General features: G+C 41.2%; 2 protein-coding genes and 1 pseudogene across 6 annotated transcripts; 2 read left to right on the top strand and 1 right to left on the bottom strand.

Moving 5' to 3' along the window:
* Positions 1–29,272: 29,272 nt before the first annotated feature.
* ZPBP (zona pellucida binding protein) lies at positions 29,273–145,410 on the bottom strand. 3 transcript variants are annotated; one of them, XR_009260626.1, is made up of 9 exons: positions 145,220–145,407; positions 143,402–143,482; positions 134,544–134,669; positions 124,960–125,109; positions 111,950–112,168; positions 92,127–92,203; positions 67,439–67,616; positions 45,178–45,290; positions 29,383–29,481 (listed from the first exon to the last, which is right to left on the bottom strand). XR_009260626.1 is itself a non-coding variant. In XM_058725582.1 (8 exons), the coding sequence occupies exons 1-8, from the start codon at positions 145,344–145,346 to the stop codon at positions 29,387–29,389; spliced, it is 1,053 nt and encodes a 350-aa protein (XP_058581565.1). In that variant the 5' UTR covers positions 145,347–145,405; the 3' UTR covers positions 29,273–29,386. The 3 variants fall into 3 exon arrangements, 2 of the variants coding, with proteins under 2 accessions (XP_058581565.1, XP_058581566.1); XM_058725582.1 differs by lacking the exon at positions 45,178–45,290 and having other exon boundaries at positions 29,273–29,481; positions 145,220–145,405; XM_058725583.1 differs by lacking the exons at positions 45,178–45,290; positions 134,544–134,669 and having other exon boundaries at positions 29,273–29,481; positions 145,220–145,410.
* Positions 145,411–148,243: 2,833 nt separating this feature from the next.
* SPMIP7 (sperm microtubule inner protein 7) lies at positions 148,244–210,731 on the top strand. 3 transcript variants are annotated; one of them, XR_009260625.1, is made up of 10 exons: positions 148,244–149,309; positions 156,317–156,414; positions 174,464–174,540; positions 182,456–182,594; positions 184,458–184,525; positions 188,265–188,306; positions 189,525–189,632; positions 198,865–198,972; positions 206,339–206,588; positions 210,422–210,731. XR_009260625.1 is itself a non-coding variant. In XM_058725581.1 (9 exons), exons 1-9 carry the CDS (start codon positions 148,757–148,759, stop codon positions 204,558–204,560), a joined length of 1,317 nt encoding a protein of 438 aa, XP_058581564.1. In that variant the 5' UTR covers positions 148,244–148,756; the 3' UTR covers positions 204,561–204,672. The 3 variants fall into 3 exon arrangements, 2 of the variants coding, with proteins under 2 accessions (XP_058581564.1, XP_058581563.1); XM_058725581.1 differs by lacking the exons at positions 206,339–206,588; positions 210,422–210,731 and adding an exon at positions 204,437–204,672; XM_058725580.1 differs by lacking the exons at positions 206,339–206,588; positions 210,422–210,731 and adding an exon at positions 199,209–200,076.
* LOC131508329 (2-hydroxyacyl-CoA lyase 1-like) lies at positions 171,531–172,551 on the top strand (annotated as a pseudogene).
* Positions 210,732–249,970: the final 39,239 nt, after the last annotated feature.

The raw sequence follows: 249,970 nt of genomic DNA, 5'->3' as shown, positions 1-249,970 counted from the left end.
GGAAAACAGACCCCAGACAAGTCTATACCTGGTGCAGGGATCCCAGCTCTCCACTAGATGGACACATGTTTCTCACTGGAATGATCACCTACCCTCCATACAAGACAGAGTAAAATTAGAAGATAGCCCTGTATTTTGAAAGCAGAGTGAAGGGAGTCCCATCCAAGATGTGAAAACAACAGCGCTAAAGGCAATGCCCGCTCTGTGACTTTTGTGTAGTTAACATGTAATTCCAAATCAATTTGATTTCTCTTCAATTGCCGCCACAAATCCTGACCCTTGCGCAGGGCCTATTAGAGAATATTTCTGCCATTAGCATCGACACTTGGCACACTAGTGAAAAGGTTGTCAGTCTGAAAAGGTGTAAGGTGAAAAAGGAAAATTATAATCACGATTTGAAATCTGTAAAGTTTTCCCCCCATACTTTTATTTACCCCCAGAGCTAATTAAGCACATATTAATAGTATAAATTATTTGATGACAAAAACAGGAAATAAAGCATGGTTTCTCGCCTTCCTGGGCTTTTGGCCCTTGGCATGACATGAGTAAGAAATTATAGTGCATTGTGGGAGGAGCCCAGTTAGAGGTCAGCAAAGGGAGGTTGGAAAGCTTTCCTAAAAAGAGCAGAGAATACCAAAATATCATCCAGTATCTTAAGAAATCATTCCATCAGGGCGCCTGGGTGGCGCAGTCGGTTAAGCGTCCGACTTCAGCTCAGGTCACGATCTCACGGTCCGTGAGTTCGAGCCCCGCGTCGGGCTCTGGGCTGATGGCTCAGAGCCTGAAGCCTGCTTCCGATTCTGTGTCTCCCTCTCTCTCTGCCCCTCCCCCATTCATGCTCTGTCTCTCTCTGTCTCAAAAATAAATAAACATTAAAAAAAAATTTAAAAAAAAAAAAAAAGAAATCATTCCATCATTAAAGGTTGAATAATCAAGAAAAATTGATATATTTGTCATTAGTGAAAACGTGAGCCACTGTGCACCTTAATAAATGCAAAGCCAGCCCTAAATGAAGCCTCAAGAACTTTCCGTATGCTTACACTTAATTTTAATCTTGTCTATCAAGAACATCATGGGCCATATGGGCTCTACACACATAGATTTTCAAGAAAATACTCAGGGGAAGTATTAGCTAGTTGCTTTCCAAAACTTAACCTTTGCCACTAAAGCCTACTAGGCATTGGCCATCAGCATTCTATTATCCAAAGGTAGATTTTTTTTTTTTTTGAGACAGGGTCCTACAAGTGATGGTTTTGCCAACAATGGGCACCAGTCCCCATGAGGAGGTGGGTCACTAGCTATCGCTAACGCTACACAAACAGCCTCTTCTCTCCCCATCAGGCATGCAGCCGTTAGAGACTCAGTGGATGAGGTGCAGAGCCTCCCTGCCTCCTTTGGTGATGCAGCCCCTACCCGGATGGGCGGTGAGCTCTGAAGTGATGGCAAGGGGACCTTGAGTGCTGTGAGAATTTCAGGAAACCTGGTACTTTGTTGCAGAGAGAGTGAATGGGAGACCATCTTGGGAAACTGGCTCTCACTTGCTGTAAAGGCATGTGACCCACCCTTGTCCCCAGCACGGTTGGGAGAGCTGGAGGGCAGTGGCTGTTGTTAGAGTAACTCTGTCTCTGGTTTCAACCCCACGGTCCTCTTTCCACGTAAGAACAATATGGAAACCAAACATGGCAGAACCCGGGTTGACGACACTGCATATCCTTAATATGGAATGATATGATTTGCATTTTTGTCTAAGAGAAGCTTATTACACTTAGGTTATTTCTTGCCATTAGCGTAGACTTCCACATCTATAAAGCTATAGCAGGTCGAAATTTTATTTTCCTCTTCTTTTTTCCCATAGAACATTTTACCGAGATTTTAACAACGAAACTATTCAATGAGTTTAATAACCTTAATACGTGCATTATAAAGAGGGAAATACAAGTCCAAGTTATCGGATTGCAAAATATTCTGGTTTGGACATAGTCCTGAACAAGGAGCCTCCAAGCTCAAGTGCAGACGTTTATGGAGAGCCGTCATTCTTAGTATTCCAATCAGCCTGCCCCACGAGTCCGTTAATTGTTAGGGGACTTATTCACGTTGAAAGAAGAAACTGTGCTTAAAATGTATTACATGAATTTGTTCCAAATTACCCAACTTGCGTGTCTGCAAAAGGGAAGTGACCTATGTAAACAACAGGATGATTCTGGAAGTGATCTAATCTGACTTTCTATTGAGATTCATTCTTTCAGTCACAGAATCCCTCCGGTGCCATTGATGGATGTCAGTATTTCCACATTCCACAGAAGCTTGCGTAATTTTAAAACCTTGCCTTTTATTCTTGCACACAGCACACTTTAGATGTATCCATACTGGGCCAGAGGCTAGAGCAAATGCGGAGGCGAGAGCATCCTTGACCGCAAGGGGTTGATATGCCTCGAAACTATCTTTTGTTTCAGTATTTTTCTTTCGACTTTTTGAGACTTTCAATTTCTTCATCTCCTTTGTGTGGTCGAACATGTTTAAGAGACGACTTCTTACCCATTTTAAAATTTGTAGCATCATGAACATGTTTAAGAAAATCTCCTTTTGGGGCGCCTGGGTGGCTCAGTCGGTTAAGCTCTGACTCTTGACTTCAGCTCAGGTCATGATCTCACGGTTCATGAAATCGAGCCCCTCGTTGGGCTCTGCACTGCCAGTGTGAGCCTGCTTGGGATTCACTCTCTCCCTGTCTCTCTGCCCCTCTCCTGCTTGCGCTCTCTCTCTCTCTCTCTCAAAATAAAAATAAACTTAAATGAATGAATGAATAAATAAATAAATAAGTAGAAACTCTCTAGTCCCCTAATACAAACATTATATGTATATACAATGTTTAAAAAAAACCAAAAATTTCAGAGAATTCAGGTGTTTACATATTTTGGGTTTTGTTTTGATTTTGAGCAGTGAACTGTGTTTAATGTGTCCATTATTTGGAATGTGCACAATGCACACAACAGCCGAGACTTGTTGAAAACTATGCCTGTTAGTTTAAAATATAGTTTAACTACATAGAAAACAGAATTAAGGACACAAGCCATTTTTTAAAAATGCATTGTCAAGTTAGTAACATACAGTGTAGTCTTGGTGTCAGGAGCAGATTAACGTGACTCATCACTTACATACAACACCCAGTGCTCATCCCCACAAGTGCCCTCCTCAATGCCCATCACCCACCTCCCACCCCTCAACCCCCCACCCCTCATAAACTCTCAGTTTGTTCTCTGTATATTCAAGAGTCTTTTATGGTTTGGCTCCCTCTCTGTTTATAACTTATTTTTCCTTCCCTTCCCCTCTGTTCATCTGTTAAGTTTTTCAAATTCACATAGGAGTGAAATCATATGATATTTGTCTTTCTCTGACTTATTTCACTTAGCATAATACACTCCAGCTCTATCCACATTGTTACAAATGGCAAGATTTCATTCTTTTTCATCGCCGAGTAGTATTCCATTGTATATATAAACCACATCTTCTCTATCCGTTCATCAGTTGATGGCCATTTGGGCTCTTTCCATAATTTGACTATTGTTGATAGCACTGCTGTAAACATTGGGTACATGTGGCCTTACGAATCAGCATTCCTGTAGCCTTTGGATAATTTCCCAGAAGTGCTAGGCTGGGTTGTAGGGTAGTTCTATTTTTAATTTTTTGAGGAACCTCCACACTGTTTTCCAGAGTGGCTGCACCAGTTTGCATTCCCACCAACAGTGCAAGAGGGTTCCCCTTTCTCCACATCCTCGACAACATCTATTGTTTCCTGAGTTGTTACTTTTAGCCACTCTGACTGGTGTGATGTGGTATCTCAGAGTGGTTTTGATTTATATTTCCCTGATTTTGAGCAATGCTGAGCATCTTTTCATGTGTCTCTTAGCCATCTGGATGTCTTCTTTGGAAAAGTGTCTATTCATGTCTTCTGCCCATTTCTTCACTGGATTTTTTGTTTTTGAGTGTTGAGTTTGGTAAGCTCTTTATAGATTTTTTTATACTAACCCTTTATCCTCTATGCCATTTGCAAATACCATCTCCCATTCCGTTGGTTGCCTTTTAGTTTTGTTGATTGTTTGGTGTGCAGAAGCCTTTTATCTTGATGAGGTCCCAGTAGTTCATTTTTGCTTTTATTTCTCTTGCCTTCGGGGACATGTCAAGTATGAAGTTGCTGCAGCTGAGGGGCATCTGGGTGTCTCAGTCAGTTAAGCGTCTGACTTCGGCTCAGGTCATGATCTCGCGGTCCATGAGTTTGAGCCCCACATTGGGGCATGTGCTGACAGCTCAGAGCCTGGAGCCTGCTTCGGATTCTGTGTCTCCCTCTCTCTCTGCCCCTCTCCCACTCATGCTCTGTCTGTCTCAAAAATGAATAAATGTTAAAAAAAAAAATTTAAAGAAGTTGCTGCATCTAAGGTCAAAGAGTTTACTGCCTGTTTTCTCCTGTAGGATTTTGATGGTTTCCTGTATCACATTTAGGTCTTTCATCTATTTTGAATATTTTTTTGTGTATGGTGTAAGAAAACTGTTCTGTTTCATCCTTCTGCATGCTTCTGTCCCATTCTTTCAGCACCATTTTCTAAGGAGGCTTTTTTTTTCCCATTGGATACTCTTTCCTGCCTTGTTGAAGATTAGTTGGCCATATATTTGTGGGTCTATTTTCCTTTCTCTATTCTGTTCCATTGGTCTGTGTGTCTGTTTTTGTGCTAATACCATGCTGTCTTGATGATGACTGCTTTTTCATACAGGCTAAAAGTCCAGGATTGTGATGCCTCCAGCTTTGGTTTTTCTTTTTCAACATTACTTTGGCTATTCAGGGTCTTTTGTGGTTGCATACAAACTTTAGGATTGTTTGTTCTAGCTCTGTGAAGAATGCTGGTGCTATTTTGTTTGGGATTGCATCGAATACGTAGAGTGCTTTGGGTAGTATCGGCATTTTAACAATATTCTTCTAATCCATGAGCATGGAATGGTTTTCCACTTTTTTGGGTATTCTTCAGTTTCTTTCATGAGCTTTCTATAGTTTTCAGCATACAGATCTTTTACTCTTTGGTTAGGTTTATTCCTAGGTATTTTATGGTTCTTGGTACAATTGTAAATGGGATCAATTCCTTAATATCTCTTTCTGTTGCTTCATTACTGGTATATAGAAATGCAACTGATTTCTGTACATTGATTTTATATTAGAGAATACTATGAAAAAATATATGCCAACAAACTGGGCAATCTGGAAGAAAGGGACAAATTCCTAGATGCCCACACACTACCGAAACTCAGAAGGGAAGAAATAGAAAATTTGAACAGACCCATAACCAGCAAAGAAATTGAAACTGTTATCAAAAATCTCCCAACAAATAAGAGTCCAGGACCAGAGGGTTTCCCTGGGGAATTCTATCAGACATTTAAAGCAGAGATAATACCTATCATTCTCAAGCTGTTCCAAAAAATAGAAAGGGGAGAAAAACTTCCAGACTCATTCTATGAAGCCAGCATTACACCTTGATTCCCAAACCAGACAGAGACCCCAGGAAAAAAAAGAATTACAGGCCAATGTCCCTGATGAACCTGGATGCAGAAATTCTCAACAAGATACCAGCAAATCGAATTCAACAGTATATTAAAAGAACTATTCACCATGATCAAGTGGGATTCATTCTTGGGCTGCAGGGCTCGTTCAATATTCTCAAATCTATCAACGTGATACATCACACGAATAAAAGAAAGGATAAGAACCATATGATCCTGTCAATAGATGCAGAAAAAGCATTTGACAAAACAACCTTTCTTAGTAAAAACCCTCAAGAAAGTCAGGATAGAAGGAACTTACCTTAACATCATAAAAGCCGTATATGAAGGGCCCACAGCTAGTATCATCCACCGTGGGGAAAAACTGAGAACATTCCCCCTGAGATCAGGAACACGACAGGGATGTCCACTCTCACCGCTGTTGTTTAACGTAGTGTAGGAAGTCCAAGCGTCAGCAGACAACAAAATGAAAGAAAAGGCATCCAAATTGGCAAAGAAGTCAAACTTTCACTCTTCACAGATGACATGATGCTCTACATGAAAAACCCGAAAGAGTCCACCCAAAAAGTGCTAGAACTGGTACGTGACACAAGCCAAATTTAACAAATATTAACAATGTACCATATTTGCTTTAATAGGCAAGAGATCAAGTCTACTTCCATTAATTATTAAAAAATCAGACGGTCTTCTCCAACGCAAGGTAATAAGGAGAGGTGAGGGGGCACCCAGCTGGCTCGGTCAGTAGAGCATGTGACTCTTGATCTCAGGTCGTGAGTTCGAGCCCCACATTGGGGTTATAGTTCACTTGAAAACAATAAGGAAAGGTGATGGAGCCTCCCTGTCGTCTGAGTAAGGAGGCCGTTGCAGAGATACCAGTCAGGGCACCTATGGCACCAGCATATGGGCTTCACTGGCCAGTATAACTTGCAACATAATGTTCTTACTAGGCTTACCCACCCACTCTGTTCCCACTGGTAGCCGCTGTGGGTGGCTGGGGCAGTCACTTCTGAAGACTCATATTCAGAGACAGCAATTCGCTCCTCCCAGAATAAATGGGAGTTCACAACCCATATGTTTTCCATGCCAGGGGCCACTTCTCACTGTCCCACATACAGCTGGTTCATCCTTCCCATTCCAAACCAGACTCCCCAGTCTCCCAGTTGAGTTTCCTAAACACAGATGCCATCTTTGACTGAATTTCGCCACTTGCACCCAGAGTTACAGCCAAACTCAGTGTATGGACTGGAATCTTCACTGTGAGGTCACAACCCACACCCTGCCCCTGTCTACCACTGGCCGTTAGAGCCTTAGGCTTTGGGTGCCTCCAACCATGCTCGAACATGGCCGCTACATCCCAAGTCCCTGCCTTGTCAGCATTTTGAGGTATTGGCCATTTTCCAATATCCAATTTAAGGGCCGTCACTGCTGAGAAGAATTCTTTGCTCTTAATCGGACTGTCTATGCCCCTGCCATACTGTTCATTTGGCATTTTACCTTTGCATGATGTAGAGATCATATCACACTTTTGCATCACAATTTATTTTTTCCGTATGCTCTACTATTTATGCTAAACTCTCTTTATTTCAGGCTATGGAACATTCGGTCCCCAGAATATCATCTAGTATACCTTTATGTTAAAGGCTTGCTGACTTGTTTTCAATATATTAACTCGGAGTTTTTTGCTGTCCTTACTTAAGGCCAGTGAACATCTTCAAGAGCAACTCAAAGCTCCCATGACTGTTTGCCTGCCCTGTTGTCTCCTGGTTTCTCGGTTGAGTTGCAAACCTGAATGTCCGGGTTGCAGCATCCTGAGACATACGAATGCCCACTGTTGCAGGGTTTATGGTGAACAGCCATTACACGGCCACTGGCCAGTTCTGATGCAGGTCAGGAAACAAATGGTTTCTGGTGTAAAATTTGTCATGTTGAACATCATTTCTTATACCGAGGAGACACTGGTGCTTAGTGACGATAAAACAGGTCAAGTTTAACAGTTTTGTTATTTGCAGCGTTCATTTACTTTGTTCCAACTTTTAGAATATAAGTTTCTTGCCTTAGACTTTCACTGTCCAGTATTTATATGCATATTTGAATCTTCTTACATAACATAATTAAACACCTCGATAGGTATCTAATAAAATCATAAACCAGTGAACTGAGTCATTTCTGCAAAAACACAGATTTCCACAAGCAGTTGGAGACATGTTAGAAAGTGGTGGTTGTCTGAACTCCACCGCAGAATTCCCTCTGAGCTTTGCAAAGCACCTGCTGTTTTAACTTTAACACAAAAATGTAGAAATTAAGCCCAAACACCTAATTTTTATTTTGTTTTTTATTTTTTGTTTTATGTTTTTAATTCTAATTAGTTACATGCTATATTAGTTTCAGGTATACAATATAATAATTCAACACTTACATAAATCACCTGGTGTTCATCACGACAAGTGCCCTCCTTAACCCCATCACCTCCCACCCCCCACCCACCTCCCCTTTGGTAACCATCAATTTGTTCTCTCTAGTTAAGGGTCTGTTTCTTGGATTCCCTATTTTTCCTTTTGATCATTTGTTTTGTTTCTTAAATTCCACATATAAGCAAAATCATATTTTACTGACTTACTTGGCTTAGCATAATACTTTCTAGCTCTATGCAAGTCATTGCAAATGGCAGGGTTTCATTTTTTATGGCTGAGTATATATACGATGGAATATATATATGTATATGCTATGTCAATGGAATATATATATGTATATGCTATGTCAAAGATTAATTTTGACCATATAGTTGTGGGTTTATCTCTGGGTTTTCTATTCTGTTCTATTGATCTATGTGTCTATATTTGTGCCAGTATCATATTGCTTTGATTACTAAAGCTTTTCAACACTTGGGCTGCTTCCATAACTTACCTATTGTAGATAATACTGCTATAAACATCAAGGCGCATGGATCCCTTGGAATTAGAGTTCTTGTATTCTTTGGGTAAATACTCAGTAGTGCCATTGCTGAATCATAAAGTAGTTCTCTTTTAACTTTTTGAGAAACCTCCACCTGTTTTCCACCCTGGCTGTGCCAGTTTGCATTCCCACCAATAGTGCAAGACAGTTCCTCTTTCTCCACATCCTCACCAACCCTTGTTTCTTATGTTTTGTATTTTGGGGTTTTTTTAGCCATTCAGACAGGAACGAGGTGGTATCTCACTGCAGTTTTGATTTGCATTTCCCTGGTGATGAGTGATGTTGACCGTCTTTGCGTGTATTTGTTGGCCATCTGGCTGTCTTCTTAGATAAATGTCTATTCATGTCTTCTGCCCATTTTAAATTGGATTATTTGTTGTTTGGGTGTTGAGTTTGATAAGTTCTTTATATATTTTGGATACTAACCCTTTATCAGATATGTCATTTGCAAATATCTTCTCCCATTCCATAGGTTGTCTTTTATTTTGTTGATTGTTTCTTTCATTGTGAAAAAGCTTTTTATTTGATTTTGATTTTGGTTTTAGTTTTGTTTGTTTATTTGTTTGTTTCCCTTGCCTCAGGAGACATATCTAGAGAGAAGTTGCTATGGCCACTGTCAAAGAAGTTTCTGTGTGTGTTCTCTTCTGCATTTTATGGTTTCAGGTCTCTCATTTAGGTCTTTAATCCATTTTAAAATTATATTTGTGTGAAGTGTAAGAAAGTGGTCCAGTTTCATTCCTTTGCGTGTTGCTGTCCAGTTTTCCCAACACCATTTGTTGGTGAGATTGTCTTTTTCCATTGGATATTCTTTCCTGCTATGTCAAAGATTAATTTTGACCATATATCTCTGGGTTTTCTATTCTGTTCTCCTGATCTATGTGTCTATATTTGTGCCAGTATCATACTGCTTTTATCACTAAAGGTTTGCAATATAACTTGAGGTCCGAAATTGTGATGCCTCCAGCTTTGCTTTTCTTTTTCAAGATTGCTTTGGTTATGTGGGGTCTTTTGTGGTTCTGTACAAATTTTAGGATTCTTCGTTCTGTGAAAAACACTGTTGGTGTTTTGATAGGGATTGCATTAAATGTGTAGATTGCTTTGGGTAATATAGACATTTCAACAATACTTGTTCTTCCAATCCATGAACATGGGATGTCTTACCATTCCTTTGTGTCGTCTTCAGTTTCTTTCATCAGTTGTCTTCTAGTTTTCAGAGTACAAGTCTTTCACCCCTTTGGTTGGGTTTATTCCTAGGTATCCTATTATTTTGGGTGCCAAATGCCTCATTTTTAAAGGAATAAATCCCGTTGAACATTAAGTGACGCTGACATTCATGCTAGACGTGTTCACCCAAACGGTCAATCAGATTAGGAAGGTTTAACAGAAAATGCACTCTGCTTGGCACATGGACATTTGATGGCCCAAGAGATGTGTATTGATAACTCCCTCCTGTGAGTTCAGAGAAGTACACAAAGCCTATGACTTACGCGTTATACAGGCTCAGAATTCCCAACAGCAATCAAAGGATATAAATGAAGTCACGTTAGGACATCATTGACACAGTCTGATGAGTAAAAGCAATTGTAAGTATTGCTGCCTTAGTTTAAATTCAATTTTCAGGAAATGTAAACATTTCTCAACCTCATTTAAACTTTAGTAATATTTAATGATTACTTTTCTATTTCAAAAATTCCTGCAATTGAAATCGTAGGCAGAACTGTTTTCAAATACACTTTATGGAACTATTCCTTTTCCCATTTTCCTTTATATATTATATTTATGTTATCAAGTCAATACATTCTATTTTTATTTGATTTCAGGCATTATTCCCTTCCTAAGCATGTATTTCTTGCAAATTAGAATTTTAAAAGTGAAAACTATCCAGTAAGTAATGCTTTTCTATGAAACCATTGTTATATATATATATATATATGTGTGTGTGTGTGTGTGTGTGTGTGTATGTATATATATATGTGTGTATATATATATATATATATACACACATATATATATATATAGCAAAATAGGTTATTAAATAGTTTTTAAAAACCTGCTGTTAGACAATTGATAAACATAAACTCTAAGCCAAGAATTATGCTAAGTGCTTTAATTTATTACCTCATTTAGCCTCACAGGTTAATATTCTCCCCTTTTTTGCAGAGAAGTATATGTGGGCTTGGGAAAGTTGGAAAATAGGTTTACATTTCAGGCTAGTGAATGATGGGGTTAAGAACCAAACTCTGCGTTACACTAGGTCCTGGGATTTGAAGTCTTATCATTCACTTTTAGAACACGGGCCTCTATGACCAGATTTTCAAAATGCTCTTGTACAGTACTCCCCACAGCTACAAGGAATGGATGGCCCCCTAACCCCGTCATTCAGCTCTGGTGATCTTGACACTCAATGAAGTGAAGGGTAGATCCTCACAAAAATATCATGACCTCCCTTGTTTAAACGTTGGTCATATATTTTGATTCCTAACTGAATGATATCTAGATTTCTGGTTAAAATTGCATTCAAGCATCAATGGTGTTTTATATATCTTTTTTGTAGGTAAGGTCCTTCCACTGAGATTTACAAAATATGACCAGATATTATGACCCAGTCTTCCTGAAGCCATGTGAAACAAACTGCCATTTATTGTGTGCCAATTATAGGACAAGCACTACAATAGGCCCTTCAAATTCTTTCCTTTGGTTTCTTCCTTTTGTCACCTGAGCTGTGTATCGATGAGGAAATTAACGTGTGGTAGGTAACCTGTTCAGATGTCAGGGAGAGAACTGGGGCCAGCTCCCCCTGGTCCCATTATCTTGCATGGGGCATGGTCAGGGCTGGGATGGATCGGACTACCTGCATCAAATACTCTTCTGCCACAGTAGCTGTTGACCTCACTTGACCATTTCTATCATTCCACAGATATGTTCTGGGTGTATGCTGTATGTCAAGGATGGTTTAGGCCTCGCTGACTAGGAAAGATATAGTCCTGAGGTCCATGGAGCTCTTAGTCAAGTACACCAACAGAGGCGCTTAAATCAGTCTACACAGGGGGGCATCTCAGCCATTTTGAACTTTGGTCTTAAATTCATTAACTTGCATCAGTAACACCTTTTATAATTGAAAACAAAGTTTTGCTACCTCCTGGTGCGTGTTAGCTAGTGACCGAATGATGAGGCTCATGTTGTATGGAACCAATGTCTTTAAAACAATCAAGTGCCTTTTCGGGTTAGTTATGCTCTCTCCACAAGATAGTCTGCACACAGTTTCCATTTTAGCCTCGCAAACTCCAGTTAAATAGGAATTAATTATAAAGTAAACTCTGCTCATGTTACATAATGTTAAATCAGTGATTTCAAAGCACATGCTATTTCTGAAAACGATCCTGGAGATGGGGGAAGTGGTTGTTGCAAGAGTGACAGGGCCCTCCGGCCACCAGCTGCAGACCACTGGCCAGGCTGGTCTGCTCCCCCTGCCCTCCCTTGCATTTTCCTCTAGAAGAAAACATTCCCGCTTAAAAATAGGCATTATTGCAAAAAATAAAATAAAAAAAAAAAAACAGGGCACCTGGGTGGCTCAGTTGGTCAAGCGTTCGACTCTTGATATCAGTTCAGGTCATGATCCCAGGGTCCTGGGATGGAGCCTGCTTGGGATTCTCTCTCTCTCTCTCTCTCTCTCTCTCTCTTTCTGCCCCCCACCCCACTCCTCCCTTGCTTATACTCTCTTTCTCTAAAAATAAAATAAAATAAAATAATAAAATAAAATAAGGCATCATTGTAATAAAGGGGCTTGATATAAAAGTATTTTCCATCTGTCTTTTTGTATGCTGTAGGTTAATTATGGCATTAATACTATAAAAAATAGAGATCTTATAAACAGCAACACTGAAATGAGAATAAAAATATGTCCTTTGCAAAAAACAAAATGTCTTTAAAAGAAACACTATGGGCTTTTTTAGTACAATGAACAGATACCTACACTTGAAAGGACAAATAATGTTATATAGTAATTGGGGGAATATAAAGGGAATGGTTAATTTGGATATGGGACCCAAAATGGAAGACTCAAAATTTAGAGTAATATTAGAGTAATATAAATTTCAAAAGGTGTTTTAGAAACCTTTAAAATACTGAGAAGCATTTCCTAAAAACTCAAAAATACATAATGAACCCCTTTCTTAAGGCAACAAAGAAAATAATAAAACAAAAGTGGTCGATGAGCGAGATAATTTTTCCTCAATTTATTCTTCAAAAGTATCTCAATTTTCCAGTTGGAAGCTTTCCTTCTATATATGCATGCATTTATACAAATGGGTAAAATTACCTTCTGAATTCATCATGGTCTAAAATATACATACAAGCAGGGGATGTTTAAAAGGAAACAAACAAAAGACAAAAGAAGCAAGGCATCATTGGCTAGACATTCCTTTTAAGTCAGATATCAAAGAAAGCTGGATATAAGCAGTAACAGGTGCACTGGAGTAGACAGAGAAAGACCCTCTTCAGCCGATTTTGCCATTCAAATTTATCTATGTAAATACAGCTTCATGAAGCCTGTAACTATGTGTACATAGCTATAAATATAAGCACGTGTATATACACATATGTATTTAATAGCGTTATTTACTACTTATAGTTTGAATTTATTTTCTTGCAGAATTTTAAATACTTATCCCACGGAACCAGTATTTGAAAGTGAAAAAAAGCAAAGATCTTAAATGGCATCATTTATAAATATATGGGATGCTTTACAAGGCCCCAGATATATAGAAGACTGTATCATTGTGTTTTCATTTTTAACAGGCTGTTGTAGGAAAAGATACACTAAAATACTACATTGATGAATTACAGACAGTTTTGTATAGACTGAGAACAATGATATATTTTTATAAGTCCTTTCGTGAAAGTGAGTCTGCCAGTAAGTGATCATGCCCTGGGTCCAACAACATCAGTTTTATCTACCAAGTGTAACAATGAAGGACCCTTCAGCCACCATTTTTCTTGCTTATCTGACATGTGGAGACTTTATGCTCAGTGTTGAAACTACCAAGAGAAATTCCAGGTGGGGGGAAAGAGAAGGCGTTGATCCAGAGCGCACACCCATGATGCTTTAGGGAACAAGGGCTAGCACATGCTGGTTGGAGGGGATGGCTCTGGCAGCAGCAGACAATGGCGGGAGTTAGAAGGCGTAGGCAAGTGGTTTCCATCCCTGGCATGAGCCTTACTCCACAGGTCTAGGACCACAATGGCTAACGACCAAGGCCAAAACATCCTTTTAACATTCGTGCTGTAAGTATCCTCGATAAAAAAAAATAAATATTTGCAATCTCTTTGCTTTATGTAACTTAGCAGTAAAGACTCTGGCCATTGGACGTCTGGTTCTAAACCCAGTCCTACCAACCTACTGACTGTTGATCAGGTACATGATACCTACCTCTGTACTGCAGATTGCTCTTTGGTGAAGTGGTACCAACCCCTAAGATCATTGAAGGAGTTAATATTTGGAAACCACACGGACTAGAATAGATAATATTGATAAAGCACAAGTTCCATATAAAAGTGTTTATTACTTAACACATTGGAAATGTGAGAATATTGAAGTTAAAACATTTGGAAGATTCTAAATCAGTGCAAGTGAATGTCTCACTTTAGGACTCATTTTTTTCCTGTGTTTGAATTTAAAACATATAATTTATATCATATCGTAGCTTTTATCCCATTTATATATAATATCTGCCAGAAAATGTTTTGTAATAACCTTAATATTTTGTGGAGCTGAATTTAATGATTAGGCCCAATCTGTATATGTTGTCGCATGGGTATGTATGTTGGACTGGTTTATAAAATAAACTATTTATTAAACTGGGTTTTGCACTTGTAGATAGAGTCATGTGTAAGAGAATACCTTTGAAGTATTTCGGCCTTTTAAACTAGATTAAACAAGAATAAAATGTGTATCATTAAAACACTCAAAATTTGACAATTATTTTGAGTTATTTAAGTATAATCCTTGGAGGTTATTCAAATATATATTCTGACTTCCACTCCTGTTACTTAAGTGAAGGATTTCACTGCTTTACACTGAAGTAATATCTGTCATATAACCGTGCCCACAGCATGGGAGTGATGATGGTACATTTTCATTTTGTCATTTCTAAAAGTAAATGCAATGCTCCTTAAATCAAATACCTGGAAATATAGACTAACCGTAAATAAATATCTTGAATTCAAGTACTTCTTATGGACCCTCACTAGTTTCCTTTGCTTCGTGTGGCCTGAAGGAAAGGCTTCTTTAAAAATAAATTAAAAAAAAAAAAAGTCTTTTTAAAACTAAGAACTTGACTCACATTCCTGCATTGGCAGATTAGGTAATGTAGAAAAATCTTCCTGCCCAAGTCGACCAAGTTTCACAGAATATTAGAATAGTATAAGAGAGAATAATGAATTGGAAGACAGAACAAAAGAAAAGAAGCACAGATGGGAAATGCATAAGGAAGCATAAGAGAGTGAATGATGTAGTGAATATTTAAAGCTACAGAAGGAGGAAGACAAAAAGACAAAAGGATAGAAACACCTATTGTTATGATTGCTTTAATTTTGCTTATTTTAAGTTTACTAAGTCTTTACTAATTTTTCAGTCACCATTCAGCTATATCTCCATATTTGCCATTTCAGTGGCTTTTACTCCTTCCTTCATCTTTCATTGAAAGAAATACTTTTTCTTCTGTCTGAAAAACACTCTTTGGCATTTCTTTTAGTGAATTTCTACTGGTGATACTTGTTTTTCCAGTTTTCGTTTGAGAATATCTTTATAGCAACTGCATTCTTAAAAGATAAGCAGATAAAATGGTAAGAGGACCATATAAATATTAGATCTTGATAAGGATACATATAGTATAATCTACAGGGTAATATTGTTATATGTAACTGATGGAATAAATAGGAGACATAAAAGATAACAGAAGGACCTAGACAACAAAATTGATAAAACTGATGTACTGGGCATGCACATGATTCTTCCTAAAAAATTTGCAGAATACATGTTTTTAAAAGCACACGTGGAAAATTTACACACAATGACTTTAAACTGAGCCATGAAGTCTCGACATATTGTAATCTGACATCATAAAGATTATAAATCTTGACAACAGTTTAAACTGTAAATCAATAAGAAAAATTAAAACAAAAGCTCTCCCTATGTTGTAGATCAAGAAACAGAATTTCAAATATCCCACAGGACAAAGCAGATGTCACAAGAGAAATAATAAATCTGATGTGACTGAGCAAAAAGAAAAAGAGAAAGAAGGCATAAAGAATCAATTTCAGGAATGGAAAAGGCAAAATCACAACAGATTCTGAAGATACTAAGATAGTGAAATCATATTACAGGGGACTTGTGGTCTTGCCAAAACAAAGCATCCCCATTTCTCCAAGATTCTCCCTCTTACTTCTAAAATCCTTGACACAACAAGCTTAAGAAACCTTGGAAAGTTGGAAAGGAGGAGGGGGGAGGAGGCTGCCTAAGAACTTAAGGAGTTGAAGAATGCCACTGCAGGAGTGCCCCGGTTTCCTTACTGCCTCCCATACATCCCAGGACCACCAACAAACACAGAAAATGCTCCAAGAAAAGCAAGAGGATGGGAAAAAGATGACCTAACATTAGAAGACCTTTCTGGCTGTAAACACACCCTACTCCAGGCAACACAAGGGAAGCCTGTACCTCCACCCTTGGTTTTAGTGGTCCCACTGGGAGCTGTCCTCTCACCCACCTTCCACGCTGCAGAAGATGGCACTCCCATGCCCCTGCTGGGTGGTGTCGGGCCCACTGCTGCCCCTCCTACATCGTGAAGCGGTCCAAACCTTGGCTGATACTCTTCTGTGCAGAATCCCATGCCTGGGTGTCAGGCCTTTTGTCAGCCTGGGCAGTGGTGCTGTATATATAGTGGGGAGGCACACATCCTTGCAAGCACTGAGCCACTGGAAAGAGCTGGATGTCATCAGTTTGCTACCACATGGATGGCTAGTGTCCTTGAGGAATAGTGCCCTATCAGGGACCCACTAGTGGTCTCTGTTTGGGATAGGTTTGGCATTCAGAGTTGACATTAGCTAGAAGAGCTGGGGAAGTGGGAGTCCATGCTATCGGGCCCATATATAGCCCCACCACCCTATTCTGGCCATTCTATTTATGTGTCCAGATGGAGCACTAGTGCAGCTGATGATTAAATCTGGCAAATATCACCTGGCTGAGACATTTTATCACTGTGTCATTCAGTACCTCTTCTAAGGGTCACATGCCTTTTGCTGGATGCTAATGTGTGTTTAAAAGCCTTCACACTTTAGCCTGTTTCCAATTCTGTGTCTCCCTCTCTCTCTGCCCCTCTCCCGTTCATGCTCTGTCTCTCTCTGTCCCAAAAATAAATAAAAAAAAAAAAACGTTGAAAAAAAAAATTAAAAAGGGGCGCCTGGGTGGCGCAGTCGGTTAAGCGTCCGACTTCAGCCAGGTCACGATCTCGCGGTCCGTGAGTTCGAGCCCCGCGTCAGGCTCTGGGCTGATGGCTCGGAGCCTGGAGCCTGTTTCCGATTCTGTGTCTCCCTCTCTCTCTGCCCCTCCCCCGTTCATGCTCTGTCTCTCTCTGTCCCCAAAAAAAAAAAAAAAAAAAAAAAAAAACGTTGAAAAAAAAGCCTTCACACTTTGGAGCACCCGGGTGGCTCAGCTGGTTAAGTGTCTGACTCATGATTTCAGCTCAGGTCACGAGCTTACAGGCAGGAGATTGAGCCGTGTTGGGCTCCATACAGAGCATGGAGCCTGCTTAAGATTCTCTCCCTCTCCCTCTGCGCCTTTCCTGCTCTCTCTCAAAAAAAACAAGTCTTTGTACCTAAAGCTATATGTCCACCCATAGTACTCTGCCCCAGATCTTCTCTCCAGTCTTCAGTCTTTTTCCTTCTAGGACCCTGGTTACAGCCAGGCTATTTCCACTGCCTAGGAACAGTCTATCATTTACCCTCTCCAGTCTTGCAGGGCCACCTCTGAAATGAGATAACCACTCTCAAATTCTGGCTTGCAACCACAGAGAGCCAATCCACTCGCAAGTCAAGCTTGGGATTTCCTCATCCTTGGGATTTTTCCTTATCCTTCAGCTGGTTGAATTGATGTCAGCTTAGAGCAGAGTAATGGTACACTTGCTGTTGGTGATATGCGGGGGTCTGGATTACCAGTTAATACAGCTTCCTTGGCCCACCTGGTCTTACCTGGACTCAGTTCTCAGTGTACCATTTCCATCTAACAATGGATTGCTGCTGGGTCAGTGCAGACACAACATACCCATCATAATGGAAAGTTCTGGGCTCATGGTCACTTGGTGCCCCACAGTTAGGCGTTCCATAACACTTTACTTGTATTGCTCTGGCTACCTCTCCTCCCATTACAGGAAACCCACAAATGCTCAGACCAGCACATCCCACATGGCCCCATGAATGGTGTGTCCTTGAAGTCTCTTGTGGAACATAATGCTGTGTTGGTTTCTTCTAGCCTCACATAATTTATCAATCCCAGCATTCCTTCCTCTACCATCTCCTGAGGCAGCTCTGGCATTTCTGCTTTGCTCAGGGTGGCCCACCCCCTTTTCCAGACTTCGAAAAACCCTCCTAGCAGTAAGTTTCCCCATAACCTGGGGTACTTTGCCAGAGGGTTAAATAGCACCTCCCTTGACAAGTGTCCTAGTCAATGAATTCTCTCACAGTTGTACATTCCAGTTCCTTTGATCAAATACCCTCAAACTCCAACCCCCTGGTTCCTGGCAGTGTACAAGTAACAGGGTCTTTCTGTATGCTACCAAAGAGGGCTTTGGCTTTCACACATGGTCTTATACTGCTTGTTAAAGCCCTTCCATTTCACATAATTTCTTTTCAAAGCATCAATCTGCTAACCTGTTGACATCACCGTCCCCTTATATTTCAAAGATCTAAATCATCAGAACTTGCAAGGATATGCCATTCAGTGGAGCACTCCCTCTGCCCACGGGGTCATCAGAGAACATTTACTGAAGCCCCATCTTCCTGCCTCATATTCTCAGACTGGCTCCTGGCCTAACTGGGGTTAGTTTGGATCTTCTAGGAAACAGCCACAAACGCAGGTTTAGTTATGTAAGAGATTAATTTGGGAAAGTGTCTATGAGAGAAAAAGGAGAGGAAGAGGGAAGAGGCAGAGAGAGCCTTCATGTAATGATGCAGGTTGGACCCCATGAGGAGAGCAGATAGGCAGGGCTTAGGCAGAGTTGTAGACTGTAGAACAGTCTTAAGAAGGAGCTGGCTGGGCTGGTGAGCAGTCCTCTAACCCCAGCTGCCCAACAGGAAGCTCCCACAGACCTAGATAATGGGTCTGCATCATGACCCCATGCTCGGTCACTGGTGGCAGCAGTCTGTGGGAAGCATAGCATCACTGCAAGCAGGGGGGGGATTCAGAAGGCAGCCATGGGGCCATCAGTTGGTTATTCCTTCCGGTAGAAGGCTGTCATGGCTGTCACACTTGTGCCACCACCAGCCCCACCTAGACTGGGTGCTACGGTCTTCAATTCGCTTTTACCACAGGACCAGGGAGTACTCGGACATGTGATGGAGAATCTCTCGCACTCCTTCCTGCTCCTTTGTGTTATGGCAACCCAATTCCCCCTGGATGACCAGGTCGATTCATCCAAACCAGTACAGTCACCAACTTTTTACCAGTTGGTTCAAGAGCACGAGGTGGAAGTTTCAGCTTACACTTTAATAGAAGTATTCTCCCCTTGGCAAATAATCCCTCTAAACTAGCAGAATCCAAAACTGCAGAGACAAGAAGCAAATGTTTTGCTAGTGAATAGACAGGGTGATCATGAGAAGCCATTCCCATCACCTACCCCAACACACACACAATTCTGAGACCCAGGAGTCTTAACTATAGAAGTGACAACATGGTATATTAGTGTCATGCAGGTAGTGACAGTTCTAGGGCCTCCCACCATGCCCATCTTACAAGAAGTACTGTAATTCCACAGGCACAAAATCAATGAGGGCAATGCAGCTACTCGCTAATAGTTGGTGAGTGGGAGCATAAATCATCACCCCCAGGAAGACAATTACTCTAGCCTCAGTAAGTGATGTCACTCGGCTGACACCGTAAAAGTCTTCACCTTTAGTCCAGATGGCTTCAAGGTGATGGGGCACATGGTAAGGCCAGTGAATTACATGAGCATGAGCCCATGGCCACACTTCAGTTCCCACAAAACGAGTTCCCTGATCAGCAGCAATGCTGTAAGGAGTATAATGACAGCAATAAAGGCATTTGGTAAATCCACAGATGGTGGTTTGGGCAGAGATATAGTATGCAGGGAAGGCAAATCTATACCAGTTCCAGTGCGAACTAAGGGTTGCACCTTTCATAATAACCTTGGTCCAATGTAACCAACCTACTCTTTGGGTGGCTGGCCGGCCGTCTCTCAGGTAAATATTGCCACACTGGGGGCTCACTGTTGGACTCTGCTGCTGAAGGGACAGGCACTCAGAAGTGGCTGTGGCCAGACCGTGCCTTCATAGCAAACCCTCCCATCTTTGTCACTATGGCCACTTTGTTCATGAGCCTACTGGCAAGGAAGGGAGAAGCTGACCATTATCCATGGACGGGTCATGATGCCTGCTGGATTATGAAGGTTCCCCTCTGCTGAGTTTCTCTTTAGTGTTCATTCCTTCAACTCTGTGCTCATTTGGAGAGATCATACACATTTTTTTTTTAACACTTTGTCACCAAATTTCCAATCTCATTCCTTCCAAGTCTCTGATCAGTGAGCCAAACTGCTGACTTACTACTGCTTAAAACCCGTGTAGACCTGTACCTCTAGTCATCTCTCTTTCCTGGAACTATAGAAAATTTGAGCACTGCTCAAAGTTCTACCTGTGGCGATCCCCTTTGCCACTCCCCTTCAGGACCACCCTGGTGAGGATCACTGGTGCACAACTAATTAGGATCAAACCTTTTCTCCCCCAGTAAGTTTGTCATGGAGAATACCACATTGAGGTCACAGATGGAGGATGAAGTGAGGACGCAGGACTAGGAACCATGAGAGTCTGAGCCAGTCCTCGTGCAACTTACCATGCTCTTCGGACCCTGCCTGAGCCCAGTTCACACTCATAGTCCAACTGGCTGACAGTGCTGCTGTGCACGCCCAATGCCACAGCTCCGTGTGTTAGAGCACAACCATTTTGCTGGCAGCCAACTCTAGAACATAGAGACAATCCAGAAGCCGTTTCTCAAAAGGAGAAGAGTTAATGTGAAGAGGACAGCGTGGCCTTCTCTCACAACCCAAATGTTCGCACTGTGATTCACCTCACCTCTACAAACCTGCCCAAGATTCCACACTATACCTTATCTGCTGCAACATTTCCCGTGTGCTTGGATTGCCGAGGTCACGTTGTCCACCTGGGGTGCGGCTTGTGCAGTGGCTGGGACGGTTGCAGGGACGTCTCCTGCTCTGAGTCTCATTCAAAGCTGATGGCCTTTCACGTTACTTAGTAAATGCGCAGAAATGACACACTCAGTTGAAATAAATGCGGACGTCAAAACCACAAGAACTCCCCTCTTAGACAATGCACATTTTGATTTGTGGAAGAAGTAAGATAAAGAAAGTTGTCCATGATCATAGAAGGATAGCAACATACCCCAGATCACAGGATCCCTAGAATTTTTACCAAGGTGGCAGGCTCCTGAATTTTTGTGGGGCTTATATCCAATGCTCTGACATGCAGGATTTGATAATTCCCCTGTGCTGGAAACAATCATAATGGTGCCTTTAATGTAGTAGATGAGGGTGGTGTACCACAAAATGGGAAAGTGGCAAAATTGCCTGAAGACAAGATTAGGGCAGAGGCTAGAATACAACACAGCCCTGCAGTGGGACAGTGAAAGTGGGCTTCTGGCCAGCCAGCTGAAAACAATCTGCTTCTGGTGGTCTCTACCTAAAAGCATAGAGAAGAAAGTATTCACCAGGTCCTCAGCTGCATTCCATAGACTGGGGACTATTTTAATGTATTCTAGTAAGTAGTATCTGTGCTGGACCCCACAGAATGCTGGACGGTCATTCTCTGAGATCCATCTATCTGGCACAGGCCAAAGAGACGAGATGTATAATGATGTGAAAGGAATCACTTTCTCTCCATCCTTCTAGCCTTTGGAAATGGCATTAATCTCTGCAATGCCTCCAAAAATGCAGTACTGCTTTGGCTTGTTGTTGTGGTAGGTAGGGACTGTTCTAGGGGCTTCCACCAGGCCTTTTGTATAATTGCCGTTAACTCCATAGTTCATGGAACCAGGAACAAGAATATGTCCGGCTGCTCTTAGACCAACTATGTATTCCGGAACTTGCAGCAGGCCAGGGGATCACTGGGAGGTAAGCCTGACCCTAAACTCCTTCATTAGTCTGTACCTGAGCATAGAGGTATTTTGGTTCCCAGAGGAGCATCAGGTAAGAGCCAAAGGCGAGTAATCTCCAAAATATTTGCTGGTTTTCATGACCGTTTTAGGCAGTGCCCCTATCCGGTGGCCATCGGTCTCTTTAGGGAAGGCCAGAAAGCCTTGCAGCATAAATATTTGGCAGAATAGTGGGTCCTTCCTCAAGAGTCGCTGTAAACTGACTCTGCCCTACTCTGTTCAAGGTGTAAACACCGCTCTGGGTCTGTGATTCAGTTCTGACAATTAGCTAAGAAGTCATCGCCCAACTGTTGTGACTTAAGTCAGTCTTCTTTGAAACAGGCCTGGAGCTCTAACAAATAAACCTAGATTCTAATACAATGGTGGACCGAACTGCCATCCATTTCTTTCAGCCCTAGGACACCGTGAACATCAGACCCACGCCAAAGATCCCAGTGGATCACATCTTTCTGATCACTGCTCCAGCCTTGTGGGCCACCTGTCTTTCACCTCCTATTGGCACAACTACTAGAAGCCATCTGTCCATCATCCCCATTTGTGGAGCCCCTTTCAGTGACAGCAACCCAGCTCTCCTTACTGGAACACAGAGAACTTCCATTACAGAGATTCCAAGAAAGCCACCACTCCATTCACCAACAACTCCTCCAAGCTCTGGTGACAGGAGTGTCTAGACCTATCAGGGGTTGGAAATAGGGAAGTGGGTAGGCAGATGTTATACAGAAAAAATCCACTTCAGCATTCCAGTCTCCCCAGCCTTCAGACACTGTACTCAGCATGCCAAGTAGTTCCAGCCTTGTCAATTCCATTCAGCATCATCCACTGCTGGATTCAGGTTGATTCACTGACTCCCACGTCACTCAGACGAGCATACTTTTAGTGCTGTTCTCAGCTGCTCAAGCTAATGCATTGAATCCGGAATCTCTGATAATTATATCCATCTCAATAAATTCAGTCTAATCCTACACTCCTTCCATCCGGAGTCTACTTGGGATCTACTCCCGTCTGTATCAGTTATAAGTCTTCTATCGCTGTGTAACAAATTACCACAAAATTTGTGACCTGAAACAACACCCATTTATTATCTCAGTTTTCTGTGGAGCGGGGGGTTCTGAGCATGGCTCAGCTGGGTCCTCTGTGCGGGACTCGGCTTTAGCCAAGGTGTTAGCTGGGCTGGGCTCCATTCTGGAGTATGGAGTCCTCATCTTAGCTCACATGGCTGTTGGCAGAGTTCAATTCCTTGCAGTTGTACAATTGTGCTAGCTGATAGCAGAGGCTGCTCTCACTGTCCACGGCCCGCAGCAGTTGCTTGCCTGTTGCTTCTCTCACAGGCCATCAGGGCACAGCAGCTCACTTCTCCAGGGCCAGCTGGAGAATCTGTTGCTCCAGTCAGATGATAGAAAGTCTTACATAAGGTAATCATGCAAGTGACCACCCCACCTTTGACATCTTCTATTGTCTAAATCTGACTCACGGGTACTTCCCACACTCAAGACAGGAATATACAAGATGTAACAACTCATTGGGGGCAGGGCCCCCTAGGGTGTGTGTCTGTCACAGCATATGTATATCCCAGATATCTCCTGATATAAACTGGCTAGCTATTGAAATTCTTTTGCTATGAATGGTAGGTAACACTTGGTACCCAAACAAGCCTGGGCATTGTCAGGATTCAAGTTTAGGTATAGGTTCAGAAGCAATGAAAAATGATGATGGTTTTGGGAAGGAAGCAAGACAACTATTTTAGGAGAGACAATAGGTTCTTCAGACAAGAGAAAGACTAACCTTCTCAAGGGCAAAGGGCCCCTTGTATCAACAAAAGCAGCCTAGTACAATGTTGGCTTTGATGTACCCAGCTTCAGCGGGATCTTCCATAGGCCCTCAGCTCCATTTTGAGGATCCTACTCTCCTTCCCAGTCAATGTCTTATCTCTAACCTGAGAAACACTTTTAGGTTGTGAATTCAAGCTCCTTGGTAATCCAGCCCACCATCTGATTAGAACTTGTCAGAAGTCTGTGTAGCCGCAGGAAAAAAGAGCTGCTTTCATGGCATAGATTTCTGGTTCTCCAAAGCCCTAAACTCACCATTTTTTCACCCAGTCTTTACACTTCATTGTCGTCATTAAAATGCATTATTTCCCCTGCTGCTTGGATGTGAAAGCCCTGTCTTCTATAGGCACTTGACCCTGGGTAGAACAGATGTTGATTTAAATGATATTCTGCTACCGAAAACCATGAATTACCACCAGCAATAGAGTCGATATTATCTCTAAATCTGCAAGAAGACAGGTCTGTGGTAAGTGAGATGTCCGGGAAGCCTCCTCCTGTGAACACTGAGCACTGGGTGGCATGCCTGAGGTCACCGGTGGCCTGCAGAACAGGCAATGGCAGGGCGAGACGCATGCAGGGCAGAAGAGAGTGGGGACAAGCTGAGCCACTGAGGCCTCTCTGCATTTTTTGTCATCACACTGGACCGTGATGACAGAACTCAACAGAACTCAACACAATGGCCCGTGGATATCAAAATCTGACCTGTGTCAGCCTGTGTGTTCTGGGTCCCTGACTGCTAGGAGAGTGAACTGAAATCAGAAAGCGGAATATAATGGACAAGAAAGATAACCACAGGTTAGAACCAGATTCTAATCGAAGAACTTACACCAGTTTGAAGGTGGGAAGATCTCACTGTATCTTGTCCACTTGAATGGGTGACTAGGATGTGTTTCTCTTTTCTCTCTTTTCTGAATGGATATTTTAAACTAATTACTCACTTCCTTCTCACCCACTTTATATCGGGTAGGTTGGAGGCAAATGAACGGTCTACACCACAGGGGCCCTGGACCGCATGTAAGCTTCTGTACATCTTCCCTAAGTCTGAATTTCAACCTGGATATGGTCACTGGCTGAGAGTTGGAGGCTGTATTACTGGGGAAAGAATGAACATTTCATTGGAACCAGTCATGCGAAGGGAGTGTACTGATACAGACTAGTTAAAGAGGTGCTTTGTGTGAGATAAAGACTTTGACTCACTATCACCCATTCCAAGTATATGTCTTATATTCCTTTTCCTCTATTACTGAGAATAAAAGGTGAATGGATCTATTTTCCACTCCTTTATAGTGTCAGGGCCTTGTGACATTACCCCATTCAATATAACATAGAAGTCTATAGAGGGTTTTCACTTTCCCCTTTCACTTCTGAATTGAAGGTCAATCAATGCCTAGAAGCACAACCCTGAGGGCAAAAGCTGTACAAAAGCTGTACTGACTGAAGGTGGAGCAGAGAAAAGACAAGAGGCCTGAGGCCTGAGGGGAGGATGTCACCATGGGGCCACTGCACCAGCTCTAAACCAACCTTGCCCGATGTGAGAAAGGAAACCTCCAGACCAGGACTCTGTAACTCGCAGCAGAACCAGAATGAAACTGGCACACATCTTCCCACCTACCAGCTGTGTGAACTGGGAGAGTTACGTAACTGCTGTGACTCCTTTTTCTTGTCGATAAAAAGAGAATAATAAACAGTCACAGAGCTGGGCAAAGTAAATGTGAAAATCTATATGAAGGATTTCAGACAACACCTTTTACATAGTAAGTTGTAGATAAATAGCCATCGCCGGCAACGGCAGCGGCACTGATAGATGAGAAAAGTACTCACCAGTACTCAGAATATGGGAAACTATTCCATATATCAAAATAATTTAGGGGCGCCTGGGTGGCGCAGTCGGTTAAGCGTCCGACTTCAGCCAGGTCACGATCTCGCGGTCCGTGAGTTCGAGTCCCGCGTCGGGCTCTGGGCTGATGGCTCGGAGCCTGGAGCCTGCTTCCGATTCTGTGTCTCCCTCTCTCTCTGCCCCTCCCCCGTTCATGCTCTGTCTCTCTCTGTCCCAAAAATAAATAAAAAACGTTGAAAAAAAAAATAATTTAAAAAGTGATGTTGGGGGGGTGCGTGGTGAAGTAGGTCCTCAGATAGATTACTGGTGGGACTGTAGATTGGTACATTTCTTTAGGAAATTGGCAAATGGTCCAGAGGATTAGACATCTCCAAACCCAGTATTCTACTTCTGGGTACGCAGACTACAGAAGACTTCAAAATACCACAGAGCAGTAAGAAAGAAGACGTTAGCTCTAATACTCCATAGAACAGTGCAACTTCGGAAAGCAATAGAAATGTCCACAAATTAGAAATACTTAACCACAGTAATTTCGCCAAAATGTATCAAATATTAATTAAAATTACGTTAATGAGGTGAATAAAATACTAGGCAAAATACACCATAATTGTAAGGGAAATAGGAGTATCTACGGCATGAATAAAAAAAATCACACAGAAATAAGAGATTTGCCACAACGTTAACAACACTGCTGATATCTGGGTTATGAAACTATAAATGGTATTTCCCCCTCCTGTAATGAATACTCTATCAGTTAGGATATTTTCAACTGCAAGGTTACAGAGAATCTAACTTGCTTCGTTCGACACAAGGCGCCTTCTTCTCTCACACAACTGCGCAAGTCTAGGGCAGCCTGGGGTTCAGACACAAGGACAGTGATTCGACATCATCGTGGGCACCTCCGCCCTATCCTCAGTGTGGGCTTCGTCCTGGAGCATGGGGTTTTCAACACAGCAGTTGCCCTAAAGAAGCCATGTGCTGACGGGTTCAAAAAAGGTTTGTTCTCTGGGCTAAACAAGCCTGGCGCTCTGTTGGGAAGATGGGCAGAAATGAATGGATATCAGAGAGGTGGGCAATAATGCCTTCTTCCAACCGCTACTGTTTTAATTTTTCAAAGGGTGTCTATTGCTTCCAAGATTTCGAAACTAATTTGTCTCACTGTAGAACATTTGGAAAAGAGGGTACCAAAAACACCTGCTGACATGATCCTATTACAGAAGACAACCGTTAACATTGGGTTTGTTTGAAAATTTGAAACAACACTACCTGACGTTCTCTCCTATGGAACTAGCATAATTTATTCAACCACTTCTCTTGATGTTAACTTCATCGGTGGTAATTCCATTTTCATTCATATATAGAATGTGGATATTAACACCACTGGGAGTAATATTCCACCTGATTTCTAATTTACTTTCTTAAGATAGTTTCCTTTAAAGGTAAAATTACTGGACCCAACTTGTTATAAGGCTCTTTTTACATGTTGCCAAATGAACACATAATTACACATTTACAGTAAGAAAAAAATCCAACGGATAACTCGGATAAACTACAAAACGGGAATCGTATTTTCCCTAACTTCACAGATCGGTGTAAACATCACATTGCGTTAATATGAAAAAATGTTTTGTTAAAATTAAGGCATTATGTAAGTGGAAGATATTCTGATGCCAACAAAAATAAGGAACACTTGAAATTGGCCTCTCTCAGGGATCAGTTCGTCATTTTTACTGTACGCATTGTCATCGCTGAAACAATTTCCAACACTCTGTGTTGTATGTTAATAGATGCAATGGTTCTGTTAAGTATGGAAATATTTATTCTCATAGGATGGTTCCAGGACTCACACTCACTATTCTCCTATTGTCTACTCTTATCCCAGATCACCTTCTCTTCCTGACTGGATTCTGACCTCCAGTAAGAGCACCACCATTATAATTATGGCTCTGCTCTGCTTCCCCAGGCTGACTAGCTACTGAGCTGGTATCGTTCATCCCTAGGAAAATGTGTCAGAAGTTAAATTCCTCAGCAGTTTTCAATCCTAGGGAAAAAAAAATAACCCAAACTTAGGGAGTACAAGAGAAAACGTATTTCAGTTCATCTTACTACACGATTAAGAAATCTGGAAAGCTCTAGGGAGCTGCGCTGCTTTTAGAGATGGTGAGTGAGGAGGTCTTTTACTAGGTACAAAAAACAGGTACTTTAACACGCATAACCTCCTCAACAGTGTAACGGCAAATATGTGACTTACTATATAGGAAAGAAGGCTTAAAAAAAAAAAACAAAAACAAAGGGGTGCCTGGGTGGCTCGGTCGGTTGAGCGTCCAACTTCGGCTCAGGTCATGATCTCATGGTCTGTGGGTTTGAGCCCCGCGTCAGGCTCTGTGCTGACAGCTCGGAGCCTGGAGCCTGCTTCTGATCCTGTGTCTCCCTCGCTCTCTACCCCTCCCCCACTCTCTCAAAAATAAATAAACGTAAAAAAAAATTAAAAAAAAAACTCTAAAAACCATATGCAAACAGTGATGTCATGATTATCAAAGTTACAAGGAATCAAAAAAAAAAATCACCAAGGCTAACAAAGAAATGTCATATGAATTCACTTCCCTTTGCACTGATGTGAGAATTCCAGGGTGCTGATTTGTCCAGGGGATGAGCAAACGAGAGACTAAGTGGTCAATTTTACAGTCAGGTAGAGCCCAGGTGTGAGAGACCTTTTCCCCACCGATGTGCTGCCCGGCTGTGCCTACATCCAACCTGTGTGTTTGCCATTTACAAATGTTTGTCTTCAGAAAGGAAGTATGAAGGAAAAGAACGGCATGTCTAAGAGCATAGACAGTGTTACAAATATAAATGGAACAATAATTAAAAAATTGAGAAACTACTAATTTCGTACGTTACTCATGTAATGTACTGGTACTTAAATCTTTAAATTTTGGGTAATCTTCCAAACTCAAATACAGCGCCCCAGAGTGAGACAGGGTATGATGGTGTGGGGAGAAGTATCTGTGACAAAACAACTGTAATAATAAAGGAAATGAAATAAAAGATGTGATGACTGTTTGATACTTTTGCCTAGAGGTGTCCTCAGGGCAAGAACCTAGAGGTTCTCTTTCCACACTGTGAAAAGTTCAAAGGTTAATGTAGGCACATACGAGATGATTATTCCATTCTAAAATGTCAAAAAGGTAATTTAAAGGCCTTTATACTGAAAAGCTGAAGACCACCACACTGAACTTTATTAAAAACTCATGGTGTCGTTGGGACCTGGCCTTACACTACAGTGGTTAAAGTTTGCAATAATAAGATGCACAGGCCTTTTAAAAAGTGACGCTGAACTATGAAAGATCAAACTAGAAGAAGGAACAGCTCACCAATTTAAATGTTCAAAGGAACAAAACGAGCTGGAATCAAACGATTATGGAAGAACATGGTGGCCTGAGATTAGTCAACATCAGTAAGTGCAGAATGGGCGATTTTAAAATAATCCTGAAGTATCTTTTGGGGTAACACTAATATAGCATATTTGGAACTATTTTTAAAAAGCAGCGATCCAAGAAACACTCTGAAGTCGTGTGTGGGATCGGTACCGATGGCTAAGGATCAGTGGGTGCTCCATTCATAGAGCATCTGGACATACGCTGTTTCAATGACAATGATGACACCAGATTTTGTAAAATCTAATATATTTAATTTTGGCATAATAGTGATTTATTATGTATTAATATTTCAAAAATATACTTTTGTGTTTAATAAACCACCAAAGAACTCAGAACAATGGCCCTATAAGCACGCTTTAGCTCCATACACCAGGCTGCTGTTGCACTGAAGGCAGTGAGTTCCATCACGGGGGTTATAAGATCCAGGACTGCAGATCACTGTGAATAAAGAATAAGTCAATAGGTAACAGTTTCCTCAAATGCCACATAAATTAATTTTACATGGAGGATACATTTTCAAAAAAGATTCTTTATTCCTTTTTATAACTCATGCTCCTTTGTAACTGTGGCAAAATACACATAAGATAAAATTTACCATCTTAACCGTTCTTAGGTGTCCACTTCGATAGCGTGAAGTATATTCACCTTGTCGTGCAATTTATTTCTGGAACTTTTTCATCTGGGAGGAACTGCAACTCTATCTCCATTAAGTATCTCTCCATCCCCCTTCCCACCAATAACCTCTGACAGCAACCATCTACTAGCTGTTTCTATTTAGACCACTCTAAATGCCTTCTATGAAAAGTTGTAACTTTTCACTGTGATCCTGGCTTAGACTAAGACTACGAGCTCACACAATCTTACTCCTCACATAATGCTGAGTTCATAACGTGGTTCGATCATCCCTGTATATAATGAATATGTTGCCACAGCTGTCTCTGCGCGGCAGGAAGTAAAGAATCTAATGGCAGAAAGAATCTAACGGCAAATAAACTCTCTCTTATGGACTGACTCTGGGATTCTGGGTAAGCAGTCGATTCCCATTTCTCGCTTCTTCATTTGTAAAACAGGCACAGTGACAACCAAGTCTATGCTGTGATGAGAGGACTGAAATCACATGACATAGATGAAAAAGCATCCAGAACACCGCAAGCCTTCAATAAATGCTCTGCCCTCGGTGGGACCGGTGCTTTTCCCTACACTTCCATTTGAGGCAGGGGCATGAAGGTCATGTGATGCCAAGGACTCTCGTTGGGCTGGGGTCTTTGATTATCCTGTTCCTCCTTTTCCTATTGCAAATGTAGTCAGCCAAGGATTCACAAAGATGTTAACTGCACATCTAAAGCGAGGCGCCTGGGGGGCTCAGTCAGCTGAGCGTCCGACCGGCTCAGGTCGTGATCTCGCAGCTCATGGGTTTGAGCCCCATGTCGGGATCTGTGCTGACAGCTCAGAGCCTGGAGCCTGCTTCGGATTCTGTGTCTCCCCCTCTCTCTGTCCCTCTATCCCTCGCGTGTTCTCTCTCCTTCAAAAATAAATAAACGTTAAAAATTTTTTTTTAAAAATTGCATGTCTAAGGCATGGCTGTTATGGGCCATCAAAGAAGATTCTGTTTCTAGCACCATGATTCAGTAATGCAGGTCACTGTCTGGATCTGGGTCATATTACATTATTTAACTTCGTATCTTTCTTTCAAATAATATTCTTTCAAACTTGGAAATATCTCAACTGTTACTCAGATGAAGTATTTTTCATTCTAGGTTCAGCAGATTTCCTCAAGTTTGAATCGATCTTTTATGTAAAAAAATACTGGTTAGACCAAGTGAAATCGATTTTTGCTGTGGTCATAACAACAGTGTTTAAAGTGGTGTTGTATAGGATAAAACTGTAATGATGTGATGCTTTCCAAAGATGTGTGATCACAGTACACTTTCTTCCAAAATGCATATTAATATTTCTTGACGCACAATATGGACATGCTGAGAAAAGGTATCAGTGTTAAGTCATTACACAGGGAGCAGAGAAAAGTGAATCTGCGGGCAGTCTTTACATACACTTTACACACAGGGTCACCAGCAGAGCAGACACTGGCATGAAACTGTCTAAACCCCAGTTTGAATACATATGATCTTCTAATAAATGTTCTCAGAATTAACAGATCTTCATGATGCCGTATGTGCTGTAATACCTCGGAGAACTTGTCTCAGCCCTCTCTCCTAAGGTCTATCCTAAAATGTCATGTTCCCTTTTATGTGGAATTCAGGAAAAATGCTAAAATGCTAGTTACATTTAAAGGAGAAGATTAGCAAAATTGTCTTCTAGCTTTTAGTCTCACTGAGCAGAGTATTTCCTGGCTATGGGCATGAGAGCGACCTGACGAGATCCTGATTGTGTCACAAAGCGGGGTGGAGCATTGGTGACTAATCAGTACCAACGTGCAAAGAGATGAGAGGTGGGGGACAAAACCTTCAGGGAATACTTCCTTAAGAAGGGAAATAACCAACCAGAATACAAAACGTATGCTACATGTGGTATCAAAATTAAGAACTTAATTACAAAAATCATAGAAGTAATGAGCCAAATAACAAAACTGGGGGCACAGTTGTAGATAAATAACCAATAGAATACTATTCAGAATATACAAAGAATTTGTATAAATCAATGAGGAAAGGACAGAAAACCAATTTAAAAATAGGAAAAAAAAGAGAAAATATACATGTCAATTTGACTGAGCCACCAAAAAAAAGCACTCAAAGAAAGTAAGAATTTGGGAAAAGTGGGGTGCCTGGCTGGTTCAGTCAGTATAGCATCTGACCCTTGATCTCAGGGTTGTGAGTTCGAACCCCATGGTTGGGCGTGGAGCCTACTTCATTCAAACAAAAGAAAGAATTTGGGAAATGTGAATAAGCATCAAACTAATATACTGGGAGTGACTTCAGCAAGATGACAGCTCAAGTGGCTTCAGCAAGGTGACGGCTCCAGGCCCCCAGGCTCCCAAGGAAAATGCTAAACAAACAACAAGAGACTGGCACAACCTTGTAGCAGCTTTGGAAAGTAGTCAGAGACCAACAGCAACCAGACGAACATCCCATCAAGAAGAAGGCAGGCTCAACATGGTGGAAAATTTGTGGCACTTCTGCTCACCCTTGCCCCAGAGCTCCTCCCCCATGCAGACTCACAGGGGAGGCTAGGCTGCCTCCAGGGGAGCAGCAGCCAGTGCTCCCTTCCAGCCCACAAACCAGAGGGCAGGGCAGACCGGACTGGCCACCTGTCTGACGGCCACCCGAGGGACTGGTCTCAGCGCTGCTTGTTTCAGACGTAGAGCAAATCTCTGGCCGGGAACAGCCCTGGGCACATTCTGAGAACCACAAAGTGATTACAGACCCACAGACACCTGGGGCAAGAGACTGGTGACTGAGGACTACACAGAGAACACCCAAGGGCCACAGGAGGAGCTGGGTGCAGACTCTCAGGGAAATGAAGATGTTTAAAAACAGCAAGGTATAATAAGAAAGGGAAGAAAGAAAGACAGAAAGATAGAAAGAAAGAAAGAAAGAAAGAAAGAAAGAAAGAAAGAAAGGAAGAAAGAAATTAAGTAAATAAATAAATAAATGCAGCCAAGTATACAGAAGAATCAGAAGAAAGCACATAGGACCAAACATGAAAAAGTGTTCAATCTTTTCAATAACTGTTAGAGAAATGCCAGTCAAAACAAGAATATGGTATCACTTCATTCATACCCATCAGAATGGACACTATCAAAACAACAACAACAACAACAACAGGGAGGAGGAGGAGAAGAAGAAGAAAAGTGGTGGCAAAGATGCGAAGCCACCGGAGGCCTTGTACCATCAGTGGGAATGTGAGAAGGCGCCGCTGCAATGGGAGGGGATGTCCTACGCCTTTGTTCGCTGCAGTATTACCACAGCCAAGAGGTGAACACAATCTACGCGTCCCTCATTGGCTAGATGGAGAAAGAAAATGTGTCATACACACACACTGGAATATTACTCAGCTTAAAAAACATAAATCTGGGGACGCCTGGGTGGCTCAGTCGGTTAAGCGGCCGACTTCAGCTCAGGTCACAATCTCGCGGTCCGTGAGTTCGAGCCCCGCGTCGGGCTCTGGGCTGATGGCTCAGAGCCTGGAGCCTGCTTCCGATTCTGTGTCTCCCTCTCTCTCTGCTCCTCCCTCGTTCATGCTCTGTCTCTCTCTGTCTCAAAAATAAATAAAAAACGTTAAAAAAATTAAAAAAAAAACATAAATCCTGTGATGTGCTACAATATGGATGAATCCTGAGAATACTATGCTAAGTGAAATGAAGCCAGTTACAAAAAGACAGTGCATAATCCCATGTACAAGAAGTATTTTTTTTAAGTTTAATTATTTATTGAGAGAGAGAGAGAGAGAGCGCGCGCGAGAGTGCACAAGCTGGGGAGGGGCACAGAGAGGGAGAGACAGAATCCCAAGCAGTCTCCACGCTGTCAGCACAGAGCCCGATGTGGGGCTTGAACTCACCAACTGTGAGATTGTGACCTGAGCCGAGCTCAAGAGTCAGACGCTTAACCAACTGAGCCGCCCAGGTGCCCCAAGAAGTATTTAAAAATATCAAACTCCATGGGGTGCCTGGGTGGCGCAGTCGGTTAAGCGTCCGACTTCAGCCAGGTCACGATCTCGCGGTCCGTGAGTTCGAGCCCCGCGTCAGGCTCTGGGCTGATGGCTCGGAGCCTGGAGCCTGTTTCCGATTCTGTGTCTCCCTCTCTCTCTGCCCCTCCCCCGTTCATGCTCTGTCTCTCTCTGTCCCATAAAAATAAATAAAAAACATTAAAAAAAAAAAAATATCAAACTCCAGAAACAAAAAGAGCTGTGGTTTCCAGGAGCCGAGGGAAGGAATAAATGGAAGTTGTTCAAAAGGTATGCACTTCCAGCTGATGAAAAAGTTCTAGACATCTGTTGCACAACAATGTAAAGTTAGGACCATTGAACGGTTTACTTAAAAATGGCTAAAGTAGTTGATTTTATGTTATGTGCTTTTAAACCAGAATTAAAAATTAAAAAATACAACAAAACATAAGAAAACAAAAATCTCCAAGCAAATTAGAGGCCAAGTCCCCATGCCTTCACAGGTGAATTCTACCAAATTCTAAAAAAATAAAAAAATAAAACACAACACGAACCCCAATCTTTCTCAAATCCTTCCAGAAAACTGAAGAGGAGGAACAACATCTAAACTCATTCTGTAAGGCCAGAATTGCCATCTCGCTAAAGCCAAAGACGGTACGTGAGAACAAACGAAAAGCCAATATGCCTTATGAATACGGATGGAAGTCCTCAACAAAACACTAAACCAAATTTAACAGCATATTAAAAGGATTATATTATATGTCATGGTCACTTAGGACTTACTCCTAAAATGTAATGACAGTTCAATATGTGAAAACCAATGCAATACTCACTTTAACAGACTGATAGGGGGAAAACCCCAAACAATCATCTCAACTGATGCACACAAAGCATTTGGCAAAATCCACCATCACGCTATGGTGAAAACTCTAAGCAAATTTCAATTATGTAGTGGAGTGTTATCAGCCATAGTTACTACGTGATATGTTAGATCCTTAGACTTTATCCATCTTCTACCTGAAGGTTTGATCCTAAGAAAGCAGGACTTAAATGCTCTCCCCAAAACGAAATAAAATAAAATAAAAGATAACTGTGTGAGGTGGTGGGGGTGCCAGTTAACCAGATGGGGGAAATCCTCTCAAATGCATACCAAACCATCGCAGGGTACACTGTGAGCATCTTACAGTTTTGTCCATTCTACCTCAACAGGGAAGACAGATGCCACAGGAACATACGTGAGGGAACAGAAGGCAAAGTTGCCAAATAAAAAGGAGTTCTGCAGTGAGTCAAATTTGGTTTCAAATTCGAATTTTTCACTTAACATCTTTATGAACGCATGCAAGTACCCTAAGATTGCCAGGATTCAAATTCCTTGATTACAAAATTAGGATACTTCCTGCATCAAAGGGATGTATGATGCTTAAGAAAACAGTGGCCAGACTTTCAGCAAAGCTTCAGCTATTATCATGAAGAAATCATGATAATGATTTACATTAATCATTAATGATTAATGATTAATGATTTCATGAAATGTGAAATGTGTATTTCTGTGACTGTGCCTGAAACACAGTCAACACTCAGTATCATATGCACAGAACTCAGTCTTGTGTTCTTTTCATTCCTGAGCACTGGGAGCAAATCTGTATCATCTATCTGGCCCTAACCACATTCAGTCATTGTTACTTATATTTTCATATGTTTAGATTTATACCCAATTAGAGGATACATTCCTTAAAAGCTAAAACTGTGTTGTGTTCTCGATAATTCCCTCTCACATCATGAGAGGGCGGTGGTGAATAGTAGAATAGAACCACGTTTGGCGGTGGGTAGAATAGATACTTATGTAATGTTTAAAAAAAAAAAAGAAGAATAAAATGGATTTTCCTCAACCCGATAAAGGGCCTTCATGAAAACCCACAGCCAATATCATAATCATAAAAGACTGAGCTTTTCCCCTAAGATCAGGAAAAAGATAAGGACTACTATCTCTCCTTTTTTTAATACAATATTGGAAGTCTTACCCAGAGCAGGAAGGCAAAAAAAAAAAAAAAAAAAAAAAAGCAAATACAAATTGGAAAGGGGAAGTAATGTTAGCCTGTCAACAGACAGTATGATCTCATATGCAAAAAAAATCTAAAGAATCCACCAACTCCCCCTCCCCCAATTTACCTGATAAACAAATTCACCCAAGTTATGAGAGACAAAATTGACATGCAAAAATCAGTTGTGTTTCTAACAATGAACAATCCAAAAAGGAAATAAAGAAAACAGTCCTGTTCACAATAAAAATAAAATAAAAATATAATATTTAGGAATAAACTGAACTGACAAAGCATAATGCTTGTATACCAAAAACTACTAAAAATTACTTAAAGAAATCAAAAAAAGACACAAATAAATGACAAGACACACCCTGTTCATGGGCGGGAACATTTACTATTGTTAAGCTGTCAATACTACTGCAAACCATTCATGGATTCTATGCAAATTCTATTGAACTCCCAGTGACAATGTTTTCAGAAAAAGAAAAATCCATCCTAAAATTCACTGAAACCTCAAGGGAGCAAGAATAGCCAAAACGATTTTGAAAAAAAGAACAAAGCTGGAAATCTCACACTTGCGGATTTTAATCTTACAATAATAAAAATGGTGTGGTCTTGGCATAAAGACAGAGTGAGAGACAATAAAGTAGAGAGCCAAGAAAAACACTTTCAAATGATTTGGACAAAGGTACCAAGATCATTCAAATGAAGAAAGAACAGTCATTTCAACCAAGGGTAGCAGGTAAGCCCATATCCACATGCAAATGAAGGAGGCTGGACTCTGACCTTACACCTTACATAAAAGTTAGCTTAAAAAGATCAAAGATCTAAAAAGAAGAGATGAAACTGTAAACCTCTTGGAAGAACATGCAGGAAAAAAGCTTCATGACATTACGTTTTTCAATGATTTGTTTATATAACACCAAAAGCAAGTATGTACAAAAGAAAAACAGATAAATTATTTGCAAAGTATATATCAGACAAGGAGGTTAATACCCCAATAATAAAAACAAAGAACTCCTATAACTCAACCACAAAAATTAACCCAATTAAAAAATGGGCAAAAGCTTTGAGGAGCCATCTCTCCCAACAAGACACACAAATAACTAACGAATACATGAAAAGATGCTCAACATCACTAACCACCAAGGAAATGCAAATTAACACCACAATGACACACCACTTCACACACGAGGATGGCGAGTTATTAGACAAAACAAAAAGGTAAAATAACAAATGTTGGCCGAGAGGTAGAGAAACTGTAAGCCTTGTGCTTTGTTGGTGGGAATGTAAAATGGTGAGGTCTCTGTGTAAAACAATATGGCAGTTCCTCTAAAAATTAAAAACCAATGATCCAGTGATTCCACTTCTGGGTATAAGTAGGTGGAATGAAGGTGTGTGCCTCTCTTGAAATGTGTATGTTGAGACCCAACTCCCAGTGTGGCTCTATTTAGAGATGGGGCCTTTAAGGAAGTAATTAAGCTTAAATGAGGTCACAAGAGTGGGACCCTGATCTGACAGTTAGTGTCCTTATAAGAAGAGACAGCAGAGTGCTTGCTTGCTCTTTCTGCACACATGACATAATGAGAAGGTGGCATGTTATGCCATCTGCAAGCCACCAAGAAAGCACTCACCAGAAATGGAATCAGCCAAAAGGTTACACTTGGACTTATAGACTCGAAAATTGTGTGTGTGTGGGGGGGGGGGGGGGAGGGGGGGAATGTACCGTTTAAGCCATCCAATCTACGGGATTTCATTACGGAAGCCCAAACTAACATAGAACTAACTAACGTATCCAAAAGAACTCAAAGCAGGATCTCAAAGAGTTAATCTGTACATGCATGGTTCACTATAGCATTATTCACAAGAGCCTAGAGGTGGAAACAACCCAAATTTCCATTGACAGATGAGTGGATAAAGAAAATGTGGTTACATACATATGGATACAGAAGATGTGGTGTAAGTCAGGGGAGCAAAAGGCACAGCACAGGGAATACAGCCAATGATACTGTGATAGCTTTGTGAAGGGACAGATGGTAGCTACACTCGTGGTAAACACAGCATAGTGCATAAACTTGCAGAACCACTATGTTGTACAGCTGAAACTAATGTCACATTGTGTGTCTGCTATGCTGAAATAAAAAAAAAAATTGTAGAATTAAATAAAAAAAAAAGATGTGGTACATAAGTGTTAGGTGAACTAACGTGAACCAACGTGGGAACGTGAAACCATGAAAAGTAACGTGGAAGGGGATGGGGTTGTGTCCTGGTCACCTACCACACATTTTAGGGAATGGGAATGTGGTCCATCGTACCATGGAATCCTGTTCAGTCTTAAAGAGAAAGGAAATTCTGACATATGCTACAACACAGAAGCTAAGTGAAACATGCCAATCACAAAAGGACAAATACTTGTATAATCCCATTTATACGAGGTACCCATTGTAGGGAAATTTATAGAGACAGAAAGCAGAATGGTGACTGTCAGGGACTAAAGGAAGAAGGGAATGGGGACTTATCATTTAATAGGTACACAATTTCAGATGAAGAAGATTAAAAAAGTTCTAAAGATGGATGGTGCTGATAGTTATACAACAATGTAAACGTACCTAGTGCCACTAAATTGTACATTTAAATATGCTTAAAAGATTAAATTATTTTATGTATATTCTACCAAATTTTTAAAAATGTGACACAAGACATAAGGGTCATCAGATTGCAAATATTTAAAGCGTGATTATGCCAAGAACTGCACACAGGATTTGTCCCGCACTGCTGTTGTAAAAGTGTTAATTAACACACCAAATTTGGAAAAGACACAGATATATGTTAACGAATTACATATCTATTGATCCAGTATTAGGTAAACACTTTGACGAATCTTGGATACTAAGCTATGCACACAAAGCTATTCATAACCGCATTGTTCTTCATGGCAAGAAAACTCAGAAGTATGAACCCATTTTAAACAATAAAACAGATATATACACCTTTATATAATCACATAATAGAATATTATATGGAAATAAAAAAAATTTAAGTAGTGTTATAACCACAAAAAATATGGATGAATCTCACAAATACAGTCTACAAATGTGAATCAGTTAAAACAGGCTACCATTAGAGAGATTCCCAGGCTGGATTTTTAAAAATCCTATTGTACGCTACTAAAGCAAAAATATAAATATTAACCAAATTAATTTATATCAGCTGTAACTCAAAACCTCAACCACAATTTTATTTTATTTAACTTGACAATTTAAAACTGGTAGCATTTAAAAAGAATAAATCAAGTGGTTTGTCCTCTCTAGACATCAAGACGTGTAATAGGAATTACCGCAGATCGGTACAACACAAGAGAGAACCCTTTAAAAGACATGTATAGGGGCGCCTGGGTGGCGCAGTCGGTTAAGCGTCCGACTTCAGCCAGGTCACGATCTCGCGGTCCGTGAGTTCGAGCCCCGCGTCAGGCTCTGGGCTGATGGCTCGGAGCCTGGAGCCTGTTTCCGATTCTGTGTCTCCCTCTCTCTCTGCCCCTTCCCCGTTCATGCTCTGTCTCTCTCTGTCCCAAAAATAAATTAAAAAAAAAAAAAAAAAAAAGAAGACATGTATAAGGCATGTACCCTTATTTTTAGATCTGACGGTAAAGAAAAAACTTTGACATTAATGAAATAAATTATTAGAAAAAGAATTTTATCATGACTGTGAGAAAGATATCGAGAAAATAAGCAATGAGACTTAGACTATGTTAGACAAAAAACATGCACCAAAAACAGTGTCCACAATGTTAAAAAAAAAAGACAGGTGGTTAGAATTCCAATTCTAGACTGTACTAAATTCACACATCTGCAGTAAGAGTTGATAAAGTCTGGAAAAAGCAGCACACTATTGGACAGCCCTGAAGAGGTGGCAAAGGCAGGCAGATACCGAAGGCACGCTAACTCCTGAAAGAAGAGAACTGTACTGCATAAAACTGTTCTAGATTTCTGCAGCGGGCAGTTGTCAGTCCATGCAGCCCACAGTAGATAAAACTGAAGCAGCAGTCCAGTCTTACCGGTTTCAAAAAGTAAAAGGACAGGCTTTTAGGTCACTAGAAGACATGGAAAGTAACGGGAGAAATTCAGTGAACAGCGTCAAGGGCTCTAAAATCTGCATGTAAACTCCACCCAGATAACTGGCTAATGTATGACCTTCACATGTATCCATGATATTGCACGCTCAGCAAAAGCAAGAGTCGGAAGGCTGAACAAACCGAGAAGATGATGCCTATGGTGGGGGAGAGAGTTTAGATTTTGAATCTGGCATATCGCTTAAACACAAATCAACAATCTTCAGAAGAAAAATACATCAGAAGACTCTATACAGCACTATCCATCAAGTTTAGTGTATCATAAACATTATTAGATTTTCAAAGACCTGGAAAACTGTGACTCATCAAGAGGAAAAAGATCAGTAGAAACAGATCCAAAATAACACAGATGTGGTAATCAGACATGAAGACTTCAAAGCAGCTAGCACAGATGTATTCACGGACATAAAGGAATACACTGTCATAATAAGTGAGCAGACTGGAAAACTGCATCAGAGAAATGGAAGCTCTAAAGCATATAAAAGAAAATTCTAGATCCCCAAACTGAAATACTAACAAAACAAAACAAAACAAAACAAACCTGGATATGTTTAACAGCAAAATAACAACAAAAGTAGAGTATGTCAGTAAATATGAAGACATACCAACAGGAATTGCCCATTCTATAGAATAAAGAGACACAAAAGTTTCAAAAAATGAATGCAGTGACATCAGCAAAAATACTGGCAGCTCCAAAAGGTTGTCCCAACCAAAAAGACCTGAAAAAAATCAAACAAAAACTCTCAGAGTTAACGCTGAAAGAACTCTGGAAAACCATCAACATACTGGAAACAGTTAGTAATATGGCAGAAATAAATCTTTTCCTGTCAGTAATTACTTTCAACGTAAATGGATTATATTCCACTATCAGAAGACTGAGATTGACAGAATGAATAAATAAAACATGATATAACTTTATGCAATCTGGAGAAGACTCACTTTAGATCAAAAGAAACAAACAGGTTGAAAGTAAAAGGATGGAAAAAGATATTCCATGAAAATAGTAATGAGAAGAGAGCTGCATGGCTATACTAGTATCACACTAAATGAAGACTCAAAACCTGTTATAAGAGAAAAAGAAGGAAACTATATACTTATAAAAGGGTCAATTCTCCAAGATATAACAATTATAAAAATATATACGACAAACGATAGGCACACAAAATATATAAAGCAAACTGAAAGAATTAAGGGAGAAGTTGACAGCTCTACGGTTTAATAATTAGAGATTTCATTACCTCACTTCAAATAATGGATAGAGTTTTTAGACAGAAGATCAGCAGAGGGCTTATAGCACAATAAGCCAATTAAACCTAATGGATATACAAAAACACTCCACTCACAGTGATAGAATACCCATTTTTCTCAAGTGCACATGGAATATTTTCTAGCATAGAGAATATTTTAGGCCATAACACAGACCTTAAAAGACTGGCGTACAAATCATCTTATTACAATCGCAACAGAATGAGGCCAGAAATCTGTAACATGAAGAAAAGTGGAAAGTTCGCACACACCTATGTGGAAATTAACACCCTATTAATAGACCAATGGGATAAAGGATACATCGAAAGGGACACTGGAAATGCAAGGTTGTTTCAACATTAGGAGATCAATCGATGCAAATTGCTATACTCGCATAAGAAAGGAAAAAAACCATGATTATTTCAAAGGCTGCAGATAAAATATAGGACAAAATTCACTAACGACTCATGATCAAGACTTCAGCAAACTAAGAATGGTGGGGGACTGCTTCAAACTGACAACAAGCATCTAAGAAAATCCAACTGCTAATATCATACTTAAAAGTAAAAAGTTATTTATCTCTAATATTGGAAAAAACCCGTTTTTATTTCTATTCCACACCATATTGGAGAATCTAGTGACTGTAATAAAGCTAGTTAAAAAAAAAAAAAGGTATAATCATAAGAAGTAAAACTGATGTTACTTGCAGAGGATAGGTTTACTCATGTAAAACTACACAGAGCATACATAATTACAAGATCCAATTAGTGAATTAAATAGGGTCACATGACCCAGGTAAGAATTTACAAATCCACTGCACCTGTGGGCACCACTGAGTAAGCATCCTCAGAGTCTCCCCTCCGACCGCCATCACGTCTAAGTCAAAGTCTAAGATATCAAAGGGTCGTGAAGCTCTTCATCAGAGGTTTCATACTTGAACCAGCCGAGGGGAGGCTGAGGGTTCACTGCGAGGCTGGGGCACGTTCATGAACGGAGCAGTAACGAGAGATCCAAACACCCAAGTGTTCCACAGCTTTCATGTGTCGTGTCGGCCACTGAGGAGGAGGTGGGTGCAGCCATGAAGGCAAGGCCACACAAGGTGGATGGGAGAGGCTGTCTCAAGAGGAGATTCTCAAAAGATCCGGGCCCCACTTCACTGTGAAAAAGTTTGTTGGTGCCATTAAAGAAGACACTGAAGCATGTCATCTAAGAGAGTATGTGGAACAGTAACGGGAAACTGAAGTGACTGAAATCCTGACTGCCTGAGGCAGTGGCAAGAAGAGAGGCTTTGCTTTTGTTAACATTAGATGACTCTGACTTCAGGAACAGCAGGCTGTGGAGTGCCTGGAGGGCTTAGTTGGCTCAGGTTGTGATCTCACGGTTCAGGAGACAAGCTTATCATTCGATGTGAATGCCCACAACTGTGAAGTAAAGGAAAGTCCTATCTAAGTAAAAGATGCCAGATCGATGTGGCTCTGGAAACTTTGGTGGTGGTCACAGAGGAAACTGCAGTAAGCGTGGTGGCCGTCCAGGTGGTGGTGGATATGGAAGCAGTGGGGGTGGCGTGAATGGACACTGTGATGATGGAAGCAATTCTGGAGATGAGGGAAACTACAGTGGAGTCAACTACAACAATCAATCTTCTAATTGTGGACCCAAGAAATGAGGGAATTTTGGAGGCAGAGGCCCTGGCCCCTATGGTGGTCGAGGCCGGTACCGTGCCAAACCATGAAGCCAAGGTGGCTGTGGTGGTTCCAGTAGGAACTGTATTTATGACAGTGGCAGAAGATTTTAATTCATGTCAGAAAATAAAGCTGAGCAGGAGAGGAGAGACAGAAGTGACAGGGAAGTCACAGGTTACAAGATATGTGTGAACTCAGTCACACACAGTGGTGGCAGGGCCCAGCTGCTACAAAGAAGACATGTTTTAGACAATACTCACATGCATGGACAAAAGTCTCGAGGGCTGTATTTGCAACTAATTGCACAACAGGTTATTTTAGTTTCTTAAAAAAATTTTTTTTTCATGTTTGTTTATTTTTGAGAGAGAGAGAAAGAGCATGAACAGGAAGGAGACACAGAATCCGAAGCAGGCTCCAGGCTCTGAGCTGTCAGCACAGAGCCTGATGCGGGGCTCGAACCCAGGAACCGTGAGATCACCTGAGCTGAATGAAGTTGGATGCTTAACCAACTGAGCCACCGAGGCACCCCTTTAGTTTCTGTTCTAGGGAGGGTGTAAAGCATTCCAACAGAGGGTTTCAGTGTAGATTTTTTTTTTTGCACCCACGTTGTCGATTGTTAAATGTAATAGTCTGATCATGATGCTGAACGAGTGTGTCTTTTTAAAATTTGTGCTGTATAAACTTAGTCTACTCTGAAGCCATTTTGGTATACTATCCCAACAATGTGAAGTTAGAATTCCTTCAAGGTCATTCCAGGTTCCATTCAAAATTTATTTACCACCTGCTCAGGCACAGAAGCCATGGTCTCCAGAAACTCTGGTACAGGTGAGCTGACATTCACTGTTGTGACCTGCAGTTCACTATTAAAAGGATCACCCAAGTGCAGTCACAGAATTTACTTGGTGGTTTTTGGCATATCCTATGTCATATATCTGAATTGAATGATGGTATCAGATAAAATTATAAATGGGAATGAAGCCTGTGCATCATATATCATGTGTAATCAGTAAATGCCTTAACATCCTCTTAAAAAAATCAACTGCACTCTTATAAGCTAACTGGAAAATAAGTCATTAAAAGAATTCCATTTACAGTAGAGCAAGAAAACCCTTTAACATCCTTAAGAATAAATCTGAGAAAGAACTGAAAACTACAAAACATCCTTGAGACAAATTTAAAATAATTTACACAGATGGAGAATAACCGTGTTCACTGTCAGGAAGACTGAGTATGTTTGAGATGATTAATTATTATCAGTTTTGTCTCCAGAATAAATACAATCTATTCAGACTACAGCAGGCTTGTTTGCAGAAACTGGCATGCTAATTCTAAAATGTACACAGTAATTCACAAAACAATATAACCAAAGAAATGTTTAAAATGTAATATAATAGTTACTATGAAAGTACAGCCACCGACACTTTGGTATTGGTGAAATAATAGATGTGTGGATAAGCGGAGCAAAACTGAGCCTATACAAGCATCGTCAGTTGAATTTTGATAGAGGCGCCAAGGACATTTTAATGGAGGAAGAAAAGTCTTCAGTAAATGGTGCTGGATCACCAGGATAGGATGAATGATCATCAACCCTTAACCTCATACTAAACACAAAAATGAACTCAAAATGGACCATGGACCTAGATGTACAACCCAAAGTAAGGAACAAAAAGCACAGGAGAAAATCTTCGTGGTCTTTGAATATGAAAAGGTTTATTAAGACACATGAGCCATACGATAAAAATGAGTTAGTTGGACTTCAACATTTTTCTTTGAAAATGGAAATGCAGGCCAGTCTGGGACAACACATTCGTGGCACATACAGGTTCCCGTCTATCTGAAAGCAGGGCATTCCTATGAAACATTCTGGAATGCCGTAAATGGTGTCAAGCAAAGAAGCAACTACCACTTCTTAGAAGTGGAAATCCCCTCAAGTTTCTTCAGTTAGTGAAAACGGTTTCTAAGGTAGGTCGTTACTAAAAACCAAGTGGCATAAAGTGAAGTTTCAGATAGCGGAGAAACCTGTATATTGGAACATGACTTTTGTCTATACTGTATTAAGAACTCTTACAACTCAGTAAGACAAGAACCAGCTTAAAAAAATGGGAAAGGTAATATTTGAGCAGACACTGTACAAACAAAATACCAATATCCAATGGGAACTTGAAAGTATCTTTTTAAAAGGAATCTGAAAATTAAAACCACAATGAGATACCACTACACACACACACACACACATGCACACGCACACACCCATACTGGAATTGCTAAAATTAAAAAGAGTAACCATACTCTGCTTTGGAAGGATTTAGAATAACTGGAAGTCCCCAACTTTGCTGGTAGAACATGAAATTGTAGAGCCACTGAAGAAAATAATTTGGCTTTTTTTTTTTTTTTATAAAGTTAAACATACACTTACCATGACCCAGCAATTGCAGTCATACGTATTTTCCCAGGAGAACTGAAAACATATGTCCACACAAAGACTTGTACAGGAATTTTCATAGCAGCTTTATTTGTAATGGCCTAAAACTGGAAACAACCCAAATGTCCATCATCAGGTGAATGGATAAACAAAATGTGGTATATCCATACAAGGGAATACTACTCAGCAATAAAGAACAAACCATTAAGACATGCAATACTACTGATGAATCTCAAAATCGTTATGCTGAGTGAAAGGTATTCTGACAAACATTATATACTGCATGATTCCATTTATAGAAAGCTATAAAAATGCATGCTAATTAATACACAGTGACACAAGGCATATCAGTGTTTGTTTCGGAATGAATGTTGAAGCAGTCTCAATTATAAAAAGGCAGAAACAGAATTCAGGGTTATGGCGAAAACCTTTTTCTGGACTGTAGTGATAGTTTCATGGATGCATGCATGTCCAAGTTATTAAACTGTATGATTTCAAAATGAGAAGTTAATTCTAAGTCAATGTTGAGCCCAAACAAAACAAGTCACAAAGGTTAAGGTAAGACAACGTGTATTTCGTGATTATCATGCAAACCAATAGTATCTATGGTTACTGATTACCTCAATAAATAAAGTGAAAAGTAAAACATCCTGAAGTGGTATAAAAAATACCAGATTCTGAGAACAGATATTATCAAAGCAGAAAGGAAAGACGATGGACTATGGAGGCCTCATTTATAGGAGGATTCAGCTGTTTCATATTTAAATTGCTTCAAATCTTAGAATATGAAATAAGTGACAATATAAAACCTGTTTGAATAGATTTACTTGTTTATTTGTTGCAATGATACATGTGCGTACTTGTTTGCAGTATCATTTTATAGGCTTCTAGATGTTTGAAATACACCATTATACCATTATAAGAAAAAGATCTGTTTCCAAACAGCCATAATAATTCTCTGCCCCCCCAAAGCAAAACCAAACAAATAAAAATAAACCTCCGGGTACAGATAGCTTCAATGAAGAATTAAACATTTGAAGAGAAAATGACATAAATTTTATAAACTATTTAGACAAAGCAAGAAGAGAAAATGATTGCAACTCATTTTTAAAACCCGCAGTGCCCTACTACTAAACTTTTACAAGTATTTACAAAACTACAGACCAAAGTCCCTCATGAATATAGATACAAATATCCATAATAGTAAGCATATAAAACCCAGAGATAACCAGAAATGGTAAATGATGATCACACATAGTTTACATTAGGTGAGCTTATGCAAGGTCAGTTCAACATCTATGTATCCATCGATTCATCATAAAATAACAGATAAAAACCATATGATTATCTCAACAGTGTATATAAAAATCGTAACAAAACTCAATCTCATTCATAATCAAAATTGAAATAAACAGGGAATGGAAGACAATTTCCTTCATCCAGCCATGGAACCTCTAAAAAACCTCTAACTAGTATCCCACTGAACTGGGAAAGCCTGTGGACTGTGACAAGGGAACAGGAAAAAGATGCCAACTCTCACCACTTCTGTTGCGTGCTTTTCCAAACATGCCAGCTGGACTAACGGGGCAATACAAACAGAGGGGGTGGGAACTGTAAATAAAAAGTGAAAGTGTCTTTATTCCCATGTGACACGATCAGGTATGAAAAAAATCCTCAAAAATAAAAAAGAAACTCTTAGCACAGTAGCAGTGTTTGGCAAGGCCACACTATATGAAGTCAATACTTCTACAAGAAAATAGGAAAAACTCTTCATGAAATTGGGGTAAGCAGAAACTTCTTGAACACAATTATCTTTGGGCCATTAAGAAAAATACTGAGAAACTTAGTTTTGTCAAAATTAAAACTTCTGGTATTTGAAAGACACTGGTAAGAAAGTCCAAAGAGAAAACACATGGACGTACTTCCAGAATATATGAATAAACCTTCATACACCAATGTTCACTAGAAAAATAACTTGACAAAAGGGTAGAGGAAAATATTTGAACAACAACTCACAAAAGAATATGTCTGTGTGCTCAAACGGAACACGAGAAGGTACTTGGTATCAGCTGTATGGTAACCGTATATTGTACTACAAATGGCAGAGTACTATACTCTGGTTGAGACGGTTAAAATTTTAAAAATGGACAATATCAAGACAGCAAGAATGTGAAACAAGCAGAAATCTCATACACTGCTGGCGGGTGTGAAAATCATCCAACCAATTCTCTTTAAACTTTGGGAGTTGCTTAACGGGTTAAACGTACCTTACCATATCCCCCTACACCTTAACTCTTACATGTTCACCCAAGAGAGATGAAAATGTAGCTCCACACAAAAACTCACACAGAGATGTGCTTACAAGTTTTATTCACAATAGCCAAAACTAGAAACAACCCAAATGCCTATGAAAAGTTGAATGGATAAATAGTTATCTTTAACAAGTAGGTGTGAGTGGTTATGAAGTGGCAATAAGGGAACAATTTGGGACAACAGAACTTTCTGTATCCTCCGAGTGGCACTGGTTAAGTGGATGAAAACACTTACCAGAACTCACTGAACTGTGTAATTAGTATGTCTGCATTTAAAATTAAAACGTGTGCATTAATGACACTTTCATAAAGTTGATTAAAGAAATATTTTCCCACAAATAAAGCTCCTAGCCCAAATGGTTTCCTTGGTGAATTCGATAAAATACTTAAGGGAGAAAAATATTATTATTACATATATACACATGAACGTATGTATCATACACATATACATAATACCCATACATGTGATTTTTTAAAATACAGAAGAAAGAACATCGCCAACTTGTTTTTTCATGGCTGGAATATTCATGATCCTAAAACTGAGAAAGAAATTATAATAAAATGCATAATATAAATAACACCATTCCTTAAAATATGAGCATGTTAAATCCGACAATATATAATGATGATGTGGAGTCTGTCCAAAGAATGTAAGGCTCAATAAATATTTGTAAAGATTAAGTATAATTTTGTTTTAGTTTAATAAATGCAGAAAAGCAGTAGACGAAATCCAACTCTCATCCGTAATAAAATAGCTCATAAACTAAGAATAAATAGGAATTTCTTGGTCCGATAAAGGACGTATAAAAACAAACACAGCTAGCATTATACTTCAAGGTGAAATATGGCATGTTTTCCCCTTAAGATTAGAAAAAAGATAAGCATATTTTTTCTCATAATTTATATTAAATATTTACTTAAGGCCCCTGCAACAGGAAAGAAGAAATAGGGGGCACAAAGATTGAAAGGAATAAGTGATACTTTATTTGCTAACCCATATGATTATTTACATAACAAACCTGAGGGGTCTACAAATATAACTATGTTTCGTAGGTCATAGGAAATAAATCGCACATACAAATTAGGATTTGTTTTTTAACAGTCAGCAATTGAAAATTCAATAAAAGACATCCAATTTAAAATAGAGTCAAAAATGTGTAAGACATTCTCACTGAAAATGACAGAATACTCATGAGAGTACTTCCAGAAGCCAAAGAAAGATACCTCCATGCTGTTTTCCATAATAGCTACAGCAGTTTGCATTCCCACCAACAGGGTACAAGGGTTCTCTTTCCTCCATATGCTCGCCGACACTTGTTACCTAAGGTCTCTTTGTCTTATTGATAATAACGTGATGAGATCTCATTGTGGTTTTGATTTTCACTTCCCTGGTGATTAGTGATTTTGAGTACCTTTTCATACACCTGTTGGCCATTTGTATGTCTTCTTCTGAGAAATATGTATTCAGGTCATTTGCCTGTGTTTTAATTGGATTATTTGTTTTTATGCTATTGAGTTGTAGGAGTTCCTTATATATTTTGGAGATTAACCCCTTATCAGACACATGGTTTACAAATAGTCAAAATATGGAAATAACCTAAATGCCCATCGACAAATAAAAGAGTAAAGAACATACGATTTATATATACAATGGAATATTATTCAGTCTTAAAAAAGAAGGAAATTTTGCCATTTGTGTCAACATGGACAAACCTGGGAGACATTAGACTAAGTGAAATAAACCAAACACAGGAAGACAAATACTGCTTGGTCTCTCTCACATGCAGAATCTAAAACAGTCAAACTCAAAGGGGCAGAGAGTAGGACAGTGGGTTGCCAAGGGCTGGTAGGAAGGAGAAATAAGGAGATATTATAGTTTCAGTTATGCAGGATGAATTAAGTTCTAGAGCTCAAAACATAGCGATGTAACTATAATTAATAATATTGTACGGCATACTTGAAATTCACGAATGGGGAAGATATTAAGTGATCTCACCATGCACACATACACAAATGGTACCTATATGAGGTATGGGAGGTGATGGATTATGTTAATTAGCTTGATTGTGGTGATTATTTCACAATGTATGCATATATCAAAACGTCAAGTTGTACATCTTATGTAGAATGTTGTCAATTATCCCACAATAATGGTGAAAAAAATGAAATAGCTCATGAATACAAAGCCACGTTCTGTCTAAATCATAATTCTATCAGGCTTACTGCAGATGGAATTGACCAGCTGACTCTAAAATGTATATGGAAATACAAAGGACTTTTCCAGAGATGACAAACACAATGTATCCCATCCTACACATTCTTCAATTGTGACTTGGTTGAGCAGTAGAGTCTGTGTTACCGCCTTATGAAATTGCACAGACCTTTGTGAGTATGGCAAAAGTGAAGCGAGGTGACTTCTGAGGCTAGTCATAAAACACATAGCTTTCCAGTGTTTTCTTAGGACATGAGCTTTTAGGTTCTATTGCCATACTATAATGTAACAGTACCCAGTGCTCATACAGGGTGGTTTTAGTGCATATTACTATATTTAGTTAGTATGGAAACCCTCAAGAATGATAGGCATATGGCCACAGTCAACAGAAAATTCTCACAATAGTAGGGAATAATCAGCCTAGACTAAACTCTGGTTCAGCCTAATAAACCTTAAAAGCAAGATCAGAAGTGGTCAAACTGTCTCCCAACAACTTATCAGTGTGTCCCAGAACAAAACTCACTAATATAAAAACACAGAAATACAAAAATAGTCAACAACAAACAACAAAACACGCATAATGTATATAGCATTCAGTAAAAAGTTAACTGGTACCTGAGGCAAAAAAGTAGGATTCATAATAAAAAGACAAATAAATGAATTGCAAGCTACTGTGAACAAACATGTAAGAACTAGTAGAAGAGACCATTAAAACAATTAATATAACAATATTCCCTAAGTTCAAAACTTAAGACATGGAAGATATAAAAAGTATTTAAGTTATCTGGAAGTCAAAACCTAAGAATGCGTGAGATGAAAAACTACACAGGGTACGCTTTATGGTCGATTTGATGTTGCAAAAGAAAAGATTAGTGAAGTGTGAAGACGAAACAATAGAAACTCCAAAATAAACACACAGAAGACTTTTTCTGTGAAGAGATCAACAACAAGCTGTGAGAAACTGTCAGGCTCCCGTGCTTTTAAGCGGAATCTCTAAAGGAGAAGGGGGTTAAAGTTATTTAAATAAATAAAGCTGAACAATTTTCCGAATTCAAAGAGCACGGAGTGTCCACAGATCCAATAAACTCAAAGACAAACTCCAAGGGCAAGAATCACAAAGAAAAAAACTACATGGAGGTGACTCCCATGTATGTTCCTCACAAGCAGTGATAAAGAGAGACTCTTAGAAGGATCCTCGGAAAGAAAGACACCTACTGTACCGAGGAACAAAGAGGTGACAGAGGGCTGCACACTGGAAGCAATTCAAGTTAGAAGACAAGGGGTGGGCCACACTGGAAAAATGTATAAAGAACAGAAAAACTATCAACCTAGATTTCTATATCTAGTACACAAAGTAGCTCAGAAATGAAGAAAAAGAAAGACTCTTTTCAGAAATTAGAAAGAGGAAGTATTTTCAATAGCAGAGTCACACCAAAAGAAAGAAATAAAATCCTCCAGGCCGTTGAAAACAACTGCGGATGGATGTGGGTCTCCATGAGAAATCAACACTGCTGGATATGGTAATTACATGGGTAAATACAGGAGATTTGCTTATTATTTATGTCCTGCTAAAAGACATCAGCTAATAAAAATAGTAACAATGTAGTGTGAGATTTGTGATACATACAAAACTAAAATGGATGTCAAGACTAGCACAAAGGTCAAGGGAGGAGAAATGGAAACATACCACGTAAGATGCTTAGCGCTTATTTGAAAAGGGTAGAATATTACTTACAGGCAGACGGCAATAAATCAATGATATACATCATAAGCCTAAAGCAACCAGGAAAATAAAAGTACACAGACTTGTACTTAATAAACAGCAAGATTAATGGAATCTTAAGTTATATTCAATTGATTTAATCGACTGAAGAAAAAAAAATAGATAAAAAAGGAACAAAAAATAAGAGGGAAATAGAAAACAGTGAGATGATACTCTTAAACATAACAATAAGAATTGTCACATTACAATGGGTTTAAAGATTCCAATTAAAGGGTAGAGATTGTCAGATTAGATTTTTTTAAAAGCAGAATCAAATTATACATTGCTGAAATAAATACATCTTAAATAACAAAAACACATTTAAAGTAAGGAAATAGTAAACGGTACAGCATAGCATGTGTACTGATCAGTTTTATGTGTCAGCCTGGCTATAAGCACTACTGGCTAGTTACTCAAACGCTAATCTAGGCATTGCTGTGAAGGTACTATGTGGATGTGGCTAACATTTACAGTCAATTGACTCTATTAAAGGAGATAATATTCTGGAGGGGGAGGGGGAACTGATCTACTCCATTAAAAGGCCTAAGAAGCAGAACTGAGACTCCCTTGAGTTGGAAGAAATTCTGCTTGTGAACTTCAGCTGCCGGCTGGGGGCCATGCACATTTTGCATAACTTCCTTGAGGGCCGGCCCTATGGACTTTAAATTAATTAACTAGCTATCAAAATCACATAAGCCAATTTCTTGCAATAAATCTCTAAATATCCTTGTATCTTATTGATTCTATTTCTCTGGTGGAACCCTGACTGATAAATCCTATTAACATTAATAAAGAGAAATCTCACTTATTCGGCAATATTAACATTAGGCGAAGTACAAGTCAGAGGAGAGACCATTACAAGGAATAAAGGACTCTTCATAATGATAAGGGTGTTATCATAAATAGAAGGATATGATTACGTTAACCATTTATGCTCCAAAGAGCAGAACTTCAAAAGAAATGGAAAAAAAAAAAAAACAAACACTAATGGAACTATAAATAGACAACTCAATCACTTTAGTAAGAAAGGTAAATAAATACCCCTCTCTAAATAATAGAATAAAATAGACAGAAATAAAATAGACAGAAAATCAGGGGCAATATAGGAGATTCAAATAATATCAACAAACTGACTGATTTGATACTTACAGAAGAACATTCTACCAAATGAGGGAAAAATACACACTCTCTTGAAGTACAAATGGAACATTTACCAAGATATACCATTTGCTGGGTCATAAAACATTTCAATAAAGTGTTCAAGTCATGTAAAGTATGTTCTTTGACAACAACTGAATTAAACTAGGTTTCAATAAAAGAAACACATCTGGAAATCCCCTTAACATGTAGAAATTAAATGTCACACTTCTAAATAACTGATAGCTTAAAGTAGAATCAAGAGAAATGAGCATTTTGAAGTGAATGAAAATGAAAATACAACATGTGAAAATCTGTTCAGCGCTACTAAAGCAATACTAGGGTACTGAAGGATACAAATTACCCAAATGTTGCCAAGAAAAAAAATGACCTGAACAGCCATATGTATTTCAAAAACTGAACTTTTAGCAAGAAATGAAAGACAAAAAAAAAAAAAAAAAAAAATCCCAACAAAGAAAAATCAAAGGTGTACTCTGGCTTTGCCTTGCTGTTTATAGTAAAATGCAGGAGGAAGCAGAGAAACTGAGGACTGCACTGTTTGGCAAAAAGAACCAGCATGTGATCATTTGAAAGGTTCTTGGCCTACCCACATTGCAAAACATGCTGAAATCGGGATATTCGCTAGCAGAAAAGCAAGCTTTGGGGACAATGATGGTATGGTCAGATAAACTTTTGCTACTGAAATTAGGTATGTGACTCATAGATCCACTCAACCACCCCAAAACCTGGAATTGATATTCACAGTTATTCAGAAAAGATCTGTGCCTCCACAAGATTTTTGATTAATGGTGTGAGCATCCAGGACACAAACAGAACACCCGCAAGGTTTCTGAGAATGTTTTACAGCTGAAACACTGCTCACGTGGACTAAAGGGGACAGACAGGATAAAATTAAAGAGGGCTGTTAGAGTTCCAAAATTTTACAAGCAGGCAATGGGCCGGTATTATTATCTGCAAACATGTGTTCCCCTCTGAGGAAAAAGGGAGGAATGACTGGCAGGAGAGCATCCCAGGCCCAGAGGCTGACCAAGTGAGAGCCACGGGCCTGGAACCTGCAGCCATGGACTCCGTGGACCCAGAAATCCGTGCCTCTGTGTGTCCCCCGGGAAAAGGCCTGAGATACAAAGGACTATGGTGAAGCCCTGAAATTTAAAGGAATTTTCCCTCCTGAGTTTCAAACTTGTTGACTCCTTTCTTTCTGGCAATTTCTTATGCCTATCCCAGTTTATTTTGGAAGCAGGTAATTTTTTTCCTAAGTTCAAATGTCCACAGACAGAGAGGAATTTTGCCCCAAGATGGATCACCAGTGGAGTCACAACCATACACAATGTGGAGGACTTAAATAATGGGGATTTGGAATTTCTGAACCGATATTTGAGTGAGATTTTAGACTCAGAGGTGAAGTTGTAATGGGATGAAATTTTAGAGGATGCTGGGATGGGGGAATGGATTTTTGAAAGCGGTACAGTCAAGAATATTTGAGGGCTAAGGGCAGATTGCAGTGTGTTGAATTATGTCCCTCAAAAAGACAGATCTAAGTCTTAACTCCTAATACCTTTGAAACTGATCAAAGCACTATACTTAAGTGAGTAATATAGCATACTACGGTATACTTAAATCCAAACCATAGATTAAATATAAAAGGATTAAAAATCCAATTAAAAGACATTGTCAAAATGGATGAAAACTTGAAGGTTCATCTATAAGGCTGACACACATTAATTACTTTCAAAAAATGAAAAGGTTAGAAAACATCACACAAAAATCTGGAGTGGTTTTACTAATATCAAAAAATTAATTTTAAAAACAATCATATTTGAGAATTTTGACCATTTTTTTCCTGGTAAGTGACAAAACCGAATAGAACAAAGAGCCACAGAAGTAGATCAAAAATCCCATTTGAATATAGGCTATATTAACAAACATGCATTATCAAGTACGTGAACAAAACTGAGACTTACAGACCAATACACTCAACAACTACAGGATTCACATTGTTTCCAATAAAATAACTATAAATATATGGATTAAATTAACACAGTATTTTCATTCACCACAGTAGATTAAATCAGAACTCAATATCAAATTACATTTTGAAAATCTCCAAATATTCAAGATGCATATATTTTTTTTGAGGAGGAAAAAAGAAAAAAACAAAAGGGAAAAGTGTCCTTTGGCAGTTGGGTAGTGACATGGAAAAGGAACAAACGGGTAAAAATTAAGATTTTTAACAAATAAAACAAAGAACTACAGCAACAGCTGTCCCGCCAGGGTGACCCTGTTTTCTGAACGCCGCCCCCTGCCACCCCATGACCCACCTCACTCTGCCTGCCCCTGTGCGGAGAACCCCAGAACCCCTCGCCCACACCCTACCAGGGCACCCCCTGCACAGAATGTCCTAGGACAGCCACTTCAGTTTCAGCTGTCCTCCCAGGGTTCCCTTTGTACAGATAGCCCTGGGACCACTGGCTTCCATACACTTCAGCCGTCTTGACAGGGCACTTACTCTCTGCTTGGTGAGCACTGGGACCACCTGGTCCACACCAACTTCAACTCTGGTCATCCCTCCAGAGCACCCCCAGCCATGCCGGCCACAGCTACAGCCAGCCAACCAAAGTCACCAGGAACACACAGTCTACCGAGAGAAGGACCATATGCAAGACCATTCCTTCAAGTTTACAAGAAGCTGTCCATTCCACCTAACTCCCAGAAACACAAAAAGTCAATCAAAACGAGGAGATGGGAATATACTCAAAAAAGAAAGGAAAATACAAAACCTCAGAAAAAGAACCAAATGAAACAGAGACAAGCAGTATGCCTGATAAAAAAATTTAAAGTAATGATTGTACAGATGCTCACTAGGTTGGAGAGAAGGGCATAAGAACTCAGTGAAAACTTCAAGAAAGGGAGAGAATGTATAATAAAGAACCTATCAGAATTGCAGAATACAAGAACTGAAATGGAGGACATAGAGAGAGAGAGAAAGAGAGAGAGAAATCTTAAAAAAAAACTGAAATGAAAAATAGGAATGAAGCAGTGAATCAGAAGATAGAAAAATTGAAATTATCAAGTCTAAGTTACAGAAAGAAAAATGAAGACTTGTGGGACATCTGCAGGTGGAAATTATGGGAATCCCAGAAGGAGAAGGGAAAGGCAATGAAATAAAGGTCAAAAACTTGAATGCATGAATTTATAAATAGAAGGACTTAACAAATCCAAGTAGGATAAACTCAGAGACGCACAGCAACACACATTAAAACCAAACTGTTGAAAGGCAACAGTACAGAAAAATACTGAAAGAAGACATAAACAACTCATCACGTACGTGAGATCCTACGCAAGACTATCACCCAATTTCTCAGCAGAAATCTTGTAGGCCAGGAAGAAGTAGCACTGTATACCTAAAGTACTGAAAGAAAAAAAGGGTCACCTGAAAATTCTACATCTGGCAATAATGCCTGCTCTTCAAAAACAAGGGGGAAATTAAGCTATTCTCAGATAAAGAAAAGCTGAGGGAGTTCATTACCAAACCACCTGCCCTACAAGAAATGCTAAAGGAAGTCATTCAGGTAGAAATAAAGAATGCTAGACAGTAACTCAAAGCCAGAAGGCAATATAAAGATCTCTGGTAAAAGTAAATACATGAGGAGTATAAATGTGGGTATTATTATTTCAATTTGTAACCACTTTTTTATTTTCAAAATGATTTACAAGACAAATGCAGAAAAATAATTACACCTCTCTGTTTTGGGGCACACAATATTGAAGATACAATTTGTGACACAAACAAAGGGGGTGTAGAGCTTTTATATTTGAATGAACTTAAGTTGGTATCAGCTAAAATTAAAGTCAGGTTGTTTTATGTCGTCCCCATTGTATAGCCCTGCTATAGATACAAAGGAAATGAGAAGGGAATCAAAAAAGTGTCACTATTAAAAAAATCAACTCAACAGAAAAGGACATCAATGGAAGAAATTAGGAAAAAGAAAGTTTTAAGAAATACAGAAAACAAATATCAAAAAAACTGACATCCCTCCTTTTAAGCAGTAACTTTAAATGTAAGTGGATTAACTTCTTTAATCAAGAGACAGATACTGGCAGAGCAGATAATAAAAAATGATGCAATTACGTTATCCACAAGAGACCCAAATAGGCCTGAGATGCAAATAGGTTGTAAGTAAAAAAACAGGAAAAAAGTTATAACATGCAAATAATAACCAAAGAAAGCTGGAGTGGCTATCCTAATATAGACAAAATAGATTTTCAGAGAAAAACTTAACAACAACACAAAAAGATGGGAAGTACATACTGATGAAGGACAATTTAGTTCATCATGAAGATACAACAATTATAAACATACATGTGCCGCACCTAACAACAGAGTCCCAAAACATATAAAGCAAACTGACGGAACTGAAGGGAAAAAGAGTTATACAAAATAGTGACTTGAATACTCCACTTTTAATAATAACAAGCAGACAAAAGATCATTACAGGCCTTGAACAAAACTATAAATCAAAAGGACTTAAGAGACATACACAGAAGCCTCCACCAGAATAACTAAATACATATTTTTATCAAGTGCACATGGGACATTCTCCAGTACAGACCATGTGTTGGATCACAAAAAAAATAAGTCTTAATCAATTTTAAAAGATTAAAATCAATGAAGTATCCTTTCTGATCCCAAAAGAATGAAGCTAGAAATCAGTATATTAAGAATACTGGAAAATTCGCAAATGCTTGGAAATCAAACAATATAAACAATCAATGAATCAGTTAATAAACACAAAGGAAATAAATATCATGAGACAAATAAAAACGAGAACACTATATACCAAACCTTAAGGGATGCAGCAAAATAAGTGCTAAGAGTGTTATTTATAACTAAATATATACATCAAAAAAGAAGAAAGATCTGAAAGTAATAAACTGACTTAAGGAACTAGGAAAAGTGAAACAAACTGAGCACAAAGCCAGCAGAATGAAGGAAATAATAAAGATTAAAGGTGAGGTTAATATATATATTTTATATACTACTACATAATATATATAATAGAAAAAATCGACAAAGCCCAAACAAAAAAAAATTGACCACTTCAGCTAGTTTGAGTAAGATTAAACGAGAGAAGACTCAAAATACTAAAATCACAGTATCAGTGGACATAGGAACATTACTGATTTTACACAAACAAAAACGTAGGAACAGTATTACTGATTTTGAGAATATAAAACTATACTATTAATAATCATATACCAACAAACTGAATAACCTAGATGAAATGGAAAAAATTCTAAAAACACATAATATACTAAAATGACCCATAAAGAAGTAAAAAATCCAAATGGACCTGTAACTGGTAAGATAATGAATCAGTTATCAAAAACCTCCCCAGAAGGAACAGCCCAGGATCACATGGCTTCACCAATGAATTCTACCAAAATTTAAACAATAAGTAACACAAATTCTGTTCTCAAACTCATCCAAAAATTTGCAAATGAGGGAAAACCTCCTAATTCTACAAGGCTAGCACTTCTCCGGTACCAAAGCCAGACGAAGACACTGTAAGAAAAATATAGTCCAATAACCCTTAAAATACTGATGAAAAAATCCTCAACAAAATACAAAGAAACCAAATTCAGCAACCAAGTGGGTTTTTATTCCCAGAATGCAAGGATGGTTCAACATATGAAAACTTGATCAATGTAATATACCACATTAACAGAATAAAGGGAGAAAAATCCAACACATGCTCATCCAATGAATGCAGAAAAACCATTTTCCCAATGTCAATACTCATTCAGGATAAAAATAACAAACTATGAGGGGAAGAAAACTTTCTAAACATGGTGAAGGCCGAAAATGAAACACTCATAGCAACATCATATTCAACAATAAAAGACTGAAGCTTTTCCCCCAAGACCAAAATCAACACAGATGTCCACATTTGCCATTTATATTCACCACAGTGCAAGTTCTAGACAGAGTAATTTGGTAAGAAAAAGAAATACAAGGAATCCAACTGTAAGTGAAGAAGAAAATTATTTCTGCTCATGATCTTATGACTCAAAAAAAAAAAAAAAACCCACCCCTGTGAATCTGATAAACAAATTCGGCAAAGTTGCACCATATAAAATCAATACACTAAAATAGTTGCATTTCTCTAAGTCAGCAATGAACAATTCAAGAGAAAATTTAAAAAACTATTTTACAATAGCATCCAAAAGAATAAAATGTTCAGAAATAAATTTAAAAGAGGAGATAGAAGACCTGTACACTGACAACTACAACTTTCAACATTGCTGGAAAAAAAAAAAAAAAGAAAGAACACACAAATAATTGGGAAGACATCTGTATTTATGGATTGGAAGGCTTAATATTATTAAGATGAAAACACTAATGCCACACAAGGCGATCTATGGATTCAATGCAATCCCTATCAAAATCCCAACTATGTTTTTTTTTTCAGAAATAAAAAAACTCACTTTAAAATCCGTATGTAAACTCATGCATCTACAAGTAACCAGAAAATATTAAAAAAAGAAAGACAAAATTGGAGGAATCACACTTCCTGATCAAAACAGCGTGGCATGAACACAGACATCCAGACCAATGGGACATGAGAGAATCCCAGAAACAAACCCTCCCCTACATGATCAACTGACGTCCAACAAGAAAGCCAAGAGCATTCCATGTATAAAGGATAGCCTTTTTAATAAAAGATTTCTGGGAAACTGAATACCCCGCATGTAAGTAAATAACACTGGACCCTGACTTTCCACCGTATACAAAAATCAATTCCCCAAAGGCCCCACCACCAAACACCACCATACTTGGGATTAAAAAAACATACCCACCCCTACCTATACAGACACTTCAATTGAGCTTTTAGGAGAGCATGAGCTTTTCAATAAATGGGCCTGAGAAACTGGGCATTCAATAGGAGATAAAATCACACTGCAACTTTACATGATACGAAACAATTCAACTGCGATCTCAGTTAAAGCACATACTCATACTTAAAACTTAAGAATTATACCTTATTCTTCCTGTCCTCCTCATGCTTTCACAACCCACGACTAATGTTTCTTGACTGTGCCCCTTAAATATATTAAATCCATCCACTTTCTCTATTGCCATGGGCAGGACTCAGTTATTAATTAGGCCATGCTCAGTCTTGCTTTCGTGTGTGTTTTCTGCCAGGAAAACTTTGTTCACAAATCTTTATGACATACTTCTCATCACACAGGGCTCGACTCAGGAGTCACTTTTTGAGTCAAGTCTTCCTCAAAATCCAATTGATATGGTCCTCCATCCAAACCCTAGTTACTATCTCTGATGGTCAGTCTCCATTTAAACCCACAGCCTGGTGCACTTCCCACCCTTCTGTGCCCTGTGCTATGCTTCTTGGAGCTAATACTGAGAGACTCCCTATCACCCAGGGTCCCTCCCTTTGTGTCTGATTGGAAGGAGGCTCCCTTAGAGGTCTGCACAACAGGGCATTCGTTCCCCCCTGCCTCGCTGCTGGGTGTCCGCAGTGACCACCTTGCCATATGCCCACAGCCTGCCCCAGGCAGCCCGTCTCCCCAGCTCCAGCCCTACAGGCTGCATGGCTCCTTCCTCATCCTCCTTCAAGCCTGGGGATGGTACGTGATACCAGCTTCAAGGCTTTGTAGTTCTAGATGCTTCAACACACCTTACTGGCCCCCGCATTCCACCCAAACCTCCAACTGCGGCACTTTCATTAAATGCTATTGGATATACTAGTGTTTCCTGTTTGAACCCGACTGATACGCTAGAGTGTATCACATCACCCTGTTTAATGTTTTTATTGTGCCGATCACCACGTGCAATGATTTTATTAACTCTTCTGTTTAAGGGTTGTTTGATCTGATAAACTTAAATATCAGAGAAGCCACTTTTTCAGTTCATTCATCAATGTATCCCTAGGGTCTGACGTTTAGCAATAAGCCACTGTATATATCTCTGAATTCTAACACATGTCTGGATGAATAAAATAGAAAATAATGCCACTACTGTACTGAAGGTATTTATGAGTTGCTGAAAGATAAGGATGAAATGGCTCAGGATGGGAATAGCAAGTTATGCTATGAAGTCAGCATCTTATTATTGAAGGTTTTAAAGTAAAAAATGAAGGGATTACATTAGGAATTTAGGGGTATAACTGAAAGCTATGTGAGATATGGGCTGAAGAGGAGAAGAAGAATTCCCCAGTTAGGAAGGGAACGTAATCATTCCACATGAGTGTGTGTGTGTGTGCATACACACACACACACACACACACACACACACACACGGAATTCAAATTAGATGACTGTAACAGGAATAGAGACGAGAAGATAAATTTGGGAGAAAGACCTAAAGGAGGATTTAACTGCAGGCGGGCAGAGAGGGAGAAAGAAGGTACAGAACAGGTAAGAGGAGGCCATGGAAGGCTGTCTGGGGAACGGGCCTTGAGTGGCAAGTGTAAAATCCCTGGAGACTAAAGGGAATTAGCCGACGCAGCCTGCCGCGAGGGGAGTGACGCGGCCTAACTCTGTATGGCTGTAAAAGTCTGCTTTTTACTTTTTGAAAAGTGATACTTGCAGTCCAACAAAAGAAGTTCCAAACTGTCTGTAATCCCATCTCTATTGTGAGAGACGCTGGATACGGTGTGAACATTTAAAACTGATAAAATAACCAAAAATATCCAAAGTCAAAATGCTCATTTTTTAAAACTAGTAGTCACATTTCTGTAAATGTATACAAGGAAATAACTCAAAAAATAAAAGCTGAATAATTGTAATGGTAAATCATCTTTTTTTTTTTTTTTTTTAATTTTTTTTTTCAACGCTTTTTAATTTATTTTTGGGACAGAGAGAGACAGAGTATGAATGGGGGAGGGGCAGAGAGAGAGGGAGACACAGAATCGGAAACAGGCTCCAGGCTCCGAGCCATCAGCCCAGAGCCTGACGCGGGGCTCGAACTCACGGACCGCGAGATCGTGACCTGGCTGAAGTCGGACGCTTAACCGACTGCGCCACCCAGGCGCCCCAATGGTAAATCATCTTTAATATCATGGTAACAATAGGAACGCTTGGCTATCCATTTTAAGTAAATAAAACCAGTCTGAATTTCTATTGTTGGCTATCCATTTTAAATAAATAAAACCAGTCTGAAAACAGCAGAATAATACAGAACTATGTTTATAACTTAATGGTTAAAAGAAAGTAAATCATAATGATTTCATTATTCCCACTGAGCCATTACTAATAGCTGTTAGAATTGTAAATTTATGAAGACAAAAATCAAGTGATACCATACAAAAAGAAAAAAAAAACACAAACCCTTGTAAATTTCTTTTCTTCACAGTGCCTTTAACAGTGGTGTTCGAGCTTTAGGGGACAATTTAGAATCTTTACATCTTATTATGAAATATAACACATGAAGAGAGAAAAAGACATAAATGTACAATATAATGAATATTGCACAGAAACCTATCTGGAAACAGTTTAGGCTGTAACACAAAACTGCCATCACTCCCAAATTCCTCCTGTGCCCCCTCCAATCACACTCCCTTCCATCCCTCCAGAAGTCAACACTCTTCTGTTTTGTGGTAATACTGTCCCTGGACTGCATTCTAGTTTCAGCATTCATGAATATATCTCTATAAAAGAGTTGAACTATGCCTATGCTACATGGATTCCGTGGTGTTTAGCTTCTTTCCTGTAAGTTAATAAAATGCACCCATATGACTGTAATCCCCATTCATTCACTGTCATTCCTGTAAAGCATTCCATTGTATGAATAGATCACTAGTTATTCACACGTCTTACCATTAGTGGACACTTGGGTTGTCTCTAGTTTGGGACTATTAGAAAATACGCCGTGATGAAATTTCCCCGAGTCAAACGCTAGTCACAGAATGCGTGCACGGCACATTTACTACGACATGCAACTGTTTCCCACAGTGGCATGATCTCCACTCACACAGGCAGAGTACGGCTGCTCCTGGGCCTCCACCCCTTTTCGGCACCTAGTATTCCCTGTTTACTTCCTGTCAATCTCAGAGCTGTGTAGTCAGACCTCATTCTGTCTTGAATTTACATTTCCCTGATTACAGAAAGTGTGAACGTATTTTCATGTACCCATTGATGACCTGGAATTACTCTTTTGTTAAGTACATCTGTTCAAATCTTTTCCCATTTTTGAAAATTGTTTTGTCTTTTTTAAAAAGTGTTTTTTTTAATTTACTTTATTTTTTATTTTTTTATTTTTAATATATGAAATTTATTGTCAAATTGGTTTCCATACAACACCCAGTGCTCATCCCAAAAGATGCCCTCTTCAGTACCCATCACCCACCCTCCCCTCCCTCCCACCCCCCATCAGCCCTCCGTTTGTTCTCAGTTAAGAGTCTCTTATGCTTTGGCTCTCTCCCACTCTAACCTCTTTTTTTTTTTTCCTTCCCCTCCCTCATGGGTTTCTGTCAAGTTTCTCAGGATCCACATAAGAGTGAAAACATATGGTATCTGTCTTAAAAAGTGTTTTGTATTAAATTTTTAAATATGTTCTGGGTAGTGGTCTTTTGTTGGTTATATCCATTACAAATAATTTTCCCATTCTGTAGACTACCTTTTCTCTCTTTGCAGTGTCTTGATAAACAGAAGTACTTAATTTAGTAGAAAAAATTATCAACCATTTAATTAAAGTTAGTGATTTTTGTGTCTCTTTTGGGAAATCACTTAAAAAAAATTTTTTTTAACATTTATTTATTTTTGAGAGACAGAAAGGACAGAGCACAGTGGGGCAGGGGCAGAGAGAGAAGGTGACACAGAATCCAAAGCAGACTCCAGGCTCCGAGCTGTCAGCCCAGAGCCCGATGCGGGGCTTGAACTCACAAACTGTGAGATCACGACTCGAGTCAAAGACGGTTGCCCAACTGACTGAGCCACCCACGTGCCCTGGAAAATCATTTTCTGATGCTGAAGACATGATGATATTTCTCTACACTGTATTCTAACATATTTACTATTTATATGTATTTATGTCTATAACACGTCCGGAGGTGATTGTGACTTTTTAAACTGGGTCCAATTTCATTGTTTTTCTTTATGGCTTGGCATTCCAGTATTACCTCTCTGACACTTTTTGTTTTACATATTTAAAACCATGTTATTAAGCACTCATAAATTTAGCAATCTTGCATTATTATATCTTCTTGACAGACTTACCCTTTTATCATCATGTAATGCCCTTCTGTGTATCTAGTGAGACTTCTTGCCAATCCTGTTTTGTTAATATCAGCTTTTTTATTATTATTATTTTTCTTGGTTCTTTGATTTAAAATTAAAACAAAGGTTCAGGGTTGCATATCTGAGCAAGATAAATTTTGGAGTCTAAAAGACCTTATTAAAAACAACTGTATCGTTTAATTCACTTTTACTGCATAAAGTACACAGGTGTTTTATAAGGTATACTTTACCAATAAAATCATCTCAAGATGTTTAAATACTGTACCTACAACCTAATTATTTCTGACTACTCACAGACACAATATCACTAACAAAGAGCTCCCTGGGAGCTTGGAATGTACAGCAGCAAATCTTATGTTCAAAGAAAGCAACAGAAATTGACAATATTACATAAACGGTTACTTAGCTATACATTCAATCTGCAACAGTCAGTGAAAAATAGTCTGCTTTCCCAGTAGAAGGAAAGTTATCTTATCTGGGTACTGCTTATCAGTGCTACTATTCAAGCATTTAAAAAAGGTGTTGCCACACCAATGCTAATACTCAGGAATCTCAGACCTCCATGTGTATCAGAATCACCTTAAATGCTTATTCCAGAAGGAGATGTCTGCTTCCCATACCTTGATATATTTTTCAGAAAATAATTTTGATACACACCAGAGTTTTAAAACCACTGCCAAAGTTTAAGAAGAAAAAGAAGGTGTAGTGGGAAATTATGTCAAAAAACGTTATTTGACATTCAGATGTTTTTCTGAGGCAATTAAATACGAATAAAATGGAGAAAAATAAAAACAAGATAAGAGTTTTACAGAAATAATACAAACTATAGAAATCATCCAGGAAATCAAATTTCAGAATCTGTGTTTTAAAAAAAATTATATTAGAAAACAATATAATCTTCTAGCTGGTCTTCGGTTATATTATCTTTATAATCCATGAACGTATGAGACATCTAGTATTCACAGACTTAATTAGAATCTTCTTTCTTCAGCATCAAAATGATTGACAAAATCATGACAAAACTAAGCAATGCTAAATATGAAATGAGAGAAGTATTTTACAGTGAAAATTAATTTAAAATGCTAAACGAATTAGAAATGAGAAAGATAACATAGGTAAAAATGTTAAGCCTCCACTAGTTTATAAGCAAGCAATCTTTATCTGTCATCTAGAAGTAAAATCACAGAAGTAAAGTATGACATCCAAAAAAGAAGAAAACACCCGCTGTTCACTTAATCTACTGCTGAGAAAGTAAACGCATTTTTCTCACATTCATGTCCCAATCAATCCTCTTTGTTAAACATAAACTTGCTGTCTCTTCATTTTGGAAATAAGTTGTTTTACAAAGTACCTCATGTTTTCATTTGCTTCTCTCTAGCATTCCATTTTATACCAAATAGATTTAAGTTCATTTACTATGCTAATTTTGTCTTGTAACTAATGGCACATTTAATACCGGCTTCCAATTCAAAGGATGAGTTAAATATCTTTTTGGGTAGCATTTGCTCTCTAAAAATTTTGGAGCTATGGCCTCATGCAATATAGACAAAAGTACTGTATGCGATGGTCACATTATACTTAATGAGTTCTGTTTTAAAAAGGCAGCTCAGTCTTACTTCATTCGTGTAACAGAAATGATGACAGCACAAAGGTAATTCTAAATTAAAACATTTATTTACCATATGTTGGCATAAAATGAAATTTAGCAAATCACTAGTTAATAAGTATACTGAGCAATGATAATGATCCCATAAAAATGAGAAAAAAATGTTCTTTCTCTCCTCCACTCAAAGATAGGACTCCTGCTGCCACATTAAATTTGTACCCTTCCACTCTGCCCTCTCCAAGCCCAGCTAAACCCAGAGCTCTTCTGACAGCACCCCTCTAGCCCTGGTTATGCAACCTCCCCGCCCCCCCCCCCAACCCCCAACCTGATGCTCCTTCAGGCCCCTGACTTGGCTAGAACTACTATCCCTGCATGTTCAAAGTCCTACCTCAAGTCTCACATCAACCCAGAAAGCCATGTCTAATGACATCCTCTGTGACCCAGCCTATCTGTAACTCAGTTTCCTTTATATCATTTCCTTTTCATTCTCTTCCCTATGCCTCTTGTTCCCTAACTGTTCTACGAATGCATTTCCTGTGTCTGTAAACTCTGTGGGCACAGACCCCACGTCTGGGAGAACAAAATAGTATAACAGAGGCAGGAAATACTTCTGAGACTTGTAAGTTTCATTACATACTTCCCATGGGGTCTGTTGTCAGGAATAAAACAATTACTTTAATGAACTTGATCAAACAGGATGATGCATAACAGACTGAATGTTATAACCGCATGGCAAAATGAGAGAATGTGACAACTGTATTATCCAAAATTGTATAAATGCAAAAAAATTTTCAGTAGTAAAATTTTTATGCTTCTCAGAGATTCAACCCTATTATTTCACTTGAAAAAGCTATGCTTAACTATTTCAAAATTCTTGGAATTAATGACATACAAATATTTAAGCTTTTTAGTTTATCTTAGGTCTTTATAAAGTGAAAATATAAATGCATTTAATAGACAGCTAAACTACCAGGTTCTGGTCTCACTGTTTGGTATTTCCAGGGTTTCTTCACCATTATCTGTGCTCTAAAGTGATATACATAATCACAGATTATCAAAATAGTTACACAGTTGGTACATGTGTTTTATTTGTTAAATCTGTGTCATATTTCCTAAGATAATTTTTCAAGTACATTTTGTCAAATTTCATATCCTTAACCAAAAACTCAATCAGAAAAAAAAAGGAAAAGTATTATCTACCAATTAAGTCAAGCAAAGGAAAAAGAAAATTTAATGCTCTATTATACTAAAAGGATTTTTATCTAACTTAAGATAGAGAGTAGAAAAGAACAATCAGAGAAGACTGAATGAAAATGGTACTAATTTACTGATGTTGCTATTAGAAAGCCTTTTAAAACTGAAGATTAATTGCTTCATTCAACTTTTGAAAACAGAAATTCAAAGACTCTGAATCCATGAATTAACTTATTCTAAACAGCCGCTATAGAACTCTCTTCTTTAATAAGGAAAAGACAGATGAAAGCCAGATAGCACAGATAGCTCCAGATAGCCCTGGAGCTCCGATCAAAAGTCAGAAAAAAAACAACTGATAAGAAAATAATTCATATACTTATTGCAAAAAAGAGAAAGTAAGAATATAGCTAGTCTAAACTGTACAAATGTAAACTCATCAATAACGGATTCTAAAAAATAGAATTTGTCTCTTTTTAGGGTAAGTAAATGACTCACATCCATTATCTGTGTGTCCTCCCAGACAACTGCCTAACGCCCCTAACCCCTCTTTGCTAGAATATTAATACAAGGCCCAAGTTAAGCCAGCTTTTTTTTCTTTTGTATCTTCAAGCTCACATAGTCTTTTCAAACACACTGCTTAAAATCAGCTAAAGATCTAAGTGATAGTAAAAATAAATACTAGGCATTCACTTAGGGTCATGAAAAGAAGGAAGGTTTCATAAATATAAACCATGAAATTATAGTTCATTACATACCACAGCATTCAGGACATTTTGGATGTTTTAGGGTATTCATTCCATACCCTGGAAAGCAGCGATTAATCCATACCATTTGAAGAGTACCTTCAATATAGTATATTTCGGGCAATGGCTCTGCACGTCTGCCTAGAACTTCTACTTGTTGATTAAAAAATCTCTCTATAAGATTTTTAGCCTAAAATTGAAATACAATATGAGAAAATTATTACCAGAAATAAGTTAATTTGAGAACAAATAAGGGTGCTTACATATTTAGAGGCAGTGAAAACAAATTCCTGAGGTCCTTATTTATTCTTGCATTCACAGGATATAAATAACATATAAAAATTTGAAAATGTCACCTATAAACATCAGATTTCCAAATAGACTTCAAATACAGCTACAAAGAAACCATTTGGATATATTACCAGCATTTTGGCCCCTTTGGATTTTGAATAATATATGAATGGGCATATGAGCAAAATCAAAACAGCTCTTTGTGGAGTTAAATACACTCTAAGAAATGTACTCCAACAATTAACGTGCTTTAAAAATGTACTTTAAGAATCTTTAAAAAGCATTCCTTTAAAAAGGAATACCCTCTACTCTTTCCACAAAGAAAAATTAGGTTTAAAATCAAGAGGAAATACAGCAAATGTTAAAATTTCCACTTCTGTGCTCCCAAAATTAAATTAACAAAATAATTAAGGCATCATTCTGATCTATAATTAATTACCTTTTTGCCTGTAATAATTATTCTGGTGTGAGTCTTAAAATTAACAAGAGATTTTTATGCTTTTCAGTGTTAAAGCAGGAAGTAGGGGCATGAGTTCAAACCCTCTACAAGCCAGTAAGTTCTCCTCAATTTTACCACTCTAACTGGGAACTTCGAATCAGGTCAGGAGCACAAATGAATGGACTCATGCTGATCTCTAACCACTGAAGGTGTACCTCAACTTACTGACTTCTTCGCATTTCTTGCAAATTTTCCTTGCATGAAAATTTATTCTAAATAACTATACCAATGTTTTCAATATACTGCATTTAAGGCAAATATTCTATTCGTCAATTACTTACCAGCTTTCTATAGTTTAAATGGTTTGTTTTTGCTTTTGATAAACTTTGGTAAATTTGTTACTGTTTATTTGGTTAAACATAAATTTGGGGTAAGGAAATACTTAAGAATTAATTAGATATAAATCTGGTATCTGATTAGCCATATTTAAATGCCAGACCATAATTAAAAGTTACAGGAGCACAAACATAATCACTCAGCTTCCTAACACCACCTCTAACTAACTAACTAACTAAATCACTGCAACTAAACATGAGAAAACCTGTTAGGGAGAAAAATGATCAGATAAATTAGATTCCTGTTTCCTATTTTCCCTCTAAAAAGAATAAGGATAGATCTCTGATTAAAAAAAAAAAAAGGCAAAAAATTGTTTGAATCATTAAATTTTTTATACTAAGTATGTTGATGGTTGATGTGGGGTTAATTACTTATACCAAAGGGTGAAACTGACAAATTCTCTGAGTGGGTAAGGATTACAAATTTTAACATAAAACTTTTTGGATCAGTGTGGATGATATAAGAAGAAACTGTAATTATAGAAACCCTCCATAAATTAATCATCTGGTCTAAGATATAAAGAATATACCTGGCTGAATAAATACTACACTTCCCAGCCCATGCTACTCCTTCCTTCACCACCCTCAAAAAACTTTAAAGAATGATTAAGCATATACGGAAGGACTATGTTCTACAACGACTGAACATTAATTACAGGGCTGGAATGAGAAGCCATTACTATCTCAACAATGAACAGCCTGTAAAGTGTATGAACTTTTACAGAGAGAAGTTGAACAGCTTATGTTAAATACCACAGTCTGCTCCACTGACCATGCCAACCAAGTTAGGTAGTGAACAAAAGTGACTGGAAAGGCTGTCCTATCTGCTTAATACATTAAGCATTACATTAGCCCAGAAGGCAGTAGCTACTTAACATTATGGTAGTTCTGTAATAGATCACACATGCCATACATTGTATAAGAATAGAGTCCAACTGGAGCTCCAACATCTACTGGGGAGAACTAATATCTTCCAGGTGTTGGGTATTACACCTGTAAGTTAGAGTCCTCTAGAAACTCTTGGTGAACGCCTACATTTGGAAACCTCTGTGGAAAAAATAACTATGGTCATCAATTGGGGATGGAATTAAGAAACAAAAACGGAGACAGAAGCTTAAAGGTGTCTTGGATGTAATGGACAGAGCTGTGAATTTGCACAAAAAAGATCAGAGATACTAGTGCTCAGGGAGCAAGTGAGAGAAAGGACATCCTATCTCACAAGAGAAGGTCCCAATGGAGAACTATAAAAAATGATTAAACAGAAATACAAAGTCGTCTTTGTGGCGGGAACACTATAACATGGGTACTGTGTACACATCAGTGAGTTGGGCACAGAACTAGGGGATAAAGCTCAGTCTCAAAGCAGGACCGAAAGCAGGAGGAGGAAAGTACAAGTTTATATAACAGTGTGAAATCCATGGAAGTTGGAACCCATTCCTGAGATGCACACTGAATCCCAGCACTTCAGAACAGAAAAGGTTAAATTTGCAAGGTGGAGATGACTTCAACCCTGCAGCAAAAGACCAAAGAATCTACTCTTCCTTAGCGATGTCACTGAAGTACTGATTGTTCCAGAGGGATTAAAACTTGCACTGGAACACGAGGCTCTTAAGGAAGAAAGATTAAAGGCAAACTAATTCATGTTTTGAAATTATTGAGATTTAAATGGTCATATTAAGAATTTTTAAAGTAGTATATTACTAATTGAAAAAAGCAAGTTGCAGGCAGTGGGAGTATGGAAAAGACATTTAAAAATACAAGAAACTGGGGCACCTGGGTGGTAAGTTGGCTGAGTGTCTAACTTTGGCTCAGGTCATGATCTCATGGTTCACTGGCTCACTGCTGTCAGACTCTCAGTCAGCGTAGAGCCCGCTTTGGATCCTCTGTCCCCTTCTCTCTGCCCCTCCCCCACACGCACCCTCCCCTCCCCCGAAAAGTACAAGAAACAATTTCCATTTTCAACTATATGGCGTCCTAGATACCCTGAAAAATCCTCCTGCTAAAAATCACCTAACTGAATATATTTCAACAATGAGAGAAGATAAAAGGAGGAGGCTAGGAAGAGACAGAGAGGGAGGCCAAAAATGAGGAAAAAACTACAAATGTAATAGTAGCTAGATTCCTGATTCATTTCATGCCAGTCTGAGTATTCTAGAGTGTTTTAACTTACCAGCCTAAAGACATAGGGGAAAAAGTCTTAAACCTGTTTAAAAAAAAAAAAAGACTCTGTAAAAAACTGAGCCAAGAAAAACATTCAATCACAAAAGGGAATTAACAAGAAAGCTTCTTTATCAAAGCTGAGGGAGGAAGGGTGTTGGAAGGGGACTATGGAGTGGAGGGCTGGGGAAAGCAAAAACTCCTCTGGGAATTCCTACACAATGGTTTGCTTTCAGGTGGGTTTGGGTTTTTATTGCATTTTCTATGTGGTATAAGATCCCCAAACTAGAAGTTAACATAAAATGTGGCTTTTTTTGAGAACAACCCTGGAGAGTTAGGCAGAAGCAAACCCAGAAATCCTGCAGAAGCGTACCCACAACTTAGGCAAAGGGACTATCTACCAATAAAGGCTGATAAACATGACTTCAGCAACCAGAACTATAAGGAAAAGGATGAAATGAGAAGCAAAAGAAGAAACAGCAAACCGCCAAATTAGAACATCGAGAAAGTCACACAACAGAATTTCAGTTACCTAAGACACAAAAATGATATACAGTATGTTTAAAATACATAAAGACACAAAAGTGATATGAAAACATGAAAAAGGAAATTTATACCATAAAACAAGGTAAAGTACATTTGTAAAACAACCTCCCTAAACTACAAATGATAAATGGCTTGCAAACTGGAGTGAAATTAGAAACTCAATGGACAGACTGAACATCAGAATAGGCCCAGTGGGAGGCAAAATAATGTAATACAATAAATATCTGAGATTACTCATTACAGAACATAAAAAAGAAAAAAGTAGGACAGTAGCAGAAATATGGAGAAATCAATGAGATCATCTAAAACATATTAAAAATAGAAGTTCTAGAGAAACAAATGGGGCAAAAAGGTAATTTTCAAAGTTATTCCAGCAGAAACATTCCAGAAAGGATGACGGCAATGAATCCTCAGATCTCAATGGAAAAATAAATTCTGGGAGAAAAATATGACATGAGAAGGATGGACAGAGATGCAAGAAGGAAAAGTTAACAAGGAAATGGATAAAACTGTGGATCTATCTACATAGACATTGAAATTTTGAAACAATATTAATAATAATAAGAAAAACTTTTAAAAGAACTAAAATAGTGTTGAAAAAAACCCATAAAAATGATCAGGTCATCAGAGTTATAGGTCTTTATGTCCCTTGTACTTTTTTGGAAACTAAAATAAGTAACTTTTGGTTCTGCTATCAAGAATACATCTTGGGGTGCCTGGGTGGCTCAGTCGGTTAAGCGGCCAACTTCGGCTCAGGTCATGATCTCGCGGTCCGTGGGTTCGAGCCCCGCGTCGGGCTCTGTGCTGACAGCTCAGAGCCTGGAGCATGTTTCAGATTCTGTGTCTCCCTCTCTCTGACCCTCCCCTGTTCATGCTCTGTCTCTCCCCGTCTCAAAAATAAATAAAATGTTAAAAAAAAAATTAAAAAAAAAAAAGAATACATCTTAAAATTTGAAGCAAACCCACAAAAAGAGTAAGAAAAGAATGTATAACATCCAAATAACAGAGGGAAGATAAAGTTTAATCAATCCAAAAAATATATATAGGGAAGGAACAAAACCTGAAGAATAGAAAACCAGTGTAACTGGTATGTAGTGGAATGATAGAAACCAATCCACATAAAGCAGTTGTTTTATTTGAAAATAATAAGGCAATGGACAAGGCAGGATATGAAACAGAATTATTTCTTTTTACAAGGCACAAGGCACAATCAACCAAAAGAAAGCAGAATCAAAGGGAAAATGTTATAAAGAATAGACGGAAGCACCCCCCCCCCCCATAGAAGGGTGTTGTATTTAAATCCAAATGTAATTAAATTAAATGTAACTGGTCTAAATATTCCAATTAAAAAGCAGAGATTGTTAATTGGACTTAAAAGATTGTTAACTAGATTGTTAATTTGGACCCCCAAAAGAAAGACATCAGTAAGATGGCAGAACAGAAGTCCCAGTTTTCACCTTACACAGAAACACTGTTTGGACAGTAATCTGTGGGTGAAAACACTTTGTAAGAACTCTTTAATATATACTAGAAATGTTCCAGCATCCCCATGGACCACAAAACCCAAGATAGGATACACTGAAAATGGTTAGAAGAACAGTTTCACTTTGACTACATCACTGCTCCCCTGGGCCAGCAAAACTCAAAACCTGGAAAGATCCTTCTGGCCCACAACTTATCCCACGGGGGAGAGACAGTGCCATGTGAAGGTCTGGCTTCCCAGCCTTGTGGAGCACTGTCCATGAGGCCTGCTCCTGGTGGTCTACTTCTCTGTCTGTACCCAGAACTCAGAGGAAATCAGCAAGGCTGGATCATCTAGGGAAAGCTATGAACAAAGAAAAGGGATGGAGTCTCATGGGAATGAGCCAGGACACCATGAACTCCAACAGATGGCACACAGAGCTAAGCAACCAGAGTGAAATTGAGTAACAAGTTTAACTCTGCAAAATGTGGAAAATGTATACAAACCTGAAATTCCCTTTCAGGAAAGAGGGAGAGAAATGGCACTCATACCCATCGGCCAAGAATCTAAGTGGACTGCTTCAGGGAAAAGAGAAAGGTGACCCTTTGGGCAGCTGGCATGACTCCACAGGCTACACAGGGGCAAAATAATCAAAATACTTCCTTCAGTAGGGAGGGAGAAAAGTGGCACTGTCACACAAAGCCCTGGCATTTCAGGCCATCGCCAGAGGGAAAAGGACTGAGTTGCCCTAAATACCTGATTGGTTCTCGGTACCCAGCATGGCTCTATCGGATTGAGGAAGGGAAACAATTCTAATACATTTCCCCCAAGAGACAGAGCTAGGGGAATTCAGCAGGTGCATCCACTGAAAAGGTTTAAGAGATTCCCCTCCCCACCTCACCCCACCAAATCTCTAGTCAGGTCATTCTCTCCTAAAGCAAGACCACAAAGATTGGAGAAAGTGGCAATTTCTTTAAATGTTCAGACACCAGCCAAAGCCACCAGGATCACAAATCATCAGGGAAATATGACACCATAAAGGAACAACAACAACAAAAAAGTTCCAATAGTTGACTACAAAGATATGAAGATCCATGAATTGCCTAACCAAGTATTCAAAATAAATTTAAAGAAGCTCAGTAAGCTACAAGAAAACACTGAGAAATAACAAAACAGGAAACAATAAACAAATAAAATTTCAACAAAGAGACAGAAACCATAAAAAAGAACCAAACAGAAATTCTGGTATGAAGAATACAATGACTGAATGGAAAAATTCAAGAGAGAGCTTCAAAGGCAGATTTGATGAAGCAGAGAAAAAAAAAAAAAAAAAAACCCAAAAACCAAAAACCAAAAAAAAAAAAGAAACCAGCAAACTTCACAGACAGATCATTTGAAATTATCCAGTCTAAGAGAAAAGAAAAAGTGAAAAAACCCACAAGACTCATTTGACATCATCAACTAAATCAATATATGCATTATGGAGGTCCCATAATATAAGAGAAACACAAAGAAATTAGAAAGCTAATTTAAAGAAATAAAACCAAAGAACTTCCTAAATCTGGGGAGAGGAACAGACATCCAGATTCATGAAGCTTAAAGAATCCCAAAAGGGTTGTACTAATCAGTACTACCAAGGACACCAAGAAACATTATAACTAAAATTGTCAAAGTTCACCAAGACTGAATTATGAAACCAGCTGGAGAAAAACAACCAGTCAAAAAAGGGGTACCCCTACCACCTTAGGATATCAGTGGATTTCTCAACAGAAACCGTGCAGGCAGAAAAGTGTGTAATAATATATTCAAAGTTCAGGAAGAAAAAGAAACTGCCAACAATACCAAAAATACCATACCCATCAAAACTGCCCTTTAATAATGAAGGAGAGGAGACTTTTCAAACTGAAGGAGATTGACACCACCAGAAGCCCCAGAACCTCAGGGAGAGCACTGCCTTGCAAGAAGTGTTAGAGGGAGTTCATCAAGACGAAGTAAGACGATGTTAGATTGCAACATAAAGAGAATGAAAAGTGTAAATCTCGCTGGTAAAGGTAAATATATATGCAAATACAGAATAACGGAATACTATAAGGGTGACGCACACATCATACTTAAAGCTAGTAAAAATGTTAAAGACATAAGTATTAACAATAAATGCAACTACGAAAATCTGTTCATGGGTGTACAATACAAAAGGTGTAAACTGTGACCCCAATAACAAAGTGTCGGGGGAGGGGACAAAAATATAGAGTTTTCATATGCAATTACGTTATCCACTAAAACAGACTGTTATAAATGTAAGATTTATATACAAGCTTCATGATAACGACAAAGAAAATATCTCAAGCAAAGAATCAAAGCATATCAGTACAAAAAATTCATCAAAAAGCAGAGGAAGACAGCAACAGAGGAAGACAGTAACGAACTACACAGCAGACCAAAAACAATAAACAAACTTGAAATAGTAAACCCCCACCTAACAATAATTACTTTAAATATAAACAGATTAATCCCCCTCGTCAAAAAGCACAGAGTGGCTTCGTGGATAAAACAAGATGCAACTAACTCTATGCTGTGTACAAGAAAGTGACTTTATATTTAAGGGGATTCACACACGGAAAGTGGAGGATAAAAAGAGATATGCAGATGAAAACCAGGCAGCAAGGATGCTGTTTTTACATCTGGGAAAAAAATCCCCTTCGCAGAATAAAAAACTATCATAAAAGACAAAGAACGTCATGCATTATGTAATGATTAAAGAGTCATTTCAAAGGGACAATGTAATAATTATAAATATATATGCACCAAACACATACGTTTATATAAACATATAAAGCAAATACTAACAGGACTGAAGAAAAAACATGACGTCAACACATAATATTAGAAGACTTCATACTCCAATTTCAATAACGGGTAGAATATTTAGACACACAATCAATAAGGAACCATCAGACTTGGACAACACTATACACCAAACAGATTTAACAGATATATTAAACATTCCATAAACACTCATGTTTTCAGACATATTATTCACAAGAGCCAAAAAGTGAAAGTAACCTGTATGTCTATCAATGGATGAATGGATAAACAAAATTTGGCATAAATGTACAATGGAATGTTAGCTTTTAAAAGGAAGAAAATTGTAAGACATGGTAAAATATGGATGAATCTTGAGAACATTATGCTAAGTGAAATAAGCCAATCACAAAAATTACTATACTACTGAAATTATATGCAATATATAGAAGAGTCAAACTCAAAGGAACAGAAATTTGAATGGTAGCTGCCAGGACCTGGAGAAGGGGAAATGGGGAGTTAACACGCCTGACCAGCAACTGGTGCTGGTGGAAATACTGCACAGAAAACCCCCAAGACCAGAAAAAGATATAAACAATGCTATCATCCAACATGATATAATCAACTACATACAAAAAAAAACCACCCAACAAGAATACACTTTTTTTTCCAAGTACTCACACAACATTTACCAAGATAGATCATGTTCTGAACCATCTAACAAAGCTCAACAAATTTAAAAGTACTGAAATCAGTGACATCCTTTGGGTAAATAACCAGTAGTGTGATTGCTGGATCATAGGGTAGTTCTTTGACTTTTTGAGGAACCTCCACGTTGTTTTCCAGAGTGGCTGCACCAGTTTCCATTCCCACCAACAGCACAAGAGGAGTCCCCTTTCTCCACAGCCTTGCCAACATTTGTTGTTTCTTGTGTTGTCCATTTTCGCCATTCTGACAGGTATGACATGGTATCTCACTGTGGTTTTGATTTGCATTTCCCTGATGATGAGTGATATTGAGCATCTTTTCATGTGTCTGTTGGCCATCTCTTCTTTGGAAAAATGTCTTTTCTTGTCTTCTGCCCATTTTCAATTGGATTATTTGTTGTTTGCGTGTTGAGTTTGAGAAGTTCTTTATATATTTTGGATACTAACCTTTTATCAGATATGTCATTTGCAAATATTTTCTCCCATTCTGTAGGTTGCCTTTTGATTTTGTTGCCTGCTTCCTTCACTGTGCAGAAGCTTTTTATTTTGATATAATCCCAACAGTTTATCTTTGCTTTGTTTCCCTTGCCTCAGGAGACATAGCTAGTAATAAGTTGCTACAGCCTGTATCAGAGAAACTACTGCTTGTGTAGAATTATTATGGCTTCAGGTCTCACATTTAGGTCTTTCATCCATTTGGATTTTATTTCTGTGTAAGGTGTAAGAAAGTGGTCCAGTTTCAGTCTTTTGCATGATCCTGACCAGTTTTCCCAATGCCACTGGTTGAAGAAACTTGTCTTTTTCCCATTGGGATATTCCTTCCTGCTTTGTCAAAGATTAATTGACCATATAGTTGTGGGTCCACTTCTGGGTTTCTATTCTGTTCCACTGATCTATTTTTGTGACAGTACCATACTGTTCTGATCACTACAGCTTTGTAATGTAACTTGAAGTCTGGAATTGTGATGCCTCCAACTTTGCTTTGCTTTTTCAAGATTGCTTTAGCTATTCAGGGTCTTTGTGGTTCCACACAAATTTCAGGATTATCTGTTCTAGCTCTATGAAAAACACTTGTGGTATTTTGAAAGGGATTACATTAAATGTGTAGACTGCTTTGGGTAGTATGGACATTTTCACAATGCTCGTTCTTCCAGTCCATGAGCATGGAATGTTTTTCCATTTCTTTGTGTCTTCTTCAATGTCTTTCACCAGTGTTTTATAGTTTTCAGAGTATAGATCTTTTACCTCTTTGATTAGGTCTATTCCTAGGAATTTTATGGTTTTTGGTGCAATTATAAGTGGAACCGATTCCTTGATTTCTCTTTCTGCTGCTTCATCATCGATGTATAGAAATGTTAAAATATTTCTGCACGTTGATTTTGTACCTTGCAACTTTACTGAATTCGTGTTACCAATTTAGCAATTTTTTGGAGGAGTCTTTTAGGTTTTCTATATAGAGTATCATGTCATCTGCAAACAGTGAAAGGATAAAAAAATACTGATTTGAAGGGGATACATGCACTCCAATGTTTATGGCACCATTATCTACCATAGCCAAATTATAGGAAGAGCCCAAATGTTCATCGACTGAAGAATGGATAAAGACATGGTATATTTATAGAATGGAATATTACTCAGACACAAAAAAGAATGAAATCTTGCCATTTACAACAATGTGTATGGAGCTAGAAAGTATTATGCTAAGCAAAATCAGAAAGACAAATATTCTATGATTTCACTCACTTGAAAGTTTTAAGAAACAAAACAAATGAACACAGGGGGGAAACAGAGAGGGAGGCAAAGTAGGAAACAGACTATTAACCATGAAGAACAAGCTGCTGGTCACCAGAAGGAAGGGAAGTAGGGAAATGGGGGAAACAGGGAATGGGGATTAAGGACGGCACCTGTGATGAGCACTGGGTGATGTAGGAGAGTGATGAACCACTAAATTCTGCACCTGAAACTGATTATCACACTGTGTGTTAACTGGAATTTAAATAAAAACTTGGAGAAATAAAATAAAATCAATGACATGTCAAAATACGTGAGACAGAGCTACAGCTAAGCTGAAATGGAGATCTACAGCATGAACCTTTCTATGAGACAAGACAAAGGAACAGAAGTAACCTGTCTCAAGAAGCTACAAGTAAGACAAGGAAGGAGGCAAACAGAAGAAAGGAAATAATAAAGTGGAAGCAAAATTTAATGAAATTGAAAACAGGAAAACAATAAAGTCACTATCACAAAAAGCTGATTCTTCATAAAGATCAATAAAAATAATAAAGCTCTAATGTGAGTGACAAAAATAAGAGAAGACCCAATGGAAATGTCCGCAATGAAATGGAGAGTATCACTAAGAGACATTAAAGGTCAATAACAGAAAATTCCACACAACTCTATGCTCAAGCGAAGGACAACTGAGAAATGGATTAATTCTTCACACACCACAAACTATAAAAATTCAACTATAATAAAAACAATGATCTGAACAGTTCTGTAACTAGTAAAGGAACTAAACATGTAAGAAAAAGCTCCCTAAATGTTAATATCCAGGTTTCATAAAATTCCAACAAATATTTCAAAAATTAATGCTGAATTTAAAAAATCTCTTCTAGGGGCGCTTGGATGGCTCAGTGGGTTAAGCATCCAACTTTGGCTCAGGTCATGATCTCACGGTTCGTGGGTTCAAGCTCCACATTGGGCTCTGTGCTGACAGGTCAGAGCCTGGAGCCTGCTTTGGATTCCATGTCTCCCTCTCTCTGCTCCTCCCCCACTTGCAGTCTGCCTCTCTCTTTCTCAAAAATAAATAAACATTAAAAAATAAATTAAAGGAGGGGTACCTGGGTGGCTCAGTCAGTTAAGGATCTGACTTCAGCTCAGGTCATGATCTCATGGTTCATGAGTTCGAGTCCCGCATCAGGCTCTGTGCTGACAGCTCAGAGCCTGGAGCCTGCTTAGGATTCTGTGCCTCTGTCTCTCTCTGCCCCCTCCCCCACTCATGCTCTGTATCTCTCTCTGTCTCTTTCTCTCTGAAAAGTAAATAAACACTAAAAAAAAAAAATTAATTAATTAATTAAAGGAAAACTATGGACTAATATCTCTCATGAACTTACATGCAAAAATTCTCAATATTAAACTAAATCCACCATGACCATGTGTGATTTATTTCATATATACAAGGTTGCTTCAATATTCTAAAACCAATCAATGTAATCCACAAGTAAAAGAAGAGAAATCATATTATCATAACAATTAATTAACTCAGAAAAGTCTTGGACAACATCCAATACCTACTGTTAATAAAAATTTTACCAAAGTAAGATTACAGGGGCACGGTCTCAAAATCATTTACAAAAAGCATCTATAAAACACCTATAAGAAACGTCGTACTTCATGCTGAAAGAATGGATGCTTTCTCCATAAGCTCAGAAAAAGGAAATCTACTCTCACTACTCATATTCAAACTCATAAAGCACTGGATGCTTTGGCTACTTCAAGAAGTCAAAAAAATCAATATGGAGGCAAATGCACAGACTGGAAAGGAAAAAAATGAAACTGGAGATGACATGATCATCAGCAAAGGAAATCTCAAGGAACATAAAACACTCCACAATACAAAAGACCTAGAACTAATATGCAAGTTCAGCAAGGACCTCAGAAACAAGATCAACACACACTGATAAAATGCATTACTAGGCATAAACGGTGAACATAAGGAAACTAAAATTAAAACACAGTATTTCCTTTTTTTTTTTTTAAAGTTTCTTTGAGAGAGAAAGAGAGAGAGGGAGGGAGAGAAGGCCTGTATGTGCTCGTGAGCAGGAGAGGGGCAGAGAGAGAGGGGAGAGAGCATCCAAAGCAGGCTCCACACTGTCAGCACAGAGCCCAATGTGGGGCTCAGTCCCAAGAACTGTGGGATCATGACCTGAACCAATGTCAAGAACTGGAGACTCAACCAACTGAGCCACCCAGGGACCCCAAGACACAGTTCATGCTAGCAGGTTATGTATGCTAAAAATTACAGGAAGATGATTTAAAAAATTAAAGAAGACTTAAAGAGATATAGAGACAGCACGTTCATGGATTAGAAGAACGAACACAGTCAAAGTGTTAAGTTATTCCCAAACTTCTACAAAGGTGGGTTTGGCTCCAAGACCACTACAGTAAAGTGAATATCACAATAAAATGAGTCAAATGAAGTTTTTGTTTTCCCTGGGCATACATAGAAAAAATTGTACTTTCACAATACTGTAGTTTATTAAGTGTGCAATAGCTTTCTGTCTAAAAAAACAATGTACGTACCTTAATTAAAAATTACTTTTTGGCTAAGAAACACTAGCCTTCATCTGAACTATCAGGAAGTCGCACTTCTACTGGTGGAGGGTCCTGCCTCGATGCTGGCGGCTGCTGACTGATCAGGGTGGCGGCTGAAGGATGCGGTGGCCGTGGCAATGTCTTAAAATCAGACAACGATGAACTCTGCTACAGCAACTGACTCTTGCTTTCACAAATGATCTCTCTACAGCATGTGATGCTGTTTGATGGCATTTTACCCACATAATTTCCTTCAAAATTGGAATCAATCCTCTCAAACGCGGCCGCCACTGCTTCACCTGCCAGGTTGATGGAATATTCTAAATCCTTTATTGTCATTCCCACAATCTTCACAGCATCTTCACCAGCTGTGGCTTCCATCTCAAGAAACCACTTTTTTCCTCCTCCCTGAGAAGCAACTCCTTATCCGTTCAACTTGTATCATGAGATGCAGCAATTTGGTCTTCAGGCTCTACTTCTGATTCCAGTTCTCTTGCTGTTTCTGCAGCGGCTTCTTCCCCTAAGTCTGGAAACTTCAATTTGTAAAAAAAAAAAAAAAAAACTAAACAAACAAACAAACAAAAAAACAACGTAGTATCTGTGAAGCGCAATAAAGCAAAGCCAACACAACAAGGTGCCCCTGGGCAGGACTGATCAGCAGAATTCCTACAAGAATCCCAAAGGTTTTTGCAGACATACACAAACTCATTGTAAAATGTATTTAATGGAGCACGAATATTAAAATAGTGAAAGCAATCCTGAAAAGACAGGAATACAATGCGATGAATAACTGCTCGTCATTAAGGCTGTTTTGGCTGAGATAGTGAGGTACTGAGGGAGGCATAAACACAAAGACAGGAAAATAATAAAGAACCCAGAAAGAGGGCCACACAAATACTCTCAGCTATGGTTTAACAAAGGTACTAAAGCTATTCAGTGGATAAAGGACAGCATTTTTAACAAATGAGGAAGAAATGCAATACCCAGGGGCAAAACAGTAACAACAAAAATAGCCTTGCCCTAAATCTCATGTATAAAGCAAAAGCTAACTGAAAATGATCACAGATACCAATGGAAAATGTAAAAAAATTTAAAAAGGGAGGAAAATCTTCAGAATGTAGGACTATGCAGAGTTCCTATATTTGACCCAAAAAAAGCACAACCCATAAAAGGAACAATTGATACACTTGAACTCATAAAAATGATACACTTTTTTCCTTAAAAACCCATGTGAAGAGGAAGAAAGGAGAAGCTAAAATCTAGGAGAAAATATTTACAAACAACCTCTCAGAAAAAGACTACATCTAGAATATACAAAGAGCCCTCCTCACTCAACAGTAGAAAAGCAAACAATTCAGGCAGAAAATGAGCATCAGATACTTCATCAAAAAGGAAGTGCAGGTGGCAAATAAGCATAACAAAACCTGATCAACATCATTAGCAACTAGGGAAATGCAAATGCCAACCATCATGGGATACTGCTAAGTAACTTTCATGGAGACAAACTCAACAACAGTTACACAATACCACATGTGGAGTAGGGCACAGAGAAACTGGACCACGCAGATACTGCTGATGGGAACGGAAAATTAACTGTAATACCACCCACAATTAGTCTTCTGACACGGTAAATTATTTTCACATGAAAACTTGTACACAAAGTTTACAAAAGCTTTAATTTTAACAGTCAAAACTTGGGATCGGTCCAGATGTCCTAGAACAGATTAAAAGTTAAACAAGCTGTATAGGTATATGCCCTGTGGGACACTAACTCAGTAAAGTAAAGGAACAGACTACTGATAGATGTACCACCTCGGATGAATCTGTAGGAAATTATGCTGAGGGGAAAAAAAAGTCAACAGCAAAAGGTTACATTCTCCAAGATTCCTTTGTTGTAATTTTTTAAATGATGAAACTTTAGAAAAGGAGGGCAGAATTAAGAATTAATCAATTAATTAAGAATTAACATCACACATTAAGGAGAGGGGTGGGAGGGGTGAGGAAAGAGGAGGGCATAGTTATGAAAAAGCAGCACAGGAACCCTTGCAGGACTGAACTATCTGTATCCGGACTATGGTGGTGGATATATGACTCTGCACAAATAATAAAACATCACAGAACTTAACACAGAAATGAATACAAGTGAACTGGCCAAAGAAAAAGGACAGCAGTGGATTTTACCAATGTCAATACCCCCTCCTGGGAGACTGTTCTGTGTCGGTACGGTTGCAAGACATCACCATTGGGAGAAACTGGGCAAAGGGTACAAGGGATTTCTCTGGAATATTCTTACAGCTCTATTTTACTTAAAACTCTCCTCAATTTTTTCATGCAAAATAAAAAGCTGAAGGAGTTCCTCACCACCAGACTGGCCTTATGAGAAATGTTTAAGGGAGTGCCTTAAGCTAAAAGGAAAGCATGCTAATTAGTAACCAGGAAAACATGTGAAAGTGCACATTTCAAGGTCAATGTACAGTGGAATTCTGAATAATCTAGTGTTAACTGCTTAATCACTTACAAATACTGTATGAAGAACAAAAGACAAATAGTAAAAAAATAACTATGATCATAATAAATACAGTAATTAGTTAACGCACACGCAAGGTAAGGAGATTTAAATAGAGGGGCGCCTGGGTGGCTCAGTCGCTTGAGCATCTGACTCTTGATTTCACTTCAGGTCATAATCTCTCAGTTCATGAGTTCAAGCCCCATGTCGGGCTCTGCATTGGCAGTGTGGAGCCTGCTTGAGATTCTCTCTCTCCTTCCTTCTCTACCACTCCCCTGCTACTTCCCTCTCTCAAAATTAAGTAAACATCAAAAAAAAATATTTAAATAGAGACATAAAAACATAAAACACTAAGGGGAGTAAAAATATAGAGAGCTTCAGAATGCATGTGAACCTTTCTCAATTGAAAAAAAATTTTTATGTTTATTTTGAGAGAGAGAGAGAGAGAGAGAGAGAAAGAGCGAGCACAAGCAGGGCAGAAGCAGAGACAGAGGACAGAGAGAGAATGTCAAGCAAGCTCCATGCTGTCAGTCCAGTGCCCAATGCGGGGCTCATGACCTGAGCTGAAATCAAGAGTCATGTGCTTAACCAACTGAGCCACCCAGGCGCACCCAAAATGCATGTGAACTTAAAGTGTTAACAGTTTAAAATAAGATGTTATAAGATGTTTTATGTAGTCATCTGTGAAAGCAAAGCAAAAACCTACAGTAAGTACACACAAGAGGAAGAAATCTACATATAACATTACAGGAGCACCTGGGTGGCTCAGTCAGTTAAGCATCAAGCTCTTGAATGGGCTCAGATCATGATCTCACTGTGGTGAGATTGAGCCCTGGGTCAGGATCCATGCTGGGAATGGAGCCTGCTTAAAACTCTTTTTCTCCCAGTCTCTCTGCCTCTCCCCCAACTAACACTCTCACAATCAATCAATCAAATTTAAACATAACATTATAAAAAATGTTCAAATCACAAGGAAAGTGAGCAAGAGAAAAAGGAAAAAAGGAATTACACAAATCAACAGGGAAACAGACATAAAAGACCAGATAAACTTAACATACAAAATACATTCCACCAAATAGCTGCATAATAATACAGTTTCTTCTCAAGTGAACATGAATCATTCTCCAGAACACAACATATGTTAGGCCACAAAAAAAATTTAAGAAGACTGAAATCTTATGATTACTATAAGCATCTTTTCCAACCACTACGGAATGAACAAGATGCCTAACCACAAGAAATCAGGAAAACTAACAAATACAGGAGGGTTAAACAACATGATACTAAATAAGCAATAGGTCAAAGAAGAAATCAAAAGAAAAATTTTAAAAATCTTGAACCAAATGGAAACTGAAATACAACATACTAAAACTTAACGGAACACAGCAAAAGCAGCTCTTTGAGGGAAGTCTATAGTGATAAATGCCTAGCTTAAGAAACAAGAAATATCTCAAATCACTTAACTTTACACCTCAAGGAACTAGAAAAGAACAAACGAAGCCCAAAGAAAAGAAGAAAGTAGAAGGACTAAAACAATAAAGATCAGAGCAAAATGAAGATTCCAAAAAGACAATAAAAAAAAATCAACAAAAAGCAGTTAAAAAAAACACAAAAAATATGGACTTTTACCTACACTCACCAAGAAGAGAGCAGATTCCAGCATATAAAATCAGAAATGAAAATGGAGACATTACATACCATACCACAGAAATACAAAACACGAGAAACTATTATGAACAATTATATACCAACAAGATTGGACAACCTAAAAGAAATGAATAAATATATGGAAACATACAACCTACCAAGAATGAATCATGAAAAAAGAGAAAATCTGAACATATCAATTACTCGTAAGGGGCCTAAATCAACAATCAAAAACCCTCCCAATAACCAAAGTCCAGGACCAGACAGATGGCTTCACTGGTGAATTTTACCAAAAATTCAAAGAAAAAATTAATACCAATTTTTCTCAAATTAATAGAATTTTTCTCAAATTATTTAAAAATACATACAAAAGGAGGGAACACTTGCAAACTCATTTTATGAGGCCAGCATTACCTGATACAAATACCAGACAAGGACACTACCAGAAATGAAAACTGAGGTCACTATCCTGGATGAACAGACATGCAAAAATCCTCTACAAAACATTAGTAAACTAAATTCAACACTACATTAAGAGGATCATACATCAGGGCGCCTGGTGGCTCAGTCGGTTGAGTGTCCAACTTCAGCTCAGGTCATGATCTCACAGTTTGTGAGTTCAAGCCCCACGTCGGGATCTGTGCTGACAGCTCACAGCCTGGAGCCTGCTTCGGATTCTGTGTCTCCCTCTCTCTCTACCCATCCCTCACTAGTACTCTGTCTCTCTCTCAAAAATAAATAAAAACATTAAAATAATAAAATTTTTTTTAAAAAAACAGCATCATACATCATGATCAGGTGACATTTATCCCAAGGCTACAAGGAAGCCTCAACATAAACAAATGCATCAGTACAATACACCGGATTAAGAAAATGAAGGATAAAAATCATATGACCATCTCAATAGGTGGTTAAAAATCATGACAAAATTCACCATCCATTACGATAAAAATTCTCAATAAAGTAGGTTCAGAGGAAATGAACTTCAACATAACAAAGGCCATATATGACAAACCCCCAGCTGACATACTCAGCAGTGAAACTTTCAAAGTCTTCCTCTGAGATGGGAAACCCAGGCAGATGCCCACTCTCGCCACCTTGATTCAACACAGTACGGGAAGCACCAGTCAGAGCAAGGAGATACAGAACAGTTCAAGGCATCAAAGAAGGAAAAGGCATTCGACTGGAAAGGAAGAAGGACTCTATTTGCAGATGGGAGGGTGTTATATGTAACAACCCTAATGACTCCACCTACAAAGAAAAAAAACTCTGTAAAACAAATGAATGCAGAAAAGTTGCAGGTTATAAAATCAACATACAAAATTAGCTTCATTTCTGTACTTTAAAAATAAAACATCAGAAAGATAAACTAAGAAAACAATCCCACACAAAATTATATATCAGAAAGAATAAAATACCTAAAAATAAATGGAACCAAAGAGGTGAAAAACTTACGTACTGAAAACTACAAGACAGTAATGAAAGAAACTGAAGAAGCCACAATAAATGGGAAAACAGTCCATGCTCATGGGTTGGAAGAATTAATACTGTCAAAATGTCCACACTACCCAAAGCAATCCACTTATTAAATGTAAAACCTGAAGCCATAAAACTCCTGGTAGAAAAGATAAGGGGTAAGCTCCTTGAGATTGGTTCTGACAATGACTTTTTTGGATTTGATACCAAACACCAAAATAAACAAGTGAAACTGCAGCAACCCTAAAGGCTTCTCTATAGCAAAGAACACCAGCAATAAATAGGCAACCTATGGAATGGAAGGAAACAATTTTAAATCATGTATCTGTTAAGGGGTTAATATCCAAAATATATATATAAGAACTCCTACAAGTCAATAAAAACAATGACAAAAAACACAATTACAATATGGGCAGAAGTTCTGAACAGACATTTTTCCAAAAAACAAAAAAAAGGCTTACAAATGGCAAACCCATACGTGGAAAGGTGCTCAATGTCATTGATGATAAGAGAAAGGCACATCAAAACTACCACGAAATATAACCTCACACCTGTTGAAAAAGGCTATTATCAAAAAGACAAGAAATAACAAGCACTGGCAAAGATGATGAGAAAAATGAAAACCTTATGGGCTATTGTGGGAATGGAAATAGGTACAGCCACTAAAAACCACAGAAAAGTTCCTCAAAAAATTGAAAACAGAACCACCAGATAATTCAACAATTTTATTTCCAGGTATATATCTGGGAAGTCACTATCTCAGAAAGATATGTGCACCTCCATGTCCACTGCAGCATTTACTTATATACCCAAGACACGGAAACAACCTAAGTGTCCATCAATGGATAAACAGGTAAAGAAAACACGGTGTGTGTGTGTGTGTGTGTGTGTGTGTGTGTATTTACATATATACATATATATTATATATATGTATACACACACACATATATATACATATATACATATATATACATGTATATATGTATATATATGTATATATGTATATATATGTATATATGTATATGTGTATATATATGCATATGTATATATATGTATATATGTATATGTGTATATATATGCATATATATAATATATATGTATATATGTATATATATATGTAAATACACACACATATATACACACAGTGTATATATGTGTGTGTATGTATATACACATATGCAACTATTAAGTAAACACACACATATACACACATGTAAAATAAAAGGAAATCCTACCATCTGCAACAACATGGACGGATCTTAAGGGCATTATGCTAAGTAAAATTAAGAAAAAGAAAGAAATACTGTCTGAATTCACTTATATGTGCAATCTTAAAACAATCAAAGTTGGGCAGGGGATGAGATGTGTCAACAGGTGATCAAATGGCACAAAGCTCCAGTTACAGGAGTCCCCTCTTACCATGGAGGATACATTCTAAGATCCCCAATGGATGCCTGAAACTGTGGCTGTTACTCAACCCTACGTATGCCATGTTTTGTCCTATACATACATCCCTATGGTAGAGTTGAGTTTATAAATTATATCACAATAAGGGATTAACAACAACAATAAGAACAATTATAATAATGTACTATAACACAAGTTATGTGAAAGTAGTCTCTTTATCTGTCTCTTAAAATATCTTATTGCACTCTACTTGCCCCCTTCTTTCTCCTGTGATGATGTGAGATGATACAAAAGCACATGTGATGAGATGAAGTGAGGTGAATAATGCAGGCATTGTGACACTAATGACCTACTGACAAACATGAGAAAGGAAAATTATCTGCTTTGGGGCCATAGTTGACCACTGGTAACTGAAACCATGGAAAGTGAAACCGTAGATGTGGTAAGACAACTGTATAAAATAAATAAGTCTGGGGAGGTCATGTACAGCATGGTTACTCTGGTAACAAAAATGTACTGTATATTTGAAAGTTGCTAAGATAATACATCTTAAAATTCTCATCACACATACACACAAAATCAGCAACTCTGTGTGGTTATAGATGTTAATTTAGTGTAATAATAGTATTGCAATATATACATACATCAAGTGATTATGTTGTAAACCTAAAACTGACAGCAGTATCACGTTACATGTCAGTTGTATCTCAATATAAATAAACATAGATAGACAAAATGAAACTCTGAAAATACACACAAAGAATGAAAAAGAAACAGGGGAACAAAATTACAAAAGAAAGGGAAAATAAGGAAACAATAGTAAAATAATAGGCATAAATCCAATTATATCAATAATGACATTAAACTTTACTGGAATAAATACTCCAACTAAAGACGTTTTTTTTTTTTTAATTTTTTTTTTTTTAATTTTTTTTTTTCAACGTTTTTTATTTATTTTTGGGACAGAGAGAGACAGAGCATGAACGGGGGAGGGGCAGAGAGAGAGGGAGACACAGAATCGGAAACAGGCTCCAGGCTCCGAGCCATCAGCCCAGAGCCTGACGCGGGGCTCGAACTCACGGACCGCGAGATCGTGACCTGGCTGAAGTCGGACGCTTAACCGACTGCGCCACCCAGGCGCCCCCTAAAGACGTTTTTATTGAGAATAGAAAGGGGTCAATTATATATTGTCTATAAGAAACATGCATTTTAGATATAAGGACATAGATAATTGAAACCAAATGGTTAGAAACGTATCCCTGGCAAACCGTAAGCACAGAATCACTGAATTAATAATATTAATTTCAGATAACATTTGAGAGCAAGGGTTAAAGGGGACATTTTATAAGGATAAAAGCACAAACTGTGGTTTTTAGTTTGAAGGTCTTCCATGTTTTCTGCTAAACTTATAATGAAGATATATGGGGTTTTTTCAATAAAGGCAGAATTAGTATTAACACAATTGAACAAATATCCATAACATAATCTCTCAGTAAACTAGAAATAGAAAGGAGCTTCCTTGATCTGGTAAATGGCATCTATGAAAACTTGGAGCTAACAATGTATTTAACAGTGAAGGACTAAAATGCTTTTCCCCTAAGATCAGGAACAAGAAAAGGATACCTACTCTTATGACTAAATACTGTAAAATCTGGCCATTCAAACAGGATCAGTAAAGAAACAAAAGGTATAAAAATCAGGAAAAAAACATAAACAAAAACACAGTCTCTATCTGCATATGACACGGTGGTTTATATAGAAAATCCTAAGTAATCTTTAAAACAACTACTATAGCAAATGAATTTAACAAGGTGGCAAATACAATACGCAAATATACAACATGCAAACATCTATTGAAAACTGAAACTGACAAATGAATTTTTTAAATATTCCATTTAAGACAGTACCAAAAAAAAAAAAAAAAAAAAAAGAAACCCTACAAAATACTTAGGAATAAATTTAACAGAAAACATGCAAGGCATTTAAACTAAAAACTGCCAAAAAAAAAAAAAAAGTGAATTTTTTAAACCTAAATAAACATGGAAAAACTAACATGATCAGGTATAGGAAAACTTCGTATTATTCAAATTTCACTTCTCACCAACTGACTGGGAGATATATGGAAACTCCAATCAGAATCTGGGGCATTTTTCATTGTTTTTAGAAACTTGACATGCTGATTTAAAATTTTTAGAAACAGGGGCACCTGGGTGGCTCAGTTGGTTGAGTGTCCAACTTAGGCTCCAGCCATCATGATCTTGGGGTTCCTGAGTTCCAGCCCCGTGTCAGCTCACTGCTGTCAGCACCTAGCTGCTTCGGATCCTCTGCCCCCCTCTCTCTGCCCCTCCCCCACTGGTGCTCTGTCTCAAAAATAAAAACATTAAAAAAATAAAAAATAGACATTTTTGGAAATACAAAGGACCTAGAAAATATAAAACAATGTTGAAAAGGAACCAAGATAAAATACTTATACTACCTGACATCAGATTTGCTGTAAAGGTACAGTGATGAAGAAAGTATGGCACAGGATTAACAAACAGATCAATGCAAGAGAACAGTGGAAAAACAGTGCATCTAAGAAGAAACAGAACATACTCGGATCAAATCTTCAAAGAGCCAGATAGACAGATCTTCACTGCAGCAAATATGCCAAGATAAGTTTGAATTTACCATAGTTGGGGGAAAATTTCAAGTTACTTAGATCTTTCTAAGTTCAAAGAAGTGTATTTATAGTAATAAATAAGAAGCTAATGCAAAATGAAAAGGCCCTAAAGTTGAAAACCAAATCAAATGAACACTAAAGCAGATAATATTAAATAATTTTTCAGATCTGCAAATGAAGGCCCCAGAAATGCTTCTTTGAAAATACTTTGGCCTGGAAATTCTGAATTCTTTCTTTTTTTTAAGTTTATTTATTTTTTGAGAGAGAGAAAAGCATTAGCTGGGGAGGGGCAGAGGGAGAGAGGGAGACACCAGGAGCCTGATGCCTGCTCGAATTCACCTACCAGGAGATCATGACCTGAAGTGAAGCTGGATGCTCAAAGGAATGAGCCACCCAGGTGCTACTGAAATCTTTTTATTATTATGCTAACCATTACACTGCTATTACACTACCATCAAGCCAGAAAAGCACCAGTCTTTATTTTGAGATAATAAACAAAAAGAGACCATTTTATGCCCAGAAAAGAAAGAAAAGAAGGACAACAGGAAGGAGGACAGAAGAGAAAAAAGGAAGCAAAGGGACAGATGAATAGCAAAAAAAAAAAAAAAAAAAAAAAAAAAAAAAAAAAGTATCCAAATGAAAGGAAAAGTCACAGGGCAGAATGTTCCAGGGGCAACCTAATATAACCAAATAACATTCTAAACGAACAAATGGAGTTAATAAAATTGCAGACCTTTCTTATTACAAGCTTCATGGATTGCAGAATTTGATTTTTTGTTTCTATTTAAAAAGTAGAAATAAAATTGACTCTCAATGTTAAATGACGTAAGGAAACTACAAATGGGTAGCACCATGAGATCATCTTGAAGAAAATTAATAAAATGTGTCCATTTCCTTCCCTACTCCTAATTCCCAGGCTTGAACACACATTCCCACTCCATCACCAAAGAAATGAAGGTTTATGACTATGTAAAAGTTTGAAGATTGGTAGAAGTCTAAAAGATGTGTTAATAATAAAGGTTAGCACAGTACCCATGGATTAAGAAATAAGATTAAAAAAATAAGACTTACTGCTCTCTGTTCCTGGTGCCCCATAACTCCTATTTCAAAAGTTAAAAAAAAAACCCATAAAAACAAAAAAATTATCCCATAGGTGAAAGATAACCCCTAAGGAAAAATTTTAAATGGAAATACTTGAAAACATACTTACTAAGCGCAAGTTAAGAAATCATCCCCTTCAATCAATTTCACTGAGCAAAAGTAATGGATATTGACCTGAATATGCAATACCTGTACCTTGAACAGGAAACCCTTACAACTATCATAATGTAAATAATTTTATATTCTAAGTATTCAAACATATCACCTTTCTACAAAGTGCTTATGATCACTGAAGAGTCATTAGAGACAGGAAAACACTGTTGTATGTTACATACGTGGAGTATACTGTTGGAGAGAAAAGTACATTAAAATACCTGCTGGGAGTTTCAGCATAATTTTTAGCCTAAGCACTGAGAGGACTCTATGTGATTTAATTATAATTACATAGATATACACATACACACTAATATACATATATACATATACATAGTATATATAACATACTAATATATGTATGTATACATATACACTAATTACATGGAACAACAAATAATGCCAATAAGTAGAAAAATCATCTTTCTTAATATAGTCACAAGATGCTAAATTCTAAAGGTTTTCATAAAAATAACTCTATTAAGTTATTGTCATTTATTATTTGAAGTTTTATTTTTATTGTTGAACTTCCTAAGTGCAGGGTTGGATTTGATGTGTTCTAAAACAGCTGAAGTGCTTACTTACACACTGAGCATGTCCATGGTGTTTTCTTTCTCCAGCCTCACATAACATACCTTAGCCAGTCTTTTGGAAGATTCACAATTATGGTCTGCACATGGCCTAGGTCCTTTTTCAGTGTCTAGAGATGAAACTGAGAAAATACATTTTATTTTATCATGGGCCCAAAGTACTGTATCATAATATTAAAACTGGCTTTTGAAATATAAAACAGATGATTTATCTAATACTTCTCTTCCACTCGTAATTAAGCAATTTTCCTAATGTTAAACTACTCTTTTTAGCTACAAACCTAAGCCAAAAAGTTTTTTAATATGAATCAGGAAAACCTCACTATTACATTGAGCCTAAGAATTAATAATAACGATAATAACAATAACAATGCCTGATCATAACAATAAAGACTAGAACAGAAACGTATGAAATAAAGAACAGAAAAATCATAGAAAAGCTTCACCAAAGTAAGAGTTAGTTGCTCCTCTGAAAAGGAAACAAAATTGGCAACCTCTTAGGAAAGCTAACCAAGGAAAAAAGAAATGTCCCAAACCAACAAAATTATAAATAAACAAGGAGACACTATAACCGATAACATGGGAATTCAAAGGATCATTAAGAGACTACCATGAATAACTATACCTTACTTGACTGAGGAACATGGAAGATATAAAAAATTTGCAAAGACATAAAAACCAAAAGGGGAGTAAGAAAAAGAGGACTTTAGAGATTTCTATTAAATAATCTTTCTAAATTACCTCATCAACCTAATTACAAGGGTTCTAAAACCCTCAGTTACTTCACTATGGACCAAAATATACAAAGTCTGATTTCTACCCCGAGGTCTATCACCAAGAAACCCAGGCACATTATTTACTATCTCCTTGAGACTTCTGCTCTCTGCTCTGTAAAACAACAGGCTAAATATTATGATTTTGCCATTCTTTCCAGTTGTAAAAATAAGATTTAAAATATAAATATGTCAGGGGCGCCTGGGTGGCTCAGTCAGTTGAGCGTCTGACTTCATTCAGCTCAGGTCATGATCTCACAGCAAGTGAGTTCAAGCCCCATGTCGGGCTCCATGCTGACAGCTCGGAGCCTGGAACCTGCTTTGGATTCTGTGTCTCCCTCTCTCTCTGTCCCTAACCCAATCGCATTCTGTCTCTGTCTCTCTCAAAAATAAATAAACATTAAAAAAATTTTTAAATATAAATATGTCACTCTTAACAATCTAAGCTCTTCTCTAACCACAAGCAATCATGACTTATTTTACTTTCTCCAAATTCTCAATCATATCCTACCCATTAGCCATTCTAGAATGTTTCCTAGATATACTCTGTGTTGTCTTTATACATGACTTTAAGTTGCTATTCTGCATGGAATGCTTTTAAAACACCAATAATTTCATGGGTCTCCTTAACTGTTTATCTCCTAATGACATCTCTACTTTCATAGCACCCAAAGAACACCTGGAATTTCTGCCACAGTATTTGCTATACTACTGTTACATGACATCTTCCTTTAAGTAGAATATGACCTTCTTGAAGAAAGATCCTTGCTCTATATTATTGACTTTGCCTGATATGTTATGTAAAATATGTTGGATGGATAAGTGTTGATACGAAGGTAATAAAATTGACCACAGAAGTACTAATAAATGCAGAATACACTTGTAGAATATTATTGGGCAATCTTCATTATTTCAGTATTCTTTTTTATTTTTATTTTTTTAAGTTTATTTATTTTGACAATTACAATTGAGAGAGAGCATGCACGCACAGGGGAAAGGAGAATCCCAAGCAGACTCCATGCTGTCAGTGCTGAGCCCAACGCAGGGCTCGATCTCACGAACCGCAAGATCATGACCTGAGTGGAAATCAAGAGTTGAACACTTAACCAACTGAGCCACCCAGGCGCCCCTTCAGTATTCTCCCCAAACCAGACACATTATGTAACTTCCCTGCTTTCATCTGAATTAATATCACAAAGAATTATCAAATACCACAAAAAAGACAAACCACATCTGGGTGATTTTATAAAAGCAAACAGAACAAGATGTTTGAGCTGAAGGAGACCTCCAAGTAGGGTTGTAGATTTGGAGGGGAAAAAAAAAAAAAAAAAAAAGGAGGTGTTTTTGTTTTTTTTTTTTATGGACTATTTTTACTTTAAATCCTTTTAAAATGAGACAATCCTAAAACCAGACCCAGGAAATGTAAAATTTCTAAATTTATGTATCAAAAATATACAATGGAGTTAAAGAAAGCATTTTCAAATTGTAGCCAAATATTTAAAATATTATCCACCCAAGGTAATGCTTGCTTTTGAAGCCACTGCTCATGAAGTAATTCAGAAGACGGTAGACCAGAGTCTACCAATTTAACATAATATGATTATGAGATCAGATCATCATGAAGATACACAATTTTATTTTTTTAACTTTTTAATGTTTATTTTAGAGAGAGAGACAGAGCACCAGTGGGGGTAGGGCAGAGAGAGAGAGGGAGACACAGAAACCGAAGCGGGGTGGGGCAGAGAGAGAGGGAGACACAGAAACCGAAGCAGGCTCCAGGCTCTGAGCTGACCTGTCAGCACAGAGCCTGATGCAGGGCTTGAACTCACAAACTGTGAGATCATGACCTGAGCTGAAGTTAGATGCTTAACTGACTAAGCCACCCAGGTGCCCCCACAATTTTATTTTTAATTTAAATCCTTATAAAAATTTTAAGGCAAATAAAAAAATTCATTAAAATCTACTATTTATTACGCTAAATCAAAATTGTTGGAAATAGTAACACAGAATCAACAGAAATTATCCAGTCTTCAGGATCAGTCAGTACGGACAGTGATCAATCAAGTCACCAACATGTAGAATGTTTAAGTTAAAATCCAGTACAAAGCTAGTAAGGGCCAACGGGCAGTATAGTTTCCTCCACCATGTTAGATAAACCACATAACGCTCACACTCCCTAGATCAGTTCACTCAATCAGTTCTCTGGATCTGAGACAGCACAATTTCTTCCTGAACTCCTGCCTATGATATACCTGCTTTACTTAGGCTAGATGGCTAACCTCACCCTGTATGAAACTATGCACCCTGTTTTGTTTTTTTAGATTAAACTTTCTATAAAATGAAACAATGAAAAAGAAACGATGTCAGTAATATGGTGATTTAGGATACTTCAAGCCATGTCCTACCACAGAAATGCTGACAAAAATAACCCAAAACAGAGTCAACTTTGCTGAAACTCTGGAAAATAGCTGAATTTTTACAATTAGAAGAATCAAATGGTTTTTCAATCAATGGTCTCTGAATCATTGATTCAAAAGAACCTGAATCAAGGGAAGTTGACTTAAGCACAGCACTTAAGGAATCTCTTATCAGAACACTAACATCAAGCTAAAGGACATGAGACCTGAGAGATCACACACAACAAAGAACAGTCTTTGCAAAGGTGGTTTAGATAAGTCACTAAACCAACAACCACAACACCTATGAACAATAACAACAGACACAAAAGAGGTGGAAGAATCTGGTTTCATGTTAACTACCTGTTAGAATATTAAAAATGTACAGTTTAAAAAAAAAAATTACAAGGAATGAAAGAAGACAGTATGAACCATTCACGAAAACAAACAAACAAACAAACTATCCCTGAGGAAGCACAGAAATTTTAATTATTAGACAAATAAATATTCCATACCAACTGGATTGAATATACTCAAAGAGCTAAAGGAAATAATGAACAGAGAACAACAACAAAAAGCAAAATGATTTCTCAACAAATATATCATATTAATAAAGTAAAAGATTATATAAAAGGAGACCAAACAGAAATTCTGGAACTAACAATTACAACAACTAAAATGAAGAACTCACTACAGGTTTTCAATTGATCTTGTGAAAGAAAGAACCTGTGAATTTGAGGATAGGAAAACTGAGAGTGTCCAGTTAGAGGAGCAGGAAGAAAAAGCAGGAAAAGAACTGAAGGCCTAAGAGACTGTTGGACTTCAGGTGTACTAACATAAGCATAATGGGGGTCCTAGTTGAGAAAAAAAAAAAGAAAAAGAAAAAGAAGGAGAAAAAGAAAAAGACTTGAAGAACACTTGAAAAAATAATAGACAAAAGTGTCCCAATTTGATAAAAGACATGAATCACATATCCAAAAAGATCAATGGAATTGAAGCAGGATATATGCAAGGGATTCAACAGTGAAAAAGATTATAACCAAACTGTCAAAAATCAAAGAGATAATCTGGAAAGCAGAAAGAGAGAGAGAGAGAGAGAGAAGAAAAAAAAAAAAAAACTTGTCACTTCAAGTGCATAAAAAGATTAATCGCAGATTTCTTGTAAAAAAAACCATGGAGGTTCAAAGACAGTGAGATAACATATTTAAAGCATTAAAAGAAAAAATGCTTTCAACCAAGAATCCTGGAAAACTAGCATTCAGAAATGAAGAAGAAAGTAAAATATTCCAAACACAGTGTTTGAGACATTAGATAGTAACAGGACAACAGATAATAATTTGATGCTATACAAAGAAATAAATAACAGTTGTAAAGTTAACTACACAGGTGAAAGGCAATATTGCTGTATTTTTATTTTTTTAACTCCACTTTTTTCATGTATATGATTAAAAATAAATACATAAGACAATAGTCATAAATCTATGTTAATGGTAAACAACGTATATAAAAATGCAATCACTGAGCACACCATAGAGAGGAAGGAACAAACTATCCTGGAGCAGAGTTTTGGTACACTGCTCATACTAGGCTAGTATTAATCCAAACTATATAGTTATACATTCAAGATGTTAATTGTAAAATGCACAGTGGCTGCCAAGAGAGTAACTAGATACGTTCAGAAAAGGAAATGAGAATAAAACCAAAATGATATTTTATAGTCAATTAAACACAAAAAAATCAGTAACAGAAGCATTAAGAAAACAAAAAAGATCTGAGAGAACTACTCGTTTACAGTCCACCATGAAAGGAACCTGGATGCCATCACTCCCATCCTCGTAAGAGGTACACACACTGAAACTCACAAACTCTTCTTTGATTCACCAAGTAAGTAAGGTCTCCGGGAAAACTGCTGTCCACAAAATTGTAGAGAAAAATGGGTGGATACAGGTTAACTATTGCTCACCAGGAGAAGCCCCAAGAGCCGGCCAGGGGAACTAGTACCAGTAAGAAGACTGTAATTCAGAATCTGTTGAAGGCTCACAGCGAGCAAACTCAAGTATCAGAAACTCTAGGGGAGTTCTGTCTTACAGGGCCCTCCACAGGTTCGTAAGTTTAGGCCTCCATTTGTCCCAAGAGGTTCTCCCGTATAAAACAACCCTCCTGAAGATGAGGAAAAAAATCAGAGTAGGTGTGGATAAAGTCAAAATTCTGTACAAACAAATGGAAATATTGAAGAGACAGGAAACTAAAAAGCAATCCTGGAGCTGCTAAGTATGAGAACTGAAGTGAATAACTGATCTGAAGGCAGATTTGATCAGGCAGAAGAAACAAATCAGCCAACCTAAAAACAGAACATTAGAAATTATCAAATCTAAAGAAAAGAAAAAAAACGAGGGAAAGTGATAAGAACTTAAGAAAACTTTTGAACATCATCAAATGGACCAAAATCTACACTGTGGGAGTCCCAGAAGGGAAAGTGACAGAGAAAGTATTTTAATAAACAGTGGCTGAAAACTTCTCAAACTTGATGAAATCATGAATATAAACATCTAGAAGCTCAACAAATACCAAGTAAGGTAAACTCAAAAAGACTCACATGAGGCCACATTATAATGAAGCTTCTGAAAGACAAAGAATCATGAGAGCAGGAAGAGAGAAGTAACCTGTCACATACAACGGATCCTCAATAAGGTTCTGAGCAGATTTCACATAAAAGCTTTTAGAGGCCAAATGTCCCGGGCTGATATAATAAAAGCGCTAAAAGTTGTTTTTTTTAAATGTCAACCAAGAATCTGACAACATGCAAAACTGTCTTTCAAGAGTAAGGGAGGAATTAAGACGTTCCCAGATGAACAAAAGCTGAGGGACTCTGCTACCACTAGATCTGCCCTCCAAGAAATGGTCAAGGGAGTCGTACAGGGTGAAAGGAAGGACACGAGACAGAAATTCAAAGCCATGTGAATAAAGATCTCAATAAAGGTCAATGTATGAGTGATGCTAAAAGCTGCTATTATTGTAAGACTGGATTATAACAGTGATATTGACATGATTAAAAAACAGCCTAAAGGTAGTATGACTGCAACGTTGTTTTGTCACTTCACATTTTACTTTCTAAACAATTTGAGAGACTAAATTCATTTGAAATAATTATTAGTTTATATTTTGGGTCAATATATAAAGTCATAATTTTATGTCATCAACAACTGAAAGGGGTGGGAACAGAACTGTTGAAGGAGAGTTTCCAGACGGTACTAACATTATGCTGGTATAAATTCAAATTAGCGTTATGACATTGGGATGTTAAATGTAACTCCCATTTTGACAACAAAGAAAATACCTATAGAACATACACAAAAGAAAATAAAGCAAGCTTTAAACATTTAAGTACAAAAAGTCAACTACACACAAAAGAAGACTGTAATTGGGGTGCCTGAGTGGCTCCGTTGGTTAAGAGTCTGACTCTTGACTTAGGCTCAGGTCATGACCTCACAGTTCGTGAGATGGAGCCTGGTGTCCAGCTCTGGGCTGACAGCGTGCGATTCTCTCCCTCTCTCTCTGCCCCTGCCCCACCTGCACATGTGCTCTCTCTCTCTCTCTCAAAATAAATAAACTTAAAAAAAAAAAAAAAAAAAAAGAAGAAGGCTATAATGAAGAAAATGAGGAACAAAATAGAAAACAAGAAGCAACATGGCAGAAGTAAAGCCTGTACTATGGGTAATCACTTTAAAAGTAAATGAATTAAACTCTCAACTCAAAAAACAGGGATTGACAGAATGAATAAAACAGCCATAATCCAACAACGTGCTCTCTGCAAGAGGCTCACTTTAGATACAAAAACACAAGTACACTGAAAGTGGAAGGATGGAAAATGATACTCCACGAAAACAGTAACAAAAAGAGAGCAGGGGTGACTACACAAATATGAGACAAAATAAGCTTGAAATCAAAAAAGGGTATAAAAGAGAACATTATATATTAATAATAGATTTAATAGAGTGGTAATATGTAAAAATTATAAACATGTATGCACCTAATTCATGTACCTAATACCAGACTATGACAATTTCTAAAGGAAAACAGAACTGAGAAGAGAAACCCAGGATTGGTGGACTTCAATGGCAAATTCTTACAACAATTTAAAGAAGAATCAATACCAACCCTTCTCAAACTCTTCCAAAAAGCGGAAGAGGAAGGAACACTTCCAAATTCATCCTATGAGGCCAGCATCACCATAACACAAAAAGCAGACAAAGATACTATAAGAAAAGAAAATAATAACAGATCTGTATCACTAATAAACACTGATGCACAATTCCTCAACAAAATACTAGCAAACTGAATTCAGGAGCATATTCACAGAGTAATACACCATGATTAAGTGGGATTTACTACCAGAACGCAAGGATGGATCAACATACAAAAAGCAATGTAAGACACCACATTAACAGAACAAAGGGGCTAAAAACACACATGCCCATCTCATTTGATGCAAAAAAGCCATTTTACAAAATTCAACACCCTTTCATGAAAAAAAGGCTTAACAATATAGAAGCAGGAGGAAATTCCCACCATATAATAAAAGATACACACACACACACACACCCACACACACACACACACACACACCCACCAACAACAGCCAAAATCATATTCAGTGGTAAAAGACTAAAAGCTTTTCCTTGAAGATGAGGAAAAAAACAAGGATGTGGACTTCTGCCATTTCTGTTCAACAAAGTACTAGAAGTTCTAGCCAGTGCAGTAAGGCAAGAAAAAGAAATAAAAAGTATCAAACTGGAAAGGAAGTGAAATTATTTCTATTCATGGATGATATAACATTATATGTAGAAATAAAGATTCCAGAAATAAAACTATACAAACAAATAAATTCAACAAACTTGCCAGATACAAAGTCAGGTGTATTTCTAAAACTACACCCAATAGTATGAAGAAGAAATTATGAAAACAATTTCATTTACAATAGTATAAAAAAAAATACTCAGGAATTAACCAAGAAGGTGAACAACTTACATGATGAAAATTATAAAGCACTGATGTGAGAAAATGAAGAAGACAAAAATAAATGGAAATATGCCCATGTTCACAGATCGGAAGACCTAATAGGGTTAAACTGTCAACACCACACAAAGCAGCCTATAGATTCCGTGCAATCATACCAAAATTCCAATGATGTTTTTGTAAAAATAGAAAAACCCACCCTAAAATTCATATGGAATCACAAGTGACTGGAATAGCCAACACAATCTTGAAAATGAACAAAGCTGAAAGCGTCACAATTCTTGATTTCAAAACTTATTAAAAAAACTATAGCAACCAAAACAGCATGGAACTGGCATAAAGATAGTCATACGGACCAGTGGAAGAGTTAGACACGAAGAAAGCCCTCACATATACAGTCAAATGATTTTTGATAAGGGTGCCAAGATGATTCAATGGGGAAAGGAAAGTCTTTCCAACAAACGGTGCTGGGAAAATGGACATCCACAGGTAAGAGAATGAATTTGAACCTTTACCTAATACCATATACAAAAATTAACTCAAAGTAGATCAAAGGCCTAAATGTAAGATCCAAAACGCTGTCAGAAGCAAGTATAGGGCAAAAGCTTCACAGCACTGGATGTGGCAATGATTTCTCACATATGGCACCAAAGGTATGGGAAATAAAATAAACTAGACAAACTTCATGAAAAGTTGAAAAATTGTACATCAAAAGACAACATTAATAGAGTTAAGAGCAATGTACAGAATGGGAGAAACTACTTGCATTTGAGATCTGATAATAGATTAATATACAGAATACACAGAAAAATCATAAAACTGAATAAAAAGATACCAACCTGGTTCAAAAATGGACAATGGAATCGAACAGACATTTCTTTCTAGAAAATGTACAAACGGCCAATAAACTCATGAAAAGGTATTCAAGAATCATTAATTATTAAGTAAATGCAAACCAAAACTATAATGAGATGCTGCCTCGTACCCATTAGAATGGTTATTATGAAAATAAAAAAAATGGGGCACCTGGGTGGCTCAGTCAGGTGAGTGTCTGACGTCGACTCAGGTCATGATCTCACAGTTCGTGGGTTCAAGCCCTGTGTCGGGCTCTGGGTTGACAACCCACAGCCTGGAGCCTGCTTCGGATTCTGTCTCCCTCTCTCTGTGCTCTCTCTTTCTCTCTCTCAAACATAAATAAATAAGCATTAAAAAAAAAAAAAAAGAACTAGTGCTGGTGAAGATATGGTGAATGAGAACCCCTACACACTGTTATTGAGAATGGTAAATGTTGTAGCCACTGTGGAAAACTAAAGCAGTTCCTTAAAGAAATCAATACAGAATTACTATATTTATAAGTATACACTTACAACAATCCAGCAAATCTACTTATAAGTATCACTCCAAACAACTGAAGGCGGGGTCTCAAAGAGATACGCGTACACTCATAAGCAGCATTATTCACAACAGCTAAGCTTGAAAGCAAGCTAAGGGCCTTCAGTGGATGAATGGATAAGCAAAATATGTGTGTGTGTGTGTGTGTGTGTGTGTGTGTACATGAAATAGTACTCAGCCTTAAAAAGGAGGGACATTCTGACATATGTAACAACATGAATCAACCGTGGGGACATTACAGTAAGTGAAATAAGCCAGTAACAAAAAGAAAATGACTGTACGATTCCACTTATATGAGATCATTAAAATCACAGCAATAGAAAGTAGAATGATGGATGCCTGGGGCTGCGAAGAGAATAGGCACTTTATTTAATGAGGATAAAGAATCAGTTTTCTACAATGAAAAGGGTTTTGGAGATGGATGATGATGACAATGACACAAAACCATGAATGTATTTAATACCACTTATCTGTGTATTTGAAATAGTGAGGGCAAATTTTATGTCATGTGTATTGGACCACAATAAAAAATAGAAACTATTTTCAAAAGTATTAAGCCAACCTTCTCTTCAGGAACCATGCAAGCAAGAAGAGAGTAGAGTGAGTAAATCTAAGTATTGAAAGAAAAACTGCCACCAAACTAAAAGGCTGAATCCAGTGCAATTATCCTTCAAAACTGAAGAAGAAAAAAAGACTTTCTCAGATAAACAAAACTTGAGAAAATCTGTCACCAGAAATGCTGCCTGGCAAGAAATGTGAAAAGAAGTTCTTCGCAGAGAAGGAAAACAACATATGTCCAAAACTTGTATCTAAATAAGTATCATTAGAGAAGTAAAAAGTGAAAGTAATATTAACATTAAACGGACAATAAATAGCTTGTTCCAAATAATGTGAACATCGTACAGTGGATTAAAGCTTAGGGACAATTAAGTACACAGTAGTGTTGTTGTAAGGGGAAGGGAGAACAAATCTGGGAATTCTGTTATAAAAAAACCGAATCATACGTATGCTCAATTAAAAGCAGAGAACACAGAAAAAGTAAAGACAAAAAAAGAAACAAAAGACAAGGGGTAGCAAACACAAAACAGTAACTAATGTGGCGGATCTCAATTCAACCCCATCGATACTGATTTTGAGTCAACGGTTTAAATATACCAATTAAAAAGACTGTCAGAATGAATTTTCAAAAAAAACCCACCTAATTATATCTCATCTTCAAGAAACCCACTTTAAACACAAAGACACTGGTAGATGAAGATTAAAGGGGTAGGGGAAGATATACACACAAACTCAAATCAAAAGAAAGCTGGAACAGTAATATTAATTTTCATTGTAGATAAAACATCAGGAAAAGAAAAGTTATCACAATTAAGGTTATTATATATGATAAAGGTGTCATTTTTCCAAGAAGACAGACAATCCTTAACGAGTACAAGTCTAATAACATAGTATGTAGAAATGGGAGGCCAAAACTAATAAAACCACAAGGACAGTGGAACACTCTGCTAATAGAGATGGGCACTTCAACAACTCTGATCAATCTGTGACAAATCCAGAAGGTAAAATATCAGTAACAACACAGTGGACCTGAAGAGCAACATCAATCAAATGCATCCAACTGACAATTATAGGATGCCTCATCCAGCAGGAGAATACAAATTCTTCTGGAGCACATGCACCTTTCACCACGACAGACAACACTCCAGACCACTGGACACGTTTTGAAAAATGTTTTGAAAGAGGAACGATACAATACATGCTCTCAGGCTGCAACGGAATTAAACGAGAAATACATGATAGAAAGAGAGCTGGAAGATTCTTGTACCTTAAACAACAGACCAATATATACCACATGAATAAAATAAGTCCCGATCAATTTTCAAATATTCTGGACCAAATGAAAGTAAATATACAACTTATCAAAATTTGTAGGATACAGTAAAAGCAGGGCTTAGAGAGAAATTTATAGTACTGAACTCAAATACTAGAAGAGAAGAACAATTTAAATTAAATAATTAAAGTTTTTATCTTAAGGAAACCAAAAAAGGACAAATTCAATAAGAAGAACAGAAATATAAAATTCAGAATGTGTACTTGTGATGAACACCAGGTGTTGCATGGAAGTGCTGAATCACTATATTGTACATCTGAAACTAATACTATACACATCATATGTTAACTAACTGGAATTTAAATAAAAACTTAAAAAAATGCAAATTAGAAAAAAATTTAAAAACACTGAGTAACTGGAATCAATAATAAAATTCAGGGGAATTAGAAAAGCAAAAACAAAACCAAAAACAAACAAAACCAAAAACCAGAAATCAAGAAAATTAAAATCAGAAAATCCGTATAGAAAATCTGTAATCAAAAACAGCAGAAAGAAGGAAACAATACAAAATAGAACAGGTATAAACAAAATAGAGAATAGAAAAAAACAATAAAATCAAGGAAAACAAAAAAAGTTGGTTCCTTAAAAAGATCTACAATATTGATCACCACCTAACCAAAGAAAAAAAATTATGGGGCGCCTGGGTGGCTCAGTCGGTTAAGCGTCCGACTCCGGCTCAGGTCATGATCTCGCGGTCCGTGAATTTGAGCCCCGCATCGGGCTCTGTGCTGACAGCTCAGAGCCTGGAGCCTGTTTCAGATTCTGTGTGTCCCTTTTTCTCTGACCCTCCACCGTCCATGCTCTGTCTCTCCCTGTCTCAAAAATAAATAAACGTTAAAAAAAAATTACAAAAAAAAAGAAAAAAAGAAATTAAAGACGGGAATTACTACCTATCTACCTTTCATAAATAAAAAGAATTATAAGAGAATATTATGTATAACTATATGCAAAAATATGATACCCTAGATGAAAGAGATGAAAATATAAACCACCTAAACTGAGTCACAAAGAAACATAAAATATGAATAAGCATATAACAACAACAAGAAAAGATCAAATAAGTAATTAACAAACTCCCAATAAAGAAAAACCCAGGATTCAATGGCTTCAGTGGTATATTCTATCAAGAGTAATTAGAGAAACTCTCAATCTCTTCTGGAAGAATAGAAAAGGGACACTTCCTACCTAATTTCATGAAGCCAACATTACCCTGACACCAAAGCCAGAAAAGGACATCACAAGAAAACTCTGGGCCAATTTATGAATGCAAACATTCTCCATAATATAGTAATGAACAAATTCCAGTAGCATACGAAAGGAATTTAAACCCTAACTAAGTGGGATACTTCCCAGGAATGCAAAGACAGTGCACCATATGAAAATCAAAAATTATAACACATGCATTCATAGAAGGGGTAAAAAAAAAAAAAAAAGGATAATCTCATTTGATAAAGAAGAAACATCTGACAAAATCTGACAGTTTCATGATGAACACACTCAAACTCGGAATTGAAATGAACTGCTTCAACCTGATGAAGAACTTTTATGAAAAGCCCATAGCCAATATTATATTCAATAGTGTGAGATGTAAGCTTTCCCTCTAGGATTACAAGCAATTCAAGGATGTTTACTTGTGCCACTTCTAATAAACAGTATACTGGACAGGCTAGCAAAATCAATTTGGCAAGAAAAAGAGATAAAAATTATACAAGTTGAAAACCAAGAAGCAAAGCTATTGTTATCCTCAGGTAACATTATCTTCTATATGGAAAAAGCTAAAAATTCCAAGCACAGACACAAAAAAACACAGAGCTAACAAATTAACTCAACCAAGATGCAAGAAAACACACAAAAATTAGTGAATTTCTACATACTAGCAATGAACAATGTCAAAATAAATTACAAAATGCACTCACAACAGCATCAAAAAGAATAAGTACATAGTGATAAATCCATCAAGAGGTGCAATACTTAATACACTGGAAAGTACAAAACATTGCGGAGAGAAATTAAAGAAATCTGCTATGGCCTCAATATGTGTATCCACCCCCCAAATTCGTACCTTGAAATCCAAATGCCCAATGTGATGATATTAGGAGGTGGGGGTCTTTGGGAGGTTCTTAGGTCACGAGAGTAGTGCTTTTAGCCATGGGGTTACAAGTACTCTTGCAAAAGTCCCTCCAGAGAGATCCCTGGCTTCTCCTGCTATGTAAGAATATAATGAGAAGTCTGCACACCTGAAAAGCATCCTTCCTGAACATGATGGCACCCTGATCTCAGAATTCCAGCTTCCAAAAATGTGAGAAATAAATTTCCACTTTATTTTTTTAAATGTTTATTTATTTTTGAGAGAGAGAGAGAGAAAGAGCATGAGCAGGGGAGGGGCAGAGAGAGAGAGAGACACACACACAAAGAATCCAAACCAGGCTCCAGGCTCTGAGCTATCAGCACAGAGCCCGACGCAGAGCTCGAACTCACAGACCACGAGATCATGACCTGAGCCGAAGTCAGACGCTTAACCGACTGAACCACCCAAGCACCCCTCATTTCCATTGTTTATAAGCTACCCAGTCCGCGGTATTTTGTTACAGCAGCTCAACGGTCTAAGACAAAGTCCTAAATAAATGGAAAGATATCCTGTATTCGCAGATTGGAAGACTTAATACTGTTAAGGTGTTAATACTATTTAAAGCTATTGGTGGGTTCAGGGCATTCCCTACCAAAACCCTAATGGCCTTTTCTGGCAAAAATGGAAAGACAGATGCTAAAACCCATGGAACTGCAACCAACTTCAACTAGGCAAACCAATGTTGAAAAGAAGAACAAAATTGGAGGACTCTCGTTTCCAAGGTTCAAATCTCACTACAAAGTACTATCAAAAGCTTATGATCAAAACAGTGTAGCGGGGCGCCTGGGTGGCTCAGTCAGTTGAGCTTTGGCTCAGGTCACGATCTCACAGTTCGTGAGTTCAAGCACTGCATCAGGCTCGCTGCTGTCAGTGCACAGCCCACTTTGGATCCTCTGTCCTCTTCTCTGCCCCTACCCTGCTCGCACTCTTTCTCTCAAAAATAAACATTAAAAACAAAACACAACAAAAACAGTGTGGTATTGGTCTAAGGACAGGCATACAGAACGATGAAGTAGAAGAGTCTAGAAATAAACCCATATATCGGTGGCTGGCTGACTCTCAACAAAGGTGCCATAACAGTGCAATGGGGAAGACCACAGGCTCTTCAAAGAATGGCGCTGGGACAACTGAACATCCACACTTAAGTGAAGACTGGGTCCATATTTCACAGTATATAAAAAATATTTACTCAAAATGAATCTTCTACATTTAGAAGATAAAATTTCAAATTCTTGAAAGAAAACAAAGGAGTATACATCAACAAAAAAGATCTCCAACAAACAACCTAACATGACACTTCAAGGAACAAGAAAAAATAAAAATAAAAAACTTGTCTTCACATTAGAAGAAAGACAAAAAGAAAAATTAAAGCAGGTATCTTCTTTGGAGAAATGTCTATTCATGCCTTCTGACCATTTTTTTGATTGAATTATTTGGTTTTGGGCATTGAGTTTTACAAGTTCTCTACATATTTTGGATACTGACCACTTATCAGATGTATCATTGGCAAATATCGTCTCCCATTCTGTAGGTTGCCTTTTAGTTTTTGTTGATTGTTTCCTTCACTGTGCAGAGGCTTTTTATTTTTATGTAGTCCCAATAGTTCATTTTTGCCTTCGTTTCCCTTGCCTCAGGAGACATATTTTGAAAGAAGTTACTATAGCCAATGTCAATAAAGTTACTGCCTGTGTTCTCTTTTAGGATTTTTATGGTTTAAGGTCTCACTTTTAAGTATTTAATACATTTTGAATTTATTTTTGTGTACAGCGTAAGAAAGTGGTCCAGTTTCATTCTTTTGCATGTAGCTGTCCAGTTTTCCCAACACCATTGTTGAAGAGATGGTCTTTTTCCCACTGGATATTCTTTCCTGTTATGTCAAAGACTGATTGACCATATAGCCATCAGGCTTATTTCCAGATTTTCTACTCTGTTCTAGTGATCTATGTATCTATTTTTGTGTCAGTACCACACTGTTTTGATCACTACAGTTTTGTAATGTAACTTGAAGTCTGGAATTACGATGCCTCCAGCTTTGCCTTTCTTTTTCAAGATTGCTTTGGCTGTTTAGGGTCTTTTGTGGTCCATACAAATTTAAGGATTGTTTCTTCTAGTTCTACGAAAAATGCTGTTGGTATTTTGATAGGGACTGCATTAAAAGTGTAGACTGCTTTGGGTAGTATAGACATTTTAACAATATTTGTTCTTCCAATCCAGAGGGGAGGTGGATGGGGGGATGGGCTAAATAGGTGATGGGGATTAAAGAGTGCACTTGTCATGATGAGCACCAGGTGATACATGGAAGTTGAATTACTAGGCTGTACACCTGAAACTAATATAACACTATGTGTTAACTAACTGGAATTAAATAAAAACTCAAAAGAAATTAAAGCAGAAATAAATGGAATAGGGAACAGGAAAAATAACACAAATTATTAACAAAAAGAAGAGCTGGTTCTCTGAATTATTTTTTTTTATGTTTATTTCCTTTTGAGAGAGAGAGAGAGAGAGAGAAAGCATTAGCAGGGGAAGGGCAGAGAGAGAAGGAAGCAGAGAATCTGAAGGAGGCTCCAGGCTCCATGCTGAGCTGTCAGCATAGAGTCCGACGCAGGGCTCAAACTCACGAATGGTGAGATCATGACCTGGGCTGAAGTCAGATGATGCTTAACTGACTGAGCCACCCAGGTGCCCCCGGTTCTTTGAAAAAATAACAAAATGGATAACCTTTAGCTAGACAAGCAAAAAAAAAAAAAAAAAAAAAAAAAAAAAAAAAAAAAAAAAAAGTCCCAAATAAATAAAATTATAAATGAATCTGGAGACATTACAACTGATACCAAAGAAATACAAAGGATCATTAAAGGTGGCTATGAATAACTATATACCAAGAACTAGACAACCTAAAATAAATGGATCCATTCTTAAAAACATATAGCCTAACAGGGCTGAATCATGACAAAACAGAAAATCTGAACAGATCAACAAGTAGAGAATTGAATCTGTCACCAAGACCTCCCCAAACAGAAAAATACCAGGACCAGATAGCTTCACTGGCAAATTCTGCCCAATATTTTTAAAACCTCAATGTCAATCCTTCTCAAACTCTTTTAAAAAACTGAAGAAAAGGTAACATTCCCAAGCTCATTTTACATGGCCACTGTTATCCCTGATACCAAAGCTAGATACAGACACTACAAGAAAAAAAACTACAGACAAATACCCCTGATGAATACAGAAGGAAAGATTCTCAACAAAACACCAGCAAGCCAACTTCAATAGCACATTAAAAGCTTCGTACCCCATGATCAAGTAGGAGTCATCTCTGGGATGCAAGGATGGTTCAACGTATGCAAACCAACAAGTATGATGCATCACATGAATAGAATAAAAAAATCCCATGAGTATCCCAGTAGATGCAAAAGTGTTTGGCAAAATTCAATAGTCATTCACAATTAAAACTCCCAACAAATCAGGTCAGAAGGAAAGTACTCCAACATATTAAAAGCCTACAGCTAACATCATACTCAATGGTAAAAAGTTGAAAGATTTTTCTCTAAGATCAAGAACAAGACAAGGAGGCCTATTCTCACCATTCCTATAGTAACAGCATTAGAAGTCCTGGCCCGAGCAATCAGGCAAGAGAAAGAAAAGGCATCTGAATCAAAACGGAATGAGTAAAAACGTCTGTGCCTGCAGATGATGCAATCATACTTACAGAAAATGCAAGAGACTCCACCAAAAAAATTGTTAGACCTAATAAATGAATTCAGTAATGCTGCAGAACACAAAATCAACATACAAACATAAATTGCATTTCTATACAGTAACAAGTTACTTTAAAAGAAATAAAGAAAACAATGCCACTCATAATAATATCAAAAACAACAATATAATTAGGAATAAATTTAAACAATAAGGTAAAAAGATCTGTACACTGAAGGCAGTAAGATATTGATAAGGAAACTGAAGACTCACAAATAAGTAGAAAGATATCCCAGGTTCATAAGGTTAAGAATCAACATTGTTAAAATGTCCATACAACCCAAAGCAATCTATGGATTCAATACAATCTTTATCAAGATTCCACCAGCATCTTTTACAGAAATATAAACACTCAAATTCTTATGGGACCACAAAGAATCTTGAATAACCAATGTACTTCGGGGAAAGAAAAAAACTGGAGGCAATACACTTCTAATTTCAATGTATATTACAAAGGTACGGTAATCAAAAGAGTATGGTATGGACATAAAACACATATCTATGGAACCGAGTTGAGAGCCCAAGAAATAAACTCATGCATATAAGGTCAAAGGAGCCAAGAATACTCAATGGAGAATAGGTAGTCGCTACAATAAATTGTACTGGGAAAACCAAACAGTCACATGCCAGAGAATTAAACTGGACTCTGATCTCACGCCAATCTCAACCATTAATTTGAACTGAAGATTTAAATGTAAGACCTAAACCATAAAATTCCCAGAAGAAAACATACAAAAAAGCTCTTTAGTGAACATGCCAATGACTTTATGAATATGACAGCCGAAGCACAAGCAATGAAACCAAACCAAAACATGGACCTATATCAAACTAGAAAACTTCTTCACAGTAGAGGAAACGATTGTGTGTAAGGATGTATCCATACAGACACAATGGAACAGCATTTATCTGTGAAGAAAAAGCAAATTCTACCATCTGCAACAAAGTGGATGGACCTTGAGGGCATTGTGCTGAGTGAAATTAAGTCAAACAGAGAATGACAAATACTTTCATCTCATTTACATGTGGAATCTACAAAAACCACTCATAGGAACAGAGAACTGACTGGTGGATGCTGGGTTAGAGGGTAGGGCCTGAGGGAAATGAATGAAGTTAGACCAAGGATACAAACTTCTAGTTAGAAGATGAATAAGCATATGGATATAATATAGAGCATGGTGAATACGGTTAACAATAAGGTATATTTGAAAGTTGCTATAAGAGCAGACTGTAAAAGTTCTCACCACGATAAAATAATAAGATAAAATAAACTGTAACTATGTGAGATGATGTGTTCACTTTACTGTGGTAATCATGTTGTAATATATATGTGTATCAAATCCTTATTCCTTACTTCTTCAACTTACATAATGTTACGTATCAATTTATTTCAGTAAAGCTGGAAAAAGAAATACTGGACGAAGGACTTGAATATACTTTTCTCCAAAAAAGAATACACACAAATGGCTAGTAAGCACATGAAAAGGTGCTCGGCATCATTAGTCATTAGAGAAATGCGTCTCAAGCCCACCGTGCCTTGTTTCCATTACCATCATTTTTCTCTTATGGGTTCAACTATACTTCCAAGGTTTTCTAAGGACTATTAAATGCCTAATAACAGCACATATTAAATACACTGGGTAAAAGACCTCATGACTCATGAATGCTAACAGTGGGTCCTTGAAGAGCTGAAGAACCAGTCTAACTGTGATACTTTGTCTCAGCAGCTGCAGAATAACTTTCACAATTTTTCTGGAGAAGGAGAAAAGCAGTAAGGAAGATAAAAAAAGACAGTGAAAATGGGGCTGAACTTCTTCTTTTCCTGTAAAGCTTCACACCTCTCAGGTGTGTCTAAAAATTTAATCCTAGATGTCCAAAAAAAAAAAAAAAAGAAAGAGAGAGAGAGAGAGAGAGAGGTGAATACAAACACCAGCAAGAGAGGAACCAAGGACAGAGTAAAGAAGAAAGAAAGGAGTACGGCAAGCAAGATCATTTGAGATGGAAAGGGGACGGAGTCAATTGCCATGGGACCCAGTAAAATACACCGACAGTTATTCCAAAGTGCTCATTCATCAACAAGCCCTTTATATAAGTCTAAAATCAATTCCTCAAAATTCATTGAAATTTCCAGAAAATACTGGGCCTCCACTCTGTGTTATTAGGAAAAGCACTGTAAGCTGTTAGAACGGTCCCTCTGATCTATATTAACTCTTCTTATTGCACTTAGATGCTTTTTGCAAATTAAATCCTGTAGTCAAATATCAAGATAGGCATTTCCTTATACTAACTCCATTCTCTAATAAGTTACCATAGCAAGGTTTAGTTATTTGAGAGTGCAAAATTGTCACTGAGCATGTAAATCAGTAGAATTTTATTTGGGGGCCTATGAGAACTAAGCCAGAGTAGAGAACATGAAAAGTATTCAAATCTATAACATTTACATTCTAAAAATGCTGTTGGTAATTCACATGTCTTTAAAATTTGCTATTCGTTTTCTGTAAAGGACTGTGTTTACTTACCTGAAAATGTAAAGAACAATTCATTCTGCAAACCAGCTCTTTGCATTTTAACATGATGGCATTCAGACTTCAGTAAAGAAACCTCACATGAAAGGTCAAGAACCAACTTGCTTAAAATCTGAAGAAGTTTCTTCTCAAAAGAAATATTATAAATACTATTGCAAGGAGCTGCATGATATCGAGCCGTGAACTGGTAATAATAATGAGGTTCACGATAAGCTGTAAAAAATTAAACAGAATAACACAAAAGCGGTTATTTAAGCAATTCAAATGCATTGCAACTACTCAAGAGAAATCATTACTTGGAATAAGTTCATAGTATTTTTATATCCATCCTGAGGAAACTGAGGGATACGGGGGTTATGTCACACTCCCATGCCTATGGTGTCAAAACTAAGATTCTAACCGAGAAACCTGCCCCAGACTCCACGCCCTTAACCAATATATTATTCTTCCTCAAACTTAGGAATGAAAGTTCTCTTAATATTCATCTTAGAATAAACTATAGTCATATAATTACCAGCTATAAGCAACAAATAGTATGTTTCTCATAAATCTACCAGTTTTATCGAGTGCCATTACAATATCTGAAATGGGGAACGTTATTCCTGCCCATTTCAATATATAACTGAAATGACACAAAAAAATAAAGATGATAAGAAATCCATAATAATTACATATATTATGTAACCACATGCTCTGACACAAAGAAATCAAAATGCAAATCAACAATTAAAATCCATCAAACACAGCTCGGAGCCTGGAACCTGCTTTTGGATTCTGTGTGTCTCTCTCTCTCTCTCTCTCTCTCTCTCTCTCTCTCTCTGCCCCTCACCTGCTCATGTTCTGTCTCTGTCTCAAAAATAAACATTAAAAAAATTTTTTTTAAATAAATAAAATCCGTCAAACATTTGAAAACAAACTACTACTAAATAACAAATGGTACATCTAATAAAGTAATGACTATTAAAAATATTATTAAAACAATTATAGTAGCAGGACATGACAGCTGGAGAAACAGAAGCCCACATCCCAATGAAAAATAACGTAAATTATTTTTAAAAAACAACCATTTATAATCTCTGAAAATGGTCCTAATGCAAGCAGAAAGAGAGAGGGGTTCCCAGAAAAAGAACGACAGTTTCCGAGACGTGTGAAAAGTTATTTTAGGCCCTGCTGGCCTAGGAAAGAGTGTAGGAACTAACAGGCCAGGAGACAGTCTAATGATTGCTGAGGGAACATCAGGCGAGCTGACACCCGGCAAACACCCCCCACCCCCAGTAAGGTGGGCTCTGCGTGACATTCCTGGGGCACTCCTGACCGCCCAAGAACAAATGAAAGGGAAAAAACAATTTAACTGATAAGCGATCACAGTCACGCAGGACATGAGTCTCCACCAGTTTACAAATACTTAGTCAATGACAAGAAAAAGGCAATCCTATCAATAGCCTAATCTCCAGAAACCCATAGACTTAGTTTCCTGGAGCCCCAACATCACCCCCCTCTCCACAGTGATGTAGGAAACAAAGACAAGAGGGAAACGGTAAATAAAATTAAATTTCTTTTTATTTTATTTTTTTTTACGTTTATTCCTTTTTTTGATAAAGACAGAGCATGAGTGGGGGAAGGGCAGAGAGAGAGCGAGACACAGAATCTGAAGTAGGCTCCAGGCTCCGAACTGACAGGATAGAGTCTGATGCGGGGCTCGAACGCACGGGCCGTGAGATCATGACCTGAGCCGAAGTCGGACGCCCAACTGACTGACCCACCCAGGTGCCCCCAATTAAATTTCTTTATAACCCATTGACAATATTTAATGTTTCTCAAATGTTACACATATTTGTCAATAGTATAGCCCATTGACAAATATTTGAGACAGGCAGAGTAAAACATTCCTCCAATAAACTCCCAACTGTCTTAATGTTAATGCCTTCCTGGAGGGAAAACAGCCTTAGCCTGACAACAGCAAGGCCTCAGGGACATTATGAGCCCTCTTTAGCACATCGAAGTCCTTCTGGAGGCCTGTATAGGACCAGTCAATCCTCATAAACCCAGTGCAGCTCTTTTTGCCCCTGGGTCCTGTCCCCGTGCTTTAATAAAATCACCTTTTTGCACCAAAGACATCTCCAGAATTCTTCTTGGCCAACAGCTCCGAACCACCATCACTCCAAAACCGCACCAATATCAGTGACAATAAATCGGTGATAAAACTCCCGGTGCTAGTTAGTTCTGACAAATATCTCAATTAATTATGAGCGGACAGCAGTTCACTGCATTTTATTCCATCACCAGCTTTTTTTTTTTTTTAATTTTTTTTTAACGTTTATTTATTTTTGAGACAGAGAGAGACACAGCATGAACGGGGGAGGGGCAGAGAGAGAGGGAGACACAGAATCGGAAGCAGGCTCCAGGCTCTGAGCCATCAGCCCAGAGCCCGACGCGGGGCTCGAACTCGCGGACCGCGAGATCGTGACCTGAGCTGAAGTCGGACGCTTAACCGACTGAGCCACCCAGGCGCCCCATCCATCACCAGCTTTTAAAAGAATCGACGTAAAACGTCAAAGCTGAAAAACAGCTAAGAGACGGAGTCCAAAGCCACTTATTTTGTGGACTTGCAAACTATTGGAGGGGAATGCCAAGCGACTTAAACACACTTTTGGGTGGCAGTAGGGGAGATGAGGCACCACCAAAGAGGTGAAATGCCATTTGCCTGCCAACACAATCCTAGACCAATCCACAGGCTGGTGGCTGAGGCGCCGGTTGGGGAGGAAAAAGTGTGCACAAACTAGGGCAAACTAAACATGTTCTTGTACTAAACAAAGCCAGAAGATATTCATAAACTATTATCTACTATTCTGATAATGGAAATACTGCCGGTAGGAAGACAAACAAAAAATCTGTACACAAACAAAAACAAACCCATATTTAAAACTCCCAGTGCAGACTCAAAAGTGAAGCCTGACCCGCCGCACACGCTTCAGGTACCTTTGCGGGATCTAAAGCCCTCCGAGTGCTCAGATTCTTGACCCACCAAAGCCAGAGAACTGAGGAAGCTGCTGGCCCTGGTGACTTACCCCAATTTGGGGAGACTCTGCTTTGGGAAAGATCCCCAATGTTCTCCTTACTTGTTGCTAGTAAAACCCTTCCTTTTCCTATTCTTGGCTCAGTTGTGCCTTTAGGCTCAACACCCACCAAGAGGGGAACTGAGTTTTGGGGGACATTAGGACAAAGAGAAAAGTGAAAAAATATTTATTCAAAAAAATCTCCTAACAGTCAGTAAGAACAGGGAGTCTGGGGTGGTGAACCCAGACCTTCCACCTCCCTCCCCTCTCGGCCCAGTGAGATGGAAAGCACTCCAGACTGGGCAGATGAGAATGTGGGGCGTCCTCTTCCCCAGTCCCCAGACAGCAGCCCCCCAGGAGGGGCGGGGGGGGGGGGTCGGCACTTCTCCTGCCAAGCGGAACTACCTGCTCCCGGTGGGAAGGTGCAGGTGAGTATGGCTGAGACAGCTGGGAGGGGACGACTCCCTTCTTCCACTGGCCAGCACTTCATGCCACGGACGCTCAACACTGGCTGTGGCAATGCTGACAATGCCCCCCGGGGGCCCTCGCTGCCCTTGACTGCCCTGGCCCAGTTCACGGTGAGGGGTCCACAGCTGGAGCGGCAAACCCAGGGGTCCCAGGGATGCTGCTGCTACCCCTCCCCGGCCGCCAAGCTCCTAGAGCAGGGGGGCACTCGTGTCCTCACCCCAGCTCCAGACTGCAGGTCAGGTGGGAGGATGTGCCAGGGGGCAGGAGCAGGCGGGAGAGCAGAGAGCTCAGAATCTCTTCTGGAAGGAACAGGCATCACTGGAGATAAAGTGCCAGGAAGCTGGAACCTCGGGGCAGTCTCAAAAACCCAGGAGGTCTGGGGAAAGACGATGGGGAGGTGACTTATAGACTCCCTGGGGGGGACAGGTGAACTGCACGCAGGCTGCCTAGTCTGTCAAACAGCAACTCCGGAAGTCTATGCTGCAAGCAGCAATCCTGGGGTCAGAGAGAGTCTCAAACACTGACCAGGGGAATATCCCCTCAAAGGAAGGCATACTTCACTGGATCAGCCTTCAGAGGAATTTATGCCCAGGGCATTGCTAAAAAACAACTGCTGCCATTCCTAAAACAAACTAGGGGCTGGGGGTGGGGGGCTTCACATTATGGTGAGTGAGGAGCAAACTTCATGGAAGTGATCTAGACACTTGCGAACTTCACGGAAATGATCTAGGCACTTGCTAAACAAACATCAAATAATTACAAGCCTGGGGAGGGCGGCAGGTTCCAGGCTATCTAAAAAGTCCAGGTTCTGAAAAAAATTTGAGTCAAGCAAGGAAACAGGAAAGAATGACTCATGTCCTGGAAAAAAGTAGGAAACAGTAACCACTTGCGAGAATGATCAGATGTGGGATTTAAAAGATAAAGATTTCAAAGCATCCGTTATGGATGTGTTAAAATAATGAAAGGAAATTATGATTAAAGAAGGAAGGTATAATGAGAATTTCAAAAAGCTAATATTTGTAAAGTAAAAATGAACGAAGTGCACATTCTGCAGTTGAAAAATGAAAGCACTGAAAGGAAAAATGGACTCAGGGGCTCAAGAGTAGATTGTGATCTGGCAGAAGAAGGAATCGGCTAAAAGCAGTTCTTCAGATTAGAGTGAAAGAATATGACCATAGTCAGTAATCGGAATCCACACCAAAAACAAAGTGTTTAGGTAAAGGTAATTATGTCATTACAAAGACAGAATAAGTGCATATTTCTTCTTTTTTTCCTTTTACTGATAGAAAAAGCAACTGTGTAAAGGATTTGTGTATGATGGTCCACTGGTCCCCTACACTGGGCCAAGGAAACGACTACAGGTGGTAACTTGAATACATGGGAACAAATGAAGAGAATAAAAAATGAGCGACAAAAAGGCTAGTAAGCTATAAACCTACAAACACACACTGGCTCTCCTTTCTGTTTCTGGCTTTTCAGAAACACATAACACTATGCAAAATAAGAGCTATCTATTGATAGTTGTGTAACATTTACAAATATAACACACATAATATTTATACCACAAAAAGCAGAGAAAAGGAATATGTATATGTAAGAGTAACTTTTCTACATCTCAGTGGAATTTAGTATAAATGTCAAGCTGACTCTGTAAGGTAGGTTAAGATGTATGTGGTAATCCTCAGAACAACCAGTAAGGAAATAAAACTCAAATACAAAGTGAAAAATCGCTACTTAAAATGCTACATTAGGAATTATTCTTTTAATTGCAAAGAATTCATGCGAAATACAGGAACGCACATGAAGCAAAAAATAAAACAGCAGAGTATATCTAATGATATAAAAATGACATTAAATGTAAAGGAATGACACTATCCAGTCAAAAATGATACTGTCTAGTCTCTTCACAGACTGTGAAACTGGATTGAAAAAGCAGTATCAACTATCTGGTGGCTACATGAGACACACTTTATATTAAAAAAAATACAAACCGATAGAAAGTAGTAACGTGAAAGATGATATACTATGCATACAGCAAACACAAGAAAGCAGAAGTGGCTATACAATTATCAGGTTAGAGAGACTTTAGAAGAAACAAACAAACAAAAAGGAACATTTTATAAGAAGGGACAATCCTTCAGTAAGACAGAACAATTATAAACACAGACACAGCTAAGAACAATGTACCAAAACAAAACAAAAACTGACAAATAAAAAAAGAAACAGACAACAATTATTAGTTGGGGATTTCAACACCCACTTACAATAATAGATACAACAACTAGGCAGAAGATCAACAAAGAAATAGAAGTCCTGGGTAGTGTCATGAACAAACAGACCTAACAAGTATCTACAGATCTCCACCCCAAACAGCAGAATACACATTCTTCTGGAGTGCTCATGGCACACACTCAAATACACAAAGATGTTGCAGATACTGCACTACAAATCTCAATAAACTTAAAAGGATTGAAATACAAGTATTTTCTCTAAAATGGAATAAAATTAGAGTAAGAGAGAAATTTGAGACACTTACAGAGACACAGAAATTAAACAATAGCATCCTAAATAACCAATATGTCAAATAAGGAAATCAAAAGAGCAGTTAGAAAATATCGTCATATAAATTAAAATAAAGACAAAATCTATGGGATGCAATTAAAGCAGTACTTAGCAGTGTGTGTGTGTGCGCGCGCGCATACATATAATGTGCTTTTATCACAAAAGAAAGATCTCAAATCAGTAATCTAACCTTTAACCTTATGGCACTGGAAAAAAATGAGAAAACTAAACCTAAAGCAAACAGAAGGAAGAAAATTATTATTATTAAAATAATAAAATTTAGAGCAGAGATAAATGGTATAGTGAAAAGAAAAACAATAGAAGCAATGAAACAAACATAGTTTTTTGAAGAAATGAACAAAATTGATAAACCTTTAGCTAAAGTAATCAAGAAAAATAGAGAAGATTCAAATTCTCAAAACCAGAAATGAAAGAAACAGCATTACTGCAAAATTACTCTGACCTTACAAAATAAAAAATTACTACAAAGGGACACTATGAACAACTGTATGCCAATAATTAGCTTAGATAAAATAGAAAAATCCTAGAAAGACACAAACTATTAAAAATGACTCAATAAAAACACAGAAGATCTAAACACAGCTACAATAAACAAAGAGAATTAATAACCGGTATATATACACATACATACGTACATACATACATACATATGTATATGTATACAGAGTGAAGAAAAACCATAGTCCAGATGTCTTCACTCAAGAATTCTAGAAAATATTTTAAGAAATGTCAACAATTTTAAATTAACTCTTCCAAAATCAAAAGAGGAAGAAAAACTTCCCAACTCATACTATGAGTCTAGTATTACCCTGATAGCAAAACCACACAAAAGAGATACCACAAGAAAACTATGGACCAATGTCTTATGAGCACAGATGCCAAAAACTTTTAACAAAACACTAGAAAACTGAATCCTACAGCATAGTGAAAGAATTATACATCGTGACCAAGTGGGATTTATCTATTCCAGAAATGCAAGGTTGGTTTAACATTTGGAAACCAATTAATGTAATATATTATATCAATAACACACAAAACAAAAACCACATAATTATCAGTTAATGCAGACAAAAAGCACTTGACAAAATCCAACACCCTCTCACACACACACACACATGCACATAATCAACAAACTTGGAATGGAAGGAAACTTCCTCAACCTAATCAAGGGAACCTACATAAGAACTACAGCTAACATCACATTTACAATCAAGGCAAAGATGTCTGCTTTCACCACTCTTATTCAGCAAATTATTAGAAGTCCTAGGCACCACAATAAGAAAAATAAGGCATACAAATTGAAAAATAAATAAATAAAACAAAACTGCCCTCTATGCTTATGACATGACTGTCTCACAGAGAATCTACAAAATAAAAAGATTCTAGAACTATTAACTAACCTTATGTTAAAATGGCAGGTTATAAGATTAAGACACAAGTAATAATTCATTTGCTATATATCAACAATAAGCATGTGGAATCCAAAATTTAAAACCTAATACCACTTAAAATTGCTCCAAAAAACAAAATAATATACTTAGGTACATACTGAACACATACATGAAAGAAATAAAAATAGAAAAATAATAGATGTAAGAAATGAAGAACGACTTAAGTAAATGGAGATAAACCATGTTCATGGATTGAAACACTCACTATAGTAGAGGTGCCAATTTCCCCCCAAATTTATCTATAGAGTAATTCCCATAGAAATTCCAGCAGGACACTTTGTAGACACATTCAAGATTATTCTAAAATTTATATGGAAAGGGGCAGGCCCAAAAAAACACAAAAACAATCTTCATAAAAATGAATAGTAGGAGAATTAGAATTACTTTACCTTGTATTGAATGTTTCTATACAGTTATAGTAATTAATTAATTAATGTGGTACTGGCAGAGGGACAGACCTATTAATTAATGGAAGAAATTAGAGAACCCAGAAATACTCTCACAAATATTCTCAACTGGTTTTTGACAAAGGTACAAAAACAATCCATCAAAGGAAGAACAGTCTTTGCAAGAAACGAAGCTGGTGCAAGTGGATATCCACCTATAAAAAAATTAAACCTCACACCTCACACAAAAAACAACTGAAAATGCATTAACATTAAAAGTGACATTGTCAGGCTTTAGGAAAAAATAGGACGATGCTTAATAACCAAGTTTGATAAACCAGACCTCAAGAAACTCAAATACTTTAGCTCTACTCCAAATTATAAGACATTAAGAAACTGAAGAAGACAAAAAATTAAAATATATTCCATGTACATGGGATTATAATAATCAATACTGCTAAAATGTTCACACTACCCAAATCAATGTGATTCAATAAAATCCCTATCAGAATTACAATGATGCTTCTTACAGAAATAGAACAAACAATCCTAAGACCCCATATAGCCAAAGCAATCTCAAGAAAGAAGAACAAAGCTGGAAGCATCATGCTCCCTGATTTCAAACTCTGTTACGAAGCTACAGTAATGTAAAAAGTATGGTACAGAGATACAGACCAACAGAACAGAGAGTCCAGAAATAAATCCACATAGGCAGTCAATTAATTTTACAACAAAAGAGCCAACAACATACAATGACGGAAGGTTGGTCTCTTCAAAAAATGGTGCTGGAAACTGGACATGCACATAGAAAAGAATGAAGCTGGATCACTATCTTATACTACACACAAGAATTAACTTGAAACAGATTAAAGAACTGAAGGTAAAACCTGAAACCATAAAACTCCTAGAAAAGAATATAGGTGATAAGTACCTTCGCAAGTTTTCTAACCTGACACCAAGAGTAAAAGCAACAAAAGCAAAAATAAACAAGTGTAACTATATTATACTAGAGAGCTTCTGCAAAGCAAAGAAAATAATCCACAAAATAAAAAAGGCATCCTACTGAGTAGAAGAAAACTTCTGTAAATCATGTATCAGATAAACAGTTACTATCCAAAATCTATAAAGACCTTATACAAACTAACAGCAAAAACACAAACAATCCAATTTAAAATAGGCAAAAGATCTAAATAGACATTTTTCCAAAGAAATACAGATGGTCAGCAGGTACATGAAAAAGTGCTCAACATCATTATCAGGGAAATGCACCTGTTAGAATGACTGTTACCAGCCAAAAAAAACCCAAACAAACAAACAAAAACAAAAACAAAAAAAGTAATGAGTACTGGAAAGGATGTGGGAAAAAGAGAACCCTTGCATACTGTTTGGTGGTAAACTGGTGCAGCCACTACGGAAAACAGTACGGAGGTTCCTCAAAAAACTAAAACTGAACAACCATATGGTCCAGCAATTCTACTTCTGGATATTTATCCCCCCCCCCAAAACCACAAAAAAGCACTAACTCAAAAGGACATATGCACCCCCATATTCACTGCAGCACTATTGACAGTAGCCAACTGTGTCCCCTGCTGATTGAATGGCTAAAGAAACTGTGGGCCGCGTGTGCATGTGCGTGGCAACACGGATGGACTTTGAGGGCTTTATAAGCTAAGTGAAGTAAGTCAGACAGAGAGAGACAAATACTGTATGATTTCTTTTCTATGTGTAACCTAAAAAAGAGAAGCTCACAGATACAGAAAACAGACTGGTGGTTGCCACAGGCAGGTAGTGAAGGGTCAAGAAATGGGTAAAGTGGGAGGCACCCGGGTGGCTCACTTGCTTAAGCGTCTGACTTCACCTCAGGTCATGATCTCACAGTTCGTGGGTTCGAGCCCCACATCGGGCTCTGTGCTGACAGCTCGGAGCCTGGAGCCTGCTTCTGATTCTGTGTCTCCCTCTCTCTCTGCCACTCCCCCACTCACATTCCGTCTTTCTCTCTCTCTCTCAGAAGTAAATAAACATTAAAAAAAATTTTAATAAAAAAATTAAAATATATATATATACCAAATGTATATACTAAAGAACTTTACATATAAAAAGATTTTAAAAGGGCTCTGATGGCTTTTGTGCCTGTTTAATATAAATTTATGTTAACATTTGTTAAAATGTGCCAAATGGCCAAACTCTATAGACTTAATAAGAGGGCTCAAATTATGGTTATACCTGGAGAACCAACTAAACTTAAACATGTTACCCTCTGTAATATTAGAATCATAAATATAAAATAGAGAAAAATAAGTATGGCTCACTTAAGTTGTAGCTTTGCCTAAATTTGCCATAGTCGTGGTACTCACTGCCTTAAAATATCTCATATTGAGTAGAGATGCTCTAACAGAAGGAAAACTAAGTGAAATTAAATCTTCACCCCCTGTAATTGGCTTGATAAAATGGGATCTCATTAACTCTATGGTAATAACTATACGGACCTATAATATATATATACTGGACCACAGTAATATAGTCCAACGTTAAGTTAAAACAAGTCTTCGAGGATTAAAACTTATTCTATCAAAACTAATTAATAAAGAGGTAATTATCCCCATTGTTTCCCCATTGATAGCCTAATTTCGTCTGTTTTTGAATTTGGAAAAAATAAAGTGTGCCTCATGGTGGAACACTACAAATACATACGTACATGCATGCATACATATGTAAAATGTGTGGGTTGTGTGTTTACACAGAAATAGATGAGAGACAGAGACAAAAAGACACCCACACACATACACAGTGGGGGCAGCAGGGAGAGGGATTTATTCAACTGTTCCATACAGTACCCTTTGAAGTAGGGAAATGTGACACAAACTCCACGATCACCAACTGAGGAGTAATCAAATCTGGAATACCATGTGGCCATTAGAAAGATTAAAGTGGATCTTTTTTTTTTTTTTTTTTAAGTATAATTTATTGTCAAGTTGGAGAACATACAGTGTATACAGTGTGCTCTTGGCTTGGGGAGTAGATTCCCCTGATTCATCACTTCCATACGACACACAGTGCTCATCCCAACAGGTGCCCTCCTCAATGCCCATCACCCATTTTCCCCTCTCCCTCGCCCCTCCACCCCCATCAACCCTCAGTTCGTTCTCTGTATTTAAGAGTCTCTTATGGTTTGCCTCCCTCCCTCTCTGTAACTGTTTTTTCCACTTCCCCCATGGTCTTCTGTTAAGTTGCTCAAGTTCCACATATGAGTGAAAACATATATTATCTGTCTTTCTCTGACTGACTTATTTCACTTAGCATTAATACCTTCCAGTTCCATCCACGTTGCTGCCAATGGCAGGATTTCATTCTTTCTCATTGCCAAGTAGTATTCCATTGTATACATATATCTTCTTTGTCCATTTGTCAGTTGAGGGGACATTTGGACTCTTTTCCATAATTGAAATAGAACGAATTACATGATTTGTTTTAAGCACAAGAATAGCAGGTCTCCAAAGTCAGTCTTTATTAAATGAGGCTTCATCCTGCGGTCTCTGTGGAACCAACTCCGGAATCAGAATTCCTAGATTCAAATCTGAATCTCCGCCCCATTCTCACAGTGAGGCCCTGAGTGAGTCGCTTCACCACTCCGTGCCTCAGTGCTTCTGCACAAGACAGGACATGGCAGTATGCACTGCACAGGTCTGTTGCAGGACTCAGTGAGTCGAATACAAATACAGCACTTTAAACAATACCCTAATCCCACGGAAACACAGCACTGCCTGGCACATAATGAACACTCAGTAAATATTAGCTACACCTATCATTACTATAAACCAGCATTCATTTTAGGCATGTGTGAATATACCCTTAGAAGAGATTTCAAAGTATATTCCTTTTAAACAAGTGAAATAACAAGATGGGGAAAACTACGTAACAAAAAGGAAGTGTGACACATTCAAAAGTTTAAACATTTTTTGCCTAAGAAAGTTAACATAGTTTCTCATAAAAAAATTATGTCTTTCTTTGGATATATGGGACAGTGTTTCATCAGTGACTGAAAATCATCAGGAAACCACTAATAATTCTGCCGTGCGTTCCGCAACCCAGCTGTGACAAGGATGGTACGTTAGTTTCCCGTTGCTATTGTGACAGATCACTGCAGACGCGGTGGCTTCAAATAGCACAAATATTATCATCTTGCAGTTTTGGAGACCAGAAGTCCAAAGTGAATCTTACAAGGTGCACTCCTTCTGGAAGCTCCAGGCCTCTGCCACCTCCACCTCCAGCTCCAGCTTCTAGAGGCCTCCTGCTCTCCCTGGCCGTGGCCCCTCCTCCATCCTCAGAGGAAACCACGGGGGCCTCTCCTTCCGCCATCACGTTTCCTTTATGTGTCCATGGCCCTCGTGCCTCCTCCGCTAAGGACCCTGACGTTGGGCCTGCTCAGCGACTTCAGGACAACCTCCTCTCCTCAAGATGCTTAGCTAATCGATACCTGCGAAGAGCCTTCTGTCCGGAAAGGCAACACAGGCCCAGGTCCTGGAGATCAGACAGGTGCATCCCGGAGGACCCCAACTCCATCCACCACATGCAGGTTCCCCCGGTGAAAGGGGACATACAAGCAACCTCTGCTCACACTGCTCTCCCGGCCACTCGAGTAACCCACCCAGCTCTCCCCATCTCATACCTCCACAGACCACACTGCTTTTAGAGAAGGATTTATGGTGGCATTTCATGCTCCCGTCCGGGGGGATGGCAATGTGCCACCAAGCGTGAAACTCAGAATTTAACAGCAGTATAAACTATAATATTGTAAAAATTTGAAAACATGATTTCCAGCCCCATTTTCACTCAGCGGTTTAAATTTATCTGCGTTCATATCAACACTCCCCCGAAGAAAACAAGGTCTGCCCTCACCACTAACACTTACGCAGCACTTTGTAAAATAGAGGCGAGTAGTAGTTTTTCTTTAAAAGACAAAAAATTAAAAAATAACAAAGTCCCTTTAAGACAAACCTAAAGATATTTAAATATTTAAAAACATTAAGAAATGTTAACATACAACTAAATGCACTTCTTACCATATATAACGTATTTTAGTTGAAGATTTTTCACAATTTCCTCCACAGTAGGTTTATACTCCAGGAAACAGGTGTAAACTCCACTCATTCCCTCCTCAAAGTTCTGGAATATAAGGCTTCCTGTGGATGTTACTTGTGTAGTGCTGTTTTCTAATAAAGGAATAACACAGTAATTAAATTACACGACACTGAGATAAAATAACAAAATATTTTCTAAACAGAGCAAAACCATCAAAATTTACCTACAGAATCACTGAAGTTTGTCGGGGGCATAACTAGTGATTGCGTCCAGGATGACCTTCTTAGTGTGTGAACTGGACTAACCAGGGGTCACCAACTGTGCGGCTGCCTAAGTGGCAGAGGAGACTGACAATTCCATGTACTTCATGCACTCCTAATCTCCTTGCATTGAAATGAACTCTATCAGATATTCGCATGTGTATAAAAGCAGCATTTATTTACATATGCTATAAAGTAATTATATATCCACATATGTATGTGTACTGATTGATAAGTTCTGCTCTCCATAAATTTACAAACTGTATGTGAAAGGGAGGAAACAATGTATCCAGAACAAAGACTAACCCAAGATACTAATAACTAGGTACTTCTAGTCATTACACAGGATACCAGGCAAAGGCTGGGTTACAACCTTAGGGTTGCAGAAGAGAGAAAATAAGAGACTGGATCACCCGACCTGCCCAAAGTCACACAATCAGAGCTGCAGTGTTGAGAATGAGGACTGGATGTTAAGAGCCCTTGGGACTTCCGTGTGCTTTGTTACTTAAGTACCACACTGGGAGGAAGCTGTGCTGTGTAACAGGAAAGAGGTGTGATTTAGAGGCTTGAGACGTGGGTTTCAGGTCTACCTTTCTTTCTCATAAACTGTGTAACCCGAGGGTAATCACTTAATCTTTCTTAAGCCCAGCTCCATCATTTGTAAAACAAAGAATCATAATATACGACAGCATATCTCACAGAATTGTTTTCCTGTAACAAATACAACTTAAATTACTTGAAAAAGCTATAAATCCTTAAGTAATTCAAGTCGTTATTCTGAAAGTGCATAATCAGTTTTGCATTTGAAAATTTTTATATTAAAACTCATTCAATAATTTCATATGCCATTCATTAGAATGGAAAGTGTTATCCCAGCAAATAATTATCTTTTTCCACTTTAAATAAATAACATATTGCTTATAAATTTCAGGTTGAAATTTATTTTTGAATAAATGTATTTCCTCAAAATAAGACACAACAGGAATGTTCTTAGTGATGAAATTTTCATTATTAACTTGCTCAATAAAAATCTGTTCGGTTTCAGGGCGCCTGGGTGGTTCAGTTGCCTGAGCATCTGAGTCTTGATTTCGGTTCAGGCCATGATCCCAGGTGGTGGGATTGAGCCCCGCACTGGGCTCCATGCTGAGCATGCTTCGGATTCTCTCTTTCCCTCTACCCCTTTACCCCGCTCATGCTTTCTCTTTCTCTCTCTCAAAATAAATAAATAAACATTTTTAAAAGTTTGCTGGGTTTCTAGTACATGCAAAGTCCTACTTCAGATACCGAAGGAGAAATGAATAGAGATGGATATACTCTCCCTCAAGGAATTTACACAGAATATTATGCCTTAAGAATTCCCATTTCCAAATCCTTGGATGAAGCTGACTATAAATTGTGACTATGTTCCTATTGTAATGCTCATTTCTTTTTTGATGAAAGATTACATATTTATCATAAAATGTCTCTTTTCTAAAACAGATTAACAAGTTTTCAAGTGTTTGCTATAGATTTCAGCAGAGACAAATGCTTTATAGTAAATATGATAAAAGGTGAAGTCAGTCAAAGAAAGAGAAATACCACATGATTTCACTAGTATGTGGAATTTAAGAAACAAATGAGCACAGGGGAAAAAGAGAGAGAGAGAGAGGGGCAAACCAAGAAAGAGACTCTTTAACAAGAGAGAACAAACTGATGGTTGCCATGGGGGAGGTGGGTGGTGGGCTGGGTGAAACAGGTGATCAGAGATCAAGGAGCACATTTGTGACGAGCACCGGGGGTCATACGGAGGGGCTGGATCACTACACTCTACACCTGAAACGAATATTGCACTGTGTGTTAACCGAAATTTAAATAAAAACTTCAAAAAAAAATTTTAAATAAAGAAGAGTTAATACCGATTCTTCTCAAACTATAAAATAAAATGTCCATAGATTTTAAACACCATGAATATCATGCTGTCAATTAGGCTATGCATTCTTGGCTATAATTTTCCCAAACTAGAAGTATAAGTGCACTAATACATATCTGAATACCTATTACAATTTAAGTATTATGACAGCCAGAAAATCACGTAGGACATGATTCATGATAAAGCACCCTCTCACCTTCTTATTTTTAAAACATTAAAGCGGGAGTGTGCGGGAGGTTCAGTCGGTTAAACGTCCAACTCTTGATTTCAAGCTCAGGTCATGATCTCACAGTCCTGAGACTGAACCCCACACTGGGGCCGAGCTGAGCGTGGAGCCTGCTTGAGATGTTTTCCCTCTCCCTCTGCCCTTCCCTCACTCATGCACTCCCTCTCTCTAAATGCATGCATTTAAATTCATGCATGCATGAATGAATAAAAATTAAAAGCGGCACATTTTGAAAAGATACTCAGAGGATTTCACAGCCAACAGAAAAAGCCATGCTACAACACCACTTAACAAATGACCTTTAAGTAACAGTGTTTAAATGTGAATTCCATGATGCCAAAGGAACATGTAGGCAAAGGAACAACTCAGGCAACAGCATACAGTCCGTGAATAACTGAACTAAAGTCAATACTTCTTTCTCTACAACTTAGCTCGATCATCTAAAACTTTAGAGTTGGACTAGACTTCTAGTTCATGACTTACAACTCTAAAATTACACGGCAAAATTTAAGCACAATTTCATTATAACTTATTATTTAACAAAAAAACTAAGTTTGCACTTTTAGTTTCTGCTCAGATATGGAAACTGACCACAAGAACATCGACCCCACTATTACAATAAGGAAAAAGACAAATTGTCAGTTAACAATTTATCTCAAACCTATCAAAAAAAACTTGAGGTGAGGGGCGCCTGGGTGGCGCAGTCGGTTAAGTGTCCGACTTCAGCCAGGTCACGATCTCGCGGTCCGTGAGTTCGAGCCCCACGTCAGGCTCTGGGCTGATGGCTCGGAGCCTGGAGCCTGTTTCCGATTCTGTGTCTCCCTCTCTCTCTGCCCCTCCCCCATTCATGCTCTGTCTCTCTCTGTCCCAAAAATAAATTAAAAACGTTGAAAAAAAAAATTAAAAAAAAAAAAAAAAAAAAAAAAAAAACTTGAGGTGAGAAGGTAACCAATAAACCTGAAATCTGGGGAGGGACAGTGACCTGTGGATAGAACCAGGACCCAAGCATTTAAGAAGACTCAGCTGAAAGTTCTCAATGATTTACTAAAAGCCAAGTGTCAACCTGTGTGAACATGTGAAACTTCTGAGGACCAGAGATACTGGGGTGGGGGGAGATGAGGTGTTACACCCTCTTATAGGGTGTACCCTCAGGAACACCTCAGACTGATCAAAGAGAAGGTCAGGGGAATCCTAGGCATGACTCCCACCGGACTTGGCTCAAGGAGGGGCCCAGCAACCCTGCCCAAAGTCCACCCACACCCATTTCCCCTACTTCCTGGTATGCAACAATGATTTAATGAATAGGGAGAGAAGGAACAAAAATAGTCACCTAGGACTCTGTGGAGACTTATTGCCACTGGGGAAGTAAACATAAAGGGAAAAGAGTCTCATCCTTGAGGAACAGTCAGCAAGAAGTACTAGGCCAACACTACAGATGGAGAAGGGGTTAGAGCATTTGTGACGGCTGCCCCCACCCCGGCCACAAGCCCCAGGGACACCATACCTGCCAAAGACCAGGCTTAACCGAACATCAGAGACTGTCCCTCTCTCCCAATGACCCATCAGTAAAAGAGTCTAGTCAAAATGTAGTATAATCAAATTAGAAGAGGTGCAAGAGATTCTAGAGATTTTTTTTTTTTTTAAAGGAGAAAACAAAGCCAAGAAAGGAAATGTTTTTCTCCAAAGACACTGGAGAAAAAGAACTTCTCATGAACCAGCCTATACCTAAAACATCTTTAACTTTATCTGACTGAAGCTTTCAATAACCACAGCAACAACCAATATTAAACCAAGATAAATTCCTGACTAGATTAACACAAACTTCTAATACTAAAGACTTAATGCTATTTTTTTTTATTTTTTTAAATGTTTATTTCTGAGACAGAGAAAGACAGAGCATGAGTGGGGTAGGGGCAGAGAGAGAGGGAGACACAGAATCCGAAGCAGGCTCCAGGCTCTGAGCTGTCAGCACAGAGCCCAACACGGGGCTCAAACTCACAAACTGTGAGATCACGACCTGAGCCGAAGTCGGTCGCTCAACCGACTGAACCACCCAGGGGCCCCATTAATGCTATTTTTAAAAAGGTATTTATCTCAAAGCATAAAAATCCTTACTATATATAGTCTTATTTTATTCAAGATGTCCAACTTTAACAAAAAACAAGGAGACATACAGAAAAGACATATTTCCAAAATACCAGGCGATGTACAGAGTCAGACTCTTAAGTGACATATATGTCAAAAATATCAGACAGTTAATTTAAAATAACAATGACAAGAGTATTAAAATATTGAATAGAAAACATAGATAATATGCAAGACCAGACGGGAGATTTTAGCAGAGAAACTGAAATTACAAAAAATAATCAAATGAAAATGCCAGAACTAAAAGCAAAACAAAATGGACAAAAACAAGAACAAAAAACACAGTAACACAGACAAAGTATTCCTTCAATGGACTCATAAAAAGATCGATACAGCTTAGGAAAGAATCAATGAGCTTCAATATAGGTCAAAAGTAACAACCCAATCTGACTCTCAAAGAGAAAAAATAAACCACCACCACCACCAAGAAGAAAGATCCAAGAGCTGTGCAACAATATCAAAGAGCATTACATATAGGTGATAGAAATCTCAGAAGGAGAGGAGGGACAGCATGGGAAAGAATAAATATTTGAAGACATAATGGCAGAGAATTTTCAAAAATTAACAGCAAGCATCAAATTAAAGATCTAAGAAGCTGATCGGGGTGCCTCGGTGGCTCAGTCGGTTAAGCGTCCGACTTCAGCTCAGGTCACGATCTCGCAGTCTGTGAGTTCGAGCCCCGCGTCGGGCTCTGGGCTGATGGCTCAGAGCCTGGAGCCTGCTTCCGATTCTGTGTCTCCCTCTCTCTCTGCCCCTCCCCCCATTCATGCTCTGTCTCTCTCTGTCTCAAAAATAAATATACGTTAAAAAAAATTTTTTTAATAAAAAATAAAATAAAAAAAATCCAAGAAGCTGAGAGAACACTAAGCAGAATACAAAGAAAAAAAAAAAAGAGGTACGTAAAATTCAAATCACTGAAAATGAAAGGCAAAGAAAAAAATCTTGAATTCAGTCAGAAAAAAAATGGCATGCTGTCTACAGAGGGACAGGGATAAGATAACAGCAGACTTCTCATTAGGAACTATGCAAGCAAAAAGAATACAGAGGGCCATCTTTAGAATGCTTAAAGAAATAAACTGTCAATCCAGAATTCTACAAGCAACAAAAGATAAGCAAATTTAACCCAAAGCAAACAGAAGAAAGGAAATAATAAAAATAAAAACAGAAATCAGTGAAAGTAAAAAATAACAAAATAAGAGAGAAAAATAAATCAAACCAAAAGCTGGTCCCTTGAAAAAACTGGCAAGAACATTTTTTTTAAATGTTTATTCATTTTTGAGAGACAGAGACAGAGAGACAGAGAGTGCAAGCAGGGGAGGGGTAGAGAGAGAGGGAGACACAGGATCTGAAGAAGGCTCCATGGTCTGAGCCGTCAGCACAGAGACTGGCATGGGGCTTGAACTCAGGAACCTTGAGATCATGAACTGAGCTGAAGTCACTGAACCAACTGAACCACCCAGGCATCCCAAGACTGATAAAATTTTTAAACCTGTATCCAGAGAGGCCAAAATGAAAGAGAAAAGACAGAGCCAATATCAGGCAGAATGGGGCACGTCATATAGATCCTGAATATATTAAAAAGATAGTAAGACAGTATCGTAACTACTTTATGCACATAAATTCAACAAGTTGAAAGACTCTAAATTGGGCAAATTCTTTAAAAGATACAAAAAACCAAAAACTCACAAAATGATGAAAAGGGAAAATTAAAATCCCATTCCTCCCTCACTTAGACTGTGTCTGTGAACTCTGAAGCTGGACTTCAGAGGCCCAGGACTTCAATAAGCATCCTATTCTCTCAATGCCTCAGTTTTTTCACACCCAAAATGGACAGAATGACTGTACTTTACTGCAGAGGGTGGTCAGTATGGAAAAACGTGTCTGTGGGTATATTTATACACATGACAAACACATAAAGAAAAGTCAGGGAGGGGCGCCTGGGTGGCTCAGTCGGTTAAACGTCCGACTTCAGCTCAGGTCACGATCTCGCGGTTCATGAGTCCTAGCCCCACGTCGGGCTCTGGGCTGATGGCTCAGAGCCTGGAGCCTGCTTCCGATTCTGTGTCTCCCTCTCTCTCTGCCCCTCCCCCATTCATGCTGTGTCTCTCTCTGTCTCAAAAATAAATAAACGTTAAAAAAAAATTAAAAAAAAAAAAAAAAAACTTTAAAAAAAAAAAAAAAAAAAGAAAAGCCAGGGAATAATTCTGTAAATGTTCACAGTAGTGTTTACCTGACCAGTGTTTGGGGACAGAAAAATGGGATTTTTAAGCATCTTATTAGGAGTGCAACGGTCTTCGTAATGATGTATTCTGCAGGTTCTAGGATGTCTGTTTTACCGTATTGTGACTTGCATATATCTAATATACATCTGTACACATGATGTGATTCATTCAATAAAAAATAGTACAGAAGGATAGAATGTCATCTTCAATCTCAAGAAGAATAATAAGAGTGTAGTTACAGGGTAAAACTCGTGTGTGTATATGCTTAGATATATTTAGAAAAGTGGGGAAGTCCACCCACCAAGAAGAGTTAATTCATCAGGTTGGGATTAGGGTTGGGGTAAGACATACAAGACTTTTTGCAAAAAATGCATTTTGTTTGTGAATAAAAAATATGGGAAGACAAACAGAGCAGGAGTGGGGGCGAGAAGAGAAAGAGGGAGAGAAGGTAGGGAGACAGGGTTGGGTGGGGGACTGAACAAATCTAACATAGGTCCCCTATATTTTACAACTCATCTAAACAATCTGAATGTTTCTCTCCAGGGGCATGTGCAAGTAATTACACAATTACATGATTTCTTTTGCTAACTTTTAGGGAAACTATTTTTGGAATATTCATAAGTGTCCAAAAAGATTCTCCATTTTTCAAGCTTTAGGAAAATTAGACATTTCCAGATCTTTCTGAAATGATAATGATACAACTAATGAGCCTGCAAACTGGTAGACAGTGAATTATGATGTGATCCTGTACTGAAATCTCAAATATGATGATGATGTCAACACCAGAATTTCCTGAGAATAGTTTTTATAAAAAAAAAAAAACAAAAAAAAAAACAACACTGTACTAACATGATTTTATCCTTACTTGGAAATAACTACACATCTGAACATCTATTTTCCATTATGAAAGTGAGTAAAATAAAATATTGCTCTTAGTTGCAGGATTCAAAATTCAATCACATACTATACTTTTCAAGATAAACTACAAGACTGGCAACGCATCTTAGAGAAGAAAATGTTTCAGATTTCAATTTCCGAATCAAAGGAGTAACAAATTGTAAAAGAACAATTCAATACTTAAATGCTTCTATTTTTGAACTTATGGAGTTTTAACACCAAATGTAAAATATACTAACCTCCACGCTTGTACTACATAATGTGCTACTATCACAGAGCAGTAAAAATAAAATCTGATCACATCATCAGTACTGGATGCTTCTATACCTGGCCCATTTCATTGATTTCTATTAAGTGCCCGATCTCTTGGGATTTTTTGTCACTGATCTCTGCTAATCCATTCCTACTATGTTAGTACAATGAGGCAGAGACATTACACAAAGCCTAGCACAGCGCAGCCCCCAGGCAGGCACTCACTAAGAGCTGAGTACTTCTCACTAAGAGCTGAGTACTTCACTCTGAAGAACCACCTCACCTAGAGAGGAGTAACTATTTAAACCTTGAGCTTCTTCAGAATCAGCATAAATAGTTCAGAACTGTACGGCTAAGATTATTCAATTATATAAAAATATGAATTAAAACATATTACGAAACAAGTATTTCCTATGAATGTTTCCTCAGCCAAGTCTTGGTATGAATATAATGCTTTGCCCCAACCACCATAACAAAATAAACCCCCAGGTTTCCATCTACAGGCACTCTCTCCAAATACCAGTAGGGAGAGGGAGGGAGGGAGGGAGGGAGAGAGAGAGAGAAAGAGAGGAAGAAAGGAAGGAAGAAAAAAGAAAATGTAAACAGATGTAAACAGAGCAATAAAGACAACTTCCCGGATGGTATGCGAAAATGATTAAGTGCTTCATTGAACACATAGTTAGGATGAAAATTCATTAAGCTGGTATTTAGCAAGGCTGAACACAAGAACAGCTAAGCTGATTTATATTTTTTAAACTACACTGCAAAAACAGATCAGCAAATGAAAGATTAGAAAAAAGATAATGCATTTCAAAATAACAAAAGAAGTTGAATGGAGAAAATGTTGATCAGACCAGTCATACCAATAGTAATCTCTATGTGGAACAAAAATACTTTCGTGAGATTAAGATCTTGTTTCCTCAAAAATTTATTGAAACCATAAGGCTACCATTCACAGTGTCTCTCGAGTCTGTCTTCTCCTCTGGATGAGTAACTGATTTACTAAGTTTCCTCTTTCGTAAGCACAGCACCAGTCATACATTAACACACAATCACGGTCAAACCATGCAGTATATCTAAATGCATGGTTTTAATACCAAAGTATGAAAAGCTAAATACGATCTTTTTTTTAATAGATTCTAATACTGAAATTAAATTAAAATATAATCCACATTGGTATGGTTGTTAGTCAGAAAGAAACATAAGATCAAAAAATGTAAAAACTCTACTAGTAAAGACCTGAACTGTCCCTACGTGGTGCTGTTTAAGACAAAACCATGTTTATAAATCTGCAGCTCAAAGGGCTCATTTGTATTGTCAATAAAAACCAGAATTATATCTGCTTCTTCGTACACACTTGACTAACAGAAGTCTGAATGAAGAAACCAAAATGGCTCTAAGAACTTTTTAAAAAGTAACATTTTTGTGGAATATAGGTGCTCAGAGAATTCCCCAAACTCTTAAACAGTCATCAAGTGTCTCTATCTCAGATTAAGATGTGTGAAAAATGTCTATACCACCTGCACTGTTCCAAAGGGAAATCACAGGAAAAAACAAGTGAGGAAACATATAGATATATATGAGATATGACTATTCTGTGTTCTGAGTATATTTCAGACATATCCATTGAATTATAATAGAAACAAAAGCCTACCTGAAATAATTTTTCCTTTTGGCCCATGCCACTGGAATGATGGATCTATCAGTTCCGAATTTCGCAGTCGTTGGGTTACACATAACACGTGTGGACTCTTTTGATGAAGCATAACATATACTTTCACTGAAAATACAACATTAAAATGTTCCAATAATATTTTGTATCATTTTATGCTCTATAATGCCTCACATTTTTGTAGTTTGCGTTGCATGTTTTTATAACTTTTCTTTGGGTAACTGCAATTACTTGATAAGGACTAAATTTCACTGCCTTCCATATGATCACTAATACTCAAAAATATACACATGTATTATATTTGGGGGTGTATGCGGGTTTACCAATCTGAAAATAATGCATTGGGCTTTTATGCAGAGTTCATAACACTAACTTATTTTATTCTCAGGATATTATTTTAATTACAAAGTATTAAAACTAGTCTATACTAGACTGTATCTGTTTTGCAAAGACACCAAACCTGAAAGGAACCAATAAAACTGTTTATATTAGCAGAATAACTATTCACATTGATGTGATACAAAGTACTGAATTTGAAAGTTATAATGTGATTAAAAAGTCAAAAAATAAATATATGCTTTGATTTTATTAAGCATTTTTCCCACTTTGCTTTAAAATTCAAAGAATCCTGATCATTAAACAAGCCAAAATTATATTCTTTAGGAGATACAAAAGGAACACAGTAAAGATTCAATTATCTTGAATTTACTCATAAGTCAGCTTATGAGTAGAAACGGTTTTGGCATGCCAACATTTCACTGATTCACCAAATACAAAGCTTTTTGTGATCCAGTACAGTAAAGAGTTGTATCTAAGAATCAAAACTCTGCCTAACTTGAGACGGTCTCTCAAGTTTCACCATATAGTGTGATGGTTACTGAATGCAGCTTTCACTCACTCACTCCTTCACTCACTCCTTCATTTTTTAAGTACGCTTCAACAGTTACAACCCTGATATGAAACCTGAGCTGAAATCAAGAGTCCAACCCTTAACCAACTGAACCAGTCTCCCCTGAATATAGCTATTAGATATAGATATTCTTCCATAGGTTAAGAAAGTTTCCTGTATGCTTAAATTATTTGTTTTTTATCATTAATTGCTGTTAAATTTTAAGCAATTTTTTTCTATAGGATGCCTGGGTAGCTTAGTCGGTTAAGTGTCTGACTTTGGCTCAGGCCATGATCTCACAGTTAGTAGGTTCGAGCCCCGCATCAGGCTCTGTGCTCACAGCTCAGAGCCTGGAGCTTGCTTCGGATTCTGTGTCTCCCTCTGTCTCTGCCCCTCCCCTGCTCACTTTCTCTCTCTCTCAATCTCTCTCAAAAACAAAAAAATGTTAAAATAAAAATGTAGGCACAAGTAGTAAAACACTGTAGAATAATCTATGTGCTATAAGAAATCCACACTGAACTGAAATGTCCATCTATTAAGAATAAATGTAATCATACCCCATTTAAAAAGCAATAAAAAAGAAATCAGTGATACATGTTTTACAATTTAAGTTTAGAAATTAGAGTTTTAAAACAAAAACTGTGATAAAAAGTTGTGATATCAGTGAAAATGGCAGAGTAAGGAACTCTAAAAATTATCCCCTTCATAAAGGTAATACAAAAACTGACAGAAATTGTCTGGATCAACATTTTCAGAGCTCTGGAAATTACTCAAAGACTTGAAGCAACTCATGAAAAGTTTACTCAAGAAAAACAACTGAATCTTTGGCATGATGGGTTGAATTATGCCTCTCCCCAAATTCATATGTTTAGGCTCTAACCACCAGAATAAGTTCTTAGAATGTGAACTTATTTGGCCATAGTGTCTTTAGAAAAGTAATCAAGTTAGGGGTGCCTGGGTGACTCAGTCGGTTAAGCGTCCAACTTCAGCCCATGTCATGATCTCACAGTTTGTGGGTGTGAGTCCCGCGTCGGGCTCTGTGCTGACAAGTGAGAGCCTGGAGCCTGCTTTGGATTCTGTGTCTCCCTTTCTCTCTGCCCCTCCCCTGCTTGCTGTCTCTCTCTCCCAAAAATAAATAAACATTAAAAAAAAAAAAAAGAAAAGTAATAAAGTTAAAATGAAGTCATTACGGCAAGCCTCATCCAATACTACTGGTGTCTTATAAAAGGGGAAAATCTGGACACACGTACAAATTACAGAGGGGATGTGATGTGAAGAGACACAGGCAGAAGAAGATGGCCACCCACAAGCCATGAAAGGAGAACTGGTACAGATCTCGCAGCCCTCAAGCAGAATCAACCCTGTCTCTGTGACTGAACTTCTCCCCTCCAGAACTGGGAGACAATAAAATTGTGTTGTTTAATCCAACCACTGTGTGGCGATTTGTGGCAGGATCCAGGTGCGCTGGTAGCACTGTAAGTTTCCTTATTCCCATCGCCCCCCTCCCTAGCTCTGCCTTAGCTCTGCCCACCGCTACACCAATCACTGTAAGAACCAGCACCCTGGTAGCCACTAGAAGGGCCAACAGAGTTGGCGAGACTATGCTTCCTTCCCAGAGAACTGTCATTATTGGACTTCTCTGGCAGTTTCCTACAAGGCTGTCTTTGCTGGATCTAATGCCAAGCGCAACCACTATAAAAAGCCTTTTCCCAAAAAGTATTTTTCAAAAGCAACTAGAGAGTTTCACTTAACTTTATAAATGCCTGATGCAGTGGGTAACAGTTGGGTTAAACAGCAGGGCAACCAATAATAAGCTTATGAGGAAAAGCTGGAAATGACATCCACAGGAGCTTGAAAGTTCTAACATATTCCTAGCAAAGCAGAAGACCACATACATGCATGCATGGGGCAGAGAGCAGGGTGTGGGGGGTGCATGCCTAAGACTCAGCATGCTCAGTCAAGAGCAAGAACTTAAGTTCTTAATGTGTGGCTGAAATTGACGCTCTGGCTAGCTAATATTTAGGGTGTGCCCCAACCAGCACGCAGAGCCTCTGCAAAGACCAGGAGACTGGCTGTGGTGTTCATGAAATCTCCATCCAATGATTGGCCTAAGCTAACTGAGCATCGACTTCAGTGGCTACATGACGAACAACACAAAATGTAAAGAATTAGTTCAGAAAAGTCATTAAACATACAAATAACAACAGCAAACACCAACAACATCAATATCTGATTTCCAGAGTTGCCACATTAAATTACTTAAAAAGTCCAGTTTTTAACCAAAAATATGAAACATAAAAAAAAAAAAACCACACAAAAACCAGGGAGATATAGTCATAGGTAGGAAAAAAAGAAAGCAATCAATAGAAATTGTCCCTGAGGAAGCCCAAATTTTGGGATTACTGAACAGTTATTTTAAATATGATCAAAGAACATTATGTCTTAAGTACTAAAAAAAAGGTATGAAAATGTCTTCTTTCCCAATAAAGATTATCAATAATGAAACAGAAGTTATAAAAAAAAAAAAAAAGAAATTCTGTATTAAAAAGTACAATAACTGAATTGAAAAATTCACTGTAAGAATCAAAAAATTCACTGTAAGAATCAAAAGCAGATGTAGGCAGGCAGAAAAAAGAATCCATAAACCTCAAGACAGATCAATTGGGGAGTATCCAGTGTAAGAAAGAGGGGAAAAAAAAAATAAAGATAAATGAACAGTACCCAGAGACCTGTGGGAAATCATCAAACACTCCAGTATATACATAATAAAAGTCCCATGGAAGAGAGGAGAGCAAAAGGCATAAAGATATTTGAAGAAACAATGGCAAAATCCCCCAAACTGATGAAAAACATGAATCAACACATCTAAAAAGCTCAATGAACTCAAACTAGGACAGGTTCAAAGGGATCCACATCCAGACACATCATAATCATCTGCCCAAGTCCCAAAAGACAGACTTTTAAAAGCAGCAAGAGAAGCAACTTGTTACATACATATGGTCCTCAAATGAGCTGATTTCTCACCAGAAACAATGAAAAACAAAGTATGAATAGACCTAAAGCAAGGAAAGTGACTGAATTAGTAATCAAAACTCTTTCTATAAAGAAAAGCCCAACCCCAGATGAATCCACTGGCGAATTTCACCAAACAAGTAAAGTCGAACTAACAACAATACTTCACAAACTCTTCCAAAAATTAGAAGAGAAGGGAACATGTCCCAACTCATTTTATCAAATCACTATTACCCTAAAGCCAAATTCTGACAAAGACAACACAAGAAAACTATAGAACTGCTTCCCCTAAGAATATAGACATAAAAGGCCTCAGAATAGTAGCAGCCAATCCTGCAGCATGAAAAAGAATTATGCTTCATAATAAACCAGGATTTATCCCAGGAATGCATGGCTAATTCAAAATACAAAAATCAATCACTGTAATACCACATTATGTCAGTAAGATAAAGGACAAAAAACACACGATCATCTCAATGTATGCAGAAAAAGCATTTAACAAAATGCAACACCCTTTCACAATAAAAGCACTCAACAAACTAGGAACAGAAGGGATTTTCTCAATCTGATAAATAACATCTACAAAAAAGTCACAGCTGGGGCGCTTGGGTGGCTCAGTTGGATGGGTGTCCAACTTCGGCTCAGGTCATGATATCACGGCCCATGAGTTCAAGCCCAGCGTCGGGCTCTGTACTGACAGCTCAGAGCTTGGAGCCTGTTTCAGAGTCTGTGTCTCCCTCTGTCTCTGCCCCTCCTCCACTCATGCTCTGTCTCTGTCTCTCTCAAAAATAAACATTAACAAAAAATTTTTTTTTAAAAAGTCACAGCTAACACCATACTTAATAGTGAAAGACTAAAACCTTTCCCTCCCCCTAAGATCAGGACTAAGACACGCATATCTATTATCAATATGGAATGGAAGGTTCTGGCTGGAGCAACTGGCAAGAAAATAAAAGGCATCCATATTGGAAAGGAAAAAATAAAACTATCTCTATCTGAAAATCCTAAGAAATGACTTCCCCACCAACTAAAAAAATTGAGCTAAATAAATGATTCAGTAAGGTGACAGGACACAACATCGATGTGAAAAATTCAATTATATTTTTACATAATAGCAATGAGCAATCCAAAACCTAAATAATGAAAACTGTTCCATTTACAACAGCATCAAAAAGAATAAAACATTTAGAAATAAATTTGACAGAAGCGGCACAAGACTTGTACACTGAAAGCTAGAAGACATCACTGAGGGAAACTGAAGAATAAATAAATGGAAAGACACCCTATGTTCACGAATATGGTTAAGCTGGTGGCGCTACAAAAATTGATCTACACTTTCAATGCAATTCCTACTGACATCCCAATGGGCTTTTCTACAGAAATGGACAACTTGATTCTAGCATTAATATGGAATTGCAAGAGACCCAGAATGGCCGAAACAATCTTGAAAAAGACCAAATTTGAATGACTCACACTTAATGATTTCAAAACAGCAATCAAGACAGCATAGTACCAGCAAAAGGACCGCTAGCAATGAAATAGAATTTAGAGTCCAGAAAAAATTCATACATCTATGGCAAACTTCTACTCAACAAGGCACCAAGAAAATTCAACAGAGAAAGAAAAGTCTCTTGAAGAAATGGTACTGGAACAACTGGATGTCCCCATGCAAAAGAATGAACTTTGACCCCTATCTCGTACCATCTGCAAATATTAATTCAAAACGGGATCAAAGACCTAAACGTAAGGGCCAAAACTATGAAATTCTTATAAGAAAATACAGAAATAAAACTTTATGACTGTTGATTAGAGGACTGTCCCAAGATATAGCACTGAAAACACTGGTACTAAAGAAAAAAATAAAAACCAGACTTTATCAGAGTTTAAGATGTGTGCTTTAAAGCACACTATTAAAAAACTAAAAAAAGTCTGTTCGTTTGCTTTATTTCTTAAATTCCACATACGAGTGAAATCATATGGTATTTGACTCTCCCTCTGACGGACTTATTTCACTTAGTATTATACTCTCTAGCTCCATCCACATCCTTCCAAGTGACAAGATTTCATTCTGTTTTAGGGCTCAGTAATATTCCATTGTGTATATGTATCACATCTCCTTTACCTATTCATCTAACAACGGTCATTTGGGTTGCTTACAAATGAACAAAGAAGTCCCTCCCCCCACTCTTCCTTGGCACAGTCATCAAGGCCACCCTCAGACCCCTGGTGCAGCCCAAGATCGTTAAGAAGAGGACCATGAAGTTCATCCAGCACCAGTCAGACTGATATGTCAAAATGAAGTGCAATAGCAGAAACCCAGGGGATCGGGACAGGGTGTGCAGGAGATTCAAGGGCCAGATCCTGATGCCCAACACTGGAGTGACTTCCAGAAGTTCCTGGTCCACAACGTCAAGGAGCTTGAAGAGCTGCTGACGTGCAACTAGTCTTATGTGCAGAAACTGCTCCCAATGTCTCTTCTAAGAATGGCAAAGCCATTGTGGAAAGAGCAGCCCAGCTGGCCATCAGAGTCACAAATCCCAATGCCAGTCTGTGCAGCAAAGAAAATGAATAGACAACTTGTGTGCACATCGTGTTTGTGTTAATAAAACCATAAAACTATACAAAAGAGAGAGAGAGGGAGAGAGAGAGAGAGAAAGAAACCAAAAACAGACTCTTAACTATAGAAAACAAACTGATGGTTTCCAGAGGGAGGTGCATTGGGGGGATGGGTGAAATAAGTGATGGGGATTAAGAGTACACATATCTTGATAGGTTTTGAATAATTTATAGAATTGTTGAATCACTATATTGTACACCTGAAATTAATACAACACTGTATGTTAACTATACTGGAATTAAAATTTAAAATCTTAAAGAAAATTTTTTTAAGTGAAAACACAATCCACAGTGCAGCCGCTCTAAGAAAACAGTGTGGAGGTTCCTCAAAAAATTAGAACTACCCTACGACCCAGCAATAGCACTACTAGGAATTTATCCAAAGGAGTGCTGATTCATAGGGGCACATGTACCCCAATGTTTATAGCAACACTTTCAACAATAGCCAAATTAAGTTGGAAAAAAATGGAAAGAGCCTAAATGTCCATCAACTGATGAATGGATAAAGAAGATGTGGTTTATATAGACAACGGAATACTACTTAGCAATGAAAAAGAATGAAATCCTGCCATTTGCAGCAATGTGAATAGAAGTGGAGGGTCTTATGCTAAGTAAAGTAAGTCAGTCACAGAAAGACACATATTATATGTTTTCACTCATATGTGCAACTTGAGAAACTTAACAGAAGACCATGGAGGAAGGGCAGGGAAAAAATAGTTACAGAGATGGAGAGAGGCAAATCCATTAAGAGACTCTTAAATACAGAGAACAAACTGAGGATGGACGTGGGGAGTCAGGGAGAGGGAAAAATGGGTGGTGGGCATTGAGGAGGGCACTTGTTGGGATGAGCACTGGGTGTTGTGTGTAACTGATGAATCATGGGAATCTACCCCCAAAACCAAGAGCACACTGTATACACTGTACGTGAGCCAACTTGACAATAAATTATATTAAAAAATAATAATAAAATAAAGATTCTACTAAGGAAAAAAAGAAAATATAATCTATAGTATTGGAGAAATTATTTGTAAATCAAATATCTAACAAGGGTTTAGCATCCAGAATGTAAGAAAAAAAAGAAAAAACCTCTTCCAACTCAATTAAAAAAAAAATATATATATATACATATATATATATGTATATATATGTATATATATATTCAACTAAAAAATGGGCAAAGGACTTGGGCATTTATGCAAAGCAGATACCCAAACGTCCATTAAACACATGAAAAGATCTTAAACATCATTAGACATTAGGGAAATGCAACTCAAAACCACATGAAAACCCACTTCACAGACACTAGGTTAGCTATGATTGAAAAAGATGAATAATAACAAATGCTGGGAAGGATGCTGTAAAATTTGAGTCCTCATACCTTGCTGATGTGAAAGTAAAATAATGAAGACTCTCTGAAAAATAGTTCGGCAGTTCCTCAAATAAACATAGAGTTGCCGTATGTTCCAGGTGTATATTGAGAATTTAAAACGTGATCACACAGAAACTTTTCAGGAATGTTTGTAACAGCATTATTCAAAATAGTCAAAAAGTGGAAACCATGGTGCATCCATAGGATAGAATATTATTCAGCCACAAAAACCAATGATGTGCGGATACTTTCTATAACATGAATGAGCCTCAAAAACATTGTAATAAGTAAAAGAAGCCAGATGCAAAGCAGCACAGAGTGTATGATTCCACTTATATAAAGGTCCAGAATAGGCAAATTAATAGGATATTAGTGGTTTCCAGCAGCTGGAGAGTGACTGCTTAATGGGCACGGCATTTCTTTGTGGAGATACCAAAATGTTGTGAAATTACATACTGCTGATGGTTACACAACCTTGTCAATATACTAAAAGCTACTGGAATGTACACTTCCAAGGAGGAATTTTAAGGCATGTGACTTTACCTCAGTTAAAAAAAAAAAAAAAGTTTTAGTTTCTATGCTTCTCATGTGACTATTGCAAAGCTTATAAATCCAAAACCCTTTTCAACTGAAAAAACTGTAGCATATTTGAACTGCATGCATTTAATATCATGGCTAAAATTATACAATAACAAGCAGAAACACTATAGGCAACTTTAATTACATGACTTCTAGAAATAACTATACTTGGCCCACTTAAGCAATTACAGCAAACAGAATCAGACCTGGATGAATAAAACTATATGGAAACAATTCAAATCCATTTCCATAGAAGGAAAAGAGCCTTAGGAGACTAGGGTGTCTGGACAACATTAGCCTTTTGGACGAGATTGATAAAACCTAAACAAATGATAAATACTTTCTTAAAATTACTGAACATCTATTCGTTAATACCTGGAAAATTTGACGATCCCACTATTTTCACTGTATCCTGGGTCAAGCGAAAACCTCTTGGTAATCGAATCAAATATCCAACTATCAAGAACAAAAATAAACGATTAGCAATCTGCTTCATTAGAAACTCCAGGGTATTCTTTAGTAGAGTATATTTGATCTCGGTTGAAGAGATGCCAGCGAAATTACTCTACTCGCTGCTTCCCCCTACTATATCTCATCCCTGGTTTTTTTCTACATCCACTCAGAAAACTCTGTTTTTAAAGTCCCAATGCCCCACGCCTCAAGACCCAAATCACAAGTCCCTCTTCCTTGAAACCTGTATGTCCTGATCACTTACTTTCCCTCGCTTCCATCACCAGCACCTCTTCAATGACATGCACTGTACATTGTATTACAGTTCTTTATGTACACATGTGATTTTTCTTGTTATAGACTCCATCGATGGTAGAACCTATGTTTGTGTCAACCTATGAAGAACCAGTACCAAGCATCTTGCACATGGTACAAACTAAATAATAATAGTTGAGAATAATAACAATATATTCTGATATTCTTCGGTCGTTGCTGAATGAGCAAATGGGCATAATAGTGTGCACTGACCAAGTTGTAGGAGCACTATAAAAAAAACGCAGTAAGGCATATACCCAAAAACATTTAACAGAGAGGGAGGAGAGTGCAAAGAAACAAGTATGATATTCAAAGTCAGAAAACCACTTACTGGTCTTAGGAAAGTCACCTTAAACTCTAGCACCTTCAGTTTTCTCATCTGCAAAATGGGACTGAACTGCAGATTTACAGTTACTGTAGGGGCTGAACCCAAACTATCAGATGTTATGTAAATATCAGTCTTTTCTATTCAGAGCTTACATACTAGACACTGCCTGCTTTGTTCTATTTATTCTATCCTCAGGTCTGATCTTGTCATCGGATCAACAGGTAGCTCACACACACCCCATCACATCTAGCATTAAGACCAGGGGTCAGGGTCAAGAAGCATCCTTCTCCTACTGGGTAATTAAAGGTTACGGGCTACTCCTTACATATCCTAGAACCTTACGAGCCCTGACGCCTAGACTCTGGAATACCTCGGAATGTCTATTCACTCTATTTCTTTCCTTTCTCCTCCTTAGCCCATGCCTTCCTCCACAGTCCCTCTACAATTACATTCCTGGAGGACTTCTTTTCTCATTTCTCTTCTTTTGTACAACTTGTAGCATTTTAAGGAACTCCCTTTTGTGCTTTTTATTATCCGATTCTGGGAGAGACTTTATTTAAAAAAAAAAAAAAAAAGTCCAACATTTGAAGGCTAAACAACGCAGCCACCACCTTTCCAGTTACAGGACACCGGCTGAAACTCCCGCTTCACTTTCGTGTTGGCCAATAACCGAAATAACATTTTGAAAACAGGATGGAACTTTTTGGGGCACAAAGAGGGCGACAAAGGGCAGCGGGAACACGTCAAACCCTTGAACATCCCAGTCTCTCCCCCGTTTTACGACTAAAACCAGTAGATGGAGCCCCGCGACCGCGGATGATCACAAAGCTCCGTGTGCAACCAACCCCCTGTGGGGCCGACAACCGCCCGGGGCCAATCGGGGAGCTGCTTCACAGCCCATCTGACTTCAAACCCGGGAGCCCTGCTGCCTGTACGGAGTCAGCCGCTGCCCCGCGCAAACGCGCGTTCCCCGTGGGTTTCCACGAAAACACACCCCCCCACCCTGGCCGGTACCGGAGTTTCTTCGGTTCGGCGGGCGCACGTGACCCGGGGAGGTGGGGGTGAGGGGGGAGCCCGCCGCCCGGGCGCCGGCGCCACACCTGACGAGGACGCCCGCGCCACGAAGGCGGAGAGCAGGAGGACGACCGCGGCCCGGGAGAGCGGGGAGCCCGCGGCCCGGGCCCGTCGCCAGCCCCGCCGCGCCCGGCCGGGGCCCGAGGCCTCCATCCACTCGCCGCCGCCGCCTGCCGACCGTCGGCGCAGAAGGTCGTTAAGCGGCGCGCGCCCACCGGCCCGGACCGGAAGGGAGGCCGGAAGGACGGGTCGCCGCTTCCGCGGTGCGGGGCCTGGGGCGGGGCCGCGCCGGCCGCGTGGCCAGCGTCCCTCGACGCCAACCTCTGGGGCGCGGTGCCTCGGCGCCGCCCAGGGAGCTGTGGGGAGGGGGAGCGCCCTGCTGAAGGTTCTGGAGCGGGAGGAGCACCGCGGACCGCCCCCACCCCCCGCCCGCGCCCCTCCCTTTGAGTGCGCGTTGGCGGGCCGAGCGAGGCCGCCTCATGAGGCTCAGCACCTGGGCCAGCCCTGGGCAGCAGGCGGTGGGCATTGAGTGAGTGGGACGCACGACCACCCGCCGAGGACAGCCTGGTGTCGAATGTCAGCTGCCGGTGTTTGATGGACAGATGGCACTTGATCGGGAGGGAAGTGCACACGCACCAGGTGGGATCGAAAGTAAGACCTCGCAGCCCCGGAGAGAAGCTTCGTGGGAAGAACAGAGGAAACCACCTTAGAGGAGGTCGACTTCTGTGCTGCACTGAGCCTGGAAGATTGTGTTTTATCACCTTCCACACTCTCTCCTTCGGGAGAGTGTGTGACACCACCTATGAGCATTTATGGCCGCAGTGTGTTTAAGAGAATCGCGCCTCAGCTTTTCTGCAGCTGGAAGGAGTCACTTAACGGGAGCAGCGCTACGACAGAAATACATCTTATGCAGTTGATGCAAACACATCAATGAATGAAGCATAAGCCACTGAAGACAGTGTCTAACAGTGACGTGTAGTGTTCGCTTTAACAGGAAGAAATGAATGCTCCTCAGTGGACTGAAAACAGTCCCTGGATATGCTGGGCTCCAGTGGAGGGATTTAAAATTAACAGCCTAACCACCTAATCTAAATCCTTCACTTGGTTGCTAGTGTTATCGCAAAGATTTAACGCCTTTCCAAGTGTTCTGATCACAGATATCACTGCCCCCTGCTGTCTTACAGCTGCCCTGATTAACATATTCGTAGTTAGGCTCTTGTCTGTTTTGCCACCATTTTAACCTCACTCCTAGGACAGTTCCTGGCATACAGTAGGCATTCAAATAGGTATAAATTTAAAAAGAGGGGGAGGGGGAGGGGGGTCCAGGGAGAAAGCAGAAAGCAGAACAAAGCAGAAAGGAACAAAGGCTATTTCTGGAAAAGCACCAGGATGTTCCTTGAGTTTTCTGGCTATTTTTATGCATGTGTTAATTGGTAAACTGTATACAGTACAGTTTATTTCACTGAGTGGATTTACATCTTTAGAAACTTTTTGTTTTTAGTTCTTTTTTAAAACACTCTTTTTTTAACCTTTTTTTAATGTTTATTTTTGAGAGACAGAGACAGAGACAGTGGGAACTGGGGAGGGGCAGAGACAGAGAGGTACAGAGAATATGAAGCAGGCTCCAGGCTCTGAGCTGTTGGCACAGAGCCCAACTTGGGGTTTGAACTCCTGAACCATGAGATGATGACATGAGCTGAAGTCAGACACTTAACCAACTGAGCCATCCAGCTGCCCCCCAAAAGACTTTCTAATCTATATACAGGTTTGAATTAAATTTAGTGTTCTCAAGCATGTTTCAGTATGATTTGGATCCAGCCAGCATTTTGGTTGTATCTTACTGAATAGTGTCCCCAATCACTATGGCTCGGTATATGCCCTGTTAAAATTCCTCTTAATTTTTATAAACTGGTAAACCTGAAAGATATGATTTTTGCCAACTGGACTTGTGGCTGCTATTGGCTTTTGTTTTCTGCCATTGAGAATTTGTTTCAGTTCATCATCCCTCCTACCTTGTTCTACTGGGTAAATTCCTAATATTCAACCTGAGAGTAGGATGTAATATTGGAGGTTGTAGTTAATGTGTGGTGTGATTATGAAGATGGAAAGCTGATTGCAAGAAATATGAAAGTAGCTTTCTCACTCATACTTGCATTTTTTTTTTTCTCTCCATTAAGGATGCTGTGAACCCTGTGCCCGAATTCCAATATTTGGAATTCCTGTGGCAACAGTTTTCATACAAGACCAAATTATCTCATTGAAATGAGCTTTTAAATGACCAATTTGTTAATGGTGTCATTTTTCGTATGTGAGCTAATAACTGGTATCTTACTCTGTTTTTCAGAAATGCTTTGAAAAATTCCATTGTTCCTATTCTGTACATTGGTAGCAAAAACGCAAAATAATTTAGTGTATTTTAAAGATGAACTTGTGGGGCACCAGGGTGGCTCAAGTCAGTTGAGCATCGGCTCAGGTCATGATCTTGTGGTTCGTGAGTTCGAGCCCCACATCCGTCTCACTGCTGTCAGCCTGTCAGCACAGAGCCTGCTTCAGATCCTCTGTCCCCCTCTCCCTCCCCTCCCCTGCTGGTGCTCTCCCAAAAAAATAAATAGATATTTTAAAGATGAACTTGTGCTTTGACTTTAATTACTTATGTTTCTTAAAAATTATGTGCACTGAGTTACCTATGATATACATGTTCATTTTTTGCTTTACATTTACATTTATTCAGGTAGTGAGTTTTATAATTTATTAGGTCTATAAGGTAAAAATTTTAGTTAGATATAGATTTTATTTTTTTTTCATTTTTATTTATTTATTTATTTTTTAATTTTTTTTTAACCTTTTTTTTTAACGTTTATTTATTTTTGAGACAGAGAGAGACAGAGCATGAACGGGGGAGGGTCAGAGAGAGGGAGACACAGAATCTGAAAGAGGCTCCAGGCTCTGAGCTGTCAGCACAGAGCCCGACGCGGGGCTCGAACTCACGGACCGTGAGATCATGACCTGAGCCGAAGTCGGACGCTTAACCGACTGAGCCACCCAGGCCCCCCAGATTTTAAAAATGTATTGTCAGTTGATTAGCTGCTTTAAACTCTTTATTGAATATCATTTACCCATAAAATGTCAAGTTATGGAAAAATTTAGAAATAAGTGACAACTGAGCACCATTTTCCTGAGCAGTGGGGAGGAAACTATCATGAAAACACTACTAACAAGGCCATTTTTGTCTTTCCTAAGAATTAAATTATGACATATACACTAACTGGTCCAATGTGTTACAGTTCTAGCTGTTGCCAAGCAACAAGGACTCTCTTTTGTTCTATTATTTTCTGTCCTCATCCCTTACTGCCCTATCTACTTCTTTTGGTAGGGAAAAAATATCTACCTTAAAAAAAAAAGAAGAAAACCTACTCTATCAACATTTAGAAAGCCAAATCAACAACTTTAGGTTAGATTAACCAATCCTCAATTATTGGAAATAGTAAGTTTTATAGTAAAAGAGAAAGGTGTCATCAGAAGAGCTTCATTTACAGTCAGCCAAAATTCTAAAGAGTGTGGATATGGATTCACAGTGCACACCTGGAAAGATCAGTATTTCTGAAAGGTCCATCCTTCCAGGAGCAAAGGCTGTTGAGAACGTGGATTACCCGCACTACTGCGATCTCTTAAGAAAAATGAACATGCCTTTTGTGAAAGGCGTCGAGGACAGACATGACCATGGCAGAATTGAAAAGAAATGCAATCCTACTTTTCTTAAGTTTCACCCTTATCCCCCTTCAGTCATGCCAGACTATCATTTACACTATCCTTATCCCCCGCCATATGGGCAAGATTATCCACTATTTCCACTTCGGGATGATGTGCCCTTGGGTGATCCCTGTTCAGGGTTTTTGAGTCCTGGTGGTGATGCTGATTTAAAACCTGGCATTGGCAGAACCATACCAAACCTGGTGGATTTCAGTGACGTGAAACCACAGCATCAAGTTCCCAGGCCAGACACAGGATTTCAAACAACACTGAAAAGGCAAAAAATTTTATTAGAAGAACTAAAAGAAGACAGGAGATGGGATTCCAGGGCAACACCGGACATTTCCATAAGAGCAAGACTTGGAGGTAAATAAAGTGGCATGGGCTTTATAATTTTTTTAATGTTTACTTATTTATTTTGAGAGAGACAGCAGGGCAGGGGCAGAGAGAGAGAGAGAGAGAGAGAATCTCAAGCAGGCTCTGCACTGTCAGCACAGAGCCCTGACCTGCGGCTCGATCCCACAAACCATGAGATCATGACCTGAGCTGAAATCAAGAGTCGATGCTTAACCAACTGAGCCCCCCAGGTGCCCCTGGGCTTTATAATTTTTCAACATTCAAATGAGAGAAAAGAGCATGGATATAAGATTCAGTATTTTAAACTTAAAATTATATGGAATAAGGAATTCTTATTTTTTAAAATCATAGACGGTAAGGAAAAGGTAGTAAGAATGATAAGCCTTTTATAAACCTATTTGTAAGAAAATGTATTTTTATTTTTTTTTAATTTTTTTTAACGTTTATTTATTTTTGAGACAGAGAGAGACAGAGCATGGATGGGGGAGGGTCAGAGAGAGGGAGACACAGAATCCGAAACAGGCTCCAGGCTCCGAGCTGTCAGCACAGAGCCCGACGCAGGGCTTGAACTCATGGACCATGAGATCATGACCTGAGCCGAAGTCGGCCGCTCAACCAACTGAGCCACCCAGGCGCCCCAGAAAATGTATTTTTAAATATATTTTTGACAGAGAGTGCATGTGTGGGAAGTGGAGGGGCAGAGAGAGAGGGAGAGAGAATCCCAAGCAGGCTCCATGCTGTCAGCACAGAGCCTGACACAGGGCTTGATCCCACAAACTGTGAAATCATGACCTGAGCCGAAATCAAGAGTTGGATGCTTAATCGACTGAGTCACCCAGGTGCCCCTAAAAAAATGGCTTTTAAAACGTGCCTTAATTAGGATAAGTGGCCAACACAAAGTGTATATCAGAGAACTTATTCTAGACATGTAGATAACCTAATTTTTCCACAAGGGAATGTATGTTTAGTTTGGATGATTGTATAGCATACCTCCTTATCTGTCTCTCTCCCTTGAAAAACATCTGCTGATGGTTATGAAAGATGTCCCAAGAACCAAAATGAAATGGGAAGGTAGTTGGAAGTCGATTTGGGGGTCCGGTAAGAAACAATCCTTCCGTAGCCTTGGATACAGAACTGACCCCTTATTGATAGCTATACACTTTATGGTTTCTCTGTAAGAACTCACAGACAGTGTCACAGGCTTGGTGAAGAAACGGTGAGAAACACTTGCAAAGCAAAGGCACACGGAGTAAGAAAGATCAGTTCGGAGAGAGAGAAGCAGACGATAAGAGCTAGGCTTTTTTCACGTGTGCTTCAGCTGTGGACTCAGCAGGCGGGCTTGGGGGAGTTCTCTAGTTTGGCATTTCCACATAAAGAATATGAGTGAAAAAAGTAAAGAATGTGAATGAGGTTCCAGCAATCTATTTTAAGAAGTAAGTCTTTTACAATCCACTTGAAATGCCATCTAGACCGGAAGCTAACGTAATTTGCCCCGAACCGTTGAGTTCGAGTCTGTCGTGCAGACACAGGACATCTCACTGATTCAGAGCTAGTGACTATTTTTCGACTCTGTCAAGTAAAGAGCTTGAGCTCAATCTTTTGCTGATGCTTCCGTGTAAAATAATAGTCATTGTTAAGAGTATGTTTAAAGGAATTGAAGTTGTTTATAAGAGTCCTATTTTAGACAAGTATACCACTTTGCTTACAAGCAGTAAACCCCAGCCTAGTGTAAGTTTCAAGAGCCGTATTTTTGGTTTGTTTCGTTAGGTTTTTCTAAGCTTGGACTCTTGGAACATTATTCCAACAAATTACACGTTGAAGAAATAATTCATCGAAGCTAACTTAAAACTAAAATAGGGTTAACGGACTTTGCACCAACAGTTCAGAACCAAGTGTAGAACTCACTGCCCGAATCAGTACAACAAAGTTCAATTGTCTGTCTAGGCTTGAATCCTAAGAGAAGGCTTACTTGCCCTATCATCCGGGAATAGTTGCTAATCTCTTTATGCCTGTGGATATACATATAAATTCACATACTAGTACTATTTAATAAGGTAATAATGAGGACTATTTAATATAATTCGCATAAAGATATCTGGCATGAAGGAATGGACGAATAAATGTTAGCTCTTACAAAGTCCAGAATTTTCAATTCCTTGGCAATAAGAGTACTTCTCTTATAAAATCATTAGGATTAAATGAATTAAGACATGTAGAGCACGAAACAAAATTCCTGGAACCCAGTTCAAGCATTCAGTTGATAGTAGCTGTTAATATTGGCTATTAGAGTTTCAAGGAGTAATACCGGCCAGCTGTGGACTGGGTTTGATATAATTTGTCCAAATTTTCAATGATTTTGTAGATCTTGGAAATAATCATTAATTATCACTAGTAAGTACTTTCAGTTTTTAGCAAACCCAAATACACATAATGTCGAATACATTCTGATAAAGGACATATTTGTAGAATTAATTATATCACACACCAGTACGCTTTTTGGTGGGCGTTCATAAATACCAAAACAATATCGTAAAAGATTATATTGCCGATTTCTTGCCCTATTCCGACTTTGTCTAGACATTTAACTGGGTTCAATGCTTTTTTGTTCCTAGCTGGCTTTCTTTATCATATACCAGTCAGGTATTCTAAACTTATCCTAATTATATTCAAACCCTTCATTGGTCTTTTTGCCTCTAATTACAACAGATGACACATCTTCCTTATCACAGAGAAAATAGAGGTTGCCTGTATCACATCTTTGATTTTCCTACATTCAGCTTCCTAATATCAACACTTCTAACTCCTTGTATATCTTATTACCTTTTTTAGCCACCGGCTTAGCCCAAGCTACTAAAAGAAAATACCATAGGATGTGTGGCTTAAACAAGACGTGTTTACTTCTCGCAGTTCTGAGGGCTGGGAAGTCCAGGATAGAGGTGCCAGCTAATTTGGTTCCTGGTGAGATCCCTTTTTCTGGCTTGCAGAGGACATGCTTCTTCCTGTTTCCTCATTTGGCAGAGAGAGAGACAGCTCTGGTCTCTCTTCCTCTTTTTTTTTTTTTTTTTATAAGGATAGTAATCCTATTATGGGAACCACACCCTCAAGACCTTATCTAAACCTGATTACCCCCCAAAGGCCCAACCTTCAAATACCATCACACTGGGGGTAAAAGTTTCAACATGTGAATTTGGGGGGCATGCAAACCTTTGCTCTATAACAATCAACCATTTTTAAGTGCATGGTTTATTGGCATTAAGTACATTATTATGAAACCTTCACCACTATTCATCTCCTTGTCTTTTCTTCTTAAAAACCTGAAACTCTGGGGGTGCTTGGGTGGCTTAGTCGGTCAAGCATCCAACTTCAGCTCAGGTCATGATCTCACAGTTCTTGGGTTTGAGCCCTGCATCGGTCTCTGTGCTGACAGCTCAGAGCCTGGAGCCTGCTTTGGATTCTGATTCTGTGTCACCCTCTCTCTGTCTTTCCCTCCCACCCTCTCTCTCCCTCCCTCTCTCTCTCAAAAATAAATAAACATTAAAAAAATTTTTTTAAAAACCCTGAAACTCTGTACCCATTAAATATTAGCTTCTTATCTCCTCCTCTTCTCCCAGCCCCTGGCAATCACCATTTTTCTTTCTGTCTCAGAATCTGGCTACTCCAGAAAATATACCTTTGTATGATTTTGGTCTTTTAAAATTTATGAACACTTGTTTCGTGGCCTACAATATAATCCGTTGTATAGAATGTCCATGTGCACTTGAGAAAAATGTGTGTTCTGCTTGGGTATTCTGTTGGCGTGTTCTGTATATGTCTTTTGGGTCAAATTGTTACTGTTTGAGTGCTCTGTTTCCTTATTGATCATTGTCTAGTTGTTCTCCCCATTATTTAAAGTTGAATGTTGGAGTCCCCAACTATTATTATAGAGTTATTTCTGCCTTCGATTCTGTCAGTATTTGCCCATGTACTTGGAAGGTCTGATGTTGGGTGCATATAAATAAAGTATAAAGTAGAAAACACAAGAACAGGAAAAATCAACTAAACCTTAAATTGGTTCTTTGAGAATGACAAAATTGACCTACCTTTAGCTATGTTGAGAAAGAAAATTCAGAGAAGACCACTACCAAGGATATTTTAGATGCTGAAGAAACACATCTCTAGCCATTAGAGGAGGAAAACACATGAATAAGAAAATATACAGGGGTGCCTGGGTGGCTCAGTCAGTTGAGTGTCTGACTCTTGGTTTCAGCTCAGATCATTATCTCATGGTCATGAGATAGAGCCCTAAGTTGGGCTCCATCCTAAGCATGGAGCCTGCTTGGGATTCTCTCTCTCTCTCTCTCTCTCTCTCTCTCTCTCTCTCTCTTTCTCTCTCTTTCTCTCTCTTTCTCACAACCCCCCCACTCATTTGCACACTCTGTCTCTCAAAATAACTAAATAAATATTTCCAAGAAAAAAAAAGATAAAAAATATACAGAGAATACTCCTTAAATATTTCTTTTAAGGTTTTGTTTCTTGGGGTGCCTGGGTAGGCTCAGTCGGTTAACGTCATCGGCTCAGGTCATGATCTCACGGTGGTGAGTTCGAGCCCTGCGTTAGGCTCTGTGCTGACAGCTCAGAGCCTGGAGGCTGCTTCTGATTCTGTGTCTCCCTCTCTCTCTCTCTGCCCCTCCCCTGCTCATGCTTATGCTCTGTCTCTGTCTCTCTCGCTCTCAAAAATAAATAAACATTAAGAAAAATTTAAGGTTTTGTTTCTTTAAAACCATCACATTATAGAAGTATTTTATGATAAAAATGATAGGTCCTATGGAAAAATACCATTTGTGGCAGACCCCTCCAAACTCATACACTTTCATGTGTTGCACAAAACTCACAATGAACATATCACAGTCGCAGACATGTCCCATCTCTAACAAGGGAAGAACTAATACAACATCTTCCTTGACAAGGGACTTGATACTTGTTTGGTGGCATGAAAGTGGTGAAATGAGACTATGCGTAATGAAGAAAAGGTGTGTGATCGCTGCTCCTGAATGTGGCCATTGGCAGCTCACCGCTTTCAGTGTGTGCCTGCCCTTTCCCCCACCAGGGCATGAGGTCTGTTTCTTGCCCACGTTGTCTCTGGGCTCTTGCCTACAAGACGTCATTAGCAACCATGATGTAGTGGAGCCTGACTTCAGGACTTGCACATTGGGATTAGTCCTCTAGGGATTCTTCCTCCGGATTCTCAGTGACTATTTTGTGACAAATCCAGCATGGGCCCATAGGAAAAACAAACAAACAAACAAACTAACAAACAAGGCACTGGTCAGCAGGCCGAGCTGAGCTCCCACTGGCCAGCCATGTGAGGGAGATGATTTGGGACCGCATGAGCTCTCCCAAGCTACGCCACATGACATACAACCCCTGCCTGGCCTCAGAGTCCCGGGAGATGATGAATGGTTGTTTTAAGACACTAGGTTTTGGAGTGGTTTCTTCTGCAGCCGCAGAGTGTGAAACAAGGTAACGGCAATGCCATCGTCTTACTTAGATGTGAGCGTAGCGACCCTGACGTGAGCAGCTGAAATTCATTGTCCTGTTTCCTGTCTCTTACTCTGCCTTAAAAATCACAGTTTAGGTTTTGTTGTTTTCCTACTTTCCTCTTTGGTCAATGACAGCAAATCGGAAGGACACCACAGAGTGCCATCCTGCTGCGGTGGGCACAACGGTCTTCTGGAGGGTTTCGTTTGGCCAGCTGGCTGTCACCGACAGAATTATCCTTGTTCTCAAAATGGAAATAACCATGGGCTTCAGCACGACCTTTCTCACTTGGCCTTGACCTCCTGCCTCTGCCTCTGCCTCTGTATTTTCTCTTCCTGTGGTAACAAAGTGCCGCAAACTTAGCAGCCTGACAAACCCATTTATTAGCACCCAGTTTTGTGAGAAAGTCTAGGCAGACTCAACTGGGTTTTCTTTCTTTTTAATTTTTCAATTTTTTAAATTATTTTTTTTAATGCTTATTTTTGAGAGAGAGAGAGAGAGCAGGGGAGGGGCAAAAAGAGACAGAGACACAGAATCCAAAGCAGGCTCCTGGCTCTGAGCTGTCAGCACAGAGCCTGACGTGGGACTCGAACCCATGAACAGCGAGATCATGACCCGAGCTGAAGTTGGACGCGTAACTGAGTGAGCCACCCAGGCACCCCTCAACTGGGTTTTCTATTCAGGATCTAACTGCTGAAGCCTACAGTGTCTGGGGAAAATCGACTTCAGGCTCATTCAGTTTGTTCAGAATCTGGTTCCGGGCATCAGAGCTGTCACAGCCAGGGACACTCTGCTCCCTCAGGCTACCTGTGCTCCTCCTCACGAGGCCTCCTCTGTCTTCCAAGTCAGCAGTGGTGTGTCCAGGCCTTCTCAGACTCTAATCTTTCTGACTTCCCCTTTGTCAAGGTTAGATCAAGAGTTGTCTTCGGGGAGATAGTCTCAACTCCCCACGGTCTGGCTGGGCCAGTATTCTTCCTCCACACGCCCACAGAGCTCAGAGCCCAACTATCCTTACAGTTGCTACACGACATTGCGATGATCTACTTACACGACTGTCGTTGCTCTTTGTTCAGGAGCACCTCAAACCCAGGAACCCCCTCTTCCGTCTCTGCGTATCTATTTCCACTTACGGCGCAGTAGATATTTGTTGAAGTCTGTGTGTGTATTTGCTAGTGTCTTAGAACTTCTATCAGTTAGGTAAGTTATCTACATGGTAACTAGACTCCTTTGTGTGGCCACCGTCCCCGACCGCACACTCATCTGCAGATTCATGGTACCCAACAGGCCTCTTCTAGTAATGAGTGATACATACCAAGTAATTCCACATCGTTATAATTACCCTAAGATGGAAATTCAGCTCTCACTGCTGAGAAAAGTTGTTAGGTATTCCACCGAAACGTTAATTAACGTCATTTCTAATAGGAAATACTTCTGGCGGAAGAAAAGATTTCTAGTACACCTTTAAAAACCCAAAGTACATACATTTATTTTTTTTTCAGGTTGGACAAGCCCACTGAAAGTTACTCCTTTACCACCTCGTCACGAAGCGTGCTCAATAAATCACACATATGTATTTGATGAAGAACCATCATGCACGGTAAGATTGTCTTATGGGATGGGGTTACACAATATTTGCAATTCATTTCATTGTCTGTGTATTTGATATTTTATGCCCTGGAAAAAAAAATAGCTACTGTTTATAAAGTACTTCTTACGTGCCAGGCACCGTGTAGCCCTTCACAATGATTGTGTGTCATGTGTTATCGTTTGTCGTCCTGTAGCAATACTGTGGGGGAGGAGAGAGCAGGAAATGCTGGTAGTGCCCAACCCAGATGCCCTTTCCTGGCAAGGGCACCCTCCTCCAGTAGCCATGAGTGGTGGCCACCAAATGCCTGATGGCCACCAGCCTGGAAGACTGCGCCCTCCTACACGGTCTCCTCAGACTTTGGCCAATGGCTGACTGACTTCCTAGAGGAAACACACCTGAAACTAAGCTGGGTCCACATTCTCACTAACCTCTTTCCCCCTAGGGTGCTCCGACAGTGTATTACTTGAGTGAAAATCTTGCTTCCATCCCTGCTTCTGGACAAGGCAGCATTGTTATTCCCACCTTACTTGAGAAAGCTAATGCCCAGTGATGTTACATAACTGACTTTTTAATTTAATTTCAAGTTCGTTAACATACAGTGTAGTCTTGGCTTTAGGAGCAGAACCCAGTGATTCATCTCTTACCTATGACACCCAGTGTTCACCCTGAAAAGTGCCCTCCTTTTAATGCCTGTCATCCATTTAACCCATCCCCCCACCTGCCTCCCCTCCAGCAACCCTCAGTTTGTTCTCTGTATTAAAGAGTCTCTTATTGGGGCACCTGGGTGGCTCAGTCAGTTAAGCGGCCGACTTCAGCTCAGGTCATGATCTCACGGTCCGTGAGTTCGAGCCCCGCGTCGGGCTCTGTGCTGCCAGCTCAGAGCCTGGAGCCTGTTTCAGATTCTGTGTCTCCCTCTCTCTGACCCTCCCCTGTTCATGCTCTGTCTCTCCCTGTCTCAAAAATAAATAAAATGTTAAAAAAATTTTATAAAAAAAAAAGAGTCTCTTATTTTAACTGCACACTAAGTATGAAACCAAAGTTTAAACCTGGGTATCTTTCTGAATTTAATGATTATGTTATTAATCATTTTTCTATGTGGATTTTATTGGCTCTAAACTCTTGCTATTTAAATGACTGGAAGACTACCCAAGGGATATACAGACAGCTCAAGGATTTTTCTTTTTTTAAAAAATAGCTTGGGGCGTCTGGGAGACTTAATTGGTTAAACATCCGACTTCGGCTCAGGTCATGATTTCACAGTTCTTGGGTTTGAGCCCTGCATCGGTCTCTGTGCTGACAGCTCAGAACCTGGAGCCTGCTTTAGATTCTGTGTCTCCCTCTTTCTCTGCCCCTCTCCTGCTCATGCTCTGTCTCTGTCTCTCTCAAATATAAATAAACATTAAGAAAAAAATTAAGAAAAAACCCCAGCTCTATTGAGACACATTTCATATACCACAAAAGTCATCCATTTAAAGTGTTCAATGTTTTTTTTTTTTTACATTTTTAAAAATTAAGTTTAGTTTTGAGAGAAAGAGAGAGAAAGTGTGAGTGGGGGAGGGACAGAGAGAAAGGGAAAGAGAAAGAATCCCAAGCAGGCTCCGCACTGTCAGCACCAGAGCCTGATGTGGGACTTGAACCCACGAACCATGAAATCACGACCTGAGCTGAACTTGGACACTTAACCAACTGAGCCACCCAGGTGCCCTAAAGTGACTGATGTATTTTTAAAGGTGCGCACGAAATGGAGCAACGTCACCACAATCTAATTCTAGAACATTTTCATCTCCCCAGAAAGAAACCCCATAGCCATTAGAAGTAAAGATGTGAATACTTCTAAGGAATCAGTGTCCATTTCCATGACCCCCATATGTATTCCTTTCCACAATTGATCTCTGCTTGTGGATTTATCTGTAACTGTTGTGTTAGATTTAGTTCTACTTTTCCCAAGTCTTCCTTCACGATTGCAGAGACTGATTCGGCCACAGAGGGGATTGGGGCACACGTCCCACAACTGTCAGTTGTACCACAATGAGTGGCGAAGGAACCAAAAGGGTCCCTCAAAATCCATATCATCAGTGCCTCCTTTATCTAGATGCCATCCAGCCATGCCGGACTTCCTGCTTTTCCTTGTCTACAGAGTTTTCTTTATAAGAAAATCTTGCCCTTAGAAATGGGGTGGCTCAGTTGGTTGAGCGTCTGACTTCAGCTCAGGTCATGATCTCGCAGCTTATGAGTTCGAGCCCGGCATCGGGCTCTGTGCTGACAGGGCAGAGCCTGGAGCCTGCTTCAGATTCTGTCTCCCTCTCTCTCTGCCCCTCCCCCGCTCATGCTCTGTCTCTCTCTTTTTCTCTCTCTCTGTCAAAAATAAACAAACATTTAAAAAAAAAATGGGGGTAATTTGGCCTGTTTTGAGCCATTCTAAATTCAGATAAAATGCGGAATGTGGTTGAAAGGATAAAGAAAACTTGTACTTACTAGTTTCACTCATTCCATCTCCAGACTTTTCAAAGAATCCATTGCTCCTGTAGGTAAGTCCTTTGAGAGCAAATCAAAGTAAACATTTTAAGAAATGAAAGGCATTGGTGCCTTTTGTTTTTCATTTAAGCTGCAAATTCATGGCAAGTCTCCATGTTTTATCTAGTTACCTATTTTAAAATTAGACTACTGAAGTAAGTGCTTGTCATGTAAAGGCTTATTAGCATCTTTATTTAAATTCAAAATAAGTTTAGACTTCTTCTCGCAGAAAATAAATCTGGATATTTTATTTCCAGTAGTAGAAACTAACCAGGTAACATGGGGCAATACTTCTAATGGGAAACAACCAGATTAATATTTCACTTTTATTAAAATATCAAGGGGCGCCTGGGTGGCTCAGTCGGTTGAGCGGCCGACTTCGGCTCAGGTCACGATCTCGCGGTCCGTGAGTTCGAGCCCCGCGTCGGGCTCTGTGCTGACAGCTCGGAGCCTGGAGCCTGTTTCGGATTCTGTGTTTCCCTCTCTCTGACCCTCCCCTGTTCATGCTCTGTCTCTCTCTGTCTATTTAACGTTTAAATAAACGTTAAAAAAAATTAAAAAAAATATCAAAAAGCTAATAAGGTAGAAGTGATTGGGTCAGAGAAAGGATGGAGACTTTAAAATGTAAGCCTAGCACTCAGGGCCACTTTGGCCATACAGGAATTTGCCATTCTAGAAGGGAAAGCTAAAACTCTGAGCCGGATCTTTGGTGGTCTCAGAAGTATAAAAGATCAAAAGTTGGAACTGATCTCTGAAAAACAATCCACTGCTTTGGGAAGAATACCTGGAGGCTGGTTTCTTAGAAAAAGGATGCATCAATAGGAAAAAGCCCTTAACCAGACTAAAGCCTGGCTTGGTCCGAGTAAATGAGAAAACTCTAAGTCTTGAACTGGTATCGAGGTGATCTTAGATTCTTATCATTCCCAGGATGCCGGCAGACAGAAACAAAACTTCTCTGGAGAAAGATAATATGTGACTAAGCCTTAAATTATTTCCATCAATAATGTTTTAAAATAAAATGTCCAGCATACAATCAATAGTAACCAAACACGTAAAGAGAAAGGGCACCGTGAATTAGAATCAGCAGAATGAAAGAAAACAGAAAGACACACATTGATTCTAGACATTGAAAATATGCAAGGAGAGAAAAGGTGAGTTCAGAATTTTTGTAAAGAAATTAAAAATTACGAAATGGGAAATTAGGAAATTGAGGGGAAAGGAGTTCCAGAACTGAAGAATATCATAAACAAAGAACAGGGCAAGTGAGCACAGTAGCTGATCTGACGCTGGTGGAGAGAATTGGAGAGCTAATAGGTAAATGAGGAGACACCATTCATGATAAAGCAAAAATGCACAAAAAAATGGAAAATACGAAGTGAGAGTAAGAAACATATAGGAAACAGTGACAAAGAGGAACGTGTATTTATTTGAAATCCCAAATGTATAGACGAATAGGACAGAAGCAGTATGTGAAGATGTAACTAGTGTATCTACTGTGTGCCCATCTCTGGGGGGTTCCTGGAGGGTGCCCTCACGTTCCCTGCTGTACATGGAGAGTTAAGGCCCCGCACAGGCACCAGATCCCACAGCAACAGCTTGTCAGTGTTCCTCCCAGCACCACGGCAAACGGCAGCCCAATTTTCAAGAGAGAGAGATCCAAAACATGGAAGACACAAGAATGGAAAGAAATAGGAAATTCCTGAAAATTTTGTTCACATTGTTTATGGTAATTGCATTGCTCAGAATCTGGACCTCAGCAGTCTTTTTTTGTTAGCTCTTGTGAAATTTGAAGAAATTTTAGGAAGTTGAGGCATTTATGATGTTGACAGCAATGAAGGATCTTAATGCGGATGAACAATGCTGAAGTATTAGGACATAAAGGAACATCTCCTTCAATATCTTGTCATAGAACCTAAGAAATATCTAGCATTTGTAGAGAAATTTCCATTGAGTCAGACTTCAGAAACACTGATGAATTCAAATAGGAAATGTAGTCCCTTCCTTATGAAACAGTACACACAAAACATGCAGAGAATAGAAATAGAAGATTCGCCAGCAAGAGAAAAGCTCCTATAAAGATTTGCTTTGATGGGCGCCTGGGTGGCTCAGTTGGTTGAGCATCGGACTTCATCTCAAGTCATGATTTCATGGTCCATGAGTTCGAGCCCTGCATCGGGCTCTGTGCTGACAGCTCAGAGCCTGGAGCCTGCCTCGGATTCTGTGTCTCCCTCTCTCTCTGCCCCTCTCCCACTTGTGCTCTGTCTCTCTCTCTCTATCAAAAATAAATAAACATTAAAAAAATTTAAAAAAAAAAAGATTTGAGAAAACCGTGTAAACAATAAACTTCAGGATCTGCAAACGTTTCATAAAGAAATTGAAGATATATAACATATAGAAATGGCAGCTTATAAGACCTATCAGGAACTGGAAACGATGGGTTTTAGAGAAAAATCCAGATTCCAATGAAAGATGTTACCATGGTATCAATGATATACCAAAATGCTGAAGAACTCGAAGAGAGCACAGATTTCAGAATCTTGGCCCCTTCAAGGGGAGGACCAATCTTACCCACACATTACACACCAACCTTATCAAGACATGACCCACGGGACACAGGTGATTGTGACAGACCTCATGAACTCTGCAAAGTTCACAATAAAAGATATTTTAAATGAACTGTGACCAATTCTAATTTAGTGGACTTTTTAGAAGTAAAAAAATTGATGTGATTTTTGCCTTCCCACATGCCTTCTCTTTGCCAGGAGAGCCATTGTTTTTATGTGCTGGTTTGTTCTGCCTGTAACACAGCTCTTATTCTTACCAAGGTTTACATGTTCAAGAGAGACATAGAAATTACATCAATGATATAGCAACAGTTGATTTGGCAAAGATCCAATACATATTATTGTACAACACTAACAATGGTAGGTTGACTTCAATGACCTCTATGTTAAACATAGATTTTTTTTTTAATTTGTAAAGACACTGAAATATCTGTTCATGACTCTTGCTGATAAGAGTCACTGTAAACTGTGTGGCAATTAATAGGACAACAGGATATTGGGGGATTTAGTATAGACAAAACTCATATAGTAGAATAAGGCAGCACAATTAGTTAATAAATATAAATATAAATATAAATATAAATATAAATATAAATATACTGGGGCAACTTGATAGTAATAATACACACACACATACACACACACAAGTATACCTTCTTGCAAGGACCATTCGTAAAATTACCACATATCATAAGACAACCTGGAAATTTTCAAATATTTCATTTTTAAATTTTTTGGCTTAGATGTTTATTTTTTTTACTTTAATTTCAGTATTATTAACACACAGTGTTGTATTAGTTTCAGGTGTACAATATAGTGATTCAATAATTCCTTACATTACTCAAATAGTTTATTTTATTTTTTAATGTTTATTTCTTTTTGAGAGAAAGAGAGAGACAGAGGATGAGAGAGGCAGAGAGAGAAGGAGACATAGAATCTGAAGCAGGCTCCAGGCTCTGAAATGTCGGCACAGAGCCCGATGCGGGGCTTGAACTAACGAACCGTGAGATCGTGACTTGAGCTGATGTCAGACACTTAACCGACTGAGCCACCCAGGTACCCCTCAAATATTTTAAATCACACAGAGTATGTTCTTTGACCACAAGACCATTATAACAGATCAAAAACCCTAGAAAATCATGCGTTTGGAAATATAAAAATGTATTTATGGACATGAGTCATGGGCCAAAGGAAAAACATAAGGAAAATGGAAAATGTCTTAAACTGAATGATAACAGCAATATCATAGAAAAATGTGTGGGAATTAACTATAATAATGCCTAGAGGAAAATATATAATCTTTGATGGTTATGTAACAACAGAAGAAAACCTGAAAATTCAAAAACTGATCAAGTTAGTAAAACATGACAAAATCCATTTTTTTTTATAACGTACAAACCCCGCACCTTCAACATGTCTAGGACACAGAGAAATACTAAACTTTGAATGACTGCAAGTTAAAAAAAAAGAAAACATAAAATCCTAAAAAGTCATGCTTCAAGCACTTAACAGAAGCCTTTTTTTCGGTAAATGAGGACAGTCTTGGAAAACGCGTGGTAGAGAGAAGCCGGCCTACTACTGATCTAACAACCACCGCTAGAAAGATAGACTCTGTCTGCAGAGAAGGAATTTAAAAGCATACACGACTTGAGGTGGCAGTCTTTGAAAGGCATTAATTGAGAGTCGCCTTTTGGAGGTTGAGTGATGAAAAGGAAAAAATAAATAAATAAGGGAAAGAGGGAAAGTTAGTATTCTGAAAGGCAAAGAATGAATTGAGTGGAGGTGACACAACCCCTTTGATAACAATTGCCTGGGAGCCTGGGTGGCTCAGTCCGTTGAAAGACCGAATTCAGCTCAGGTCATGATCTCACGGTTTGTGAGTTCGAGCCCTGCGTGGGGCTCTGTGATGACAGCTCGGAGCCTGGAGACTGCTTCGGATTCTGTGTCCCCTCTCTCTCTGCCCCTCCCCCGCTCATGCTCTGTCTCTCTCTGTCTCAGAAATAAATAAACATTTAAACAAAAAACAATTGCCTTCCAGGAGGAAACAACTTTATTAGAGAAAATGCTGTACTTCGCCACACGGACAGAAGAGGGCAGCATTGAACTAAGAATATCGTGAACCACCCCAACTCCATCAAGTGAATGAAAGAAAACGTGATAAATCTATTCGAAGAAACTATAACAAAAGAATCGAAATAAGAACCAAAATACCTTAGTAAGAATACAACATACCAAATCAACTATAAAACAGAAGAAAACTGTATTGTAACACTCCAAACTGAGTTACGTGTTTCAAACAAGCATCTGAGGATATGAAAGGCTGTCTTGATACAGATTTTGAAACTTAAATACAAATAAAATTGACAGTGAAAAAAAGTGAAAGAAATGGAAAATTCATTCAGAAGCTAAGGATCGCACTATGCCCAAAGGAAAATATATTCATATAAAAATTTAAGAAGGGACACTGAAGAAAGGCAGGCAATCACCCAAGAGAAAACCGGAGATGAAGAATCAGTTAAAAATATCTGACTGAGGGGCACCTGGGTGGCTCAGTGGTTAAGCACCCAACTCTTGATTTCAGCTTAGGTTGTGATCTCGTGGTTCATGAGTTCGAGCCCCATGTCGGGCTCTGTGCTGACAGCTCGGAGCCTGCTTGGGATTCTCTCTCCCTCTCTCTCTACTCCTCCCTGCTCATGTGCACTCTCTCTCTCAAAATAAATAAATAAACATTAACAAAAAAGAAAATCCTTTCTCCAAAGTTAGAAAATGAACAGCTATGTAAACCAAAAGAAAGTACAACAAGAAATTTTAAAAAATAAGAGAAGAAAGTGAGTGAAGTGTAGATGAAATGAAATAGCAGCTGTTGCCTTTACTTTTCTGCCTTAAACAGAGAAAATTGGACACAATATGAGAAATAATAGTTTGCAAACACTAGAGAAAAGGTAGTGACGGATTGCAATCTCTAAGGAAGGGAAAATATGTGAACCCTCCGATTTCACCAGGTTACTCCCTGGAGGCAATTTCTGAACAACAGTCAAGTCCATACACACCTTTAGGCTCTTGTTCAGTTGAGGAGACAGAGATTGGGGCTCTGGGGCATCCAAAAGTTTGTGGACCAGGGCACCAGAGAGGTGGGGGCTGCAGAGACAGTGCTCTGGAGAGCTGGGGAGGAAAATGTGCAGCCCTGTGAGCACTGATCTGTGCACTGACAAGAGGAAAGTACTGGAATTTGGGAAAGACCAGACCTGCTGTAGAGAACTGCATGATCATTCTCTGAAGCTCCAACAGCGCAGGGGATGGTTCAAGTGCCCACAAAACTGGAATGAAGATACCTTGGAGGACACAGGACGTCAGGCAGGATCTTCAGAAGGATGTCACTTTTGTAGTCAGGCTTTCTTAACCCTACTCCAAAGGTTCCTGTGGACCTGCTCTGACAGGTTAAAGGCAACCCTCAAAAACATCCATGGACTTCCAGTACTTAACTTTGTGCTGGAACATATTCTAACACTACTTAAGAATAAAAAAGTTAATAGAGAACCCAAAAATGGACCCACAAACATATGGTCAACTCATCTTTGACAAAGCAGGAAAGAATATCCAATGGAATAAAGACAGTCTCTTCAGCAAGTGGTGCTGGGAAAACTGGACAACGACACACAGAATGAGCCTGGACCACTTTCTCACACCATACACAAAAAGAGTCAAAACGGATGAAAGACCTAAATGTAAGACAGGAAGCCATCAAAATCCTTGAGGAGAAAGCAGGCAAAAACCTCTTTGATCTTGGCCACGGCAACTTATACTCAACACGTCTCCAGAGGAAAGGGAAACAAAAGCAAAAATGAACTACTGGGACCTCATCAAAATAAAAAGCTCCTGCACAGTGAAGGGTAAGAAACAATCAGCAAAACTAAAAGGCAACCAACAGAATGGGAGAAGATATTTGCAAATGACATACCAGATAAAGGGTTAGTATCCAAAATCTATAAAGAATTTATCAACCTCAACACCCAAAAATCAAATCATCCAGTGAAGAAATGGGCAAAAGACATGAATAGACATTTCTCCAAAGAAGACATCCAGATGGCCAACTGACACATGAAAAAGTGCTCCACATCACTCATCATCAGGGAAATACAAATCGAAACCACAATGAGATACCACCTCACACCTGTCAGAATGGCTAATGTTAACAACTCAGGCAACAACAGATGTTGGCAAGGGTGCGGAGAAAGAGGATCTCTTTTGCATTGCTGGTGGGAATGCAAACTGGTGTAGCCACTCTGGAAAACAGTATGGAGTTTCCTCAAAAAATTAAAAATAGAACTACCCTAGGACCCAGCAATTGCACTACTAGGTATTTATCCAAGGGATACAGGTGTGCTGTTTCAAAGGGACACATGCACGTCCATGTTTATAGCAGCACTATCAACAATAGCCAAAGTATGGAAAGAGCCCAAATGTCCATCGATGGATGAATGGATAAAGAAGATGTGGTATATATATATATATATATATATATATATATATATATATATCACACGCAATGGAGTATTACTTGGCAATCAAAAAGAATGAAATCTTGCCATTTGCAACTACATGGATGGAACTGGAGGGTATTATGCTAAGTGAAATTAGAGAAAGACAAATATCATATGACTTCACGCATGTGAGGACTTTAAGAGACAAAACAGATGAGCAGAAGGGAAGGGAAACAAAAATAATATAAAAACAGGGAGAGGGACAAAACATAAGAGACTCTTGGGGCGCCTGGGTGGCGCAGTCGGTTAAGCGTCCGACTTCAGCCAGGTCACGATCTCGCGGTCCGTGAGTTCGAGCCCCGCGTCGGGCTCTGGGCTGATGGCTCGGAGCCTGGAGCCTGTTTCCGATTCTGTGTCTCCCTCTCTCTCTGCCCCTCCCCCGTTCATGCTCTGTCTCTCTCTGTCCCAAAAATAAATAAAAAAAAAAAACGTTGAAAAAAAAAAAATTTAAAAAAAAAAAAAAAAACATAAGAGACTCTTAAATATGGAGAACAAACAAGAGGTTACTGGAGGGGTTGTGGGAGGCGGGATGGGCTAAATGGGTAAGGGGCATTAAGGAATCTACTCCTGAAATCATTGTTGCACTATATGCTAACTAATTTTGGATGTAAATTTAAAAACAATAATATTAAAAAAAAAAGAATAAAACAAGTTATGGGGCGCCTGGGTGGTTCAGTTGGTTAAGCATCCAACTTCAGCTCAAGTCATGATCTCATAGTTTGTGGGTCCGAGCTCTGCATCAGGCTCTGTGCTGACAGCTCAGAGCCTAGATCCTGCTTCAGATTCTGTGTCTCCTTCTCTCTCTCTCTCTCTCTCTCTCTCTGCCCCTCCCCTGCTTGTGCATCCTCTCTCTCCCTCAAAAATTAATACATCAACATTAAAAACAAAGAATAAAACAAGTGTTAGCAACCAACAACCCAACGTTTAAAATAGGTACTCAATAGAAATTAATTTTCATGCCAAGAAGTAGGGGACTAGTTCCCATACTCAGGAGGAATGGTCAATGAAGAACACGGGACCTGGAAGTGGTGGACAGGAAGGAGCAAGCAGACAAGGATGTGTGCAAACACAACTATTACACACACGTTCCATACATTCAGATGGTGAAGGAAACCACAACCACAGACATGAGGAAAATGCATGGTGTAAACGGGACTCAAGAGGCCATTTATTTAGACATGAAAAACACGATACAATGAAAGATAAATGTATACACGTTTCAAAGCAGATCAGACACTGCAGGCTAAAAGATCAGCGAGGTTGAAAATGTAGCAACAGAAACTATCCAAAGTAAAACAGAAAATGTGTAAGTAAAACACCAGTTAGCTTGGGGATGATAGCAGGCCGTTTAACACGCGTGTAACTGACATTGCAGAAAAGAATGGAAAATGGGGGAAATATTTGGGCCAACAGTGGCCAGTGTTGTTCCTCATGATTTAAATCTACAGACCCAAGAAACTGAACAAGTGCCAAGCTGTAGAAAGATAAAGGACACTGTGCACCTAAGTTAAATTGCTGGAAAACAGGGATACAAAGGACATCCTGAAGCAGTTAGAGGAAAAAAATCCATTATACACAGAGGAGCACAGGTAAGAATGACAGCAGGCTCTTGTCCGAATCTGTGCTCGCTAGAAGAAAATGGACACATGTTTGCAATGTCAAAAGAAGTTCATTAAGAACACATTCATCAGCAACAACAAATTTCAAAAACGAAGGCAGAGTAGATATTTTCAGAAAAAGAAACCTGAGGCATCTACTGCCAACCGACCTAAGGAGGTTCTTCAGACAAAAGAATATAGTGTAGGTGGAAATTTGAGTTTGTTCAATGGAATGAAATTGAGGTCAAGAGACACAGTAAATGTGTGGTAAATAGAAAACGCTATTCTCCATTTTGAAATACTGCAAAATATCCTTTAATGTTTTTTTAAGTTTATTTATTTTGAGCGTGCATGAGAGAGAGAGAACAAGCAAGGGAGGGACAGAGAGAAGGAGAGAGACAGAATCCCACTAACAGTACAGAGCCTGATGCAGGGCTCGAACTCACGAACTGTGAGATCATGACCTGAGCTGAAGCCAACAGTCGGACACTTACCGGACTGAGCCACCCAGGTGCCCCAAAAAATATCATCGAATGTTTAAAGCAACAACAGTCGCAATGTATTTGGGGCATACAGCACATGTAGAAGTCCATCATATAACAATAGCACCCGGGAGGTCAGGATGAAAATAGGCGTATGATATTGTAAGTTTTTACACTATTCATGAAGTGGTGTAATATTATACTTTAAACCCTAGAATTAAAGACGTATAAAGTCTTAGAGTGACAGTAATAACAGAAGCCAATCAATCAATCATAAGCAATAAGCTAATAGGGGGAGACAAAATGAAATTCTACAAAGAAAAAAAAAACCTCAAATAATACAAAAGAAAGTAACAGAAAAGGAAAAGGAGGAGATGAAACCAACAGTAAATAAAGCTATATTGAAACCAAATTATGTCAAATGTTATATTAGATAAATTTAATGTAAGGAAATAGAAAGTCAGACATTTTTATGTTGGATAAAAAAAAATCAATACCCAACTATATGCTGACTACAAGAAAACCATGGTAAATAGAAATAAAAGTCAGACATGTTTATGTTGGATAAAATAATCAATACCCAACTATATGCTGACTACAAGAAAACCACGGTAAATAGAAATAGATAGGAGTGTGGGATGGGAAAATATCTACCATGCACGTTTTCTTACTAAGTTGTTTTGCGGTCTCAGTGCCATCCAAATCAATATCTTGTCTGTATCCACGTGGAGTTTGAGAAGTGCTTTATAAAAAGGATACAGAAAAGCAAAGGATCAGAAACGACCAAGACTGTTACTAACAAAAGGGAAAAAAAAATCAATACTCTCTCAGGATCAAAACTCTCAGCAAACTTGGAGACTTGGAGGGGACCTTCCTCAATCTGCGATGAAGCATCTGTGAAAGCCCTGAGGCTAAAGCAATGATGATGTAAGACTGAATGCTTTTCCCTTAATATCAGGAATAAGACAAAAGTGTCTGCTCTCACCACTATCATCTTCCATTTAGTGGAGGAGAGAGCTATTGCAGAAAAGCAAAAAACAAAACAAAAAAAGAAATAGAAATAAATCCATCTCTGGGTAGAGATGACATGATGGTATTTATTAAAAAATATCCTCAGAAATCTTCAAACCAACTGCTGGATGTAATCTTTAATTTCATGGGAGGCATAAGCTTATGGTTTATATGCAAAAGTCAATTGTAATGTTAAGTATCATAAGCAAACAACTGGAAAATGAAAGTTTAGAAGATTCCACTGACAATAGTACCAAAAACCACATAGGATTTAATAAAACACGTGCATTTTTTCACTGAGAACTATAGCATGTTACTGGGTGACATAAATTAACGAAGACACAAATAAATGGAAAGTAAGCCAGGTTCATTGGCTGGAAGGCTTGTTAATTTATTAAAACTTCCCCGATTGATCTCTAGATTCAATGCAGACCCTATAAAAATCCTGAGAAGATGTTTTGTGGAAATTGACCAGACGGATTATAAAATTTCTATGACATGAAAAGCCTAAAATAGCTGAAACAATTTTGAATAAAAATGAAGTTGGAGGATTTGTGCTCTCTGATTTTAGGTTTGACTGTGAAGTTGAAATAATCAGCACCAACTGGCAAAGTGATTGGCAAACCCATCAATGGAAAACAGTGTCCAGAAACGGAGCCATCTACTACATTGTCATTTGATTTTTAAAGAATGTGTCAAGGAGGCCTGGGTGTCTCAGTTGGCTAAGCGTCGCACTCCTGATCTCAGCCCAGGTCTTAATGTCAGGACTATCAGTTCAAGCCCTGCGTTGGGCTCCACACTGTGGTGAAGGTTACTTAAAAAAAAAAAAAAAAAAAATGGTGATATACTAAACATTTCAACTGAAAGGCAGAGATGATCAGAAGGGTTAAAAAAGCAAGACACAACTATATGCTATTTACAAGAGGTATGCTTTCAGTATGAAGATACAGATCAGCTGAAAGTAAGTGAATAGAAAGCATATTAGATGCACGTGATATATTCACTGTAATCATATGTGTAGCATAAAACAAATCTTCATATGTTTAAATGTATTGAAATAATTCTACTTGTGTTCTCAAACCACCACAGAGTTAAATTAAAAATAGTTCACCATGAGATGTTCAGGAAAGCATCAAATGTTTTAAAATGAAACATCACAATTCTGAACTATCCATGGGCCAAAGAAAAAAAATCACAAGAAAAATTAGAAAATGTTTTAAACTGAACAATGATGAAACTATAACATATTAAATCTTGTATGATGCAGTAAACACTGCTGAAAAGAACAATATTAGCCTTTTATCCTTATAGTAGAAAACAAGAAGATTCTGAAAATTAGTAATTAATAATTAAGACAAAAGAACTGTTAAATTAAACAAGAAGAAAGAGGGGAGCCTGGGTGTTTCAGTCAGCTGAACGTCTGACTTCGGCTCAGGTCATGATATCATGGTTTATGAATTCGAGCCCCCTGTCGGACTCTGTGCTGACAGCTCGGAGCCTGGAGCTTGCTTCGGATTCTGTGTCTCCCTCTCTCTCTGCCCCTCCCCACCTTGTGCTCTCTCTCTCTCTCTCTCTCAAAAAAAAAAAAAAAACCATTTTAAACAATTTTCTTAAAAAAGAAAGAGAATTAAAGAGTAGAGATCAGTGGAAAAGAGAAAAGCTACATGAGAGAAAACTTTAAACCAAAAGCTGTTTCTTTAGAAAGATCAAGGAAAGAGATCAATAAAAGACATTTTATTAGTACAATCAAGAAAAAGAGAGAGAACACATATTAGCAACATAGGAAATTAAAGAGTTTATTACTACTGATCCTGAAAGCAAAATAAGAAAATATCCTAAACTATATAGTTTGCCAATTCGTTTAGCATCTTAGGTTAAATGAACAAATTTCTTTACAAATACAACTTACCAAAATTGATACTAAATAAAATGGAACACCCCCGATTGATTATGAAATGAATGCCCCCGATTTATTAAAGGAATTTAATTTTTCTGATCAAAAATCTTCCCACACTGAAAACCCTAGAATCAGATGATTTCGTTGCTGAATTTTGTCCAACATCCTAGGAAGAAATCACATCAGTCTAATGTAAGTTATTTCAGAAAATAGAAGGCACACTTTCCAACTAGTTTTAGAGGTCTGACTTAACTAATATTTCTGAACCAGACAAAGACATTACAAAAATAAAAAAAGAGGAAATTACAGACTAATGTTCTTCATGTACAGAGACACAAAAATTATTACCAAGCATTAACATATCAAAACCAGTGATATATAAAAAGGTCAGTATATTATGATCAAAGGAGGTTTATGTCAAGAGTGAAAATATTTCCTTAACGTTCAAAACTCAATCAGTAATAATTCATCCTACTGGTAACCATCAGTATGTTCTCTATAGTTAAGAGTCTGTTTCTTGGTTTGCCTCTTTTTTCCCCCCTTTGCTTGTTTGTTTTGCTTCTTAAATTCCACCTGTGAGTGAAATCACATGGTTGATATCTGTACAGAAGAATTGGGGGATAAGGTAAGGCCTGCTGTGACTTTGCCGGGAGTCACCGATGTTCACCAAACAGCTTTTAGAACCATTTGATAGAAACACCAGGGCAGTGTCTTCCAGAGAGCAAGTGGTGGAAAACTCTGGGAGGAAAAAAAAAAAAAATGAAGAGCAGGGAAGATGCTTCCAAGAAATGTGTTAATGTAGGATGGAAGGAATCTGCCTGTCTTGTCTGATGGAGGAATGTAGGGGGCCGCCTCCTCCATGCTGGGTATAACCTCCAACGGGCCAAAATAGCACAGGAATTAGCTTCTCCCAAATCCCTGCCTGTGGGTGATTACACAGCCTTCTCCCATGCGCAAGAACAGGTACACAGAGACTGTTTTGTGGTACATGAAGGAGCAAATATAATGGACGCTGGACGCACTGTGCTTCCAAATGCCCTTCCTCGTCACAGGCTCGCTGCTGGCACCTTGGGAACGATGGGAGCCGGTTTGGGATTGGCCATTGCAGCCTCTACGTTGGCCAAGATAGAACCCAGGGCAGTGGGTCTTCTGCGTGGAAGGAGACAGTGTACTGGGGTCTTCTGCACCGAAGTGGAAACCATTTGCAGGCACAACTTGCCATTCGTACCTTTGGTGGTGATTCATAATGGAATTTGTCAAAGTGTCGGCGCGGACGCTTGGAACGAAATGTTAATATTTGGAGATGCTACTGCAGTGGCCCCTCCAGTCTGTCTTCTGCCAAACTCACATTATAAGCGAGTTATAACTGTGTTTTTTAGAGGCAAAGAGTATCTTGTACAAGCGCCAGAAGAACTCCAAAATTCACTGAGCCAGAGCGTGGCAGACACAACTAAACCCTCTTCTATCAATATCATGACTAAGCCATGAGCCATATGGAAGGCCCAGGATTTTCACTGGCTGGCCCACTGTAATACATAAATAAAGATGCCAGAGAGTGGTCTTGAGGAGTTTTCTCTTTCTTCTAAGATGGAATTTTATTTTCCACAGCAAAATTACTAAAATATTAAAATTAAAAACAATTTCTAAATGAAAAAAAATATATAGAGAATTCAGCCTAGCAACAGAACGATTACATGATTTCACTAGATGTAGCTTTTTAAAAAAAATTTTTTTAACGTTTATTTATTTTTGAGACAGAGAGAGAGAGAGCATGAACAGGGGAGGGTCAGAGAGAGGGAGACACAGAATCGGAAGCAGGCTCCAGGCTCTGAGCTGTCAGCACAGAGCCCGACGCGGGGCTCGAACCCACGGACCGCGAGATCATGACCTGAGCCGGAGTCGGATGCTTAACCGACTGAGCCACCCAGGCGCCCCTCACTGGATGTAGCTTTAATGAAATTTAAAGAAATACAACAAACAGGTTTAAACAGAGACTAGAAATAGGGGAAGGAGGAAGTGTTGTGAACAGGAAAGTGGACAGTGGTAGCATGGAAGGTAAAGATGGCAGACAGAATGAGAAAGTCTAGTATTTGCCTGATGGGAACTTCTTAAGAAGAGAATAAAGAGAATCCATTGGCAACAATGGATTGGGTAACAATGGATTGGGTAACAATGGAGATTTGTCCAAATTGGGGGAAGTTATGCATTCTGAGGTTAAAGAAACATAACGAGTCTTTAGCCAGCTGAAAAAATATACCTTCTCCTAAACACATTTTCTCTGTGGGAAAATCAAGATGAATATCCTAAATATTGCCGGAGGGTGGGGACGGGGACGCAGAATACTTGCAGACAATTATACTCCGTGTACTTCCAAAGCAACAATAACCATCCAGAAACCAATGAGGTGTAGGTAGTTTACCAAAGAATCATAGCCATTAAACTAGAATTCTAAATTCACCTGGAACAGTATTAAAAAGTGAAGATGAGTTAGTTAAGAAACAAAGCTAGAAGTTTGTATCCTTGAAAGAATTACTGAAAATTGAACTCCAGCCAAAGAGAGTGGAACCAGGAAAGAACAAATTGGGTACCAGAAGCAGAAGTAGACAAAAAACCACTGGTAAAATACTGTGGAAAATTTAAATGAATAGTAATACTTAAAGATTCTAATGACAATTAGAATATAATAATAATAATATATTATATATTTAATTAAATATATAATATAGTATTAAAATATAATTATATATAATATATATAATATATATTATATAAAATATATATATAATATAATATAATATAATATAATATAATATAATTATATAGTTAAAATTAATATTAATAATTATAATAATCAATGAATTTCAATGAAATAAGACAAAAGGTAGGAAAGGGGAAGTGTATCAGAGCTAATGTCCTATTGTTAAAAGACAAGTCACACAAGACTTAAAAAAGTTTTTTTTAAACGTTTATTTTTGAGAGAGACAGAGCATAAGTGGGGGAGGCGCAGGGAGAGGGGGAGACACAGAAACCAAAGCAAGCTTTGGGCTCTAACTCATGAATTGTGACATCATGACCAGAGCCGAAGTCAGACGCTTAACTGACTGAGCCACCCAGGCGCCCCTAGACTTTTTAAGATGTTTTATTTACATGGTGCTAAAAACATCATTTGCCAGCATTTAAAATTCAAGAGCTTTCTCATAAAAATGTGACTTTCCATTAACTTGAATACACATGTTGTAAATTTTAGCTTAATCACTTAGGAGACCATACATAGAAAGTAAGTTTCCAAGACAATTGAAGAAAGTAGGGAAGCATTAAGCCTGGTCCGTGGAAGGGGTGCTATGAAAGGAGAAAAATGGAGAACAAGGGAAAAAGAAAGCATGGTTGTAGAAAACATTAGCAATTCCCATGTGTATCTGATCTCCTTTCACTTATTATTCACACCTTCTAGGAGGATGGAGAATCACTTTTACAGCCAAACAGGAAATACAATGCGAAGGACTCATTTTACAAGTCCTCGACACAAAAGTAAGCATTTTTCCCAGTAGAGTTTTGATTTAAAAATGTATTTCTTCTGGGGCACCTGGGTGGCTCAGTTGGTTGAGTGCCTGACTCTTGATTTTGGCTTAGGTCATGATCCCAGGGTTGTAGGATCGAGCCCTGAGTCAGGCCCCACGCTCAGCACAGAGCCTGCTTGGGATTCTCTCTTTCTCTCTCTCTCCCTGTGCCCCTCCCCCTACTCTCTCTCTCTAAAATAACAAAATTAAAATTAAAATTAAAAATAAGGTATTTCTTTCATCTTTTGCGACACATCCCCCTTTGTGTCCACAATGTCCTGGATGCTGTGAGTAATTCAGAAAACATCAGACACAGATATTTACTCACACTGATGGCTGAAATAAAACAGGTCAAGGGAGAGTCTTAAAGAAAATCTACGGGTAATAGAAGCATAAAACCAAAACATAAAAGAAATGGTCAGTGAGAGGAGGAGATAAGAGTACAGCATCATAGAAAACAAGAGCAGAGAAAGCCTGAAGGGGTTCATTTACGCAGTCAGAAACCATATTCAGCTTTTGCGATGTGTCTGTGCCCTAGGCTGTGAGGTTCGTCAGGGAATAAGGCGGACGGAGATCTCTGCTCTCAAAGAGCTCTCATTCTAAAGGCAGACGGACAATAAGGACAGACATAACACATAAATAGCTCATATCCTAGAAGATGATGAGGCTGTAGAAACATAGAAGAGAAAAGGTAGAATGGGAAGAAGCATCTGGAGCGTCCTGTGTATGGACGGTAGGCTTCCGTAGTGAATAGGATGTGGGGAGGGGGGGCTCCTTAAGTGATGGGGTTTGAGAGCAGCTCGGAAGACATAAGGGACTGACTTGCAGATGTCTGGAACGAGCATTTTCCAGGCAGAGGGAATATACAGCTGTTTGGAAAGCCTGTGTCGGAAGTGTGCATAGGGTCAAGGAAGAGAGGGGGGCTAGGGTACCTGGAACAGAGTAAGGGGGACATTAGGAAGAGAAGATGGCAAAAAGCAGGGAGTGCCCAGAAGCAGATGTCCAGGGGCATTTTTTTTAATTTTTAATGTTTTTATTTATTTTTGAGACAGAGAGAGACAGAACATGAGCAGGGGAGGGGCAGACACAGAATCTAAAGCAGGTTCCAGGCTCTGAGCTTTCAGCACAGAGCTTGACGCGGGGCTCGAACTCACAGACTGTGAGATCATGACCTGAGCTGAAGTCGGATGCTTAACCAACTGAGCCAGCCAGGCGCCCCGACATTGTAACCAACTGTAAACACCAGGGCTTTACCTGTGAGGGAAGTGAAGGTCTAGCAGAGAAGTGGCAAGATCAGACTTGCACAGGAAAGCAACATGGTGGCCGCTGTGTCCCCAGCCAACTGATTGGGTCAGGGAGAATTGGGAGGCATCTCTAGAGGTCAGGTAAGGGCAGCTCGTTGGGAAGGTGGTAGGAAGGTGTCAGCCATGGCTGGCTCCTGGATGTGTTTTAAAAGTAGAGCCGACACAATGTCCACATTGGAGGTCGTGAGTGTCAGGGAAATAGGAGTCAAGAACAATTCCAAGGCTTTGGGCTAAGCAGCCGGATGGACATGAGATTGATTGCCATTCCTTCAACACGGTTGGAAGCAGGGGAGCGGGTTCAGAGGGAAAGGTCAGAAGCGCATTTTAGAAGTGCTGAATATAAAGATGTTTGTGAGACATCCAAGTGGCTAAGGCAAGTAGGCAGTGGGGTGTGCGGGTCTAGGGTTTGGGAGAAAGGTCCAAGCTAGAGAAATAAGTGTGTGTGTGTGTGTTGGGGGGGGGGGGGTCATGGCCTAGAGACAGGTGTGAACTGGCAGGCACGCAAAGGGTGTAGGGAGTGAAACTGCAAATGGCCAAGTACGATGAGCACTGGGAAGGGGTGATTGCAATTGCCCAGTGGGCTTTTTGAAGTCAGCAGGGCCACAGAGAGTGGAGAACCGACAAGGATGTGTGTGCACCCGGCAAAGCACTCCACCCGCCCCCCCAATCCCTCCCTCCCGACGCTGTGCTGAACCCCACTGACGTGCTGCAGATTCCAGCTTCGTGGTTTTCTTTCCTACCGATGGCACACCCAGCACCCAACAGGCTCATGAAATATACATATGATCGGATATTTTCCCAGGCGGCTTATAAAAATATAAAGAGTATATAAGAAACGTGGGATCAAAATCAGAATCATGCTTTCTCTCTCTCTCTCTCTTTCTCTGCAACTCTTGCTAGCAGAAGAAAGCAGCATCGGGGTATTTGTTGACGAACATGATGCCATTTTGTTCATAAAAATGTCACTGAGTAGCCCTTCCTCTTGTGTGTTTTGTGCCTAAGAAATGTTCTGGGAGATACCCGTCCGTTGTGCAAGCTTGGGTTTCAATCATCTTTGCTTAGCTTGCATCGAGTTGAAAATGAACGCTTTGTAAAGAATGTTACTTCAAGCCCGTTTTGCGGCTGAGCTGGGGGGAGGAGAGGCAAATTCGATTTGAACATACACTTGCAGATTCAAAGGCAAAATCCTACTTTTTTTTTTTTCTGTGAACAGTGCCAGTTTTTAATTAGGGATGATTTTCGTTCTAACCCCTATTTCAGCCTACAACAGATGAGTCAGCAAAATCGCTAACTCGTTGTTGGAATTAGGATGCCGCATTGTCTGAAGTCAGCGCCCCATGGCCTGAATCGCTTGTGTAGACCATGGGTGTTATAAGTCTGTATGGCAAGTTTGCAACAAGATCACATGCATTGTCTCCCCATTGTAAAACGACTTCAAAAAGTATGGGAACCTTCATTTCTACACAGTTCTTTTCATTGGTATCTCGGCCACAGCTTCTTATTTGCCTTACAAAGAATGTTGTTCGTGTGTGAGCCTTCATTAATTCCAAGTGGTAAAAATATCTACCCTGTTAAAATAGGCTGGATCTTGGGGCACCTGGGTGGCTTGGTCGGTCAAGTGTCTGACTTCGGCTCAGGTCATGATCTCACGGTCCGTGCGTTTGAGCCCCATGTCGGGCTCTGTGCTGACAGCTCAGAGCCCGGAGCTTGCTTCGGATTCTGTGTCTCCTCTCTCTCTGCCCCTCCCCCGTTCATTCTCTCTCTCTCTCTCTCTCTCTCTCAGCCTCCCAAAATTAAAATAAACGTTAAAAAAAAATAGGCTGCATCTTTTTAGCAACTCATGAGAAAACAAATGACTGTACTAATTCGTATGACTGTTCTAATGAAGATGACCGTACTAATTTATACTGTTTACCAAGCTGCGATGCTTTAAGAGCACTACTCAAAAAAGCCAAATAAACTTCATTGACATTGAAAAAAGAAGAAATACATGATATGGAGCTGGATTCCGGAACCATAGAGCAAGTTGAGAAAAGAGCTCTGGAGAAGATGTCGACAGCCTGGGGGCCGGTGGTGAGATCCCCGGTTCTACCTGCCATCTCTGGGGCTTTGGCAGCCTGCAGTCTTTGGGGCCCTCAATTTTCTCATCTTAAAAATGAAGGATTACAACTAAATGGCCTCTGATTTCCTCTCTGGCTTTTGATTTTATCCCCTATTGTATTTTTTTTGAATGTTTATTTATTTTTGAGGGGGGCAGGTAGGGGCAGAGAGAGAGGGAGACACAGAATCCGAAGCACGCTCCAGGCTCTGAGCTGTCAGCACAGAGCCTGACATGGGGCTTGAACCCATGAACTGTGAGATCATGACCTGAGCCGGAGTCAGACACTTAACTGACTGAGCCACCCAGGAGCCCCTGTATGTTGTTTCTTATCTGCTCTTTTATCCCAAGCACCTAGCACAGTGCTTGAAATATAGTAATTTCCAAATAAATATTTGTTTGGAGTCTATTTGCCTGCATCGATCATGTATATCTGTCAAAAAGAGCAGAACTTTCAAAACTTGAAATACCATCTAATGGTACCTTTAGATCCAAATCCTAGGTATACAATCCTCGCACTTACTAAGATGGCTGGACTCCTTGTACCATTGGTGTGGTGGGACAACGGGAACGTGGCTCACTCTTCAGAGGCAGATAATCTGCATTTGCATCCTGACGTCGAGCACCAGTAGCTGAGCGACCTTGAGCAAACAAATTCCATTCTCTAAGCCATCGTTTGTTTATTTGTTAACGGTCTTTCGGCTCTGCTGCGAAGGTCAAATGATTTTTCTTTTTTGTCAACTATAAGATGTATATAAATAGGTGCATTGGTTTTCCACTGCTGTATAGCAGATGACCACACATAAATCAGCTTTAGACCATAAGACTGTGGTCAGAATGTAAGCGTGCCCCAACGGGGTTCAAGACTTGGGGTTTCTCAGGCTAGAATAATTGGACAGTCAGCGGGGGCTGGATCCTTGTCTCCCAGGAGCACTGAGATTGCTGGCAGAATTCCATTCGTTCCAGCTGCTGGGCTCGTGAGATGTGTCTTCAAGGACAGCTGAAGAGTGTCTGATGTGTTCTTGTCTCTTTTTAGGAGGCACCTGTTTAGGTCAGACCTACTTAGGAAAGCCCACCTTTGGATTCACTCAAAGTCAACCAGTTAGGGGCCTTAATCACATGGGCACAATCCCTTTGCCATATAAAGTTGCCATACAAAGTATCGCAGGAGTGATCTCTTGTCATACTTACCCGCTCTGCCCACGCCAGACGGGAGGTAGTTATTTTTATTTATTTATTTATTTATTTTTTATGTTTCCATGTTTTACTCATTTAATGCTCAGAGCACTTATAAGGTTTTTTTGTTTGTTTGTTTTTATTTATTTATTTATTTATTTATTTTATTTTTTTTTTAATATATGAAATTTACTGTCAAATTGGTTTCCATACAACACCCAGTGCTCATCCCAAAAGGTGCCCTCCTCAATACCCATCACCCACCCTGCCCTCCCTCCCACCCCCCATCAACCCTCAGTTTGTTCTCAGTTTTTAACAGTCTCTTATGCTTTGGCTCTCTCCCACTCTAACCTCTTTTTTTTTTTTTTTTCCTTCCCCTCCCCCATGGGTTTCTGTTACGTTTCTCAGGATCCACATAAGAGTGAAACCATATGGTATCTGTCTTTCTCTGTATGGCTTATTTCACTTAGCATCACACTCTCCAGTTCCATCCACGTTGCTACAAAAGGCCATATTTCATTTTTTCTCATTGCCACGTAGTATTCCATTGTATATATAAACCACAATTTCTTTATCCATTCATCAGTGGATGGACATTTAGGCTCTTTCCATAATTTGGCTATTGTTGAGAGTGCTGCTATAAACATTGGGGTACAAGTGCCCCTATGCATCAGTACTCCTATATCCCTTGGATAAATTCCTAGCAGTGCTATTGCTGGGTCATAGGGTAGGTCTATTTTTACTTTTCTGAGGAACCTCCACACTGCTTTCCAGAGTGGCTGCACCAATCTGCATTCCCACCAACAGTGCAAGAGGGTTCCCGTTTCTCCACATCCTCTCCAGCATCTATAGTCTCCTGATTTCTTCATTTTGGCCACTCTGACTGGCGTGAGGTAGTATCTGAGTGTGGTTTTGATTTGTATTTCCCTGATAAGGAGCGACGTTGAACATCTTTTCATGTGCCTGTTGGCCATCCGGATGTCTTCTTTAGAGAAGTGTCTATTCATGTTTTCTGCCCATTTCTTCACTGGGTTATTTGTTTTTCAGTGTGGAGTTTGATGAGCTCTTTATAGATTTTGGATACTAGCCCTTTGTCCGATGTGTCATTTGCAAATATCTTTTCCCATTCCGTTGGTTGCCTTTTAGTTTTGTTGGTTGTTTCCTTTGCTGTGCAGAAGCTTTTTATCTTCATAAGGTCCCAGTAATTCACTTTTGCTTTTAATTCCCTTGCCTTTGGGGATGTGCCGAGTAAGAGATTGCTACGGCTGAGGTCAGAGAGGTCTTTTCCTGCTTTCTCCTCTAAGGTTTTGATGGTTTCCTGTCTCACATTCAGGTCCTTTATCCATTTTGAGTTTATTTTTGTGAATGGTGTGAGAAAGTGGTCTAGTTTCAACCTTCTGCATGTTGCTGTCCAGTTCTCCCAGCACCATTTGTTAAAGAGACTGTCTTTTTTCCATTGGATGTTCTTTCCTGCTTTGTCAAAGATGAGTTGGCCATACGTTTGTGGGTCTAGTTCTGGGGTTTCTATTCTATTCCATTGGTCTATGTGTCTGTTTTTATGCCAATACCATGCTGTCTTGATGATTACAGCTTTGTAGTAGAGGCTAAAGTCTGGGATTGTGATGCCTCCTGCTTTGGTCTTCTTCTTCCAAATTACTTTGGCTATTCGGGGCCTTTTGTGGTTCCATATGAATTTTAGGATTGCTTGTTCTAGTTTTGAGAAGAATGCTGGTGCAATTTTGATTGGGATTGCATTGAATGTGTAGATAGCTTTGGGTAGTATTGACATTTTGACAATATTTATTCTTCCAATCCATGAGCAGGGAATGTCTTTCCATTTCTTTATATCTTCTTCAATTACCTGCATAAGCTTTCTATAGTTTTCAGCATACAGATCTTTTACATCTTTGGTTAGATTTATTCCTAGGTATTTTATGCTTCTTGGTGCAATTGTGAATGGGATCAGTTTCTTTATTTGTCTTTCTGTTGCTTCATTGTTAGCGTATAAGAATGCAACTGATTTCTGTACATAGATTTTGTATCCTGCAACTTTGCTGAATTCATGTATCAGTTCTAGCAGACTTTTGGTGGAGTCTATCGGATTTTCCATGTATAATATCATGTCATCTGCAAAAAGCGAAAGCTTGACTTCATCTTTGCCAATTTTGATGCCTTTGATTTCCTTTTGTTGTCTGATTGCTGATGCTAGAACTTCCAGCACTATATTAAACAACAGCGGTGAGAGTGGGCATCCCTGTCGTGTTCCTGATCTCAGGGAAAAAGCTCTCAGTTTTTCCCTGTTGAGGATGATGTTAGCTGTGGGCTTTTCATAAATGGCTTTTATGATCTTTAAGTATGTTCCTTCTATCCCGACTTTCTCAAGGGTTTTTATTAAGAAAGGGTGCTGGATTTTGTCAAAGGCCTTTTCTGCATCGATTGACAGGATCATATGGTTCTTCTCTTTTTTTTTTGTTAATGTGATGTATCACGTTGATCGATTTGCGAATGTTGAACCAGCCCTGCATCCCAGGAATGAATCCCACTTGATCATGGTGAATAATTCTTTTTATATGCTGTTGAATTCGATTTGCTAGTATCTTATTGAGAATTTTTGCATCCATATTCATCAGGGATATTGGCCTCTAGTTCTCTTTTTTTACTGGGTCTCTGTCTGGTTTAGGAATCAAAGTAATACTGGCTTCATAGAATGAGTCTGGAAGTTTTCCTTCCCTTTCTATTTCTTGGAATAGCTTGAGAAGGATAGGTATTATCTCTGCTTTAAACGTCTGGTAGAACTCCCCTGGGAAGCCATCTGGTCCTGGACTCTTATTTGTTGGGAGATTTTTGATAACCGATTCAATTTCTTCGCTGGTTATGGGTCTGTTCAAGCTTTCTATTTCCTCCTGATTGAGTTTTGGAAGAGTGTGGGTGTTTAGGAATTTGTCCATTTCTTCCAGGTTGTCCAATTTGTTGGCATATAATTTTTCATAGTATTCCCTGATAATTGTTTGTATCTCTGAGGGATTGGTTGTAATAATTCCATTTTCATTCATGATTTTATCTATTTGGGTCATCTCCCTTTTCTTTTTGAGAAGCCTGGCTAGAGGTTTGTCAATTTTGTTTATTTTTTCAAAAAACCAACTCTTGGTTTCGTTGATCAGACGGGAGGTAGTTATATATGATATGTACCCCTGGGGGGCAGGAATCTTGGCGGACACCTTAGAATTACCTGCCTGCCATGAGACCACGATGACTCATACCAATTGCAATATGCATTTTTCATAAAATATCATTATTTAATTTCACAGAGCTTATGAAGTTGTTCCTTGGGATAAGATGCTACCACCAAAACTCGATCCAGAAGAAACAACGGTGGAAAAAGCTGCTGACCCGATTTCACAGTGCTTTACACGGAAAAGATATGAAGGGGTACCAGCAATAACCCAGGTCAGTGATCAGGGACCTTAATTGCACAGGCATCATTCCTTTTCCTATATATAAAGTTGCATTTTCGCAACCATGCATTTATTTCTAAGCTGAAGTCCAAAACTTTAATACTCATTCTATTGTAAGAAATATGGAAAGCACGCATAAATATGTACACTTATGGAACTGAGTTCCCTGTTTTGATATTTTAACATTGTCTATGTTAGACTTTTTTCTAAAGTTGATTTATTTTGAGAAAGAGAAAGAGCACACAGCACAAGCGAGGGAGGGGCAGAGAGAGAGAGAGAGAGAGAGAGAGAATCCCAAGCAGGCTCCATGACAGTGCGGAGCCGGACACAGGGCTCGATCTCACGAACCGTGAGATCATGACCTCAGTCGAGATCAAGGACTTGGATGCTCAACCAACTGAGCCAACGCATCACTTTTATGAAGTGAAAGCCACGCTCCTTGACAGGCCATGTCTCCAGTTCTATTATTTGCCCCCACTCAGCCTCCCCTCTTCCCCCCGCTGCCCCGCCCCCCGACACTGTGTTCCTCTTGCTTCTCCAGTCCCACCCCCACACCGCGCTCTACCGCGTCACTTTCTACGCGGAACCTCAGTGGAGTCCTCATGGGCCATGCTCTTCCTCAACACGCCATGTTGTTTTGCAAACAGGGCTCCATTGCCTTCAGTATTCCATTTTTTCCAGGCTAAATCCCATGAATCTTTCAGGTGTTATCTTGGACCTCACTTTTACCTTTCCAACCCTGGATTAGATGTCCCTGCTCTGTGCCTGCAAAGCATCTAGCTCCTCCTTCCATTGACCTCTCTTCCTTTGGTTCTGTTCCTTGCCCTGCAGAAGTCTGACAAGCACTGGGGCCACCTCTCATAATGTAGCTCTTTCCGATGTAAAATAGCATAGCACTAAAGAGGAAGATTATTCTATTGACATACGGTTCTAACCAGGGGCTCTTAAGAGGTTCATGAACCACAGGGTGAGAAGCCCACATTATTTTGAAAAACTTTTTTGGCTTTTATAGAGAAAAATGGCAGCGAGAGAGGAAAAACATGGCTACAATAATATAAAGTCTCGGCACGGGATTCGCACGTGCCTTGATTCTTACGGCTGTTTTTAAGAATCTCTCACCTACTTTAAAATATTTTTACATCTTTTGAAAATTGGTCACTTTTTCAACGTATCTTTGGCATTTAATTAATCATACCAGGATCAGAAGTTCTCCCCGGCAAGATGAGGTTCAAAGCTCAGGGTCTGGGCAGGACTGAAAAGGGGAGACCAGCCTGGGACTGCAGAGAGTGAACCTAGGTGGATCCAAGTGAAACATAATCTCTGGGATGAAAACAAAAATGAGACCTTTTCTGGGGCACTTGGGTGGCTTGGTTGGTTAAACATCCGACTCTGGCTCAGGTCACGATCTCACAGTTTGGGGGTTCGAGCCCCCCCATCGGGCTCTGTGCTGACAGCTCGGAGCCTGGAGCCTGCTTCAGATTCTGTGTGTCTCTCTCTCTCTCTCTGCCCCCTCCCCACTCATGCTCTATCTCTCTCTCTTTCAAAAATAAATTAAAATGTCAAAAACAAAAAAATGAGACCTTTGTCAGGACTTCAATCCAAAGGAGTTGGATGAGGCAAATTCCAGCTGTGGGAAAACAAACCAGGAAACTGTGGGTCTGAGAGCAGAGCAGAGACCAGAGGGGCTCTGGGGCAAACCCCCAAAGTGTTAAGGATGCTTGGGGGGTGCGTTCTGTTGGGAGCCTGGGGCTTACCATTGATGCGCTGGGGACTGTTAAGAGCGCTGGAGATTATATATGAGAATTTACGGTAACTTGTTCATTAACTATGTCCTTCATTTTGATGCCCATTTTAGATGGTTGGTGGACTCTGGGACAGATTTCAAACAAGATCTTTCTTGGTACCCATCAAGCCAGTGACTTTGTAAGTTTTATCTCCTCATGATCTCGTTACTAAATTTTTCACTAAAACATCTTTGTCATTAATATATCTGTGCTCCATGGGGCGCCTGGGTGGCTCAGTCGGTTGAGCGTCCGACTTCAGCTCAGGTCATGATCTTGTGGTCTGCGAGTTCGAGCCCCGTGTTGGGCTCTGTGCTGACAGCTCAGAGCCTGGAGCCTGCTTCAGATTCTGTGTCTTCCTCTCTCTCTGCCCCTCCTCTGCTCATGCTCTGTCTCTTTCTGTCTCAAAAATAAATAAACATTTAAAAAAATTAAAAAAAAATATGTCTGGTGCTCCAGCCCGCGGGTGAGAGAGGGGCTGAGGGGCGTATCCTCTGGAGAATATTCCAGAGACCTCAGACTTCCATCCCTGGGACAGGAAAGAGAACCCAAATCTGTCTCAGTTGCTCAGCGATGCCTGTCTGCCTTTTCTTACACCTCCTTAAAATTTAGACTATGAAATATACCACAACTATTTAAAAATAAATTGTCCTTTAAAAATGAATTTTTATATCAGTAAAAAAAAAAAGATGAGGTGAAAATGTGCCAAATTATAATCGAGTTGAACTGCCGCGTCTACTGTTACAAATAGTGACAATATTGAGAAAAATGTTGTCTTGTCAGCAAACTTAGATTTTGCCGAGCCGTATTCTAAAAATAATGTGTAATTTTCTTGATAAGGATCGTTTAAAATATGTTTTGCCAATGTGTAAAACATCCCAATATAAAAAATAAATTCCAGTGTATATGTTGAACGGCAGTCATTTTTTTAAAAAAGAGTATGACACTCAAAAAATATAAGACTCTCGAAAACAAAGCAAGCTGATGTTGCTGGTGATCATATTCAAATATCTTTTAAAAGAATAAAGATGGAAGGCATTGGTACCCGTTCTTACATTACATGAGCGCTAACAAAAATACCTTATTAGCATCTTATTTACATCATGTGGTGAAATGGCAGATCACTCACGCAGATGATAAAAATTTGTATTCCGGTTTGTACGAATCATTGCATTTTTTAAATAAGAAACCATCGGATGAATGAAAAGCTTTATGTCTTAGTCGGTAGGCCACATCTCTGAACTTTCAAGAATGCCGCTCATCCTGCAACCTTCGTCTATGCAAAGGTTGCACTGAGGGTCCCACACTAAAACCTGTATGGGAATGTTTCTGCGGCTATGCTCATAGTGCCAAAACCTAGAAACAACAAAGGTATCTTTCAATAGGCCAGTGGAAAAGTATACACTGGATGGGATAAACATATACATGAGTATACAACCAATATTTTAAGGTTTATTTGTTCTTAATAGAGAGAGAGTTATAAGACAGAGACAGAGCACAAGCAAGGGAGGGCCAGAGAGAGGGAGACACAGAATCTGAACGAGGCTCCAGGCTCCGAGCTGTTGGCACAGAGCCCGACGTCGGGCTCGAACTCATGGACCGAGAGATCATGACCTGAGTTGAACTCAACCTACTGAGCCACCCAGGCGCCCCGGTGTGTGTGAATCTTAAATGCATTTTGCTCAGTGAAAATAGCCAAACTGAAAAGGTCACATATTGTATGACTCCATTTATATGACATTTAGAAAAGGCAAAACCACAGGAAGGGGATAGAAAAATGGCGGCCAGGAGTTGGGAAGGGGGAAAGGGATGTGCATGGAGAGCCTATAAGGGGAACATTTAGGGTCATGAACTGTTCTGTATGGTTCTGTGATGGTGGCCACATGACTCTTGTGTTTGTGAAACCCAGAGAACTAACCACCACAAAGAACAAAGTTTACTGAAGGCAACGTGAACTAAGTACGTACATGGAAACACCGATACGTATCTACATACATTCCTGCCCAGGGTGCTGGGGGAATCCAGGATGGAATGCAGATTGTGACAAATGAATCTGTGCTACAAATAAATGACATGACTACACTTGAGTGGATGGGGGCAAAACTGGGTGGTCTTAAAAAAAGCTGGGCCCTAATAAATTTGGAAATAGTATTTTGACCGAAAAATGTAAGGCTAAAGACAAAAGGAATGCATGGCATATAAGCGCTATACTCCAGGTGGTACGTGTGTACCCGCAGGGTGTGTTCCCGCAGGGAAGTGGGTTGGTGATTCTAATACTTCTGACATATAGGGTTGAACAAAATGAAACTTTTGGTGGGTAACAGGAGGCAAGTTTCACGCTGTCAGGAGGAAATACGGGTAAGTAGGGGAGAAAGGCTAAGAGATGATCAGGACGTATCCTGTGAACTCACGTTTACTTTAACACAGATAGCAGATACAGAAATAGACATAAATATGCGGGTATACACAGACTCCTACACATCCACCCATCCCTAGCTCTGTCCGCTCAGAGGACCTGGGAGCAGGGACACCCCAGCAGCCACAACCATATCTAGCACCCACATGCTGGCTTTGAATCACCATTTTCCGATCAAAGAAATTGTGAGACCCTTGGAGAAATGGCTGATTCTGGGGTGGGTGTGGGGAAAATATAAAACAGACCTGGAGTTCCTTGTGAGGCTGTAAATAACGGGGATCTTGTGCAAGTCACTGAACTCCGTGCTATGGCCGTTTCAACTCCACCATGGAGGATTAGACTGGATGGTCAGTAGGATCCACTCAACGTGAAGATTCTGTGTCTCAGCAAACCAGGGGCTTTGCCAAATATTGCCCCACCAATCACTAAGGAGGTGTGCAGCAAAAGGGAAACCTAGGGGGCGCCTGGGTGGCTCAGTCGGTTAAGCGGTTAAGTGTCTGACTCTTGATCTCAGCTCAGGCATTGATCTCAGGGTCATGAGCTGAAGCCCCATGTTGGGCTCTGTGCTAAGCGTGAAGCCTCCTTAAAAAATAGGGGGTGGGGGTAACCCAAGAGGGGAGCCTCTGAAATAGGGCTAAAGAGAGCAAGCAAAGGGGCGCCTGGGTGGCTCAGTTGGTTGGGCGTCCGACTTCGCCTCAGCTCATGATCTCACAGTTCGTGGGTTCAAGCCCCGCATCGGGCTCTGTGCTGACAGCTCAGAGCCTGGAGCCTGCTTCGGATTCTGTGTCTCCCTCTCTCTCTGCTCCTCCCCTGCTCACATGCTGTCTCTCTCAAAAATAAAGATTGAAAAAAATTAAAAAAAAAAAAAGAGAGCAAGCAAAGACATGTGTGTCCATGACACTTGGAGTCAGTTTATCCTGCTTTGGCTTTTCACTTAAAACTACATCTTTAAATCACCTCTGTTTACCATTGCAAACTTTTATGTTATTATTTTATTTTATTTTATTTTATTTTATTTTATCTTATTTTATGTTATCTTATTTTATGTTATTTTATGTTATGTTATGTTATGTTATTTTATTTTATTTAAGTTTATTTATTTACTTTGAAAGAGAGAGAGAGAGAGAGAGAGAGAGAGAGAGAGAGATTGAGAGCGAGCTAGGGAGGGGCCGAGAGGGAGAGAGAGAATCCCAAGCAGACTCCACACTGCCAACACAGAACCCAACATGGGGTTTGAACTCACAACTGTGGAATCATGACTTGAGCCAAAATCCCGAGTCGGATGCTTACCTGACTGAGCCACCCAGGCGCCCCTACATTACAAACTTTTAGAGGTTAATTCCCAGGAGGTATCTCCAAAGAGATTAAATCCCAGGAGGTATCAATAAGAGAAATACTGTAACCCTTGGATGCTTATTAAGTGAACATCACTAACTCCATTGTGCACATTTTCTCTTTCTCTAAGTGTGAGTCCAAGTTCCAGAAGCAAATACATCCCTCTTTATACGTAAGTGATACTGTTTCTTAATGTTTTAAAAATTACTAGATTTACATCTAAATTGTAATTGCTTTCAGCTCAGTCATGTCTGTAATTTATTGTTTAAGACAATTTATACTTTCGAACAGAGTTCTAACGTTTTGCCAGCCCAGAGCCTGCTTAATGTCAGGACTTTCATCACAGATTTGTTAAAGATTATGATAAAAGAAAGAAAGGGGGAGCGACATTTTTTCTGTTTCCCCAAATTGGTTATTTTATGAAGTAAAATACCCTGGATGCTCCTAATATTGGGTGTTGTCAACCAGAAAGGCTTTTATACTCGATGCGGAAGATATGACGTGCTCCCTAACACTAAGTACGGGAAAATGTGTCTCCTTTTTCTTCTGAGTTTAAATGTGGCTCTCCATGGAGAAGTCGCAAGACTTCTCACCGTGTCCTCACAGTAGTAGGGCTGTGTGGGCCCCCTAATCCCACTCCCGATGGCTTCGCCCTCGTGACCTGAGCTCCTCACACCTCCTGCTCCCGTCACCTTTGGACATTAGGATTTCAACACAGGAATACGGGAGGAGCATAAACCTTCAGGTCATGGTGCCTTGGAACAGAGTAAATCCAAGAAAATGGAGGTCCTGGGCCTTTAATCTTTGCCCTTGCTGCCGCCATTACTGTTGCCTCTTCTGCCCTACGATGGAGCTGACTACTCTTTCCAACTAGTGGCCCCAGCAATGGGACAAGGACACTACGCCCTCTGGCTGACAGCACCTCCGCCTTGTCTCAGGGCCCTGAAGGCACATGGCTGGGCGCCCCGGATTCCCGACACCTGCCCAGGTTCCCATCTCCAACAGGAGCCCGGTTGGTTCTGGCGGATGCCGGGCCCTGCCTTGCCCCCCGGGGCCAGCCTCCGGTGAAGGAGCCTCCCTGGGCTGCACAAACAGCTTCTTTCTTTGCACAAGAACACAACCCACCTGTTCCTCTCACTCTGGCCCAAACTTCAGATCACGAGAGCCTGGCAGGTGTTACTCTGTAAAAGAGGAAATCTCTTTTCTTAGTTTTTTAAGGCAAATTGTTCTATCATCATGGTTATTATTATTATTGTTGCTGTTGTTGTTGTTTCAGTTTTTCGCCGATTTTAGCAAATAAGATTCCCTTTGAATGTTAGGGCACTGTTTACCTCTTCTTCTGTTTTTCTTATGAAGAAACACACGTTTTCTTTTCTTGTCACGCAAACAGGGGTTGTGTGCAGTCTACAAATGCCGATGATGTTGACAACCCCTTTGGAGACATCACATCTCTCGCCAAGCCTCGGGGCTCCAGGATTCTTTATACAAACACAAGTCGGTGAGTTCCACTTGTAATTACTCCCCTTATAGTGCCATTTGGGGTGAAACATGGTGATGGGCTTTATCATAAATGAGGGAATACAAGATGGCCTGCCATCGAATGTAGTTTAAGAAGAAAGACGCCTGCTGTCCCAAAAGAAACGTAGCTCCCCACAAATGAGATCATAATTCTGTGCACTGACGGACCAGGGTGCCTTGATGCACAATAATGTAATATATCTAATATTCCATGTTTTGCATGCATGTAAAAAATATATTCACATAAGCTATAAAGACATTTCATATATTATAAAATTTAAATATTTTATAAATATAAATTTTATATATTTTATATATTTTAAATATTTTGTATATTTAAAATTTATATATTTCATAATATATAAAATATTATATATGGTATAAGTATATTATTTCATCTATATTTTATAATATACAAATAATATATACAACAATATATTTTTCTATATAATATATAATATATAACTTATAACATGTAATATATATTATATATAAAAATTTAATTTGATATGATATAATATAATTTAAAAGTGATAATGTATAACTTATAATTTACGATATACAATATATTATACATAAGGATATAACATAAAGTTATAATATATAACTCATCATTTATAATATATTATATATGAAATTTATAAGATGACATATAACTTTATATATAAAACATATATCATATTATATAATATATTGTACATAGTATATATCTTATATAAAATAAATACAAAATATATTTAATATATAATATATAACTACATTTAATGTATACTATTTTAAGCTATATATATAATATGTTTATGTATAATCTATATATATATCTATATATATATAGATATATATATAGATAGATATATATCTATATATATATCTATATATATATACATATATATTTGCTTTCACCAATGGGAATATGGGGGCTCAGAGGTCAGTCACTTCCCTAGGACTCACCAGATACAGCTGAAAGTTGAAATCCTGTGCTCTTTTCATGAGCCACTGAGTTGCTGACTGACATGGATATTATCCCAGCAGTTTCTGCGGGGAGAGACAGACAAACTTGCAGATTTCATGCACAGCCAAAGTGTGAACTACGACAGTATTTTCAATGTTAATCGATTCCTTGTTTGTTTTTTAAACATCAGTTGCGCCCATGAGACAAACAAGTTGGATTTCGCACCAGCTGTCCTTGGAACTTACTGTTGCCGGTTAAATTTAAGCAATGCCGTCTCCCACAATGGTCTTAAATGTCCCTGTTACCTTTTCGGACTATGTAAAGTTTTTGACCACTTGGGCAAACTATGAAGTATGTTTCGAATCTAACTTTGGTGTTAAAATATAGTTGTGTAACTTACCTCACTTAACTCTCTACATAACACACCCAAAGGAAAAGGCAAAGGAGCCTGTAAAATGCTCCAGGCACTGTGTTAAGAACTGTGGTAACATAAAGATACAAAAGACAAAGACTTGGCCCTCACGTAGCTTAAGAATCTGAAGGGCAGATAAACGCTGTACACAAATAATTACGATAAAAAGCAGGATGAAAGAAGTCCCCCCAAAAGTTAGCTTAGCGTTTTCGAAGCTCAGTAGCACAGAGAGGTCACTTTCACTCGTGAGACACACGGGATGCGTGTGACGTCTGAGCTGAGTCTTGAGGAAGGATCAGTTGGTGTGATTCTTCCATAAATTTTGCAAGGGAGTTACTGCTATTAAACAGAGTAATTCTAAAGATTTTAAAAGGATATGAGGATGGAACCACCTTAAAAATATCCTACAGGTCTAAAGGTCTAAAGATTTATTTTGTTTTTTTCTTTTGAAATGTGCCTTTAAATTTTGCAACATTTTATGAGACATGCTGGCCAAAGAATCCAAACATATTCTCTTGGGTCATTCCTCCAAGAGAATGAAGAGGGGTTTGGCAAGCATTGTAAGAATTTGATGTAAAACATCCTATTTAGCCTGAATAACTTTGGGCCGGTCTACCTCGGCTTGCTGTGGATTTCTGTTTCTGAGGAAGTGAAATTAAGCGTGGCTCCCGGGAAAGAAATTGAAGACGTTAGTTGCACTTGTCCGATTTGGCCACTAGAGGGCCACCAGGCTCGCAAAGTTTGTTTCGAATCCGGTTTCCATGTTTAAGGTCCTCTTAACCTTTTAACACAAAGAAATGGTTTTCACTTTTATTATGAAATATTAATAGATACATAAATATGTAGTGTCATAGGTAACATATAAAGTGAAATAACAAATAAAAGTATGTGTTTTCCTGCCTCGCTAAAGAAATAGTATTTGACTATTTTAGTACTTTACTAATGACTTCTAAGCCATGTGTGGGTGCCTCCCAGCCTCACCAACCAGATCCCGCTTCCCAACCCAGAAGCCACGAGTCTGTGCTTTTCCTTACTTTGTTTTGTAGTTTTACTACATACATGTAGATGTCTAAACAAAATATATTTTTTTACGTTTTATTTATTTATTTTGAGAGAGAGAGAGAGAGAGACCCCATGCAAGGGAGGGGCAGAAAGAAGGAGATGGAGAATCCCACTGTCAGCACGGATCCCGACATAGGGCTTGAACTCACGAACCCTGAGATCATGACCTAAGCCAAGATCAAGAGTCAGATACCTAACCGACTGAGCCACCCAGGTGCCCCATAAAACATTTTGTTGATGTTACGATACCGCATTGAGCCGAAAGGCAATTCAATATGATGCCATTTGCATAAAATCCAAAACCCAGAAACACATAAACTTACTAACTTTGTGCTAAGGAGAGGATGTGGAAGCGCCGTCCTATTCAAAAGCAAGTATCACTCTTCCTTTACTTTCTCATCATAAACATTCTTAAAGAAAAATGTCTTCCTGATATTATTTTTAGGATTCTCCCCACAATTCATGATACTTAGTCATGGTGGAAATATGAAACCACGTTTCAGACAGTCAAGGCCACCGACTCCTAGTTCAGGTGGTTCCATTGCTGGCATCACCGATCTGCCAGAAAAGAGCAAAGGTTTGTCAAACTTCCCTCATTAATTGATTTTGTTTCCTGGCTACCAAGCCGTCTGACATGGCCGGGGTTTTCAAATTGCTGGTGATTGTACTCATCGTAAAAAAAAAAAAAAAAAAAAAAAAAAAAAAAAAAAAAAAAAAAAAAAAAAAAAGCTTAAAAGCTATTGTAGAACCAGATCTGATCATTACAGAAAAAAAAAAAATACAGAAAAATTAGTGATGATAAAAAATAGGACCAAACTGTCCTACAAAAGCATACTCGAAGCACATAACTATGGGCATGCTATGGAACAGCCTATCTGTGCGAAGTCAGGATCTAAAATCCAAAACCCTGCCCTTTCCTGAGAAAATGGAGAGAGCGGCTGGGAATGGGTTTGCAGTGGACCAGCTGTTGGAGCTCCTGGGGTACCCTGTCCTGCATCTCACCTGGTCCAGCCCCTTGTCTTACCAACAAGGAAACTGAGGCGCAGGGGAGGGGACACGCATGCCCTGGCGGGAGAGCCCACTGGAGAGGAGCTGGCCATGAACCCGTGCCTTCCGCCCCCACGCCTGATGCTTTCCGGACACCGCTGGCCTGTTTTCCTAAAGCAGCCAGGCACCCCCCACCGCCCCCCGACTGGGCTGTCTTCCACTAGGCTGTAATCCTTCATTTCAGAACTTTGCAGGGTTTCACATTTACTGTGCCTTCACCCAATCATCCCTGCGATGAAGCCTTTGCAAATAACAAGCACTTGTCCAAAATGGATCCCCAGGCAGGTGCTGGCCAAGGTCTGACATGGAAGAGGGTGTGTGTATGGGGGGGGGGGGGGCGGGTGGTGCCTTCCTGCCCGTTGCCGTGGCGTGTGGCACCTTTAACAAACAAAAAACCCCCAAAGCCTTACCACAATCCAGGTTAGAGAATGGGGCTATGAATAGTAGTTCCTTACGCTGGCCAGCCGACACTTCTGCCTTTTCGGAGGGCTTTCCCGTCTACGCTCTCATTTGATTTTCAAACTAGTGTGGGGAGGCCAGAGGTGTGCCAACAGGTTCTCTCCCCATTTCACAGATGAGGAGGCCGAGGCCTGAGTGCAGGATGTGAAAAAGCCACAGGTCAGTCATCTCGGGAGGGGCCAAGAGCAGATCCTTCTCACCCCCCACCCCCCCCCCCGGGCGAGCTCCGGGGGCGGGGGGGGGGGGCCTTCTTCCCACAAGGACACGCCCTCTGCCTCCGGGGAAGTAGCGGTTCCGGGGCTCCAGCCTGTGGACAAACGAAGCCTTCCGGCTGTTTCTGTGTCTGCTTCCATTTGGAGAGATTCGAAGACCAGAGAAAGAACAAGTATAGGCACTTGATGAGGATAATGATAAACCTACAGTTGCTGAACTGATCTTGGGGCCATGACGTGTTACGCTCTGAGAAACACGGCCCCGTGACCAAAATGATCCTGGTCCTTCAGCCGCCTTCTCTCAGCCCTCCCTGAGGGCCCAGCCTTGACCCTGCCCAGCCTCTGCCCCTCCTGCTGCACTGTGCCCCGCCCCCTACAGGGGAGCTACAGTCCCCTGACCACAGCACAGTGTGGCTCAGAGAGCTTCAGTTCAGTGGTCCAAGGTCACATGGCTGGGAGGGGCGGCCCTGAAGTTCACGGCCAGCCTCTCTGACCTCTGACCCTGTGCTGCCTTCTGTCTCCCTCTCACACGAACCCCCACCCCCGCCTTACTTTTCATCGGCGGTCTTTGCCCCACTCGGGTTTTTCCAACCTCTACATGTGCATTAAAAGTGTTCTCATTGATGCGAAAGCCATCAGGAATGGGCCTGGTTGATTTCTGCCTGGATGTGCGCCTGACACAGAACGGCTCTCAGGGCAAGATTGTCGGATCAATTTGAACTTGAACGTGCACCCACACCGTGAATAAATGCCCAGCAGCGGAAGGAAGCTGAGCTGTCCCGCCTGGGCTGGGGGCCCTGGGTGTGAGGGCACAGGGGCATCTCCCAGCAATCTGTCCGGGGCTCCTGGGTCCAGCTGGTTCTGCCACCTGCTACGACCCGGGACTTAGACTTTCTCTAAAACCTCACTTTCAGCATCCATACGATAGGCATGATCCTTAGGATCCACAACGCAGGGTCTGGCGAGAATTATGTCCGTTTGCACAAGCATTTAAAACACTGGCTGGGACACAGCGCGCACTCACGGGGCTTTGGTCCTGTCTGTGGACGGGGAAGAAGCTGTCTGCATGCTGAAATCCCAACCCACATACACCCTGCCTGTGTGCCACATACAACATGCTGTCCCTGCGTTTTCTTTATTTCCTGTTTAACTTTTAATTACACACCATCTGTGCTTTCTTTTCTAAGAGGCTCACTAAATTCCTTACGTTCTAAAATTATTTAATTTGTATTTTATCATGCCAGGTTGAGCCAAAGCAGTTAGTTGCAAACTTAAGCAATATAATTTCTTCACATGTGCCCGTTAATGGACAAAATCCAGGCTTATTCCGGGGTACTGAAGAAGGTGTTTAAAGGACCAGAAGTTGTGGAGAAAGATAAAAAAATGAAGACTTCTCTTATTTTTATTCTTTTTTGATTTTTTTAAATGTTTATTTAGTTTTAAGAGCAAGAGAGAGAGACAGAGCACAAGGCGGGAGGGGCAGAGAGAGAGGGAGACACAGAATCCGAAGCAGGCTCCAGGCTCCGAGCCGTCAGCACAGGGCCCGACGCGGGGCTCGAATTCACGAACTGTGAGATCATGACCTGAGCCCCCCAGGCGCCCCTCTACTTCTCTTATTTTTAAATGAGTTCCTGCTTTTCTCTGCTTTCCCTAAGTGGTGGAAGGGGGTCTTTGAACGTGGAACCAACCCAGAAGTCCACGCGAAAGCCTGCATAGTGTAGCACCTTGAATAGATGTCTCCTGCCCCTAGAAAATCATGTCACCTGTCAGCAGCAGGGCCGGGTCCCCCGGAGGCGACTCTATTCTTGCCAGAAGGTCAACATGTGGCACTCAAGGTGGGAAAAAAGTCCCCTTGTGATATCCCTGAAAAGGGGCAATTTGAGCAGATTTAGAAGCGGAGTGGGTGAGGACTTTCGTTTTCAAATATTTGGCAGTGTATTGAGCAGCTAAATTCTTTTCTTAAGCCTAAGCGGCTTCTCTTTAATTTAGCCTCCTGGCTCATGGTTTGTTGTTATTGGATGTGATGTAACGTAACATTATGTCATTATTATAATGTAATGTCTAATACCACTTGGCGTCAATAACCCGTGCGCCACAAGGCATGTATAGCTGTATGATGTTTTCTATCAAGTTCTTCTTTCGATTGACAAAACCGTTCCCTTCCATCTTTGACTTCTTAACTGCTCTAATGGAAGGGCTATGACTTTAGAGGCATTTCAATTCTGCAGGTGTTTTTAGGGGCAGTGGAAAAAAATATCTCACACAGAGGAAGGGGATTTCCTCTGTAACATGCATGGAAGCTTTAAAGAAGGTTTGGGGGAAAGACGTACGCATGAATAATTCTGCCTCGGTTTTTGCTACCTCTCCCTGACATACAGCTACTCTTGAAGAAAATTCCAGCAAATCCTAAAGGGCACTTCCTAGAATTTGGCAACACTGATTTGATCACCCAAGTCCCTCCAACAGACCTGAAAATGCAACTCTGAAATAGGGATTTCCAAACCTCCATGCACAGCTTATCTAGAATTATCTAGACAGATTTTGAAGATCCTGATTCCCAAGTCACCTCCCGCCCTCCCCCTCCACCCCGCACCAGTGAAATCAGAACGTCTGGGGGCTGGGAGTCAGGCATGGGTACCTTTGAAAAATCCCCGTGAGTTTCCAGTATGTGGGGACATTTGGAAACCACTGTCTGCACATCTATATAGCTGGCCTCTGCTGGATAAACCTCATAGGCTCCACCTACTGGGCTCCTATTTTAGAAATTTCTCATTGCTTTAAAATCTTGTATTTCAACTGAAATGAGTTGAGCCCCACCTAAGTGCTGAAGATCCTCTGGTTGCTTTCACATTCATTGAATCCCTTGAATCCTGGAGGAGCCTTAAAGAGGTGAATGGTGTCCTATCCCTGCTGCAGGTGACCGGGCTGGAGGGCTTCCCTCGCTGGAGGAAAATCTCACAGTTGGTTAAGGGGCACGTCAGGCTTGGAAGGGAGGCCTGGGTCCCCGTGGTTTTCCGTCACCTCATTTACCTAGTCTCCCAGGATCCAGTAACGTGTACGGTTTCTTCTGCTATTGCCATCGACGTAAATTCCCTTCACTCTGTTAGAGGGGAGATACCAAGGGGCCACACCACGACCCACGTCCAGGGGTTGGGGGGGACACCCAGCATCTGCAGTGGGAACCGCTACCTCGTCCCCACCAAACACATCTATAGCTGGCATCCTCACCCCGTCTCGTGGCGGAGGCACTAAGGCCCCGAGAGATCACGTCTCCGGTCCAGACCTGCGAGCCGATGGGCCGATTCCCCGGGTTCGAATCTGGGCCCTGACCCTCGGGCACACACCCGCGTCACCGCCCCCCCTCTCCGCCGTCTGCCCCCTCCCCTGCCACTGTAAGAAACAACGTCCCTGAAGCCCCGTGCTTTGAAAATTTTTCCTCAGGCAAATGGTTCCTGGACATCTCCTTTGGTTGATTGGGTTTGTGGGAAAGCCCCAGATGCAAGCAATGCGCCCGGAGGAACCGCTCCCTTGACTGGGACAGAGGCTCAGCATTGCATTGCGTCTGTGCGTCCATCTAGAATGAGGGACCGCGCCAACATCCTGTCATACTCTCAAAGGAGTGGCCCAGGGATGGGAAACGCCAGCTGCTGAGTGTGCAGAAGGGCAACCTGTTGTCTGGCCCTGTCCCTGCTCCCAGCACATCAGCGGTGGTGATCGTCCTCCCTCCCTTTAAGCCCTGAAAGGATGCTCGGAACTCCAGTCCACAAAGATCATGTTTGAGTGAGAGCCAAGGTTTGCACACAGTAGGTTCTTGCTCCTTGAAATACAGTTTATGTATTTATTTTTCAAATGTTTTATTTATTTTTGCAAGGGACAGAGAACACAAGTGGAGGAGGGGCAGAGAAAGAGGGACAGAGGATCTAAGTACAGACTCAGTACAGACTGAGTCTAAGTACAGACTGACAGCACAGAGCCTGACGCGGGGCTTGAACTCATGAACTGTGAGACCATGACCTGAGCTGAAGTTGGACACTTAACCAACTGAGCCACCCAGGCGCCCCCTTGAAATACAGTTTAAATTCCCTGTTGTCGGGGCGCCTGGGTGGCGCAGTCGGTTAAGCGTCCGACTTCAGCCAGGTCACGATCTCGCGGTCCGTGAGTTCGAGCCCCGCGTCAGGCTCTGGGCTGATGGCTCGGAGCCTGGAGCCTGTTTCCAATTCTGTGTCTCCCTCTCTCTCTGCCCCTCCCCCGTTCATGCTCTGTCTCTCTCTGTCCCAAAAATAAATAAAAAACGTTGAAAAAAAAATTAAAAAAAAAAAATAAATAAATTCCCTGTTGTCCCTCGCTCCTGAGGCCAAGGCCACAGGTCTTAAGCAGCAGGGGGGAACTAAACCCACACAGCCCCGCTCCAGCCTCACCTCTCCCTCAGCAAATAATTTACTTAAAGGCACTTGTGTGCAGGGGCACCTGGGTGGCCCAGCCGGTTAAGCGTCTGACTTCAGCTCAGGTCATGAAGTCAGGGATCATGAGTTCAAGCCCCACATCAGGCTCTGCGTTGGCAGCTCAGAGCCTGCTTGGGATTCTCTCTCTCCCTTTCTCTCTGCCCCTCCTCTGCTCACTCACCCTCTCTCTCAACATAAATTAAAGAAAACGAAATTACATGAAATCAGGAATGCAGTATAATAGTGACAAGAACATATTATTTTCAAATCACGGTCATGTGTCTCCTAGTGCTGGAGTCAGCATGACAGAGTCACGTGTGGGGCACAGGTTGGCTGTCCTGCAAAGAACCAACGTCTGCCTTCAACGGGAGACAGCTCGGCCGCGAATCACGTCTGTAAAATACATGCCAGTTCAAAGACTAGGAAAACACGGCTGGAAAGAAGTTTCTACGGTCCTAGAGTAGGGCCACTATGGGGGCATCTCCAAGTCAGCATTTCCTGTTTGCTGGCCTGATTTCCAGCACCTTCCTTTGCACCTTTCTACGTGGGTGCTGGTGACAAGGACTCGTTCACAAATGCCTGTTTTCATTCCCTCTCTCCCCCTCCCTTTTAACTCTTTCCTTCAGCTCTGCCAATATTCCAGGATACACCGGTAAGGTTCATTTCACAGCCAGCCACCCAGCAAATTCTGATATTCCATCAACGGCCCCATCGCCAGACTCAGGAGTGCACCGGTGAGTATTAAGTCCCATCACTCAGGGCGTTCAGAGACTCCGGGCGGGGCGGGGGAGGGTCCTCATTATGGTCGTTCCGCTAAAGAACAATTAACTACAAAGAGCAAATTTACATCAGGGTGTCAAATCCAAAAGACAGAAGAGTTCATTTCCCTGCTGTGGTGGCGAAAAGGAGCCCCGTAGGAAGACACTCCACCGCGTTAGGTAAACAGCAGGCCTGCCTCTTGGACTCACAGCTTTGCACACACACGACCCTCCTGCATCGACACCAGAACACGCCTGGGTGCATGGAACACACCCCGTGAGATGCACGTTCGCTTCCCCCGAATCGCCGCCTTCTGTTTCAGAAGAGACAACATTCTGTTGAAAGTCGACATACGGTTTTAAACACCGTTTCGCAAATTGAAAGCCGGAGACGTTAGATGGAAGGTTATCGCCAACCCCGTCATACGGAGCTGCCCGAGAGGAGCTGCGCGCTGCTGCTCGTTATGACTCAAATTTGAAAACATTTGATGGAAGTCCCTGCCTCGCAAACAAGATAACGGTTTTGAAAAATGCAAACTCAGAGGTCTTAACCAGGTCCAGTCGCTGGCTCCCGCAAAGAAATAAACTATCCCAGTAGGTCCCTGTGCATCCTGAAGGCGGAGGGCGGCGGTGCTCCCTCGCTACCCCCCAGAGGGTGCCTTTTCTCCTTTTGGTCTTAGCAAACATTTATTGGGCATCTGCTCTGGGCCCAGGCGCTGTTCGAGGCACTGAGCGCACGGGCTGAACAGACACGAGGCTCGCTTTCAGAACCTTATGTGCCGGTGTGACCGACGGAGGGCACAGACGCCCACAAGTCACTGGGGGAATAAGATGATTTCAGCAAGTGCAGTGAAGGAGAAAAGGCAGGGAGACCCCGTAGCCAGTGCCTGGACAGGGTGCTGATTTAGCTCGGCGGTCAGAGAGGGCTTTCTGAGGAGGTGACCCTCAGGTGGGAGTCCTCCCGGGTTTCTTACCTGTTCTGAAAGGCAGCAAGGGTAAGGGGACTCCTGGGCCCAGGTGGGCAGTTGGTATGGCTGTGTGCTAGTCCCCAGGAAGTCACAGGAGTTAGACCCAGTTTGCATGGAGCTCACGGGCTAGTGGTGAGCACCACAATCATGTCCCTGATGTGGGTGAGCTCTTCCTCTCCACCGGGCTACCCAAGTGCTTTGTGCTTAACTGACCCACCTCCCCAACCCAGAAAGCCTGTGAGGAAGATGCTCTTGTTTTCCTGTTTTACGGGTGAGGAAAGGGAGGCAGACACAAGGTTCTAGGCGAATTCTAGGAAGGCTTCATGGAGAAAGGGTTACTTTGGATGAGGGCCCTTGGTCCCATAGATATTTGGGGGGCCAGGCTGCGTGTGGCAAGGCGGGCTTCCTCCAGGGATCCCACACACAAAGGCCCTCACTACGCAACTGTGGACCACAGGAGAGCCTCGTGTGGCCCTGTGTCTGAGGCACCCAGATCATTCCACACCCTGTGCACAGGACCCGGTTCCTCAGGCAGGGACCAAGCGGGGGACGTGCCTGCTGACACAGGGCTTCCTCAACTGATCTAAATTCTGGGTTTGCTGATTGCTTAGGCTCTGGGCCATCTGACGAGATGCATTTTGAAGGAGGACATTGGCTTTCTAGGCTGGTGTTTTGCATCCAACCAGTTTTCTCTCAAGACACATTTTCAAAGGTCATAGGTCCAGTCGCAAAGGCAGGACTGACAGAAATTGAGACAATTAGTGTAATTTTATTTCACTGAAGGGCCCAAGGAAGCAATGCACAATTAAATGCATCCTAATGTCTGTCGTAAAGACGTAGCTCCCAGAAGGCTGGAAAAACACACCGTGTCTGAGCGGTTAATGATGGAGGAGAGGCCCGATGATGTTTTCCCAGGGCAATGCCAACCTTATTCATCTCTTGCCTTCTTCCTTCAGGATCCACCTTCTCTCCCCAAACGTCTCGGGCCGCATCCCTGACGCCCTGTTGGTATAGCATGTTTCCACAGCCACAGGATCTAGCTGTCCAGTGTTCTACTATGTCCCAAAGAAGTCTGTATTTCTTTTTTTATTTTTTTTAAAATGTTTATTTACCATTGAGAGACAGAGAGACACAGAGCATGAGCAGGGGAGGGGCAGACAGAGACGGAGATACAGAATCGGAAGCAGGCTCCAGGCTCTGAGTTGTCAGCACAGAGCATGACGGGGAGCTCGAACTCGCAAACTAGGAGATCATGACCCAAGCTGAAGTCAGACGCTTAGCCAACTGAGCCACCCAGGTGCCCTGAAGCCTGTATTTCTAAGTGGAAAACATCCTCCACTGTTACTGCTACTGTTATGACTATTTCTAGTGTTACCAGTGCTGCTCCTGCTGTTGCTAATGTTACTACTGCTGTTCCTACTTGAGAAAAGAACTTAAGTCTTCGGCCACACCCTCCAGCCCAGGTTTAGGCCCCTTGCTGACCCCCCGGGAAGCCCCCACACTCGCCCCCCATATCCTGCACACACACCACTGTCATCTTGCTGCCTCAGAGTGGGGACCAAGGACCCTCCGAGGCAGCTTCTCTGGGGTTCTTATTCTTGGGGTTCACAGAGGCTCTGGAGACACAGAGGCAGCACCCAAGGGTGACAAGGAAGCGACCAACTCCTGTTGGGCCAGGTGCCCAAATCTCCATCCCTGTGCCCACCCCTAATGGCTGCACCTGCAGGCACTGGGGCTTGGCAGTGAGGAAGCGGTGGGGTGCTCAGATTTTACAAAGCACTCTCTGGGGTGCCGGGTGGCTCAGTGGGTTAAGCATCTGACTCTTGATCTCTGCTCAAGCCCCATGTCAGGCTCTGCACTGACTGTGTAGAGCCTGCTTGGGATTCTCTCTCTCTCTGTCTCTCTCTCTCTCTCTCTCCCCCCTTCCCCCCCCCCTGAAAATAAATAAATAAGCATTGAAGAAATAAAAATAAATAAATGAAGTTAGAAAGCATTCTGTAACATGAGGAGGCACCCGTGATCAGAGAAAACCGGACCTTGGAGATTCTCCGTCATGAAATATGTCCTCTCAATTTTGTGACACCATATGTCCTGTAACTTTGCTAGAACTTTCTTGTGGAAGTGCGAGTCCGGGTCGGGTCTCTGATGAGTATCTTGAGAACTGAGTGAGCTGACTTCCTCCTGATGGCGTCTGCCTGACCCTCCGCGTCTTTTCTGTTGTTTCTGAGAGGCCGCATGCACACGGGCACGCGCTGGGCACCCCTGGACCCGGGCTCCGGCACGCACCCTCCCTGCCGGCCTGGAGCCCACCTCTGCCGCTGCCCCGTGGGCGCCTGCAGCCCACCCCCAGGCGAGCCGGTCCCCTGGCCTCTCCCCCACTCCCACATCAGAGCCTTTTCTCCCACCAGGGCCTCCATCTCCTTCCCCCTCCAAGACGAGTTCTTTCTTCCAAAAGCTTCATCCTTCCCTCGGAGCGCTTGGCCCTCTCTAGCCCTGCCCCCCCACTCTTGCTTGAGGAGAAACCCAGCCACCACTCCCCACCCCAGCTCCTCCCTCCACCCCGTCACCCCCTCCCCCCACCCCCGCCCCACCCCAGCCACCTCTGTGCTGTAGAAATCAAAGATGTCCTCTCTGAGCAGACATTTCTCTGACCTCCTTCCTCTCCCTTCTAAGCTTCTTTCGGAGGGAAACACCCAGTCTCCCTTTCCAGTCTGCCTCCCACACCCTCTCCACCCACTCTCCCTCACGCTCCTGCAGTCTGCATGCAGACATTGCCTGTCAACCAAAATGCACCTGCCCCCAGACAGCAGGCTGGTTAAGACCACCAGGAGAGGAGGGGCCGTGCACCCCTCGTGGTGCAGAGTTCCTGGTGGGAGACCATTGTGCCAGGTTGGGATTAAGTGAGCTAGGCCTTGAATGTCAATGCCAAGGGGCTGACATCCATGTGGTCCCAGGTTTTTTAACGGGTTTTGAGCCAGGTGTACAGGACCCCAGTTGCATTTTAGAGTGATATTGAGATGAGACGCAGAACAGCAAGGAGGGAGAGGAATGGGTGAGACTGAAGTGAGGGAGAGCGCAGGGGTGGATGAGACGGGGGTTGTGAATCTCCCATTCGGAGAGCATGAGAACGCACACAGGGGCTTCTCCTGCCCGCCGCTTCCATCACAGGGCAGCGTCCCCTGTGCGTTCCCTCATGCCGCAAGGCCACCTTCACAGAAGCTTGAGTTTGCACCCCAGCAGCCATTTTCCATGACACAATAAAAAACCATGACTTCACGATAATCATAGCGTGTTTTTTTTAAATTTTTTTTAATGTTTATTTATTTTTGAGACAGAGACAGAGCATGAACGGGGGAGGGGCAGAGAGAGAGGGAGACACAAAATCGGAAGCAGGCTCCAGGCTCTGAGCCATCAGCCCAGAGCCTGACGCGGGGCTCGAACTCACGAACCGTGAGATCGTGACCTGAGCTGAAGTCAGACATTCAAGCGACTGAGCCACCCAGGCGCCCCTATCATAGCATGTATTAAAAAGCCACTTTGGGTTGAGTTGCTGTGCGCTCTGTAACTTTTGCCACATATGAACACTGCATTCTGTGTGTGTGTGTGTGTGTGTGTGTGTGTGATTCAAACGGCAGCAAAAGTGACCCTGGCTGTATGCAGTCGTTCAAGAGAGTTGGCATGGCCTGTGTCCACCCTGGGAAGACCACCTCTGGGCATGAACAGTGATTGGGAAAGCATTGTTTGTGTAGCGTTCTATGTATTTAGTTATCTTCTTTTAATTCTTGCAACACAGAGAGCATTTTTCCCGCTGGGTAAATGAGCCAACGAAGACACATGTGAGGTTGAGCATGTCCTGTGAGAGCAGTCAGCTTAACCCTGCTGGCAGGGGGAAACCGAATCCCAGCCCTGCGTGTGGCCGGTCCCACCCTGCCCTGAGCCTCTCCCCACGAGCCCTGTGCCCTCCCACGCCGCTCTCCCTGTACCCCTTCTTCATCTACCAGCCTGCTTTCATCACAACCCACTTAACTCCTCCCTGACATAGACTGTGGGAGGGGAAGGTGGGGAGGACTTCCTTCCCCAGCCCAGAGAGGTGACTCTTCCTCTCTGTTCCCGTTGTCCCAGCCTCACCCGCACAGAAGCTTCGTGCTGTAACTTTTGATTACTTCCTTTTGACTACATTTTCTATATTCTTAGCACCTACTGTAATTCTAGGCACAGAGTAGACTTTCAGTCGATGAAACTGATTGCAATGTTACGCACATAATGCAATAAATGAAACCGAAGGCAAATAAAGGAAATAAACGAAACGATGCACACAAGAATGAATCATTCCCAGTCTCCGTGTGCTCTCCTGACCCTCATTCTCCACCCTGAACATGTGTCTCACTGGAAAATAAATAAGGTTATGTGTTTTCATGTTTATCGTATGGGTCATTTTCTTTCTTTTTTTTTCCCCTGCCACCCTGTCACAGCATCTTACGGAAAGAAATGGCAGTTGACCTCTTCCGTCACCAGGCACCACTGTCTCGAATGGTCACAACTGTAAAACCCTACAATCCCTTCAATAAGAAGGACAAGGAAAGTGTAGGCTACTGACAAATGCCTGCCCTCTGAATGGGACTTACAATCTTCAGCCTTGGGGAGGCACTGTGCATGGTGCAATGGGGAAATAAAAAAAACCCAGGCATGTTCTGGGTGTGTCTGTAGAGGTCTGATGAAGTCTGGTGTTCTTTTCTGCCTGAGGCAGAGTGTCCTGGACCCCAACCTCAGTTCTTTGCCTGACCGGGGCTTGGAATGCCACCACTCCATGACGGCAGCCAAGGTTTTCGGGAAGCCATCAGTAGCAATGGTTCTATTTCTAGAAGATTCCTCTTTAGAGTTGGAATGCCAGGCCTACCTAGAGGGTTCATGTCTTGACCAAGTTAATGCAGTGATTGTAACTGTAGAGCATAGATCACAAAGTTGGTTACCATAGACTATCCAATCAAAACCCCATATGTTCTGAATGGGAAAACTGAGTGGCTGGGAGAGAAAGTGGGGGTGTTCCTTCCATAGAGGGCATCACACGGGGGCAAGATCTAGGGTAAAGGACAAAACCATCCCTTGCCTGGCTGTTGTGTTTCTCTTTCAGGAAAAAAGAAGCAGGGGCACCTGGGTGGCTCAGTCGGTTAAGCGTCTGACTTCGGCTCAGGTCATGATCTCGTGGTTTGTGAGTCCGAGCCCCACGTCGGGCTCTGTGCTGAAAGCTTGGAGCCTGGAGCCTGCTTCCGATTCTGTGTCTCCCTCTCTCTCTGCCCTCCCCAACTTGTGCTCTGTCTCTCTCTATCAAAAATAAATAAAATGCAAAAAAAAAAAAAAACATTTATAAAGAAAGAGAAAAAGAAAAAAAGCATCCCCGCAGGCTCCATGAGGCCCAAGGGATAGCAGTGACCAGTCCCATCCACTTTAGGGTCGGTGTGTGGACCTTGGCCAGACAGAGCACCAGCTCCAGAATCACTCAAGGGTGAATGTGGGCCATACAGGACCCCTCCAGCCTCCCAAATGTAGTTTTACTGGTATACATGTAAAGTTTATTTATATCTGCCTACCCATATCCATAGGTCCTGTCAAGAGTTTACAACGTGCTCTCTCAAATCTTAGCTCATTTGACCCCACAACCCCCCGAAGCAGGCATTTTACAAATACCTTGCTACTTGATGAAACAAACAGAAACAGAAAAAAGGCGGTGGCGGGGGAGAGTTCACCCTATGTTCCTAGGCTTTTCAGAAGGATTTTTCAGGGTTTCTTCCTGCTTTCTTCTTCCAAGGGCTTCCAAGAGACAGCATGTCAAGCAAACATGTATAAGCTCTGCTCATTCCTTTGAAAAAGGGCAAAATTGGCTGTTTTTGTTTGGGGACGGGGTATTGCCTCAGTCGACCTCCACAGATCTGGATGTTGGCTCCCCAGACCCTCTGTATGAGCTGCTGTTCCTTCCAGAACAGGCAGGAAGGCACGTGTCCATTTGTCCTGGGAAGTTGACTTGCTTTCACAGAAAAGGAATGACTTCACCTGAACCTAATCTTGTGGCCTAATTATTCTCAGAACAAGCAATTCTGTTTGAAAAAAAATCAGACCAAAACAGAAATCTTCATCTCTGGAAGATTCTCACCCAAACACAAATGGGAAGGATTAGCCCTGTCCAGGAAAAAGATTAATGCAGGTACCAGAGATTACGTTTTGTGGTAAACATCCCTGGCAGGCCACTTTGTCATGAGGCGTTATCGCTCAAAGTCTGAGGCACCTGTTTGTTCTTCTGGGCTTTTCTATGGCAGAGCACCAGTGGCACCTGATCTTGGCATTCTGCAGGCTACGATAACCATTTCCATCCTCTACAGTGCAGGTAACCGGACACCTATCAGAGCGCCGAGCACCTTCCAAGCTGCTTCTAGAATGATGCTGGCTTTGTCCGCAGCATCTTCAGGCAACAGCCAGCACGAGAGATGAGGAAGCACTTCTATTTGCACAAAAACTAGCTCAGTCTGCTTTCTCATGAAGACAATTAAAATCCTGCTCACCACAGATCTATAATCCCAGGCCGACATAGAAATACCAGCTGCTAGAAACTCCTGGCCTGTGCTTGTGAAGGTAAGTTGTATTATTTGGGTTTCCCTGGTCAGAGTTCAGTGGAAACTCATAAAAATCAAGGGCAATGGCTTCAGGGATAGTCACCTGCTCTTCAAGATCTGAACTCTGGTCTTGGATTATTCTGATGCACTGGGAGCCAACATATCTACACCTGCTTAGATGAGCCGTTTCCCTTTGCTCCCTTCCTTACAGCACAGGATGCCCTACATTACTCTCTTGGCTTTTATCTATCCCCAGGGATGGACCAAACACAGAGAACCTTGAAGTTTCCATAAAACTTAGGTGGCAGAGAATGTTCAAAAAATTTTAAATCTTTCACCCATAACAGAAAATGCATGCTAAAATGCGTATTTTAGAAGAAAAGGATATGACAATTATAAAATATTATAAATACATTACTCAAGCTCGATAATATGAAAAGTATGATACCCATGATAGAGGAGAGGAAATCTAGAAACAAATGGATAAAGAAATTATGTTAACCCCCCGAGTACAGGATATATTTGTTTGGATAGATGATATTGAGACAACTATATAGAATCAAAACAGAAAAATAGATCCATCCAGGTCCCACCCATAAGTCAAAAGTAAGTTGGGCCCATAAATCAAAAATAGAGCTTCAAATGGGTAATTTACAGCTTCAGATTACCTGGAATTTCAGGAGAATTGGTTTATTAGGTGGAGGAAAATTTTTCCAAAGACCACTGAAGCCAGAAATTATGAAGAAAAAAAATAACTACTTTAACTTAAAAAAACAACACCAAAATCTTTTTAAGAAAAACTTGTTGACAAAATATGTCAGACAAAATTTCATATCCTCACTGTAAAAACAGTCCATGTTTGGGGAATGAAAAAGACTACACCAATAGAAACAAGGCAACCAAGGCAAAAGACATTAACAAGTACGTTAAAAAAATAAGAACTATAAATGGCGGGGTGCCTGGGTGGCTCAGTCAACCAAGCGTCAGACTCTTGATTTTGGCTCAGGTCATGATCTCACGGTTTGTGGGATTGAGCCCCACGTCAGGCTCTGCGCTGACAGTACGGAGCCTGCTTGGGATTCTCTCTCTCCCTCTCTCTCTGCCCCTCTCCTGCTCACACACTCTCTCTCCCTCTCGAAATAAGTAAACAGTAAGAAGAAAAGAAACATAAATGGCCAATGGACAAAGAAATATTGACCCTTCAGGAGTATTAGAGAAATGTGGTATTTCATTTTCCACCCACGGATCAGTACTGGTAAGAAAAGACCCATAGCTTTGTTTTCTGTAAGTAGGATTTGACAAAGCTAAGCCCCTCTCCAGAGGGCCCTCGGCAAGATGTTTCCAGAGTTTTCCAAGTGGCCAAGGTTCAAACTCAGCAATTTTCCTTTTAGGATTTTGTCAAGCAAGTAATTACGCCAGTGAGCAAATATGTTTATATAAAGAAATTGAAAGTGTGGCAACTTATGACAGAGAAGAATTAGAAACAACTTAATACCAATTGAGAGAAAATTTAATAAATTGTGCTACATGAATAAACTAAATATATGTGTTAAAAAGACAGTGGACGTCTATATTATCATGGAAAGATATACATGCAATTATTGGTACCTGTAAAAAGCAGATTTTACAGAAGGGCGCCTGGGTGGCTCAGTCGTTTAAGCGTCCGACACTTGATTTCAGTTCAGGTCATGGTCTTGCGGTCCATGGTCTGAGCCCCACGTTGGGCTTTGTGCTGACAGCTTGGAGCCTGCTTGTATTCTCTCTCTCTCTCTCTCTCTCTCTCTCTCTCTCTGCCTCTCCCCCACTCACGCTCTCTCTCTCTCTCATAAATAAACAGTAATAAATAATTTTAAAAGCATATTTTACAATAGTACATATTTAATTATCTCATTTTCATTTCAAATGGCTATGCGGAATAATGTGGGGAGATGTAAAACACATTAGTAGTAATTCTGTATTTTTATACTGTTGTAGTGACATGTGTTTCTTTAAAACTGGAAAATTGGAAAAGTTGTAAGACCCTATCCCTAAAACTCTCCAAAACCCCTTAAAACAGAAACTGTGAGAATTTTTCCTTTATGAATTTAGTACCAGGAAGATATTTGTCCCTCCTGCAGAACTGGTGTCCGAGTAGGAGAATTATGTAAGCCACCTACCTCAACCTTTTCTAAAATTTGGTGGTTTGTCATATAGGTAGGTGTGAAATTACATAGTTACCCTAAATGGAAATGCTAAAATGGAAAGTGCTTCCATTTTCCCATGTCTGCCAGGAAGCCCAAGGCCGAATTCAATCAGTAGATTAACTCAGAGATGCTGACAAATTCAAGTCAGGGTTCCACGTTCAAAACCGAGAGCCGAAGGAGCCTCCTGAGTCATTCTGGGACGTGCTGCCGTCTGAGAACCTGACTCCGTACCTGCTTTTTCCCCTCGCCACAGAGTTTCAGATTTTCCTGTTTCGATTATAAGATCCCCCTGATATTAGGAGATGCCTAACCCTTGGGGGAAATCGATAGGTCACAGATCACATTAGACATGCTTAATGTGTTTCTCGTTAGTGTTTCCCCGCACCAGAGGGAGCACTGACCCATGGAAGGAAAACCCACGCCTGGGCAGTGCAGTGAAAACTACCCCACTGTCTTCGTGGTCCATCACCCTCCCGCCCTGATGCTGCTGGGAGGAGGTTGTCACCAGGAGAGGTGCCGATTACCTGGTGGAGGCCTAAACTGACCACCCAGGATTATGTTGTAATAAATGAAAATTTTCTTTTTAAAAACATTTTTAAGTTTATTTATTTATTTTGAGAGAGACAGTGGGAGTGGGGGGGGAGGGGCAGAGAGAGAGAGGGAGAGAGAGAATCCCAGGCAGGCTCCGCGATGCCAGCCCAGAGGAGCCTGACGTGGGGCTGGAAGCCACAAAACCATGAGATCATGACCTGAGCCGAGACCAAGAGCTGAATGCGTAACCGACTGAGCCACCCAGGCACCCCTAAATGAAAATTTTCTAAATGAGCTCTACTTGTTCCCTTTAGTCTAGGCCAGACCGAATTATTCTCATCTCTGGGAATCACAGAGTTCTGCATTATAATCAATACACCGCTAAAGAAGAAACCTGCTAAATAGTTACAATTAACTGGGGTGCCTGGGTGGCTCAGTAGGTTAAGCGTCGGTCTTGGGCTCAGGTTATGATCTCTCAGGTCATGAGGTCTGGCCCCGTGTCGGGCTCAAGAGATCAGAGCTTGGAGCCCCCTTTGGATTCTGTGTCTCCTTCTCTCTCTGCCCCTCCCCCACTCACACTCTGTCTCTCTCTCTCTCAAAATACAAATATTAAAAAAGTAAATAAATAAATAGTTACAATTAACTAAGGGACCAGTGTGTTTCTCTGCAAAACATATTTTCAGGATCAATTTTCAATTTTAATTTTAATTAATTTGTTTTTTAAAGTTAATTTATTTATTTTGAGAGAGTGTGTGGGGAAGGGCAGGGAGAGAGGGAGAGAGAGAGAGAGAGAGAGAGAGAATCCTAAGCAGGGTCCTCGCTGCCAGTGCAGAGCTCGACTTGTGGCTTGAACTCACAAACCGTGAGATCACGACCTGAGCTTAGCCAACTGAGCCACCCAGGCGCCCCAGCATCAATTTTCTAAACATCTGCTTCGAAGGCGGTGTTTTCTCATTTCCAGTCTCAGCGAAGAAGGTTTCAGAATCAGCCTGAATGGGCTCCAAGTCTCAGCTCCCACACTCTCCAGGTGACCCCTCCCTGCCCCGAGACATAGCTTCTGAGAAGAAAAGGACAGCAGCCCGACAGACCCATTTTCCTGACTTTGTGTTCATGGCAAATCCTTGTGCTTTCTATCTAGATGCTCTACTGCGGTCTTCTCGAAGCACTTGTATGTTTTCCTTCTGGCTGGTTTTGAACATGCTCACAAGTGCCCTCTGCAGAGCACATCCCATCTTTCAAAGCTGGTTCCTCACACTCTAGAGAAAACCAACACTGAAAGGTCGTGCCGCCCTGTTCACGGGACCCGCTGGTCATGATGAACAGGAAGAGGCTGTTTTCCTGTGCCGCCCACCCAGAGTGGGTCTCCGGGGCAAACCCCACAGCTTCTACTTTGTCAACCGTAAATGAAAACAGCTTTACCGCCTCGCTTTCACACTTTGGACATAAAAGCCATGAAGTGTCAGTAGAAATCTATGTTTCCAGTGTTGGCAGACTGTTTTCATGTGTCTTTTGTGGGCAGCGCCACAAGATACAACATAGAGGAGGCTCGTCAATGTGCTGGGGGGTACAGAGGGGGCCGGTGCGGGGTCCCCGGGGTTGTAAGGTCCTTGGCAGGAAGTGTCCAGGGGGTCTTCAGGGAAGATCGATGTTGGGAGGGGGGGTGATCCAGGTCTAGGCAGGCCCCCAGGCAGGGTTGGGAGCTTCCGTGCAGGTCAAAGCAGGGCCAGGGAAAACCCAGTCAGACGAACTGGAAAGAGGAGGTCCTGGAACCATGTGGCATAATTTCTGCAGATGAGAGAGTCCAAACCCAAACTGGCATGTTGGGTAAACACCCCCAGCATTTAATGGTTTAGGGCCACTTGAATATACTCAATTACTTAAGATGACAAAGGCAGCAAAAATCTTCCCTGAGAGGGTTACTAAGTCACTGCGCTTCGAGCCAGGGGTCTTGTGGGTCCTTCCTGAGATGGCTATGAGGCCACTGTGAGCCATGGCAGATGCCACATTCAGACATTGGAGGAAGACTAAGAGGGCAAGATCCACAACTGCTTTTGATGCCAGAGGGGGAGGATGCAGACTGGTTTCTAAGGGAACAACAGTCCTTCTGTCCTCTCTGCTCTCCGTTTTTCTGGGTGGTGTGGCCTCCACTTGGGCTCAGCTCTAGGGGCTTCCATCCACTTTACACTGGACTCTGCCCACAACGTGGACCTGGTGGGAGAAAATGCTGGCACTCAACGACCTGGGAGGAGGTTCACGGTTCTAAACATCGACCATGTTTCGAGGGCAGATTTGGACCTATGAGGTACTAACCTCCATGACCAACACCAATGCAAATGGAGGGGCATTCAGCCTCAAAGCCAGTGACATGCTCAAGCTAGCATGCCCCGTGGCAATACAGCTGCCTGGCACTCTGACAGATGGCTTTCTGCTCTCACCTTTATTGTCATCTAGATACACACTAAATGTATAATCCTTTAAAAACTCAAGTAAATTACCTAAAATAATCTAGAATTTAAAGGTATTTAAAGTGCTACAGCAAATCAGAATCTGAATCCTTGTATGAAAATATTGGAATCTATCTATCTATCTATCTATCTACCCATGCATCTGTCCGTTTATCCATCCATCCATCCATCCATCCATCCATCCATCCACCCACCCACCCATCTGTCTGTTTATCTGTCCATCCATCCATCCATCCATCCATCCATCCATAAGTGCATCTGTCTATCATCTATCTATCTACTAGCTATCTAATCTATCACCTACCCATCCATCCATCCATAAGTGCAACTATTATCTATCTATCTATCTATCTATCTATCTATCTATCTATCAGCTGTCTAATCTATCACCTACCCATCTATCCATCCATCCATCCATCCATCCCATCCATGTATCTATAATCATTCTACTTAAACTTTACAGGTTCCCTTGACTTTCTCTTTCCTTTAGGAAAAGACTTATCTCTCCTAATTTGCTCATCAAATGAGGGTCAGTAATATGTTTTTAGGTTATTGGTTTTCTGGGTTTTGCTATTTAAAAGAATATGTCTCAACTGCCATCTAGTAAAGGTCACGGAAATATTAACATACTTCTAAGACAAGAGGACCAAAAGGCTCAGCTTTCAACATAAGTTAAAGTGTGGTGTTGCAAATTGCAGAAAACCAGTGGCCTGTATCTCTCCAAGGATTATTTCATAATGAATTTACCAGTTGAGAAATAAAAGGACCTCTCTGGAGTCAGCCTTATACACATAGCAGTGAAATACACACAGGGACTGTGGACTTTCAAGGAAGCTTCTGAGAACAAGGGGACAGGTGAGTGATGTCCACACACCCTGGGGGTTAAGCGGTGGCCCCAAATGATCTGGACCTTACTCACAGCCCAGGGACACGGCAAAATCATTTCCTGCAGGAGCATGTGAGGAAGAAGAGCTTGCAAGGTGCATGGCGGGTTAGCAGGTGTGGGGTGTGCCCTACTCCCCGTGTTCTGGAGGGGAAGTCTGGCGGAGACACCCCCACATGTGATTCCTGTCAGCAGACACAGATGGGGCTCCATGTCACCGAGGGAGGTCTGGCCGCTGCCTGTTTGGGTGGCTCTGATCTTTTATGCAGTGAAGTCAGCTCATGGCTCTACAGAACAGTGGGGGAGCCCTCCAGCCCCTCCAACCAGAGCCTGGGGTCTATAAAGTCCTGTGTGGGAGGCTTCGCCATGCCCCCAAATGCCAGGATGTCCCTGGAGAAGGAACCAAGAGCTCAGGAGTAGACATCATTGAACCATGGAGGTGAGACCTCCTGGTATTTTTCCAAAGCACAGGGATCTTTGCAAAGCCCTGTGCCTCTTTTGCTTAAAAGGTGACACTAGCTAAGGTAGGGAGTGATGCTGTTCATGTGGACTGTGGCTTGACCATAGCTTCTTTGATTTCTTTATGGTTTGTCCTTGAGGGTGCCTGGAGTCTTGGGCTCCTGGAAGAAGGTTCTACTCTTCAGAGAAAGCTTCAGCCCCTTCCTTCCTCCCAGGCCCTCTAGAGATGTGGCCTTTCCATCAGAAGCACCTCTTGGGAGGAAGTTGCTCACTTTAACTTCCTGCCTGAGGAGAAAGCAGTGGGTGCTGAAGCAGAGGGTTACAGGGAGAGGCAGGACAGGGACTTCACAGGGGTAAACAGGGAGAAGCCGTTCGTGTATGGAGGGACCCCAAATTCCCACCACTGCCCTTTCTGGGGTCTGGCCGCTGAATGTGGGACCAGGGTATTTGATTACTCTTGGTCAAAGCTTTCTTCTCATTTGGAATATTTATCTTCCTAATTCTCTAACTTTCTAAAGTCACATGGATGTCCCATGAAGACTGTGACCTCTTCCCTTAGAAAGGGGGGTTGTATGCTTTGGCCCTACTCTTGTAGCCGACTCATGGGCCTGTGTTGAAGTCATTGTCCCCTCAAGTGCAGGTTGGGGAGATACACAGACTCCTGCACTTACCTTGACTTATGGCAGGAGATTTATGCCCTTGATGCTCTCCCATTTCATATTAGAAAAATGTTGGGTTGTTGAGGACGTTCAAGGAGAGAACATACATAAATACCGGACACATTAGAGACACTCGATACGTAATGACACCATTATTATTAAAAATAGCATTCCTCTGAAACAGATCATGGCTCCCCTTCTTCTGCTGTATGTGCTATCCATGTAATAAGCACCTGTGCCCTATGTCCTATGGCCCCTGACCCTGTTCAACCTCAGTCAGTCTTGATGAGCCAGTGACACCATGACTCACCCATGTGACAAGGCCAGAAGCTGAGAGTCATCCTACATCTACTTTGTTTTTTTTTTTTTTTTTCAACGTTTTTTATTTATTTATTTTTGGGACAGAGAGAGACAGAGCATGAACGGGGGAGGGGCAGAGAGAGAGGGAGACACAGAATCGGAAACAGGCTCCAGGCTCCGAGCCATCAGCCCAGAGCCTGACGCGGGGCTCGAACTCACGGACCGCGAGATCGTGACCTGGCTGAAGTCGGACGCTTAACCGACTGCGCCACCCAGGCGCCCCTCCTACATCTACTTTGGATTCTACTTTGTCTCTCTATCAATGTAGCTGTCAAATAAGTCCCCTTACTTCTGTGACTCCTGATATTGCCTTAGTTTGTTTTTTAATGTAAAATATGATAGCAATTATCTTTTTGTGATGAGAAGATCCATTTATATAGTTTCTTTCTCATTCCTTGTAGTCTGGAATCATGTTTTATTTATCTTAGTATCAGCCAGAGTCCTATACCTAGCTAGGCACCTATTAGGTGCTATTTAAAAGTATCTGTATAATGAATGAATGGAAGGATGGATGATGAATGGATGGGTGGATGGATAGATAGATAGATAGACACATGGATGGATGGATGGATGGATGGATGGATGGATGGATGGTTGGATAGACACACAAATGGGTGGATGGATGGATGAGTGGATGGGTGGACAAATGGACACATGGATAGCTGGATGGATGATGGTTCACACGTATTTTTCCATGTACACATGCATTCTACTGGGACACAGAACACATCACGTTCTTCTACTTTAGTTGAAGAATCTTGGTTGTCAATGAGACGATATCCCACTAAGGGCTAAATTGTGTAGTGTAGACTGTACACATTTTAGAGCCTCAGAGAAAATAAAGAAACTTGTAGATCAGGGCAGCTGGGAGAGACTGTATAAGATGAAGATGTGGAGTTAAAACCTGAATGAAAACAGAAACAGGTTGGGGCGCCTGGGTGGCTCAGTGGGTTAAGCATCCAACTCTTGATTTCAGCTCAGGTCATGATCTCACGATTCATGAGTCTCAGCCCTGCATCCGGCTCTGTGCTGGCAGCACAGAGCCTGCTTGGGTTTCTGTCTCTCTCTCTCTCTCTCTCTCTCTCTCTGCCCCTTCTCCATTTGCTCTCTTTCTCTCAAAATAAAAAAAATGCAAAAAGTTCTCCAAAGTCAATTTCTAAAGATTTTCTTTTCGTGTCCAGTACAATCTCACTATTTGGGCCCAATTCTCAGGATCCTTGAATCATTTTGTTACACTTCCTCTGAATTTGCCAAGTGAAGATACAAACAACATCACAAGTGCATGCAGAACCCACTAATTAGAGACTTCAATTTCAACGAGGGGCTGGGCAGACAGAAGGGAAGGGAAGCGAGGAAGCCGAAACCTTTTTAACATGCCTGTGCACGAGGTCAAAGTAATATTTCATCTGATCGCTCCAGCTACCCTACAGGGTACGTATTCTTTTGTATGGTTTACAGATGAGGAACTGGAATTCAGACAGGTGCCCAGGGTTGCACACTAACTCATGGAGGATGAAGACTGTAGCCGAGGTGGGACTTCCTCAGAACTGTTGGCCTCTGTGGTTGGCTGCCTCCAACCAGGCTCAGATAATTGAGATTCTGATTGCAAATTACTATGAACTATATTTAATCAAATACCACTCCTTTTAAACACGACTGAAAGAGAAGAAACCATTTCTGTGAAGATACCCTACAGTTCAGATTTCTCCTAAGTCAGACGGAACTGTCGAATTCCTTCCAAACAGCCACCTCTTACTCTGTGTGTTCCATCTCAGGAAAAATGACGGTCCTCAGCCTGCTTCTCTGAGAGTAAGCTCCTCCAGCCTGAATTTATGAACATCCACCATCTTTGTCTTTAATCAAGCTCCAGTGCGTGTCTCAGGGTTTAGCACAGATCTGAGGGCACAGTGCCAACTGGTCCGGTTGGTTACTCAGTTAACACACCTGCGGGGGCTCATTCCAGCGCAGCTGGGTTCCTGGGGGGGAGGGTGTGATACGTCCCAGTTGTAGAGATAAACAGCATTAGGCGAGACAGGGTTCTAGACGCAACAAGGTGTGACTGAGGAGCTCTAACAGAGGAGAGAGTAGACAGTGCTTCCAGGGATCATGACCTTGAGCTGAGCCCTGAGGAATGCCATGAAATTCACTAAGGGGAGAGAGGGGAGAACCTTCTAGGCAACATGGGAGCCGGAGCAAGGGAGGAACATATGTGGCTGGACTGGAGACCCAAACTGATGACTTCCTCCATTGTGTGGCCTGGCGGTTCTCCAGAACGGTAGTCTCAGGGCTCCTTGACACTCTTGAAAATGATTAAGGTTCTGTATTTATTCACATGGGTTAAGTCGTTGATATTTATTGTATTAGAAATTAAAAGTGAGAAATTTAAAAATCTGTATTCATTCATTGTTTTTATTTTTAAGTAAAAAAAAATTTTTGTAAGTGTGCTTTGCACCCAACGTGAAGGCCAACACAGGGCTTAAACTCACAACTCTGAGATCAAGACCTGAGCTGAGATCAAGGGTTGGACGCTTAACTGAGCCACCCAGGTGCCCCCTAATACATTTTATTTTATTTTTTTAATAAAGTTTTTATTTTTATTTATTTTGAGAGAGAGATGAGAGAGGGGCAGAGAGAGAGGGAGACAGAATCCCAAGCAGGCTCCTTGCCCTCAGCACCCAGCCCAATGTGAGGTTCAATCCCACTAACCATGAGATCATGACCTGAGCCAAAATCAAGAGTCAGACGCTTAACTGGCTGAGCCACCCAGGTGCCCCCAATTCACTTTAAAACCACAGAAATAAAGCCATTAGACATGAACACAAATAACCCACTTTTTATGAAGAGTAACTGTATCTTTCAAAAAACCAAAAAATAATGTGTTTTATTGTTTTAATTTTTGCAAATCTCATTAGTGTCCAGCTTGCTAAAAGAGAGCTGGATTCTTGCATCTACCTCTGCATTGCAAATCTGTGGGAATAGGTGTCTTTGGTTGAAGTACAGGAAAGTTGTGAAGATAGATATTTGGTAAGGAGACGTGTGTTTTAACAGCCTTTTTAGAACATTGTGCTATTTTTCATTGGCTCACTGTTAAAAATCCATGAGTGGTAGTTTCTTCGAGATCAGTTGCAGGGTTCTGGCGCCTGGGTGGCTTAGTTGGTTAAGCGTCCGGCTCTTGATTTCAGCTCAGGTCACGGGCTCGCGGTTTATGGGATCGAGCCCCGAGCTGGGCTCTGAGCTGACGGTGCGGAACTTGCTTGTTGGTCCGTCGCCCATTTTGTCAACTCCTCTCCCTGAATGTGTCCTCCTAGGATGGGCTATAAAGGAAATTTTCTCCCCAGAGTTAGAGGCGGAAGGGGGGCAATGGCCATTCTGTAGCACTGCCTTGTCCTTCCCAAGGGCCCGTAGTGGGCAGGCATAAGGACATGGGACTTTTCCCTGTATCACAGAGGCAGTGAAGGTTGTGAACAAATGTGTGTTATAAGATTCCCTTGAACTGGGGTACAGGATGCTTTGAATAGACATCCCATGAGCCACAAAAACAGGGATCCAATCCGTTAGTCGGGGCCCGGGGTCTCTCTCCTGACTTGAGCTGGACGACTCCACTTGGCTGTCATGCACGCCACTCAACTCTGCATATTCTGGCCTGATATCCTCCCAATCCCCACTCTTCTCAAATAGGCTTCTGTCCTCGACTTCGCAGGTGGAGGGTGTGGGTGTCATCCTGCACGGAGTCGCCTAGGCTGGCTACCTGAGCACGGTCCTACATTCCAAACCCCCGCCTCTGCTCCCGGGACATCGAGACTCATGCGAGGGCTGCCCCGGGTTCCACTGAGTGCATTTCCTAATGTCTCTCAGTGTCTTTTTTCCGTCCACTCCCACCTCTCATCTGCCTCCAGCCCAGGCCATCAATTGCTTCTTGGCGCTTTTGTAACAGTCCTCTGATGGTTTCTCTCACCCACTCTCCTGCTCTCCTTCTGCCCAATGCGAATTCATCTTCCTCAGTAGTGCTAGAAGCTGGCCCTAAAATACACATCTGCCCATGTAACTTTTTGCTAGAAATCCTTCTACCTTCAGAGAGAGCCCCGGAAGCCCCAGAAGAAGTCCTTCGCTCTCAGCGGAGCTCATGCACGGCATGGCTCCTGTCCTTCTTTCCAGGCTCATCTTCTGCCCGCCACCAAGCCATCCCACACTGCTGCCCTGCAGGCTGCCAGCCTTCATTCCACGCTTTTTCACAGCTCTCTTGCCCTTCCTGCCAAAGCCCTCACTGTAACCCTAAAGAGCCAATGATAATATCCCAGGTCTCCCTAACCCCCTGGGGAATTAACTCTTCCGTCCTTGTCATTTTTATTGCACTTGGTACCTATAGCTATCTACCTAATGATTTGTTTCATAATTGTTTATCTGTACGCCTGTTTGCCCATAAGTCTGGACACTATGTCCCATAAGAGTAGAAACATTGCCTGACACATATTGGGAACACAACCCATGTTAGAAATCGTCAACTGAAGTTCGTAGGCATGAAAGATAGAAGGAGGGATCCATTTACACCTCCACCATCTTATCTGACGTGATTCCCTAGGACATTGAAGATGAGTGGAAAACACTACAAATGCATTTCCTTCAATCTGTCACTACTTCAGGAAACACTTATTAAAAACCCACAGTCGCCTGGAAAAATTGCCCCATATTCTGTACCCAGACAGAAATGAGCCCTGAGACACGCCGTGGCTAGAAAGAAGGCTGACCTGGGGCCATATATGCAGGCATGTGAGGATTTTGCGTGGAATGGACAATTGTGTACTGAATTGTCAACGTTTGCACGTTGAAGGTGCTCATGAAGGTGTAAACAGGGAAGGGATGGGCTGTCCGTGGGTAGAGGGTCACAGGCAGGGCGGTTGTGAAATCTGTCCGACCGTAACTGCTGTTTTAGCTTATTTTAATTTTGATTTTTTTTATTTTTTAAAGTTTATTTATTTTTGAGAGAGAGAGAGAGTGCACATGTGAGCGGGGGAGGGGCAGAAAGAGAGAGAGAGAAAGAGAGAGAGAGAGAGAGAGAGAGAGAATGCCAAGCAGGCTCCATGCTGTCAGTGCAGAGCCACACGTGGGGCTCACACTCACAAACCATGAGATCGTGACCTGAGCCGAAATCAAGAGTCGGACACTTAACCAACTGAGCCACCCACACACCCCTGCTTTAGCTTATTTTAGAATAAAATAGAGGAGTTTCCCCTCTGAGTCTGGCAGAGAGAGCTGGTCAGGAGAGGAAGCCAATCAAAATATAATGCATTTGGTTTCAGATGCCGTGCGCTGCTGGGGAAATTGGATTTCATGACTAGATACCAGCTGTATGCCCCAAGAATTCGTACCACCACCAAGGGTCACTTTCTCACATACAGCTCACGGGTGGTTCAGGTGGGAGAATTTGGCGTATCCATCCATATCCTTCCATATACAGCTGTTTTTCTGCTATTCTAACTCAAAAGAAGAGTCCCATCTTGCAGTCATTAGCTGGAAACCAGCTCCCTTGATTTCCTGTCATAGGCAAGAGCCCTTCTGAACATTCTAGACCATTCTGGACTTCACTTTGAAGACACTTTGTGCTTCTCTGTTAGTAGCTTGGCTGCAGAACAATGGAGTACTTTGTGTGCCTAACCATCCCGTTAAAATGTTTTTTTTTTCTAATTTTCTAATGTTTATTTATTTTAGTTTTACATATTTTATTTACTGTTCTAGGCACTTGGGCAGTCTTTCACTTTCGAGACACGTATCTTTCAGTTCCATTTTTTTCTTTTTTTATTATATAGGTAGATAATTTATTGTCAAGTTAGCTGTGGAGAAATGTTTGCTTATTTTTGAGAGATAGAGACAGAGCATGAGCAGGGGAGGGGCAGAGAGAGAGGGAGGCACAGAATCTGAAGCAGGTTCCAGGCTCTGAGCTGTCAGCACATGACAGCTCGAATCCATGAACCGTGAGATCGTGACCTGAGCTGAAGTCGGACGCTTACCCGACTGAGCCACCCAGGCGCCCCCCTCCCCCGTTAAAATGCCTTAAAGTCAATTAAATAATTACAACTTAGGTAAATAGCACATAATTATTTAAGCAGAGCGTTTGTTATGATAAGCATGCTTTTTTTTTTTATGGTGGCCTCAGAAATTCTTACATCTTGCCAGTTAGTTGGCTTATAAGGTATCACAGGAGTACAAATGACATAGAAAAGATGGCCCGGGTCAGCAACGTCTGCCATCAGCCAGCTGCATGATCTCAAGCAAGTCGCCGGGCACCTCCGGGCCTCAGCTGCCCTGTGCAGATTGAGGGTGCGATTTCAAGGATTTTCGAAGTTCTTGCCCATCTCTATGTTGAGGATACCGTCAGTATCTATATCTACCCTGACCATAACAGCCACTCTGTAAGGAAGCACCAGTAAGGATTATATGGCCCGCTTCAGGTGCCTGTCGGGCTTATAGATACATGTGGCCAATGATTACTTTGATGTCTGTCCTGTTTCTGATTACCCATCCACTTCCCGAAGCAGAATCATCCAGGAGGAGTTCACAGGCAGCACGCTGGCTACAAAGCTGGGCCACAGAGTTTCACTGAACTTGGATGTCAGTTTCATACATCCTCAGGGCATAGGTCAGGATCTTAAGGGTGCCCAAGCCCCACCCAATGGGTCACTGAGTGGGGATTTGAGGAGCGGGGGCGGGACGGCCGAGAGAAAAGTGGGGGGATGCAGTCAGCTTCAGCCGTGTTTATATGCCAGCGGTTCTCGAGAACCCATGCCCAGACCTGGAGCCCAGTTTGGTCAGATCTCTGATCTCTGGAGCTGCCCCTGCCATCTTTCCCAGGATCCAAGGGCTTGGTGCCCATCACCTTCCTGGAGAGGTGCCCACAAGGGCGCAGCATTAATGGGCTTTCCCGCGGTCAGCATACAACCACTTGGCCTGTTCTGATGGGCTCCTGCTTCTTCACAGCTGTCCACTCTCAGGCCCCCTCCTGTTTCCAGTCTCACTGCTATGCTGTGGACCAGCAACTCACATTAATCCTCTCCAAGTCTCAAGGAACTTGGCTTGTGTTCACTGATTCTGGTCACCCATTTCAGACCTTCTGGAAAAGGGCACTCCCCGCTCATGCCCTGGCCCCACGAGGTTGATGGGAGTGTTCACCTGGCAGAAAAACCTGTTAAGGAGCAAGTTTCTGGTCCAAATGCAAGGCATTCGAGCAGAGTAGACTATGTTACAAACACACCACATGCATTTCTCTTCAGCCCCATATCAATCTGTACTCAACTTCGATCTGTACTCTGTACGAAGGTTTGTTTAGCTGGGTGTTGGTGGATACAAATATGGCAGGGTGAGACGGTCTTTGTCCCTCAGGACATTCGCCTCATATTTAAACTTTCCTCTCCTTTAAGCTGTAAATGAAATCTTGTAAATGAAAACATAAAATAACGATTACCACTTGTTAGCACAGAACATCCGCTATGAAAGAAGCTGAACCCTGACTTTACATCATATTTAAAAAGTTACCACAGATGGATGAGCCACCTAAATATAAAATCTAAGCTAGAAAACTTTTAGAAGAAAACACCTCACGATGTTGGATTTGGCAATGATTCCTTGGACTGAACACTAAAATACAGGCAAAAAAAAAAAATACATTAAAAGTGGATAAGTGGGACCATAGCAACATAAAAAACTTCTGTGCGTCAAAAGACGTGATGGACAGAGTGAAAAAGGCAAGCTATAGAATGGGAGATGTTTGCAAATCACATATCTGGGAGGGAGTTAATATCCAGGATTTATAAATAACTCTTGGAGCTCAACAACCACAAAATAAGTAACTCAATTTAAAAATTGGGGTGCCTGGGTGGCTCAGTCGGTTAAGCGTCCAACTTGGGCTCAGGTCATGATCTCGCGGTCCATGAATTCAAGCCCCGCATTGAGCTCTGTGCTGACAGCTCAGAGCCTGGAGCCTGCTTCGGATTCTGTGTCTCCCTGTCTCTCTGCCCGCCCCTCCCCGCCCCCCCCCCCCCACTCACACTCTGTCTCTCTCTGTCTTTAAAAAATGAATAAATGTAAAAAAAAATTTTTTTTAATAACTTTAAAAAATGGGCAGGGGCGCCTGGGTGGCTCAGTCAGTTAAGCATCCAACTTTGGCCCAGGTCATGATCTCGTGGCTCGTGGGTTCGAGCCCCATGTCGGGCTCTGTGCTGACAGCTCAGAGCCTGGAGCCTGCTTTGGATTCTGTGTCTCCCTCTCTCTCTGCCCCTCCCCCCCGTCTCTCAAAAATAAATAAATGTTAAAAAATATTTTAAAATAAAAAATGGTTAAGATGGCAAATGTTATGTGATGTGTATTTTACCACAATAAAAACAGCTTATGCTATGAGATGTGATCCGTATTGGCAGCAGGAAGACAGAGGGGAGAAGTTCAGAGAGCAGTGGGCAGATGTCCCTGGGGCCAGGGTTTAGAGGGAAGGAGGCTAGCTCGATCAGCAGGTACGCACGTATTTCACACCATCCCTTGGATGCCTGGTACATTCGTGGTCACCTGAGAGTACGCTGATGTTTCTCTTGGGTGCTGGTTTATACCAAGACAGGCTTCCCGACCATCTGGGTATAAATGGAGAACAGAAAATACACCCTGTGCCCTCCCTAGCTAACTGCCTGGGGAGACAGGTGCAGAGCCAATTAGCCGGCACGATAATTTCGTCACCGCTCTCCTGGGAACCTAAACGGAGTTCGGTGAAGGCAGTTTATTTTCCCAAGCAGCCCAGGGAGGCCAGCATGGAGACAGCTGCAGAATGAGCAGGAAGCCTGTGGCCTGGGCCTGGCTGTCCGGCCTGACGTGATGCCACCAGGGCTCACCTCGGGAACTGCTGCGTGTGCCCCTGACAAATAAGATTTGGGGTCCCAAATGATCAAGGCTGCAGCTTTTCTCTGCCCAGGCCAGAGGCCGGGGCGTGTGGGTCACTCACAAACTGTTGGGTGCAGATAGTGCCAGACCCTCAGGAAAGGCATGAACCAGATTTTCCGGGGTGTTCAAAATGCAGGTAAACGGAGGTTTCAGAATGAGAACGTGTTGCCCCTGGGTTTCACTCAAGACGAGAAAAATTCCAATTCTTCACTTTGCCTTTCGACAATCGTTTTATTTTTTTTTATCATTTTTTAAAAAGTTTATTTATTTATTTTGAGAGAGAGAGACAGAGAGAGAGGGTGGGAGAGAGAGAATCCCAAGCAGGCCCCGCGATGTCAGCACAGAGCCCGATGTGGGGCTCCATCCCATGAACCGTGAGATGGTGAACTGAGCCGAATCAAGAGTCAGAGGCTTAACCCACTGAGCCCCCCAGAGGCCCCTCAACAATCATTTTAAAGCACCTCCCACCTGTCAGTGTTTGTATTTGGTGCTGGGAACACAATGAAAAGCAAAGCACATTCTCTGTTCACAGAGCTCATGGGAGAACGGGCGGGTGACGGGTGCACCTGGCGATGAAGCCAGACGATGCCCGGTTTGCCAAGAACCGCACCTGGGGTTGGTACGTCCCCCCGCAAGTCAGGCCCGGTGCTCCCTTCATGCCCGAGAGGTTGTGCTGTCATAACACTCCCATTGTACAGATGGGAAAACTGAGGCCCCAGGGAAGATAGGTAACTCGCAGAAAATCGTGCAGAAGACAGACGCGGAGCAGAGCGGGGACTGAACCAGCAGCCCCCGTCCTTGCAAAGGGAAGAGGGTGTCCTTTGAAATGAATGGGCCGAAGGGAAAGCCCAGACAAAGGCATGACCAGGGCTGGTGGGCAGGGCAGGAGGCAACGTGGACGGTGGCTCCTCCGGGGCCTTGAACGCCAAGATTATGCTTAGAGATGGGGCAGCTTTCCGTGAGATTCCATGGGGATTTTGCCTTTTCCTTAGCCTGAGAGTTAATTAAACTAATGTGCTGGCCATGATAGCCGAGCAATTATAGCCCCCGGGTGCTTTCACACATGGCTGGCTCTCCCACCGGCGGCGGATTAACGACCCGGCGCAGCCCGTGTGAGTCCCTTCCAGCACCGAGGCTCCCCGCGTCTGAACTGGCTCCTGCGGAATCCTGGCCAGGGAGCCCGGAGTGGGGGTCACCCGGGAGCCAGCATGCTCTGCAGACCCCGGTCACTCCCAGCCTCTGAACCCCGGAACCCCCCCAGGGAGCCCCGAGGGCACCCGCCGACCCCACCGGACACCACGTGTTGCCACGTGTGTCCAACTTCCCAGGACGGGAATCCTGCCGACTATCCAGCCAGTTTCTCCACTATCCGGGCGTTTCCGTTAGCAATGCGTTTTTGTGTGTAATAAATTGCCTCTCTTTGGCGGAAAATCATTTCTCGTGGTTATCTCTGTGATCGGTTACTTCTGCTGTCCTTTAATGGACTTCCCCCGATTATACGGCTAGTCATTAAAAGCTTAGTCCCCGGCACAATGGTATCTTATGTAGAGTGATCCATGAGAGCTTTATAGAGGCTTACCAGCCGCAGCCTTAATTTTACTCATTCGTCTTAATTTTTTGTAATCATTTTTTGTAAAGAGGGTATAATGTCAGCCTTGCTTCTCTGCCTCTGACAGATCCAATCTAGCAGATAATTACCATAAGGAAATTGATGCTTTAGTGTGCGGGAGAGAATTTAATTTACTCAGACATCCTACAGTACAATGCATTCCAGAAGATATGAGGATTTAAGTTTTTAAGAAATTAAATTTTACTATTTAACATGATTACTTATGTTGAACATCATTAACTAGCTTTTTTAACTGTTCGAAATAATTACAAGCACACTAGCTGTGTCGAAAATCCAGAGTCTGCATTAAATATGGGTTAAGGATCCATGAAATGAAAAGAAAATCCCGTGCTTTTTTTTTTTTTTTTCCCCTCTCCTGTCTTCCAAAATCTCCTCTTTAACACCCACGGACGAGGGCTGAGAAGATGCCCACTTTGAAAACTGTGATTATTTTTTTCCCCCGTATGCTCTTGTAACGCACCCTTTTGATATAAGTATTTTATTAACCAGCCGGGCCTGGTTCTTTTCTTTCAACTGGTGCTGCTCGGAGGAAGTTTTTGGGAGAAAGCACCGGAAGAGGCGGGAAAGCGTTTGGGGACAGAGTGACAGAGGCTACTTGGTGTCCCCTGCAAAATCAAGGGTGTGCACGCAGAGAGAGAGACCACTGCTGGTATTTCCTGCTTTTCTTTTCAAGGCGTGGGTGGTGGTGTGGTTGGGGGGAGGACAGTGCCAGGTGCAAGGTTAGGATCCCCACAAAGCTGAGGCACAGAGACAAGCTGTGAAGCCCGGGACCTTCTGGAAACCAGGCCCTGTCTCTTCCGCGCTGGCCCGCGGGAGGCCGTGCGTCCCCGAGGCCCCCGGACACAGAGACTTGGGGGTAGAATTTCGTTTCACCGCATCTAACCTCGTTAACTAGATTCCCAAGAGTTCCTCAATCCTTTCCTAAACGTGAAGTGAAACACTCAACAGGAAATTTCTGGACAAAGCCAGCCCAGAAGTTCCCTTTATCCAGCATCTCTGCCCTGTCACATTTCCTCTGAGGAGAGGCTTTCAGAGAAGCCCTTGGCGTCCTGTGTCCGCGGCAGGCCCTGTGACTGTTTGGGTAACAGCCGGGGGATTGCCCAAGGGTCCCGACCGAAAATTCCCCCTCTCCCTTGGCTGAGGAAGCTGGGGGCTGGGTGGGCCTCTGTGGTGGTCCTGCCTCAGAGGCTTCTGGAATTCTGCCTTGCAGACGTGGCTTCATCCTTCCCAGCGGTTCAGGGTGGACACTGAGGCTGCGTGTGTGCCGACCTCTGCCAAAATCAGGGTGCTTCACCACGACTGTGCAGGCCCCTGGGAGGGAGGGCCGCTCTGCCCACCGGGAGAATAAATGCCCAAAATGTCCCAAACACTGTGATTATCCGACAGGAGAACCGTGCGTTCGACCCTTGCTAGACGGCCACCTCTCTCTGGGAGTTGCTCTGTTCTTTGAAATCTTAAATATAATCTTATTTGAGAACACATTTGCACTCGCCTGTGTTTATCTGTAAGCTGCAAGGGACACAAAGGAAGCAAAAACGCAGGCGACACGGGATGGCAACCAGGCACTCTCTGCCTGAAACAGTCCAGTGATAAACGTGAAGGGAGGTTTTGTGCCGGGCCCCCGCTGGCCACAGTGTTTCATTTATTTCTTGCAGCCCCGTTGTGAGGCGGATATGAGGATATGACGATACATGTTGTGCAGATGAGAAGTCTGGGGCTTAGGTTACATAAGCGTCCAAATACAGCTACTGTTACAACTCATAACGAAAGCTGATACCTTCAGAGACGTTACGCTAAGCCGACATGGTTCTAAGCTTCTCACATATATTGATTCCTTTCATACACGTGCTCGTGCACATGTGCGCATGCCCACGCGCGCGCGCGCACACACACACACACACACACACGCGCGCGCAGTACTGTTATTACCCCGTTGGGAAAACCCAAGTACGGAGAATAAAGTAACACACTCAAGGCCCCACAGTTAGCAAGTGGCAGAACTGGGATTTGAACCCAAGACGGCGGGCACGGGGGTCCGTGTTCTGAGCCGCTAGGCTGTGCCGCAGGGAGGGCTGGGCCATCACCACACCTGGATCCCAACTGCTTTGACAGTGTCCCAAAGCCAGCTGTGACAGCTGGCATTGCTTTGTCTAGATGCTACTATAGTCAGGACTCTATGATTTACTGGATCCTTCCAACCAGCCAGCCAGGTAGTTATTCACAAATGGCTCCTGACACCTGCCAGAGGTCAGACGCTAGGCACCGAGGATGCTAGAACCCTCAGGGACGCCAGACCAAAAAAAAAAAAAATCATCCAACGGAACACAGTTCATGCGTTACCTGCAGGGGACACATGGTCGTGTGGACCTGCGTTAAAACGTCTAGTCTCTCCAATCACTTCATTTGTCACTGAAACTATTACTGACTCCTGCAAGTCCTGGCTGCTGCTTTCCTGGCTCTCCCTGCCCCGCCCTCCCCCAACCACACAGGCACAAGGCACGGCTTCCTCTTTTCACCAGGGCAGGCTCTTTCCAGAGTGTGGCTCCTGACTTCTGCCCCCACAGAAATGCATATGGCTCCCGGTTAACCATCTCATCACTGGATTCATTCGGGAGTCCAGTTTGCTACCATCGGGTTTCCTGATTGTGAGAAGGCTCAGTTCTCTGTTCCAGATGGGCATCACGGTCAGAGCAGGTAGACTGTCGTGTTTCACTAGGGTTTTAAAATTGCGTGCGGAGAAACGGTGAGCTGGAAAGAGAGCCCCAGTTAAGACCCAAGTTTTCCCACCCCCGCTAGTGTCTTCTGAAATGCCCACTAGTGACACGTGAGAGCCGAAGATTGTCGTATTCTTTTGCCACTGAAGTGACCTGGGGTGTCTGTAGCACACCGAAACCGTTCCTAGGTCCAGAATTGCCAACAAAAAAATGATTAGGAATTTAGGACTTAAGGAGATTCCAAGGAAGCTTGGTGATAGCCAGAAACCACCCTGGACCCATGTGATGGCATTTCCTTCTCTGATTGGGCTCATTTACTGACAGCTGCATCTGAGGCATTAACTTCCACGAGGGAATGGGTCCTGTCTCACCCGTCACTGTGGTCCTAGTGCCCAGAACAGACCCTGGTCTGTAGTGGGTGCTTGGAAAACAGGACTGAATGAATGAGTGAATGAATGAATAAACGAGTTTGCAAGATGATTGCTTTCGGGTTTTCCTGTCCATCAGTTCTCCATCCTTGTTCTCATCCTGTGACCCATGCAACTTTTTAGGAACTCGACGTACTGAATCAGAGGCTAAGGAGGTGGGGTCTGGAACAGAAGTATCTGCTGAAATTTCTGAGGACACTGACACTCAGACTTAAGTAGTTTTGTCCAAAAGCACACAGTTAGGAAGTGTCAGGGCTGGAGTGACAGCCCAGGCTCACTGACTCCAGATCTGTCGTATGCATATCCCACTACGCCCATGCCCCATGCATCGCACACACTGACTGTGGTCGGTTGTGCCCCCCGGTCCTCTGATTCTTGCAGTTACTGGGTATAGGACACTCCATGGGCACCGTCCAGAGAGCTGATGCCCCCAGTCCCGGAAAGAGCCACAGTACACACTCAACAACACTGAGAACTTCTGCCGTGGATGAACTTCCCTTTAAATTGGGAGTGGGCAGTAATTCTAGAGATTGGTTTGTATTTTGCAGGCAGAGATAATATTCACCTGCTCTAAATCTTAAATCTCTCTCCACTCATTAGAGAGTAGGCTGTTTATCTTGCTTTAAGCCCATCTTGGTCTTTCCTAGGAGGAAGGGCTGGATCCCAATCCTGGGAGACCCTTGGCTGGACGCCGTCAAATCCTCTACCCAGTCTGATTCAACGCTGGTCTCTCCATGCCCTCCTTGCCTCCCGCAGATGTGTTATCTGTCCATTCTGTCCAAGTGAATGGAGCTTCCTACCCAGTCCAGTCATGAGCAAGACCAGAAAGTCATCTACCACACTCTCCCCCACGCCCCCAGGGCTTTAGCTGCTCTGGCCATGCCCCCCTTGAGATGGGGATTTCAACTCCTCCTATCTCTGAGCTGTGCACCCAGCCGCCTTCAGACACAGACCCTTTTCAGCTTGAGTTAGTCAGTTTCTGCTGCTTGTCATTAGAGCGTGACACCTTCAAAACCATCCCCCTCCACACCCGCACATCCACTCGTTCACCAAGGACTCGTCATGCTACCCATGAAATCGGCCTTAAAAGCCGATCTTCTCTCTCGGTGCCCTTCCTAATGTGCACATTTGATCACCCCACGTCCGAGTTCCCACCTTCTTCAAGGGCTTCCGTAGTGAGCAGGATCAAACCTCCAGGCTTTGCAGAGCCCACAGGGCCCTCTGTGACCTGACCCCCGTATCAGCTTTGCCACTTCCCCTTCTCTCCCTGTCTTACTGCCCCACCCCTTACCAGGAAGTTCACTTGGGTAACACCACATGAGGTTCCCAAAACATGAGATGACCTTGACCTTCAGGCTTTAGTGCATACTTATTTCTTCAGCTGGGAATTTTCATCTCTGCATATTCACTGCGTTGAGTTCTCACTCACGCTTTCAGCTTCCGATCAAATGCTGCTTCCTCCGTGCAGCCTCCTCTGATTTTTCCCTTTGTACTTGCCCTCTGTCCCCCATCCACCCTGGAGCCATTAAAGGCTCATGCTCTGCGGTCAGACTAAGGAGATACACATCCGGACCCTATCACCTGATGGCCAAATGGTACGGAGGAAGTCCGTTCACCTATCTAGACCTCAGTTTCCCCACATGTAAAATGGTACAGTAACAGTACCCACTTCGTAGGGTTCACTGCGAGGGCTGATTGAAGCCATGCATTCAATACCTACCACATGGTGTTCAATAAAAACTAAATATTGTTATCACGGCAATTATCTTATGGCATTGTATTGTTTATACCTGCACTTCTGTCCTCCACTGTAGTCATCTGCTCCATATCAGAGGCTGTATCTTTCCACGAACATGTGTCCAGAGCTGGGAGCCATGCTACGTAACACGCTGTGGAGAAACGTGGGTTCAGGGGTTCGTTGAAGCCAGGCTTGGCCAGCCTACACGAGGGGGCATTGAATGCCACCCCCATCAACAAGCATGAGAAGACGTCAGAGGGTGAGGGTTAGATCCCCACGCGCTGTGGCCCTTGCTGTCCGAAGAGACTTTCAAAGACACTATCTAGAAAGATAAACCCTACCGTTTGAGTCCTCAGGAATGCTTCAGAATTTGACCCTTGGAACCTTCCAAGACCTTGATGACAGTGAGGAAGCAGTGGGTTGTCAATTCAGGGAAATGGTCACAGTTGGTGGGCTTGGGCCCCTGGGGTGGAGGAGGTCTGAGGCAAAGGGAAGTGAGAAGGCAGTGGTTGTCCCGACAGAGAGCAAGCCCGGGTGAATTCACTCTTCTCTTGTGAAAACCCTGGCGTCTATGTGCTTTGGCCAGAGGCAGAAACTGGTCCACCCACCGTCCCTGGGAATCCTTCCAGGTGCCTGGCAGTGTCATCGTCCAGAGCACGGGCCACGGTGCCAGATGAAATTTCAGCCCCGCCACTTAATAGGCACCCCGTGTGAATTTGGGGACTTTTTAACACCTTCAAACCTCAGTGTCAAAGTACAGCGTAGAGAATGTTGTCAGTGATACTGTAATAACTTGGTGCGGTGACAGGTGGTACCTATGCTTCGCACGATGAGCATTTCGACATGTGGACAATTGTCGAATCACTATGTTGTGCACCAGAAAATTCAACAGCTTGTGACAATTGTAATGAATACGTATTCTCAGATGCTCTGTGTAGCTTAATATATATTCTAATATATATTCTAGATCCGGTGGGCATCACCGAGGGTCTCAGGAAAAATAAATAAATATAACTCTTGGAGAAGAGCACTAAAACTTACACGCCACTCGAGAAGCAGAAGCTATTTATTGAATACTTTGTGTGTCCCAGGCGCGATGCTGGGCGCTTCCCGTGTTTTCTTGTTTATTTCTTCAGCGTCCAAGGGTGAGATGCCTAAGTATTTGGATGGCTCCTTCTCCGTCCAGAAGTCCTCATAATTGGAGGTACCAGGTTATGCTTCCAATCACACTGGACAAGCAGCCGTGTTTGCACATCTCCTCGCGTTGATCAGCAATAACGAGGTTAACGATGCTCTTATTCCAAGAGTCTCAAATTATGTTTCCACATTAACACCCATTAAGGTGAATGACAATGCATGATAAGTAGTGTTTCAATTTGAAATTGAAATTGGATCAATTAGCCTTTAAACTAGCCTAAATAAATTCCGTTCGGTAGCTCCAAAATTATTCAAATGCCACGATTTTGAATAAGAGGTTTTTAGAAAGTTTTTCATCCTCCAGATTCAGGCTAAGACCAGTCACACCTGCGTCTGTAATCTCTCGTCTTAGGAGGGAAAAAGAACACAGACCATCAGCTGGCAAAGCCTCACGGCCTGAGTGGGAATGTGTAGCATTTATAAGGATGATGATTTCCCTTCCAACAGTTGTGGAGAGAGAGAGAATTCTTAAAATCTAGGAGGCATGGGGTCTTAATGTGCAATGAGTCTATAATGCCCAAAGACCTTCAAAGGCCCCCTGGCTGAGATCTTCAGGGGGTCGTCCTCTCCCAGCCATCAGCTGTGGCGGCCACGGCTTAGAAGCTAGGAAGGTATATGTCAGTTCCTCCCTGGCCCTGCTGCCCCACGCACCCCCTTGTTGTTTACGCACACACCTACCTCCTATTTGAGAGAAGGCACCAGAGGGGAACTTGCTCATCACTCTAGACCCTCTGTCTCCCACTCTCCAGTAAACTGCTCATACCCACGATACACGCCTGTTAAAATACTCTGTCCTTTCCGACAACGCGCCGGCTCCCTGACATGTCAGACCCACACGGACACACGCTCAGGTGTCTTCCTCTTAGTGAAACTCCAGAGGAGGAAGTTTCGCGGACCAGACCCTCCACCCCTGCACTCAATGCCTGAGGTGGACACTGGCCGAACGCAGCTAACATCCAGGGTTGTTGCAGGGCAGTCGTGAGATCAGGCGCAGTGAGGGGTCCGCACGATCTCTCACGTAAGGAGCCGCGGTGAGAAAATGCTCAGGAAACGCTAGTCTCCGCCCCCTAAATGCTAACAAGTGTGTGGCGTTCCTGGGCTCTTCTAGTTGGTGGGAATTCGGCCTCTACTGCCGGCCCTGGTGCAACTGAGAACAAGCACCCACAGCTCAGCGCAGGTCCTCCCGACAAACCCAACACCTGCCGACCGATGGAGAGGGACCCATTTGTCCCCACTCGACCCCGAGACCAGTGACCCTTTGGAACAAAACTTCAATCACATCACCCACTCCTTTTTTTTTTTTTAATGTTTATTTTATTTATTTTTGAGAGAGAGGCATGGGGAGGGACAGGGAATGAGGGAGAAAGAGAGGATCCCAAGCAGGCCCCGTGCTGTCAGCGCAGAGCCCGATGAGGAGCCCGAACCCATGAACCGTGAGGTCACGGCCTGAGCCCAAATCAGGAGTCGGACGCTTAACCGACTGAGCCACCCAGGCGCTCCTTGGAAGCCCCTTGGAAGTCTTGGTTTCCCGGTCTGTGAAATGGAAGCAATAGTAACACCCATCTTGGGAGATAAAGAAGACGATCTAGGAAAATGGTATGTGCTCAATAAACATGAGCTAATACTTCGTGGCAATGATGGCCCGTGGCTCCAGCCGGGGGACAGCCGCGGTAGAACACGAGGGTAGAGGCAGGGAACCCTGTTCCCAGCACAGAGGTACCGGTTATTCCACAGGAGCAAGTAGCTTCCTCCCAAAGAGGGAGGGGTGACTTCTCCTAAAGGTGTTCCACTCCTTCTCTTTCCAAAGGGAAGGTGGAACCAGCACTCGCCATAGACCCCCAGCCAGCCGGCTGCTGGCCACACGTGCCTGGGGAACACTCAGCCCCTCTGCATTCACAAAGCGGGGACGCTGGCCCCACGCTCTAAGGGCTGTCATGGAGCTACGGACACTAGCGGGCACCTGCGTCTGGCATGTACCAGGTGCTCAGGAAAGAGATGCGGCACGTGAGTCAGGATGGTACACAAAATCAGCTGTGAAATCTGCAAACAGACGACTCTGTTTTGCGATGCCGTTAATCGAGCACCGTCTGGTCGGGATGCAAAGTGAGAACAGAGAATGAGGAACGCCTTCCTCTGGGGAAGACCTACGCCATCGCCCTCTCCTCTCCCCAACACCCCCCAGCCGCACATTTCAGGGCACACTGCTTGCTCAGTCGACCCCGTGCAACGGGGATGCGTTGTGTTTGCAAACACACCTCGCTAACATCTGGAAAAACGCATGCACGGAGGGGCAAATGGTACACGAGCTTAGTAGAGAAGAACGCTGGAATCGTACTCCCTCCCTCAACAGTGGGGTAGCCTTCGGGGGGAGGCGGGGGGCTCAGTTTTCTCCTTGGTAAAACGGGGCTCTCAGCAGCGACTTACAGAGTTCCAGGAGGACGGGACGACATAGTGGGCGTGAAAGCACTTTATAAACTATGAAGCCCTGTGCAGATGTGATCAAGACTTATTGGCCCAACCTGGAAATGACTCAGAGCTTTTGCAGGCAAGGCTGACCACTTTCCCCCGATCTTCCTCTAGCCGGGTGGGAGTTACCGTCTCGTGGGAGAGGACTCTCCTGGAGGGTAACGCGTCACTCTGTCTCCTCCTGGACTGGTAACAGGGGTGTCCAACACCCGTTGTGTCCTAGCTCCCACCGCCCCATAAGCCGCCTGCCTGTTCCCCCGGCCGCTGCCAACAGCCAGAAGCCAGCTTCCCACCGGGGCTGCTGACATCACCTGCTTCTGCCTGCCTCCCTCTGCGGGCTGCTGGAAATCTGGGCTGGTTCCCTGGAACAGCGGGCTCTCTCCGAAGATGACTTGGCCACCCCTACCTGTGCCACTGCTGGATTCCCATGAGCTAACAGCCCCGGGGCTCCGTGGTGTTCCCAAATGGCATGCAGGAAGGACCAGCATGTGGCCACAGCGTGTCCATTCTTGTCCTCCACTTGGGAGGCAGTGGCCCAGTGGAAACAGCAAAGCTTAGGAGCGGAAGCCATAGGCTCGAATACCAGCCCACCAGGGACTTCTGGGTAAATCGGGGCAGATTACTCAAACTCCCCGGCCCGACTGTCACCACCTGCGAAACTGGGACGCTAACACGGGCTCCGGTACACGTACAGCGAGCTTCGTGCCTGCTGACTGCCCTCTGTTTGGTTTCTCCACTTACTGACAGAGACACTTTCTCTCTGTGCCTTGCTTCCCCTTGATATTTTAAATTGGTAATAAAAAAATTCTGATTCCTTTTAACATTCTTTCTGATTTTTTTTTTTCCTCCTCTCTTCCCTGGAGCCTTAATTGACCCTTTATTATTCTCCTGCTCCCTCGGTTTCCATTTCCAATATAGTTCCAGGCGGGTAACTCTAAAGGCACTGTGCGAACCTGTCTAACCATAAATACAATTTGACAAACTATTTCCAAGCAGGCCGTAATGTGAGAAGGGAGGCGATCCCCTCTCCTTGTCTCATTGAGCCTCACGCATCCCCTCAATGCAGACAGCAGAGCCCAGTGAAAGGATATCATTTCGCGTAGATTTCAGACAATAAACACCGTGACCATCAACCTGGGGACCGATTTTCAGGCTGGCCTCTTTGTTGATAGCGAAGATGTGGCCATTACAAGGAGAATGGTGCAGGCTCAGGACAAAGAGCCGTGGAACCCGTGCCCCATGTATACGGTGCACCCCAGAGTGAGGGGGCCCGAAGGTGGGGGCTGGGCTTCAAGCCACCCAGCCAGTGGGGGAGGGGTGTCATCTGGGGAGAGAAAGGCAGCACACAGCCAGCTCGGATTTTAGTCCCTCCTTAGCTTTCTACAGTCAGTACCCACAGATGATTCCCTCACACAATATACAAAATATAAGAACGCTGACTTTTTGGGGTGACTGGGTGGCTTAGTCCGTTAAGTGATCGACTCAGCTCAGAGCATGATCTCAAGGTTTGTGAGATCGAGCCCTGTATCGGGCTCTGTGCTGTCAGCGTGGAGCCTGCTTGGGATACTCTCTCTCTCTCTCTCTCTCTCTCTCTCTCTGCCCCTCCCCTGATCGCTCTCTCTCTGTCTCTCTCTTCAAAACAAATAAATAAACTTAAAAAAAAAAGTAGACTTGGGGCTCCTGGGTGGCTCTGTCGGTTAAGTGTCCAACTTCGGCTCAGGTCATGATCTCACAGTTCATGAGTTCGAGCCCCGTGTTGGGCTCTGTGATGACAGCTCAGAGCCTGGAGCCCGCTTCGGATTCTGTGTCTCCCTCTCTCTCTGCCCCTCCCCCGCTCATGCTCTGTCTCTCCCTGTCTATCAAAAATAAATAAATATTTAAAAAAAAGTAGACTTTCCACTACTTTTTCCACAGATCATGAGTGACCGTGGTCCATTAGCTACATTTTAAGAAGCAAAGCTATTTGTACATATTGGGGTAGAAGAGAGTGTCTTGTGCTTTTTTTTTTTTTTCTTGTTTGCTATCTGGCCTTGCTTTCTCAGCTTGGGGTACAGATTGAGTCACTTCCTTATTGATTGTTTGAGCTCCCCACCTGCTGTTATGAGCAAGAAGGTCCGTGTTTCCCCGCTGAGGCTGATGTGGTCCAAGGGGCCAGTCTCGCGTCCACGTTCCAAGCAGAGGGATGGAGAACGGGACATCTGGCCAGTTCACCCCATATCATCACCTCCTGGGCTCTGAACCCACATGGAGGGGACCAGGTTTGAAGTCAAATCAAAAGTCATGCCATATCCTCCTGCATTTTAACAGATTTTACTCATATGACTCCTTCTTTCATGCAGATCTTTTCCAAGGTGGATTCCTGCCTCTGCCACAGGAAGTTGTGGAGGAGGCTATCGAATAAATAAGATTTAAAAACCAGCTAGCCACTGTTTTAAACAGTAGTGCCTCCTTACATATGACAGAAAAATAAGTGTCGGTAGGCATCCTCTGGGCTTTCCCAGCCCTCCGCAAGCCCAGCCCATCCAGAGTCACGTCCTGCCCTCCCCATGAGAGTCCAGTGAACTTCACCTGAGCTGGGACGGCAGCTCCTTACCTGGCCCGCTCGCCCTGATTCTCCGACCATCCTTCTCTGCCAGGTCAGTCTTCTGAAGCATAGCGCCAGCCCACCTCCCCCCAGCCCAGAGCCTTCCCCGTCAGCTTGGCAATCCCTTCAATGCCCTCCTTCAGGAAGGACCTGAAGCAAGAGCTTTGGGTAGTGGCATTTTGTAGACGTAATCTGTTTTACGTGGTCTTTGGGGAGAAACCCTAAATATGAGTCTTGCCACTTGTTTGCTGGAGCTCACGCAGGACTTCTGGCTGTGAGGTGGGGGACGGGGCCGGACGAGGATAAGGCGCAGTGTGGAAGTGGGAGTCGGATAACGAGGTGAGATGCAAGACGGGGAAGGCGTCAGGGACAGAACCGCAATGAGCACCGACATGTCCCCACTGTGGAAGCCGTCGGCATGGCCGTCTTGGTGGCAGCACGTCTGGGGAGGCAGCCTCCAAATTCAGGCGGTGGGATGCCATTGGAGGGTCCCACGCTGGACCCAGGCTGTCGGAGCCAAACCCTGTGGAAGGGTGAACAGGTTCTCACCTTCCTCCCTCCTCCGGAAACGCCCTCCCCTCCCATCCTCAGCTACCGAAATGTCCTCCAGCCTCCAACACCCGCTCAGATGCCAAGTCCTGGAAAAATCCTCCACTGGTTCCCTCGGCTGGATTTTGTACGATCTGATCCTAAGCCCCGTCAGGATGAATGCGTTAGTGTACAAGACTGGAAGTCACTTCGGAGCAAGGCTGGTGTCTCGGTCGCCTCTTTTCTTCGGAGTACCGACAGAATGACTTACCCAGAGTAGGCGTTCAGGAGACATCGCTGGTGGGTGACGATTTTCCGTGCGTGACCATTTCCCCAGCGTGGGCGGCAGGGGTTGGAACAGTAAAGCATCGCACGCTGTCTTTGCTCAGTCGAGAGCACGCCATCGACCAGGGTTCTTAAAAAACAGACACGTACTCCTTGAAGTTCGAGAGGCTGGAAGTCCAAGATCAAGGTACCAGCTGGCTTGCCGTTCGGTGAGGGTCCGCTTTCTGTTGGTAGACATCTATCTTCTTCCTGTGTCCTCACGTGACAGAGAGAGAGCCGGGACCCTCTCGGGGGGCTCCTTTATAAGAGCACGAATCTCATTCATGACCTCATCTCCTACCACCATCACATTGGGGGGTTAGGATCTCAACGCATGAATTCGGGGTGGGGGCTGGGCACAAGTGTCCGGTTCATGGCACACACCAAAGCCGTCACACCGAGAGTGCAGCGCGAATCAAAAGACAGACGATAACAAACATTGGCAACGATGCAGGGGAGTTGGAACCACCAGACACTGCTGGTGGGAGTGCAAAGTGGGGCAAAAGAGTATGGCTGTTTCTCGAATGGTTAAGCACAGAATTGCGACGTGACCCAGCAACGCCCCTCCACAAAAGCTTGTAGCACAAACGTTCGTAGCAGCACAATTCATGGCAGCCAAACAATATTTAAAAAACCCTCATATCCATTAGCTGATGAACGGATAACTGAATGTGTGGTCTAGCCACACGATGGAGTATTATTTGGGCAGCAAAAGGAAAGAAGTGCCAGTACGTTGATGAACCTCAGAGACATGATTGTCCGCGAAGGAAGCTGTGCGGCTCCAGTCAGTTGAGCGTCCAACTCTCGATTTCGGCTCAGGTCCTGATCTCGAGGTTGTGAGATCAAGCTCTGTGTCAGGCTCCGTGTTGGGAATGAAGCCTACTTAAGATTCTTTCTCTCTTTCTCTCAAATAAAAATATAAATAAATAGGGGCGCCCAGGGGGGGCTCAGTCAGTTAAGCGTCTGACTTCAGCTCAGGTCATGATCTCCTAATTTGTGGGTTTGAGCCCCACATCGGGCTCCATGCTGACGGCTCAGAGCCTGGAGCCTGCTTCAGATTCTGTGTCTCCCTCTTTCTCTGCCCTCCCCACAGCCCCCACTCACACTCTATTTCTCTCTGTCTCAAAAATAAATAAACATTAAATATATACATATATATGTGTGTGTGTATACACACACACACACACACATATATAAAAAAGCCAGACACAAATGCCACATATTATATGATTCCATTTTTATGAAATGTGTCTAACAGGTAAATCTGTAGAAATGTGAAGTGGGTTACAGGTGGCTGGGGACTAGGGGAGGAGAGCAGGAGTGAGTGATCACCAGTAGGTAGGAACTTAATTTGAGGGGCGATGAAAATATTTTAAACTTAGACTGTGTTGATGGTTGCACAGCTGTGACTATACTAAAAAATCATGCACTGAATTGTATCATTTAAATAAGTGAATTTCAGGGTAGGGAGTTATATCTCAATAGAGGTGTTACGAATTCAAGTAGAGAAGGAAAGAAGAAAGAATGATGCCTGTTTATGGCCTGAGCGCCTCGGTGGATCTGTTTCTTGAGACAGGAAGGTCCATTCGCTGCAGCTGAGAGCCGAGGGCTCCTCTGGGGCCGTGATACATGGAGAAGCCCAGGAGATGTCCCCACACACATTCCAGGTGTGCAGGGGGAGTATGAGTTGGGATTTCCAGGAGAGCCCAGATCTGGCCCATCAGAATTGGGGGTATGAGCACCAACATGGTACTTGGATCCATGGAGGTGGGTGAAGTTCAGGTGAGAGAAGGTATGGAAGAGAGACACCCAGATTAGAGATGTTGGGCCCAACGATGTTTCCATGTGGACACAGAGAATGGAAAGGAATCGAGATGGGAGGGAACGCATGAATGTAAGGTCCACAGAGGCCTGCAGAAAAAAGCAGCTTCAACGTGGCATGGTGCTGAATACCGTCAACACAATATTGTGTCAAGAGGTTTTATTAGATGAGAGCAGAACGTGCCCTTTGGGTTGTGGCTGGAGCCCCTCACCACCCTGGTGAGACCTCTCCTGGGGAAGGGGGTGGGTCGGGGTCACCTGGAAGGACTGGAACAGAATCTTCATGGCTTTCTCTGCTCAGGTGCACCCCAAGGCCAAAGTCAAGGTGTCATCTGCGCTGGGCTCTCTGGAGGTTCCTGGGGGAGAATTTGCGTTCAACTCATTCAAGCTGTTGGCAGAGTTCGGTTTCTGTGGTAGTAGGACGGAGGTTCCCAGTTTCTTGCTGGCTGTCAGTGAGGCCAACCTTCGTTCCTAGATGCTGCCAGATTCCTGCTCATGATTTCCAGGTGCCTCCATCCACAAGGGTCAAGGCGCCCCCGCATACGTCTACTCTCTCTCCAACTTCCTTTTCTGGGCCAAATCCTGCCTCTGCCCAGAAAACGTTCTCTGCTCGTAAGGGTTCACATGATTAAATCCGGGTTACGCTCCCTATTTAAGATCACTGACTAGCAGGGCGCCTGGGTGGCTCAGTCGGGTAGGCGTCCAACCCTTGATTTCGGCTCAAGTCATGATCTCACAGATTGTGAGCTTGAATCCCACGTCAGGTTCTGTGCTGTGAGCACGGAGCCTGCTTGGGATTCTCTCTTCTCCTCTGTCTCTGCCCCTTCCTCACTGAAGCTTGTGCTGTCCCTCTCAAAATAAATAAGTAAACTTCAAAAAAAAAAAAAAAGATCACTGATTAGCAACCATTGTGTTATGTTCTCTAATCTCCTTTGGCCTTGTAGTGAATCATGCTCACCGGTTACAGGGATTAGTGTCCAGCCATCTTCGGGGCTATTCTATTATCATGGAGGAGTGTGTGTGTGTGTGTGTGTGTGTGCATGCTATTGCACATACCTCAGGTTTTAAATCACAGCTTTTAAAATATTGCCCCCGACACTTGTTGGTTTTTTTTATTTATTTATTTTTATTTTTTTTATCATTTTTAAAATTTTTTTATTCTATTTTTTTTCAATATATGAAGTTTATTGTCAAATTGGTTTCCATACCATACCCAGTGCTCATCCCAAAAGTGTTGTTGTTTTTTTTTAAATTTATTTATTTTGAGAGAGAGAGAGAGGGAGAGAGAGGGAGGGAGAGAGACAGCGCAAGCTTGGGTGGGGGAGGGGTAGAGAAAGAGAGGGAATCCCAAGCAGGCTCTGTCTGGTGAGCGTGGAGCCCGGTATGGGACTCGAACCCACCAACCGTGAGATCATGACCTGAGCCGAAATCAAGAGTCGGACAGTCAAGTGACAAAGCCACCCAGTCGCCCCTTGCCCCCAACACTTCTTATTGTCATCAGTTTAAATTCTTATTCATCCAACGTATTCAACCCCAAAATTTCAAAATAGCACAAGTTCATTAACTTGTGTACACATGCACGCATACATTACTGAAAGTTTCATTTTCCTGGAAATTAGTGCATATCGCTGGATCCTCTAATTGTGGGAAATGGCTGTTTCTATTTCTTCAGATTAATGGATCTGATGATTCTACTGTGATGAAACCCTGATTGTTCTCCCTAGAAAAATCTGGAAACAACACAAACTTTCCTACACAAGTTCTGAGATTCATGAACCCACGTTGACCACCTCTGATTTGGTCCGAGCTTCTCACCTTGTTGATAAAGTGAGTTTTGGAGCATTGGTATGTCCAAGGCCATGTGCTAGTTCATGGCAGACTCAAGCTTGGAGCCCCAATCCCCTGTCATTTGATATGGGCATTGCCTATGCCAGGTGGGTCACACTCCATGAAAGGGCGTCCAACAAGGTGGGTGTATAGGGAAGGGGACAAGAGAGGGTCTTAAGCACAAGTAAAGGAGGACAAGGAGAGATAAAGATCGAGAAAAGTACAGTCAAGGGCACAAGGGACAGACCAGGGAAAGTAACAGATATTGGGTGTATTAGCCAGTGTTCTCTGGAGAAACAGAACCAATTGGATGTGCCTATATATAGGGAGAGATTTATTTTTTACAGAGTTGGCTCATGTGAATTTACAGGCTGGCAAGTTTGAAATCAGCAGGGCAGGTAAGTAAGCTTGTGACCCAGAGAGGAGCTGGGGTTGCAGCTCAAGTCCGATTACAGTCTGGAGGCAGAATTCCTTCTCCCTGAGGGATTTCAGTTTTCTCCCTGAAGACCTTCAACTGATTAGATGAGGCCCACCCACATAGGGAGGGTAATCTTCACTACAAGTCTACTGGTTTAAATGTTAATCTCATCTAAAAACAAAGCAAAGCAAAGCAAAACACCCTCACAGACGTGTCCAGAGTGACATTTGACCCAAAACTGGCCACAATAGCCTAGCAAAGTTGACACATATAATTAACAATCGCATCAAGTGAAGATGTGGACACTCCATTTCTACAGTAGGTCTCGGTGATTAATTTAGGTGGAAAGGTCAGTTTGCTGAGGCCATATAGTTGATATTTAAGTATGGGTTATGGGTTAATTCCAGCCACAGACAATCTGCAGTGTTCTGGTCTGGCCCTTCTCCTTCCCCAGGGGTCCTCGGCCACACACCCCTGTCCTTCCATTCTCAGGACTTCCCCCGGGGCCTCTGGGTGTGTCTGCTTTTCTGGTTGAATTGATGTTCAAGGGATATGCTCTTAATCCTGCTTCTGTACCAGTGTTATTTATGAATTGACCTTAAGCTCAGGACACCATGACATCTGATCTCTGATGGACTTCCTCTAGAACGGCACGAAGTTGATGAGAATTAGTGTAACCCGACCTCCCCTTAGGAACCCCCACCTTTTCCACCATCCCCTGAGCAAGCACCTGGGCAGCCCCCACCTCCAAACCTTTGCCTTCCTTCGGCCCTCCCTGCCATGGGCTGTTAGCCTCTGGAAGTTTCCAGTTCACTTTCCATGGAAATGCTGTTCAAGTTCACTCCTCTTAGCCTCAAAGTACAGCGAAACTTGAGACTGTAACTTTCTTTCTTTCTTTCTTTCTTTCTTTCTTTCTTTCTTTCTTTCTTCCTTTCTTTTTTGAGAGAAGCAGACACAGCTCGAGTGGGGGAAGGGGCAGAGAGAGGGAGAGAGAGAGAGAATCCCAAGCAGGTTCCTCGCTGTTGGATGCTTAACTGACTGAGCCATCCTGGTGCCCTGAGACTGTCATTTCTAACGCTGCTCCTCAGGTCTGAGGTTAACATAAGAGGACTGCAATGTAGACAGGAGAATTTAAAGCCGGTGGCAGCTGTTCCGGGTCCTGGCATGGCTCAGCCTTACCCCTGCGGCTCGCTCTCAGGCCCAGCATGGCCGCCATGTTGCTGGGCCCTCTCCTTATTCCTCAGGACCCTCAAATCCTACCCCACCTTGGCCCCCCCCATCCATAGTCACAGAATAGGGGGGAACAGGTGACTTATCATCGTCACCATCACCTGAGCAGAGACACACTCTGTCTCCAGGAAATTAGATTTCACAGATTTCTCTCACTATTACTGAATAAATGCTGACTGTCTTAGTTGGAAAGCCCATCACACTGTTTTGCCCCCAAGAACAGAGGCTCAGCCGACCCCCAAGACTGATCTGGACCTCCAGCAACTGATCACCGCTTAAAAATAGCTCGTCCGCCCTGACCCAGGGAGGTGACGAGGCCTGTGGGTTGTGCAGGAGAAGCCCACAGCCTGGCGACCCAGTGACAGGAAGCTCCCGTCCTGTGGAGGAGGGCCCGCAGAGGCTTCCCGGGGCTGGCCCAGGGGTGAGTCACACTGGCAAGCCAGACCCAGGTGGGTGACAGGATCAGAGCTTCTCTGAGTCACCACCCACCCTCTGTGGGCACACAGGACCTCATCCCCTGCCAGGTGGGCGTATGAAATTGGGCCATGACTAATGGAGGGGTTCCCACTGGCCTCCATACCTTGTTTTCCAGAGAAAAGTGATGTTTTCATTCTACTTTCTTTTTTTAGCTCAAAATGCTTCTGGATATGTAAATTGAGTCTGAAACCCTTACATACAATTTCCAAATAGCTGAGAACATATATGAATCACAAGATGAGAAAACAAGATGCTGAGTATCTCTTATGCCTTTTAATAAAGAGGCTCCCGAGAGTAATTAATAGAGTTTTCCTTGTTAATTTTTCAAAGATGTGGAATTGGATTAATCTGTCATGGAACACACGTCTTAGTTTTTACAATAGTTTTTTTTTTTTTTTTAAGTTTATTTATTTGGAGAGAGAGAGTGCAAGCGGGATAAGGGCAGAAAGAGAAGGAGAGAAGGAGAGAAGTCCAAGCAGGCTTCACGCTGTCCGCGTAGAGCCCTATGCGGGGCTAAAACCGATGAACTGTGAGATCATGACCTGAGCCGAAATCGAGGGTCGGCGGCCACCCAGGTGCCCCAATTGTTAATATTGATTTTTAAGGAGGAAAAACGGAGCAGTTTTCTCTCTGCCTTGTGCTCTTACTGAGTGCCCATCATCAAATGTGATTACAGTTTTGCCACCAGTAAAACTGAGTCTATGGGACAAGATCGTCCGGATCGAATAATCAATCCATTTGTTCAAGTCCTCTAATTGCTAAGGCACCTTTTTGCAATAGATGTCAAGGGTCGAGGAAAAAGACAGAGGTCTTGACTTTGATCCTTCTCCCTCAGCTATTTGTTCTATGAAAGCAGGAATTTGCTTGTTATTCACCAAACGCGGTAAACACTCAGAAAGATTTGTTACATAAACGAATGAGCGATGGCTGATTCGAAGCTGGTGTGCGGGATGGCACATCTTTCTCTTTTGCTCTCTGTTTTATGAAGGAGCATCAGACGACTCCTGAGAGACAGTGAGGATTTGCAGTCTGGTCTGCTGGCACGTGTCCAGTCCTGCGGGAGCCCTTGCCTTACCCTGGGGGGCCTCCTTCTCGCTTCCAGATGGCTCATCGCTTCCCAGTGCCCTCATGCCTGCCTCCCCTGTTCCCCCAGCCTCGAATGTCAACCATTTGAATCTTCATTTCTTTTTTTTAATTTTAATTTTTTAATGTTTATTTTTGAGAGAGAGAGAGAGACTGAGCGCGGGCAGGGGAGGGGCAGAGAGAGAGGGAGACACAGAATCCAAAACAGGCTCCGGGCTACGAGCTGTCAGCACAGAGCCCGACATGGGGTTTGAACTCATGAACCGGGAGATCGTGACCTGAGCCACGGTCAAACGCTTAACCAACTGAGCCACCCAGGCTCTCCCCACGTCTTCATTTCTAGAGTCTACTCATTGCCTGTTTCAAGCTTACATTTTCTTTCCCCTCAAATTTGCTTAGATCTTTCCTTTCATCATTTCACCCATAATCGGAATCCTTTCCTGAACGCCCGGATGTGTCATCCTAGGGCTGGGCATTCTGCATCCGTGCCCTCTCTTAGCGCAGATGCAGGGAGCAGGGAGGGCAGGTGTGGCCCCTGGGCCATGCACGGTGGCCTGAGTTTGGACTTCATGACACATGTGCGTTTTTGGTTGGATGGTGGGGTTTGAACTTTGACCTCTTCAAGTAAGAACTCACATCTCCTCCCAGGAAGGAATGATTTGTGATGCTTCACAAATCAGAGAGGAGTCATGAAGAAAGTGCCGTCATCTTGGAACTTTATGGGTTGACTCTTCCTTAGCAGTGGTGACGTTGGATAAATTAACTCAGCTTCTTGAGTCTCGAGGTCTTTCGGGGTGACGTGGAAACACTAACACTCACCCAACAGGGCAATGTGTGGGTGAGACGGGAGAACATTCGCAGAGCCAGCCGAGTGCCCGGCTCCCTGTCTGCCCTGCCCCTGCAGGGCCCAGGGCCCCACGGCTGTGCCGCCTGATGCCGAATTGCACCGGGAAAGAACACAAGGCTTAGCCCAGATAAGCCAGTAGGGAGGCCAGATGTCATCTCTGAGGTTTTTTAACTGAGTGGAACATTTTATGCAGGAAAACAAGGTAAAAATTTCCCAAGGGGTTTCTACGAGATTTCCAGCACTTCCTAAATTAGCCCTGACCAGTAAAACCACGAGAGCAGACTTCCTGGCAGGGCCTGGCACTTCCATTTCCAGTCCCAACCGAAAGCAGGAAGCATTGAGACAAGTAATAATTCAACTCTTCGGTTGGCTTCCAAAATTATCCACATTCAGGTCCCTTGGCATTTGCACCAAAGGTCAGGAGTTATGATTTTATCTGTCCCAGGTTATCACTCGCGTTTGACCGAGCCAGTTGTACACTCATCGGTAGCTGATGGAGATATTTCTGTGTGTTCGTCATCCCCCCTAGAGATGCCGTGACAGCAGGAGCCCCTGCAAACCTGAGCCTATACACCATCAACCTGGCAAGACAACGGGAGAAAAGTCCGCACTTTGGATTCAGACCGCCTGAATACAGTTCCCGGCTCTGTCGCGGATTAGCTGTGCCACCTGAAGCAAACTGTTTAAATTTTTAAGTCTTGGTTTTCTGTTCCGGAGAGCAAAGAAGCTCCACACTCATTAGGATGGCCAGAATAACAAATACAAAGTAAAATAAAATAAAATAAAATAAAATAAAATAATAAAATAAAATAAAAGACAAGTGTGGTGACGATATGGAGAAATTAGAATCTTTTCATTGCTAGTGGGTATGAAAAATGCACACCTGCAATGGAAAACAGTTTTCCATACAGCAGTTTTTCTAAAAAAGTTAAACATAGGGGCGCCTGGGTGGCTCAATCAGTTAAGTGTTCGACTTCAGCTTAGGTCATGATCTTATGATTCACGAGTTCGAGCCCCGCATCGGGCTCTGTGCTGACAGCTCAGAGCCTGGAGCTTGCTTGGGATTCTGGGTCTCCCTCTCTCTCTGCCCCTCCCCTGCTCAAGCTCTGTCTCTCTCGCTTTGTCTCTGTCTCTGTCTCGCTGTCTCTCTCTCAAAAATAAATAAACATTAAAAAAATTCAAAGGCAACATGTTATCATTACAAATATAATAATAATAACAATAATAATAATAATGAAAATGAAAGTCCAGAGGACTGCCTGGGAATCTCATTTGGTTAAGCAACTGACTCTTGATATCTGTTCCAACCATGGTCTCACGGTTCGTGAGCTCAAGCCCTGAGTCGGTCTCTGTACTCACAGTGCAGAGCCTGCCTGGGATTCTCTCTCTCCCTCTCTCTCTCTGCCCCTCCTTTACTCTCTCACTCTTGCTCTCTCTCTCTCTCTCTCTCTCTGTCTGTCTCTCTCTCGGATGAATGGATAAACAAATGTGGTCTATACACACAATGGAAATATGAACCAGCCTTACAAAGTAGGAAGGAAATTCAGACACCTGCTACAACATGGAGAAAACTTGGGTTACATTAGTGATGTAAGCTAGTCACAGAAAGACAAATACTGTATGATTCCACCACATGAGCTGCTTAGAGTAGTCACATCCATAGGGATAGAAACGAGCATGGAGGGCACCAGAGACAGGAGGCGGGGGGTCAGGAGGTAGCGTTTAATGGGGACAGGGTCTCAGTTTGGGAAAAAAAAAAGTCCTGGGGATGGGTGGTGGAGATGGTCGTACAACAATGTGAATGTACTTAACGCCATAGAAATGCACACTTGAAAATGGTTGGAATAGTAATTTCATGTTATGTGTATTTTAGCACATTTTTTTAAATGGGGAAACTCCCCGTTTTCATAAACAGTGTTTAACCATTACTGTTCTGCTGTACCCAAAATTCTGTTATAATTCCATCTTGGATTCTAGGCAAAGCACTTGTGTCTGTACTACGTGGTCGCAGGATGCGTCACCTTGCTGATTTGGCAGATTTCAGCACATAGAAAACTCTGGCTCTGTCGTTAAGGACACAATCCTTCTCTAGCAGGTGCTCAGCGATAGTGACCCAATGCCCGAAGGTCATCCTGGCCTCTGGACACCTGGCTGCTCTGTGAAGCTTCCTCAGACCTGGAGACCCAGACTCTCCTCTGGGAGCTTTGAGCACCCAGCCTTGTCTGGAGCAGGTCAGGACACCCTCAGTAGGTTTGTCTCACCAGATTTCTTCAACTCCTTTCCTTTCTCCCTTTTTTTTTTTTTCTGTTCCTCTTGGCTTTATCTGAATAACTCTATGTCCTGCAATGCTTTGATCACAGATCAACAGGTGTTCCCCCTTTATCACACAGATTTACTTAGGGTGGCCAAGGGTACAGGGCCAGGCTGTGATTGTGATCAGGAGATCCGGGAGGTCGAGGTACCGGTGACGGAATGGGCAGTCCCAATGGGTGGGGGGTGGGGGGCAACACCCTTGTGAAGAAAGACTCGTGATTATAGAATTGCCAGGTGGTGGATACTCAATCATGACTTCACTTCCCTTTGGAAAACGTTACAATCCTTTGAGTCTGGCAGATAGTCACAGACATTTGGAAACACATGGAAATTTTCCATGATGTCATTTGATGAAGCCAAATAACGTCTATATATATTTTTTATTTTTGCCGTGAATTATCAGTTACACCTTCATGTGTGTTCGTTCTTCACGGATGGAGGTGTCCTCCTTGGAAGGCCTGTAAGTCGTCACTGTGCGTCAGGCAGGAGTAGTTATGCCATCCGTGTCCTCTGATGGGGGCAGAGACCATCCAATGTCCCAAAAGCGTTTGGAACATCTTCGCTGACCTCCTCCTCCCATGAAGGAATGGGCAGGGCACAGTGGTGTGGCTGACGCACAGAGGGATGATAGGACCTGGGGTAGGCGGCCCTTCCAGGAACCCCAGGGCACCCCATCCTGCATTCCCCACATGGCAACAGGCACAAATGATCTGTGATCCGCAGCGTAACGTGATGGTATGGTGCTTCTGAGATGAAGTCATACAAGATGCTGACTTTCCTTCCTCGTCCTACCTCCCTCCTCCCTCCCGTTCCCCCCCACCCCCAGAAAAGCAAGATTCCATGTCATGAGCTGCCCCGTGATGGACAGAAGCCTCTTGCCATCAGCCACACGTGGGGCTCCCACCTCGGCTGACAGCATCACTGCAGATTTCAGCCTCCCTTGGTTGTCTTTAAGCGGCCCAGTTTGGGGGATGGCTGTTACGCAGCAGTGAATAACTAATACAAACACCACTATTGCTTTTCTTCCTTTCTTTTTTAAGTTTATTTACTTAAAAAAATTTTTTTTAATGTTTATTTATTTTTGACAGAGAGAGAGAGAGAGAGAGAGAGAGACGGAGCATGAGCTGGGGAGGGGCAGAGAGAGAGGGAGACACAGAATCGGAAGCAGGCTCCAGGCTCTGAGCTGTCAGCACAGAGCCCGACACGGGCCTCGAACCCACGATCCGTGAGATCATGACCTGAGCCGAAGTTGGACGCCCAACCGACTGAGCCACCCAGGCGTCCCAAGTCTATTTACTTTTGAGAGAGAGAGAGCAAAAGAGTGTGCGTAGGGAAGTGGCAGACAGAGAGGGAGAGAGAGAGAGAATCCCATGCAGGCTCTGCACTGCCAGTGTGGAGCCCTGACGTGGGGCTCCAACTCACAAACCGTGAGATCATGACCTGAGCCGAATTTGGACGCTTGCCTGACTGAGCCACCCGGGCCCCGCCCCCACCGCTGCTTTTGTGAATTGCTCTGATGCCCTTGGTTTGTTAGCTTTGTAGAAGAGCCAAGGGCATGGGTCTCAGTCACAGTAGCTTTTGACCATGTGTGCCCGCTCAATAAAGCCAACACAAGTCCAAGCCCATCCTTTTCCTGTAGTGTCCTCAGGGCACCTGTGTCTTTCCCCGACTCCCCAGTTCTGGCCTTTGTTCTGCGACCAGAAGAGGTGAGGGCGTGCCATGGATCGGGAAGCCTCTGCTTCCAGCACCACGACCTGCATTCGACCCCATGTCCGTGGTGTGCGACGAGTGAGTGCAGCAAGGAAAGAGGGGCCTTCAGGGCCACGTGGACACGGGTGCAAACTCTTCCTCTGCTACTTAATGGCTTTGCAGCAACTCTGTAAGGCCCTGTTTCCGCATCTGTAAAATGGAAAAAGAACCCACAGGGTCATTGTGGGGCTTGAATAAGACGGTGAGGTGGTGGAAAAGGGGATGGGGTGTGAAACAGGGGATGTCTAAGTGGCTTACTGATGCATAGCAAACCACTCTGAAATTAGTGGCTGCAGACAATGACCGGTTGTCATAGCTCAAGGCCGTGAGGACTGTCTGGAGCACCAGCTGGGCTGTGCTTTCTGGGCTGTTTGACCTCAGCTCATCCGTTCAGCTTCATCCAGCTGCAAGGTCAGCGGCCCTGGGGTCACATGTCCAGCAGTTGGTGTTGGTCTCTGGTTTGTTTTTGTTTTTTGTTTTTTTTTTTGCATGTGACCATGCATCCTCCAGAGGATGAGGCAGGCATTCTTACTCGGTGGTCTCAGAGCAGAGTTTCGAGAGGTCAAAGCAAACATCACAAGATCTCCCAAGGCTTAGCTTCTGGGGCTTGCAAAATCCCACTGCCATTCATCTCAGTATCCGTTATTATCATCGTGTCGCTCACAGGAGGCTCCAGCTTCCAAAGGCGGGAAATAGACCCTACAAAATCACGTTGCAAGGGGACGCACACACACACGCCGCTTTGGACGGAGCCTGTGCCCGTATTTGGCCACCTGCCATGAGTGTGCAATAACCTGTGTCTGTATCATTCTTTCCCCTGGAGGTTACCGGAGTAGCCACTGGAACAAAGCTCTGGAGCCTGCGTGACCTCAGCCTACATCCCCGCTTTGAAGAGCTATCTGTGCGATCTTAAGACGGGTGCTTAGCCCCTTTGAGGCTTACTGGATTTGAAACTTCTCTCACGCCTTCTTTCTTCACGGGTATTTTTCTTCAGCGCAGGGACTCGCCCCTCTGACACCCTCTGTTCTCACATACAGTCTTCAAAAGTGAAAATAGAACAGGTGGAGATTGGTGACGTCCACGAATAACTCCCGAATCCCTGACCCAGGCCCCTGCAAGTTTCCCACAGGAAACGTACCCACAGCCGTGAGCCTCAGCGAGGAGCCGTGAACGCCACACTGGCCCTGATGCCATGAGGAATGGTTCCAGGGCACCACACGTCCAAAGGGAACACAGGGTATAGGTCACTCTCTGAGTTGGGGTTCTCCAGTGTAGACCTAAAACCTCGTTCTTACTTCTCTGACGGGAAGGGGGAGAGTGTTCAGCAAGGAGGGGCAAGAACAGAACACACAACCAGAGTGTAAGAACATGACAAGGGGGGACCAATGTGTATTTACTCTGTATCTTGCTTCCTAATGCTCCCCAGGGGGAAAAAAAAAATTGCTCGATTGATACCCATGGACTTGAGCAATCCCAAAGCATTCTCAGCCATCCCAGGGACAAACGGAGGTGAAGGGAAAACTCAGAAGGATCTGGGAGCGTCCCCGGACTGGAGGCCGCCTTCCAAGGTT

This window comes from Neofelis nebulosa, chromosome 4, assembly GCF_028018385.1.
Source record: "Neofelis nebulosa isolate mNeoNeb1 chromosome 4, mNeoNeb1.pri, whole genome shotgun sequence".
NCBI classification, from domain to species: domain Eukaryota; kingdom Metazoa; phylum Chordata; class Mammalia; order Carnivora; family Felidae; genus Neofelis; species Neofelis nebulosa.
The sequence above is the reverse complement of the archived record's forward strand: the minus strand, read 5'-3'. Positions and strand labels throughout refer to the sequence as shown.

Excerpts from the sequence above, each read along its gene's own strand:
- ZPBP (XM_058725582.1), bottom strand. The coding sequence starts at position 145,346 with ATGGAGGCCTCGGGCCCCGGCCGGGCGCGGCGGGGCTGGCGACGGGCC. Across the intron at positions 143,483-145,219 it reads GGCGCGGGCGTCCTCGTCAG|TTGGATATTTGATTCGATTA; the intron begins GTGTGGCGCCGG and ends TGTTCTTGATAG. Across the intron at positions 125,110-134,543 it reads AAAAGGAAAAATTATTTCAG|AAAACAGCACTACACAAGTA; the intron begins GTAGGCTTTTGT and ends TTCCTTTATTAG.
- SPMIP7 (XM_058725580.1), top strand. The coding sequence starts at position 148,757 with ATGGATTCACAGTGCACACCTGGAAAGATCAGTATTTCTGAAAGGTCC. Across the intron at positions 156,415-174,463 it reads ATGAAGAACCATCATGCACG|GAGGATGGAGAATCACTTTT; the intron begins GTAAGATTGTCT and ends CACACCTTCTAG. Across the intron at positions 182,595-184,457 it reads GGGTACCAGCAATAACCCAG|ATGGTTGGTGGACTCTGGGA; the intron begins GTCAGTGATCAG and ends TGCCCATTTTAG.